Source organism: Myotis yumanensis, unplaced genomic scaffold (assembly GCF_028538775.1).
Source record: "Myotis yumanensis isolate MYYU_CA2020_CCGP unplaced genomic scaffold, mMyoYum1.0.hap1 SCAF_9, whole genome shotgun sequence".
NCBI classification, from domain to species: Eukaryota; Metazoa; Chordata; class Mammalia; order Chiroptera; family Vespertilionidae; genus Myotis; species Myotis yumanensis.
In genome coordinates, this window is record NW_027223760.1 from 813 (window position 1) to 221,433 (window position 220,621).

General features: G+C 49.9%; 5 protein-coding genes and 1 pseudogene across 8 annotated transcripts; 5 read left to right on the forward strand and 1 right to left on the reverse strand.

The window, feature by feature from the left end:
• Positions 1-319: 319 nt before the first annotated feature.
• Positions 320-37,605, forward strand: VIPR2 (vasoactive intestinal peptide receptor 2; the record flags this gene model as incomplete). The annotated part of the gene is made up of 12 exons (XM_070424927.1): positions 320-419; positions 19,166-19,282; positions 19,900-19,997; positions 25,828-25,925; positions 31,299-31,440; positions 31,914-32,064; positions 32,645-32,705; positions 33,111-33,180; positions 33,624-33,715; positions 34,791-34,920; positions 34,999-35,040; positions 36,205-37,605. Coding segments are annotated over 12 exons (1,275 nt in total), but the record flags the coding sequence as incomplete, so codon positions are not given.
• Positions 37,606-51,511: 13,906 nt separating this feature from the next.
• DYNC2I1 (dynein 2 intermediate chain 1) lies at positions 51,512-121,139 on the reverse strand. The gene is given in 26 exon segments (XM_070423549.1): positions 51,512-51,877; positions 54,597-54,820; positions 56,983-57,114; positions 57,297-57,396; positions 59,335-59,395; positions 60,526-60,577; positions 60,988-61,049; positions 61,135-61,248; positions 64,220-64,382; positions 65,057-65,143; positions 65,145-65,227; positions 66,596-66,725; positions 68,032-68,120; positions 69,252-69,363; positions 70,913-71,042; positions 82,606-82,708; positions 85,341-85,551; positions 89,515-89,583; positions 91,148-91,213; positions 93,814-93,868; positions 95,677-95,732; positions 96,661-96,969; positions 116,909-117,000; positions 118,360-118,753; positions 119,532-119,585; positions 121,040-121,139. Coding segments are annotated over 26 exon segments (3,138 nt in total). The 5' UTR covers positions 121,055-121,139; the 3' UTR covers positions 51,512-51,702.
• Positions 78,846-79,557, forward strand: LOC139016658 (transmembrane protein 50A-like). The gene is given in 4 exon segments (XM_070424924.1): positions 78,846-78,864; positions 78,867-78,893; positions 78,896-79,231; positions 79,463-79,557. Coding segments are annotated over 4 exon segments (477 nt in total).
• Positions 121,140-128,333: 7,194 nt separating the features above from the next.
• LOC139016037 (uncharacterized) lies at positions 128,334-133,637 on the forward strand. 2 transcript variants are annotated; one of them, XM_070423550.1, is made up of 5 exons: positions 128,334-128,671; positions 129,856-129,987; positions 130,699-130,796; positions 131,433-131,723; positions 132,090-133,637. In XM_070423550.1, the coding sequence occupies exons 1-5, from the start codon at positions 128,657-128,659 to the stop codon at positions 132,427-132,429; spliced, it is 876 nt and encodes a 291-aa protein (XP_070279651.1). In that variant the 5' UTR covers positions 128,334-128,656; the 3' UTR covers positions 132,430-133,637. The 2 variants fall into 2 exon arrangements, 1 of the variants encoding a protein (XP_070279651.1); XR_011472588.1 differs by lacking the exons at positions 128,334-128,671; positions 129,856-129,987 and having other exon boundaries at positions 130,344-130,796; positions 131,624-131,723.
• Positions 133,638-138,246: 4,609 nt separating this feature from the next.
• On the forward strand, positions 138,247-217,106 carry ESYT2 (extended synaptotagmin 2). Of its 3 annotated transcripts, XR_011472589.1 has the most exons (24): positions 138,247-138,641; positions 168,234-168,275; positions 169,305-169,439; positions 170,521-170,597; positions 172,124-172,196; positions 172,398-172,487; positions 181,165-181,220; positions 186,327-186,447; positions 187,359-187,535; positions 190,060-190,142; positions 190,983-191,031; positions 192,100-192,189; positions 192,712-192,807; positions 198,524-198,586; positions 202,189-202,263; positions 202,677-202,763; positions 207,295-207,444; positions 210,184-210,569; positions 211,616-211,714; positions 213,067-213,198; positions 214,601-214,706; positions 215,713-215,762; positions 215,849-216,151; positions 216,775-217,106. XR_011472589.1 is itself a non-coding variant. In XM_070423551.1 (23 exons), exons 1-23 carry the CDS (start codon positions 138,330-138,332, stop codon positions 215,892-215,894), a joined length of 2,595 nt encoding a protein of 864 aa, XP_070279652.1. In that variant the 5' UTR covers positions 138,247-138,329; the 3' UTR covers positions 215,895-217,106. The 3 variants fall into 3 exon arrangements, 2 of the variants coding, with proteins under 2 accessions (XP_070279652.1, XP_070279653.1); XM_070423551.1 differs by having other exon boundaries at positions 215,849-217,106; XM_070423552.1 differs by lacking the exon at positions 198,524-198,586 and having other exon boundaries at positions 215,849-217,106.
• Positions 162,762-165,802, forward strand: LOC139016621 (ATP synthase subunit O, mitochondrial pseudogene; annotated as a pseudogene).
• Positions 217,107-220,621: the final 3,515 nt, after the last annotated feature.

Here is a 220,621-nt window from a genome sequence, read left to right on the forward strand (position 1 = left end):
ATTGAAAGGTTATTGGGTTAAAGAGCTCTATTGCCGCCAAATTGTACACTAACAACATGCCATGTTACTCTGAGTTTGCTTTCCTGTTCAGAAGACATGCTGTTAGGTTCTATATCTGTTTTATGTTTCCTTCACAAAGGAAACAGTGTAGCTTTTCAAGATAATCCTGCCAGAAACATGAAGGTGATCGCTTTCAAATGAGTGTTAGTTTGGAAGCAGTTTAAAACTCTTCAATTTGGGGTTTTTTATGAACATTTGCTTGAGTGTCCGCTTAGGGTGGAATTTTTACTTATTTCTGTTTTTTTAAAACCTTGACCAGGTGAACAGCGTTCACCCCGAATGCCAAATTCATCTGGAAATACAGGAGGAGGAAACAAAATGTGCAGAACTTCTAACGGCTCACACAGCGACACACAAAGGTAAGGCGGGCTCGGCGAGCGAGGTGCCCGTGATGGGCACCCTGGCAGGCAAGCAGCTCACACCTCACTCTGCAAACAGGTGTTTCAGGTCACCTGTATCTTTTAAAAAAAGGTCTATTTTCACGCTTTTTAATAAACTTCTGGTAAAACTCATATGGAGGGGAAGTCTTTCACATAAACTTTTAAAAAGAAAGCTTAAGTCCTTAACAGAAACTGTTTCCATGGTTAGCAACTGTTACTAAAATAATTTCATGGATGTTGCCATGCTTTACAAAAGCAATTCCGTTTTCCAGGAGTGTTTATCTGATTTCTTGTATTTTAAATTCTTAGTGACATCACAGATAATTTTGGTCCAGTTAAGAACACTGGAAACTTATCAGAACTCAAACAGGAAAATGAGAATTTGTTCTCCTGAAGACAGGCCTAGTGTCAATGTAGTGAACATGGTGGTTTTATTTCCTTCCGGTCAGAGAGGAGATGCCGGGGCAGCAGGCCCTGAGCTGGCACATGCACACGGTGTAGCCTCAGAAGGTCTGGTGTGACCACAGGTTATAAACAGTAGCAAGCCCTTCTTCCTTCGGCTTTCCTTCTCTCTGGTCTGTGTCATTAGTTTACCCTCTTCAAGGAAAAAATTAAAGTAAAAGTAAGGCGATGTGTTAAAGCAGCCGGTGGGCTGGGAGGAGCACAGGCCGTCCCCGGGAGGGCTCTGTGCAGACCGGGCTCCTTGTACACTGGGCTCTGTGCACACCGGGCTCCGTGCAGACTGGGATCCGTGTACACTGGGCTCCATGCAGACCGGGCTCCGTGCAGACCGGGCTCCATACAGACTGGGCTCCGTACAGACTGGGCTCCGTGCAGACCGGGCTCCATACAGACTGGGCTCCGTACAGACTGGGATCCGTGTACACTGGGCTCCGTGCAGACCGGGCTCCATACAGACTGGGATCCGTGTACACTGGGCTCCGTGCAGACCGGGCTCCATACAGACCGGGCTCCATACAGACTGGGATCCGTACAGACTGGGCTCCGTGAGACCGGGTCCCAAGCAGACCAGACTCCGTACAGACCGGGCTCCGTGCTCACCAGGCTCTGTGCACACCGGGCTCCGTGCACACCGGGCTCCGTGCACACCGGGCTCCGTGCAGACCAGGCTCCATACAGACTGGGCTCCGTACAGACTGGGCTCCGTACAGACTGGGATCCGTGTACACTGGGCTCCGTGCAGACCGGGCTCCATACAGACTGGGCTCCGTACAGACTGGGATCCGTGTACACTGGGCTCCGTGCAGACCGGGCTCCATACAGACTGGGATCCGTACAGACTGGGCTCCATGTACACCGGGCTCCGTGCAGACCGGGCCCCGAGCAGACCGGACTCCGTACAGACTGGGCTCCGTGAGACCGGGTCCCGTGCAAACCGGGCTCCGTGCACACTGGGCTTCGTGTACACTGGGCTCCGTGTACACCGGGCTCCATACAGACTGGGCTCCGTGCTCACCAGGCTCCGTGCAGACCGGGCTCCGTGCTCACCAGGCTCTGTGCACACCGGGCTCCGTGCAGACCGGGCTCCGTGCTCACCAGGCTCTATGCACACCGGGCTACGTACAGACCGGGCTCCGTGTACACTGGGCTCTGTGCACACCGGGCTCCGTGCACACCGGGCCCGTGCAGACCAGGCACCGTGCAGACTGGACTCCGTACAGACTGGACTCCGTGAGACCGGGTCCCGTGCACACCGGGCTCCGTGCACACTGGGCTCCGTGTAGATAGGACTCCGTGTACACTGGGCTCCATGCAGACCAGGCTCCTTGCACACCGGGCTCTGTGCAGACCGGGCTCCGTGCAGACCGGGCTCCATGTACACCGGGCTCCGTGCAGACCGGGCTCCGTGCACACTGGGCTCCGTGCACACTGGGCTCGGTGCTCACCAGGCTCCGTGCACACCGGGCTCCATGCTCACCAGGCTCTGTGCACACCGGGCTCCGTGCACACTGGGCTTCGTGTACACCGGGCTCCGTGCACACTGGGCTCCGTGTACACAGGGCTCCATGCAGACCGGGCTCCGTGCACACTGGGCTCCGTGCACACTGGGCTCCGTGTACACCAGGCTCCGTACAGACTGGGCTCCGTGCTCATCAGGCTCCGTGCAGAATGGGCTCCGTGCTCACCAGGCTCTGTGCACACCGGGCTCCGTGCAGACCGGGCTCCGTGCTCACCAGGCTCCGTGCAGACCGGGCTCTGTGCTCACCAGGCTCCATGCACACCGGGCTCCGTGCAGACCGGGCTCCGTGCAGACCGGGCTCCGTGCACACTGGGCTCCGTGCTGACCGGGCTCTGTGTACACCGGGCTTCGTGCAGACCGGACTCCGTGCAAACAGGGCTCCATTCAGACCAGGTTCCGTGCACACTGGGGTCCGTGCTGACCGGGCTCCGTGTACACTGGCCTTCTTTCACACCGGGCTCCATGCACACCGGGCTCCATGCAGACCGGGCTCCGAGCACACTGGGCTCTGTGCAGACCGGGCTCCGTGCAGACCGGACTCCGTGTACACTGTGCTCCGTGCAGACCGAACTCCATGCACAGCGGGCTCCGTGCAGACTGGGATCCGTGCACACCGGGCTCCGTGTACACTGTGCTCCGTGCAGACCGGACTCCATGCACACCGGGCTCCATGCAGACCAGGCTCCGTGCTCACCAGGCTCCGTGCACACCAGGCTCCGTGCACACCGGGCTCCGTGCATACCGGGCTCTGTGTAGACCGGGCTCCGTGCAGACCGTCTTCCTTGCACACCGGGCTCTGTGCAGACCGGGCTCCATGCAGACCGAACTCCGTGTACACCGGGCTCCATGTACACCGGGCTCCACGCAGACCGTGCTCCTTGCACACCGGGCTCTGTGTACACCAGGCTCCGTGCAGACCGGACTCCGTGCTCACCAGGCTCCATGCATACCGGGCTCTGTGTAGACTGGGCTCTGTGCAGACCCGGCTCCTTGCACACAGGGCTCTGTGCAGACCAGGCTCCATGTACACCGGACTCATGCAGACACGGCTCCTTGCACACAGGGTTCTGTGCAGACCGGGCTCCGTGTACACTGGGCTCCATGCAGACCGAACTCCGTGCACACCGGGCTCTGTGCAGACTGGGCTCCATGCACACCGGGCTCCGTGTACACCGGGCTCCATGCAGACCGAACTCCGTGTACACCGGGCTCCGTGTACACCGGACTCCCTGCAGACCGGGCTCCGTGTACTCCGGGCTCCGTGCAGACTGGACTCCGTGTACACTGGGCTCCGTGTACACCGGGCTCCGTGAAGACCGGGTTCCGTGGACACTGGGCTCTGTGTACACCGGGCTCCATGCAGACCGGGCTCCGTGCACCCCGGGCTCCGTGTACACTGGGCTCCGTGTACACCGGGCTCCATGCAGTCCAGGCTCCGTGCAGACCAGGCTCTATGCAGACCGGGCTGCATGCACCCTGGGCTCTGTGTACACTGGGCTCCGTGCAGACCAGGCTCCGTGCAGGCCGGGCTCCGTGCAGACCGGGCTCCATGCACCCCATGCTCCGTGTACACTGGGCTCCATGTACACCGGGCTCTGTGCACACCGGGCTCCGTGTACATCGGGCTCCGTGTACACCGGGCTCCGTGCAGACCGGGCTCCGTGTACACTGGACTCTGTGTATACTGGGCTCCGTGTACACTGGGCTCCGTACAGACCGGGCTCCGTGTACACTGGGCTCCGTACAGACCGGGCTCTGTGTACACTGGGCTCCGTGCAGACCGGGCTCCGTGTACACTGGGCTCCGTGTACACCAGGCTCCGTGCAGACCAGGCTCCATGCTTGCCGGGCTCCGTGCAGACCGGGCTCCGCGCACCCCATGCTCCGTGTACACTGGGCTCCATGTACACCAGGCTCCGTGCAGACCAGGCTCTGTGCTTGCCGGGCTCCGTGCAGACCGGGCTCCGTGCACCCCATGCTCCGTGTACACTGGGCTCCATGTACACCGGGCTCTGTGCACACCGGGCTCCGTGTACATCGGGGACCGTGTACACCGGGCTCCGTGCAGACCAGGCTCCGTGTACACTGGGCTCCGTGTACACCGGGCTCTGTGCACACCGGGCTCCGTGTACATCAGGCTCCGTGTACACCAGGCTCCGTGTACACTGGGCTCTGTGTACCCTGGGCTCCGTGCACACCGGGCTCCTTGTACACCGGGCTCCGTGCAGACTGGGCTCCGTGTACACTGGGCTCCGTACAGACCGGGCTCCGTGCACACCGGGCTCCGTGTACATCGGGCTCCGTGTACACCGGGCTCCGTGCAGACCGGGCTCCGTGTACACTGGGCTCCGTGTACACTGGACTCCGTGTACACTGGGCTCCATGCAGACCGGGCTCCGTGTACATCGGGCTCCGTGTACACCGGGCTCCGTGCAGACCGGGCTCCGTGTACACTGGGCTCCGTGTACACTGGACTCCGTGTACACTGGGCTCCATGTACACCGGGCTCTGTGCACACCGGGCTCCGTGTACATCGGGGACCGTGTACACCGGGCTCCGTGCAGACCAGGCTCCGTGTACACTGGGCTCCGTGTACACCGGGCTCTGTGCACACCGGGCTCCGTGTACATCGGGCTCCGTGTACACCAGGCTCCGTGTACACTGGGCTCTGTGTACCCTGGGCTCCGTGCACACCGGGCTCCTTGTACACCGGGCTCCGTGCAGACTGGGCTCCGTGTACACTGGGCTCCGTACAGACCGGGCTCCGTGCACACCGGGCTCCGTGTACATCGGGCTCCGTGTACACCGGGCTCCGTGCAGACCGGGCTCCGTGTACACTGGGCTCCGTGTACACTGGACTCCGTGTACACTGGGCTCCATGTACACCGGGCTCCGTGCAGTCCAGGCTCCGTGCAGACCAGGCTCTATGCAGACCGGGCTGCATGCACCCTGGGCTCTGTGTACACTGGGCTCCGTGCAGACCAGGCTCCGTGCAGGCCGGGCTCCGTGCAGACCGGGCTCCGTGCACCCCATGCTCCGTGTACATTGGGCTCCATGTACACCGGGCTCCGTGCACACCGGGCTCCGTGTACATCGGGCTCCGTGTACACCGGGCTCCGTGCAGACCGGGCTCCGTGTACACTGGGCTCCGTGTACACTGGGTTCCGTGTACACTGGGCTCCATACAGACCGGGCTCCGTGTACACTGGGCTCCGTACAGACCGGGCTCCGTGTACACCGGGCTCCGTGTACACCGGGCTCCGTGCAGACCAGGCTCCGTGCTTGCCGGTCTCCGTGCTGACCGGGCTCCGCGCACCCCATGCTCCGTGTACATCGGGCTCCATGTACACCGGGCTCCGTGCAGACCGGGCTCGGTGTACACTGGGCTCCGTGTACACTGGACTCCGTGTACACTGGGCTCTGTATACACTGGGCTCCGTGCACACCGGGCTCCTTGTACACCGGGCTCTGTGCAGACTGGGCTCCGTGTACACTCTGCTCCGTGCAGACTGGACTCCATGTACACTGGGCTCCTTGCAGACCGGGCTCCGTGCTCACTAGGCTCCGTGCACACCGGGCTCCGTGCAGACACGGCTCCTTGCACACAGGGTTCTGTGCAGACCGGGCTCCGTGTACACTGGGCTCCATGCAGACCGAACTCCGTGCACACCAGGCTCTGTGCAGACCGGGCTCCATGCACACCGGACTCCATGTACACCGGGCTACATGCAGACCGAACTCCGTGTACACCGGGCTCCGTGTACACCGGACTCCCTGCAGACCGGGCTCCGTGCAGACCGGACTCCGAGTACACTGGGCTCCGTGTACACCGGGTTCCGTGAAGACCGGGCTCCGTGCACCCCGGTCTCCGTGTACACTGGGCTCCATGTACACCGGGCTCCGTGCAGTCCAGGCTCCGTGCAGACCAGGCTCTGTGCAGGCCGGGCTGCATGCACCCTGGGCTCTGTGTACACTGGGCTCCGTGCAGACCAGGCTCCGTGCAGGCCGGGCTCCGTGCACCCCATGCTCCGTGTACACTGGGCTCCATGTACACCGGGCTCCGTGCCCACCGGGCTCCGTGTACATCGGGCTCCGTACAGACCGGGCTCCGTGTACACTGGGCTCCGTGCAGACCCGGCTCCGTGCTTGCCGGGCTCTGTGCAGACCGGGCTCCGTGCAGCCCATGCTCCGTGTACACTGGGCTCCATGTACACCGGGCTCCGTTAACACCGGACTCCGTGTACACCGGGCTCCGTGCAGACCGGGCTCCGTGTACACTGGGCTCCGTGTACACTGGGCTCCGTGTACACTGGGCTCCGTACAGACAGGGCTCCGTGCAGACCGGGCTCCGTGTACACTGGGCTCCGTGTACACCGGGCTCCGTGCAGACCCAGCTCCGTGCTTGCCGGGCTCTGTGCAGACCGGGCTCCGTGCACCCCATGCTCCGTGTACACTGGGCTCCATGTACACCGGGCTCCGTTCACACCGGACTCTGTGTACATCGGGCTCCGTGTACACCGGGCTCCGTGCAGACCGGGCTCCGTGTACACTGCGCTCCGTGTACACTGGGCTCCGTATACACTGGGCTCCGTACAGACCGGGCTCCGTGTACACCGGGCTCCGTACAGACCGGGCTCCGTGCACACCGGGCTCCGTGTACACTGGGCTCCGTGTACACCGGGCTCCGTGCAGACCCGGCTCCGTGCTTGCCAGGCTCCGTGCAGACCGGGCTCCGTGCACCCCATGCTCCGTGTACACTGGGCTCCATGTACACCGGGCTCCGTTCACACCGGACTCCGTGTACATCGGGCTCCGTGTACACCGGACTCCGTGCAGACCGGTCTCCGTGTACACTGGGCTCCGTGTACACCGGGCTCCGTGCAGACCAGGCTCCGTGCTTGCCGGGCTCCGTGCAGACCGGGCTCCGTGCACCCCATGCTCCGTGTACACTGGGCTCCATGTACACCGGGCTCCATGCACACCAGGCTCCGTGTACATCGGGCTCCGTGCACACCGGGCTCCGTGTACATCGGGCTCCATGTACACCGGGCTCCGTGCAGACCGGGCTCCATGTACACTGGGCTCCGTGTACACTGGGCTCCGTGCACACCGGGCTCCTTGTACACCGGGCTCTGTGCAGACTGGGCTCCGTGTACACTCTGCTCCGTGCAGACTGGACTCCATGTACACTGGGCTCCTTGCAGACCGGGCTCCGTGCTCACTAGGCTCCGTGCACACCGGGCTCCGTGCAGACACGGCTCCTTGCACACAGGGTTCTGTGCAGACCGGGCTCCGTGTACACTGGGCTCCATGCAGACCGAACTCCGTGCACACCAGGTTCTGTGCAGACCGGGCTCCATGCACACCGGACTCCATGTACACCGGGCTACATGCAGACCGAACTCCGTGTACACCGGGCTCCGTGTACACCGGACTCCCTGCAGACCGGGCTCCGTGCAGACCGGACTCCGAGTACACTGGGCTCCGTGTACACCGGGTTCCGTGAAGACCGGGCTCCGTGCACCCCGGTCTCCGTGTACACTGGGCTCCATGTACACCGGGCTCCGTGCAGTCCAGGCTCCGTGCAGACCAGGCTCTGTGCAGACCGGGCTGCATGCACCCTGGGCTCTGTGTACACTGGGCTCCGTGCAGACCAGGCTCCGTGCAGGCCGGGCTCCGTGCACCCCATGCTCCGTGTACACTGGGCTCCATGTACACCGGGCTCCGTGCCCACCGGGCTCCGTGTACACTGGGCTCCGTACAGACCGGGCTCCGTGCACAACGGGCTCCGTGCAGACCGGGCTCCGTGTACACTGGGCTCCGTGTACACCGGGCTCCGTGCAGACCCGGCTCCGTGCTTGCCGGGCTCTGTGCAGACCGGGCTCCGTGCAGCCCATGCTCCGTGTACACTGGGCTCCATGTACACCGGGCTCCGTTAACACCAGACTCCGTGTACACCGGGCTCCGTGCAGACCGGGCTCCGTGTACACTGCGCTCCGTGTACACTGGGCTCCGTGTACACTGGGCTCCGTACAGACAGGGCTCCGTGCAGACCGGGCTCCGTGTACACTGGGCTCCGTGTACACCGGGCTCCGTGCAGACCCAGCTCCGTGCTTGCCGGGCTCTGTGCAGACCGGGCTCCGTGCACCCCATGCTCCGTGTACACTGGGCTCCATGTACACCGGGCTCCGTTCACACCGGACTCTGTGTACATCGGGCTCCGTGTACACCGGGCTCCGTGCAGACCGGGCTCCGTGTACACTGCGCTCCGTGTACACTGGGCTCCGTATACACTGGGCTCCGTACAGACCAGGCTCCGTGTACACCGGGCTCCGTACAGACCGGGCTCCGTGCACACCGGGCTCCGTGCAGACCGGGCTCCGTGTACACTGGGCTCCGTGTACACCGGGCTCCGTGCAGACCCGGCTCCGTGCTTGCCAGGCTCCGTGCAGACCGGGCTCCGTGCACCCCATGCTCCGTGTACACTGGGCTCCATGTACACCGGGCTCCGTTCACACCGGACTCCGTGTACATCGGGCTCCGTATACACCGGACTCCGTGCAGACCGGTCTCCGTGTACACTGGGCTCCGTGTACACCGGGCTCCGTGCAGACCAGGCTCCGTGCTTGCCGGGCTCCGTGCAGACCGGGCTCCGTGCACCCCATGCTCCGTGTACACTGGGCTCCATGTACACCGGGCTCCATGCACACCAGGCTCCGTGTACATCGGGCTCCGTGTACACCGGGTTCCGTGCAGACCGGGCTCCGTGTACACTGGGCTCCGTGTACACTGGGCTCCGTGTACACTGGGCTCTATATACACTGGGCTCCGTGCACACCGGGCTCCTTGTACACCGGGCTCCGTGCAGACTGGGCTCCGTGTACACTGGGCTCCGTACAGACCGGGCTCCGTGCACACCGGGCTCCGTGTACATCGGGCTCCATGTACACCGGGCTCCGTGCAGACCGGGCTCCATGTACACTGGGCTCCGTGTACACTGGGCTCCGTGTACACTGGGCTCTGTATACACTGGGCTCCATGCACACCGGGCTCCTTGTACACCGGGCTCTGTGCAGAGTGCGCTCCGTGTACACTCTGCTCCGTGCAGACCGGACTCCATGCACACCGGGCTCCGTGCAGACCGGACTCTATGTGCACTGGGCTCCTTGCAGACCGGGCTCCGTGCTCACCAGGCTCCGTGCACACCGGGCTCCGTGTACATCGGGCTCCGTGTACACCGGGTTCCGTGCAGACCGGGCTCCGTGTACACTGGGCTCCGTGTACACTGGGCTCCGTGTACACTGGGCTCTGTATACACTGGGCTCCGTGCACACCGGGCTCCTTGTACACCGGGCTCCGTGCAGACTGGGCTCCGTGTACACTGGGCTTTGTACAGACCGGGCTCCGTGCACACCGGGCTCCGTGTACATCGGGCTCCGTGTACACCGGGCTCCGTGCAGACCGGGCTCCGTGTACACTGGGCTCCGTGTACACTGGGCTCCGTGTACACTGGGCTCTATATACACTGGGCTCCGTGCACACCGGGCTCCGTGTACATCGGGCTCCATGTACACCGGGCTCCGTGCAGACCGGGCTCGTGTACACTGTGCTCCGTGTACACTGGACTCCGTGTACACTGGGCTCTGTATACACTGGGCTCCGTGCACACCGGTCTCCTTGTACACCGGGCTCTGTGCAGACTGGGCTCCGTGTACACTCTGCTCCGTGCAGACCGGACTCCATGCACACCGGGCTCCGTGCAGACCGGACTCCATGTGCACCTGGCTCCGTGTAGACCGGGCTCCGTGCTCACCAGGCTCCATGCTCACCAGGCTCCGTGCACACCGGGCTCTGTGCTCACCAGGCTCCGTGCACACCGGGCTCCGTGCACACTGGGCTTCATGCAGACCGGGCTCTGTGCACACCGGGCTCCATGCCGACCGGGCTCCATGCAGTCCGGGCTCTGTGCACACCGGGCTCCGTGCCCACCGGGCTCCGTGCTGATGGCCCTGCCCAGTAGAAACAGAAGTGGAGCCGCTTGGGTAGCTTTGTATTTTCTAGGGGCCACATTAAAACAAGTAAAAAGAAACATGTGAGATTAGTTTAACAAACATTTTATGTGTCCAAATATATCTAAATTGTTATCATTTCTACTGCTAATGAATATAAAATATTAGCCAAACCAGTTTGGCTCAGTGGATAGAACGTCGGCCTGCAGACTGAAAGGTCCCAGGTTCGATTCCGGTCAAGTGCATGTACCTTGGTTGTGGGCACATCCCCAATAGGAAGTGTGCAGGAGGCAGCTGGTCGATGTTTCTCTCTCATCGATGTTCCTAACTCTCTATCCCTCTCCCTTCCTCTCTGTAAAAAATCACTAAAATATATATTTAAAAAATATTAAGGAGAATTTTTACATTTTCTTTTGTGTCACGTTTGGACCTGCTGCTTGCGTTGGCGCCGGCCTCGCTCCAGGGCTCCTCCGGCCTAAGGAACGGGTCCGCATCATGTGTTGCTGGCGGCCACGCCTCCTCAGGGGCTCGTTAACTGTGTCCAGAGAAAAGCTGATGGAGTGGCTCAGCTCACAGCAGACAGGGACTGTGTCCTGGGCAAAGCCACGGACTGACCGTCGGTCCTACAGGACCAGAGACATGGGTCCCGCCAACCGGGGCCTCGTGACAAAGCAGTCGTCATGTCCGCTGGGTCCACTCCCTCAGTGGAATCCAGGAGATGTAAGAAGAGGACAGACTGAGAGGAGACAGAGTCGGCGGTTAGAATCATCTAGTTCATGGCCAGGGACCCCACCTCCTCTCCACACACCCCAGTGCAGGTGGCAGTAGAGGGTCCAGCAGAACCGTCCTTCCGGTAGGTGAGCCAGGCCCTTTGTGAAGCCTCGGGGGTGGGGGCGCCCCCTGACAGCAGCTGAGCTGTCGACATAGGGCTGGGAGCTGCCCACACATGGCATGGATTTGCCCAGCGCAGCCGTGAGAGAAATCACTCCAAGCTCTGCCTTCTCCTCCCGGGCAGGTACTTCAATCCCTGCAGCCGCTCCCGGACACTCCTCCCGGGCAGGTACTTCAATCCCTGCAGCCGCTCCCGGACACTCCTCCCGGGCAGGTACTTCAATCCCTGCAGCCGCTCCTGGACACTCCTCCCGGGCCCATTCAGCTGGACACAGCCACTGCAGAGACGGGCAGGAGGAGTGTCTCCATGACATTGCAGCCTGCAGGAGTCAGTTTTATGACTGGTAAACTCAGCACACAGCCGAGCCCTCAGAGCTGGTGTCAGGGGAGGCTCCTGGGAGAATCTCAGTGTTTCCTTCCTCGTTTCTCTGATCTCCCGCCTTCAGCAATCACATCTGGTCAACAGTAGTGCATTGTTCCCACGGGGGGCAGAGCGATGCCCAGGACAGTCCCTGAGGACACTTCTCAGAGGGGTCATGGTGGACGGACTGCCGGTGAAAGTCTGTGCCATTGACACCGGACGGATGGTGTGGGGGAGACACGGACAGGTTCAGGGCGTGGAGTCCCTGCTGCCCGCGATGGGATGTTCTGACCCACAATCACGATGTCATGCAAGAGACCCTTGAGTTCTGGCTGCCTTGGTTTCTGGTTGGCGAGTGTGGATGGGTGTGGCATGCCGCTAACGCTATGACTCTGTGGGGAGCACAGCTGTGAGCCCGGGGCTGTGGCCAGCAGTTCAGGAGTGTGGGCTGTGGGCACAGGGCCAGGCGAGGGCTGCTGGCCTAGGAGAGGAGGGAAGGTGGTGGTGTGCGGGTGGGCAGGGGAGCCGACGGGGGGCGAGGGATGTGGTGCTCCTCAGCCCGCGCTCATTACTCTGAGGAAATGCAGGCACCAAACTGCCCAGCTTCCACTTTCAGAAAACATTAGAAATGCAAACTTTACGTAAAATATTCCAAGCTCTTAAACGCGTGCAAGCAGCACCTAACCAGCTCTGTGAGCGGGTGGCAGGCAGGCCTGTGTGGCCGCGCCTCCCTGGTGCAGGGGACCAGCCTGCAGTCGGCTCAACGCCTTCCCTGTCCTCACGCCCCACCCACCCCTGCCTCGGGCAGGGCAGCGGCTAGGAGGCTTCGGCCTTCTCACAGTGACAGGCCAGTCCTTGGGTGTTTTCCTAAGCGGAGGGCACCGGCTCTGGGCGTTGAGGCCGGTCCCGCAGCGGAGGAGGCACGTGCAGCTGACCCCACCTTCCCGCCAGCAGGAAGGGCATGAGAGCAGCTCAGAAGGACTTGGGTGCGGAACTCCTTTTCTTCTTTTACTGCTAACACTGTGCTCAGCCCGGATGCCAGGGACGTCAGTGGTGCTGACCAGAATGGAGACCCTGGAGACAGGAAGGCAGCCCCGGGAGCGGCATGTGCCACGCCGTCATAACACTGCTGGATGGATGTCCTGGACCGATCCTGGACGTCGCCAAGTCCTGACATAAATCTACGGGAGATTACCCGTGAACACAGGGAGGGCCTGCCCCCACCCCTGCCCCGCCCCCTCAGAGTCCCAGCCTCTGGGCCCCACCAGGCCTCCACAAAGCTCCCCAGCGCCACCCACCAGAGTTCCTGTGACAACCGAGTCCCAAGTCGGCATGAACGTTGGAGGGACGGTTTTGAGAATCTTCACTGTATTATCAGGAAGCGGTGACGTATGAAGGTGACACAGCGAACATCCTGGGGTGAAAGGCACACGCGTGCTGGAAGCAGCTTGCACCTGCTCAGCTTCCTGAACAGGTGGTTGCGCCCCAGGCCGCCCGAGGCGCGTCCTGCAGCGCAGGCCTGACCGGGTCCCCACCACAGGCTTCGTCTCATCTGCTCGGCACAGCTCCTCAGCACATTTGGATGTTCAAGGTTCCTTGCACTCAGGGTGTTTTACAAACAGACAGGTTCAAACTGGTTCCTCTCTGTTCCTGTGAAAACCCTTGGCTCAGGGAGCAGCTTCCACATCAGTTCCAGTCCCAGGACATGCTCCCCACAGTAAGCCTTGCCACCTGCAGACTCGAGCCCTGAGGTGGTCACAAGGCTGCTCTTTATGGCGCCCAGGGGAACGGGCCCTGGTCTTTCCTGGGAACTGACCACTTGGGGGTCCAGGAATGGTCATGTGTTGAGGGGTCTCTCAGCAGAAAGATAAACAAGCCAGTGTGTGCACTGCCCTGTGCAGGCCCAGAGCAGAGTGGGCCTGAGACGGAAACCACAGGAGGATGCGGGGTGGGTCTATAGCAAGCGTGTCAAACTCAAAGGCTAACACGGCCAAACATACAAGGTGGAAGTGTATGTGGCCACACAAAAACAGAAGCTTCAATTTTCACAGAAGCATAGGTTTATTTCAATAGAGACATGCTGAATACAAAGGGCTGAAATAAATGAGTCATCGTTAACATAAAATAGTAGGACATTTTAATAAAAATTAATATTTTTTGAACAACAAATACACATCTATCAACAAGTGAATCTAAAAATCAAGTGAATAAATAATCTGATGAACAGAATAAACTGGTGAACATAATAGAATCAGGGGCATAGAAAGGGAGTGGACTGACTATTCTCGGGGGCGGGGAAGGGGTGTGGGGGTGCAGGAAGAGACTGGACAAAAATTGTACACATATGGATGAGGACAGTGGAGGGGGGTAAGGGCAGAGGGTCGGGTGGGGACCAGGTGGAGGAGAGCTATGGGGGGGAAAAGAGGAACAACTGTAATAATCTGAACAATAAAGATTTAATTTTTAAAAAAATTAATATGTTTTCTTGAACATTAACTCACCAGACACTGAATAACTGCACAAATTAATAAGCGTAATGCAAATAAACCTATTTTTCTTGTTCTCGGAAAGCAAATTATTTCCTGTTGTGCACACCAAACAAGTCAGTACAAGACTAATGACGTGACCATCGGCTGCTTAAAATATTCGTTGCTAGTATTAGTGGAGAGAAATGGTGCGCCTGCGTGTAAGGGAGATGAATGCAACACAATTATAGTAATCAATCATTAGTGAACGTTGTAGTTTGTTATTAATAACTAGTGGCTCGGTGCACAAATTTGTGCACAGTGAAAGGAAATCAATTAGAAGAAATATTTTAATATTGCTATTTGCCCTTTCTCTGTAATAGAAGTGTCAACCAAATTCATGATCGGCAATGGCAGATGGAAACACACATGTGTAATTGACGCCAGCGAGAGCGTTATATGTATCACACATGCGCGAGCCTTTTATAAATATAGAATAAACTTGCTTAATTAGACCTGTTTTCTGATGTAGCTAAACTTTTTCCAGCCCAGTGAAGCACCCCAAAGGTAATTGTCAGCAACACAGCAGTAAATATCAACATGAAGCAGATTATTATTGTAGACTAGAGGCCCGGTGCACAAAAATTTGTGCACTCGGGGGGAAAAGGGGGTCCCTCAGCCAGGCATGTGCCCTCTCGCAGTCTGGGACCCCTCAGGAGATAACGACCTGCTGGCTTAGGCCTGCTCCTGGGTGGCAGAGGGCAGGCCCAATCCCTAGGTGCAGCCCCTGGTCGGGCTCAGAGCAGGGCTGATTGGGGGGTTGGGGTACCACCCCCTATCACACTCAAGGCAGGCTCGATGGGGAGGTTGCGGCGCCACCCCCTGTCACTCACAGAGCAGGGCTCATCAGGGGGTTGAGGAGCTCCCCCCTGTCACTCACAGAGCAGGGCAGATCAGGGGGTTGGGGCGCTGCACCCTGTCACACTCAGGGCAGGGCCAATGGGGAGGTTATGGCTCTACCCTGTCACACACAGAGCAAGGCCCGTGGAGAGGGATTGGGGCGCCGCCCTCTATCACCCACAGAGCAGGGCCGATCAGGGGGTTGGGGCGCCACCACTGTCACACTCGGGGCAGGGCCGATGGAGAGGTTATGGCTCTACCCTGTCACACACAGAGCAGGGCCGATCAGGGGGTTGGTGTGCTGCACCCTGTCACACACAGAGCCGCAGGGCGATCAGGGAGTTTGGGCACTGCCCCCTGTCACGCTGATCCCGGTGCCGGGAGCCTCACTGCTCCACTGATCCCGGTGCCAGGAGGCATATTACCCTTTTACTATATAGGATAGAGGCCTGGTGCATGGGTGGGGGCTGGCTGGTTTGCCCTGAAGGGTGTCCTGGATCAGGGTGGGGGTCCCCACTGGGGTGCCTGGCCAGTCTGGGTGAGGGGCTGAGGGCTGTTTTCCAGCTGGTGAGTGACTAAAGCTCCCAACCGCTCCTTGTTTTCTTCTTCTTTTTTTTTTTTTATTCTCGGCCAGCTTTAGCTCTGAGGCCTCACTGCTGAAAACATGGATACAATGTTTTGGTCCGGCTGGGTTTCAGTCCGCTGGTTTCTGGGGTTTTGTTTACCTTCTTATTTGCAACATAGTACATAGTTGCTTAGAGTTGCAACTGAGAGGCCGGCAAGTGAGACGGGGAACGTTGGAGTCTGCAGCAAGCAAGCCTCATGCTTGTTTCAGTGCCTGGCTGCCGGCCGCCATCTTGGCTGACAGTTAATTTGCATATACTCACTGATTAGTCAATGAAAAAGGTAGCAGTCGTACGCTAATTACCATGTTTCTCTTTTATTAGTGTAGATAATGCAGGGAGAACAAAGGATAAAATGTTTAACTGCAGCAGTGTTTGACTATATTCTGCTCAGTGAGAAAACCTGAAGTCATTTTCAAGTTCCACCATTTCTTACTTCTTTTCAGTCAGGTCAGGTTTCTAAGCTTTCTAAAGCTCCATTTTCTGGCTAATGAAAAGAAAATAGGATTCCACCGAGTCTCCTATCTACCTACTCCAGGACTTCTGTGAGGATCAAATGAGATGAGGCTCGGGAAAATGCTCCACAGACATTTGGTTAAAGTGTAAAATGTTTCCACCTGGCTATAAAGCAAGTCATGTTCCTGGGCTGAAGAAACTGCGAGGCTAGTTGCTAGGGAGAGGAAGCTGGGTGTTGCTATGTGATGTCATTGCTGTTTCTGGACTGTGGGCTGCATTTTGCACCATGGGGTCTGGGCAGCGTCGGATGCGATTTGGTGGGCTGTTGCTCTGGGGTGGTGGCAGGGCCTTTGTCCAACTTGGAGGAAGCCGAGTATTGCTTTGTGGGCACCAGGTCCACAGTGCCATTTCTCTGTGTGTGTCACGGCAGCTCGTGCATTGAGCATCTGCCCCCTGGTGGCCAGTGCACGTCATAGCGACCAGATGGTCAGACACTTCGCGTATTAGCCTTTTATATATTGCTAGAGGCCCAGTGCACGAAATTCATGCAAGAGTAGGCCTTCCTTGCCCTGGCTGCCAGCACTGGCTTCCCTCTCAGCCCAGGCTTCATCCGGAAGGTCGTCTGGAAGAATGTCCAGTCTAATTAGCATATTATGCTTTTATTATTATAGATAGATTATGTATAATGGGATATTGTAAAAATTAAGTTATGAAATTTTTATTAAAATGTTTCTTACATTTATATTAGCTTTGCTGCAAAAATATTCGTTGTGGGCTGCATGAGGCCTGCGGGCCATGAGTTTGACATGCTTGGTCTATAGGGCCCCGAGGCCCTGAGGGAGATGGCTGTGCAGGGCGAGGTCAGAAAACAGGGCACCCTGTCTGTGCTCTTTAGACGCCCGGTGCCCACTAACCTGGGGCATCTGCTGTGAGGGGTGCATGCTGCCCCGCTTCCAAGCCCCGGGCCAGAGGACAGGCCTGTGTTTACTGCTCTGGGTGCCTCCCTGAAGGGACAAGGCAGCAGACAGCACCTCCTCCGGGCCGCCTGCATCCGCCAGCAGCGGAGTCTGCTTGGCTGGGAGTCAGGTTCCAGCAAATGGCCAGGTTCACGGGGAAGGACATAGCCGCTTTTTAAAAGGGAATTTGCCAACCCCATTGGTGAATCACTCCATTTGGCTCTGAGGCCTTTAGGTTGGTGACAGGCTGGGATTCTGGGACAGGAAGCAGCCAGAGGCGCTGACCAACCTAGAGGTCACTCATCTTTCTAAACACTGTCAGGTCGGAGGACCTTGGGCGTCTCCTTGTTCGGCCCCTGGTGGGCAGAGAGGAGGCCCCTCTGCTTCCATCCACGGAGGGACTCAGACCCCAGCCGTCCAGACCCGCCCGGTGGTGGAAAGCGTGTGGGAACATCTGCTCAGCTTTGCTGCCGGTTTTTATCCAGTTCAGGTTAAAAGGACTGAGGTGACTGAGACCAGCAGGCAGAGGGGCCAGCTGGAGGCCTTGCTGGACCACTGCGCGTGGCCCCGCAGCCCAGCCTCACTCGCCTCCCGGAGCCACCTCGCTCTCTCTGGGCCCTTCGCTCGTGGCCTCCGTGGCCAGACAGGCCTCCCTCGGGGGACTCTCGGGCCACCGCTCTGCGATTTGGATGTGACTCCTTAGGGAGGACATCCTCGCTGTCGCTCCCACCACACGTCCCACGACGGCCCGGAAGCTGTTTGGTCCCTCGGGAGGTAGTGGCCCCGGATGCTGACTGTAAAGCTGTTTTCCCTTTGCAGTCAGCGGGGAGTCTGGCACTGCCGTCACTGTTAGATTCTAGTTCACACTTTACTCTCTGTTGGCGAGTCATGCCTGGGTTTACTTCACGACTCACCATCACACACGGGCCAGCATTCATGGTGAGGGGACAAGGACAGGACAAGTCCAAGCCCTGGGGCACCTGTTAAGTTTGAATGACTAGACTCCCAAGGAACTCCCAACACTGTTTATGTCACAAATATTCTGGGTGTTGGTGGCTTGGAAATGGGGGTAATTGTGCTGAATCCACACCATGGAATATCAGGAAGCCTTTAAACATGAAGATGCACAGCATGAAAACACGTGTGACACATTGTGAAGCAGGAGCAAGGAAGAGGGTGGTACATACAATGCCCTGTTTTATAAAAACTTCGATATGAACATGGCATATAACATGTCATAGGATGTCATTACGGCCCAAAGACAGGTCCCTCCCAGAGCTGGGACCAGGCACCCTGCACCGGGCGAGCCACGGGTCACTTCCCCAGCGGCCTCCCCACTGGGGAGGGGCGGCTGGGAGGGCTGTTTGTGGAGAGGGTTTCTGTGGAGAGAGGGTTTGAAATGCTGCCTGTGGTTTATCACAACTCAGCAACTGGGCTCCTCTTGGGACTGTACTCCTGGCTTTGGTCAGGGGCCTGGCCGTGGTCACCTGGACGGAAGTATTGGGGTTGCCGGGTGTTTACGAGTAAGTGCCCACAGGTGACCAGCCGAACCAGGTCCTGCACAGGAGGGAGCTCCTCGTCAGCCCTGCTGTTTGCAGGCGGGGATTCCGGGAGGGGCGCTATAGTGGCGAGGCTCGGGGCACCTCTGCACCCCCTCCACCCCCCACCCCGAAACTCTGCTTGTGACTCCGGGCGGAGGGGTACTGAGGCATTTGCTCTTAAAAGTGGCCTGACATCTTGTTGACAGAAACAGGCCCAGGGGGCCCTGAGCCCCCAAACCTGAGACACAGAGGTGCTCATTTGATCACATCAGCAGGAAACATTTACTGATTCTATTGACGCTCAGAAGAACTGTGCAGCTGGCTCACTCGGGACTTCCTACCACAGACCCAGTGGTTTTGCAAAGCTGATGAGGAGCACACAGCTACGGCTATTCTCAGTAATATCGTTGGTGCATGTTTATTTCACAGAAAAATAATTTGCAAGATAATTATCTAATGAACGGGCTTTCTGTTTGCAAAGCATTTACACAGACCCAACCCTCTGGGGCCACTGTGCCTCTGCCCCTCACTCCCGCCCTGCAGCCTGCAGCGGAGTCTGGGACAACCTCACGTGCTGGCGCCCCGCGGACATCGGCGAGACCGTCACGGTGCCCTGCCCCACGGTGTTCAAGGTGTTCAGCAGCCTCCACAGCAAACCAGGTACTTGGTCCGTGCGTGGCTGAGGGGCGCCTGGCCGTCGGCTTCTCCTTCCCTGCAGCCCCTGGGTTTAGGCGCAGAAGGAGAGCTTCCGGCTGGGTCTCCCCTCAGAGCAGCCTTAGGGGGAGGCGCCAGACCCCCAGACCAGAGCCCTGGAGTGGGCGTGGGGCAGGCAGGGGAGTGCAGTAACCTTGGCCATGACCCTGGAGGGAGGGAGGGAGGCGCGGGGCGTGCGGCTGGACGGCAGCGGCCTCCGCCCTGAACGGGCTCTGAGACTCGAGCACCTGCTTCCCTCTGAGTCTCCAGCACCTGGAAAGGTGCCTCCCAGGCTCCCTCGCTGCAGGGCCTCTGGGCTGCTCCCCGGAAGGGGGTTTGGTTTGGCCTCGTCTTAAACGGCCCAGATTTTAGTAACATGAAGAAATCTGTCTGGAAACATGGACAAGAGAAGAGCCCTGGAGTTGGGAGGCTGTGGGAACCTGGGCAGGTGTTCAGGGTAAAGACTCGGAGAACAGACCAGCTGACGCCTGTACAGTGTGTGTGTGAGGGGCGGGGGGAGGGTGGGGGCGGCGGCTGCAGGAAAGAATGACATTCTGTTCCGATGCCGGCACTCTACCTTAAAGGGAACATCAGCAAGAACTGCACGAGCGAGGGCTGGTCGAAGACCTTCCCAGACTTCATGGACGCGTGCGGCTACCGTGACCCCGAGGACAGGAGCCAGGTGAGGCCGAGGCCCCACTGCCTCTGAGGGACCCTCTCCTCGCCCGGCAGCACTGCCTCTCCTGGGCCGGACGCCAGGTCGCCCATGGGTGGGGGCAGGAGAGGCAGTTCTCTCCACTGGCAGCCGTGCTCCACCTGCCTGAGATGAGCCCAAGAGCGTCCTCTCGGCCGCGGGGTTTCTCCGCCGCCGGGTTAACCTCCTCCTCATGTGGGTGGTGGGAGCCATGAGCCGCACAGAGACAGATCCACCCGTAGCATCTCTGTCGCCTGGAGGCTGAGTGTGTCTGTCCGCTTGGCGGCTGCAGCCTGGCACGTCCCCTCTGCAGGTACCACAGAGCTGCACAGGTTCAGGGACCAGGAGGTAGGAGCCCAGGTCACAGGTCAGGGAGGCGAGGACGGGGAGCACAGGTCACAGGTCAGCGAGGCGAGGACGGGGAGCACAGGTCACAGGTCAGCGAGGCGAGGACGGGGAGCACAGGTCACAGGTCAGGGAGGCGAGGACGGGGAGCACAGGTCACAGGTCAGCGAGGCGAGGACGGGGAGCACAGGTCAGGGAGGCGAGGACGGGGAGCACAGGTCAGGGAGGCGAGGACGGGGAGCACAGGTCACAGGTCAGGGAGGCGAGGACGGGGAGCACAGGTCACAGGTCAGGGAGGCGAGGACGGGAGCACAGGTCACAGGTCAGGGAGGCGAGGACGGGGAGCACAGGTCAGGGAGGCGAGGACGGGGAGCACAGGTCACAGGTCAGGGAGGCGAGGACGGGGAGCACAGGTCACAGGTCAGCGAGGCGAGGACGGGGAGCACAGGTCACAGGTCAGGGAGGCGAGGACGGGGAGCACAGGTCACAGGTCAGGGAGGCGAGGACGGGGAGCACAGTAGCCTTCCTGAGGTCCTGTGGCCTCCGCTCTCCCTGCCCATCTGCCGACCTCCTAGCACCAGCACCGGCGTGCAGGGTGGCTTCCTTTGGCAATACCGGCCTCCGTCTCGGTCTCCCCCAGGTGCCACTGTGAGGGCGCCCCCAGCAAGACTGTCTGTAAAACAATGGGGCTCCTGAGGCCCTGCTTCGTGAAGCCAGAGCGTCCAGCTGATGCACCCCATCCAGTTTGAAGAGCTGTTTTCTTCTTAAACATTTCATAGATTCTGCAAATTTCATAAACACACAGCCCCTAACGGATTAGAAAGTCAAAACAGTTTAATGTATGAAAGTGGAGAAAACGACGGCCCAAATCCAAAATGATTGATTTTTCTTCCTGATGCAGCTTCCATGAATACTTTGAATACGTGGTTGTTTAGGGCATTATTTCAAATGTGAAATCTGTGAGGTGCGTTCGCCCGGGGCCAGGCCGATCCAGGGCAGGGGCGGGCCTGTCCAGGGCCTGTCCAGTGCCCGCCAGGTCTCAGTCCCCCTCTCCTCACCCCTCCCTTCTTCCCAGACCCAGGATTTCAATTAGGTTTCCTGCTCACACACAGCCAAACTCGGCCCTGGGTGTTTCGTGTGCAATCTTTGTTGGTTTCTAAATTAATTAAGTTCAAGGGAAAACAAAACAGCTTCCCCAAAAGCCCCCAGGGACAGCAGGCCCGGGGCACGCGGGCACCTCTGCGGGCGTGCCAGGCGGTGCTCCCGGAGGCTCTGCAGTGTATATGAGCTGCCATGGCTCTTGACTGAAGAACACATCTGCTAAATTTAGCCGAAAGCTGTCTGGCATTCCAGCCAACCCATGCATCAGGCGGACACATTTCTTCCATATTATGCCATCACCCTAAAAATACGTCCGCTCGCTCCCCTCAGCTTCCAGACACTGTCCCCTCCGGAAGGTCCCCTCCCTGACCTGGAGCACACCACACGCACCCTGTGCTCTGTGTCCCCACAGGGCCCTTCGGGACGCCTGCGCCGGAGGCGGGAGAGGGCGGACTGGAGTGTCCTCGGACCTCACGTGGCTTCTTGCGGTTGCCGAGCTAGCTCAGCCTTGGCTCGGGCAGTGTCTCTGCTTCCCTTCACGGTGAAGGCAGAGGAAGGGCTGCCCCGGTGCTGAGGGCCATGTGAGCACTGTCCTCATGCGCGGCTCCTCCGGACGGGGTGGCCCGGGGGGGAGCAGGGACGTGGGGTGGACAGGACAAGGCCGGGCAGGCGACTCGGATGGGATGGAGGTGGTGTCCACGAGGACCGGCCTGCACAGAGCCAGTGTTCACACTTCCCGCTGCCCGCGCCCCACAGCCTGGCTCCACCGGAAACAGCCGTCGGGTCCAGGCGGAGACCTGACCAGCATGAGAGAAACAGTTCAGAAGATTCACGAGGTGCCATCGTGAGCCACGCTAATCTGATTTCAGTGGAGTCAGAACAAAGACACCCTGGACTCGCCTGGAGGAAGGGTCTTCCCACAGCTGGAGAGACTCCCGCCCCCAGGATGGGGGGGCAGGCGTCCCTTGGAAGGTGCTCTCCCAGGAGGGAGATGGAGGCCCGAAGCAGAGCTCAGCCTCGCCAGGCGGGACTGCACACGGCGCGCATGCTGAGAGGGTGCAGGGAGGCCCAGGGGCTCAGCCACTGTGAGGGGAACCTGGGGACACAGCCACCAGCGCCCCACTTGGACCCAGACTCCCCTCCTTGGCTGGAGGCGAGGGAGTCGAGGCTGAGCCCAGAGCCCAGCTCTGGGGGAGCCCCACACTTTTCGGGGTGGCTTCGGGGGAGCCGAAGGCTGGGCTCAGGCCTCTGGCAGTTTGTGATGCTGGGCCCTCAAGGTGCAGACCAGACGGAGGCAAACCTGGACCTCCAGGGGAGAAGGGCTGTGACAGTCACTCCAGGGCTGGAGAGTGCTGGCCGCTGCCGCGTCTCGGGGGAGGGCGCCCCCGGGCAGGACATAGGCTCATGCAGAGTCCATGATGGGGACTGGACAGGGACTCAGTGTGGGGTCAGGCAGGGCCTCCCTGGGGTCCGGCAGCGTGAGGGGACCGGGAGCCCATCGCAGGCGCCCCTGCAGCCGGGAGGGCTGAGTAAGCAGCCCTCCCGCCATCCACCTGGGTGTGGTCCTGGGGACACGCATCGAATCAAAGTCTCACACATGGAGCTCTGAGAGCGTCTGCCTGGCAACGCGGTGCCATGACGAGGACCTGCCTGGAGCCCGGGCGCCGGGAGCCCACACCCTTTCCGCACGTACACAACCTCCCCTGAGCCACCAGGTGTCCGTACGGCCTGAGCTTAAAGTGAGGCCTGGCTTTAGGAAAAAGAACACATTAAAATAGAGAATTAAGCATAAAAGTAAATGTTTGCTCAGGATGGCAAATGAAGTCACAGGTTATGGGGTGTCGAACCCAAGACCCCTGGTCGAGAGCCTGGGGCCACTCGCACTCTCCCCAGCGCATGTCGCTGGCGTGGAACCCGAGGCCTGGCGCCTCCTGCTCCGGGCTTGGTTCTGATCTGACGGCTGTTTTGGGCCAGAATTTGTGCTGCAGATTTGAGAAGAGGAGACGCCTCGATCTGTTCAGTGGAGGAGAAAACAATGGGTGTTGGGGTGTCACCTGCTTGGGGACGACGGGGCCTGGATAGTTCAGAGGCCGTGTCCTTGGACAGTTGTGTCTGTGGAGAGCAGGCAGCAGCCGCCGCCCGACACAGGTGCCGCGTGTAGGAACCAGAACCCGGAAGGGGCGGCCTTGTCCCCAGGCAGGGCCACGCCTCGTTGGGGAGGGAGCCAGCGGAGCCCTGCGAGCCAGGCCCAGCTCAAGCTCCTCAGCTCCTGGTGTCCGAGTCTTTCCTCTTCACCAAGACCCTCCGAGAAGAAGGGCACGCGCCGCTGTTGCCTGTTTCACCTCGAAGGCCTGAGACTCAGCCGGACTCGCTCTCTCCGAGGCCGTGGAGCTGGTCCCTTCCCGTGGGTCACAGCTCGCTCCCACCTCCCTGCTTCGCCAGCGTTTGCAGAACTGGGGGCACAGGTTTGAAACCGTGGGGCTGAGGGAGGGCAAAGCGAGCTCCACGAAGATGCAGCAGGCAGAGCACCAGGGCGCAGGCCGCGTGCCGCTGAGCCAGGCGGGGCCTGTGCCTGACGGGGCGCCTGCCCGTGACCACCAGGGCGGTGGGGTGCTGCCGGTAGCCTGCATGCTGTCCGCATTTTGTTTTCTGCGCTTTTGAAAGTTTTGAAAGATTTTATTTCACTGAACTCGTATCACGGGTGAAGTGCTGGAAAGCAGCTGCTAGTCACAACCCCTCAGTTAGAAAATAAAAGGGAAATGGACAAAAACCTAAATTAGAATTTTAAGGACATTTTCCGAACCCTTGCCCGTCATCTGCTTTTCTCCTGAGACAAAGCTGGGAAGCAATGCAGCCGGGACGTCAGAGACTGACGCTCCCCCACCTGTCACCTGGGTGGGGAGGCACCTCCGAGGGCTTCCGCAGCCCCTCTTCTCTGCCGGGACCAAATCCCAGGAAAAGTAAGGGAGAGGAGAGCACACATATGTTCACACTCACTCACCCACATGCTCACACACACGCTCACCCACACAGTCACACTCACACACTCACACTCACCCACATGCTCACTCACACACACTCTCACACACACACTCACACTCATACACATGCTCACACACAGTCACATGCTCTCACACACACAGTCACATGCACACTCGCACACTCACACAAACTTACACACTCACAAGCACACAATCATACATGCACATTCACAGACCCACTCATGCACTCACATGCTCAAAAACATACGTTCACACAGACTCACACACTGACGAGCACACACACTCACATACACACTCACACCCACACACTCACATATACATTCACACACACCGTCACACACTCACACATGCACACACACCATCACTCTAATGCACATTCACACCCACACACTTGTGCTCACACAAACTCACAATCACACTCACATCCACACTCAAACTCACCCCCCCACACACGCACTCACACACTTACAGTCACACTCATGCACACTCACACTCACCCACTCACACACATGCACACACACAAATTCACACAATCACACTCACACACAATCGCATGAACACTCACACTCACCTACATACACACGCACTCACACGCTCACACACAATCACACTCACAGTCACACTCACACACACAATCACGTTCACCTTCATATGCTCACACACCACAGTCACACTCACATGCGCACACATAGTCACATGCTCACACACACTCACACCCACATGCTCACACTCACACACACACATGCTAACACATACACACTCACACACACACACACATGCTCACACAATCACACGCTCACACAAACTCACACACAATCACACACATACTACAGAACACAGAAGTAGGAACATTTTCTTCCTCCCTAGTTTTTAATTGGAAATTTGAAATGGGTCATTGCTGTCAGGCGGGTGGGCTTGGGGAAGAACAGGGGTTCAGCCATGCCCCCCGCTTTTTACTGCTGGATTTTCCTCTCTGTCTTTGGTATGAGTCATGGCATTTCCAGAACCCTGTGGTCATCGGAGCGCTTGTATATTCCTGAGATTAAAATGTCCACTTGGAGCTGAGCATTTTATTGTTGAAAGAAACATTGAAAGCACAGCAGGTGTTACTGCGGAGTGCAGACCCTGTGGGGAGAGGGCTTGGCCGGGGGCCCCAGCCTGGGGTCTCCTGGAATGCCCTGCACACCCCTTGCTGTCCCTTTGGACAGACCTGCTTTACAGAACCATCCCAAGTCACCCACCGTGAACTTAAGGGAAAGGTGGTGTTGGAAGAGGAAATGTCACCTTGGGGTTGGGATGGAGGTGGTTGCGGGGAGGACGGCTCCAGGCTGTTGTGGCCGCCGCTCACAAAGGCTTGTCTGTCTTTGTAGATCATGTTCTATGTTCTGGTGAAGGCCACTTACACCCTGGGCTACAGCGTCTCTCTGGCTTCCCTCACTACAGGAAGCGTAATCCTTTGCCTCTTCAGGTAAGTAGCACAAATGAGCAATTCTGCAGGAATAGGAGACGGGGGTTGTCCGTTTATGACAGCTGAGCCCATCTGGGGAGGAGAGAAGGCCACGGCCGGAGCACTCTCTGCGCTGAGCCTTGGCAGCGCCCGGGGTGCCGGAGTGAAAGGCGATGCCAGCATTTATGGTTTTTTTCACTCCCCTGCACTCCGTCCATAAAGACAGCACACGGGCCTTGGTGAGGGTTCAGTCCCGGCATCACCACCACATACAGCGGCTGTGCAGATGCTGCAGAACACAGAGGCAGCACTTGCCATCGGGCTGTCAGTGCTCCACTGACAGACACTGTCATGTGTTTGAGAATAAAAAGGTGGGTCCAGATTGCCTGGGTTCAAATCCTGGATCCGTCTCTTAGCAGCTGTGTGACCTTTGGCACATCACTCAACCTCTCTGTGCGTCTGTAAGTATGGATTCCCGTGGACCCACATGGCATGGGGCAGGCTCTCTACATTTGGCCTGTGTTTTCCACGTAGTGAAGTGAGTCCTGGCGCCATCTAAACCTCTGCAGCCTTGTTAGTAGCGAATGGCACATGTTGTTTGTCAGGGAGGGTGAAGAGTAGAGGCTTTGGTCCTACAACAGATGCTTCTGTCTAGAAAACGCTACTCAGTGTATTTAGGATTAAACCCATTTCAGGCATCAGTGGCACGAAGTAGAAGGAATGATATTGAGCTTATTTTAACAGGGTTTTGATCGTCACATATCTGATGACTTTTTGCTGAGATATAGTTCACATATTGAGCTGAATACATGATATAACAGGTGGGACGTCTTTAGAACCTCACACACTTGAGCAGGTCTATGCTTGCCAGTTAAATAAGTGAATGAAGAGTAGAGCTGCGGCATCAGCAAATGGCAATAAATGGCACTTACCATTTTTCAGGCCTCTCACCTATATCAGGCGGCTGGTAATTCTCAGAAAAAACATGTACTTCGACAAATGTGAGCAACATCTATCATATTCTAGTTCTTTAAAAAAAAAAGGCTGGTCCACATGAGCCTTTGTGTACTATCTTCTATGTTTTACTACATATATGGATACATTTTTAAATCTTTATTGTTGAATGTATTATATACGTTCCCCTTTGACCCCCCATTGACCTCTTCCAGCCGTTCCTCCCAGGCCCTCACCACCCCATTGTCTCTGTCCACGGGTTATGCATACGAGCATACAAGCTCATTGGTTGATCTCTTCCCACCCACCCTCCCCCGCCTTCCCCCTGAGGCTCAACAGTCTGTTCCATGCTTCCATGTCTCTGGGTCCATTTTTGTTCATCAGTTTATTTTGTTCATTCGATTCCACATATGAGTGAGATCATGTGATACTTGTCTTTCTCTGACTTAGCATAATGCTCTCCAGGTCCCTGCGTGCTGTTGCAAATGGTAAGAGTTCTTTCTTTTTCCCAGCCGAGTAGTACTCCATGGTGTAGATGTACCACAGCTTTTTATCCACTCGTCTGCTGATGGGCACGTGGGCTGCTTCCAGACCTTAGGGATTGTAAATGGTGCTGCTGTGAACATAGGGTGCATACCTTCAAATTTTTCAGCATGAAAAAGAAAGGGAGCCCTGACCGGTTTGGCTCAGTGGACAGAGCGTCGGCCTGTGGACTGGAGGGTCCCAGGTTCGATTCCAGTCAAGGGCATGTACCCTGGTTGCGGGCACATCCCCAGTGGGGGGTGTGCAGGAGGCAGCTGATCGATGTTTCTCTCTCATCAATGTTTCTAACTCTCTATCCCTCTCCCTTCCTCTCTGTGAAAAATCAATAAAATATTTTTTTTTTTTTTAAAAAAAGGAAATGTTAGGAAGGGAAGCTGCTCAGGGTAACAAACTAGAAAGAAATATTTCCTCCCTAACCGGTTTGGCTCAGTGGATAGAGCATCAGCCTGCAGACTGAAGGGTCCCAGGTTCGATTCCGGTCAAGGGCATGTACCTTGGTTGTGGGCACATCCCCAGTGGGGAGTGTGCAGGAGGCAGCTGATCGATGTTTCTCTCTCATCAATGTTTCTAACTCTCTATCCCTCTCCCTTCCTCTCTGTAAAAAATCAATAAATATATATTTTTTAAAATAAATATTTCCCCTTATTTTCCAAGAGCTGAACAACCCATGTTTTTGTCATCTGTGGTTGCATTCAGATTGGCCTGTGCGGTGTGTTTACTGAGCCAGACTCCCAGTGTTTGGGAATCATCAGAAACATGGAAGTGACTCTTTCAGAGGCTGGAAGTGGCTTTATGCTATGAATCAGCCCTCTGTGCATGGCCATAGGCAGTCCCTGCTGTGAGACCTCTTGGTTACACAGACGCAAGCTGCAGCGTCCTCTGCTGCTGACAGGGCCAGGACGGCTAGAAACGTCTCCCAGGGCTGAGCAGGCTTCGGCTCTGCCCTGGTCTGGGCACGGAAATGCTGTTCCCTCCCTGTCTCCATCTGTTGGATGGATCAGAGCCACTTCCCTGGACAGCTGTGAGAGAGGGGATTCTAAAGTCCCAGAAAGAGAATTCTGTACTTTCTATCATAGCCCCACACACATCAACCTACCACCTCCTGGTTTTATGCAGAGAGAAAGGGTGCCACTTCCCAGGTGCCTTGTGGACGTCGGTGCAAGCACAGGCCCCGCCCTCACTGGGGTCATGGCAGCGGCTGCCCTGAGCATGTCCTGTGGTCCAGGCATTTGACTTGACAGCTCTGATCCCCACCCCCCCCTCCCGGCCCACAATAACAGCCGTGATCGCCAGTACGTCCTGCCACGCCTTTTACAGGTGTTTGCAATTTAGTCCTCACGGCCAAGTGCTCCCAGTGCCCGGTGGCACCAGCTAGAGGAGGAGGCCGTGTGTCCCTGCGGAGGCCTGAGCACAGAGCCTCCCTCTTCCGTGGTGGGCGTGGTCTCCAAGTCCGCTCCAGCGTCACGGAGGAACAGGGCGCAGCCGTCTTATCTGGAAGCCACACTTTGCTCTTGTGTGTGTTGTTTTTATTGATTTCAGAGAGGAAGGGAGAAGGAGAGAGATAGAAGCATCAATGATGAGAGAGCATCATTGACCGGCTGCCTCCTGCATGCCCCCCACTGGGGACTGAGCCCGCAACCCAGGCATGTGCCCTGCCTGGGAATCAAACAGTGACCTCCTGGTTCTTAGGTAGACGCTCAGCGGCTGAGCCACACCGGCATCCATCCGTAGATCCGGACTCAGAGGTGACATGTTTAGATGAGTGATGAGTGACAAAGGACAGAGCTCGGCAAATGGGATGTGTGTGCATGCTCAGTGACAGCGATAAACCCACACCCACTCGGTGGGAAGAAACAGGTGAGAGCGTGGGCAGGAGAAGGAGAAAAGGAGAAGAGGAAGAAGAGGCAGTTTGGAGAGACGAGTGTCACCCCCGCCCCAGAAGCCCCCGAAACAGAGCAGCATCGCTGTGGGGACTTAGCCTTGGGGAGCTGGGCCCCACAGCAGTCTCTCCCATGAGGGGCAGCCTCCGGGTTGCCCTGGAGACAGGAGACACCCAGAAAACTCACTTTGTACTCAACGTCTTCGCTGACGAAGGTTCCACGGAGTTTTGAACCTCCGGGGAGTGCGGGGCTTCCGGCAGCTAGGCCGTCTGCGAGTGCGCGCGCGCAGGGTGAGTGGACACTGCTAGCCAGGAGCATCCTGCGACGGCCGGGTCCAGGCCAGCGCCCGAAGCAGCTCAGTCGGTGCCTGCGATGCTTTGTCGCTCTGCGAACGTGTGTTGGAGTCATGCAAAGGGCACTCCTCTGTCTGTGGGTTCTCTCACTCACATTTTACAGGAAACCCATCCATCGTAAGTGCACACTTAAGGTATGTGTTGTGTTTATGTGCACACACTTACGGCAATGCTTACTTCACTTGTGTGCTGCATGTACTGGTCATAGACTATGCATAGGTTCAGTCTTTCTAGGTCCTGCCCACTAATTTCCCAAAGTGGTGGCCTCAGCCATGCCCACCAGCTGAGGGGAGACTTCTATTCACGCTGCATCCTGTCGCCACCTCTCGCCATCAGTTTTAAAACTAGCCGTCCAGGTGGGTCTATAATCATAACATAAAACTGTGTGTTAATTTGCATTCCCCTGTGGTCATGAGAGCATGTGCTTGGAAATCTTTTCTGTGAGCGCTGTTTGAGTGCTGGCTCGTGTCCTAGCCGTGGTGTCTCTTTATAAACGTGCTTTTAGGAGTCCTGCAGCAGGTCCTGTCCGATGCGGTGCTGGGAGTTCATCTCCAGTCTGTAGTTCGGCTTTACACGCTCTTCCTGGGTCTTTTGAGGAAGAAAAGTTGTTGGTTTTAGTGACGTAATTCTTTGTTGGCTTTAGGCCGGTGCCCCGCGTCCTGTGTAAGAAATCGTCGGCATATGCTTTTGCTATCAAAGAGGCATTTTATTATTCTCACTCCTCACGGCGAGGTTATCGTCCATCTGCCACTTGGTTCAGTGTGTGGCACGAGGTGGGGTCGGTCCTGCTTGTCTTCCCAGAGGCCCGTCAGGGTGTCCGAGCGTCCAGTGCACACGGCCTGACGCCGGGGCTGTGACTGCATCAGGACCAGCAGGACCGACGCCCTGCTGTTCCGTTTGCCTCTTCGCCTGTCACTCTGCCATTTTGACGTTGTTGTGATTCCTGCACCTTCATCCTAAATCTGGATTTCTGCTGGTGTGAGCCTGTCACCTTTCTTTTTCATTGGCCATTTGCACTTAGGTGTGAATTTTTAAAAATCAGCTTGTCAGTTGGCATTTTAAAAGCCCTCTGCAGGGTTCATTTTGATGGCACTGAATTTATAGATCAGTTTGGATAGAGTAGTTAGTATCTTTATAATTTTGAGTCATTCAATCTGTGATAATAATAGATCCTCCTATTTGTTTAGTTTTCTTTCATTTCTTTCAATAATGTTTTGTGATTTGGGGTAAAATCTGCCTCTCTTCTGATAGTCATTTCTAGGTATTTATTTCGTTTTATGTATTTTGTTAGATACCATTCCATTTCTTTTTTTTTTTTTTTTTTAATCCTTACCCAAGGATATTTACAGAGAGAGGGAAAGACAGAGAGAAATATTGATTGGTTGTCTCCTGCATGAGCCTCGACCAGGGCCCGGGCCAGGGAGGAGCCTGCCACTGAGGTACATGCCCTTGACCAGAATCGCACCCAAGACCCTCTGTCCTCAGGCTGACGCTCTACCTACTGAGCACACCGGCCAGGGCTGGTTCCATTCCTGGTTGCTTCGGGGAGGAGCTGATTTCTGCAAGTTAATCCTGCTCAGCAACCTTGCTGTGCTCACACAGGGGCTCTAACATTCCTGCAAATTCACAAAATCCATGTTTGAGTATCTCCCTCCTCCCCACAGGCGGCTGCACTGCACCCGGAACTACATCCACCTCAACCTGTTCCTCTCCTTCATCCTGAGGGCCGTCTCGGTGCTGGTCAAGGACGACGTGCTGTACTCCGGCTCCAGCACCCTGCACTGCCCCGACCAGCTGGCCTCCTGGGTAAGGCCGTCCGGGGGGTCCTCAGAGGGAAGGTGGCCCTCACAGCTGTCGGGGACCATTCGTTTGCTGGTTTCTCTTTACTTGCTTGTCTCTTGTGAAGAGAGGACAGTGGAAAAGAACAGAGAGAGAAGGGAGGCTGAGAATGGGACGAGGTAGAGGAGGCAGAAGGCAGGCAAGGAGCTGGGGCCACACATGCCCGCAGCTCAGGGTTCAGGCTACTGTCGCTGGGGACTGCATGACACCTGCCATGTTTGTGTCACCTTCCAGTGAGCTCTGTGCGCCGGGCCGGGATGCGAGGGCCTCTCTGTGAGATGCACCTGCCGTCTGCGCCTCTGCTGCGTGTCCTGCTTCCTTACACGAATGCGGGGGGGGGGGGGGGGGGGGGGGGGGGGACGCACTGTGTCCCAGGGCGGCTGCACCCGCCTGAGTGTGTTTCTCTGAACGGGACATGCTCTCTTGCTCTGACGTTCCAGGTGGGCTGCAAGCTGAGCCTGGTGTTCTTCCAGTACTGCATCATGGCCAACTTCTACTGGCTGCTGGTGGAGGGGCTGCACCTGCACACCCTCCTGGTGGCCAGCTTCTCCCCCGGCCGCCACCTCCAGGCCTATCTCCTGATCGGGTGGGGTAAGGCCGCCCCGCCCACCAGCTGCTTGCCTGCGTGCCCAGCGCCCCCTCAGCCGCCCATGAGCCCTCCAGGTCCCTGCTCCTGTCCCCTCGGGAGATACTGTGCTGCCCCAGGAGGTGCCCCTCGGGCCACTTGAGGAAGAGCTTTGCCAGGACAGCGAGGTTCCTGCAGCCAACGTTTCTCCAGGGACCAGGGCCAGGTTAGGCTGGCCACGTCCCACTGCTGAGCAAACCCGATGTGGGAGCCAGACAGGGCCCTGAGGAGGCACACCTTTAGCAAGCCGGCCCCAACCGGGCTCAGGAAGGCGGTCACGCCAGGGGACACCCACTCAGAGAGGGGCACCCCTCCGCCAGCCGGCGGGCACGTCTCCGTCCACCACACTTGCCAGGCATAGTCACATGGGTCAGGCCGTGCAGGGTCAGCTTTCAGACATGTATGGCGTGACCGCCAGTGTGTAACAAGGAACAAGCATAAACCCGTACGAGCTTGTAAGGAGTTTCTGCCTCATTTCCTGCAGACAGCCCTGGTCCTGGGTGGCCGGGCAGCGAGGGGCTGTGGGTAACGGGCGTGTTTCTGCAGGCATCCCGGCCGGATGCACGGGGGCGTGGGCCGTGGCCAGGCTCTGCTTGGAAGACACAGGGTGAGTGCTAGGCCTCTCGCTGGGAGCAGCACCGACGGTTCGCACCAGGCGCCACCTTCTGGTGTTCCTCACTGACCCCGCCTTCGACCCACATGTCCTGGGATTTTCGTGGGACTTGACCCGCCCCTCGGGCTCCTGTGTGACCCTTAGTGTCACCTCCCCATTAGCTGACCGTCACGTTGAGAAGAATAAACAAACAGAATCCCCGAGGTCACGTCGAGTCTCTAAACACAGTCGTGCCTCCGCACGGGCCTGTGGCAGCAGGAGGGACGAACAGACCGGGTGGCGTCTGTGGGGAGGGCCACTGCCCTGCTGCTCCGGGGAGGGCGTCCCCCGGGCACGTGTCCTCGCTGCTCCACGGACAGACTCGGTGACGACGTCATTTTCCTTCTCCCCTTCCTGCAGTTGCTGGGATACCAACGAGCACAGTGGCCCCTGGTGGGTGATCCGAACCCCAATTCTAATCTCAATTCTCGTAAGTAACCTGGCACGAGGCAGCAGCCGCCCTCGGGTGGCCACACGGGCAGGGCCAGCCAGTCCTGCGCGGCATGGAAACGGCCATCCATCGGCCTTCCAGAGCCGCTCACAGGAGGGGCGCCGCCAGTCCTGGACTCAGCGTCCCTCAGAATGAGGCCTCAGAGACGGGGCAAGCAGAGAGCCTCCTGTGTCCTCCCATGGGGACCTCTGGGGGCCACAGCCTGACCAAGGACATGTCAGGGAGGAGCTGGATTTCCGTCTGTCCTTTTCGCGTCTCCACGTTAATTTACGTGCCTGGCTGCGGCTGGGTCGGAGTGCGTGATGCAGACAACAGACCGTGTCCGGAGGGACCTGGGGCAGCTCCAGGTGGGCAGGGCTCCGGCCCCAGCCCCACCTCCGGTGCGAGAAATCGAGAACAAACATTTGTCTCTTTTTGTGCAGGTCAATTTTATCCTTTTTGTGAGTATCTTACGGATTTTACTGCAGAAGTTGACGTCCCCAGATGTCAGAGGCAGTGAGCAGTCACAATATAAGTGAGTCTTGTTTCCATGGGCCCAGCTCCCCTCAGGGCCTCACAGCCTGGAAACCCAGAGGGAGGGGGCAAAGCCAGTGTGTGGGGGGCCGAAGAATGGGCTCCAGGCACGGAGTCCTGGGTCTGGCGGCCCGCGGTGGCTGGCCGGACAGGCGTGTGTGCGGCAGCTTGCCAGGGCAGGGCCTCAGCATGGAGGCCTCAGAGCCCGCGCTGAGGTGTTTGCCCACTGGCCTGTTTTGCCATCTGACTTTTCTCCATGGTCACACTGCATTTGTATTTTATGTCTATCTAGGCCCAGCGCATGAACGGTGCACGGGTGGGGTCTGGCCAGCTCGCCCAGATTGGGCGGAACAGGGCCAGGCCTGCTGGGGGGAGGGGCCTCCGGTGATTGGCTGGTGAGCCCTGCCCCTGAATGGGGGGGGGGGGGCCAAGGGGGGGGCCAGCAGCCTCGGGGAGGGGCCACAGGGGGGTTGGCCGGGAGGTTCGCTGGCCACAGTGGGCATCATAGCGACCGATCATTCTGGTGGTTACGGCATTCTGGTCGCTGGCATATGTAGACTCCTCCTTCCCCCTCAGACCACAGTCTGTGCTAGCACTAGTGCCGGGCCTCATACTTAACAATGAAGATGATTCTGTGAATTCCCGACGAGAACGTGTGAGGGAGCCTGAAGTGCCCACTGGTGTAGTGCGGGCCCAGCCGCCGGCTGAGGTCAGGCCGGGCCTGGCAGTGCAGCTGAGAGCTGGGACCCTGGCAGCACCGCTGCCCAGGGTGGGCCTCACTGGTCTCCTTCCAACCCGGGGCGCGGAGCCCGACGGGGTGCACACCGCTGGAGGCCGGCGAGGGGAACAGTTGTCACGAAGGTGGTGAGGGTTCAGCGAGTCAGTGGGAGAGTCCTCCAGGGCCGTCGCCGGGAAGTGCTTCGAGCGTGTGAACAGACACCTGGGTGTGCCGGGTGGACAGATCGAGGCATTCCTTCTCTGCGGCCCACCTGGCGCTGGGCTTCCCCGTTGGACAGTGAGGGGTCAAGGGACATCGCCATGGTCACACCCGGCCCAGCTCGGTCCTCTGTCTGCAGGAGGCTGGCCAAGTCCACCCTGCTGCTCATCCCGCTCTTCGGCATCCACTACATGGTGTTTGCCGTGCTGCCCACGGGCACCTCCTCCAGATACCGGCTCCTGTTTGAGCTGTGCGTGGGATCCTTCCAGGTGCGTGCGGGCGGGGCCGCATCCATCCGTCCTGCCTGCCCGCCAAGGTGGAGGCGCTGACCACTTTTCTCCCTTCAGGGCCTGGTGGTGGCTGTTCTCTACTGCTTTCTCAACAGCGACGTGAGTCCTGAGCTCCTCAGGGGCCAGTCCACACACGCGGGGTGTGAGGGGTTCCCTAAAGTCCCCCCAACCTGGGCACTGCCAGCGACTGCACCAGGCCCTTGCTCCCCTCCCCCCCAGCAGCCAAGGCCGAGCCCTCCCTCCGCACCACCTGAGCCCCTTCTGCTTGGCCGTGGACTCCCCACACCGAGCATCGATGGCACCGTGAGCCCAGAGCGGCAGGGGGGACCCACCAAGGGCACCTGCTCCCTAAGTGCCTGCCCAGGGCGTGTCTCTCAGGAGGCCCTGCCCTCTGCTCTGTCCCGGAATGTCAATCATTTCCATGCTCCCTAGTGACACCTGAGCTGCGGGCACCTTCCCAGGCTGTCCCATGGCCCCCTTCCCCTCCCATCAGGACCCACACTTCCCCACCTTTCTGCCAAGTCCCATGTCCTGAGTCCCCACCCAACCACCACAACTGGGGTGACAGTTTCGGCCAGGCCACCCAGCTCCTGCTCTTGAACCCCCCCCTCAGTTCACTGCTGCTGTGGCCCCTCTGGGCTCACCAGTTCTGCAGAGGGCAGAGCAGGCAGCCGCCGAGCCCCCAGCACTGAGCCCCTCGGAGAGGGCGGCGGCTGCCGGGGGACAGGGGTGCAGGCAGCGCTCACACAGCCCCAGGCGCTGGCCCCTGGCCAGCCCAGCCCTGCCTCCAGCTTTCTCCTGCTGGTGTGGAGGGCCCAGCACAGCGCCTCCCAGAGCCCAGCCATGGTCACCTGCTCTCTCCGTCCTCACACCTGCCGGCCCCTCCGCACCAGCCTGTCCTCTTTCTCCCACTCCCCTGACACAGGCTCGCTGGGGCTCTGCCCACACTCCCATGGGCCTTTGCTGAGGGTCTAGATTGCTGTCTGGGGTCCAGTGGGTCCACCACTGTCAATGGACTGACAGTGCCTGAAACCAGCTCCCAGCCGCGGCTCCCACAGTCAGGACTTTCCTCGGCCCCTGGTCGGTGTCCCCTTCCCTGTCCACCCTCTTCCTGAGCCTGTTCCGTGTGTCCATCTGAAGGGACATGGAGGGATGGCACCAGGAGGGGCAGAGGGAGAAATGTGTTCTGCGGAGGGCACCCCCTGCCTGGGTGCACCCCGAGCACCTCCTGACTGGCTCCTCTTGCTTTGCCCTGACCCCCAGGTGCAGAACGAGCTGAGAAGGAAGTGGCAGAACCTGTGCCCACGCCAGCCCTCGGGGTGGGGCGACCAGCTCCACAGCCTGTCCATCTCCAGGAACGGCTCTGAGAGCACCCTGCCTTTCCACCGCGGCTCCCACTCCCCGTCCTTCCTGCAGACTGAGACCTCGGTCATCTAGTGCTGGCCAGCCCGCCCGTGAGCCGCAGCCACGTGGGCCCGGGTGCCGGGGAAATCGGCACTCGCTCAGCACCTTGGTCTGCGCCCGGCCCAAGTGGAACTGGCCACCTCCTAACTGGACGGGGCCTTAGATCGAATCATTGTTAAACTTCTGCATTTACTAGTAGCTGGCTTTGTTCATCGTGTTTGGCTGTGTAGATGGACTCATTTTCAAAGAGAATAGGGGACACCGAGTGACCCCTGAGCGAGATGTGCTGGCCCCACCGCTGTGGAAGGCTTCCTAGCCTGGATGTCTGTCCTCAGTGGGAGTTGGGCCCTGCAGGCCCATCCCTGCCCCACCCGGTCCCCGGGGGCTGCGCTGGGCTGCGGACACAAGAGCCAGCTGAGGACTTCCCTGAAGCAGCCCTGCAGGCCCGGGGGACCCCCTCTCGTGCTTCGAGGCCACAGCCGCAGGGAGCAGCGTGCCCCCTCAAGGGGTCCTGCTTTATGAGGGCCCTCAGCACTAAAGGGACACCATGGTGTTCCTTCAGGCCCCTCACCCAGCGGCCCCTGGCCATCGGGCGACACCAGAAACACGGAGAAGCCTAGTCTCCTAATGAAAATAGCCTTACTGCCCTCTCTGTTTAAGCGGAGGATTGTTTCATGTGAGAACAGTGTCCGGAGCGCCTCTGTGCAATGCTGACAGATGCAGTCCTGGCTGCCGGTCCGCCCACCTGGTGAACTTGGGGAACGCGTCTGGGGAGCGGCGGCCACAGGGCAGAGGGCAGAGGACTGTGTGGCCACCCCCAGCCCAAGCGCCTGGCCTGCTGTGCGCATCTTCACCCCATTTACCACACGGCCCCCTTAGCATGGAGGCCGTGGATCCTTCCCATGCATCCCAGACCTGTGAGCACGCGGCGACTGGGATGGTGGCGGAAGCGGCCGGGGAGGCCAGCGGGGATACCCCTGGGCTGCACCCAGACACCCTGAGCCGGGCCCCTCTCAGCCGTCCAGTGTCACAGACGGTGTTTACCTGGAGCCGGGCTGCGCCCCGGTCACCGATGGACAGTGTTTCCCTCAGCGTCACCACGGCCCAAAGAGCCGCACGAGGCCTCTTGCCCGGGAGCGGGAGGGCGCTTTACTGACAGTCGACAGGAGCGCGTGACCAGTCCCTGTCTCGTTTTAAAACGTCGTAAATGTGTATGTGGCCCTGTGTAAACAGCTCAATAAACCTGATGTCATATCTGTCCGTGTGTCGGAAGCCACTCAGAGCCCTGGGGCCTCACACTGAGGACGGACTACCGCCCGCGTCTGAGGCAGCGCTTGGACGAGGAGGGAAACGTCGGGGGCACGCGCCCCCGCATGGCCATTGGAAGCCCCCGCCGCCCCCGTGCTGGTGCACCTGGCAGGGCATCCTGCTGAGGGCTGCTCGGCGCTGGCCCTCGGGCTCCTGGTCATCCTAGGTCTGCATGTAGTCACCCTTCCACAGAAGCCGAGCCTGCTGAGTGGACGCAGGTGAACATGTGTGTGCATGTGTGTGTACATCCGTATGTGTGCATGTCTGTGTGCACATCCGTGTGTGTGCGTGTCCGTGTGTGCACATGTGTGTGCACATGTGTGCGTGCGTGTCTGGATGTGCACATCATGTGTGTGCATGTCTGTGCACATGCATGTGTGTGCACATCTGTGTGTGTGCATGCCTTGGATAACCCCTAACCTCATTTCTGCCAGAAGCAGAAAAAAAATCTATTTCTAATAAACTCCATGCCCAACCAAACTGCTTCATTTCAAAATGAATAGTGCCCGCTGCTGAAACTTAAATGGTCAGGAGAGGGTTAGATGTGAGTGGACGGACCAGCCGCTGTGATTTTCCTAAGAGCAAAGCAGGTGGGAATAAGGAGAGAAGGCTGGGTCCAGCCTCGCTCCGGCCCCTCATGATCAGCACTGTGTGAGCAGGAGGCACCTGGTGGCGGGGAGAGGGGGGCAGCCTGGCGCCCTGCTCATCAGGAGTGGCAGGTGGTTGTGGCTCTGTCTCCACGTTACAGATTATACCGAAGAGTCTCACACCTCAGTTACGACCGAGAAAGTGGAAACGCTGAGTCCGCCCTGCCGCCCGCCTCCCTCTGCAGGTAAGTGCTACAAGTGACCACACTGTTCCCAGGGCGTCCCTCGACGTCCGTGCAAACCTCTCCCTCTGTCCCTCTCCGTATCCTTTTCTTCATGGAAATTAGGTCATGTTGTATAGAAGTTTTGGCAACCAGCTTTCTCAGTTAAGACAAATGGTGTGGGCCTTGCCTGCACCGGCTGCTCTGCTTGTAACAGTGGCACCATATTCCACAGGGACTCGGCTGCGCCCTGTCCCGCCCCACTCTGCCCGCCAGGCTCTGCCCACCCCGGTGACGAACATCTGAGTTGTTTTACCAGTGCTTTGCGTTGGCCCGCCTGTTCCCACAGAGCAAACCCCGGAAGTGGACCCGTCACTGGGCATAAGCTTGGGCTCTGGGTGGTGCACCACCCCAGGCTGCGGTGGCTCCTCTCTCTGACACCACGCCCTGTCCCTGCACGCACTGCCGCCATCTGCAACCCTGAGGGACTGAGCCTCCCCACGCGGTCTTCGCTCCAGCTCTGGTCTAAGGCTTAGACTCTAAGCTGAGCCCCACCTACTGCAGGTTCTCTTCCTGGGAAACGGGACGCAGCTCAGAGAGGCTGCGACGTGCATCCTCGCTGGCCCCCGGCCGGCACGCTTCACTGTGGATGTAACAAAGGATTGAGGGCGCCTTTTATATGGAAGTGTCCTTGGGAAGATGGAAAGAAAAAGGCTCTCGCTTCCTTTATCTTCTCAAAAGGTTCAGCAAGGACAGTGGGGGGTTGGGGGGGGCGCAGCAGGCACAGCAGGCACAGCAGGAGCAACAAGCCATTGTTGGGATCTTTTCTGAGCTGACGTCCAACACCTGGAACCGGAGAAACAACAAGGAAATAAACTATGGTGACGTGGTCAGAATAGTGGAGACTGACTAGGCCAATCTCTCCTTTTGAGGTTAGGGTTTCTCACAAGTTGTGCTGATTGAATCTAAGAAATAGCACAAAAACTCAGGCTTTCGTGGTTTAAATCATTACAATTATGTATCTAAAATATGCAAGGTTGGTGATTTTCAAATAACATAATTCCAATCCTCTCAGATATACTAGTGAAAACTGTCACACACAGGAGCCCCTCACAGAGTGGCTCTCAGTTCTGCAGGGGTTTTGTTGTGGTGGTTAATCCTCACACAAGGATATTTTTTTCTATTGACTTTTTTTGAAGGATATTTTTATTAATTTCAGAGAGGAAGGAAGAGGGAAAAACATCAATGATGAGAGAGAATCACTGATTGGCTGCCTCCTGCATGTCCCCCACTGGAGATGGAGCCTGAAACCCCTACATGTGCCCTGACCAGGAATCTAACTGTGACCTCCTGGTTCATAGGTCAATGCTCAACCACTGAGCCACACTGGTTGGGCTTCCATTGATTTTTAGAGAACGTGGAAAGGAGGGAGAGAGAAAGAGAGTGAAAAAGCGGAGTGAGAGACACATTGCCACACACCACAACCCAGACTGGATCAGCCTGCAACCCAGGTGCGTGTCCTTGACCAGAAATGAAACCTGTGAGCCTTCAGTGTGCAGCCGACCTCTAACCACTGGGCCCCGGACAGGACAGCGCTGCAAATTTGACAGAGCAAGTTCCCCCAGGGAACCAACCTGCAGCGAAAACCTTGGCTCCACCTGTTCTCAGCTCTGCAGAGGCCGAGACGTGTCCGGCACAGTCTCTGCACGTCTGTCAGACACACACAGGAGGCGTGGCTGGCGCTCCCGGGCGCTCAGGCTGCCCACCTCCTCAGGAGGGGCGCCGTCCCACCGTCTTCCCCTCCTCCAGAGCGCGGGTCACTCCAGGCTTGTGGGGAGGCCCGGCATGAGGGGGATGGGGGCCTCCCTGGGGGGGGGGGGGGGGCGAGTTAGCAGATGGCACAGGAGACAGCGAGTCTCCCACAGACAGTGGCCTCGTGTGAGTAGAAAACACAAGTGAAAGACTTGAGTGACTTAGTTCCTGTGATGCTGGACTTTGCTCTGTGGGTCACAGGGAACGCTGCCTGGGTCCGAAGTGGTGGGTCATGGTCGACTGGCACATCGGGCTCGCTGTGTGTCTCCTTACCTGTCCGTGTGTCCGTCTAACCTTGGGCTGCATATGGCCTTGCAGGAGACAGGCCCGGGATCAGCCAGGAAAGAAGGGCTTCAAGGAGAAGGTCCGGGGCTGAGGGGTCACAGGTTCTGGCGGCTGGGGTCCTGGTGCCACACTCGCCTCAGCAGCCAGGCAGCCCCAGCGCTGGGAGCAGGGGAGCCGGTGGGCCTGGTGAGCGCCCAGGGCCTGGAGGTGGCAGGGCGTTTGTACGGAGAGGCCTGTAGCCGCAGGACAGGTGCAGCGGCCGGGCCGGCACTGCTCACGGATGGAGACCCTGGGTTTGCTGACCACAGGCCAGACCACAGCTGTGGGCCTGAGAGGCGCTGCGAGCTCAAGCAAGGAGGGACACACCCACTGACCCCCAGGCCAAGACTATTATTCTTTGGGCTTATTTTCTTGAAAAATACATTGGAAAGTATAAAATTCTATGAGAGAAAAAAACTAATTTAAAATGAAGAGGCTCCTATTTGTCCAGCAAGTGGCTTGGGCTCCTCGCAGAGGTATGGTTGCCATAGCAACCAGCATGGTGCCTGCCTTCTCCCTCAGGGAATCTCTGCTTTTGTTCTGACCGAGTCTGTTCATAGCTGATTCTGTTCGGCACCGCCAACGTCAAAGGAAGCACCTTCCCAACCACAACGCCCCGCCCCCGTCCCTCGTGACCAGCACCCGAGGGTGAGGTGGGCTGCCCCTCAGGGTCCGAGCTGCTGGACTGGAGACCCTGGGCAGGCCTGGCTGGGGTCAGCGGCCCAGGCCCGTCAGGCCAGACGTCTCCTCACTCAGGCTCATCGCCATAGACCCCAACTCCAGGCCCCGCCAGCCATCTGGGGGCTGGGCTGCGAGTGTGAGGAGGGACCGAGTGCTCCCTGAAGCCAGGCGCCTCCCGGTAGCCCACACGAGGCCCCGCCCCTTCCAGGTGCTAATGGTGCCTGGCATCGCCAGCAGGGTCTTGAGGCTCCTTGGAATGGGGAGGGAAAATGATAAAAATTCATCCTTAAAACCAAAAAGGAAAAAAGAATGAACATATGCTAGTACTTCACATGTAGATAAATATAAATCTCAGAGGGATTGAAGAGTTAAAATACACTAAAACTCAAAACCAAAGATATTCGGAGCGGTCGGCCTAAGGAGAGAAGGTAAGTCTTTCTGTCCTGAGTTGAGAAAGGTCTTCACCACACAAACGCTTCAACGCCCTGCACAGCGATAAAGGCCACAAACTAAATTAAATGGCGGGGAGAGTAGAACAATATTTGTGAGAACTAAGAAAAGGAGTTGGTGTTCCTGAGGTCCCGTCAATGAGGGAAGGCCCAGCTCCTCGGGAAGTAGCAACTTACACGGAGAGCCACGCCGCCAACAGGCAAGCAGACGCCTGCCAGCGGGGCGGGAGCGGAGCCCGCACGCCCGGGCGGCACTGCTGCTTCGCTCCGATGCCCACGCGCTCGGCAAGACCTGGCGAGTGATGCTGGGTTCTGCCCGCATCCCAGGGAGGGAGTGGCGCTGACAGGATGCAGCTGGTCCAGAATTTCAAGGCAGCAACTCAGTGAACACAGCAATGACTAGGAATGCTGTGGCCTCTGAGGAGACACTCACTCAGAACCTGTCCCAGGAGGCAGCACGGCGTGAGCCCTAACTCTCAATTCCACCCCAACACGCCCACTTACTGGGGTGCAGCTTGACCAAAGACATTTGTGAATTTTTTATGATAAAGATAATATTTAGGAGATTACGTTTTTAAAAGCACTCACATTGTATCTAGAATCCTTTGTTCATATAAAATGCATTACAAATACCAAAAACAAACACACAAAAAGTTAAAGGGATTCTCCCTGGGGAGGGGAGGGGATTTTCGCTCCCATGGTGCTCCTTCTCTTCCTAAGGTGTAAGTGCCCGAGCCACGTGCTCAGCGGTTGAGCTTCGAACTATGAACCAGGAGGCCACAGTCTCATTGCCGGTCAGGGCGCGTGCCCAGGTCCCCAGTAGGGGGCGTGTAGGAGGCAGCTGATCAACGATTCTCTCATTATTAATGTTCCTATCTCTCTCTCTACCTTCCTCTCTGAAATCAATAAAGATATATTTTAAAGAATAAAAATTAAAATGTAAAGTGCCTTCCATGGAAGAGGCAAGGTCCTTGGGCTCTGGGAACAGAAAAGTGGACAAAACCAAGAGCCTGCCTCTGGGAGACCACGGTGACAGAAACACAGCGCCCCGAGTCAGGGCGCCCACGCTCCCTGTGCCGTCAGAGGCAAGGAGGATGGAGGCCCCAGCCTGATATTATAATCAGAGAGAAGAATACAGGGAACATTCCGGAAATGAAAATTCACGTGAGCTGCAGGGTGTTGCTGCAAATCTCAACTCCTCAAGACCACAGCACCCTGCCCGGGTGTGGCTGTGCCCGGGAGAGGAACAGAGAGCACTCGACGCATATTCACCAAGATATGCATGCAGCAGGTCGTGGCCCTCTCCTCGTAGTTTAAGTGGAAACGATAGCTTATCATTTTGATCAACAGAACTTGTCTCTTATGAAGTGATTCCCACCCGGAGCTAATCCCAGGCACTGGCTTTATTCATGCTCCGCAGCCGAGCCTGTGGGGTCTGCCCCTCCACGCACCCCCACGCAGAACGGAGGCTACGCTCCAGCCTGAAGGGAGTGGCAGGTGAGGGTCGAGGGAGGGGAAGAAAGGGCAAGCTCCTGGCTGACTTTAGTGATAAATAAAACGTTTGGTTGCCTTAGGTCTTTACTCACATCGCATCCCTGTGATACTTTATGCACGTGGCTTTAGGGGGAGGAGCGCTGCTGTTCCGAAGGAGCATGGACGAGCAGGTAATTTTGGAAATAGTAACCTATGTATTTTCTCACAGTTGAATCTCCTTCATATCATTCAGGTTGCCAGCCATTGGATTTTGTGACAATTCAGATAAAAACTTTGTGGAAAGTATACCTGGCCATAGTCATTAAACTTTAAATCACTCCTCTAAATTATATTGACTTTTTGTGAATTAAAATACTTCTAAAAGCATTAAAACAAATTACATTTAAAGGCCAAGAATCAAGCTATCCTCAAATTTCTCTACTAAACTATATCCAGATTTTATGCCCAGCCAAAGTCTTTCTCCTGTGTGAAGACAGAGATGATATAAATATTCAGAAATATAAACTCAGATGCCCCCGGGACTCCGGTTTCTTTTTTTAAATGAAGATGTATGCCAGCAGCCTGACAAATGCAGAAAATGGAAAATCTCAAGAAAGTAAAGGTATTGAAAAAACCCTGGCCAGCACCAGGTCAGCTCAAATAGAGAAAACCTGAATAATTAAATTGTGCTGTTAAGTTAAACGTAAATGTGAAAAAAGTCTCAATGTTGAATTACATTAGATTCTATAAAATAACAACCGTGATCACTTAAACAGCAGCTATTACACAGCGCTGGGCAGGGAGCAGGGACGGGGAGCACGTGAGACATGCGCCTCCGGCAGCCGGCACAGAGGACTTCACTACTGGCCCTGGCGCGGGGGACACAGACGTAAGGATGCCTTTCAAAACTAAAAGTCACCACTGCTAGGTGTTGGTTACAGTAAAAACTGCATGGAAAACACAGAGAAAACTACAGGCAAGAAAAGCCAGTCCACACACCCAGAAGCTGCCACAGCCTGGTGGAAACGGTGGGAGCATTTAGAGCAGCGTGACTTTAAATCACTAATCGGTCAGTTTCTCTGTGGAAGAATAAACTTCAGATTGCATCTAAAAACAAAATCCAACTATGTCCTATTTTTAAAAATCACACTAAAGTAAATAACATGAAAACACTTCTATGTTGGTACATTGGCAGAGTGCAGGCACAGGCAACGAGAAGCACTTCAAGGGTGGACTCGGGGTGAGGAGGGTGGACACAGCGCTGGGGGAGTTGCTCCCTTACAACCATTTCCTAGTGCCCCCCGCACACGCACCATGTATTTCTGAGAGGACCCAGGGGGAGCTGCTGGCCCCACAATTTCACCTGCTGACCCTCTGCGGCCCCTGCGGCCCCTCAGCACCTGCGGCAGCTGGGCCCGGGGCCCTGTCGGGACTAGCACTCGGAGTGGCCACTGCTCCGCTGGGCGGGTCACAGGTCTCCGCACGCTTCCCACCACTGAGGACGGGGCCAGGGGACCAGAGGAAGAGCCACTGGCTGGACCCGTTCCCTGAACACACCCACCCCCGGCAGCAGCGCGGCTGGCTTCTGAGCAGGGCTGCCTGGAGGAACGCCAGGGAGGGTGTCTCGGGAAGGAGGGCGACCTCGGCTGCTGTGGGGGGAAGGGGGGGTCTGGTTCCCGTGGGCATTTGTGGGGGTCAGGCGGGTGACCACAGCTGGCGAGACCTCCTGAGGCCCTGGTCTCCCGAGCCCGCTCTTGTCTGAGAGTGTGTTTACTTTAACCGTTAGCTGAGCAAACTATTGTTCAGATAAATGGATTTTCAGGTGTTTGAAGCAAGCCATGCAGTTACTTGCAATTTCATCTTCCCAGGCGGTGTTTCCTGGGAAAGTGGAGTCCAGCTGCGGCCGTGCTGTGCCCAGGGCTCTGTCTCACGTGGGCTGAAGCCCGTCTCTGAACCCGTTCGCCCTCCCCGCAGCCCAGGTGGCCTGGTGCAGAGAGCACACAGGAGCAGGTGGAGGGGCCTGAGGAAACACCCTCCGTCTCTGAGGTCGCTGCCGTCAGCTGGGACAGACCCTGCCCAGGCCTGTCAGGTGCAGGCACAGGTGGCACCCGGTCCATCAGCAGGCGAGGGGCCCTCAGGGCCACCCAGGCTCCCTTCCTGGTCTGTCTTCCTGCTCCGTCCACCCCGTGGCTTCTGAGGCTGCAACTCAGTGTCCGAAGTGGTCTCTGCGTGTCCCCTGGTCAGAGAGAGGCCGGGTGGGTGTGTGGTCAGGGACCACACCTGGGCTGGCCTGGGCTGCTATTTACAACAGCGCAGAGCCCGGCTGGCTCCTAAAGTGGGGCCTGTGTGCTGTAGGGCCCAGACCGCACAGTCACACAGAGGATGTGTCTGTGCTGGGTTCTCACAGAGAGAGCACAGGGCTGTGGCCATTTAAAGAAATGCCCGAACTGAAAGCAGAGAGGCCTGGTACAGCCTCAGCCTGACACACCTCAATGTGGGGGTGGGGGTGAGAAGAGATAAACCAAAGAACTTATCTATACATATAAAAGCCTAAGTGACCCAATGACTGAACGACCGAATGACCAGTTGCTATGATGTGCACTGACCACCAGGGGGCAGATGCCCAATGCAGGAGCTGCCCCCTGGTGGTCAGTGTGCTCCCACAGCAGGAGCACTGCTCAGCTGACTGACAGGCGCCAGACACAGGGCTCACTACTGGCGAGCGCCCCTGCGGCAGCATGAGCCTCTCCCGATCGGGACTGACGGTGGGAGCCTGCGGCAGGTGCAACAGGGCTGGATGGGCGGGAGCTGCGCAGCACCAGGCCCGGGCTCGGGCTCTCCTGCCGCCTGCTGTGGTCTGATCCCTGCAGGCCACGCTGAGAGACCCCACCGGTGCACGAACCCGTGCCTCAGGCCCCCGTATACTTATAAGCATAGAAAAATGAGGGGAGACAAGTACCTTGTTTTGGTCAAGCAGCCACAGAAGGCTCTCTCTCAGCATGAAGAGGCCCCACAAGGAGCATCACCAAAGCCACCGTGGGCCAGAGGGCAAACCCGGGAGATGTCGGGCAGCCTCCCCAGACGGCTCTCCTGGGTGGTTCCTGAGTCAGGGAGGGGCTGGGAGAGGGGAGAGCAGGAGGGCAAGGAGTGACCCCCAAACCTGAGGTTCTGCTTGAACCTGGAGCCCAGCTCTCACCCTCTGGCTCTGGCCAGTCATGGAGAGATTGAGTCAGGCTCCCAGACCTGAGGCGAGGTCTCCTCCAGCACACGCAGACCCCGAGGGACGCTCCCCCAGGTCCTGGCCGGCATCTGCGAGTCGAGCCTCACCACCACTCCACGATGGCGGCGCTCGGACGCAGGTGTAGTTCTGGAGAAAGCCCAACGCAGCTTGTGGGATACACAGCCGATGCCGCGCTGACCTGGCCCCGGAGCAGCCCGCCAGCAGATGGCGAGGTCACACGCGGCCCGCGGCGCACCTTGGAGGGAAAGCCGAGCGCACAGTGGGCCCCAAATGCTGCTAGAGCCTTCCAATGGCATGTTTACTGTGAATCCCTCATTAAACTAACAATAATTTTTAATTAGTGGAGGACATTGAGGTTCCGGCTGCCTGGGCAGGCATGTGGACATGTTTTCTGAGTAATGAAAATCCAGGCTTCATTTCCAAGGACTTGAATCTGAGTGCCGCCTAATGGACAGGATGGGCCAGGACTGTCCTGAGAGGGGCCAGCTTCGGGGACCGGGAACTTCCTGTGTCCAGCAAGAGCCGAGTTCTGCCCTGGCCTCAGGCCCATCCGGGGAGTGGGGCTGGCCCTGCGGTTTCTGAGCGAGCCCAGCACTTCCGGGCTGACTGCTCCAGCCTCTGCTGCTACCTTCCCGTCGTGATGAAACTGAGTGAAAAGGCCCCGGAGGAGGGTGCGCCAGGGGAGGCAGGCGCAGGAGGTGTGGGCAGAAATGCTGTCCTGCTGAGCAGTGAGCTGGCCTTCCTGGGGGGCGGGGCAGGCAGCTGATGGACAGTGTCTCAGCATCTGAACCCTGGGAAGACCCCCGTAGTGGCCGGGGCCTCTGGGCTGAAGTGGGTGCGGGCAGGTGTGTGGCCTCGGCTGGCCTAGGGGAGACTGAGGACACTGAGCCATGTCCCTCTGGGGACATAGGCCTCCGAGGATGCCCTCCTTCCCTTCCATCCTCTCGATCCTGCCTAGAGGGCAGTGGGGATAGTTTGGGAGTGAGGCCGTGCCACCCAGGGTGCATGATGGGGGCGCTCTGTCCACTCCTGTCCCTGCATGTGCACTGTTTGTTTTTGCCACATCAAACGCTGGGGCCTTAAGGACATGCCGCTGAGTTTCCTCCCAGCACGGCCAGGCCCTGTGGGCAGCAGGATGTGCTGACAGGGAGACAGACAGACGAAGGGCCTCCGTCCCTGAAGAGCTTGTGTCCACGCAGTGTCCGCCTCTTCCCTCTCAGAGGGATGCTCTCCTTCGTCTGGGCCCTGGGACTCCTCCTGGGTTTTCTTTAACATAAAGAAAGAAGCCGTCGCTCTTTGCTGTGGGGCTTTGGGGCCAGTCAGCCTGGAGTCCACGAACGGCAGTGTGGAGGGTCAGCGCTCGGCGGCCCCACGCTGATGGGGACTGTCCACCAGGGTCCCACAGCCTGCCACATGTCTCACCGGGAAGACCGACAAGTTAACCCAACCTCTAATCCCAGAGGAGTGTGCGCACAACGCTCTGCAGGGCCTCTGCCACCACCATGAATGGAGGGGTGCCGCATGGGTGTCAGCAAATGGGCCCCAGCCTCAGCTCTGCCCCGCACCCAGAATACTTCCTGGCAGGAAGTCTTGAGCCAGGTGGCCACCCAGAGCACCTAGTGAGGGTCACCCACAGCACCTAGTGAGGGTCACCCATAGCACCTAGTGAGGGTCACCCACAGCACCTAGTGAGGGTCACCCACAGCACCTAGTGTAGCTCACCTGGACAGATGGCTTTCCCTTCAGGTCTGGGCTGGCTGGGGAGCCAGAGGTGCTTAGGCACACCAGGAAGGCACTGGGTTGTGCAAACACTGAGCCACTCCTTCCCTCAAGGCCCGAAACACGCCCCCCCCACTCCTGCTCTGCACCCCAGGCCCAGTGCTCAGCACCGATTGGGCCAGGCCTGACCCCTTTGTCAGGCCAAACCTGGCTGCAAGCTCAGGGGTGCCATTCGCAAGTGCTCCCTCTCAGGGCTCATGGAGTTCCCTGCGTCGCCCTTCCCCAGGCTCCTGCTGTCTCTTACAGCTGGGATGACGGCTCCGGAAGGAAGCTCTTGGCAAGACACTCACCATGGTTTCCATGTGTATCTGCGTCAGCCTCTGTAGTGACTCCTGGGAAACTCAGTGAGAAGGTCAGATACTTAGACCAATTATCAATGTTCTGTTGTTTGGTCGGAGAGCCACAGGGCTGGCCACGGGGGCTGAGGCGCCCACAGAGGAGGCCCCCACGGAGGAGGCCCCCCCGGGGCAGGCCCCCCATGAGGAGATGCCCACGAGGGGACACCGGGGCCCATGTCCTCAGGGGAACCTGTGGAGAGCGGCTACAGGGTTTGGACAGGTTCAGACCTCGGACTCATACGAGGGCACAGTCCTCTCATGGCCACGTGCAAGTCCCAGCTTGGAGGGCAGAGCCCTCCCAGCACAGTTATAGCCAACAGCTATAGTTGTAAGCTTGAACCTCTGGTCCGAACATGTGGCCCCATGTGCCTGAGTGATGTGGGCTTGATAGAGTTCAGGTGCATGTAATCGAGTAGGATCGAAACCCACGGGAATGTTGTAAAATTCCTGACTGCGCCCTGACTTTGCCCCGTGGAATCTGCTATAAAATAAAGACACAGCTTGTGGTCCGTGGTGCTCTCTCCATCAGAGGGGGCAGCATCCCATCCAGCCTCAGCGCTGTTCTCATCTGCCTTTTCTAATCCTTCACCGCCCCTACTCGGGTTCACCCGTGGCCGTGCTGGCGCGGCACAGAACCGAGCTGTGGAGGAAGGAGGGCGGCAGAGGCAGGTGTGAGGCTGGATCGCCGAGGGCGGCAGCAGGGAACCTACCATCGATCCCCATCTGTACATGAACTTCCAGTCTTCAAGAGCCCATGAGTCTCGATGGTGGCCCTGGAGGTGGTGAGCTGAGCAGGACGCATGCAGCACAGGTAGGAGCGGGGCCGCTGGAGCCTCGGCTGCAGAGGGAGAGCAGGCTCCCGGTGCCCCTGGTCCCTAGGAACCCATGGGAAATGGTCCCTGCGGACTGACAGCAGGAGGAAAAGCCCTCAGGGTGTGGGCCACTCAGAGGCGGCCGGCCCCGGCAGATTGGGGGCAGCGTGCCGGCAGGGTCTCCAGCTTTCCTTTCCAGCCACTGTCCTGCGTACCAGCTGCCATGTGGATGAATTGCCTCTGTCCCTTGCTGGGGTCCCTGGCTGCCAGGACTGCCATCCGGGGGCCACCTGCTGCCGTTCACGCTGTCGTCCTGCCACAGGGGCCCACCCTGCAGGCTGACCTCGTCCACCCAGGTCCCCTCCGAGCTCCCGAACAATGCCTGGCCTAGAAACACAGCCAGAGACTTCACTGAAGTTTTGTTACCTTCTGTGATAAAAGGCAAATAAATGTTCTGTCATTTTAGAAGATGAATCCAAGTTGATGAGCCTAGCAACATGGGCAAGCCATGCAGTGGGGAGTCGCCCTGACCCGTGACGGGCTAGCTTAGTGCCCGGCGCGCTAAAGAACTAGGGCACACAAGTAAGCTCGGAACTGTGTAGGGAAGCCACGCAGTTCAGAATGGACTCTCTCAGCTCCGTGTTTTCAGGGACTCCTGAGAGGGACGCTCGCAGATTCGCAGACCAAATTGCCTGGTGACTCGAAGGGAACTCACAGCCACCAAGCAGACAGAGATGTGCCTCCGCGCTGGGCCGCGCCCTCGGCTGGTGTCCTCTGGGTGGCGGGTGGCACTGTTTCCTGTGTCCTCTGCTTTCTGAGGGAAGACGGCCTGTCACCAACCCCCTGGAGGAGAGCAGACCCACTGGGGCGAGGTGACCAGGACTCACGATGAAGGGCCTGAGGTTGAGGCAGGGCAGGGATAATGAGCTAAATACAGAAACCTCACTCACGCCTTCAAGTCTACATCCCAGCACACGACTGTGTGACCCAAAACGCACTTGAAATTTTAGCAAAAAGTCACCTCCTCAGCAGGATTCGGGAGCCTTGCAGGCCCCTGGACCCCACATAGCTCCCTCCCTGGGCACATCTCTGGCTGCACCCCTACCTGGCACCTCCCAGAAGGATGACTGCAACCACCTGCACCCCCAAGGGCTCCGACCTTCCCTCAGAACCGAGCACACACTGGAGCCGTCAGAGGTGCCACTCACAGCAAGCCCTGATGCTGTCGCTGTGGGCGGGGCGGGGCTTGGTGGCGTGCCGCAGCTAGCGCCTCTGAGCAATGTCAGGGCCCAGAGCCCAAGCATTTACCTCCCAGGAAAAATGAATCAAACAAAAGAACAGGGTGTGGAGCCACAGTGGACAATACCTGAGACTTCGTGGGCACAAACACAGGAGGTGCAAAGGGAGAGGGACGAATGTAATTCTAATTTAAAGCAGAATCTGAAAGTGAAACACCTACAACTCGTGTCCACCTTTAAATAGCCCAGACCAGTCTCTGCGCAGGTTACAGGGAGAAAAGAGCAGGGGTGACCTGCGGGCTCCAGGCACCTGCACGCACCTCTCCTGTCTGGAAGCGACTGTCCTCGAGCGTTACAGAGATGCGGGGTGGGAGCCAAGTCCAGCGCTGCTTAACAGAGACCGACTGAGCGTCCCCTGCGGGCCAGGCTCTGCAGCAGGTGCTCGGGCTCGAGGACCCCCAGGCAGGGAAAGGCCTGCGCCCTGATGAAGTCCCGTCTCATGCATGACTAAGAGAGCAGCTCATGGAAACCCATGTTCATGGTGGACTGTTTACAATCTGGTAGTAGCCCGGCCGGCGTGGCCAAGTGGCTGAGCATGGACCTATGAGCCAGGAGGTCATGATTCAATTCCCAGTCAGGGCACACGCCTGGGTTGCAGGCTCGATCCCCAGTGTGGGCTGTGCAGGAGGCAGCCGATCAATGATGCTCTCTCACCTTGATGTTTCTATCTCTCCCTCCCTCTCCCTTCCTCTCTGAAATCAATAAAAATAAATAAATAAATAACCTATGGTAGCGAATGGGTAATAGTTTAAGGCTGGTCTAAAAATAAGCAGAAATATTCTCAGGGAAGAGTGTACTGGGCATGACTGTGTTTCCTTTGAAGTTCAGGACACACTACAAATGTTTCCATTCAAAAATAGTAATTTATTGACTGGGAATATAACTGTGACATCCTGTAAAATGAATTAATTATGTACAGAATACATGTGTTCTACTGCACACTACACCCGCACATGGTGACAGGCCCCTCTTGGACTGGCCCTTCACATCCGGGTCCCCATGTGCTGTCCCCCCACAACACCAGCTGCTCACCCCTAAAGCGCTTTCTGCAGAAGCAGCCGCAGTCTCCTCTGCTCGTCCCCCACGGGGGTCGCCCATTTCCGCTTCAAGAACTGGACGTCCATGTGGCCAGAGGCTCTGGCCAGCACCAGGGCCAGGAAGCCGCTGCTGGTCCTCTCTGGCTCGCCCACGACCGCCATGGCCACCAGCCTGGAAGAGAGGCTGCATGACTGCGAGGCTCCTGGGGCGTGAACGAGAGTCTAACCACTGCCATGAGTCAGGACGAACGTCAGAACAGAAGCCAACACAGGGAAGCCTCTAAAACCCATTTTGAAAACTCACTCCTGAGCGAGAGGCCTGCTGCACGACCGCTGGTCACCCTCCCTGTTAAGCATGAAGGACTTGCTCCCCGGACAGGCAAACCCACAACCCTGGGCTGCAGGCAGCCCTGCCCTGAGACCAGACCTGCGGCGAGAAGCCTGCAGCCACCCCAGCAGCCCCATGCGCCCGCATCCTTCCCAACCCCATCTGTCCAGGCCTCAGAGACAGTCTGGTCCTACTGCTGGGCCCCAGGTCGAGAGCCACCGCATCACTGAGGGGCGGGACAGGGAGAATTAAGCCCTCCTGAGCCCACAAAGGAACAAATCTTGAGAATTTCCACCCACTGAGTATGTTAAGACTGCTGCTTGGTTATTGCCACAAGCTGGGAACTCCAGGAACGATGCAGCAGGGGGAGGCCAGGGAGCCGGGAGAGCTCGAGGGCAGCACAGCAGCTCCCGCTGAATTCTGCAGACCTGGTGAGACCTGGTGCGGAAACACCTCAGCACTGCCAGGCCTGCTCACTACTATTTGTTCTTAATCCTCACCCAAGGTTACTTTTCCATTGATTTTTCTCCAAGGAGAGTGGGAGGAAGGGGAAAGAGTGAAAGGGAAAGAGAGAAACATCGATGTGAGAAAGACATCAACTGGGTGCCTCCCACATGTGCCCTGGGAGTGAGCCTGAAACCCAAGTACCTGCTCTTAACCAGGAATCGAACCCAAGACCCTCTGGTGCTCAGGCCACCGCTCCAACCACTGAAAACACTGGCCAGGGTTGTCAGAGCCAATTTAATGTGCTTTGAAAAAACATTAAAATAAAATGTGCTTCAGATCTGTGAGCCGGACAGAAGCCAGGCAAAGAGGGCAGAAAACAGCGCAGCGTCGAGTTTGATCCTGGCTGCCCAGGCCACAGTGCGCAGCGTGTATAACAGCTTGAACTTAACTCTAACAGGGGCAAATGCTTCCTTCTTTCTAAACTCCTGCTGCTCGCCTGGCACCAGGGTATGTAGTGGACCAGTCAGTGGGCTCACATCCTTGTGGGGCCAGATGGGTGAGAAACACAATAAAATAAATGAGGTTCCACAGTGGGGTGGGGAGAAACGCTAGAGCAGCAGTTCTCAACCTGTGGGTCGCGACCCCTCTGGTGGTTGAACGACCCTTTCACAGGGGTCGCCTAAGACCATCCTGCAGATCAGATATTTACATGACGATTCATAACAGCAGCAACATTACAGTTATGAAGTAGCAACGAAAATAATTTTATGGTTGGGTCACAACATGAGGAACTGTATTTAAAGGGCCAGAAGGTTGAGAACCACTGCTCTAGAGAAAAATAATTGGGCACTTTCTTTGAATATTATCACTTCTTTAACTTAAACACTGCTTGCTGCTAACCTCTGAGGCAGGCGGTGTCTGGAAGAATGTTCTAGATCACGTCTGCCTTTTTCTCCACTCCCTCGGTCTGAGCTGCTCCCTGCTGGCAGCCTCAGCCCAGCTGACTGACTGACCACCAGCCATGCAAGAGGTGGGGTTAGGGTTAGGGTTCGGGTCAGGCACAATCGGCCCCAAGACCCCATGTCCCGAGTCTCTGCCAGGCCTTCCTTCCTGCCCATTCAAAGTCCTGACTCCCTCTGGTGCACACCTGGGCCGGTGCCTCCTCGTTTCTCCCCACCCCACTGTGGAACCTCATTTATTTTATTGTGTTTCTCACCCATCTGGCCCCACAAGTATGTGAGCCCACTGACTGGTCCACTACATACCCTGGTGCCAGGTGAGCAGCAGGTGCTCAATAAATATTTGTTTTATTAAGTAACTGACAAGCCTTTTGAAATAAATGACATGCATATTATGTGTTTAGAAGTGAATCGCAGTCTGGATTTTGATGATGTATTTTTTAAAATAATTAGAATAATGTCTATACCTAGTACTTTTCAGATCTCATCAGTGTGTCCCTAACACCCAGCAAGCGATTCTGTCTCAATCACTCTCCAACTGGGTGGTCCCCACCCTCCCCAGGCTCCTAGAGCCATCGCCGTCAGGCAATGACTAACGAGAAATACAAAATCTCAGGGAAATGGACAGTGAGCAGACAAGTGGGTCAGGAAAGAAGCCTTCACCGAGAAGGCTGTAGAAATAGTTCTAGTTTCCATGAATAAAACAAGACAGGGATTGCTGGAGGCCGACCATGATCATCTCCATGTCACCGGGTCCACACAGAGGCCACACGCTGGTGCTACTGCGCCCCACTCTGGGGCAGAGGAATGCGTCCACGTGACAGGGTGTCAGTGACTGACTCCCAGCCATGGACTGCGAGACACTGGATGGAGGGCTGCAGATGGTACAGACGGAACCCTGAGAGCATGACTAAGGGGCTCACACGTTTCTTCTTTCCTTTACTGAAGAACAATGATGGGGAAATGGTGCCGTGTGAATTCTTTAATCCATAGACTACTCTGGACTAAATTGAAATCAACATACCTTAAAGTGGTTTGTAAATTATTACTTAAATTGATACTATAGAAGCATTCCTTAAACAACAGAACACATTCTAACGTCACTACCGGAAGCTCTGCAGGGAGGACTGGCGGCCAGCGCGGTCCCTCAGACCTACCTGTCTGGAGAGATGGGCTGCTTGGCTACGGGACCCAGGTCGCTCTTCAGGAGGTCCCAGATGTAGATGCAGGAAGTGTCGTCCTGGACGAAAAACACCGCTGGCCGGGTTGGGGACCACTGCAGGCCGGTGATGGCGCGGCCCGCGGTGCCGAGGCCCCACTGCAGCACCGGCCGCTCGGACGCCAGCTGGTGGAGCCTGATGCTCCCGTCGCAGCAGCCGGCCTGCGGGCAGGAAACCAGATCACGGCTCTGCTTCCCTTTCAGCCAATCTCACAGTGGGAAACACTTTCAGAGCATCAACATTTTTCAGTTCGTGCAGCAAAAATATCTTTTTGTTTTTGAAACATAGAATTCTAACATTAAATCTGTCCTAACAAACGACAAAGAATTCACCTGGGAGGTTCTGGGACATCTTGTACTCCTTCCCCTTCCCAAGTGGCCGACAGGCAATGAATTGCGTGAGTGTACAAGGAGGCGTTTATTTTTAGCAAAGTTGGAGCTCAGTGATTCAAACACAGGGCATTAAGATTGGCTCCATGGAAATCAATAAGGCATCTTTAAAAAGATATACATACATTTGCACCAATAATATAGTGATACATCCCCTTGGGTTGAAATTTCCATAAAATAAAACGTAGCTGGTTTAGTAAAAGACCAACATTTAGCTAAAAAGAGAAGCTTGTACTCTATATATTAAGTCAGTCCATAAACAAGGCAGAGGCACAGACGGCATCACGCGAGGCTCAGGCCACTCAGGGGCCTGAGCCGCGTGGCCTGCGGTCGGTGTGTCCTGCACAGTGAGCACTTCTCACTGCCCAGATCTTGGTTTCCACGTGTTTTTTCCTAACAGGAGCCAGGACTCCCTGGAGAAAGGGCTGACTCCAGGAATTTACTACACCAAAAAGCAAAAAAGGGCTCACAGGATGATGCCAGAGAGCAAAGGACCAGTTCCAAGGACCCCCCAGGGATGCTCTGAACAGAACAGGAGCAGCAAATGGCTGTAAGCCACTGAGGAGAGTAAGGAGCCATGTGCCCACACTTACATTACACATACATGCCTCCATACATACCAATAAACATGCCTGCCTACATGTACACCTAACATACATATTTACATACTCCTACATAGTAGAAAAGACAGACAGCAAACTAGTAAACATGGAATTAACTACAGGATGCAAAGCCACCGTCGGAAATCACCGACATCAGATGCCAGTGAGGATCATGAATGGATGCAGGTAAGAATGTGAGCACATAGATGCGAAAGTGAGGGTACAGGTGAGGACAGAGGCAGGTGAGGCTGCAGGATAGGATGGGTGCAGGTGGGCAGGGCGCAGGTGGGCAGGGCGCAGGTGGGCAGGTGCAGATGGGGAGGGTGCAGGGGGGGAGGGCGCAGGGGGGGGAGGGCGCAGGTGGGGAGGGCACAGGTGGGGAGGGCACAGGTGGGCAGGGCACAGGTGGGCAGGGCGCAGGTGGGGAGGGCGCAGGTGGGCAGGGCGCAGGTGGGGAGGGCGCAGGTGGGGAGGGCGCAGGTGGGGAGGGCGCAGGTGGGCAGGGCGCAGGTGGGCAGGGCGCAGGTGGGGAGGGCGCAGGTGGGGAGGGCGCAGGTGGGCAGGGCGCAGGTGGGGAGGGCACAGGTGGGGAGGGCACAGGTGGGCAGGGCGCAGGTGGGGAGGGTGCAGGTGGGGAGGTGATGAATGGCAGGAGCCTAGCAGAGCATCCACTGGTCTCCCTGGAATGGCCATTATCAGAAAGGGAAGACAAGACCTCCTCAGTGTTCCCCCCTTACCCAGGAGCCATCAGGTGGGCGAAGATGGAAAATGGAGTCTAACTCGAACACACTCAAACTGAGGAGCGCTGTTCAGGTTGTGAGAGACTGAGGAGATGCAATAGCGGAGGAGACAGGAGACGCGTGACCCGGGAGGTTACTGCAGCCACTCCCACTGGTCAGGTGGGGGCGCTGCACTGGCTTCCTGCTGATGTGGCTCTGTGGCCACCAGAGCAGCCATCACTCAGCCACTTAGGGTGGGAGCCCTGCCTGCACCTCTGGGAGGGCTTCAGGACTAAGTGCACCCGCAGGAGAGGGCCGAGCCGGGAGGCAAGGGCGTGCCTGTGGGGCACCCCCGGGCTGGGCAGTCAGGGTCCGCTGCCCCTCCTGGGAGTCCCCTGCAACACTGAAACTAGGTCAGAACGCCAAGTGTCAAGAGGTCTAAGTAGCCATGTGACAGCCTGCACAGCTGGGAGGGACTTTCAGGAAACCTCGCAGTGACACGTGCGGACGCCCCGCCAGCCTGCGGGGACTGAGGCGCAGTAAACGGTTGATCCGTCCCTGCAAGGGCTTTGGGGCCCCAATGGAACTGGTGCCTTAAACACAGACTCCTCACCAAGAACGCCGGCTCTCCAAAGGGCGAGAAGTCCAGCGCAGTCACCTTCACCGGCCTCTCACCGTGCTGCTGGGGTTTGAAGAATCTGGGAAATACTCTCAGGTCCTGTCTGGAGCCATGGCCTACAAAACCCTGGTGATAAACATACAACAGTGACTAAAGCCAAGGGAAGTACAAGGCTGGGTAAAGCTAGTCTTCTCGAAACAGCTTAAGCAACATTGTAAAAGCAGTGAATTCATCTTTATTGACGACATTGATCAAGCAACTCGAGGAAAGAAGAAGGGTTCCAGAATGAAGTTTAGAATATTCCTCACCATGTTGGTGCCGACAATAAAGTGATTAGGATCTGAAGGCAAAAATTTAACATTCAGTGTTTGTGCAGCTCCCCAGCGTCCGTCGCCTTTGTGGGAAAGGCTGGAAGAAACAGCAGAGGTGAGCGGAGGGGCTGGGAACCGAGGGCCATGACGGCGCAGCACACGCATCACACGTGTCCTGTGACTACTTCCCATGTTCTGTGCTCTGGATAGTTTCCTCAGATACGTCTCGCATGCCATGCTACTTCACATTCCCCTCCTTTACTCTCACGGGTCAGTCTCGCTTCTAGAACTCTCTTAGATTGTGCCGTAATCTCCGCAGGCGAACCCGAGGGCTGTGCAGCAGGTTCTGTAACCTCTCCTTCGGCTGCACTGATCAGGCCTGTGATGCTGGGGTTTCAAGTCTCCTCCTCCTCCATCTCCTGGGCTGGGGCGGGGCTTTCTGGGTTTCTCTCTCACGAAGTGACAAGGACCCCAGTGCTGTGCAGGGTCCAGCCCCACCTTCCAGCCTCGGGCAAGCCCGCAGCACGCAGCCCCGGCATGGGTGGAGCCACAGCAGCAGCAGGGCCCAGGGGCCCAGCCTCATCCTACACACACACACACATGCACACACGCACGCACACATACACACACGCACACTCGTACACACACGCACACTCATACACGCACGCGCACACTCACGCACACCTGCACACACACACACACACACACACAGACGGGCTGCCCCTGACTCCAACCTCCACCCTGGACCTGGCACTGACAGACGTTCCTCTCATTTAAAGACTTATGTGCATAGTTGTAACAGCAGAAACCGCTCTGCCTGCGCCAGAAGCAGGAATCCGGCCACGGTCTCTCTCCCCCACACGCAGGACTGCAACTGTCAAACGCAGACCCTCCTATCACTCGCAGAACAGAGCTGAGCCCGCCCCTGCCCCCGCCCGCCAGGCTGCCCAGGTCCTGCCTCAGATCCACTCCTCCTCATCTGTGTGGGACCTGGACCCAGAGCCAGGCACTGGAGAGGGCAGGGCCTCCCTCTCACCATTCCTAGGACCTTCGCTGAAAGGCACCCTCATCCCCACGACGGCTGCCCGGCCCTGACCATGACCTTCCACACTGATCCCTGCAACAGCCCAGGCGTCTCCGCTCCAGTCCCCGCCTCTGCTCCACACTTTCCCTCTCAGCCCCGAACAGCTCCCGATCGCCATCAGGAATGGAGGACTGTGGAAACCCTCACGCAGCAAACACTGACTCATCCTTCTCTGGACGGCAAGCCTCCAGGTCCTGCCCTCACTGTGTCATAGCCTCATGCCCTGGCTCCACGTCCTGCTCCTGCTGATCAGACACTCCTGGTCCACCTCCCACCTCAGGGCCACCTCTCCAAGAAGTCACCAGTCACCCCCACTGTCACTCTGAGCTCCCACAAGCATGTGCATGTCCCATAGAGCGAGTCACGCATGTGCCATACCCATGGTGGACGAGGAGACATGCCGCCACCCAGGGTCACTCCCTCCTCAGACTCCCGAGTTCAGTGACGGTGGGAGAGAGGGCACAGGACCTGGCAAGGACACTCGGGAGCTCCCGGGCCAGGGCCGTCTGCATCTGCCCCTCGCGGCCAGGTCTGTGCCTCTCCCCTTTGTAGGCACAGGTCCCGGGGGACCACCATGAACACCCCTCTCACTGAGCTCTATTCCCCTGACACAGGGAGCCCACCTCTGTAACCACGGGGACTATGTGTCTGCGTCCTTACAAGAGCCCGAGGTCCCACCAGCCCAGGGGCCACCTGTGGGCACGAAGGACTGGGGTCTGCGACCACCGGTCCTGTTTAACTTCCTGGTTGTATTAACACTGAGTGAAAAATAGTCACATTGCACCGATTCATAAGCTGGACCATATTTTAATCAAAGAAAAGCAGTTGGCTCTCCATTTGCAATGTGCCTTTACACTGACTCATGAATGACCAGGCATTCGGCCATCATCTGTCGCCTCCCCATGTGGGACACGGGCCTGTGCTGAGGGGCTGCCTCCCGGGGGCACTTACCTGTCGCTCAGCCGAGTCACAGAGCTGTGCACCAGCTTTATCCTCCCTCCAGGGATGAGCCCTAAAAGCAGGGAGACGGGGATAGATGTGCCTCTGAGGACCAGCGGCCCGGTCCCTGGAATCACGCTTCACTGCTCCACGCCTGCGTCAGGGGCAGACCGGAAGGCAGGAGGCCCCTGGGGGCAGGTGCGGTTCCTGAAAGCCCCCGGCGCTCAGCTGAGAAATAAGGGTCTGCAGTCAGAGCCTTGGGAAAGGGCTGTGAGCCACGGTCAGGAAGCCCTTGCTTTTCAGACCTGATCCGGCAGCACACTGAGCGGAAGATACAGGAATGAAAACCAGCACTCAGCACCCCCCGCGCCCCTCGCAGCAGCGCAGGGTGCGATGGGCCCTGCCGGCGCTGCAGAGGCCGGGCGCCCCCCTCCGCGCCCCTGCCTCCTCCCAATGACTCGCACACCGCCCTTCCTCAACGTAGTCATGGCCACAACCTGCCCCTCAGCCACGCGGTGGCTTTGCTTCCTGTCTATTCCCAACACCATCTTCCCGTTTATAATTACTGCATCTTGAAACCCAAATCCTGGGCAAGGCACTGTCCTCAATGTGCCCATAAATAAGCTCAACCCGAAGATGAAGCCAGGAGACTGCCAATGCTGCCGTCACAGGTGGGAAGCAGCGTCCCACTTCCCCAGGGGGCGCCTTCCCAGGGAAGCCAGCCAGGCCTGAGCACGCCCTCGGCAGCACCCTTCTGACCTGAGTCCCGTGGGCCCTCAGCCCACACTCCCAGTCCACTCACCTGTTTCCGGGCACCTGGGATGGGACCAGGTTGCTCAGAGAACGCTCATCAGTGAAGGACTGGCTCCCACCAAAGTGGGTGCTCTCTGACCGGCCCCCAATCTAATGCACGAGATAGAGCTTGGACCAGACACTGGTCCCTGACGTACAACATAGGGATCCAAGGGACACAGTCGTCAGGGAACTAACGCACTTGGCCTCGCTGCCAGCACTCAGCCCGCACACCCTTCCTCACTGCAGCTGAGGTGCTCACACAATGGCCGATGAGGTTGTAAGACACATGACCTTCATGCTCATCTTTCAGGTAGCCAACCACTTATTTTCCAAGTAGTTAATGCTATCTTTAATCTTTCATTTTCAGCAAACACTGACAGAAATTCATTTTTTTCATTTAATAGTTACCTAAATCACTTATCGAACCTGCAAGATCTGCCTTTGGTAATTCAACAACCACCTAAAAACAGAATATTGAGATGAACATTAACACATTTTATAATGAGGGAGCCATCTAAGCACAGCACAGGTCTAACAGAGACACCAGCTGAGCGGGTGCTTGAAGCGTAACTGCTCCAGACAGAGCGGCCTCGCTTCAGAATCATCCCTGCGAAGCTGCCAGCCCCTCCCGCCCTCGCCCCTCCCTGACATCGGGCCAGTGCCTCGGAGCATCGCACGTCCTTTACCCTCATCCCTGACTGCCCGTCTCTGGTCCACGTGTGTCCGCCCCCACAGGACCCACAGCTCCTGGGACGCTGCCCTGCCCTGCCTCCCTGTCACGTGGCCCTGGCAGCCTTCTCCCCAACAGCCACACACTCTGCTCCCAGAACCTGGGAGTGCAGGGGTGCAGTGCCCGCGTGCCCCACTCACCCACACGTTGAGAACCCCACTCTCGTCCAAGGAAGCGATGTGGAACGAGAAACCCGACATTTCTAAGAGAGAGAGAGAAATGGCTCAGCGAGGAGCGCACAGGCCACAGCCTGAGTTCCGGGTTCTAGGGTGGTGAGGGTCACGTACCTTCCTGAGCAGAAAAGGGCGAGAGGACAAAACTCTGTTTCTTGTGGCCAGACGCCGCGACAGGCTCGATGGCTTGCAGGGGGCTGCGGTGGTTCACAGGGGTGAGGACGCCATCTGGGGAGGCACAGGCGCCAGGGGGGATAAGTTAGAGACACACTGCCGTCAAGGAGGGGCAAACACAGGTGCTTCTGAGATACATGCTCCCCCTGGGACCACGGCTGAGGTTCCCCAGGGCCACTGCCTTCCGCATTACCACGGAGCAGACCACAGCCCCAGCCACCTGTGAGAGGAACGGGACATCCCGCCGGTGGGTGGAGGGCCCTGGGACTCCCTCCTGGGAGTTGGGGGTCTCAAGGATGGACGGAGACCAGAGAGACAGCTCAGCTCCCAGGGCAGCCACCTGACGGGCAAGGCAGCCTGGAGCCGCTGCTTCGGGAGGGAGGGGCAACACCTCCTCAAAAAGCACGTATGTAAAGCAAACACACACAGAAATGCCTGGAATCAGAAACTCAGAACAGAAATTTTAACAAAACGAGCAAGAAATAAAGAGAGAGCTGGGGCTGAGCTCAGCAAAGATGAGGCATAAACGACAGGTCTGGAGCCGATGGGCAGGACACAGGCGGCGCCGAGACGCAGCTCGGACTTCTCCTGAGGTCCATGGACCCCTCACTCCCCGGAGCCCACTGAAGCCTCATAGGTTTGGGGACAGGACATGGTGGTGAACTCAGAGATTAACCAGTAACATGGGCAGCACATGTGAAAGGTGTCTATTCCAACAGCATCACACCGACAAGGATTCTATTTTCTGCCAAGGGCCGCTTGGATATTGATAACATCACCTGTGGGCCACACCAGATCATCCACTTAAACATTAGCTGCTGTATTGGGTCAAACATTTAATGCCTTGGCAGGGCCAGCCCAAATGATTTCGCGGGCCTTATACGGCGCACGGGCCGGAGGTTCCCCACCCATGCTATAGACTCACACATTCTCCCTCAAAGGGGCAAAAATTGGTTGTTAGGAGAAAAAAAAAAAAATACTTGTTCTTTTTATGTATAAAACACAGACACGCATATAGTAAGATATGCCATGCATGTGTGGTGCTGACTTTCCTAGAGGGCTGATCAGGAAAAGGAGTGTGAGAGAATGAGAAGACAAGCCCTAGCAGGGAGGAAATACTTGTGAAGACACATCTAATGAAGGGCTGGTGTCCAAAATGCACAAAGAACCCTTACAACTCAGCCATGAGAAAGCAATGAATCCGTTTAAAACGTGTCAAAGACCTGAACAGACACGTCTCAGACAGAAAGCAAGCAAGCACCTGAGGCGCTCCACACCCCGTGTCATCCGAGAGCCACCGTGAGAACAGTGGGAGGCTGCCACACGCCTGTCAGTGGGCAAAAACACTGATGGCCGCGTGCTGCCCGGTGCAGACACCCAGAGTGCCTGTGAGGAGGCCATGTGGTGTGAGCATGCGGAGCCCAGATAACCGACAAAGCGCCTGGTGTTTCCTGGAGGGAACGACCGCTCAGCAGAGGGAGGTGACCTGGGAACTCACAAGAGCACAGGGGAGCCACAGAGACGCTACATGAGGAAAAAAGCCAGACGCGAGGGCGCATGCTCCACATGGCCCTCGTACCTTCCATCTGGAGAAGCAGGACACAGAGACAGAGAGCGGACCAGTGGTGGTGGGAAAGGGGGAAGGGTGTCAGGGTGGGGACAAGTGAGAGTGAGGACAATTGGGTGAGGGCCCGTGAGTGGACAGCCCTCATCTCTGAGCAGCAGCAGTGGAGGGTGAGACGGCATTGAACACGATGCCTGGGAAGCACTGGAAAGAGCCCAGACACGAGACTCTGCCAAGTGGTGGGGGTGCTGCTGAGTGACTGGTTGGTTTTGATTGTAGTTGTGCTTGTTTGCCTGTGGTTATGGTTGGTTGTTTGTGGTTGGCTAGTTGTAGTTGTGTGGTTGTATGGCTATGGTTAGTTGTGGCTAGGTTGTTTGGTTATAGTTGATTGTGGCTGTAGCTGGTTAGCTGTGGTTGCTTGGCTGTGGCTGTTTGGGTGTGGCTGTGTTGGTTGGTTGTGGTTGTGTTCGTTGGTTGTGGCTGTGTTGGTTGTGGTTGTGGCTGTGTTGGTTGGTTGTGGTTGTGTGGTTGTATTGGTTGTTTGTAGCTGTGTTGGTTGATGGTGGTTGTTTGGGTGTGGCTGTGTTGGTTGGTTGTGGTTGTGTTCGTTGGTTGTGGCTGTGTTGGTTGTGGTTGTGGCTGTGTTGGTTGGTTGTGGCTGTGTTGGTTGGTTGTAGTTGTGGCTGTGTTGGTTGGTTGTAGTTGTGGCTGTGTTGGTTGGTTGTAGCTGTGTTGTTTGGTGGTGCTTGTGGTTGTGTAGTTGTATTGGTTGGTTGTGGCTATGTTGGTTGGTTGTAGTTGTGGCTGTGTTGGTTGGTTGTAGCTGTGTTGTTTGGTGGTGCTTGTGGTTGTGGTTGTGTTGGTTGGTTGTAGTTGTGGCTGTGTTGGTTGGTGGTGGTTGTGGTTGTGGCTGTGTTGTTTGGTGGTGCTTGCGGTTGTGGTTGTTGGTTGTGGTTGTGTTGGTTGGTTGTGGCTGTGTTGGTTGGTTGTGGTTGGTTGGTTGTAGCTGTTTGGTTGTGGCTGTGCTGGGTGGCTGTGGTTGCTTGGTGTGGTCACAGTTATGGTTGCAGCTACAGCTGCCTGGCATGAAGTATTCTTGGGGTCCAACCTAGAATGCCGCAGGTCCTGTTGTTCCAGTTCCTCTCGTCCCCACTGGTGGAGGTAACTAAGCCAGGAGCATACTTACCAACATGCCTTAAGTTAATTTAAAACTAGAAACGTCATCTCACTGAGGATTTGGAATCCACACATTAACAAGAAAGATGTTATAATCTGTTGGTCACAGGCTAACCATGGCCTGGAGGCATTTTTGTTCTCCTTTTTGTCAAAGGCCTCTTTTGCTCATAGGTCAGACCCCATCCTCTGGGGTAACCGGAACCATAAATACCAAGACATTTCAGACACTCCTGGAGTCTGTCACACTTGTCTAGAGACACCTAAAGGCAGGCGGGCCTCACTGACCAGTGGAAAACGTTGCTGTCCTGAATGTCCAAAAGCAGTCGCTCAGCTTCACATAACGATGCATCCGAGAGTCTTCTCTCAGGTCCCACACGATGACCGAGCCGTGCACGGTTCCAGCAAACAGCAGGAAGGCCTTGAAGGGGCTCAGGCAGCAACAGGTGACCTGGGAGGACAGAGAGCTCTGCTGCCCCGGCGCCCGGGCCTCCCCGAGAAGCTGCAGACACGAGGCCCGTCTGGGCGTGTCTGCACCGGCGTCCTCAGTGGGCGCCAGGCCCCACTCAGCCCCATCAGCAAAGCCAGCTCTGTCTCTCCATTTACAGCCTGCGTCACCAAAAGTTATCTTCAAGTCCCAAAACTGACATCAGTAAAAGTTACTGTTCTCTACTGTTTTGGTGGAATCAATGATTCTGAGGTCAAGGAGCATGAAAACAGGGTGACCTGCGTGGCCACTAGACCACGGCCTGTGAGCCAGGGGCCAGAAAACGCATGCGACTACAGACTCAATCTCAAGCATTAAGAAACCTCTACCATGTCCAGGACCCAGACAGCACAAGCAACAAGTCCACTCGGAACCAGAGCCATGCCCAGGGGCCGTGTGTCCACTCGGCCTGGAGCCCTAACTGATACCCACTTCCCACAGTGAGTGCCAACCAGGCTTCATGCTGTGGGTTTCTTCTGAACTTAAAATTTTTAGAGTCAAAACAGACCCGCTCATGTCCTGTCACAGACAGAGCTGAGGGAGGCCAGGAGGAAAGAGAAAGGAGCTGACAAGTCCCACCCTCCTGCTCCCTGTGGCCCAGCAGGCGCCCACCTGCCCGCCCTGCTCCCGAGTGATACCTGCGACTCACACACCAGGACCTTCTGCGGCCCCGAGGGCTGCCAGATGTCCCACACGCAGAGCAGGTGCCTGCGGTCCAGCGGGGGGCGCGCAGGCCTGGTCAGGAAGCCCGTGAACGGACACCACTTGCCTCCGCGCCGGAGAGGCGTGCAAGCTGGACACGGTGCGATCTGGGGACAGAATACAGCAGTGCCGCAGCATGGGAGGGTCTGCCAGAACCAGGTCAGATAGCACACATATGTCAGTGCATTTCAGCTTCATGAAGCAGCAGCATGGCCGTCCAAAGCTCCACGTGCCTGAAATGCTGAACCCTGTCAAAGGTGACGTGTGGTTTGCTAAAAAGTGATCCTTCAAACTCGGTACAACGCAGCCCGGAGCCAGGCCGCCTCAGTGGGCCCTGCAGTCCCCGAGGTGTCACACCGCCAAGCAGCTCCGTCAGGGGCCCTGCCCACTTTGTTTTTCTCCCAAGAGCTTGCCCAGTTCAACCTACTGCACATGTCACTCATTTAGCAAGTTCACAGTCTGACCCACAAGGATTTCTGTCCACTGCTGACTCTCACCAGGGCCCGGGACACTGGACACACGCTGCACATGGGCCAACGCAGGAATGAGGAGCGGCCCGCTGGCACCACGCTGCTGCGCGGGCGAGCACTCCTGACGGCGGAAGCATCACTCCTTCCAAGGCCTCGCCTCACAGGTGTGACCAGCGAGCCTCAGACACCTGTCATCCACTCTCCCTCTGTCACCTCAGAATTCATTCTACCAAAATGCAAACCTACGAGGAATCCCTCCCTGTCCTCAGGAGGGTCTCCCACGCCCACCAGAGGCCAGTCCTGTGAGGACACGCACGCTCGTGTCCCCCACAAGGGACTCTTATGCCAGTGGCACTTGTACCAGCGCCTCCAGGCCTGCGGGTGCGTCACTGGGCAGCTCCGGGAGAAGAGGTGGTGTGGAGCGTGCACACCTGTTTGGAATCCCATAGAGACAGTGATTCACTATTTCCTGACAGGATAACTCCTATCTTTTAAAAATAAAAACACCCCCCAAAAACACAAGCTTTTTAAAGCTAAAATGCCATTTTTGTTTATGTGAAACACCCACGCAGCAAAGGACAGAGGCACCGCCACGACACGCTGCGTCCCTCCTGCGCGGCCACCTGTAGCCATCATTCCACAGCAGAGCAGCGACCAGCCTCAGGCACTGACTGGACCGCGCAAATGCAGTTTTTAAAACTGATCTAAACGATTACATGTGACCACACTTCACGTCTGACAAACGTTTTGTGCTTTGAGGCCACGGGCTACTGTGGATCCACGGAGCAGAGCCAGCGCAGGCCGCACGGCCTCTCAGCACTGCGCTGCTCCGGTCCCAAAGGAACAACTGAGCGGGGCCCGAGCAGGGGCAGGTCCTGGTGCCGCCTCAGCAAACACGCACACCCGCACGTGTCCCGCCTGCACCTCACGTCACACAGGCGGACCCGAGACCGCAACGTCAGCGTCACGCGTGGTCCCACTTAGGCACCAGCAGGAGGCTCTTACGCTGGAGGAAGGGCAGGCTGGTGTTCAGCTGCCAGGCACTGTCGCTGAGGGGCAGGGTGCTGTCCTGGGCCCCAGGGTCCTGGCTGGGGGCAGCTGCCACGCGGTCCTCTTCCAGCAAAACTGCAACCACCTTCCAAAGACAGTGAGTGCCCGAATCAACACGCCGCCCGCTCATCTCCCCCACATCTCACAGGAGCTGCTCCCCCGCCAGGCACCAAGGAAGCGACAGGGTGCAAGGACACTGTCCTGCGGGCACAGCAGGGGAACAACTCCTCAGGAAGCTGGGATCTCAGGGCACACGCCATTGTTGATGGCAGAGACTCTGCTAAAGTACCAGGACGGAGACACGTCACGCGCAGGCCCCAAGGTGTTCTCCCTGCGCTTCGAGGACCCAGGGGGTGCAGTGAGCCAGTCACTGCTGCCTGCCCAGCCGCCTGCCGCTCCGCCCTGCGTTGCCAGCCCCTCAGCTTCCCAGGACTCACACCGCGGAGAGCCACCGCTCAGCGTGTGGAAGCAGGACTCGATGGAGGGGGGACAGCGGGCAGGCCAGACTGAGCCCCACGCCAGCTGCTTTACACCAACGGAGACGCGGTGGGACCAGGAACAGACTCCCGACTTGAGGGCATTCGAAAGAGTAGGAATGGGGGTCCTTCTCTTTAGAGACTCACAGGGGCTCACGGGGCCTGTGGGCACTGCCCTGTGTCACAGCAACAGGGAGGGTCTGTGGGGGCTCAGAGGAGACAGTTGGCCGCCACCTGCAACTGCGGAGGCGCCTCAAGTCCTCCACGTGCTCCCTGTCTCTCATGCCGCTTGACGTTTCCATGGCCAGTTTAAAAGTCATAAGTTTCTTAGTTTCAAATACTCTAGAGCTGTGGTCAGCAAACTGTGGCTCGTGAGCCACATGCAGCTCTTTGGCCCTTTGAGTGTAGCTCTTCCACAAAATACCACATGTGGGCGCACACACACAGTGCAATTGAAACTTCGTGGCCCATGCGCAGAAGTCGGTATTTTGTGGAAGAGCCGGTATTTTGTGGAAGAGCCACACTCAAGGGGCCAAAGAGCTGCATGTGGCTCACGAGCCGCGGTTTACCGAGCCGCAGTTTGCCAACCACTGCTCTAGCCCAGTGGTTCTCAACCTTCTGGCCCTTTAAATACAGTTCCTCATGTTGTGACCCAACCATAAAATTATTTTCGTTGCTACTGCATAACTGTAATGTTGCTACTGTTATGAATCGTAATGTAAATATCTATATGCAGGATGGTCTTAGGCGACCCCTGTGAAAGGGTCATTTAACCGCCAAAGGGGTCGTGACCCACAGGTTGAGAACCGCTGCTCTAGAGCTATGTCTGCCTTGCCAACTTCATTTGTGTTTTCCAGTCGTTGTTTATGTTAGTTGGTGGTGACCCAGGTGACAGGCCACGTCCCAGGCACCTACCTGGCAGGCCGCCCGGAGGAAGCTGGACAGTCTCAGCGTGTCCACCTTAGGCACAGCCGCTGCATCCGAGGGCTCCCTGCTCTCACTCCCTAAAAAGTCACAGAAAACAACCAGGTGGGCTCTAAGCAGCCACGTCAGAGTGCAGGGCCCACATGAACATTAGGAAGCTGGAAGCGGAGCTCAGAAAGTCCCCATTTACTCTGGATCTCTGTAAACTGCACCTGATGGAGGGAGGCTCGGGCGATGAGCACAGGTGCTGGGTCACAGCACCGCTCACCTGAAACTCGTCACCTCATGAACCGCTGTCCCCAATACATGTAACTGAGAAAACCCACTGCATCTTGTTTCACATAAAGTCTGTGAACGGAACCCTACTTTAAAGACATTAAGGAAAGCACGGGTGGACAAAAGTAGATTGACAGTTGTAACACAAATAACCCAATCATTAATGAGTAATAATACAAGAAACTCTGTTTTGCGTGCTCACAACTGTAAACTACCTTTGCCCACCCCTGTAGCTCACGGCATCGATGATGGTGTAAGTGTCACATGTCGGTGCCTGATTTCTTAGGGGGAGGCTTCCTCAGAATCAGCTGCAACAGGGAAGGGGACATGGAGCACACAGGTCACGGAGGAAAGCCACGAGCATGGAGCACGCCTCTGGGACCTGCCATCTGCACTGACACCACGTATCTGCAACCACACTCGTGTAGAAAATCTCTATTGCTCAGCTGGCTGGTTCCCAGAATCAAGAGGTTGCGGTTCGATTTCTGTTTGGGACACAGCACCGGGTTGTGGGCTCAATCCCCGGTAGGGGGCATGCAGGAGGCAGATGAGTGATAATCGATGTTTCTCTCTCATTGATGTTTCTATCCCTCTCCCTTCCTCTCTCTCTAAAAATCAATGAAAAAGACATTTTAAAAAAAATTAAAAACAAATCTCTATTAAGGAGAACAGATTATCCCAAGTCAAAAGCCAAGCGCGCTCAGAAGCCCTCACGAAGCTGCGTGTTTGGAGGGGACTCTGCCCTGCTGACCGGCCCAGCTGGCGCTCAGGCCGCTGGTTTGCCCCACCAAGAGGGCGTGGCACTTCCATCAGGTACGAACCACCACCCCCGGGAGAAAGGCAGAAGGAGAAAGAGCAAGCGATGCACTGAGCATAGCACCACAGGCAACGTGAAGAACCCGGCTCTCAGTGGGGAGCAGCTGAGAGCTGCTTACCCCCCGACACGGCCGCGCCTTCCCCGGGGTGCTGAGTCCACGCCTCCCTGGTCTCCATCTCCTCTGTCTGGATGTCTCGCTCCACATTCCCTTCATTGCACTGGACGTACGCCTTCAAAACAAAGGGCTGTGTGAGCACTCAACCTCAAGCAATGCCTCGTTACTGACAAGAAAAACGTTAGTTCTCAATGGCAGTCTTCTTGCTTTTGTCAAAAATAAGTATCATGGCATAAATACCATCAAGCAAAGGCAGTCTGGGTCTTAAAAGTTTGCTGTGTTTAATAGGCCTGACTTTCTAAAGGGTTTTAAAAAAGTCACATCAAACAATTCAGCTTTGGTGTAAAAAACTACTGAGGAGCCCACCAACATCTATTTTTTTAGGAACATACTGACTTTGCAAACCAAAGGCAATCTAGCCCTAGCGGTTTGGCTCAGTGGATAGAGCATCAGCCCACAAACTGAAGAGTCCCAAGTTTGAATGCAGTCAAGGGCACCTATCTTGGTTGCAGGCTCGATCCCAGGCCCTGGTCGGGACACATGCAGGAGGTAACCAATGGATGTGTCTCTCGCACATCGATGTTTCTCTCTCTCCCCCTCCCTTCCACTCTCTCAAAATATCAGTGGGAAATACCTTGGGGTGAGAATTAGCAACAGCAAAACAGGCGCGTGCTGCAGTAATGCGTGTCGTTACTAGCAACTCTGAGATGAGGAAAGGGGCAGAGGAGCTGGACCATCGGCTCAAGGTTAGCGTGAGTCAGCCGGACTCACCCAGCACTCCTGCAGGGCCGTCCCGTGACCTCCTCCTATTGAGAGACTGTCACCAACGGAATGGACCCAGAGTATGTACCCAATGGCACTAACAGGACATAAGAAAAATGCAAGAGATAATCCCTGCCTTCAATTTCTGGAAGGGAGCGGGAGTTAGTGACTACAGTACAACAGGGAAGTCAGCTGTGTGGCATGGAGGGTGGAGACTTTGGAATAAGAGAGTTCAGTGTAAGTCATGAGGGAAGGCTTCACCTCAGGCCTCGAACCAGGCCATGGACACTGAGAAACACACGTGTGACAGGAGGGCTAGGCTCGGTGACAGAGAAAACACAGGTCAGTGATGGGGGCTTCCCACAGTGAGAGAGGGCACACAGGCAGGTGAGGGGGCCTGGCACAGTGAGAGCGGGCACACAGGCAGGTGAGGGGGCCTGGCACAGTGAGAGAGGGCACACAGGCAGGTGAGGGGGCCTGGCACAGTGAGAGAGGGCACACAGGCAGGTGAGGGGGCCTGGCACAGTGAGAGAGGGCACACAGGCAGGGGACAGTCAGGGCATACAGGGGGAGGTGCAATGGAACAGAAAGGATGGGACGAGGGTGAATCACTTCAGGGGGAGCATGGGAATCACTGGGTGCACAGCACTTAGAGGCCCTGCACTATGACAGTCACACCCTCACTGGGACCTGAGCAAGGGATCCAGGGGACATTCTGCTCCCCACACAGCCACACTGGGAGCGGGGAGCCGCCCTCCGTGTGGGCTTCTGTGGACACCTGCACACCGTTTAGGTTCACTTGCACCACGTGGTGAATGAGGGGCCCTTCTCCCTCCCTCCTCCTCCTCCGCACATTCCCTGCCCTCAAGGTCCAGAGCGCAGTCAGTACCTGCTGTACTCACCTGCTTGGTGTTTTTTCTCCCGAAGTTCCTGATGTACATGTCATATTCATTTACTGGTGGCAGATCCAAGAAAGAGAATGTGAATGAAAAGTCCAGGTCAATGAGCCGAAGCAACTTCGTGCTGCGTGTCCTGGAAAATAAATTGGAAACAGACAAGTTAAACTGAGCAATGCACAGGGGCATGCGGGGAGCCTCTGGTGAGACAGAGCTGCTGTCCAGGACTCACCTGTCAGTGTCTGAGGCATTTAGCAGTCACGCACGGACCAACGTGAGAGCATCATGAACCACGCTTCCCGAGTCAACACAGAACCACGTCAGGCTCTGTCCCTAGAACTGTCACAGAAAGCAATTCTCTTCACTTCACGACTTCGTGGGCTTGGACCAGCATTGCCTTTCTGTGATGTCGCTGTGCTGTGGCCTGAAAGGGCGTGTCATGTTCGTGACGCCCACTGTCCTTGAAGCGCAGACCTGTGTCCCATGGGACTGAACCATGCCGTCGCCTACAAGCCAGCCGCCCTGCCGCCCACAGAGCGCCCAAACCCTGCACTTGGTTTTCCTCGGCTCACAGACTCCTATTCGACTGCCGAGCTGGTCTCCTTTCCTTCCGGACGTTAATGCCGGCACCAGGCTCCTGGGCACCCCATCGCAGGAGCTCTGCTCTCCTCCCAGCTGGTGCTCCACCCACAGGTGTCCTTCCCACTCACTCAGGGTCATTACCCAAACCACCACCTTCCCATCCATAAAATTGGAAAACAGACAGTTTAACTTGTCTGTTTAACTTGCTCAGTTTAACTTGTCTGTTTCCAATTTATTTTCCAGGACACGCAGCAAGAAGTTGCTTCGGCTTATTGACCTGGACTTTTCATTCACATTCTCTTTCTTGGATCTGCCACCAGTAAATGAATATGACATGTACATCAGGAACTTTGGGAGAAAAAACACCAAGCAGGTGAGTACAGCAGGTACTGACTGTACAGCAGGTACAGCTCCAGTCCGCCATCCCCACACATCTCCCACCACACGGCACCCCCAACAGATGAACCCACGGCTCACTCGTGTAAGCCTTCAGGGACATGAGTTGTCCACAGTGCCATCTTTTACCGTCTCGGTGTTTGTGGTAATGGCCTTTTCATTCTTGCTGTTGAGTCTTTGTGTCTGGCTTTCTCTTTTCCCTTAAGTCAAGCTTCTTAGGGCTTATAAATTCTATGAATGTTTTTAAATAATTCCTTTTGGCTTTGTTAAACTTGACAGCTTCCAATTTTATGGATTTCTGACATTATCTTCTATTATTTTGTTCCTTCTCATTTCTTACTGTCCTTTGCCCCATTGAGATAGGTATGTGGACATTGGTTTGCAGCCTTTTCCGTTTCCAATGTGTCTCAGAATAGCTTTAACTGAATCCCACAGCTTTTAGATGCTGGTTTCCATTATCTGTGGAAAATAGTTTCTAATTCCCATTTGACTTCTTTGACCCACAGCTTTTTAGAAGTATAATACTTGATTTTCAAATTTTGGGGTATTTTCTATTGATTTCTAGCTTAATTGCACTGTGGTCAAAACACGACTTCTGTATTATTTCAATCCCATGTCCAGAACATACCATCTTTTGAGAACTTTTCTCTGTATTCTTCAAAAGAACATAAATATTGCACTTGCAGGTATACTTTTAGGTGTGTGTTAGATGTAGTTTAACCATGCACTCAAACCTTTGTACCTCCACTAAATTTCTATCAGCTGCCAAGGGACATGCGCTGCCAATGCCCACCTGTGTCTGAGGCACCTGTGTGCTGCCCAGTGTGCTCTGTCCACTCTGTGCTCCAGCATTGGGTGCATTCGGGCCGCCTGGCAGGCTCATCTGCTGAGCTGACCCTCTCATTGTTATGAAGTGACTTTCTTGTGCTCTTCCTGCTTTCAAGTTTTCTTTGAAGTTAGTGACATCAGCGTTGTCTAGTTAGTGTTTGCTTGGCAGATTTCCTCTATCCTTTCTCAACCTTTCTGTGTCCTGATATGTAAGGTTTGTCTCTTGAAAGTCACATATCTGGCAGGTCCCATTCAACATCTTTGCATCACACCCTTGAGACGCCGCAGGGACCTGACTCTTCTCCATCATGACGAGCCTGTGGGGAACTGGTTTCCTTACACGTCATTTCACTCAAGTCACAGAGCTACTGATAATGTGAAGTGAGGCCGTACTGTGCCGAGTTGCTTTTCTGCAGTTCATTAATATGTAAGGCAGGAATTTGTGGTTCTGGTTTAATCTCCCATCTTCCTGTTGTTGTCTCTGTTCCATGACCTTTGTTCCTTTGTTGCTCCTTTCCTGACTACTTTTAAAAAAATATATGTATACATATTTTTATTGATTTCAGAGAGGAAGGGAGAGAGAGACAGAAACATGAATGATAAGAATCAGTGATCAGCTGCCTCCTGCACGCCCCCTACTGGGGATCCAGCCGGCAACCCAGGCATGTGCCCTGACTGGGAATCAAACCATGACCTCCTGGTTCATGGTCGACATTCAACCACTGAACCCCACCAGCTGGGTTCCTGACTACTATTTGATTAGCCACATGTTTTTTGTTTTTTTTATAATTCCATTAACTCTTCTACTTGCTTCTTAGTCATACATTTTTTCATTATCTCTTAATGGTTACCCTAGACATTTTAACAAGCATTCCTGACCTATTAAAGTCTACCTTAAATTAAATACTTTTACCTCTTCCTGTTGGGACTTCATCACAATTTATTGTCGCCCATCCCCTGCTCCAGTTCTTGGACTACGTCAAGGTAATTTTGTCCCATACACCTTTCAACCCCACGTGCAGTGACATGAGTTCCTACTTACACCTGCTGACCTTTCTTTGCCACTGTTTCCTAGTCGAACCAATGTGTTACAGGCAAGCATTTCTCTGCATTCTCATCACATAAAGTAGCATCAGTTTTTAAAACCTTGCCTATTTCTAGAGAAGAAACTCACCTCATTATTGTTTGAATATCCACTTCTCTGACTATTCACAGATGTAATTTATGGTGTGTGTGTGGGTGACTGAGGGACAGTTAGATCTTGCAGGAGTCTCGGGGACTGGCAGACCAGACTCTCATGGAAGGGGAGCCCCTGCTACTGCCACAGGCACTCCCAGGCCGGGTGTAACTTTGGCGTAGAGCCCATGCTTCTGATAGAGGGGAGCAGCAGAGGCCAGGAGCGCAGCCACACCGACACCAGGACTGGCTCAGACACCATCCCGGATCAGTGCAGGAGGCTGCTTACCAGCCATAACCCATGTGGGCCCACCATCACGCCCCGGCGTGAGTGGCATGGTACCGCGGACTCCCAAATGTCTGCAGTGAATGCACAACAGAGAGACTTCCTGCGCCGCACCTCCTTGCTTGCGCGCCCAGACCCTGCAACCCAGGACCCTGCACTGTGAGTACAAGCCAGGGGGACCATGGACCCCACCCCCACCCCAGGACCATGCTGCCAGTCAGATCCAAAGCCGCCCGACACGCACCCCACTCCGGGCCCCAGGAGAGCACTGCCGCTGCAACCTGGAAGCACATGGAGGGCTCAGCCCCAGGTCACAGGTCAATGCTATCGTTGCAATCCGGAGCCACTTGGCACGTGCCCACCCTGGGCCACAGGACTGTGCTGCCGGTGCAACTCAGTGCGCCAGCCACTGGTCACAGGACCGCATTGCAAGTGCACTGCCAGAGGGACCTAGGGCACCACACTGCCGCAGGTGCCAGGGTGGCACAGTGAATTGCACGCCAGAGGGCTCTGGCCCCCACAGGGAGTCACACAACAGAGGAACTGTGCATGTGCCCCCACAACCCAGAGCATCTGCAGCAGACAACTGAGGGACCAGAACCATGGGAGAAGTGGGTACAGCTCAGAGCAGAGACAATAAAGGCATGAGGCTCAGGCAGACCCAGCCTCTGGGCTAACAAGTTCCAGACCATTGGACCTCTAGGGACTTTAACCTCCTGGACCTCAATCAGGGTGCCCAGGGCCAGAAAGAGACAGCAAAAATGGGAGACAAAGAAACAATCCTCAAAGGAAAGAAAAGGAGAACTCATCAGAAAAGAAACTAAATGAAATGAAGGCAAGCAATATGTCACAGAAGGAATTCAGACCAGCCCTAACCGGTTTGGCTCAGTGGATAGAGCGTGGGCCTGTGGACTGAAGGGTCCTGGATTCGATTCTGGGCAAGGGTATATATCTTGGTTGCAGGTACATCCCCAGTAGGGGGTGTGCAGGAGGTGGCTGATTGATGTTTCTCTCTCATTGATGTTTCTAACTCTCTATCCCTCTCCCTTCCTCTCTGTAAAAAATCAATAAAATATATTTTTTAAAAAAGAATTCAGACCAAAGGTTATAAAGATGCTCAACCATCTGGATGAGAAATTCACCAACATGTGTAAAAATCAAGAGGAAATGAAGAATGACATTGCTGCAATGAAGAACACAATGGAAGGTTTCAACAGCAGACTAGAAGCAGCAGAGGACTGAATCAGCGAGTTAGAAAATAGGATAGAAAAAACACCCAATCTGAAAAGCAATTGTAAAAAAAGCAGGAGAGTTTAAGGGAGCTTTGGGACAACATGAAATGAAGCAACATCCTCATAATAGGGGTGCCAGAAGGACAAGAAGAGGAGCAAGGAGTAGAAAACCTATTTGAAGAAATAATGACAGAAAACGTCCCTGACATGGGAAAGAAAAAAATCACACAAGCACACAGAGTCCCAAACAAGATACACCCAAAAAAGACCACACCAAGACACACCACAATTACAATGGCAAACGTTAATGACAAAGAAAGAATCTTGAGGGCTGCAAGAAAAAAAACAGAGAGTTCCCTACAAGGGATCGCACATTAGACTATCAACTGATTTCTCAACAGAAACACATCAGGCCAGAAGGGCATAGAATGGAGTATACAAAATTATGCAAAGCAAGGGACTGAATCCAAGAATACTCAATCCAGCAAGGCTATCATCCAAAATTGAAGGGAAAATCAGGAGCTTCACAGACAAAAAAGGCAAAGGGAATTTATTACCACCAAGCCAGCAATGCAGGAAATGCTAAAGAGAATGTTGTAAAAAGAAGAAATAGACAGGGAATAAGGAAAACAGGAATAGAAAATAAAAATGGCAACAAACTACCTATCAATAATAACCTTAAATGTAAATGGATTAAATGTTCCAATCCAAAGACATAGGGTAGTTGAATGGATAAGAAAACATGCCCCATATATAAGGACTCACACAGACTGAAAGTGAAGGAGTGGGAAAAAATATTTTAAGGCAAAAGGAAATGAAAAAAAAGTTGGAGTAGCAACACTTATATGTGACAAAAATAGATCTCAAAGTGAAGGCCATAACAAGAGATAAGGAAGGTCACATCATATTACTAAAGGGATCAATACAACAAGAGAATATAACTCTGGTAAACATATATGCACCCAACACAGGAGCACCAAAATACATTTTTAAAAAAACTTCAGGAAGATATCAAGGGAGAGATCGACAACAATATTATCACAGTAGGGGACTTTAATACCCCATTGACATCACTGGATAAATCTTCTAGACAAAAAAAAAATCAACAAAGAAACAGCAATCCTAAATGACTCACTAGATCAGATGAAACTAATTGATATCTTCAGAACATTTCACCCCAAAGCTACGGAATATACATTCTTCTCAAGTGCACATGGGACATTTTCAAAGATAGACCACATATTAGGATACAGGCTAAACCTCTTCAAATTCAAGAAGACTGAAATCATATCAAGCATCTTCTCAGATCACAATGGCATAAAATTAGAAATCAACTATAATAAAACCAATAAAAAAACAATCAAACACTTGGAGGCTAAATAGCATGCTATTAAACAATGATTGGGTTACCAAAGAGATCAAAGAAGAAATAAAAAACATCCTGGAAACAAATGACAATGAAAACACAACAATCCAAAACCTATGGGACACAGCGAAAGCAGTTGTGAGAGGGAAGTTCATAGCTATACAGGCCCACCTCAAAAAACAAAAAAATTGATAATAAATTATCTAACCCTACAACTTAAAGAGTTAGAAAGAGAGCAACAAGAAAAGCCCAGAGTAAGTAGAAGGAAGGAAATAATAAAGATTAAAATGGAAATAAATGACATAGAGACCAAAAAATGATATAAAAGATCAATAGAACCAAGAGCTGGTTCTTTAAAAGGATAAACAAGATTGATGAACCTCTACCCAGGCTCACCAAAAAGCAAAGAGAGAGGACCCAAATAAACAGAATGAAAAATGAAAGAGGTGAAGTAACAACTGACCCCTCAGAAATACAAAGGATTGTAAAAAAAAAAAAAAATACTACAAACAACTCTATTCCAAAAACTGGACAACCTAGATGAAATGGACATATTCCTAGAAAAATACAATCTTCCAAAACTCAATCAGGAAAAATCAGAAATCCGAATAGGCTGATAACTACTGAGGAAATTGAAGCAGTCATCAAAAAGCTTCCACCAAACAAAAGCCCTGGTCCAGACAGCTTCACAGGGGAGTTTTATCAAACATTCAAAGAACTAACACCTATACTCCTCAAAGTATTCCAAAAAATCAAAGAGGAACACTTCCAACCTCTTTTTATGAAGCCAGCATTAACCTAATCCCAAAACCAGATAAAGATGCAACAAAGAAAGAAAATTATAGGCCAATATTCCTGATGAACAAAGATGCTAAAATCCTCAATAAAATATTAACAAATGGCATCCAACAATTTATTAAAAAGATCATGCACCATGACGAAGTGGAATTTATTCCAAGGATGCAAGGATGGTACAATAGTCACAAATCAATAAATGTGATACATCACATAAACAAACTGAAATACAAAAATCAGATGATCATATCAATAGATGCAGAAAAAAAAAACATTAGACAAAATGCAACACCCTTTCGTGATAAAATACTCTCAGCAAAGTGGGAATAGAGGGATCATAACTCAACATAATAAAAGCCTTATATGACAAACCTACAGCCAACATCATACTCAATGGGCAAAAACTAAAACCATTTCCCCTAAGAACAGGAACAAGACAGGAATGTCCACTTTCACCACTCCTGTTTGACATAGTACTGGATGTTCTAGCCATAGCAATCAGACAAGAAGAAGAAATAAAAGGCATCTGAATTGGAAAAGAAGAAGTAAAACTGTCATTAGTTGCTAATGACATGATATTGTACATAGAAAAATCCTAAAGACTCCATCAAAAAACTACTTGATTTAATAAATGAATTCGGCAATGTAGCAGGATACAAAATTAACACTCAGAAATCAATGACATTTTTATACACCAATAATGAACGTATAGAAAGAGAAACTAAAAAAAAAAAAAATCCCATTTACCACTGCAACAAAAATTAAGAGATACCTAGAAATAAACTTAACTATAGAGGTAAAAGACCTGTACTTGGAAAAGTACAGGAAAAAAGAGATAGAAGAAGATATAAACAAGTGGAAGAATATACCGTGTTCATGGATTGGTAGAATCAACATCATTAAAATGTCCATATTGCCCAAAGCAATCTATAAACTCAACACAATTCCCATTAAAATCAATGGCATATTTCACAGACCTAGAACAAACTCTCTAAAAATTTATATGGCATAAAAAAAGACCCCGAATAGCCCCAGAAATCCTGGGGGGAAAAAACAACAAACCAAAGTTGGAGGGATCACAATACCAGACATCAAGTTATATTACAAAGCCACTGTTCTTAAAACACCCTGGTACTGGTGCAAGAACAGACACATAGACCAAGGGAACAGAACAGAGAACCCAGAAGTCGACCCAGGCCATTATGCTCAATTAACATTTGACAAAGGAGGCAAGAGCATACAGTGGAGGCACGCGCGGGGCTGGGCTGACCTGAAAAAATGTCTGGATTTCTAGAAGGCTGAGATGCTCAGAATGCATTGATTGGGGGGGAAACGCAATACTATTGCTTCCATTGCTGCTGGTGTTCTATTTTTTACAGGCTGGTGGATGATCATAGATGCAGCTGTCATTTACCCCACTATGGAAGAGTTCAACCATTCATACCATGCCTGTGGCGCTACAGCAACCATCGCCTTTCTAATGATTAATGCAGTATCGAATGGACAAGTCCGAGGAGATAGTCACAGTGAAGGTGGGCTGGGTCAAACAGGTGCTCGCATTTGGCTGTTCATTGGTCTCATGTTGGCCTTTGGCTCTCTGATTGCATCTATATGGATTCTCTTTGGTGGTTATGTTGCTAAAGAAAAAGCCGTAGCCTTAACTGGTTTGGCTCAGTGGATAGAACGTCGGCCTGCGGACTGAAGGGTCCCAGGTTCGATTCCGGTCAAGGGCATGTACCTTGGTTGCGGGCACATCCCCAGTGGGAGATGTGCAGGAGGCAGCTGATCGATGTTTCTCTCTCATCGATGTTTCTAACTCTCTCTCTCTCTCCCTTCCTCTCTGTAAAAAATCAATAAAATATATTTAAAAAAAAAAAAAAAAGAAAAAGCCGTAGTATACCCTGGAATTGCTTTATTTTTCCAAAATGCCTTCATCTTTTGTGGAGGATTGGTTTTTAAGTTTGGCTGTACTGAAGACTTATGGCAGTGAAAACATCTGATTTTTTGCTCCTGTACAACAGCCCTGAGTGGGTTTGTTCTGTTGTGTTTGTTTCTTATTTTTAAGTCACTCCCAATCTTTTGTAATGACATTTTCTAAACTTATTTCTGAGTGTAGTCTCAGCTTACATTTGTGTGATACTAAAATCATGAGAAATCGCTATTTAAACAATAACAACAAAACTCTATTGTGGTATGCATTTGATTAACTTATCAAACGTTAAGGAAAAGTATTCCAGGTGAGTAAGTTTTGTTGTTTTACCATGGTATAATTGTAAAAATAAAAATAAATTAGAAAAGGAAAAAAAGAGCATACAGTGGAGTCAAGAAAGTCTCCTCAATAAATGGTGTTGGGAAAATTGGACAGATACAGGAAAAAAATGAAACTAGACACCATCTTACACCATACACAAGAATAAACTCAAAGTGGATAAAAGACTTAAATGTAAGATGGAAAACCATAAAAATCTTAGAAAAATCCATAGGCAGCAAAATATCAGACATATTTCGTGGCAATATATTTACTGACACATCTCCTGACCTAGGACAATGGAAACTAAGGAGAAAATGAACAATTGGGACTACATCAAAATAAAAAGCTTCTGCACCGCAAAAGAAACCATCAACAAAACAAGAAAGCCCACTGCATGGGAGAACATATTTGCCAATGTTATTACCGATAAGGGTTTAATCTCCTAAATTTATAGGGAACTCATACAACTTAACTAAAGGTAAACAATTCAATCAAAAAAAGGGCAAATGACCTAAATAGATACTTCTTGAAAGCAGACCTACAGAAGGCCAAGAGACATATGAAAAAATGTTCAAAGTCACTAATCATCCGAGAGATGCAAATCAAAACAACAATGAGGTACCATCTCACACCTGTCAGAATGGCTATCATCAACAAATCAACAAATGACAAGTGCTGGAGAGGATGTGGAGAAAAGGGAACCCTCGTGCACTGCTGGTGGGAATGCAGACTGGTGCAGCCACTGTGGAAGACAGTATGAAGTTTCCTCAAAAAAGTAAAAATGGATCTGCCATTTGACCCAGTGATCCCACTTCTAGGAATATATCCCAAGAAACCAGAAACACCAATCAGAAAGGATATATGCACCCCTATGTTCATAGCAGCACAATTTACAATAGCTAAGATTTGGAAACAGCCTAAGTGCCCATCAGCAGAAGAGTGGATTAGAAAACTGTGGTACATCTACACCATGGAATACTATGCTGCTGTAAAAATGGAGGAATTCTTACCATTTGCAACAGCATGGATGGAACTGGAGAGCATTATGCTAAGTGAAATAAGCCAGTTGGAGAAAGATAAATACCACATGATCTCATTCATTTGTGGAATTTAATGAACAACATAAACTGATGAACAAAAATAGAGCCAGAGATAGAGAAGCGTTGAACAGACTGTCAAACCTCAGAGGGAGGGAGGGGAGGGTGGGGGTGGGGGAGGGGGTTAGAGGGGGTAAGAGATCAACCAAAGAACTTGTGTGCATATGAGCATAACCAATGGACACAGACAATGGGGTGAGGGTGAAGGCTGGGGCTGGGGGGCTGGGGGAGGTTGTGAGAGGACAATGGGGGGAAAGGGGCATATGTAATACTTTTAACAATAAAGAATTAAAAAATATTGAATGAGATAACAAATGCAAGGAATGTAGCACAGAACTTGCCTATAATAAACACTCAATAAATAGAAAAATAAAGAAGATGTAACTTATTTTCATACATTTAATGACAGCCTAGCATTCTCTACTGTGTCCTCACCATCCTGGGTCCCTCTGGTGGAGGTGGGGAAGCAGGTAAGAGAATGGGCCGCTGTTTCTCTGCCCTCTCTGGCTGGAGGGGCTGCCCCAGCCCAGCTCCCTGTCCTGCAAAGGGGCCCACACTCCTGCTTAGAGGCTCAGTCTCCAGCACCTGTGTGGTCACCTGCATCACACCCTCACTTCAATGCTCCGATGGTTCCTGTTTTCCTGCCTGGATCTCCAGTTGAACTGACTTCTAGTGATATTTAGCTTTGTATACTAAATTATTAAAACAGTTTGTGCATTAGGGATAGTAGACCCCTATCATTTTGCAAATATATTTTCCCAATTGGTCAATCACCTTTAAATTTGGTCAAGTTTATGGAGTACTGCACCTTACAGAAATTTAACATTTTATCTGCTTTTTTAAATATATATATATATATATATATATATATATATATATATATTTGTATTGATCTCATAGAGGAAGGGAGAGGGAAAAATAGGGAGAAACATCAATGATGAGAGAAAATTATTGATGGGCTGCCTCCTGCACGCTCCACACTGGGGATCGAGCCTAACAACCCTGGCATGTGCCTTGACTGGGAATCAAACCGCGACTTCCTGGTTCATAGGTCGATGCTCAACCACTGAGCCTCACTGGCCGGCTTAATCTTCTTTTATTCTCAGAAACTCCTTTCCTGTCACTATGCTCTTTTATTCATTTTCCTATTTACCCCATTTGGAACTGGTCTTGGGGATACTGTAGGGCAGGCGTCTCTCTGCCCTCGCGTTGCTAGTTAATGCACTAAACTGACATCTAGTGGCATCGGCGCTATGCAGTTTGGATTTTTCTCCTCTGTACCTTATTCCCTTACAGCACAATGACACACATCGATAAAGTGTCCCTACATTTTCCTCAAAAACTCTTAAATTGTTATTTATCATTAAGCTATTCATGTTTCAGCCTTTGATTTTTTTTGTTTTCTTTTTAAATCTTTAATATGATTTTTGACCCAGAATAGTTCATGTGATACGCATGAGTGGGATTCTGCCTCAGCCAAACTAGGTGCCTCCCGGTAAGTGCAAATCCCGCGCCTTAGATGCTGAGTATCGGGACACAGCACACCTGCTCTCACACAACAGAGGCGCCGAGAAACGCAGTGCAGATAAAGAATGTGCAGTCAGCAGTGAAACAAAGCTCCATTTTAAAAGTGTACTGAAGACAAACACTACAGCTCCACAGACTCCTGCCAATTCCCCAGGACACCTACTTTTGCTTCAGAGCCTGAGTCCGACTCTTTTGGCGTTGTGAGGCGGTTGCAAAATCCACAAAAATTCCACACACAGGGGCTCTGGAAGGTGAACTGTTTGCATCTGTACAGAAAAAACAACAACAATTTTTGAAACAAATATTTCAAGAAAAAAATGTCAAGTATAAAATTTTTAGAAGCATTTTTAATAATTGTAGCCCATGACTAACATTACTGATAAACATCGTTCACGAGCACTTAAGAGACCGCCTCTGCTACTTTCATGTAAAACTTTCAGGCAACAAAGCAAAACTTAGTGTGTATGTGCCAATCACACCAGGGAGAGTTAGCAATATTTCAGAACCCCTCTACCATGCAGTCTACACTTCTCCCCACTCTGCCCGGCCCCTCCAGAATATATGCCCTAATCAGGGAGCTGGGACATGAACATACAAGCAGCAAAAACAGAGACGGAGGCAAGTTAATGTTAACCCTCTACAGCAGTGGTTCTCAACCTTCCTAATGCTGCGACCCTTTAATACAGTTCCTCATGTTGTGGTGACCCCCAACCATAAAATTATTTTCGTTGCTACTTCATAACTGTAATTTTGCTACTGTTATGAATTGTAATGTAAATATCTGATATGCAGGATGTATTTTCATTGTTACAAATTGAACATAATTAAAGCATAGTGATTAATCACAAAAACAATATGTGTTTTCCGATGTGGTCTTAGGCGACCCCTGTGAAAGGGCTGTTTGACCCCCAAAGGGGTCGCGACCCACAGGTTGAGAACCGCTGTTCTACAGGTTCAAGTCCAGGGCAGGGCCCAGACTGAAGGGCGGTCTTGGTGGGAGCTCCTCCCACTGCCCTCCTCAGCACAGGATGTCAACTCGCCTCGGCTCTCCAAGGATTTCTGTGGTTTCCTGTGCAGATTTACTGCCACACTTGTTTGTTCAAATGTTTATTTCAATTGCATCTCATGCCCTCCAGCCGTTTTATCAGATCCCCGGGGCCCATGGGCAGGAATGCGCGGGATCTGGGTTGGGAGTCCTGCCCGTCACCTGCTGTGACCGTGAGCAGGTTGTTCGTGGCCCCTTTCTCCTGTGCTGCGCGACATCCACACAGGACAGCACAGCACGAGGGTGAACGCAGGCGTGTGGACGAGCACCTTCTGCCCGCTGTACGCACACAGATGCCAGGAGCCTCCTGAACAATGAGGAAACTGGACGATGTTTCACGGCACAGGTTTAAGACGGGAATGAAGACACCTTGCCACACGGCTCGCAAATGCCAGGTGTCAGCACCCTCACCAACCAAGTACACAGTTCACCTTTCAGAGGTTAGAAACGTTTTCAAATGCCTCGGCATAACCTCGTGCCCTGGAAAAAGGTACTTATCAAATGGTTTCCTATTGCCCTGAAAAGGGAGCAAATAGGAGAGTCAGCACAGGTGCAGCAGGCAGTGCACAGCAGTGACACCAGCACAGCTGGGGCTGGGCAGCAGGACACAGGGAATGAACCCTCTCTCAGCCCAGGTGGTGGCGGCTGTTAGCACTAACAGTCACTATGCTGAAGACAAGCACCTTACAGGTATTAGCTTATTTAATTAACACTCACAGCCCTAAAAAAGGCCTTGCCCTTATTTTGCAGGAAGGAAACTGAAGCACAGAGAGGGTAAGTCCCACTCAAGACCACACAGCTAGTGACAGAGCCAGTGCCATTGAGGCCACTCCACGGCCCCTACCACAGGCAGGACGGCTAATCATAGTGAATAATTCTTTCAAATAAAAAATACAACAAAAATAATGTCTTAAAGGGGGTTCTAAATTCTTGTAAATCAAGCTATTAAAGCCCATAGTGCCCGGAACAATAAAGGACATGAATAAAATTTTTAAAAAAAGGTAATTCAAAGGTCTGCTAAGAAAACCAGGAACTGCAGAACAAAAGCTTGCAGACTCTCAGCAACACCACAGCAGGCCCCCAATTCACACCTGCTGTGGCACAGCGAGTGTCACCACCGCCATCAGGACAGCTGCTCCGGCTTCGGAGACACAGTTTAGCTGTGCATTTGGAGAATAGTCCATAATACTCAGGTTTTCTGCCTCTACAACAGGCACAGATGTGAGGGTAATAACCATTCTGCCTGACCTTCACTGGATTATTGCATCCCATCAACTATTAGTCATAATTAATTGTACCTATTACTTATGACTTATTTTACTAAATAATTTAAAGTAGCATATCATCCAATAATTTTAATATTGTCCTAGTTGACATATTGTGTTAATTGTAGTGTAAATTTATCAAGATGCTATCGTTTTTTCCCTGTAAGTACTTGAGAAATATTTACTCCTGCTCTTACAAGTATCATTATTATAACACAATGCCAAGAATTTCTGAGCAAAACACACTCTAATGTCACAAAGAAACCCCCTGAAACACACTCAACGGGCCCCATTCTGAACCTTTCCCACTGCGCCGGCTCTGCGGGTGCTTCTGAGCCTCCGGTGGACACACGAGGTCGGTGGGCAGACTGACAGGCGGGCAGAATGAGCAGGATGTGACCCACGTGAGCACCTCTGCACTGACCATGCACAGCCACCCTCCGGGCCACCTGGCCCAGGCCCCGAGCAGAAGGCTGTCGGAGCTCCCGCTGCAGACACCCCGCACACTGGTCTCTGAGTGCCGCCTGACGGGAGTCGCAGGGACGAGGCCCAGCTCCCGGGGGCACAGACAGCAGCCCCACCACGTACCGGCCCCTGGCTCCCTCTCCCGCTCCGATCGACCTTGCTTCTGAAACAGCTTCGACGACAGCTCGCCAATCCTTTCATTTTCTGCATTGATGGCCTTTTGAATTTCTTGTATCTCCTTTTTTCTGGCTAGAGGAAGTTCTTCCATTTTCTCTCTTGGTTCTGGCTCATTCGTGCTATCATCATCACAAACCTCAAAGTCATCTTCATAGTCCTACAAACAATAATTATGTTTTTGGAAACTTTAAGACAAATATACTTTAAAGAACACAAAGCAAAACGTGCAATTTATCATTTAAAATAGACAGTCGACATCAGCCTCCTGGTGGATAAAGAAGACCCCTTTGTTTGTCTCTCCCCTTACATTTATCAGGCAGACATCTCTAATCCAACCTGGCTCCTCTGCCAGCTCACAAACACGCTGCGAGACCCACGCCTCAGTACATCTGCAGGGGGCGTGTTGGATGCGTAGGGCAGCGGGACAGGGAAGGGGAGGGATGGTGTCCGCAGATGCCGTTCAATGGCCACCGTGGCCCCAGCTAACATAACAGTAGGGGAGGGTCAAGGTACGACCTCCATGCTAGACCCAGCGAAGGGTGAGAGGGCAGAAGCAGCACTGCTGCCCAAGATTCCAGCTCCCTCCCCCCTAACAACAGCTACAGCCCAGGGTGCCAGCGGCCACAAGGAACAGGGGGCAGGCTGTGGGCTAGCAAACCCAGCTACCCCCACCCACCACATCCCCCACCACAGTGGTGGTGCCCCAAGACCTAGCCAACCCAGACAAAGCGAGAACACCCCCCACCTTGGTGGTACTACATGCACAGGTGAGAGATAACACAGCCTGCACTACAGCACCACCTGCTGGAGAACAGAAGGGCGTCCTCTCAGCACCAGTGTGCTCACTGTTAGGCTCAAACCTACCTGAACAAGAACTCAGACTTCAACTGCACCGGCCAAGGAACAACCCATCAAGCACCATGAACACACAAGGTCACATGGTCACCAAAAGATCACGACAATCTCCAGAAACCCAAGTCAAAGCCACGGACTGCTGGATTTAGATGACAGAGAATTCAAGATTGCGGTCATGAGGAAACTCAGTGAGATACAAGAAAACCTCAGAAAGGAAGTTCAAGAAGCTCAGGAATAAAATTAATGAGCAAAAGGAGTACTTTACCAAAAAGACCAAAACTATAAAAAAGAACCAAACCAATTCTAGATCTGAAGAACTCAACAAATGGGATAAAGAATGCATGAGAGCCGAAACCGGTTTGGCTCAGTGGATAGAGCATCGGCCTGCGGACTGGAAGGTCCCGGGTTCGGTTCCGGTCAAGGGCATGTACCTGGGTTGCGGGCACATCCCCAGTGGGAGATGTGCAGGAGGCAGCTGATCGATGTTTCTCTCTCATCGATGTTTCTGACTCTCTATCTCTCTCCCTTCCTCTCTGTAAAAAATCGATAAAATATATTAAAAAAAAAAAAAGAATGCATGAGAGAGACTGGAAATAGAGCAGAACATAGGGAAGGGAGAATTAGTGAGCTGGAAGACAGAAACCTAGAAAAGATTCAGGAGGAAGAAGAGAGAACTAAGAGAGAAAAAAATAAAGAAACAATACCAGCACTATCTGACCCCATGAGAAGAGCAGCACAAGGATGACGAGTTCCCCAGGAGGACAGAGAGGGGGCAGTGAGGACTTCTGAAACCCAGGGAAGAAAATGCCGTTCGAGTACAAGAAGCTAACAGGACATCTCATTATCTCAATGCAAAAAGACTGCTCCAAAACCCTTTGTATTAAAACTGTCAAAAGTTAATGATAAAGAATTCTCAAGGCAGCCAGGGAACAAAAAGACAGTATCCCACAGAGAAACTCCATTCAATGATCTTCATCTTTCTCAGTAGAAACCCTACAGGCTAGAAGAGAGTGAAATTATAGACTCAAAGTATGGACAGAGAGAAACCACCAGCCAAGGAAAATAAATCCAGCAAAGCTATCCTTTCGGCTGATGGAGAAACAAAGGCTTCCCCAGACCTCCGCGCACCAAGGGCATTCACCCCTCAGACCGCATCACAAGGGACGCGTAGAGGAGCTCCTCCACCTGAAGCAAAAAGACAGCAGCACGCGACCCTGGGAGTGGCCCTACTGGGTGGCTCAGTGGACGGAGTGCTGGCCTGCGGGCTGGGGGGTCACGGTTTGATTCCGGTCGAGGGCGCGTGCTCGGGTTGCGGTCTCGGTCTCCAGTGGAGGGCATGCAGGAGGCGGCCCATCAGTGATTCTCTCTCATTATTGATGTTTCTATCTCTCTCTCCCCCTCTCCGTTCCTCTCTGAAATCAATAAAACTATTTTTTTAAAAACTCTGAGTGGGATGACTGACAGACAGAGGCAGGAAACTGCACCCCTACTTCAGAATAGGGCACTAAACAATTATAACGAAGGTAAAGACAAGTACCTAGAGCTGCTGCAATTTGAAATCTGTTTTGTCTGATATGAGTGTGGCTCGGCCCGCTTAACGTTTAAAATGCACCATAAAACATCAACATAGAAAGGAAGAGGAAAAGGACTGGATTGTGTAAGGGAATGGAGATGCGAAGCACCAGAAACAGGACTCTATCTTCAACTACGAGATATTTTATACAAACCTCATGGTAACCACAAAACAAAACCCAGAGCTGGGGCCAAAACATTAAGAAAGAGGAAATGAAGAAAAACATCACAGAAAACCATCTGACTGAAATAGCAGACAGAAAGGAAAGGGAAAAGAAACGATGGAGACACAGAGCGGCCAGAACACAAAAGGTGAAAGGGCTGCAGGGAGTCCTCGTGTATCGGGCCTCACCCCACGCGTGAACGGCTGAACTCGTGGATTGAAAAACAAGAGCCACCAATATGCTGTCTTGCAGAGACCGTCACACCTGCAGCCGCAAACTGGCCTCCAGTGGGGGAGGTGACACTCCCAGAAACAGTGTCCGGAGAAAAGCGGGCCGAGCCACACTCATATCAGACAAAACAGATTTCAAGACAAAAAAGATAACAAGATGAAAAGATGGACATGTATACCGATAAAGGGGATAATTCAGCAAGAAAACATAACGTTTACTAATATATACGCACCAAAGATACTTTCAAATGATAATTCCAACAAGGATTACTATCCAAAATATATAAAGAACTCAACAACAACAACAAAAAATCTGCTTAAACAACGGGCAGAGGATCTGAATAGACATTTTTCCAAGAAAAACACACAGATGGCCACAGCCATATGGAAATATGCTCAGTGTCACTAGTCATCAGAGAAATTCAAATCAAAACCATGAGATACCACCGCATACCTGTCAGAATGGTTCTATCAAAAAGACAAAAATAACAGGTGTCGGTGAGGATGTGGAGAAAATGGAACCCTGTGCACTGTTAGGAAGAATGCAAATTGATGCAGCCGCTGTGGAAACAGTGTGGAGTTTCCTCAAAAAACTAGGAATAGATAGACCATATGACCCAGAATCCTACTTCTGGTTACTTATTTTAAAATATGAAAACACACTCATACATCTATGCACTCCTATGTTCGTTGCAGCATTATTCACAATAGCCAGGACATGGAAACCACCTGTCCATCGATACATGATTGGGGAAAGAAGACGTGGTGCATGTACACAAAAGAATGCGACTCAAACATAGAAAAGATGGAATACTGCCATTTGTGACAACATGGGTGGCTCCTGAATGTACCATGCTAAATGAAATAGGCCAGACAAAAAGCATATGATTTCACTCCTATGTGGAATATAAAACAAAAAAGTAACAAATGAACTAACAAAACAAACTCCCAGGCTAAGACTATGAGGACGTGTGCATTATATATGCTCTACATATACACACACACACATACAAATATGCATACATATGCATACATGTATACACCCCTGTATACATGCATATACATATATATGTTTGGATGCAGTGCACTTAACAATGAATTATAATGTCATTCAATTACGTCATATTGGTAAGCATTAGTAGACATATAACAAACTTTTTATAGATAACAAACCTAAATCAAACAGATATGGAATCTTAGGAGCAGTAAAGAGAGAAAAAAAAACTATGTTATTATACTTAAGCTGATTTTAAGGACAAATTATTTTAAGCCAAGAAAAACTTTAATGTTTATACATACTTCAAAATCATCTTCAAAACTGGCCATGTAGTCAACATTTTCTAAGTCAATGTCCTCCTTTTCAATTTCCTAGAGGTAAAAATCACACATAACAAAAAAATCAATCATAAATTTGAATCTTGCAAATAGGTTGGGAAACCACATGTTGTCTGAGATTCACTTGAAATCACTAACTTAAAAATGTATTTATAAAACTAACAACCTACCTCCAAATTCTTTAAGAATTTGTGAACTAATTAACTAGTATGACCAGAAAGAGAAAGCAGTTAATAAACATATCCTTTTTGAGAAACTTCTGTAATTCTGATGGCTAAAGAAAAAAAGTTTTATACAAATAAATTCCAAACTTTAGCACTGCCGCTCCCTAGACTATGTCCTACCCATGAACAGATCCCTACGCTTGCAGTCAGGAGCACACTCACACATGCGCACACACGCGTGCACACACACTCGGCAGTCCGTATGAACTGCCGCGTGCTCCGGTGACTGAAATACAAGAACGAGGTCTCAGGTGTGGAGCTTACTCGGCACGCCGCCCCGCCCCCCCCTGCTTTCCATCAGGGGAAGACAGGCTGCCCTTCAGCACCAACTTCGGCACCTGCAACCTGGGGATAAAGAGAGGGACCCGCCGGTAGGCGGTGTGCTCAGTCGTGTCCTGGAGGCTGCACAGTCACCGGAAGGCCACCTGGTCTGGGTCTTAAGGATGAGCAAGGGCTGCAGGAATACATCAATACCCGGGGCTGCGGAGAGTTATCTAGAGCAAATAGTTTAGAGGAAAAACGGCCCCATGAAAAGGGCCTCCTGGCACATGGTCATGTGCACTCACTGCACTGTAGGGACAGCACACGACATTTACTGCTGACTGGTCAGACACACCAGAGCAAAAACCAGGCCCAGCACTGCCCTGCTGACCTACCCGTGTGCAAGCTGTGTGTGACCCGCGTGACTGCACCACATAGACAGTCTGCACCCAGCAAACACGCAGTGCCCACCACTGCCAGGCCCTCTGCCAGGGAGGACAGGTGACATCTTACTTCTTTGCACAGTAGAACCGGCGGGGGACAGTGACAAGACGGTGCCATCACAGGAGTCTGCCACGTCGGCAGTGTCTCCCCGTCAGTTTTGGAAAGAACTTCTGTGACCGGTCCTCGCTGGTAAGAGGGCATGCCACTGCTGTGGTCCCTGGAGCAGCACCATTTCCCAAGTGACCTGTGACCTGGAGTCTCTCTCCCTGACATGGCCTGAATCTCATGTTTTGTGATGTCTCAATTCAGTTGCTTCAATTCTCCACAAACTTTTGAACTTAAATGCAGAGCAAGGATGAGAAGACTGGCCACTCACGCATCCTGAACCTGTTCCCAGCAAAACGCTGTGCAAAGCCTCTCCTGGGCCTGCGGAGGAAGGCACTGCACTCAGCCAGCCCGTCTCCCCCTCGAGCCCCGAGACCAAGGCTGCCTGCGACCCGCTGAAGGATTCTCAGACAAGTGTGAACACAAAGGTCATGTTCAGACCTCTTCCCCCTTCATTCTCGTCTTCTGCTATCCAGAGGAACACTAATGCCCCTAATGAAATGATGCCGGGGAGCGAGGGAACACGAGTGAGGTATGTCTGCATCACAAGACGCACCCCTTACCACAGTGCCTTCACCTCCTGGCCGCGGAGCCAGCTTCCACACGGCAGGGCCCTCATCGTGGCTGTGCTGGGGGACAGAGCACAGCCAGGTCAGCAGCCAAGGGATGGTCTCCCGGGCACCCACAGGCCCACCTGCTCCCCACCTCCCTGGAGGGGCTGCCCTCAGTGGTACTGTGCCTCGGTCTCTTCTCTCCGAAGTGAGGGGATGGTGGTGCCTACTGCCTAGTGCCAGTGTGAGGGGCGGGTACAATGAGACTGCCCAGCATGGGAACAGCTGATGGCCAGCTCTGCTGTGGTCACTGGTACAAGGAAGGCAGGACTCCAAGCACCATTGCCCCAAACTACTCAGTGTATAACACTGGGGCAGCACAGTATCACCAGGAAGGAAATGGAGAGCTTCCATGTGCCCAGGCTGTAGGCTCTCTGCAGACACAGGCATTCCCCAGGAGGCCAGGGCAATGCCACAGACACAAGACCCCCAGCCCAAGGAGCTGCCCAGGTCTCCAATGTCACTCCTGCATGCTTTAGGTCGCTCCTCCGGTAAAAAGAATGTAAATGTCTCTCTGATCATTTCTTATATTGATTACATGTCAAAAGGATAATATTTAAGAAATAGTGGATCGCTCTTATTGGTTCAGCTGTGGCTAGAGTATCGGCCTGGGGACTGAAGGGTCCTGGGTTCGATTCCAGTCAAGGGCACATGCCCAGGTTGCAGCTTGATCCCCAGTAGGGGGCGTGTGGGAGGCAGCCAATCAATGATTCTCTCTCATCATTGATGTTTCTATCTCTCTCTCCCTCTCCCTTCCTCTCTGAAGTCAATAAAAATATATTTTTAAAAAATAAATAGTGGATCATGTATTATTAAAATTAATTCTGTTACCTTTTTAGTTTTTTACTGGGACTACTAGAAAATTTTAAATTACAAATGTGGCTCACATTATAATTCCAGTGACCCACACTAATCTAGAGCTTACCAAAAACTTGGGAGACAAGGAAAATATTAAATCTATATGTTTTCATCCAATAACTCCACTTCAAGAACTTTATCCACAGAGAGTATGGGGGGCTGTGCCATTAGAAATGGAGGTTTTCCACATGACTGGGAGGAACAGCCTGCTACATGGCGGGTAAGAGGGCAGGTGAAACAGAAAAAGGTGCTAAGGTCCCCAAATGCACATCAACATGATTGAAAAGGATTTCATGAAAAAAAAGATCCTATGGGAAGAAGTGTGGGTCAGGCTAATTTTTCCTCAGGTGTGGTCATAGCTGGAGAGTGAGTGACCCACCACCCCCAAAAGTGAACAAATAAAATGGGCCCACACGCTGCACAAACTAGTTCATGTAAATTGTGTGTTTCTGTGTACATGTATGATATAACTAGAGGCCCAGTGTACAAAATTCATGCATGGGTAGGGTCCCTAGGCCTGGCCGGCGATCAGGGCCAATCAGGGACTTCCGGCTGCCGGCCAGGGCCTCTCTTCCAGGTGCTGGCCGGGGCCTCCTTTCCTCGCACCCGCACGCTGCCACCACAAGGGAAAGAGGAGGCAGGGAGGTGGGGAGGTGGGGAAGCAGGGAAGCTGATCATTGGCCAGCCCTAGGGACCCTACCCATGCCCAAATTTTGTGCACCGGGCCTCTAGTATATAGATAACAAAAAGCCTAGGAAAAATGGTTTCATGGCATTATAACTGGTGTACCACTGCAGTTACAATAATCATGATGAAAACTGTTCCGTGTCTACTCTTCTGACAGCACCAACATGGAGGACTGGGAAAGGCGTGGTCTCTGATTCTCACCGTGCTGACACCACAGTGACGAGAGGAAGAACTGCACTCCCAGGAGAAACAGGCCATGAGGTCACCTGACCTGGGCTTCTCTTTGGGAAGACTTCCTTTTTTAAAAAAATATATTTTATTTATTTTTTACAGAGAGGAAGGGAGAGGGACAGAGAGTTAGAAACATCGATGAGAGAAACATCAACCAGCTGCCTCCTGTACACCCCCCACTGGGGATGTGCCCGCAACCAAGGTACATGCCCTTGACTGGAATCGAAACTGGGACCCTTCAGTCCGCAGGCCGACACTCCATCCACTGAGCCAAACCGGTTAGGGCAAGACTTTCAACATTAATGCAATTTCTTACTCACCATAGGTCTGCTCAGACTTTCTGTTTCTTCTTGAGGCAGTTTCAATAACTTACACCTTCCAGGAATGTGTCCCTTTCCCCTGGCTGTCGGGCTAGACTGGAACGCTGTTGCTGCATCCGCTAGTGAGAGTGGGTGCTGCAGTCTCAATGACACACAATTTTCTGTTTCTCCCTTTAATTCTGTCACTTTTGCTTCCTGTATTTTAGGGCTCTTTTGTGAGGTATGTGTTCACAGATAACTGTTAACCTTCCTGCCGAGCTAATTATTTTATCCTTATGAGATGTCCCTCCACCTCCTGATACTCTGTGTCCAGTCCCTTCTGTGACACCAGCACACCCACTCCAGCTCTGTGACAGCTGTTTGATGGCTTCTTGTCCATCTTTTTTGCTTCCAATCTCTTTCAGGTTTTTAATCTGGAGTGTTTCTTATGGGCCTCCAGGAGCCACCATTCCAGTGACCCATCAGGCAAACCAAGTGCCCGGCTAGCCTTACTGCACAGTGAGGTCGGCATGACATTCTTACCTTCCTTCTCGAGTCTTTATCTTTTCCACTGCTCCTCACTACATCCTCTGCATGCCTAGAAAGAAAATATGATCAAAACCAAAATTAATTTTTAAAAAATAGATCGTTTTAGATGTCAGCAAAGGCTCTTCTCAATATTTGACAATTTACTACTGTAAATGGCGAGTTTTCAAAGTGCGTTTTATCAGAACTGTAAACACTAAAGTGTTCCTAGCACTTTTACTATTTCAGGAGTAATCCAAAACACAAAATATCTTCAGTGGAGAGAAGAAACTGGGTTTTAACAAACTTGTGTATGAATCTCCAACCTTATAGGAGTTCTAGAAAATTCCTATAATTTTATTAGTCAATCTCAAATGTTATTTTATGCTTAATATAATAGTTGGATTTCCAAAAGAAAGATTTACCTTACAATGTTCTATTTGTTAATCATATGCTATACATTAGTTGGGACCTAAAATTAAGGCTTTCAAATTTTCAAATTAATTCTCAATTTTCGGAACTTACATTCACCCCAGTTTGCTGTAGCATATGGTCGAGGATGCCCACAGCTGAGCACAGCTTCCCTGTGTGTTCCAGCAGACTGGCAGCACAAAGGCCAAGAATTTGCACCCCTGGGTTTAAGTGCTAGCTTTGCTCAAACTTGTAAAAATTTGGGCAAGGCATTTAACCTGCATTTTCCTAATCTGTGAAAAAGAATTGCCAAATATGGCTGCCATAAAGAACAAACTAAAATCTACAGCTTATATACAAAATGAGGTTATACATAAACTCTAATCTGTAATCTTCACAAAACCCACACAAAATAGGTATCATTTTTGTGAAGAAAAGGCTCTGAAGGGTCCCCAACATCCCAGAGAGAGGCAGACAGGCCACTCCTGCCGACTGGTGCCAACGGCCTTGCTCTAATTACTGCAGCCACAGACCTGGGGCTGGCGATGGCGGGCCTGTCACATGTTTATCGGATGAGGACCAAGAGCCCTCATGTAGACATTCTTCCCTCCAGGCTGGATGGCCCCCCATGGAAGGGCCATCTTCCAAATGAGTTACTCCCCTAAAGTGAGTTCTGATTCTCTAGCTTTGCATGAGCAGATACAAAAAGGCAGAATAAGATCTATAATTTGTAGCAAGTTTCCAGTTCCCTAGTGTACTTCAGATATGATTTGGAGGATTGAGTAAGTAAAGTATGTCTATCACTTATTGCCATTTCCTGGCTATAATTAGGCCCAATAAGAAAAATTCAGCATTCATCATGTTATCTATACTAATAATAGAGGAATATGCAAATTGTCTGGGATACTGTCACAGTAACAGTAACAACCGAACAGCAGGCTGCATGGGGCAACCAGGTCAGCAAGGGGGTTAGTGAGGGACGACCAAACGACTGAACAGTAGGCTGCGTGGGGCGGCCAGGCTGGCGGGGGGGGGGGGGGGCAGTTGGGGGCAACCAGGCTGGCGCGGGGGGGGGGGGGGGCCCGTTGGCAGCAACAGTTGGGGGCGACCAGGCCAGCATGGGGAGCAGTAAGGGGCAACCAGAATGGCAGGGAGCGCAGTTAGGAGCGACCAGGCTGACAGAGGGGGGCAGTTGGGGGCAACCAGGTGGGCAGGGGGGGGGTAGTTAGGGGCGATCAGGCAGGCAGGCAGGTGAGCAGTTAGGAGCCAGAGGTTCTGGATTGTGAGAGGGATGTCTGACTGCCGGTTTAGACCCAATCCCGGGGTTCCCCTGAGGCGTCCCGGATTGGAGAGGATGCAGGCTGGGCTGAGGGGACACCGCCTCCCTCCCCCCCCCCCCCGCCTGTGCACGAATTTCATGCACTGGGCCTCTAGTGCATAATAATTAGCCAAAGAACACGTATTCCTTACTGGCCACCAGTCCCATCTCTCTTTGAACTGCCACCCTGGTTTCTGTGTTCAACATTCTGTAAAAGAAAAAAATTCCATAACCATTAATTAGTAAATCAAAATGAATTGACTGTAATTAATAAACTCTGTAAAACAAGTATGGACTCAAAATTTAACAGCAGCAGCTATGCTATACGTATTTTTAGTCAGGTAATTATGTAAGAGGGATGAACAAAAGTCGATATATTAAAAGGTGATTATGTAGTAGCTTAGTAAGTAATTGAAAGTTATACTTATCAATTTCATATTCTTTTTAGAAAAGTAGGACTAGTTCCTTACACTGCTTAAAATTAAACTTTCAAATATATGGAATGTGGCTATTTCACAGATCTATGCAGCTGTAGAAAAAGAATTTTAATAATCTTCTCTTACATTAACAAATGGTTTAAAATAAAATGCATTAGATTGTAGAAATGGCCAAGGATAGGCAGGCTGACAGGGGGCCCTGGCCAATGTTGTTCAGTAGTTAGAGTGTCGGCCCACCCACCAAAGGGTCAATCTCTGGTTGAATTCCCGGTCATGGGAATTTATCTGATTGCACGTTCGATCCCTGGTCCCAGGGAGGAAACCAATCAACGTCTTTCTCGCATCGATGTTTCTCTCTTTTCCCTCTCCCCCTCTCCCTGTTCCTGGTACTCCTTCTAATAATCAATGGAAAAAATAACCTCGGGTGAGGAATGGATGAATGAATGAATGAATAAATAAATAAATAAATAAATAAATAAAATATCAGCTTCCTCTGTTAAATTTCAAAATTTTATGACAGATTTCTGAATGTGTCAAAAATGTTTCCTATCTCCTAGGTCAGGAATCTCTATGTACTGACCATGCAACACAGACATGAACCGTGTCTTACACGGTGATGACTCAGCACAGTCCCGCCCGGGCTAGGCAGCCGTGCTCCTGCTACAGGGCGCCCAGAGCAAGCAGCACCAGGACACGCACCTTGAGCTCTCTTTTCCTATGCTCCTCTTTCGATGACCTCTCTTTTCTGTCCATGCTACCTCGGTGCCTCTCGTCATCAAAGTGAAAGCCTTCTTTATGTGCTTTCTCTTTGTGTCTTCTCTCCCCTTCATTTTTGGAGAGCGAGTTGCTTTTTTCTTTTGAGGACTTCTCTCTCTTTTCCCTGGTGCTGCTTTTATCACGATGCTTCTTCCCTCGATCAGCCTCTTTGTGCCTCCTGTGTCTTCTTTCACCCTCCTCTTTATAAAGCCAGTAATTAAGGGGGTTGTCCTTGCTGTCACCGTACTGCAACTATGAAAGGACACGGAGAAAGGTGCATGAGCACAGGAGACGCACACGCTGTCTTTTGTGCATGTTCTGACAAAGGCAAGGAAGGCCAAACCGCCACTTCCCTGCAGCCCTCTATCCTGCTGCAGGGACCTTCCACACACTCCCTGATGACACGCTCCACAAAGAAAAACCCGCTGCTTCACTGGCTACCCACCTGCAGGGTGGCACAACCCTGCAGCCCACCGCCCTCCTCCTGATGTGGGAACAAGACTCAAATCCCTGTACAACCCAGACTTCTCTATGGGCCTCTCATCACATCTGTCACCCCCCAACTCCAGCACATCCCAGGCTGCACCAAGAGCAGGCTCTCCTGTGACAATCTCTCCATAGGCTGCCCCACAGGCTGTCTCTGAGGCAGTTTGCACCCCTGGGCCTCACACACAGGGACATTTAAGACCAGGCGCACCCTGACCGGTTTGGCTCAGTGGATAGAGAGTCGACCTGCAGACTGAAGGGTCCCAGGTTCGATTCCGGTCAAGGGCATGTACCTTGGTTTCGGGCACATCCCCAGTGGGGAGTGTGCAGGAGGCAGCTGGTCGATGTTTCTCTCTCATCGATGTTTCTAACTCTCTATCCCTCTCCCTTCCTCTCTGTAAAAAATCAATAGAATATATTAAAAGAAAAAAAAGACCAGGTGCCATGGTTTTGCCATCACTGTACCTCAGACCACGTGGATGCTCAGTGGTAACATGACGCCCATCTCAGGCCATGGTTGCTGGTATGCAGGACATGTTGTCAGTGTGTAGTGTTTGGGCTCAAACTCCCAGCTCTGGGAGCATCATGACCCCACAAACCTCTGGTCACACCAATTAGCACTCCCTGGTCGCCTGCTCCAGGCCCAGGCTTTTGACTGTGTGGCTCCCCCTCATCCCCACCCCCCTGCTTCTCTCCTCTGGTGGTCACTGGCAGTCCCCATGCCCCCACCTGCTCATCTCCAGGGGACACACTTTCCAAGAAAACATGCAGATAAGCCCTGGACAAAACTCCTCAGTTTCATCAATCAGACGCCCGCCACCAGAATAAATTCTATGGGATTAAAGATTCAAGTGCTAAAATAATTATAAGGACCCAAAACAAAACACAGGTGACTATTCAATTATAAGGACTCAAAACAAAACACATGGTGTGGGGAAGGTGCACTATACATCGACCACTTCATAACTTTAAACTTAAAGTATGAAGATTCCACAAATGAAATTCAAAAAACACAAAGAGTAGCGACAACAATGAAAAGCAGAGTTAATCCTTAAAGTGCCCTTAAATGAAAAGGACTCGAGATTAAAATGGAGGCGGAGTAAGTAGAGGCTGCACAGACACATTCTCAAGAATAAACTGGAATTACAACTAAAATACAGAAAAACTTCCTGAATAATCAACAGAAGAGACATAGGACAGAACCCTGATACCTGAGGACCAAAAGTGGAGACGGCATAGAGACTGGTAGGAGGGGTAGAGACTGGTAAAAGGGCTGGACGGGTGCCCACAGACAGCAGATGAAGTCCAGGAGAGATATCTCAGCTGTGGGGGGAGCCACTGAGAACTCCAGGGTCTAATCCCCAAGCTGGGCCCCCCAGCAGAGAGCACCAGAACTAAGCGAGTACCCACCTAACATCCGGCTGTGAAAAGCAGCGGGCTTCTGCCTGCCAGGAAGAGAGCTAGAAATTCAGGCATTCCCTTAAAGAGCCAATGCACAAAATTCCCTGTGTAGCCACCCACCTTGTGCTCTGGCAGAAGGAGGGCGGACTGGACTGGAGCTGCGCTAGAAGCCAGGATCGGGGGCTCTGGGCTAAGAGCTCAGAAGGCAGACACCCCGGTTTCCTATGCTGAGTCATTCCCTCATGCTATGGAGGCCGTCTTTCTCAGGAAGACATTTGCTATACAGGTGGCTTTGCCTGGGGGAAGAGAGTTGACCCACCCTATTGGAAAACACCTTGCCCCACAGAGCAGAGAAGAGACTGAGAATAACAACTATCCTCCAGGTAGAAGCAATTGCCCCATCCTGTTGAACAAAACTCTCACCACACCTGTAGACAATTGCCTGAGCGCAATTCAAGACAAAAATCCTATCCATCTGTAGACAGAGGCAATCTCTAGAGCAGCGGTTCTCAACCTGTGGGTCGCGACCCCTTTGGGGGTCGAACGACTCTTTCACAGGGGTCGCCTAAGACCATCGGAAAACACATAGTTTTTGTGATTAATCACTATGCTTTAATTATGTTCAATTTGTAACAATGAAAATACATTCTGCATATCAGATATTTACATTACAATTCATAACAGTAGCAAAATTACAGTTATGAAGTAGCAACGAAAATAATTTTATGGTTGGGGGTCACTACAACATGAGGAACTGTATTAAAGGGTTGCAGCATTAGGAAGGTTGAGAACCACTGCTCTAGAGGCTTTGAATCTTTGCCTGATCTAATTAGTAAGAAATGGCGTTTGACACTGTCCTGCACTAGAGATTGAGAGGCGTAGCAGATCTACCTAATACATAGCCACAGGCAGCCAAAATGAGGAGACAAAGAAACAACCCTCAAATGAAAGAACAAGATAATTCTCTAGAACAGTGGTTCTCAACCTTCTGGCCCTTTAAATACAGTTCCTCATGTTGTGACCCAATCATAAAGTTATTTTCATTGCTATTTCATAACTGTAATGTTGCTATTGTTATGAATCGTAATGTAAATATCTGATATGCAGGATGGTCTTAGGGCAGTGGTTGGCAAACTGTGGCTCACGAGCCACATGCAGCTCTTTGGCCCTTTGAGTGTGGCTCTTCCACAAAATACCACGTGCGGGCACGCATGTACAGTGAAATTGAAACTTCGTGGCCCATGCGCAGAAGTCAGTATTTTGTGGAAGAGCCACACTCAAGGGCCAAAGAGCCGCATGTGGCTCGCGAGCCACAGTTTGCCGACCGCTGTCTTAGGCGACCCCTGTGAAAGGGTCATTCCACCGCCAAAGGGGTCGCAACCCACAGGTTGAGAACCACTGCTCTAGAAGAAGAGATAAATGAAATGGAGATAAAAAATTTATCTGATACAGAGTTCAGAGTAATGATGATAAAGATGCTCAGTAGCATGAGATAAGATATAGTAACCATGAAAACAGAAATAAAGAATGACATAGCACAAATAAAGAAGACATTGGAAGGAATACACAGCAGATTAGGGGAAGCTGAGGATTGAATCACTGAATTAGAAGACAGGGTTGAAAAAATCAATCAGAGAACCAAAAAGAAAAAAAACAATTTAAAAACAGGAGAACAGCTTAAGGGAGCAATGGGACAACATGAAACATAGCAATATTCAAATAGCAGGTGTGCCAGAAGAGGCAGAAAGAGAGAAAGAGATATAGAACATGTTTGAAGAAATAATGGAAGAAAACTTCCCTAACCTGGTAAAGGAAAAAGTCATACAAGTTCAGGGGGCACAGAGAACCTCAAGCAAGAAGAACCCAAACAGACCCACACCCAGACACATCATAATTAAAGTGCCAAAAATTAAAAACAAAGAGAGAATCTTTTTTTTTTTTAATATATTTTATTGATTTTTTTTTACAGAGAGGAATGGAGAGAGATAGAGAGTTAGAAACATCGATGAGAGAGAAACATCGATCAGCTGCCTCCTGCACACCCCCCACTGGGGATGTGCCCGCAACCCAGGTACATGCCCTTGACCGGAATCGAACCCGGGACCCTTGAGTCCGCAGGCCGATGCTCTATCCACTGAGCCAAACCGGCTTCGGCAAAGAGAGAAACTTAAAGTCAGCAAGAGAAAAGCAAAATGTTACCTACAAAGGAGTTCCCATAAGACTGACACCTGATTTCTCATCAGAAACTCTACAGGCCAGAAGGGAATGGCATGAAGTACTCAAGGTAATGGAAAGCAGGGATCTGAAACCAAGATTACTATATCCAGCAAGGCTATCATTCAAAATAGACGGTCAAATAAAGAGCTCCCCAGACAAAAAAAAAAAAATTTTAAAAGGTTAACAGAGTACATCATCAGCAAGCCAGCATTACAAGAAATGCTAAAGGGATAGATGTAGTGAGAAGAAGAAACAGAGAGAGAAACCTAGTCATACAGAATTAAAATGGCAATAAATACCTATTAATAATAACCCTAAATGTAAATGGATTAAATGCTCCAATCAAAAGGTATAGGGTAGCTGAATGGATACAAAAACATGATTCAACTATATTCTGTCTACAAGAGACCGACCTCAAAACAAAAGACACACACGGGATGAGAGTGAGGGCTGGAAAAATGTTTTCCAGGAACATGAAAAAGAAAAAAGCTGAAGTAGCAACACTCAGAGCAGACAAAATAGACTTCAAAATGAAGGGCATCACAAGAGACAACAAAGGTCACTACATAACACTAAAGGGATTGATCCAACAAGAGAACATAACCCTGGTAAACACCCAAGTTCTCTGTGCCCCCTGAACTATATGCACCCAATATAGGATCATCTAAATATATAAAAAAACTTCTAGAAGACTTTAAGGGAGAGACCATCAACAATACAGTCATAGTAGAGGACTTTAACACCCCACTGACTTAACTGGATAGATCTTCCAGACCAAAAAAAAAAATTATCAATGAAACAGTGACTCTAAAGGACACACTGGATTAGATGTATTTAAATGACATTTATAGAATATTTCACCCCAAAGCTGGAGGATATACATTCTTCTCAAGTGCACATGGATCATTACCAAAGATAGACCACAAGTTGGAGCACAAAACAAGTCTCTACGAGTTCAAGAAGATTGAAATCATATCAAGCATCTTCTCAGATCACAGGGAAATGAAATTAGAAATCACCTAGAGTAAAAACACCCAAAACATTCAAACAGATGGAGGCTAAATAGCATGTTATTAAACAACTAGAGGCCCGGTGCACAAAAATTTGTGCACTCGGGGGGGGGGGGTCCCTCAGCCCAGCCTATGGCCTCTTGCAGTCTGGGACCCCTCGGAGGATGTCCACCTGCTGGCTTAGGCCCGCTCCCCAGGGGGATTGGGCCTAAGATGGCAATCAGACATCCCTTTGGCAGCCTGGCAGCCCTCAGGGGATGTCCACTTGCCAGCGGGGAGCAGACCTAAGCTGCAGTCGGACATCCTTAGCGCTGCTGAGGAGGCAGGAGAGGCTCCCACCACCACCGCTGTACTGGTAGCCATCAGCCTGGCTGTGGCTGAGCAGAGCTCCTCCCATGTGAGAGTGCCCTGACCACCACAGGGCAGCTCCTGCATTGAGCGTCTGACCCCTGGTGGTCAGTGTGTGTCATAGTGAACAGTCATTCCCAATCCTTCTGCTGTTAGGGTCAGTTTGCATATTACCCTTTTACTATATAGGATAGAGGCCTGGTGCACGGGTGGGGGCTGGCTGGTTTGCCCTGAAGGGTGTCCCAGATCAGGGTGGGGGTCCCGCTTGGGTGCCTGGCCAGCCTGGGTGAGGGGCTAATGGCTGTTAAAAGCTGGTCACACCCCCTTCAGAGTGGGGGTCCCCACTGGGGTGCCTGGCCAGTCTGGGTGAGGGGCTGAGAGCCGTTTTCAGGCTGGCGGGTGACTGAAGCTCCCAACCTCTCCTTTTTTTCTTTTTTTTTTTATTCTGGGATTTATTTACCTTCTATGGCTGTCACTGGAACTGAGAGCTGGCTTTAGCTCTGAGGCTCAGCTCCAGCTCTGAGACCTCAGCTACTGAAAGCAGGTATCTGGATTTGTTTGGCTTCTATAATTGAAACACTGTTGCAACTCCAGCTCTGAGGCCCGGCTGGCTGAAAGCAGGTTTCTGGGTTTGTTTAGCTTCTATAATTGCAACATTGTTTCTTAGAGTGCAGCTCAGAGGCCGGCAGCGGCAGGCGGGGAACCTTGGCTTCCTCAATCACTGGAGCAAGCAAGCCTCCTGTTTGCTTCAGCTGCCTGGCTGCCGGCCGCCATCTTGGTTGGCAGTTAATTTGCATATTGCCCTGATTAGCCAATGGGAGGGTAGCGAAGTTACGGTTAATTACCATGTTTGTCTATTATTAGATAGGACTAGTAGCCCGGTGCACAAAAATTTGTGCACTCGGGGGTGAGGGTGAGGGGTGGGGCCAGACCCCTCAGCCCGACCTGCACCCTCTGTCATGTTCCAGGACCCCAGCCACTCCTGGTCTAGGCACAGGCCTACAGGCTTGGGCGGCCTGGCTCCCAAGGCCCCATTTTATCAAGAGAACAAAGTCGGCATTAGTTACAGCCCTCACCAAACCCAGTACACTGCATCTGTGCATACAACTGCCTCGTTCATGTGCCTGCTTCGCCCTACTGAATTACTAACATCTTGAGGACATAGCTCTGTCTTATCCTGCTTCACCTTCAGTGCCTGGCCTGGTGCCAGGGACCTGAGAGGGTTTGCTGAGTAAGTGAATAATGAGTGAGTGAATGAGTGAATGAATGAGCGAATAAGTGAATGAGCAAGCAGCTAAGGGGCAGAAACTTCTGCTGCGTTGCCATGGCAACACGGCAGAAGTTCCGGCCCCACTCCCCATTGCCTGAAGCCCACCCCAGGAAAGTTCCTGCCCTGCTCCCAGCGGCCTGGCACCCCTCTCCTGGCTGCATACTGAATTACTAACATCTTGAGGACATAGCTCTGTCTTATCTTGATTCAACTTCAGTGCCTGGCCTGGTGCCAGGGACCTGAGAGGGTTTGCTGAGTGAGTGAATAATGAGTGAGTGAATGAGTGAATGAATGAGCAAGTAAGTGAATGAGCAAGTAAGTGAATGAGTAAGCAGCTACCGGTCGGGATAGTTCGCACTCCACTCTGGGCTGCCTGATGCAAACCCCGGGAAGTTCCTGTCCTGCTCTCAGCGGCCCCACTCCCCTCTCCCAGCTGCATAGTTTGCGCAGGGCAAAGGCGGCCCAGGTGTGCGTGTTGGCAGATCTGTGTATTAGCACCTGCCAGCCTCGGATCCCCGAGGGAGGGCCTTTTGTGGGCGTGGCCCGCCAGCCTTGGATCCCCGGAGGAGGGCCGTTTGTGGGCGTGGCTGGTGGCAGATAGGTGCAGGAGGGCCGTTTGTGGGCATGGCTGGTGGCGGATCGCTGTGGTCCCGCCCGCCAGCCCTGGGTCAGGTCCCATACGGGCCGCCTGCTGCCCGGGTCGCAGATAGCAGGCCCGGATGGCAGTGGGGCAGGCAGGATGGCACTGTCCCACCCTGCCTGCAGTATGCAAATTAGCCGCCATCTTGGTTGGCAGTTAATTTGCATATCGTCCTGATTAGCCAATGGGAAGCGGATTAGAGGTACGGTTAATTACTCTATTTGTCTTTTATTAGGATGAATGGGTTACCAACAAGATCAAGAAAGAAATCAAAAACTTCCTAGAAACCAATGAAAATGAGCACACAACAACCCAAAATCTCTGGGACACAGTGAAAGCAGTCCTGAGAGGGAAGTTCATAGCACTACAGGCCTACCTCAAAAAACACGAAAAATCGGAGAAGCAAGATGGCGGCGATATAGGCAGACGCGTCCCAGGTCTTGTCCCGGAGCAAACGGAGTAAGCAGCTGAAACTAATAACACCCACCCCGAATTGGCAAATTTACTCAGCTGGTGAGACGGTTTGCAGCCGGGAAGGGCAGACCTCCCCTGGAAAGGTTAAAAACCAGGGATCTGGGCAGGAAAGTTTGCCAGACCTGAGCCCAGAGGGTTGGAGGGAGACCGCATGGCAGACAGCCGCGTCTCTTGGGACAGACACAGACCCTGACCAGGGTAAGGAGTTCCGCGGGTTTGCTGGCGCCAGGAGATTTGAGATTTGGATTTTGTGATTGCGGAGAACTGAGACTAAAGGGGGCATCCTGAGGAACTGATCAGACCATGCAGTGCCCATAAGAGAGGAGCATTTCCCAGACCATGCAGTGCTGGTAAGAGAGGAGCGTTTCCCAGACCGGTAAGAGAGGAGCGTTTCCGCGGCCGGCCGGCGTTTGTCTGTTTCTTTGTTTTCACTGAACCCTGCTCATAGGACAGTTCGGATACAGACACTCACCTGTGCTGAAGAGAGGGTGAAGGTGCAGACGAGGGGAATCTGGGGAGAGGCTGAGGAAAGAGGGGGAGCCGGAGGAGGTGGCAGCGAATTGAGTGCTGAGACCCCCCTGGGCCCAGGACTGTGGCAGCCATTCCTCCAGAGGGTGGAATTCCTCCCCCCAGCCCCCCAGGCAAGGAGCACAGCCACACCCAGATTCCACCCTGTATGAGATAAAGGATTAAAACAAGCTGATTAGTCCCTGGGAGTTACCAGGGTCTGGCCTATAGAGGGATTTTCAGTCCCACCAACAACACAGAGCAGGGTAAGGATTAAAAAAGGATAGAGAAGCTGTATAGCCTCAGAGGCCAACCCAAAAACACTGCCACCCAGAGGCTGAGCCACAAACTGACTCTTAGGGGAATACAAATTAAGGCAGACTGGATCACAAATACGGCCTGCTTTAAAATCAGGACTGTGATTTACAACACGGAGGAACAGTGTAATGCAGGCAAATTCAACACTCTCCTAAATACCTGGCAGGACTAAGACGAACCAGGCTGAAGAGTAGAAGAACCAAAAGACCATCACTACTGCAAATTTTTTCTTTTTCTTTTTCTTTTTAATTTTTTCACCTTTTTACTAAGAAACCAATTTTTTTTTCTCTTTTTCTTCTTTTTCCATCACCTGATTTTACCCTTTCAATTACCACATTTTTATTTTTAACCAGTATTATTACTACTACCATTTTACCATTTTTTAAAGTGCCATTTTATTTTCTCTTTATTTTTTGGGGGGATTAGTGTTCTCCATTCTATTTTCATCGTTCCTTTAGCATTAATTTTCCCTATCTCAATTTCACCTCTTTGCTAAAACCCTCTTCCTTACTTTTCCCCTTTTGGTGTCCTGTTTCTCTTACCCTATTCCTGCTCCAGACTTTCCCAATTCCCTCTTTTTACCCCCTGTCTAATTCCACCCTACTTATATATCCTATTTCCAATCTACTGCTCTAAATCCTTATACACCTATTCTTTATCCTTCTTCACTTTCCAAACATTTTTTTCTCTCTTATCTTTCTATTGTTTTCTTGATTGTTGAATATATTGGGCCTTTTTTTTTTTGTTTTGTTTTGTTTTGTTTTGTGTTTTTTCTTCTTTTTTAGGACTGGTTGTGAGGTTGTTTTTCTTTTTCTTTTTCTTTTTCTTTTTTTTTTTTTTTTTCTGCTGGTTTTTCCCTTCCCTCCCCCACCCCACCCCAGTTATTTTTGTGCTTCTGTTTTCCCTTACCCCTCTGGATATTATTGGTGGTTTGTAGTTTGCATTCATCTCCAGGGATCTGTTGCTGGAATTTGTTGAGATTAGTGGCAGTTCTATTGGAGTTTGCTCCTCATACCAATAGTCTCTTCCCCGCTTCTACTTCATTCTCTTTTTTCGCTCTCTTTTTTTCCCCCCTCTTTTTTCCCAATTCTATTTTTGCACTCCTTTTTTGTTTGTTTTTTTCTTATTTTTCTTTTCTGTTCTCTCTTTTATCTTCTTCTCTTCTTTCTCCCTTATCCCCTAATTCTCTTAATTCGGGTGGTCACCTTTATTTGGGGTTATTAATATTGTGAATATACTTGTGTTCAGTGCCTGGTACGTTGTGCCTTGCTCTGTTGTATTTTGTGCCTTTAAATCAATGCAGCAGATCCAAGCAACAGCAGCCCCCTGATCACCGCAGCCTCCTGATCACCACAGCCTCCTGATCACCACACCCTCTGTCTGTGGAACAGCAGCTGTACGTGAAGCCTCCCCCCACCAGCCAGAAGAGCCAACACAGCTGTGAACAACACCCACCAGAGGAGCTGCTGCCAACTCGAAAGCAGCTGCTACCGCAACCGTCTGAGCAGCAACCACAACCCAAGGAGCCCCTGCCACCCAGGGAGCAGCCACTGAACATCTCAACATCTACATATGTCAGCGAGATCAAACATGGGTAGGCAAAGAAACCCCCAAAGGAAAGAAAAGGAGGACTCGCCAGAAAAGCAGCTAAGTGAGACAGAGATATGCAACATGACGGAAAAAGAATTCAGAATAAGGTTCCTAGAGTACATGCACCAGATGTTCAAGAAGCAAGAAGAAACAGATGAAAAACTCAACTACTTATGCAAGAAGCTAGAAGAAACAGATGAAAAAATCAACAACTTAAGTAAGTCCCAAGAAGAAATGAAGAGCGACATAGCTTCAATAAAAAACTCCATTGAAAGTATCAACAGTAGACTGGGAGAAGCGGAGGACCGAATTAGTGAATTAGAAGACAAGGAAGCAAAACACACTCAAACTGTACGGCAAATGGAGAAAAAACTTAAAAGACAGGAGGAGAGCCTAAGGGAGCTTTGGGACAACATGAAACGAAACAACATACGAATAATAGGGGTGCCAGAACAGCAGAAAGATGAACATGGATTAGAAAACCTATTCGAAGAAATAATATCAGAAAACTTCCCTGAGGTGGGGAAGAAAAAAGTCACACAAGCCCAGAGAGTCCCAAACAAGGTGAACCCAAAAAGACCCACACCAAGACACATCATAATTACCATGGCAAATGTTCAGGATAAAGAGAATCTTACAGGCTGCAAGAGAGAGACGGAAAGTAACATACAAGGGATCTCCCATTAGATTATCAAATGATTTCTCAACAGAAACACATCAGGCCAGAAAAGAATGGACGGAAATCTACAAAGTGATGCAAAGCAAAGGACTGAATCCAAGAATACTCTATCCAGCAAGGCTATCATTCAAAATTGAAGGGGAAATAAGAAGCTTCACAGACAAAAAAGGGCTAAGGGAGTTTATCACCACCAAGCCAGCCATGCAAGAAATGCTAAAGGGACTGGTGTAAAAAGAAGAAATATCAAGCTCAGAAAGAAAACAGCCACACACACACACAAAAAAAGAAATGGCTACAAACAAGTACCTTTCAATAATAACTTTAAATGTAAATGGACTAAATGGTCCAACCAAAAGACATCGAGTGGCTGAATGGATAAAAAAACATGACCCATACATCTGCTGTCTACAAGAGACCCACCTCATTAGAAGGGACTCACACAGACTGAAAGTGAACGGATGGAAAAATATCTTTCACGCAAATGGAAAGGAAAAGAAAGCTGGGGTAGCAATACTTATATCTGACAAAATACATCTCAAAGTGAAGGCCATAACCAGAGATAAGGAAGGCCACTTCATAATACTAAAGGGATCAATACAACAAGAAGATATAACCCTGGTAAACATATATGCACCCAATGCAGGAGCACCCACATACATAAGAAAACTTCTGGAAGATATCAGGGGAGAGATCGACAACAATACAATCATAGTAGGGGACTTTAATACACCACTGACATCACTGGATAAATCCGCTAGACAAAAACTCAGCAAAGAAACAGCAATCCTAAATGACTCACTAGATCAGATGGACTTAATTGACATCTTCAGAACACTTCACCCCACAGCTGCGGAATATACATTCCTCTCAGGTGCTCATGGACATATTCAAAAATAGACCACATATTGGGTCACAAGCAAAGTCTCCACAAATTCAAGAAGATTGAAATCATAAAAAGCTTCTTCGCAGACCACGATGGCATAAAGTTAGAAATAAACTACAATAAAAACAACCCAAAATACTCAAACACTTGGAAGCTGAATAGCATGTTATTAAATATTGATTGGGTTACCGATGACATCAAAGACAAAATTAAAAACATCCTGGACACTAATGACAATGAAAACACAACAATCCAAAACCTCTGGGACACAATGAAAGCAGTCCTGAGAGGAAAGTTTATAGCTCTACAGGCCTATCTCAAAAAACAAGAAAAAATGGTACTCAATCGTCTAACTCTACAACTCAAAGAATTAGAAAGAGAGCAACAAGAAAACCCCAGAGTGAGCAGAAGGAAGGAGATAATAAAGATTAGAGCAGAAATCAATGAAATAGAGACCAAAAAAACAATACAGAAAATCAATGAAACCAAGAGCTGGTTCTTTGAAAGGATAAACAAGATTGACAAACCCCTAGCCAGGCTCACCAAGAAGCAAAGAGAGAGGTCCCAAATAAACCAAATCAGAAATGATAGAGGCGAAATAACAACAGACCCCACAGAAATACAAATGATTGTTAAACAATACTACGGGCAACTCTACTCCAACAAACTAGACAACCTGGAGGAAATGGACAAATTCCTAGAAAAATACAACATTCCAAAACTCAATCAGGAAGAATCTAAAAACCTCAATAGGCCAATAACTATGGAAGAAATTGAAGCAGTCATCAGAAAGCTTCCAGCAAACAAAAGCCCAGGGCCAGACGGCTTCACAGGGGAGTTCTACCAAACATTCAAGGAAGAACTAAAACCTACCCTCCTCAGACTACTACAAAAAATTCAAGAGGAAGGAACGCTTCCAAGCTCATTCTATGAAGCCAGCATCACCCTAATACCAAAACCAGGTAAAGACATCACAATGAAAGAGAATTACAGGCCAATATCCCTCATGAACATAGATGCCAAAATCCTCAACAAAATCTTAGCAAATCGGATCCAGCAGTACATCAGAAGGATCATACACCATGACCAAGTAGGATTTATCCCAGAGATGCAAGGATGGTACAACATCCGTAAATCAATAAATGTGATACATCACATAAACAAATTGAAAGAAAAAAACCACATGGTCATATCAATTGATGCAGAAAAAGCATTCGACAAACTCCAACACCCATTTTTGATAAAAACTCTCAGAAAGGTGGGAATAGAAGGATCATACCTCAACATAATAAAAGCCATATATGACAGGCCCACAGCCAACATCATACTCAATGGACAAAAACTAACACCATTTCCCCTAAGAACAGGAACAAGACAGGGATGCCCACTCTCACCACTCCTGTTCAACATAGTCCTGGAAGTATTAGCCATTGCAATTAGGCAAGAAGAAGAAATAAAAGGCATCCAAATTGGAAAAGAGGAAGTAAAACTGTCCTTATTTGCAGATGACATGATATTATACATACAAAACCCTAGAGACTCCATCAAAAAGCTACTAGACTTAATACATGAATTTGGCAATGTAGCAGGATACAAAATTAACCCCAAGAAATCTGAGGCATTTTTATACACCAATAGTGAACTTTCAGAAAGGGAGATCAGAAAAACAATCCCATTTACCATCGCACCAAAAAAATTAAGATACCTAGGAATAAACTTAACTAAAGAGGTTAAAGACCTCTACTCAGAAAACTACAGGACGTTGAAAAAAGAGATAGAGGAAGACATAAACAGATGGAAGAACATACCATGTTCTTGGATTGGTAGAATCAACATCATTAAAATGTCCATACTACCCAAAGCAATCTATACATTCAACGCACTTCCCATTAAAATACCAATGGCCTTCTTCAAAGATCTAGAAGGAACTCTCCAAAAATTCATCTGGAATAAAAAAAGACCCCGAATAGCTGCAACGATCCTGAGAAAGAACAAAGTAGGTGGGATCTCAATGCCAGATATCAAGCTGTATTACAAAGCCACTGTTCTCAAAACTGCCTGGTACTGGCACAAGAACAGACATATAGATCAGTGGAATAGAATAGAGAGTCCAGAAATTAGCCCCAACCAATATGCTCAATTAATTTTTGACAAAGGACGCATGAACATACAATGGAGCCAAGATAGTCTCTTCAATAAATGGTGTTGGGAAAATTGGACAGACATATGCAAGAAAATGAAACTAGAGCACCAACTTACACCATACACAAGAATAAACTCAAAATGGATAAAGGACTTAAATGTACGACAGGAAACCATAAAAATTCTAGAAGAATACAAAGGCAACAAAATCTCAGACATATGCCAAAACAATTTCTTCACTGATACAGCTCCTAGGGCAGTTGAAACTAAAGAGAAAATGAACAAATGGGACTACATCAAAATAAAAAGCTTCTGCACAGCAAAAGAAACCATCAACAAAACAACAAGAAAACCCACCTCGTGGGAAAACATATTTGCCAACGTCATATCTGATAAGGGCTTAATCTCCAAAATTTATAGGGAACTCATACAACTTAACAAAAAGAAGATAAACAATCCAATCAAAAAATGGGCCAAGGATCTAAATAGACACCTTTCAAAAGAGGACATTCAGAAAGCCAAGAGACATATGAAAACATGCTCAAAGTCACTAATCATCCGAGAGATGCAAATCAAAACAACAATGAGGTACCATCTCACACCTGTCAGAATGGCCATCATCAACAAATCAACAAACGACAAGTGCTGGAGAGGATGTGGAGAAAAAGGAACACTTGTGCACTGCTGGTGGGAATGCAGACTGGTGCAGCCACTATGGAAGGCAGTATGGAGGTTCCTCAAAAAATTGGAAATGGAACTCCCATTTGACCCTGTGATCCCACTTCTAGGAATATATCCCAAGAAACCAGAAACACCAATCAGAAAGGATATATGCACCCAGATGTTCATAGCAGCACAATTCACCATAGCTAAGATCTGGAAACAGCCTAAGTGCCCATCAGTACATGAATGGATTAGAAAACTGTGGTACATCTACACGATGGAATACTATGCTGCTGTTAAAAAGAAGGAACTCCTACCATTTGCAACATCATGGATGGAACTGGAGAGCATTATGCTAAGTGAAACAAGCCAGTCAATGAAGGAAAAATACCACATGATCTCACTCATTCATGGATAATAAAGACCATTACAAACTTTTGAACAATAATAGATACAGAGGCAGAGCTGCCTCAAACTGATTGTCAAACTGCAGTGGGAAGGCCAGAGAGAGTTGGGGGGCAGGAGGGAGGGGAGTAAGAGATCAACCGAAGGACTTGTATGCATGCATATAAGCATAACTAATGGACATAAGACACTGGGGGATAAGGGAGGGTAGGGGTTTGTCAAGGGTGGGGGGGAAAAAAGGACACTTATGTAATACCCTTTGTAATACTTTAAGCGAAAAATAAAAAAAATTAAAAAAAATTAAAAAAAATTAAAAAAAAAACAAAAAACAAAACACGAAAAATCAACAATGAACTATTTAGCCCTACATCTTAAAGAACTAGAAAGAGAACAATAAGAAAAGCCCAGAGCCGAAACCGGTTTGGCTCAGTGGATAGAGCGTCAGCCTGCGGACTGGAGGGTCCCAGGTTCGATTCCGGTCAAGGGCATGTACCTGGGTTGCGGGCACATCCCCAGTAGGAGATGTGCAGGAGGCGGCTGATCGATGTTTCTCTCTCATCGATGTTTCTAACTCTCTATCTCTCTCCCTTCCTCTCTGTAAAAAATCAATAAAATATATTTAAAAAAAAAAAAAGAAAGAAAGAAAGCACAGAATAAGTAGAAGGAAGGAAATAATAAAGATTAGAGCAGAAATAAATGATATGAAGAGTAAAAAAAAAAAAACACAAATAAAAAAAATCAATGAAACCAAGAACTGGTCCTTTGAAAAGATAAACAGAATTGATGAACTGTTAGCCAAACTCATCTAGAAACAAAGAGAGAGGACCCAAATAAATAAAATCAGAAACGAAAGCAGAGAAGTAACCACTGACACCACAAAAATACAAAGGATTGTAAGAAAATACTATGAACAGCTATATGCCAACGAGCTGGAAAATGTAGATAAAATGGACAAATTATTAGAAAAATACAATCTCCCAAAACTGAGTCAGGAAGAATCATAAAACCTGATTAGTCCAATAACAACTGATGCAATAGAATCAGTAATCAAAAAACTCCCAGCAAATAAAAGCCCAGGTCCAGACAGCTTCACAGGGGAATTTTACCAAACATTCAAAGAAGAACTAACACTATACTCCTCAAACTTCCAAAAAATCCAAGAAGAAGGAACACTTCCAAACTCTTTTTATGAGGCCAGCATTATCTTAATTCCAAAACCAGATAAAGACACTACAAAGAAAGAGAATTACAGGCCAATATTCTTGATGAACATAGATGCTAAAATCCTCAACAAAATATTAGCAAATTGCCGAAACCGGTTTGGCTCAGTGGATAGAGCGTTGGCCTGCGGACTGAAGGGTCCTGGGTTCGATTCCGGTCAAGGGCATGTACCTGGGTTGCGGGCACATCCCCAGTAGGAGATGTGCAGGAGGCAGCTGATCGATGTTTCTCTCTCATCGATGTTTCTAACTCTCTATCTCTCTCCCTTCCTCTCTGTAAAAAATCAATAAAATATTTTTAAAAAAATATTAGCAAATCGGATCCAGCCATACATTAAAAAGACCATGACCAAGTGGGATTTAATCCAGGGATGCAAGGCTGGTACAACAGTCACAAATCAATAAATGGGATACCTCATGTAAAGAAATTGAAAGGCAAAAATCACATGATCACATTAATAGATGCAGAAAAAGCATCTGACAAAATCCAACACCCATTTTTTATAAGAACTCTCAGCAAGTCAGAATAGAGGGAGCATATCTCAACATGATAAAGGCCATATATGATAATACTACAGCCAACATCATACTCAGTGGGCAAAAACTAAAACCATTTCCCCTAAGAACAGGAACAAGACAGGGATGTCCACTCTTATTCAACATAGTATGGAAGTCCTAGCCACAGTGATGAGATAAGAAATAAAAGGCATCCAAATGGGAAAGGAGAAAGTGAAACTGTCATTATTCACAGATGACATGATATTATACATAGAAAACCTAAAGACTCCACCAAAAAACTACTAAATTTAATACATGAATTTGGCAATGTAGCAGGATACAAAATCAACACCCATAAATCGATGGCATTTTTATACACCAACTTGAGGCCCGGTGCATGAAATTTGTGCACAGATAGGATCCCTAGGCCTGGCAGGCGATCAGGGCCAATTGGGGCCTTCCAGCTGCCGGCTGGGGCTTTCCTTCGTTCCACGCCCCAACCGTGGTCAGCATACATCAAGCGAGTGATCGAATTCCCGGTCTCCCAGTCAAACTCCTGAGGGGACACTTTGCATATTAGCCTTTTATAGATAGGAGCTATGAATTCTCAGAAATAGAAAGTAAACAAGCAGCCCCATTTACCATTGCAACAAAAAAAATTAAATACGTAGGAATAAACTTAACCAAAGAGGCAAAAGATCTGTATTCAGAAAACTGTAAGAGGTTGAAAAAAGAGAAAGAAAAAGATATAAACAAGTGGAAGAATATACTGTGTTCATGGATTGGTAGAATCAACATCATTAAAATGTCCATACTACCCAAGGCAATCCACAGATTTAATGCCATCCCCATTAAAATACCAACAGCATATTTCACAGATTTAGAACAAATACCCCAAAAATTTATATGGAGCCAAAACATTTCCCAAATAGCTGTAGCAATCTTGAGAAAGAAGAACAAAGTTGGAGGAATCACAATACCAGATTTCAAGTTAAACTACAAAGCCACCTTAATCATAACAGCCTGGTACTGGCACAAGAACAGGCATATAGATCAAATAGAGGCCCAGTGCATGAAATTTGTACACTGGTTGGGTCCCTAGCAGCTGCCAGCTACCATCAGGTACAACCTCTCTTCCCCCGGCAGGCCCCGTCCCCTGGTCATCAAACTCCCAGAAAAACTTCTGGTCAGGGGGACAATTTGCATACTATACTTTTATTATATAGGATGGAATAGAAGAGAGACCCCAGAAATTGACCCAAGCCAATATGCTCAATTAATATTTGACTAAGGAGGCAAGAGCATACAATGGAGTCAAGGCAGTCTCTTCAATAAATGGTGTTGGGAAAATTGGGCAGATACTGGCAAAAAAATGAAACTAGACACCATCTTACACCATACACAAGAATAAGCTCAAAATTAATAAAAGACTTAAATGTAAGTCATGAAGCCATAAAAACCCTAGAAGAAATAATAGGCAACAAAATCTCAGACATCTCTCGTAGCAATATGTTTATGGTACAGCTCCTAGGGCAAAGGAAACTAAGGATAAAATAAACAAATGGGACTACATCAAAATAAAAGCTTCTGCACAGCAAAAGAAACCACCAACAAAACAAAAAGGGAGCCTACTGCATGGGAGAACATATTTGGCAATGATACATCTGATAAAGGGTTAATATCAAAAATATATAAGAAAGTCATACAATTTAACAGAAGGAAGACAAACAACCCAATGAAAAAATGGGCAAAGGACCTAATAGACACTTCTCCAAAGAGGACATACAGAAGGCCAAGAGACATATGAAAAATGCTCAAAGTCACTGATCATCAGAGAGATGCAAATTAAAACCACAATGAGATATCACCTCACACCTGTCAGAATGGCTACCATCAACAAATCAACAAACGACAAGTGCTGGCGAGGATGTGGTGAGAAGGGAACCCTAGTACACTGCTGGTGGGAATGCAGACTGATGAAGCCATTATGGAAAACAGTATGGAGTTTCCTCAAAAAATTAAAGATGGAACTTCCATTTGACCCAGTGATTCCACTTCCAGGAATATGTCATAAGAAACCCGAAACACCAATCAGAAAGAATATATGCACCCCTATGTTCATCTATACTAATGAAAGGGTAACATACTAATTAGACCGGGTTGACCAGACATCTTCTGGTTGTCAGTCCTCCTTCCGGACAAAGCCATGGTGGCGGGGGCCAAGGCAGAGGCGGTTAGAGGCGATCAGGCCAGCAGGGGAGCAGTTATTGGCGATCAGGCCAGCAGGGGAGGGCGGTTAGGGGTGATCGGGCCACAGGAGAGGGTGGTTAGGGGTGATTGGGCCGGCAGGGGAGGGCGGTTAGGGGCGATTAGGCAGGCAGGCAGAGGGGTTAGGGGGTGATCAGGTAGGCAGGCAGGCAGGTGAGTGGTTAGGAGCCAGTGGTCTAAACCAGCAGTCAGACATCCCCCTAGGGTGCCCGGATTGAAGAGGGTGCAGGCCAGGCTGAGGGACCCCCACCCCATGCACAAATTTTGTGCACCGGGCCTCTAGTAGCAGCATAATTTACAATAGCTAAGATGTGGAAACAGCCCAAGTGCCCATCAGTAGATGAGTGGACAAAAAGCTGTGGTACATTTACACATGGAATACTGTGCAGCAGTAAAATAGAAGAATCTCTTACCCTTTGAGACAGCATGGAGGCACCTGGAGAGTATCATGCTAAGTGAAATAAGTCAGTCAGAGAAAGACAAGTGTCACATGATCTCACTCTTATGTGGAATCTAAGTAACAAAATAAACTGATGAACCGAGTGTATCCAGAGACATGGAAGCATGGAACAGAGTGCGGAATCTCAGAGGGAAGGCAGTGGAGCGTGGGTGGGTGGGAGATAATCAACCAAGGACATTGTATGCAGATATGCATGGCCCATGGACACAGACAATGGGGCGGTGAGGGCCTGGGGCGGGCTGGAGAGGGTCTATGGGGGGAAAAGAGGACATATGTAATACTTTCAAAAATAAAGCATTTTTTTTTTTTTTAAAAAGGACTCCACTAAAAGGGAACAAATGCTGCAGGTGGGTTTGCCACAGGTATCAGACATCAGCTTGCAGGACACACCTGCCACAGGAGTACAAATGCCACGCACCTGTCCTCCTGAGTCAGGACACCGCCTGGGACACATCTGCTGAGGACACAGGGACAGGACCCTGAGGACATAAGTAACTAAAGCTTTTATATAAGGCAAATGGGGGCGTCTACATTTACCCCGATCCAGCAAGTTTGATTCCAGAAATGATCATAAGGACATAATTATGACTTAATGCAGAACTTACCCCCTGGGTGTCTTCCCAAGCCTCAAAGTCTATGTTACAAAATTTCCCCAATGCCTCTAACACTAACATGTCATCAATTTGCAGTGTTTGGGGCCTGGTATGCATACCTTCCTTTCTCGGTATCTTCTTTCTCTCTCTTCATCTCCTCTTTCAGAGTTCTCATCCCTCCTCTCATTCTCGTCAGTTCTTACTTTACTTACTATAAAAAGAAAACATACTTTTATTGTTTGTTTTTGTTGTTAATCTTCACCAGAGGACATTTTTCCATTGATTTTTTTAGAGAGAGTGGAATCGAGAGGGAGAGACAGAGAGAGAAACATCAATGTCGATTGGTTGCCTCCCACATGCGTCCCAACCAGGGCCAGGGATTGAGCCTGCAACCGAGGTAGGTGCCCTTGACGGAATCAAACCCAGAACCCTTCAATCCACAGGCCGACGCTCTATCCACTGAGCCAAACTGGCGAGGGCAAGAAAACATACTTTTAACATTCCCAAACTTCAGGCATCTTGCTGAAGTCTTTGTAAATACTGCATTACAAAATTATGTATTAACACATGAAAACATATTCTTCTATTAGACCACATTCTACAATCTCAAGAATGGAAAGTCCTGGAATCTAAACTAAAAACGAATCTCAGAGAGACAACAGGGGTAGGTGGGTGGCTGGGAAGAGATTAACCAAAGACCTTGTATGCACATGTGCATAACCCCTGGACACAGACAATAGTGCGGGGAAGGCCTGGAGTGAGGGGTGGGGGTGGGCTACAAGCGGTCAATGGGGAAGAAAGGGGAACATCTGTAATACTTTCAACAATAAAGATAAATTAAAAATTAAAAAATCACATACAAAAATGGAATAAAGGAGATGACAGTGGCACCTGCTAAGGAGGCAACCTGGCAGATGCAGCCTAGCTGCTGGAACTCAGAGGCACCAGCCCAATGCACGCACCTTTGGACCCTGCGTCACCAACAGAGGTGCTGGGGCAGCACAGCGTCCAGAAAAACGCCACCTACAGCCGGTCACTGCCCCCTACCCCACCTGTGAGAGGCCAAAGGGACCAGAAGAGCCACACACACCCAGTGACAATACACACAGCTCCCTCCAATAGTGAAAAACTAGAATTTCACTTTTGAATCTGCCAAGAAAAAAAGTCATTAGGTTTAAAATGAAGAGAATCAACATTTTCAAAGATAAGGACCAAATTAAACATTCGGACAAACTGTTAAATATTGCTTAAAATAAAACTGATACTTCTGAGAAATTCTTTTACCAAAGAGCATAATGTTTGTTTATCGACAATGTGGATTGAGATTTACGAAGATAATTAATCGGGAATGTTTCAATAGTAAAACTCTAGCACATGAGAAAATCGTTACTCCTTTCATTCATTGAAATGAGTTCTAAAATACCCAAAAGGCAACCATCTTGCAAAGCACACAGTTCAGCAGGGGCACAACCAAACGAAAAGCCAGGGTGAGGCCGACGTGGGGAGTGAGCACTGCAGAGGGGCTCGCCCACATGCCTGGCCCTGGGAAGGCCACAGCCCAGACACGCACCTGACCGCATCCTGTGCTCAGGCCAGTGGTGCCTGGCCGCAGGCTTGGGCTCTTCCCTCCGCACCCGGTGCTCTCCCTCACGCTCCCGGTCCCTCTCCCGGTCTTTGCCTCGGCTCTGGTGCTTCTCTGTGTCATGCTCTCGGGCCTTGTCCCTCAGCTTCTCTCTGTCCAGGTCCCGGGAGTCCCTTCTCCTCTCCCGTGGCTTCTCCTTGTCTCTGTCCCCACGAGGATACTCCCTGGAGCCATGGCGGTCTCTGTCTGCCACCCTCTCCCTGTGCTTGGCATCCCGGTCTGGGTCCCTGGGCTTCTGCTCCTTGGACTCGGGGGCATCCGTTTCCAAGTCCTTATGTAGCTTCTTTTCCTTGTGTTTCTTATCTTCTCTAGGAAGTGTCGACTGTGCAGCCAAAGCAAGAAAAAGGAAGGGGTTTCTGAGCGTGACAGCCTCAAAACCACCAGCTGCCACTGTGTCCTGCTCTCCCGCCAGCAGGAAGGGCAGAAGCCTCCACAGCCACAGAGGTGTCACACTTAGCATTTCTATGACTGCAGACCAGCGCCCACTTGGGAGACATATTCCCATGTGTTGGCAAGTCAAATCTAAAACACTACCAAGATTAGAAAGAAAGAAACAGGATACTGAAGGGGGAAAAAAAGAAATAGCAGAATAAATATGCAAATCAATGACTAAATGGCACACAGGAATGGCTTGTGGAAGCCCTGGGGTGAGCCTTGAGAACTCACAGCTTCTTTCAGTTTAGATTTTCATAAAGAAAAAAAATAGAGAACAAGGTACTGAAGCTGTGTCACAGTCTCTGAGACTAGGCCCATCCAGGTCCTATTCAAGAACAAGGACCTTCCTTATAAAACTCTCAGGGGATCTCTCTCAATCCCCAAGCCTCTCTCCACGTATGTACACATACACACACACAGACACGCACAATGCACACACCATACATGTACACACACAGCCTGGGCTCTGAACCATGAAAGAAGCCAGAGTTGGTGACATGCAGGCTGGGCTAGGAAACCCTTTCCCACCACAGACCCAGAGCTACTAACCACATGAGTCGAGAACACCCCTGAAATGAGCCACGTGGGAGCAAAGTTGTGTAGGGCTGAGAACCAGGAGAAACTGTCCAATCAGACCCCAGCTCAAATCTTTGAAATACATTTACCCAAAGGTGTTTTCGGAGGTCATCTGCTGTCCATGTTTCATCTTTGGTTCTTCTCTAAAAAGAAAAGTATAAAGTTGGAATTTTCCAAGTTTAAAATAATCATTTGGCAAGCTCTAGCAAGCTGCTTTTCATTAGGCCATTCTGGTCAATGGCAATCAGTCCTGAATACGCAAGAATTTATTGTCTATCGACCAGAATAAATGGTAACAGTCACACAGATTTTTAAAAATTATTCACTAATCTAAAATTACCTATAAATTATTACAGAATGTGTTTCTTTGGCTACTTCACAATATAAATGTCCATACTGCCTCAAGGCTCTGCCTAAGCATAGGCAACACAGTCCTCCCTTTTCCAGGTCCCTCTGCGGCCTATCAGTGCAGTCCCAACACTCAGAAAGCTTACTTTAAGGAGGCTGGTGCTTCATTCATAAATATGAAGGGTCAGTCAGGCATTTAAGAAAAACCAACATCAGAAAGAGAAGAATCACCCTGGCCCGGTGGCTCAGTTGGTGAGACTATTGTCCTGTACACCAACAGGTTTCGGGTTCGATTCCCCATCAGGACACATACCGAGGCTGCAGGTTTCCTCCCTGGCCCTGGCGTGGCAACCTATCGATGTTTTTCATTGATGTTCTCTCTCTTTCCCCTCCAATCTCTCTAAATTCAATAAAAGCATATCCTTAGCGGGGATTTTAAAAAGAGAGAGAAAAGAATCAAGACAAATAGAGAAAATGACCCAAGAAAATGAACAGAAGTATTTATTTTATTTTTCTAAAGGCATAAGAGTTATATCCTCTGGAAGATATTAAAAATCTTTTAAGCACAAATTAAAACATGCTACAAAAGAAGCAATATGAGAACAAGAATTCTTAATATTAAATGTAACAAACTAAAACATTTAAGTAAATAAAGCTAACTATAAAGTTGGAGAAATCCCCCTAATATACCTATATTTTTAAAAAGGCAAAGAGATGGGAAATACAAGCCGCCAGTCCAACACTTAACGAGAGACTGAATCAGAGTTCTAGAGAGAGAGGATGGAGAAAGAAAAAAGGGAGGGGCGGGGGAGAGAGGGAGAGAGAGATCCCCGAAGTGAAGGTAAACGAGAGCTTTCCTTTTGACATCATGAAATGTCAACAACAATGACATTCTCGGCCCAATCACACGTAGGTCTGCAGTGAATCCTGCGCATGTAATCATATAACATGCTTGGTTTTCAGATTTAAAAATCAACCTACTAACAAATCACAGGAACCTTACGCTACAGGATAACTTAAGAAAACGAGAGGGGAAAGGACAGAAGACAGAGGTCGGGGAGTCTGTGCACGTTAAGCGCCGGGTAAAAGGAGGCGGTAAACCGCACACGGACCCCGGCCCATCCGAGACCCCGAGGCTAAGCGGTCACGGGAGTCCGGCCCGAGCCCAGGGCCGCCAGGTGCCTGGACACTGGGGAGATGGGCCAACTAGCCAAGGTCCGCGAACTCCCCAGAGCCCGTGTGCACCCACCTTCCCCGGCTCCATCGCCGCTCGCAGAGGCGTCGCCGACTCCTAGCAACCAGCGCGTTGCGGCGGGAGAGCCAGCTACCGTTGGCCCGGCCTGCTCCGCGGCCTCCCTAGCGCGCATGCGCGACCCGGCTCCGGGCCACCGGGAGGCGCGAGCAGCAGAGCGCAGAGCGATCGCTGGCTGGGCCTTCCCTCGGCTTGTTGCGCCCGGTCAGATGCCCGAGGACGCGGGGCTGACCCCGCTGCGGGCCGGCAGGAGCGGGGCGAAAAGAGAAAAAAGAGGCTCGGCTGCCGGGTCAGCTGCCGGGTAACCGGGTCCACTGAGCCGGGTGGCCCTGGGTCGTCGGAGGCCCCGACCTGGCTCCCGGAAAGGCGGTGTGTCCGGGCTGGGGAAGCGCCGGACCTCACCCATCTGCCGTCGGTGATGGAAAGGGCTTTTCATCTGGATAAGGCTCCGCACTTTACAGACCATTTCTCCGTTTGTTGTCATTTGATAAAACACTTGTAAGAATGGCAGGAATCGATGCATTTGAAAAAGCAGTCGTGAAAGAATGACTTTTCATGCGACACGAGAGGTGAGAGCTGAATCCTGAAGGCGAGTGGCCTGCCTCTCGGGTTTATTCTCTCGTATGGGATGGGGCGGGGCGGGTCCCACTCCTGTGAGCGGCCATGTAACGCACACCCAGCTGTTCCAAACGCTATTTTCCATTTGTTTAGTATACAAATGATGCTTACAAAATATTACACTTAATGTTTACACACACACACACACACACACACACACGAGTCCCTGGCCGGTAGGTGACTGGTAGAGCATGGTGCAGACACTCGAAGTTTCGGGCTCAGTCCCCGCTCAGGGCACACACCAGAAGCAGCCATGAATGCATGAAGAAGTAGCACAACAAATCGATGTTTCTCTCATCTCCCTTCCTCTGCCTCTAAAATCCATAAATAAAAATGTTAAAAAAGAGTAAACTTGAAAATCATGTGTTAAGCAATACTTCAGTCTGTACTTTTGATATGGTTTTTCTATAGATACAAATTTTATTTTTCAGACATTGTATTTTTTAGTTATATACTGTTATGAACCGGTTTACAGTTTTATGGACCCATCTATGTGTTCCAGATACAAAGGCCATTTACTCAGTCCCTTGTCTTAGACAAAGTAACAGATCCATTAAGCCTTTTGTATTTAATTATACTCTGGTTTTTAACATACCACTCCTACCTTTTTCATTTCTACTCATCCGCACTTAGAAAGAACAGAGAAGGAAGTTAGGAAAGGTAATCTTGGTGATAGCTATGATTTATTCAGGGACTGCTCCAAGTGAGGCATTCAGTAATTCATTTAATTCTCCTAGCATCCCGCAGGAGCTAGGCATGTTACAGCTTTTCAGATGAGGAGTCTGAGGACCAGAAAGGTTAATTTGCTTGCCTGAGGGCACACAGCTAGGGTGGCGGATGATCTGACGCTGAATCATTCTCTTAACCACTGTGTCCTTCCGTCAACAAGAAAACAGTGGATACTGTTTCCACCTACACCCATACTGCAAGAATGACCCTTCTCCCTCACCTCCCAAGTGCAATCGCTAACTCTTGTCAAGATAATATGTCTTTGTCAATATTTTTTCATTCTAGCCCCTACCAATCCATCCTGCATTGCAGCCAGTCATCTAGCACGTGAATCTCATGGCACTCCCTGCCTCTATCATTTTCATCACCAAACAGGACAGCTTATAGAGTCACCCAAATGCACCATATTCACAGGCTTTGCAAATGCTAGTTCCTCTTTCTCACTATCTCCCCCGTGTTTGCAAAATAAATGCCTATAGATGAAGATAAAACAATGTTTCCTCAGACTTCTTAAAACAATTATTTTCTAAATAACTCACTTGCCAATCAAATATTACATTTTACCTTGTAATATTATCTTTATTCAGGGGATACCTTACTGAGTTCATGTGATGACGTGGGACTAGAGTGCTAGAGATAGCTAAAACACAGTCTGGGCCTCCAGGAGCTTGTAATTACTAGGAGAGAGAAATATGCACACAACTACCAAATAATCTGAATGAGAGTCAGAGTGGCTTGCACCTCTACAATGAAACCTCTGTAAGGGTGTAGGGGATGCAGCTGGGACAGGGAGAGGTAGACGAGGTGGACAGAACAATTGATAAGGCCCAGATCTAGGCAGGAGGGGATCTACAACAAAGTGGAAAGAATTGAACTTAAACAGAAGGCAGCACTTTTTAAAATATATATATCTATTTTTTATTGATTTCAGAGAGGAAGGGAAAGGGAGAGAGATAGAAACAGCAATGATGAGAGAGAAGCATTGAACGGCTGCCTCCTGCACACCTCCTTCTGGGCATCGAGCCCGCAACCCGGGCATAAGCTCTTTACTAGATTTGAACCCAGGACCCTTCAGTCCAGAGGCCGACACTCTGTCCACTGAACCAAACCAGCTGGGGCCAGAAGGCAGCACTTTAATCTGAAACCAGAAAGGATGAGAGCAGAGGCTGAACTTTCACAGCTTGTCGGTGGTGGTGGTGGTAATCCTCACCCAAGGATATTTTTTCCATTGATTTTTATTTTTAATTTTTAGAGAGAGTGGAAAAGGGGGGAAAGAGACACAGAGAGAAACATTGATGTGAGAGACACACATTGATTGGTTGCCTCCCACAGGGCCCAGGCCTGGGGATAGAGCCTGCAACCGAGGTACCTGCTCTTGACTGGAATTGAACCCACGACCCTTCATTCTGTGGGTGTACGCTCTTAACAACTGAGCCAACCCAGCGAGGGCCACAGTTTTGTTCTAGAACATGCACAATGATGCTCCGCTTTCCTCTGAGAAACCAGAGCCTTTCATTGGAGAACTGTTTGCAAAAAGAGAAGGGAAGAGGTAACATGAAGGTCATGGAGATTGAGGCGTATAAAGAATAAAATACTAGTGAGGACCTAGGGGCTGAGCTGGGCCTGTTATTGACTCGGTGCAGACAGATGTATTCTGCCTCTGGTGTGACCACATGCAGGGACGTGGGCTCACAAAGGCAGCCGAGGCCAGGAGGCTGATGGACACTTCTCTGTGATGTATTTTACATCCCTAGGCCCCCGGGTCAAAGACTTCATCGCAGACGTGCAGGATTCCTTATGTGGCTTGTGTTCACACAAGTCTTATCTATAGGATGTGATTCTACAACTCTTTAGAGAAAAGGCTCATGCTCCTTTGTGTTAACAAGGCAATTGCTGGTGAGGTCGCAACTGAGTCATGAGTGGAGGGTGGCATCTGAGCATTAAACAGTTGCATAGGAAGAGTCTCGAGACCCACCATTTTACACATAGTGGTGAGCAAAAGTAGGTTGACAGTTTTTCGTATGGAAAATAGTGCAATAATCCTAAATAATGAAGAGCTAATCTGCAAATGGTCGTCATGCCCTCACATCGTCACACCATCACTCCATAACTGCTCAGACACTCAACACTTGGGAGAGAGGAATGGGGACCAGCCAGGCTGCAGCCCGGGAGAGGGTCAAGCCATCCGCCCATGGTCCTCTGTGGCTGCAGCCGGCCCAAGCGAAGCCGCCCCTGGTCCTGGGTGCCTGCGACCAGCTGGAGGAGGGAATCCTGGGTCACTGGTGCAGGGCAAGGCAGAGGCGGTTAGGGGTGATCAGGCCAGCAGGGGAGCAGTTAGGGGTGATCAGGCAGGCAGGCAGAGATGGTCAGGGGGATCAGGCAGGCAGAGGTGGTTAGGGGCAGGCAGGCAGGCGAGCGGTTAGGAGCCAGCGGTCCCAGATGGCAAAAGGCAGTCGGACATCCCCTGAGGGGTCCCAGATTGGAGAGGGTACAGGCCGGGCTGAGGGACACCCCCCCCCCCCGTGCACGAATTTTGTGCACCAGGCCTCTACTCTTCTATATAATAGCCTAGGTCAGTGGTCGGCAAACTCATTAGTCAACAGAGCCAAATATCAACAGCACAACGATTGAAATTTCTTTTGAGAGCCAAATTTTTTAAACTTAAACTATATAGGCAGCTACGTTGTTATTAACTTAATTAGGGTACTCCTAAGCTGGCCTTTGCTAAAAACGTCCTCAATCTGATTGAGGTATATTCGCTGAGGTCAACCCCTTCCAACTCTCCCATCCTCAACTCCTGCATTAATCGCGCGCACACGCGCCTACCCCGCTGCATATCCCATTGCCGGGCTGACCGACACCCCGCACTTCTTCTAACGCCACTTCTTCAAAATAGACTTGCCCAGGCCGAAAACCGACTTCTGCGCATGGGCCACAAAGTTTCAATCGCACTGTACGTGCGCGCCCACACGTGTTATTTTGTGGAAGAGCCACACTCAAGGGGCCAAAGAGCCACCTGTGGCTCTCGAGCCGCGGTTTGCTGACCACTGGACCACTGGCCTAGGTGGTCGTCACGCCATCATGCTGTGATGCCCTCATGCCCTCACAACCCATCAGCAGGAGGCTGCCTGCGCAGCGGGGTGTGCGAGGAGGCAGAATAGGCCCTTGATGTCAGGGAGGGGTGGGACCTGAGCACTTGGTGTGGAGGGAATAGGACAGGCTCCCTGGGAGGGAACACAGAGTGGAGCTGCGAGCAGAGCTGGTCGTGTTCAGGTGCAGTGGCTCCTCTTCAGGTGTGACAGGCTGCAGCGGCCTGGCTGAGAGGGAAGGGCGAGCACGGTGCTCTGAGTGCAGTCACCATGGACCACCCGGAGGAGGGGCCTCCTGCCAAGGCCTGCCGCCTGAGCAGCTCCGAGCCCTCTCAAAATGAGGGGCTGCTGCTGCTGCCACCTCCGCCACCACCACGGCTCATGAGACTGCCCTTGCCTCCATTGGAGCAGCGCCGGAGGCTCAAAGAGGAAACGGAAGTGGCACAGGTGCTGGCTGACAGGAAGGGGATGGATTGCGCCCTGCTCTCCCGCCACCCCCCCCCCCCATGTCATTCTGGAGGAGGTGAGTGCGCGCGTACTTCACCCTGGGTGCCAGGTGTTGCTACTGGGATCCTGATTTTGAGTCTGGGTATGGGGAGGCGCCCCCTCCCGCAGAGAGCCTGGAAACATTCTCTCCTGAGGGGCGGGCGGGGGGGGGGGGGGGGGAGAAGCCTGGAGATCGACATTCAGACATTCAGGTTACGGAGCCGGAGCCATAGCCCAGCGGCTTTGGTGGAGAGGCCCTAGATACCTGTAGCATAGGGGGATGGGAGTACCAGGTGTTAGCTGAAAGGGTGAGGGCTATGCGCTCCTCCCCATCTTGCCTGTATCCTCCATGTTGGGGCCACGTGTAGCCTTCTTCCCGGAAGCCCAGGCCTCTGCTGGCCGTGCCCGGGATTTTAAACTAACCAATGACAATCAAGGGAAGTGCACGCCATAGATATGACCACATCCTGTGTAACAAGACCCGGCTCACGCCTGGCCAATCGGCAGGGCCCACAATCCCCTTGCGTCACCCCCCTATTTAAGCCGGATTTTCCCATGGGAGGGCACTCTCTCTTCCTGTCGCCGGGCCGGCCGGGAGCAGGGCCGGGCCGGCCGGGAACGGGGGTCGGTCTAGCTAGCCCAAAAATAAAAGGACCTTCTGCTGTTGCATCGAACTGGCTCCCGGTGTGGAATTTTTGGGGATCTTGGAATCTGGGCATAACATTTGGGGGCTCGTCTGGGATCCTCAAACCCCATTCAGGGACTCCCAGCTCGGAGGACTTGGCTGACCGCGGTATGTGTCGTTTATGTTTGTATTTGTTTGTTTCTGTGTGAGCTCACTTCTGAAATCTGTATTCGCCCACATTGATCGTGGACGCACGAGGACAAAGGGCGGGAGGAGTCGGGGGATGCCTCGATCCTCCATCTGTATCTGTAGAAGTAGCTTTGCTTCCGAGGTCGGGAGATCTGTAGGCAGGTAGCTTCTGCTGGCTGTAGAACTAGCTTTGCTTCCAAGGTCGGGAGATCTGTAGGCGGGTAGCTTCCGCTGGCTGTAGAAGTAGCCTTGCTTCGTTTTCGGTTTTTACCATCATGGAGTTGGAAGATTATTTTGGTTTCGCGTCCATGGAGTTGGAATACTGTATTTTAGGGCCCCTTAGTTGCCTGTGTTTATGTTTTTTTGGTTTTATTTTGTGGATTTACTGGATAGACATTATGGGACAGACTCAAACTACTCCTTTAAGCATTATGGTCTGTCATTTTAAAGAGGTAGAGGAAAGAGCCAGCAACCTCAGTGCGGAGGTTCGGAAGGACCGGTGGCGGGCCTTTTGTTCCAGGGAGTGGCCGATTTTTAATGTCGGGTGGCCACTGGAGGGGACTTTCGATCTCCCCACCATCCGCCGGGTTAGGGATATCGTCTCCCAGCCCAAAGAGGGACATCCTGGTCAACTCTCTTACATTGTTACTTGGCAGGACCTCGTGGAAGATCCACCATCTTGGCTTAGGCCCTTCCTACCTCCACACCCTCCGGAGCCAGAACCCATTCTTGCCTTGCAGGAAGCGGAGAAGAGGAAGGAGAAAAAAAACCACTCTGCCGTCAGCTCCAGCTCCCCCCTACCCGGTTTTGCAGGGGGGAACTGGAGAAGAGTTAATTTTTCCTCCCCCATATCATTTCCACAGGATGCCGGAGAGATTTGATCCTGCCCTGTGGCGGGAAGCTGACGCAGTTCCGGGAGTGCCTGGGGGCGGGGTTCCGGGAGTGCCTGGGGCGGGGTTCTGGGAGTGGCCTCAGTTCCGGTTCCAGTAGGAGGCCCGCCTCTCACCCGGCAAAGAGCTCAGCGGGAACTGTCTGTCGCAGCCCCCGACTCCACTATTAAGACCTTGCCCTTACGGGCCGCTGGACCCCCGGATGCGAATGGCAACCAGCCCCATATCTATTGGCCTTTCTCAACTGGCGATTTGTATAACTGGAAGGCACAGAACCCTAAGTTCTCTGAAAAGCCGGGGAGACTTATTGACTTGCTAGATTCTGTTCTTTTCACCCATCAGCCCACATGGGACGACTGTCAGCAGCTTTTACAGGTTCTGTTCACAACGGAAGAGAGAGAAAGGATCCTCAATGAGGCCCGGAAGATGGTTCCTGGTGTGGATGGAAATCCAACCACAAACCAGGCCCAGATAGATGTCTCTTTCCCTTTAACTAGGCCTGAATGGGATTTCAACGCGGCAGAAGGTAAGGAGAGGCTTTCGGTCTACCGCCAGACTCTGATGGGTGGTCTCCATAGGGCTGCTAGGAAGCCCACCAATTTGACCAAGGTAGGGAACGTACAGCAGGGAAGAGATGAGTCTCCAGCTGCCTTTCTAGAACGGATCATGGAGGCATATCTCACCTACACCCCCATGGATCCAGAAGCCCCTGAGAATAAGGCAGCTGTAATCATGAGTTTTATAAACCAGTCAGCCATGGACATTAGAAAAAAACTGCAGAGAATAGATAGATTAGGAGAAAAGAGTTTACAGGATTTACTGGCAGTGGCAGAGAAGGTGTTCAATAACCGAGAGTCCCCTGAGGATAGACGAGCCCGCGCCATGGTGGCTGCCAGTGACAAGCAGACCCGAAACCTGGCCAAGATTCTGCTAGCCACCACCACGGAGTCCCCTGAGGAGCGGACCCGCCGCCTTCGCCAGCTTGCTGATGGCCAAGAAAGAGGTAAGGAAATCGCCCGGAGTGGGAAGAAAAAACTGCAACAGAACCAGTGTGCTTACTGCAAAGAGATAGGGCACTGGGTCCGAGAATGCCCAAAGAAGGCCGGTAAAAGGGGAAGCAAGACGGACCGGGTGGAGGTCTTGGAGCTGGAAGGACTGAGTGATTAGGGGAGTTGGGGTTCGGACCCCCTCCCCGAGCCCAGGGTAACTCTTAGAGTGGAGGGGACCCCTGTTGACTTCCTTGTCGACACTGGAGCACAACATTCGGTTCTCCGCACACCTCAGGGGAAGCTTGCTAATAAAAAGTCCTGGGTGCAAGGGGCAACTGGCATGAGCCAGTATCCATGGACTACCCGAAGAACAGTAGATCTAGGAACGGGCCGGGTATCCCATTCCTTCATGGTAATATCGGAGTGCCCCTACCCCCTTTTAGGACGGGACTTGCTAACCAAGATTGGAGCCCAAATAACCTTCAGACAAGGGGGGCCTCAGGTTACCGATAGCGAAGGCCACCCCATCCAGGTTCTGACTCTGAGACTGGAGGATGAATATCGCCTACACCAGGGGGCGCCCCCAGTAGAGAACAATATGGACAGGTGGCTGCAAGAATTCCCCACAGCCTGGGCAGAGACGGGGGGAGTAGGACTGGCCGCCCACAGGGCCCCAACCCTGGTTGAGCTAAAACCAGGAGAAAGCCCAATAAGAGTAAAACAGTACCCTATGTCCCAGGAGGCTCGGAAGGGAATCCAGCCTCACATCCGGAGACTGCGAAGCCTAGGGGTACTGATTCCATGCCAATCTGCCTGGAACACCCCCCTCCTGCCGGTCAGAAAGCCCCACACGAATGACTATCGACCAGTCCAGGACCTCCGGGAAGTAAATAAAAGGGTCCTGGATATACACCCAACCATTCCTAACCCATACACTCTCCTAAGCTCTCTGGCACCCTCTAGAGTCTGGTATACCGTACTAGACTTGAAGGATGCCTTTTTCAGCCTGCCGCTAGCGCCTCAAAGCCAACCCCTGTTTGCCTTCGAGTGGCATGACCCAGAGGAAGGCTACAGTGGACAATTAACCTGGACGCGATTGCCCCAAGGATTCAAGAATTCACCCACCATCTTCGACGAGGCGCTGCATGAAGACCTTGGTGAGTACAGGAGAGAGCACCCCAATCTCACTCTCCTTCAGTACGTAGATGACATCCTGATTGCTGCTGATACTGCCAAAGATTGTGAACAAGGGACCAAAGATCTGCTGGCCACCCTAGGGACCTTAGGGTACCGGGCCTCTGCGAAGAAGGCTCAGATATGCCAAAAGAGGGTGAGTTACCTGGGGTACATACTGGAGGGCGGACAGCGGCGGTTGTCAGATGCTAGAAAAGAGACAGTCTTGAAAATTCCTGCTCCCACCTCCCGGAGGGAGGTGAGGGAGTTCCTAGGATTGGCTGGCTATTGCCGCCTCTGGATACCAAGTTTTGCTGAGATCGCCAGGCCCCTATATGAAGCCACCAAGGAGGGGAAGGCCTTTAAATGGACTGAGACAGAAGAAATGGCCTTTAATCAGATAAAGAAAGCTCTTTTGGCTACTCCAGCCCTGGGCCTACCAGACATTACAAAACCCTTTCGCCTCTTTGTAGATGAGCGCAAAGGAGTGGCAAAAGGGTTTTTAACCCAGGCTTTAGGCCCCTGGAGTCGCCCAGTAGCATATTTGTCTAAAAAGCTGGATCCTGTAGCCGCCGGCTGGCCACCGTGCCTAAGAATCATTGCAGCAACCGCGCTCTTAGTCAAGGATGCTGACAAACTGACCCTGGGGCAGGAGATCTGGATCACAACCCCGCATGCCATTGAAGGGATCCTAAAACAGCCTCCTGATAGATGGATGAGCAATGCTCGCATGACCCACTATCAAAGCTTGCTGCTCAACCCCCCTAGAGTGCGGTTCCTTCCCAGTGCGGCCCTCAACCCTGCTACCCTGCTACCTGACCCTGACCTAGATGCCCCACTACATGACTGTGCGGGAATCCTGGAGCAGGTACATGGACTTCGGAAGGACTTGACCGATCGGCCCCTCCCGGATGCAGAGGCCACCTGGTTCACGGATGGAAGCAGCTTCGTGCGGAACGGGTGCAGGTATGCAGGTGCGGGGGTGGTTGCCAACACGAACACTGTGTGGGCGGAGGCTCTGCCCCCTGGGACATCAGCTCAGCGAGCAGAACTCATTGCACTCACCAAGGCACTGACACTGGGGGCTGGAAAGCGGCTTAACGTTTACACAGACAGCCGTTATGCATTTGCTACAGCTCACGTTCACGGGGCAATCTACCAGGAGAGAGGGCTATTGACAGCAGAGGGACGGACAATAAAAAATAAGCAGGAAATCCTCGACCTGCTCTCAGCCTTATGGCTTCCTGCCAAGTTAGCCATAATCCACTGCCAGGGACACCAAAAAGCCAATGACCTGGTAGCTAAAGGTAACCAAAAGGCTGACCAGGCTGCAAAGGCAGTAGCCCTTACCTGGGTCCCTACCATGGCCTTACAACTACCAGACCCAGGGGACCCAGTCCTACCAGACCAGCCCAAGTACTCCCAGGAGGAGTTGCAACGTATCAAAAAGCTCCCTAAAGCCCAGGAAATAAAGGGATGGTGGCATACACCAGAAGGAGAACTTATACTGCCAGACTGGCTCGGGGACACGATATTAAAACATATGCACCAATCCACTCACCTGGGAGCCCGGAAAATGAAGGACTTAATCCAACATGCCAGGATCAAAATTCACCAGCAGAATACCAAGATAGATCAGGTTGTGTCAGCCTGCAAGACCTGTCAACTCACAAACGCAAGGGTTGGATCAAATAAAGAAGGAACCAGGCTCAGAGGCACCAAACCTGGAGCACAATGGGAGGTCGACTTCACTGAAATTAAACCAGGGAAGTATGGTTATAAATATCTTTTAGTATTTATAGATACCTTCTCTGGCTGGGTAGAAGCATACCCAACCAAGCGTGAAACAGCTCAGATGGTGGCCAAGAAGCTGCTGGAAGACATCTTACCCAGGTATGGTTTTCCTGCTATGATAGGATCCGACAACGGGCCAGCCTTTATTTCACAGGTAACACAGGTAGTAACCAGGGCTATTGGGGCAAATTGGAAACTACATTGTGCTTATAGACCCCAGAGTTCAGGTCAGGTAGAAAGAATGAATAGAACTCTAAAAGAGACCCTTACCAAATTAACCATGGAGACTGGCGGGGACTGGGTGGCTCTCCTACCGTATGCCCTTTACCGGGTAAGGAACTCCCCTTACACCCTGGGCTTTACTGCCTATGAAATCATGTTTGGCAGGCCACCCCCTATCATTCCTAACCTTAAAGCTGACTTTCTCGCTGAATTTGAAAATCAAGAACTATCTCTTTCCTTAAGAGGGCTCCAGAGGGCACACGAGGACATTTGGCCACGCCTTCGCGCCATCTATGAGACCAGCCCAATTCCAACTCCTCATCGACACAGACCAGGAGATTGGGTCTACGTCAAAAGGCATCATCAAGAAACTCTTGAGCCACGTTGGAAGGGTCCCTACACTATGGTGCTAACAACCCCCACTGCTCTCAAGGTAGACGGTGTCGCGACCTGGATCCATCACACTCACGTCCGGTCAGCGGACCCATCCACGGTCCAAAAAGACTTCATCACCAAATGGAGTGTCGAAAGAGATCAACGCAACCCACTGAAGCTCAAGCTACGGCGTGCTCCACCTGCCTGATGCTGGTGACATAACTCGCGATCACTCCTGTCGCCAGGAGCCCCCACAATAGACTTAGATGATGCCTGCATCTTCATGGACATGGCTCCAAAGAGACAGGGACAACTTATAAAAAAATCGGGGATAGACTTTAGTATCACATGTTTAATAGCGGAAGATTTGGCTGCCTGAAAGCGGCCATGATGCCAGTATTATGTTTCATTGTGTTGATATGTTACATTAACCTTTAATTCTCTTGCAGGTTTGAATGTATATTGGTTGTCCTAAAAAAAGAACTGTGCGGGATGACCCCCGAAAGTAAGGAGTGCCTAGCTGCCAAGAGGGCAGGTGCCCAACTGAACAGGGAACGGTGCCCATCAGGTTTTGGTCGCTGTTGAGAGACAGTTGACAGTTGACAGCCTGTGTACTGCTTGCAGGCCTGCATGACCATGCCCATGTCAGGGGTAGTAAAGCTAGGAAAGGCCTGGTTAGAATAAAAATCTAAGGCATGGTTATGCATGAAAAGAAATTAGCAAAGAAAATCAGAAAATCTTAGAATAAATCAATATGTTTTTCTTCTTATATAATTCCTCCGAAATCTGGCAATACATCTCTTTGCATAAATTCAATAAGACCAGTTTCTAATGATGGTTTTCAGTTACCGTTCTTGTTGTATTTATGCAAACATCAGAATAGTAGATAAATTAATCTCGATTTGGCTTTTTAATGGCCATGGAGGAATTTTAAAAAGAAAAATCCTATTTCAATAAAAATTGTTACTTTCCCTTCCACCAGACCATTTGTTAAGATATGCCCAGTACAGGCCTCTAGCGACGGTGGAATAGAAATGCAGCCCGACTCATGATTGAGCCGGAAGTTCCAAGACAAAGGGGGGAATGAAAGGGTGAGGGCTATGCACTCCTCCCCATCTTGCCTGTATCCTCCATGTTGGGGCCACGTGTAGCCTTCTTCCCGGAAGCCCAGGCCTCTGCTGGCTGCGCCCGGGATTTTAAACTAACCAATGACAATCAAGGGAAGTGCACGCCATAGATATGACCACATCCTGTGTAACAAGACCCGGCTCACGCCTGGCCAATCGGCAGGGCCCACAATCCCCTTGTGTCACCCCCCTATTTAAGCCGGATTTTCCCATGGGAGGGCACTCTCTCTTCCTGTCGCCGGGCCGGCCGGGAGCAGGGCCGGGCCGGCCGGGAATGGGGGTCGGTCTAGCTAGCCCAAAAATAAAAGGACCTTCTGCTGTTGCATCGAACTGGCTCCCGGTGTGGAATTTTTGGGGATCTTGGAATCTGGGCATAACATTAGCCAGTCTACAGGGAAAGGAAGAGGCCATTATCATAGTGGAAGATGACAAGGAGGAGGTGAAGGAGAATGTGAGGAGGAGGAGGAGGAGGAGGAGGAGGAAGCAGAGAAAGAGGCCTGGGGGGCGGGGCGGGGGGGCGGGGGCTTCGGCTCCAGCCTACCTCTTTGGGGCAATCCATCCAGGAGCCCCAGGGTCCCAGGTCTCACGCAATTTTGCTTGTCGGATCACTAGTTAATAAATAGTAATACAAGAACAAACTGTTTCTCGTACTCACAACTGTAACCCTACTATTGCCCATCCCTGTATTTACAGCTTACATAATGTAATTTGGTGAAGAGCAAGAAAGGGAAAACTACTTCCTTTGTTTGAGATTTAGTACCCTCCACTGAAGTTGAGTGTTCTAGACCAGGGGTGGGCAAACTTTTTGACTCGAGTGCCATAATGGGTTCTTAAACTGGACCGGAGGGCCGGAACAAAAGCATGGATGGAGTGTTTGTGTGAACTAATATAAATTCAAAGTAAACATCATTACATAAAAGGGTACGGTCTTTTTTTTTTTTAGTTTTATTCATTTCAAACGGGCCGGATCCAGCCCGCAGGCCGTAGTTTGCCTACGGCTGTTCTAGACCCTAGAGCGGCGGTTCTCAACCTGTGGGTCGCGACCCCTTTGGCGGTTGAACGACCCTTTCACAGGGGTCGCCTAAGACCATCCTGCATATCAGATATTTACATTACGATTCATAACAGTAGCAACATTACATTATGAAGTAGCAATGAAAATAATTTTATGGTTGGGTCCAACATGAGGAACTGTATTTAAAGGGCCAGAAGGTTGAGAACCACTGCCCTAGAGCAAGGTTTTTATGAGAAATGTATTTATGTCTCCATAGCAACACATACACATGCACACATAATTATATACAGACTCACAGATGAAGGGAGGAGAGAGGTTTATTCATTCAGTACTTGCTATGTTAGGCACTGTGCCAGCCTGGTGATATGTTGATAACCCTAATAAATATGATTCTTGCCCTCAAGGAACTTAAAGCCTAGTGGAATTACTAATGAGACTTTGGCAAAGTTAGGAATGCATGCCAATGCTTCCCTCCACCTCAAATTCCATGTTGAGATTCCACGTTAGATTGATTCCTCCAATCTAACAGGGCTGATTGCAGCTTAGTCTTTAGTTGGCAGTCCTCTTCATCTCACACAGCAAGTGGTCTGTGGGATAGCACTGTTTTGTCCTGAAGGCGCCAGGCTTTGCCCCTGCAGCCACTGTGTAGTAATCAGGTTGTCATTCCAGAATCCCTGCAATATGGCAAGGAAGAACACGTCAGTCACAAATGTAAAAGCAAGTAAGCATGTTCTATTTCTCTCCTATAGTCCCTGCTCTTCCTGAAGTTGGTAATTCAAGGCTACCAGTAACAGGTTTAAAGAGTAAGAGAGGGGGTATTAAAATTTCCTTGGAAGTCAGTGCATGTGCTGAAGGACAGTTAACTAGGAAGTACTGGCTGAGTTTCCTGGAAAATAAAGTGATCAGGGGCTGCTGTGCTGCTCAGAAATCACGAGCCAGGTCTAAGCGAGTCCTTTCAGCGTTGAGTCGCCAGGATGTGACCATCTTCCCCGAGAAGCTGAGCAGCATCCTGCCTCCAGCTGGAATCCCACTTTCCTGTCTGCTTCGCCTCCCACAGGTTAGCTGGGACCGAAATTCCCGTGTTTAACACTCAGGTAAAAGGGCCCCATCCTGTTGAGTTTTTCTCATGTCTTAGCTGGCTACGACTTCCAAAACAACACATCTTGCCCTCGCTGGTTTGGCTCAGTGGCTAGAGCCTCGGCCTGTGGACTGAAGGGTCCCAGGTTCCGGTCAAGGGCACTCGCCCTGGTTGCCAGCTCGATCCCCACTAGGGGCCTGCAGGAAGCAGCCGATCTATGGTTCTCACTCATCATTGATGATTCTCTCTCTCCTTATCCCTTCCTCTCTGAAATCAATAAAAATATATATTTTAACCCTTTGCACTCCGAACCATTCTGGACATTGGCTACCAGCTACTCGACGCTACTTTGCGGCGGAAACGTGCATTTACAGACCCTCGTATTATTTAGTATAATTTTGGAACCAAGTAACGTATTATAATGATATTGGACTTATATGAATTGGGTGACATCGAGGAATGTATATTTGCAAAAAACCCAATATTTTATTGTTTATAATTTTGTACAGTATGATAAGTTTTGTAACACTCCCCAATATGCATTGCAGGCTGATTAGTGCATGTTTGACAGTAATAAGTGGTTTGACGCCTGCCACCAGGTGTTTTCCTGTTAGAACACACAATGCAGTCCCATTTTCTTTGTCCCACATAGGGAATATGTAGTTTATTGTTTAATCTATTGTCCGCAGAAGATGTGGATGGACGCGTTCTCGATACATGAAAATCGCCCTTTAATTGGTCAACGAGTGTCTTGACAAACTTGTGGTGTGTCATTGGCGTTTAATTACTTGTTTGTTTTTCGATGCGATACATTATGTATGAGTTTATCACACACATTTCCAACCCCCCAAAAAATAACTTCCTCCACCATTTGAGCGATTTACGGAGGAAACAATACATCGAAGCGTATTGATCCGCACGATCCGCACCACCCATATTTGCCGTATATTCTAACACCATTTCAGGCTTACTGACTGTTACGATATATCCACCGAGTAATGTTCTCTGGGTAGATTGTAGGTTTGTGTTATAATAATTGGTGAGCATGGTAATAATTCTTTTATCTTTCCACGCAAGAAGCGTAGTATTATTCTTTCTGTATGCAACTGTTTCTTTCTAATTTCTTCTTTGGCATAATTGTTTGTCTCTTTTATTATGCTGTCTACTAATTCTTCAGTAAAATATAATGTGAAGTAGTCTATGGGCTCTTTTATGTTACTCGGGACTTGTGGTCCGGCTATTTCTTCGTGTAAATCAAAATTTATCGTGGCTGGAGGAACGTCCGATTCGGTAACATCTTCCCACTCTTCACTTGACGATACATTGTCATGTTGCCGTGTGTTTTCTTCCGTACTACTATTATCGCTTTCGCTATCTATGCGAACAATTCGTCGCCTTCTAGGTTGAACGATATCACTACCACTGCTGTCGTTTTGTTCTACAGTTAGTCTTTCTAACGTGTCTGTATAGAGGCCTATCTGGAGCTCATCTTCACTACTACTTGTATCATGAGACTCATTCGTGGTTGGACGCTTTGCCATTGTTCTAATAAAAAATATGAATAAATGCATGGGTTGAAAATTTCTAATTGTTATTACTAACTGACAAGATGATATTTACCAAAATAGCTTTCACCAAACAATTTATTCACTAAGAAAAGAATCACTTTTCTGATTTTCTCCTCGTTAGATCTATGTGCACTGCTCGAAGCTTCAAACCAAAACGAGCTCAGCTTTGAAAATCTTTTCCTCCAGATGTAGACTTGTTTATTTGTAATTATATATCTCACTATACAGTGCGCGCTATGTTCGAAAACCGACCTTTCTTCTACAAACTCCCCTTATCGCTCTTTTCAAGTGGCGTCGCGAAGTGCTCGGACCGTCGTGAGCACGCATCTCACGTTGTCGTCCGACACAAAACCCGCTGACATTTCTTGTATATATCTTAGTAATTTTACGATATTTTGATTTAATTTCTTGTGCCATTTCAAGATAAAACTTCAGGGAAACATGCATGTCTCAAAAAGTTGCGTTGAAATAACTCAATTCCCCGTAATCACTAATAAACTGCAATGTCCCCTGAGAGGGGACATCCGAGTGATATGCTAGAATTCCGATGTCCCCTGAGAGGGGACAGCGGAGTGCAAAGGGTTAAAAAACACACAAAAACAACACATCTTTATGCTGTGGCATCATCCGCACGACTAGAGCGGTAACTGCTTTGCTTTAAGTTTTTAACATGTTAAAAGTCTATGAAACAGCTACTTCCCCAAACCTGCAGGTGGAAGGAACACGCAGGAGCGCGCACTTCTCCTTCCACACCAGCCCTCCAGGAGCCGCGCCCTGGCCGATCCACCGGGCTCCGGCCCCCCAGGCAGGCGACAAAGCCGTCCCCAAGCCCAGGGCGCTCCGCAGCAGCCGGTGCCGCAAAAGCCACTGCCACGCCGCCAGCCCGGCCCGCAAACCTGCTCCGCAGGTAGGCAGCCAGAACACCCCGCACGCCGCCCGCCGGACCCGCGCAGTGCGTCCCACGCTGGGCTCCGCCCACTCCCGGAGGCGGGCCCACCACCCGGTGAAGACCGAGTGGCCAGCCCCGCCAGGGCCGCCCACATCGCCCCGCCCACTCAAGCGCCGCCCACATCTGCCTCACCGGCGCGACGGCCTCACGCACCGGCCCCGCCCACCCCAGGAGTGACGTGCCCCCAGCCCGGGCCCCTCCCGCCGAGGCCCCGCCCCGCCGCCCTGCGCGCTGACGTCACACGCCGCCTGCGGGCGGAAGCGCGCCCGGGCGGCAGCGGAGGCGCTGTGCCCACAGAGGGGCGCTGGCGCTCGGGTGGAGGCACCTCAGCTGGGACTGGACGCGCTGGCAGCGCGGCTGGGCGGCAGACGATGGGCGACGCCGGGGGCCCGGGCCCGGTGGCCGGCGCTGCACCGGCCGAGCCGGCTGGCGCGGCGCTGAGCGTGGACGTGGTGGGTCTGTTGGCGCAGCTGGCCCGCAGCTTCGCGCTGCTGCTGCCGGTGTACGCGCTGGGCTACCTGGGCCTGAGCTTCAGCTGGGTGCTGCTGGCGCTGGCGCTGCTCGCCTGGTGCCGGCGCAGCCGCGGCCTCAAGGCCACGCGCCTGTGCCGCGCGCTGGCGCTGCTGGAAGACGAGGAGCGCACTGTGCGCCTGGGGGTGCGCGCCTGCGACCTGCCGGCCTGGGTGAGTACGGGCGCCCGAACCCGCGTCCCGCCCGACCCGCTTCCTTCCCCACCTCATTCCTGCCCCGACCCTGCTCCTACGCCCATTCCTGCCTCCGTCTAGGGTGCGCGCCTGCGACCTGCCGGCCTGGGTGAGTGCCGGCGCGGGTCCCGCCCCGGACCCAAAGCTAGACTCGGCTTCCCTGCGGGCTCTAGTGCCCGCCCGGCCCTGCCCGCCCCCTGCTGACCTGTCAGGTCAGCTGTGCGCCACGCCTCTGCACCGCTGTCACCCCCACCTGCCCACGCCGGGGTGACCGGACCACCGCCTCCTCCCGGCCTGGTTGGGGCCGGTGTCGGTCCGGATCGCTGTCCTCGCGCCCGCCGGGTATGAGCCCGAGCCCGCGTCCGCGCCTGTGGCCCCACTGTCCCCATCCTCGCGGGCGACCCGCAGCCCCTCGCTGAGGCGCCTTCCCGCGCTCCCTCCCGCCCGCGCCTAGCGCGACCTCTGCCGCTGCCCTGGGTGGGGGGAGGAGCCCTCGGGGAGGTGGGGAGCGGGGTTCCCTGGAGCCCGGCCCCACCTGCGCCGGGAGGAAAGGGAGTGGCCGCGGGTGCCTCCGGAGAAGTCGGTTTTCCTTCTTCCCCAGGAGACTCATTTCTTGGGTGTTTCTGACTAACTGAAGAGCAGTGTGGGTCTCCCCAAAGTTGCTGATGTTAAGATAATGGAAAGTTAGTTCTTTTGGAAGTAGCATTGCAAGACAGCACTTTATGGAAGGTGAACTGGGTCCAGGGTGCAGGGCGGGAGTTTGGGGAGAGCTGCGCTACTGGGAAGCGGCAGGGTATCGATCGGTGTTATTTTTACCTCGGGCCATTCTCTGCATAAGCTACTTATGCAGAATGGAAACGAATGGGGTTGGTTGGCTTCCTCGTCTTTTTCTCCTGTTTCCTAATGCTTTCCTAATCATGAGTTGGTGGCACGGTTTCAGACTTCCCGGAAATAGCATTATTTTAAGATAAGTAATGCTAACATCAGGGTTGGGGTAAACTTCGTGTGGAAATGGCCAGCCAGTGTGTCGGAAGAGTCGTTTCCTCTTGGAGGAGATAGGGCTCGGAGACCAGGAGTGAGCCCGAGGCGGGGAGGTCGGAGCCGCAGTGCGCAGGGCCGCAGGGACCGAGGGGCGCTGCCTGCAGGTGACAGACAGGAGCTGCGGGAGGAGTCCCGTCAGGGCCCTGGGGCGGCCGGCACGGGGCGCAGCATTTTGGAGAGTCAAGTCACTAGAAGCAGGAAGGAGGGGGTGCCCTGTGGATATGCAGGAGGACTCTCAGATGGCGTCTAGTATCTGTGTCACACCTACTTAGATGATGCCAGAAAGAAGCTAAATACAGAGAGTAGGTAAATCACCCAAACCCAGGCCTAATCGGGCTGAAGTTCACAGGAACCCATGTGCTGACTTTCATAAGTATTTGGTCATCGAGCTGTTGGCTAATATCAGTTGGCTTATAAAAATCCTTGGGAAATGCACACTGTTTTCACATATGAAATGAACAAATACAGTTGCTACTACACTGGGGGCAAGACAAGTTCTGGAAGGAAGGAAGGGAGGAATTTATGTTTTCTCCAAAATTTTTCACTTGTTTATTCCAAATTTGCATTTGCACTTATATCATACACACACACACACACACACACACACACTCACACACACACTTAAACATACCCGCATTGCTTAGAAAACTTGTGGAAAGATTCACACGCAACTTGACAGCGAACACATGCAAGAAAAGCACTTAGGAGTTTGGAATTTGAGAGGGATTTTTTTTAAGGGAAATATTTTTTATACATTTAAATTTTTACTTTTAATTATAGTTAATGTACAATTTTATACATTTTTTATTATCATATTGTTTTCATAATGAAACCAGTGGATTACATTGTCTAAAAGGATGTCTGCTATTTTGCTTTAGCTAGGGAGCAAAACAGCAATAGAAGATTTCTGTATTAGTAGTATTGATTTTTAAGTGCATGCTTGGGTTCTTGGGGTTCTGAACTTTGGGCTGGTATATTGCTTTGAATGAGATATATTTGTACACATTTCCTTTTTTAAATACTTTTAAAAATGTTTTTTTATTGATTTCAGACAGGAATGGAGAGGGAGAGAGATAAATATCAATGGCGAGAGAATCATTGATCTGCTGCCTCCTGAACACCCCTTACTGGGGATCCAGCCTGCAACCTGGGCATGTGCCCTGACTAGGAATCAAACTGTGACCTCCTGGCTCATAGGTTGGTGCTCAACCACTGAGCCACACCTGGTGGGGCTGTACTCATTTTCATAGTATGTCATTAATAGTTTGATTCATAGCAGGGTTGGAAGCAGAGGAAAATATGAATCGATGTGGTACCCACTTCCAACCCCGCTTTTGGGTATGTTCACTTACAGTTTTTCATTTTATTTAGTAAAATAAAGATTTACACTGGATATGAAAAATTAGATAATTACTTTAAGAAAAAGTATATATTGTTTTGAATTAAGGCTACTGGGATGTGAAAACTACCTCTCATTTAACATGTGATAATTCTGTAAGACTTTGGTCCTGCAGCTTCAGTGTAAACTGTGTTATTCATTCATCACTCCTTTTTTTTTTTTTTTTTTTTAACTCACAAATGGAAAAGGCCTGGCAGGTTTGGATTGATGGGTTGAGCACTGGCCTTTTTTGTTGGACATACCAGTGGCTAACCTGTGTTGTAAAGTTAGGACTATGGGTGAAGAATATTCTTGAAGAGTTTTTGTGGAGATACATAAGAACAGTTTTCCACTGGTGTTTTCATTTAGTTGGAAAATTAGAACTTGGTAGGGTGCAGTCTGCCCCTTTCCTGTTTTTTTTTTCTGCCAATAAATGCTAATTCTATGGCTGCAGTTAAGTAGAGACCCAAGCCTGTCCTGTTAGTATTACTCAGTTGTTTTGATAGTTGGTCTCATTATCTCATACTTTGATGATGGAGATTTAATGCTCTTCTATACTATTGTGTACAAGCTCTTCTGTGGAGGGAGCTTTCTTATCCACATTCTGTGATGTTCAGGAGACTTGAACTCTAGCCAACACTGAATATGTATAGTCTAAGAACCAAATGAACAAAACAAAAGAATATATTCTGGTCTTATGTCATAGAAGGACAAATATTTGCTTTTATTCTCAGTGTTAAACATTGACTTACACTTTATGGAAATTTTGTGAAGACAAAATAGTTGTTGTAGCTAAATCAGGAACCAGTTTAGCTATTTTAAACTATGGTTGCAACTTTACTACTTAGATCCTAGTTTTCTTTCTTTATTCGATTGGGTTGACTGGGAGCGGGGGCAGGGCCGAAGAGCAAATAAATGTTGACAGAATACTTTTTTTTTCTTTCTTTCATGTACAGCCCACATACAATGGTACATTCTTATCATGAATCCACATTTACAAATTTATTTATTTATTTATTTATTTATTTATTTATTTATATGTACAGCCTGCATACATTCTTATCATGAATCCACATTTACATAGATTACAATGCACTGGTGAAGTTGCAAGCTTATCACAGCGTTATACATTTATGGGTCTGAGAAAAGGTTAGAGTCCTCCTCAAGGCTGTGAAGGGGACACAGATGCTCTTTGATTTCTTGTTCACACACATGCTGCTGCTGTAGTTCAGAGAGGGAGTGACTGAGTGTTGCGTTGCTATGTGGTCTAAATGCTTCATTAAATTGAAAAAGAATGCCCCAAGGTTGCTCGACATAAAGCAGTAAATATCTGCCTCACTTTACATTTCAAGATGGGAGAATATAGACCTAGGACTGAACTATAAATAATTTAAATAAATATGAGTTGAACACGTGTAACCTATTTATATTAAATTAACATATTACATTAATTATCCTAATATATAAAAAGCCACGGGCCCTCACTACCGACCGAAACAACCGGATGGACAACTGCGGGCTGCATGGGGCGACAAGGCCGGCAGGGGGGTTAGTGAGGGACGACCAAATGACTGAACAGCAGGCTGCGTGGGGCGACCAGGCTGGCAGCGGGGTTAGTGAGGGACAATCAAACGACTGAACAGCAGGCTGCGTGGGGCAACCAGGCCGGCAGGGTGGGGCAGTAAGGGGTGACCAGGCCGGTGGTGGGGGGCAGTTAGGGGCAACCAGGCCGGTAGATGGGGGTAGTTGGGGGCAACCAGGCTGGCAGGGGGGGCAGTAAGGGGCGACCAGGCCGGTGAGGGGTAAGTTGGGGGGCGACCAGGCCAGCGGGGGGGGGGGCAGTTAGGGGTGCTCAGATAGGCAGGCAGGTGAGCAGTTAGATGCCAGCAGTCCTGGATTGTGAGAGGGATGTCTGACTGCTGGTTTAGGCGCGATCCCAGGCAGTCAGACATCCCCCGAGGGGTCCCAGATTGGAGAGGGTGCAGACTGGCTGAGGGGACCCACCCCCCTCCCGTGCACGAGTTTCATGCACCGGGCCTCTAGTATATTTATAAAATATAGATATCAATCCTGTGAAGAACTGACTATGAAAAACCAACTAGTATTCACTAGTAATTTAGTGTTCTTGTTAGACCTCATGAACCTCTTTTCTATACTTTTCATGATTTCTATGTTGGTCACAGCATTGAACCTTGAATAGACATTGTGACCATACTAAAAACTATCGAATTGTATGCTTTAATGAGTGAATTATATGATATTTGAATTATATCTTAATAGCACTGTTAAAATGTAGGCATTGGATTTCTTTTAAAAATAAAGTGAAAAGGTGACCAACTGTAGTTCAAAGAAAGTCACACATACCTTCTTGCTTATAGAATTCCAGCTAAAACTATTAAAACTTTTAAAAATTATTATGCTGCCCTGGCTTGGTAGATCATTTGGTTAGAGCATCTATCCGATACTTCAAGGCTGCGGGTTAAATACCCGGTCAATGCACATGCAAGAATCAACTAATGAATGCATAAATAAGTGGAACAACAAATCGATGTGTGTGTGTTTTTCTCTCTTTCTCAAAAAAAATTTATTGTTCCAACTTAAATTTGGAGACATTTACATTTTAGAGAATATTTAAGGGGTGGGCTTATGAATTAAAAAGTAAGTAAATATTTTTACCTTAGACCTAATGTTACTTTAAACATTATTATATTGGCTAAACAAACAAATTCTAATTGAATAACAATAGAAATCATGCTTCGTAGATATAAACAGCCTAAATGTGTTTTTTTTTTTCTGTGAGTTATTCTAAACTCTTACCTTTAATTCAAGGTTATCAGTACAAACTTATGTCTATTTGAGAAATTGGTTTGTTTTATATTAGATATATTCGAATATAGCATGATTTTAGAATGCACTGTTTGTGGTCTTTTGCATTTCATTATGTTTTGTTAAATGGTTTTGTAGTTTCCACAACTGTGCTGCCTCAGATGAACTTTCTTCCTGCATTTAAAGATCTGTGGAAGTATAGAGGTCCTCCTGCCCTCAGTGTACTCTTTCAGGTGGCTGGAGACGAGCCCCCCCCCCCCCCCCCCCCCCCCCCCCCCAGTGTGAGGGGTGCATAGAGACACATTTGCGGACATATAAGAATAGAAGGGCATGACATCCTACTAGGATTGGGAAATCAGGGGCATGTGCCAGTATTGCATGAGGCTCGGGACTTACTCTGAACCCAGGGCTGAGGAGTGGATGTGCCCAGACTGGCAGCCCTCCCAGTTCACAGGGAGCCCGCCCTGGGCATGAGGACAGAAGCTACTCTTGAGTGGTGGAATGGAGTGTCTGGTCATTGGAGGAGGAGAGAGAGTGACGTCTTCAGAACTAAGCTTGTGAAATCAGAAAATGGAAGCTCCTGGGCAATGCAGTAGAGTTCTCATCTTGCTTCAGTTGCCAAAAAATTTGCAGCCAAGGTTCTTGCCAGATGCTGTGCTCTGTATCATTGAGGTATCTGGAGGCACAGCCACCTTCCTGCTGATACACTTTTTCCTCCTGTGCCTTAAACACAGAGTCACCTGCTGTTCTTTTGGAAGTGGGTGGGGCACAGTTCTTACACAAATAATGTTCATGGAAATACCTTTCCACTTAACATGTTTTATTTACAAGTTTTCTCTTGGTCTTTCCCTCTGCCGCTGATTTTTCTTCCTCATTTATTTTTCTTAAATAAATCAAACCACCCTTTGATTCGTCTATTCCTCGGCCAACATTTTCTAGGCGCTTGCTATGTTCCAGGTATTGTGATAGGTGCTAGAGACACAACATGAGTAAGACAAGGTGTTAAACTCATAATTTACCAGCTAGCAATAACACAAACCTTAGGCCTTTCAGTTGATGTAATGGTGTGTTCATTTTAAAAATTATGACATTTAGAGCATTTTATACACTTACAAAGGTAATAGCCCAACTCTTTAAATCAGCCTATTATAAAAACAGATTTTGTTGCTGAGGATTAAATCTTTTCTTGGGCTTGTAGATCTAGCTATGCATAAGAGTCCAGTTTCATGCTCTGCTATCTTTGCCTACTTTGTGAAAGGCACTTTATGACTGCTCTATGTGGATGACTCTGAGCCCTGAGTTCCCTGTTTCATGCTTTTTAAAAAAAAATTTTTTTTTTGATTGATATCAGAGAGGAAGGGAGAGAGAGAGGGAGATATTAGTAGAAACATCAATGATGAGAGAGAATCATTGATTGGCTGCCTCCTGCACGCCCCGACTGGGGATCCAGCCCACAACGCAGGCATGTGCTCCAACCAGGAATCAAACTGTGACCTCCAGGTTCATAGGTCGATGCTCAACCACTGAGCCATGCTGGCCAGGCCTCGTTTTTTTTTTTTAAATTCTCACCCGAAGATACTTTTCCCATTGATTTCTAGAGAGAGTGGAGAGGGAGAGAGACATATCGGTGGTTGCCTCCCGCACGCACCCCAACCAGGTAACCTGCAACTGAGGTATTTGCCCATGACTGGGTATCGAACCCAAGACCTTTCGGTCTGAGGCTGATGCTCTAACCACTGAGCAACCAGCCAGGGCTGTCTGATGCGTTTTTAGTGGCGCACAGAAGGTTGTCTGATGACAGTATCTATGCAAAGTAGCAGCACCCTGTGTGTCAGCAGGATTTTCCTTTTTAACGCATTTCTGTGCCTGGGGACACACTGAGAGTTAGTGATAACCATGGAAATTGACCAGGGGAGCTCTTGTGCTTTCTTTTGTATTTGTAAACCTGCCATAAAAACTGGGCTTTTGAATTTTTTGTTTGTTCAATCACTTAGTGAAGTTCCTCTTTCTATTTTTAATAAACATGCAGTTGGATTTTTCTTTATTTCTTACATTATAGCTAGACAGGTTTTAAAAACACTTTTCCCCAGTATCAGAAGAATGTATGCTCATTATAGAATGTTTTAAGCTTTGGAGAAAAATAAAAAGTCACTAACTAGTAATAAGCATTATTAACATGTTGGTGATTTTCTGAATCTTTATGTGGATGCACGCACATGTGTGTTCTGTCCAGCTTCATTAAGCATTACATGTGGACATTGCCATTCTTTAGAAATATGACTTTGTTATTGAAATATTATCCACCTTACGAGAGGCAATCAATGGATGTGTCTCTCTCACAGAACAAGATTGTTAGATATTCCATGCTCAGAAAAAATATAACTATAGAGTTTGAGATATTTAATTTTCTGCTCTTTCAAGTTATGAAAGATTATTTGCTTGCTCTACTATTCATAGTATTCAGATCTGTCCAGGATATAGGAACCATTTTTGAACTTATGAGTAGCATGATAATTTTATAAGCAGAAGTCTAGCTTTGGAGGGCAGTGTTTGTTTGTTTTTTGTTAATCCTCACTCGATATTTTTTCCATTGATTTTTAGACAATGAAAGGGAGGGGAGAGACTGCGAGAAACAAAGATGTGAGAGAGACACATCCATTGGTTGCCTCCTGCAGGAAACCAAGCCTGCAACGGAGGCATGTGATCTTGACGGGAATTGAACCTGGGACTCTTCAATCCACAGGCTGATGCTCTATCCACTGAGCCAAACCAGCTAGGGCTGATTTGAATGGTATGGTGTTAAAATGGGTAGATATATCCAGACGTCCTCTTATGTAAGTCATCTTTAGAAAAAAAGCATTCCTCCTGCGCAGACTCACAGCTTTAATAGCTCTTCTCCCTCTGCACTGAGTTGGGATATTGAAGTTTATTAACAGGAGAAATATCTCACACTGAAGTAGCGCTGTCCTAACTACTTCGCAGATGGCCTAGAACAGCGGTTCTCAACCTGTGCGTCGCGACCCCTTTGGGGGTCGAACAACCCTTTCACAGGGGTCGCCTAAGACCATCGGAAAACACATACTATATAATTACATATTGTTTTTGTGATTAATCACTATGCTTTAATTATGTTCAATTTATAACAATGAAATTGGGGGTCACCACAACATGAGGAACTGTATTAAAGGGTCATGGCATTCGGAAGGTTGAGAACCACTGGCCTAGAAGATAGTAACTGGCCACGTGACTAGCGTCAGTGCCACAGACACTGGCTCCCGCCTGGTACCAGGCTCACGCATGAGGGCATCACTGCGCTGGCGCACACTCGGGAGCCGGCTCTGCATCTGCTAGGTGGAAGTTTCTGTCTGAGAGTCCCCTTCCTGATGCCTGTGCTCCTGTTGGTCAGTCACACCTTTTAGACCCTTAGTTTGCTTCTCATTAGATAGGCATTGAAATGAGCCTACCCGGGGTGAGCTTCTGAGGCTAGACCAGCTGGCACTGGGCCACAGGGCTGGGAGTGGTGCCTCCAGTCTAGTGCTCCCTGCCGAGTGCTCCCTCTGAGTTTCCTGGTGTTGCTGCCAGCTTCCTGCTGCCCCGTGCTTCTCTTATCCGCCTCACAGTTCCTGCCCTGCATTGCTGTTATTACACATTATTGCCATGAACTGCCTACTGAAAGCGTATTTGTGCTGTTAACATTTACTTGGTGTACCAGTTAATAATGCGGATTCTTTTCAATAGGTGGAGTTACACAGATGTTGATATATATATGCGATCTGATATGTATGTTATTTTGTTGTATTGACAGCAAGCTTCAAAACTTCACATGTCAAATTTGCTAAAGGTGTTAACATCATAGATATTTTTACGCTTAAAAATGTCGAGTTTCATGCCAAAAGAAGAGCATTTGCGGGAAGTTTTAATTCATTACTTTATTTTGAAGAAAAAGTTATCGTATACTTCGGGAAGCTTATGGTGAACATGCTCCATCTCAAGATACTTGTGAACGCTGGTTTAAATGCTTTAAAAGTGATGATTTCGATGTGAAAGACAAAGAACGTCCAGGTCAACCAAAAAAGTTTGAAGACCAATGTCCCAATTATGCCCCAATTGATTAATTATCTGTCTAGTCTAGGAACAAACGCAGGTGACCAGGAGTCAGCAATAATGGCCTATCCCCTGGTACTTAAATGTCGAGCCGAACCGGAACACATGAATACACAAGACAGAATTAGTATGCAATCACACATGGTTTATTTACCTATTCCTAGTGGGTCCTAGGCTCCAACAAAGTCCACCCGGCGGTGCACACCGAAAGACGGACGATGAAGACAGAGACAGACGGGCGGCCGCAGTTGGGTCAGGCTCACACAGCACAGCAGTCAGTCAGGGGCTTATCTCACGGAGCGACATGGAGTCCGCCTCTCATCAGGCAGGAGACGTCCACTGAAGAAAATCTGGTCTTATACAACCAGGGGTAAACAACTTGTGTCTTATCAGTGTGGGCCAGACGGTGTGTCTTATGCTAGGAGCAGGGTGTTTATACTTTACGGGTTTAGGGGCATTCACATCAAGATAGTGGGGCGTTCACCACATTTTGGAAGTTACAGAGTATTGGGGTCTTCACACAGCAAACATTTCACACATTAATCATTTCACACAATAATTATTTCCACACATTAGAGGGGTTTCCTTATGACCATAACATTATTATAACAACCAACAATTACAAGCATTATTGGATGAAGATGCATGTTAAACTCAAAAACAACTTGTAGAAAGATTAAACGTTGCTCAGCAATTTCCGATCATTTACAAGCAATGGGAAAGATATTAAAGGAAGGAAAATGGGTGCCACATCAACTGAACGAAAGACAAATGGAAAACTGAAAAGTCATCAGTAAAATGTTGCTTCAGCAGCATGAAAGAAAGTCTTTTTTGCATCGAATTGTGACGGGCAATGAAAAGTGGATTTATTTTGAGAATCCCAAAGGCACAAAATCATGGGTTGATCCAGGTCAACCATCACCATCAACTGCAAGGCCAAATCGCTTTGGAAAGAAGACAATGCTCTGCATTTGGTGGGATCAGGAAGGTGTGTAGTATGAGCTTCTAAAACCAGGTGAAACCATTAATACTGATCACTACTGACAACAAATAATCAATTTGAACCACGCTTTGATCGTGAAATGACCAGAATGTGCCCGAAGACACGGCAAAGTAATTTTGCTTCATGATGACGCACCATCACACACTTCAAAACCAATTAAAGACACGTTAAAAGATCTTGCCTGGGAAGTATTAACCCACCCGTTGTATTCACCAGACCTTGCTCCTTCAGATTACCACTTGTTCTGATCGATGGCACACGCACTTTCTGAGCAGCACTTCAAAACTTATGAAGAAGTGGAAAACTGGGTCTCTGAATAGTTTGCCTCAAAACAAGAAAAGTTCTATTGGGAGGTATGCACAAATTATCTGAAAGATGGGGGAAATGTGTAGCTAGTGATGGACATTACTTTGAATAAAGCACTTATGATGTTTCTCTTGGAATTAATCGTGTTTTCTTTGATTACAAATTCTGCCATTATTAACCGGTACACCTAGCAAGTGAATGCATAAGATCTGTTAACACTTTCTAAGTTACTGAGGACTGGGTTTTTTAAACCAAAAACCCAAATGTAATCCAAAACAAAAATGACAATACCACTTCTAGTTACTTTTCACATACATTAAGATTTTGAAATCTGCCAAAACCGGTTTGGCTCAGTGGATAGAGCGTCGGCCTGCGGACTGAAAGGTCCCAGGTTCGATTCCAGTCAAGGGCATGATGTACCTGGGTTGCAGGCACGTCCCCAGTAGGGGATGTGCAGGAGGCAGCTGATCGATGTTTCTCTCTCATCGATGTTTCTAACTCTCTATCTCTCTCCCTTCCTCTCTGTGGAAAATCAATAAAATATATTTAAAAAAAAAAAAAGATTTTGAAATCTATCCAGTAACTAATAGAAAGGGTTGATTTTTACTTAATAGTTGAGTCAGATTTTGTGTTTTTAAAAATTTAATTAAGTTTTAAAAAATCCTCACTTGCCAATACCGGTCTGGCTCAGTGGATAGAGCGTCGGCCTGCGGACTGAAAGGTCCCAGGTTCGATTCCGGTCAAGGGCATGTACCGGGGTTGCGGGCACATCCCCAGTGGGAGATGTGCAGGAGGCAGCTGATCGATGTTTCTCTCTCATCGATGTTTCTAACTCTCTATCTCTCTCCCTTCCTCTCTGTAAAAAATCAATAAAATATATATATTTTAAAAAAAAAATCCTCACTTGAGGATTTGTTTATTGATTTCAGAGAGAGGAAGGGGAGAGAGAAAGAAACATCAATGTGAAAGGGAAACATCAGTCAATTGCCTCATATGCGCCCCAACTGGGGATCAAATCTGCAACCTCGGTATGTGCCCTGACGGGGAATCAAACCCAAAACCTTTTTGGTGTACAAGATGACACTCCAACCAGCTGAGTCACCTGGCCAGGGCCTCAGATTTTAGTTTTACATTGGGGGAAATAAGGGCGTGAACTTTGCTGTGTGTACAAAGGAGTTTTCAAAGGAATTACCTGTAGATTGTAATTTCACAGTGAATGTAGCAAGAGGGGAAAGATTACAACCTGTCTTTGCTTGCTGCCTGCACTAGGTCCACTGTAACAAAATACCACAAACTTGGTGGCTCAAAAAACCACCAATTTATCAATTTTATCAAAAACCAAAAATTACAATTTGGGAGGCCAAAAGTTTGAAATCCATCACTGTGGGCTAAACCAAGAAGTCTGCAGAGCTGTGCTTACTGTTTTCAGTATATCCACAAGACTGTAATTATTACCAGAATCTAATTTTAGAACATTTGTATCTTCCCAAAGACTCCATCCATCCCTGCTACACTCACTGCCCATTCCCTTGGACAACTGCTGAGTCACTTTCTGTCTTATAGACGTTCCTGTTCTGGACATGCCATGAAATGAGTCAGGTAGTCTGTGGTCTTTGTGACTTTGCTTGTTTGATAAACAGATGACAAGATGGTAGAGAGATAGACGATCGACACTGAGAGATGTTAACTGACAGGTGGATGGATGGTGGTCATCTCCCTGCTGCGATGCTGTGCTATCATTGTGTCAGATGTGGCCATCGGTAGATGCCATGTCTGCCTCTTGGCTGTGATGTATTGTATGATTACAAATCAACATCAAGGGGTATGTACTGAAATCTTGTTCCCAAAATCCAGTAAAGGTAAATGATTATATTCAGGAAAAAGTCCTAATGTTTTAAAATGCCTGGTAACCTATTGTTCTTCATGTATACAAATAAAAGGAGAAACAAGTAGATTTTTTAAAAAATACCTTTTTATTGATTTTTAGAGAGAGAGGAGGGGAGAGGGATAGAGAGAAACATCGATGAGAGAGAAACATCAACTTCGACTGGCTGCCTCCTGCATGTCCCCCACAACCCGGGCATGTGCCCTGACCAGAATCGAATTGGTGATCTCTTGGTCAGGGGTCCTCAAACTACAGCCCGCTGGCCACATGCAAATACAAATATTGTATTTGTTCCCGTTTTGTTTTTTATACTTCAAAATAAGATATGTGCAGTGTGCATAGGAATTTGTTCATAGTTTTTTTTAAAACTATACTCCGGCCCTCCAATGGTCTGAGGGACAGTGAACTGGCCCCCTGTTTAAAAACTTTGAGGACCCCTGCTCTTGGTTCTTGGGTTGAGGCTCAACCATTGAGCCACGGCAGCTAGACACAAGTAGATTTTAAGTTGGCAAATTTCTCTGACTTAAAAAGTCTTGAGATATTTACTGTCTGTGTGCAAGGATAAATATTAAAGCTCTTATAAATATCATACAAACTGATTTTTATTTTATTTTATTTTTTTTATTTTAATAATTTTTATTTCTTAAAGTATTACAAAGAGTATTACATATGTCTCCTTTTTTCCCCCCCTTGACATTCCCCCGGCCCCTACCCCCCGCCCCCCCCAGCCCCGTGTCTTGTGTCCATTGGTTAATCTTATATGCATGCATATAAGTCCTTCAGTTGGTCTCTTAATCCCCCCCCCCAACCCTCCCCAGGCTTCTCACTGTAGTTTAACATTCTGTTCAATGTTGCTCTGCTTCTGTATCTACCCCTGTACATCAGTCCATACTGGTCCCCTTTATTTGTCCCAACCTCACTGGAGTAGTCTCAACCTCACCAGGGCCGTCTGAGCCTCACCAGGGCTGTTTCAACCTCACCGGGGCCGTCCCTACCTCACGGGGGCCGTTTCAACCTCACCGGGGTCGTCCCTACCACACCGGGACCGTTCAATCTCATCGGGGCCATCCCGACCTCACCGGGGCCATCCCAGCCTTACCAGGGAAACAGGAAGTTTGGCCCTCTGTCCCCTGCCGGCGGCTCCCCACCAGACAAAATCTCCAGGCGTTCCTGGTGGTTGAACATCCAGCACTCCTGCCCTCCACCAAGTGCACAGACTGCCCGTCTGCTGTCCCCCAGCGCCCCACAAGAGACTGGGACCAGTGGGCATGTTTGTGCACTTGCTGGTACAGCAGTTCCACAGTGCCGGCCGAGTCAGGCCCAGCCCTGGCCGGCCCCGGACCCGACTCTGCCCCCCGATTGCGTCCCTCCCAGATGCAAGGAGCTGAAATCTGCAGCCTGCTGGGATGGGCTCTGTACTTGGTGCCTCTGCACATCCTACTGGATCTCAATGCGCTTCTTTCTATGCGAGGAGTTGAAATCTGCAGTTTGTTGGGTTGGGCTCTGTACTTGGTGTCACATCCTACTCAGTCTCAATGTTCTTTCTCTCCTTCCAGTTGTAGAGCTTCCACTGGGCCAACTTTCCCATGGTTCTGTATGATAGGTGTTTGTCTGATATTTGGTAGTTTCGATGTTGTTGTGTGAGGTAGCACGCACAGGTCTCTTCCTTATGCCGCCATCCTGGTTCTCCTGGGTCTGCTTCTTGAGTGTGTCTCCCATGGCTGCGAGCAGTTGAAGTCTGCAATTTGTTGGGATAGGCTGCAAAAGTGCAGGTGGGTCTTTTTGTGCACCTGGCACAGCTTGGATGGGGATGTAAATTGATTAGGGCTGAGACTCAGGGAGTCGCCATGGCGGAGCAAATAGCACTGGCTGAGTCTCCGCGGCCCCTTGAATCTCTGCCAGGGCTTTGTGTCCCCCAGTGCCGGCGAGCAGCTGTGCAACAGAGTCTCCCTCGCTTTCTGATGGCTGCAAGGCCGTGCTGCCTCTCCCCGTAGGGTCTGGTGCCTCATGATCCCGCCTGAACCAGCTCAGTGGATTTGGAAGTTTGCAGAAGCAAAGGCGTTTCTACTTGTGAGTCTGGCACAGCCCGCGGGTTCACAGGGAGTCGCCGGGGCAGAGACTCAGCGGCCCCTTGCCTATCCATGACTCCAGGACTTTGCGTCCCCCAGTGCCGGCGAGCAGCCGAGCGCCAGAGCCTCCCTCGCTTCCTGACCGCTGGAAGGCCGTGCCGTCTCTCGCCTTGGGGCCTGGGGCCTCAGAGACCCGCCCGAACCAGCTCAGTGGATTTGAGAGTTTGTAAAAGCACAGTCATTCCCTCTTGTGCCTCTGGCACAGCCCTGAGGGTAGGGCGGGGTCACAGGGAGTCGTCAGCATGGAGGAAATAGCGATGGCGGCGTCTCCGCGCCCCTCGCCTCCCCGGGACACCAGGACTTCTTGTCCCTCAGTGCCGGCGAGCAGCCGCGTGTCAGAGCTTCCCTCGCTCTCCGCTCTCCGACCACTGCAAGGCCGTGGCCGCCTCTGCCTGTGGGATCTGGGGCCTCAGAGACCCGCCCCGAGCAAGCCCAGAGGATTCGAGGGTTCGTAAAAAACCGAGAATCCATTTGCAGCCCGCGTGGCGTGTGACTGCGTACCTCTGGTTTTGGTGCCTCCGTAGCTCCCACTCAGTCTCACTGCGCTTCTTTCTTTTCCTCCAGTTGTAGATCTCCCACTGGGCCAACTTCCCCATGGTTCTGAGTGGCGGTTGTTTACTTCATAGTTGATAGTTTCAATGATGCTGTGAGAGAGCAGCACACACAGGTCCGCTCCCTACGCCGCCATCTTGGTTCTCCAAACTGATTTTTTAAAAATATATTTTTATTGTTTTCAGAGAGGAAAGGAGAGGGAGAGAGAGAGAATAATCAATGATGAGAGAGAATCATTGATGGGCTGCCTCACGTTGACCCCCTACGGGGGATCGAGCTTTCAACCCAGGCATGTGCCCTTGACTGGAATCAAACCCAGGGCCCTTCAGTCCACAGGTCAGTGCTCTATCTACTGAGCCAAACCATTCAGTACTAAACTGATTTCTTTTTTTTAAAAATTAAATCTTTATTGTTCAGATTATTACATTTGTTCCTCTTTTTTCCCCCCATAACTCCCCTCCTCCCAGTTCCCACCCCACCCTCCGCCCTCACTCCCCACCCACTGTCCTCATCCATAGGTGCACGATTTTTGTCCAGTCTCTTCCTGCATCTCCCACACCCCTTGCCCCCCCCAAGAATAGTCAGTCCATTCCCTTTCTATGTCCCTGATTCTATTATATAATCACCAGTTCATTCTGTTCATCAGATTATTTATTCACTTGATTCTTAGATTCACTTGTTGATAGATGCGTATTTGTTGTTCATAATTTGTATCTTTACCTTTTTCTTCTTCTTCCTCTTCTTAAAGGATACCTTTCAGCATTTCATATAATATTGGTTTGGTGATGATGAACTCCTTTAGCTTTTCCTTATCTGTGAAGCTCTTTATCTGACCTTCAATTCTGAATGATAGCTTTGCTGGATAAAGTAATCTTGGTTGTAGGTTTTTGGTATTCATCACTTTGAATATTTCTTGCCATTCCCTTCTGGCCTGCAAAGTTTCTGTTGAGAAATCAGCTGACAGTCGTATGGGTACTCCCTTGTAGGTAACTGATTTTCTTTCTCTTGCTGCTTTTAAGATTCTCTCTTTGTCTTTTGCTCTTGGCATTTTAATTATGATGTGTCTTGGTGTGGTCCTCTTTGGATTCCTTTTGTTTGGGGTTCTCTGTGCTTCTTGGACCTGTAAGTCCATTTCTTTCACCAGGTGGGGGAAGTTTTCTGCCATTATTTCTTCAAATAGGTTTTCAATATCTTGCTGTCTCTCATCTTCTGGCACCCCTATAATTCTGATATTTGTATGCTTGAAGCTGTCCCAGAGGCTCCTTACACTATCTTGGTATTTTCGGATTCTTTTTTCATTTTGCTTTTCCAGTTGGGTGTTTTTTGCTCCTTCGCATTTCAAATCTTTGACTTGATTCTTGCGCTCCTCTGGTCTGCTGTTGGGAGTCTGTATAATATTCTTTATTTCAGTCGGTGTATGCTTAATTTCTAGTTGGTCCTTTATCACAACATCGAGGGTCTCATTAGATTTCTTGTACATCTCATTAAGTTTATCGGCAGACTCTAGAAGACTCTTGAAAGACCTCAAAAGTGTGGTTTTGAACTCTATATCCAGCAGCCTGCTTTCCTCCAGTTCTGTCATTTGTGTCCTGTTTCTTTGTCTCGGCATTTTTTTATGCTTCGCTGTGTCGATAGAGTGGCTTTCTGTGCTAAGTGTCCCAATTACCTGAGGTAGACACTCTTGGTGCACCCCCTTGTGGTCTTTGTGCGCAGTCTTGTTGTAGCTAAGCCTTGATTGTTGTAGGTATCACTGGGAGGGATTTGACCTCCAGGCCAACTGGCTGTGAGAATCAGCTGTGTCTGCAGTGGGAGAACTTCTGTCCTCTAGGGAGGTGCTAATCTAGCCTTTGCCTGAGGCTATCCCGCAAATGCCCCTGTGCAGGGCTTGGGCGGGGCGGGTCCCAGGGGATCAACGGGGGCGGAGCGAGCAGTTATGACTGCTCTCAGTCCTGTCCCCAGAGGCTCTGCCTCTCAGAGTCCCAGCAACCGCTGCAAACCTCAGAGAGAAAGCTGCCCTCGAGTTCCGACTGATGCCAGACAGTCCTGCTTCTCCCGTTTGAGTCTGAGTCCCTAGAGACTCGCCCGGATTTGGAGCTCAGAGCCTGAGACTCCCTCCCCATTGAAAAAGACAACCGCGCCCTCAGTCGCCAGCCCGCTCCGCGCGCACCTCTGCACCTTAGTATTTTACTTCCGCACTGCGCCTCCTCTGAGTCTCGGTATGCTTTTCTCCTTCCTTCTAGTTGTAGAATTTCTACTCAGCCAGCCTTCCTGTGGTTCTAGATGATGTCCGTTCCATCTTTTAGTTGTATTTTTGAAGTGGTTGTGCGAGGCAGCAATCTCCGGTGTTTACCTATGCCACCATCTTGGTTTCTCTAAAACTGATTTCTTAAAAATGAAAAATTTCACTGTAAAATTTGAAACATGTGACTTCTTAATCCATGTAGGTGTTTGATATTCCCGTTGGTTCTGTAATTCTAGAGGATTTTAACCCCGACTTCAGTCTCATATATGTAGTTTCTATTCATTATAGTAGAACAAAGCTGGATTAATTTCACACAATATACAGAATATGTGTAATTACTTCAGTGCTACAATTACACATTTGTTTTGTATTCCCGAAATTTTCAACGAATGTGCTCCAGAAATTTTAAAATGCATACCTTACCAAAAGGGCACTGACCTCTTTTCCCTGAGATTGTCAAATTAAAAAATGACAACAGTCAACACAACAATAACTGTCTGGTGTGAATGCCCTGTCTTGAACCATAAATATGAAAGTCATATAATAGTGTTGCATCTTATTGGTCACATCACATAATAAGGTTGCATCTAATTGGTTAATTCTTGGTCCCAGAAATCCTTATACAAGTGTAGGCACCTGACATTTTTTTTTTTTTTTTTGGAGCCAAAAGGGTAGGTAATTACTATTATTATTATTTTGTAAATCAATAAAAATGATACCTATTTTTTTTTGTCAGACTGGCAAAAAGTATGTTTTTCAGTGTGCCACAGAATTTTAGTCATTTGCTTATGTATATAGTGAGATGAAAAAGGTTGAAAATCACTATTCTAGTTCGTTCCAGTTAAAACATAAGTATGGAAATTTGAATAGTAGCATTTGATTTGGATTTAAAATGACAAATGACCAGATTGTCTTACGTGTTTCAGTAAAGGAGATGAGAAGACATGTTTCCTGTTCTTGGACTCATTTTAATTTGTGAGATCGATGGAACTCATGCCAGAACCTCACCTTTAAATCAAGACTGTCAAATAATTATATGAATTTTCTTTCTTTTAGCAGTTACAGAATGTCTAAATGACTTTAGAATTTAAAAAATATGCTTCCAGTCTTAGAAAATATCTGTAGACGTGCATCTTTAGTAAGGTAGTAAGTAAGTCTCTTCACCTTAGTATTGTGATAAAGGGATGTTGATGGTTCTGTCGGTAAAGTTAGGATGTGTCCCTGTGTTTACGGGGGACACATTGAATGTTAGTCCTGGCTTAAGCTCCTTCCACACATACACTGAAACTTGAACCACCCTTCAAAAACAAATGGACACCCATCCATCTAACATAGAGTACATCTAACATAGCAGATACATTATCTGAAATTATAGAAGGCCTCCATAGAATTCCTTAGAAGTGTCCATTCTTTTAGAGAACTAGAAATAATTGCTTGTCAGATCATTCAGACAGCTTTGTTACTTATGGGAGATATGCTGGAATAAATACGCCCTAGTTTTAAATTTTCATTTTACTCTTTCCCAATTTACAAAAATAGGTGGGGTCATCATATTACAAAGAGACAGTAGTGAATTATTTAAGTTGAACATACTTCAAACAAGCGTTTGTCAGAAGCAGTACCTAAATGCTCCCCCCTGCCACTCCTGCCACCCTGAGCCAGAAAGAGCCTCGAGTCCGTGGCCGGCGTCTGTGGCTCGGCACGGCTCTCAGCCAGCTCTCCTTTGTCAGCAGCCAGTTCTGATTTTGAACTGTTAGTTTGAGATGACAGAAGAAAGCATCAAATGTACCCTAACTGGGAGCTTTGTGGTCAGTATATAAAGGGGAGGGATCGTGGTCACTACCTGTGGTCTCAGATAAGACTGCAGGGATGTTAGTGCTTCTTCAGATTCCCTAGTGCAATTTCTTGTTTTTTTCTCACATAAAAAGCACCAAGGAGTTTCGAAAGTGTTGCTGGCAGGAAAACCCTTTACACAGACGGATTGCAGCACTGGCACTGTATTCAATGTCTTTGTTCCCATTGTTGGTCTGTGTCCTCACAGGTACAGAGCAATCAGACATCTGGTGAGGCTGTTACAAACCATTGAGAAAATGATAACTGGATTTTGAAAAAGATTAATTGCTTTGTTTACTCTTTGAATTGATTGTCTACTTTTATGTAGACTTGAAATAGAGACACCTAGTTATTTTGTGTAATTTCTTTTTGCCATACAAAGCAGTAATTTGACCATCTGTTAACGTTTTATTCCAGGATTGACAGGTTCTGAGAGAGACATTGTCTCCCACCCTTTAAAACTTGAATACTTTCTTCTTTATAGAAGTAGCTGTTAGGAGAAAGCATCCCAGTATCTTAGGGAAAAACATGGTATTGAGATTTCTTGACCCTGTTTTTCCACGTTCCTTGTACCCTGAAGCTGTGGAAGAGACGAGAGGGGCAGACTGGGACTGGGGATTTTGAGGAAAGAGAGGGATGGCTTACATTACTCCTGTGGGAAATGGGTAAAGAAGTTTAAGTATAAAAAGGTCAGAGGGCACAAATTTATGTTGGTACCAATTTACATTTGAGTCCTTTTCTCCGATACTCTGTAACAGCGAACCTGTGGGAATGCTCAGAGCTCTCCCCTGTGTGCCACAAAGAGGTAGCATGCACAGTGCCAATGGCTTAGAGTTAAAATTTTAAAAAATCCTTTTATTTGAGGGTTTTGGCCAATGTCATTATTTAATACACATAATTACACAATATGAAGAAATTGTAATGAGTTTCTCCAGGTCCCCTCCAGCTTATCTCAGCAGGCCACACACCTAATGCTCCCTGTGTCTGTGTGCACGGAAAGCACCGGTGTGGAGAGCTGTTGGTGTCTCATTGATCTGAGGCAGCCCGTGAGCCAGGACAAGAGGCATGGGGAGACAGACAGGCAGCTGAACACACTGGCCCAGCAATGGCAGCAAGTACAGAGGTCACCTCCCGAGAGATAACATCTAGGCCTCAGTGGTATTTCAGTTCCAGGCCCAGAAAAGCAGCAGAATCAGGTGGGCAACACCAGGACCAGCTGCAGTGACTAACGAGGCCCTGCCCTGGCCCTGACCAATCAGTAGAGACCACGACCCTGAAAGAGCACCCCTGGAAAACTGATGAATCTTCTGCTGCAACACTCCCCGAAACCTACCCTAAGATCCCCGTCTGCAAGAGAGAGAAAAACCCTCCAAAGGACCCAGCACGTGCTCTCCTTCTGGGGAACACGTCCATGCCATTCCCTTCCCCTGCTTCTTCCCCCATCTTTAGGATGCATGTCCTAAACTCTGAGGGACCCCATGAGACTTGCAACCAGGGGAGCAGTGAGCAGTGGCAGCTCATCCTGCTCCATAAGTCAGTTTGTTGACCTGTGTATAACTCATTTTGTGGTGTAGGAAGGTTGATGTTTTGGGATTGATGATGAGGGGACAATCCCCCTCAGGTGTTCTGGGTGGCTGGTGAGGCAGGGCCCCTGAACCTGGAGGGCCTCAGGCCCAGCTGACAGGTGGGACTGTGCTAGTTGGGACCCTATCCCCAGCCTCAGAGGACACACTTAAATTGCTGTACCAGGTGAATTGAATTCCTCTTTCCTTCTCCCCAGGATAGTGAAAGAATTCTTCCCCAGGGAGCTGATCATTGTTCCACTAAGAAGTTGGTGTTCGTTTGTTTTTTTGGTTAATCCTCACCTGAGGATATTTCTAACATTGATTTTTAGAGAGAGTAGAAGGGAAGGGGAGAGACAGCGAGAAATATAGATGTGAGAGAGACACACCAATTGGCTGCCTTCCGCACATGCCCCTTCAGGCACCAGGGATCAAGCCTGTAACGGAGGTTTGTGCCCTCGATGGGATGGAACCTGAGACCCTTCAGTCCTTGGGCCAACACTCTAACCTCTGAGCAAAACCAGCTCTTTGTTTATTTTTCTTGGATGAGCACCTAAAGACCCATGCAGACGTGAGCAGAGCTCAACTCCTTCTTGGAACAAGGAAGAATACGAATAAATGAACTTGATATTGATAGACCAGTTTATTATGTGAGGTTTCTAAAGTGATCATTTTATCCATTTTTCTTTTAAAAGTATTAAATTGTTAATGCTTCAGGTGTAAGAGATAATGTATCTTCATATTTTCTCAGACATGGATTGCCTTGTTCTAGATTTTGTTAATGAAGGAATGCATGGACAGCACAATTTATGCTGCAGGGAGATTTTTAAAGGATGCCCACGCCCCGTGACAAACCTGCTGTCCTGCCTGTAGCTGGAGGTGCTCAGTTAAGTCCACACAAGTGCTGTTGACATCGTTTTCAGGGGGGTGCTGTGTGAAAAAAGACAGTTCCTTTATTTGATTTTAAATGTTACCCCATATTATTTTTTAATGTTGAGAAATGGGAAACATGATTTCATCAGAAAATATTACTTAGGTGTAAGTTTGTCTCATCCTTTTACCTCAGCATGGTTTAACAGGGGGGCCTTAGGGCCTCTGGGTCTGGCCCTCTTATTTCCCCTGTGACTGAACAGATTTATTTCCTGATCTATTAGATGAGCCGCTAATTGTTCAGAGGGTTGTTGTGAGGATGAAACAAGATATTGCATGTAGAGTTCCTGGCATACAGTTAATGTTCTGTCTTTGCATATTTAATTAATTTTTTTCTAAGCAAAACAACTTTGGTAATATCAACATATTAGAATCCCAAATATGCCTTTGTTCTTCTTAAAGATAAGATTTGAAAGATTTCTTGGGTAGTGTCAACTCTTAAATATAATCAAAACTTGAACAATCAAACTGATTACTTCTACTTTGTGGAGCCAATATAAATAAATATGAAAACTTGTTTTATAAGTGGACTTACAAGGGAGATTTAGTGGGGGGTCTTGTTTCTTTTTTTAGTTGAAAGATTAATATTTGAAACTAAGTGATAAGTGTTCATGCATTCCTATATGATTTAGAAAACATTTTCTATTACTCCTGTATATCCCAGTCTTTGTGATGTTTTTACTGTTTTAAATTCTGTTTTGTGGAACGTAAGCTGATGTTTGTGCATATATAGTAGCGAGAAGCCGATTTTAAACATAGTTGAAAAGAATTAAGATTTGGTAACAGATTTACTTTCTTCAATTTCCATATGCTCTTTCTTTGGCGCTTTAACTTATGTGAGTTGAAGGTCGACTAGGTTCCATTCCCTAACTTACATACTTGTCTCTTCTACCATGTCCTCTCCCTCCCCAAGGTAAACAGTTTTTTAAAGTTTTTGTTAATTTTTATTTTAAAAAATTACAAGCATGCTAGTGTATTAATACACACACACACACACACACACACACACACCCTCTTCCCCTCTTGTGAGATGAATGGTATAGCCAATTGTATATGGTTTTCTCCATCTTGTATTTTCACTTTAAAACAGGCCCTGGAAATTATCCCATAGCGTTATCCAAATAATCCTGAAAGTATGATGATGGAAGCCTTCCTCATTCCTTTCGCTGCTGGCAGTACTTTGTCGTGTGTGCGCGCATAACAGCTTGTTCAACCGGTCGGTCCACTGTTGGTGGCTGCTTGGTCATTCTGGCCTTTGCTATTACAAATGGCGCTGCACACACATCATTTCATATTTTTGCGAGTCTGTTTCTAGGATAAATTCTTAGAAATGGGATTGCTGGATCCCAGGGTGAATGCATATGGAATTTTGCTATTACTATTTACTTATCATAGCTCTTTCATGTGAAGGAGTGGGAATATTAAGTAAAACCAGTCTTTACATCCTTCTCTTAGTCTTGGATGAAATATTGGGTCTGATAACAGTGGTTTAATGTGAATTGCTATTATGTTTGCTGGGCTTTTTCAGCTATTTCAGAACTTGTACTATATTTAACCTCTAGAGTCTAGATAAATAGATCACTATTAAACACAAAATTTCCTACTTCTGGCTGTCACCAGAACCTCGTACAATTTAAGGCATGTCATCTGAGTTTCAGGCTTCGCTCTTTGATTGGCGTGTCCCTGTGAGAACGTGGTGGGCTCTGTAGACTGTCTGTCTCCACAGCCTTGCCACGGGCTCAGTAACAAAGTGGCCAAGAGCACGGGCACACAAGGCTGGCCTTCATCCCCATTCTGTCACTGAGCAGGTATCCTGTGAATTGCGGATACTGTTAGTTCCTATGTGTACATTGTGAGAATGAGTGAGCTCAGATAATGGATGCGACAGAACCTGCACATGCCTGTGGTACACTCAGAAAATGTCACTACTTTTAGTATTTCACACAGTGCAGTTGGGTGTGCAGACTCGTTGCCCTCGCTGGTCTTCCAGGAAGCTGATCTCTGGCCGTACAAGGAACAGGTCTTCAGTGTCAGCCTTCCCACGTCTTCTTCTGCCCCTTTTACACGAGAGGCTTTGAAGAGCTCAGCCTTACTGACCACCTGATGCCATGACTTTAACCTTCATGGTTCCTGGACCCTGTTGACAATCTAATGGTTTGGTCTCTAAGCTGGTTTGCACACACAGTTTCTGCATGTGGGTTCCCAGACAAGACCCAGTCTATGAGCCTTGCTTGGATTTGAAGTGGGTAGAAAATCTGGGTCAGTCAAAGCTTTCTCTGTGTGAGGCACAGCACTTAGCATACCGGTTATGGGCTTTCAGCGTGAACAAGAACCCAGTTCTTCAGAGAAACCAAGGCTGCTCTTCCAGTAGGGTATGACTGACACTGCCTAAGGAGATGACCCCCCAGCGTGTCCAGGCTCCCCTGACAGTGTCCAGTCCCCCTCCCCAGCAGTGTCCAGGCTCCCCTGGCAGTGTCTGGGCTCCCCCAGCAGGTGTGATGCTTCAGCACATCTGTAGTCAGCCGTTTGCCAGACTTGTTTTTTTTTTTTTTTCTTTTTTTTTCTTTTTTTTTCTTTTTATTTTTTTTTATTTTTCGCTAAAAGTATTACAAAGTGTATTACATAAGTGTCCTTTTTTCCCCCCCGCCCTTGACAGACCCCTGCCCTCCCTTACCCCCCAGTGTCTTATGTCCATTAGTTATGGTTATATGGATGCATACCAGTCCTTCGGTTGATCTCTTAATCCCCTCCCTCCTCCCCCCCAACCCTCCCTGGCCTTCCCACTGCAGTTTGACAATCAGTTTGAGGCAGCTCTGCCTCTGTATCTATTATTGTTCAAAAGTTTGTAATGGTCTTTATTATCCATGAATGAGTGAGATCATGTGGTATTTTTCCTTCATTGACTGGCTTATTTCACTTAGCATAATGCTCTCCAGTTCCATCCATGCTGTTGCAAATGGTAGGAGTTCCTTCTTTTTAACAGCAGCATAGTATTCCATCGTGTAGATGTACCACAGTTTTCTAATCCATTCATGTACTGATGGGCACTTAGGCTGTTTCCAGATCTTAGCTATGGTGAATTGTGCTGCTATGAACATCTGGGTGCATATATCCTTTCTGATTGGTGTTTCTGGTTTCTTGGGATATATTCCTAGAAGTGGGATCACAGGGTCAAATGGGAGTTCCATTTCCAATTTTTTGAGGAACCTCCATACTGCCTTCCATAGTGGCTGCACCAGTCTGCATTCCCACCAGCAGTGCACAAGTGTTCCTTTTTCTCCACATCCTCTCCAGCACTTGTCGTTTGTTGATTTGTTGATGATGGCCATTCTGACAGGTGTGAGATGGTACCTCATTGTTGTTTTGATTTGCATCTCTCGGATGATTAGTGACTTTGAGCATGTTTTCATATGTCTCTTGGCTTTCTGAATGTCCTCTTTTGAAAGGTGTCTATTTAGATCCTTGGCCCATTTTTTGATTGGATTGTTTATCTTCTTTTTGTTAAGTTGTATGAGTTCCCTATAAATTTTGGAGATTAAGCCCTTATCAGATATGACGTTGGCAAATATGTTTTCCCACGAGGTGGGTTTTCTTGTTGTTTTGTTGATGGTTTCTTTTGCTGTGCAGAAGCTTTTTATTTTGATGTAGTCCCATTTGTTCATTTTCTCTTTAGTTTCAACTGCCCTAGGAGCTGTATCAGTGAAGAAATTGTTTTGGCATATGTCTGAGATTTTGCTGCCTTTGTATTCTTCTAGAATTTTTATGGTTTCCTGTCGTACATTTAAGTCCTTTATCCATTTTGAGTTTATTCTTGTGTATGGTGTAAGTTGGTGCTCTAGTTTCATTTTCTTGCATATATCTGTCCAATTTTCCCAACACCATTTATTGAAGAGACTATCTTGGCTCCATTGTATGTTCATGCGTCCTTTGTCAAAAATTAATTGAGCATATTGGTTGGGGCTAATTTCTGGACTCTCTATTCTATTCCACTGATCTATATGTCTGTTCTTGTGCCAGTACCAGGCAGTTTTGAGAACAGTGGCTTTGTAATACAGCTTGATATCTGGCATTGAGATCCCACCTACTTTGTTTTTTCTCAGGATCGCTGCAGCTATTCGGGGTCTTTTTTTATTCCAGATGAATTTTTGGAGAGTTCGTTCTAGATCCTTGAAGAAGGCCATTGGTATTTTAATGGGAAGTGCGTTGAATGTATAGATTGCTTTGGGTAATATGGACATTTTAATGATGTTGATTCTACCAATCCAAGAACATGGTATGTTCTTCCATCTGTTTATGTCTTCCTCTATCTCTTTTTTCAACGTCCTATAGTTTTCTGAGTAGAGGTCTTTTACCTCTTTAGTTAAGTTTATTCCTAGGTATCTTAATTTTTGGGGTGCGATGGTAAATGGGATTGTTTTTATAATCTCTCTTTCTGAAAGTTCACTATTGGTATATAGAAATGCCTCGGATTTCTTGGGGTTAATTTTGTATCCTGCTACATTGCCAAATTCATGTATTAAGTCTAGTAGTTTTTTGATGGAGTCTCTAGGGTTCTGTATGTATAATATCATGTCATCTGCAAATAAGGACAGTTTTACTTCCTCTTTTCCAATTTGGATGCCTTTTATTTCTTCTTCTTGTCTAATTGCAATGGCTAATACTTCCAGGACTATGTTGAACAGGAGTGGAGAGAGTGGACATCCCTGTCTTGTTCCTGTTCTTAGGGGAAATGGTGTTAGTTTTTGTCCATTGAGTATGATGTTGGCTGTGGGCCTGTCATATATGGCTTTTATTATGTTGAGGTATGATCCTTCTATTCCCACCTTGCTGAGAGTTTTTATCAAAAATGGGTGTTGGCGTTTGCCAGACTTGTGAGACCACCTGTTCAGTCGTGTGCTATCAAAGGGCACTAGGGCACTCACTGCTCTTTCTTCTACTGCATCCAACAGAATAAACTAGAGCAAGTAGGAAAGGAATTGTTGAGAGCAGCACAAATCTTGAAGGAACCCAGAATGGCTGTCCAGCACAAATCTCTATATAAAGCGTTCCATTACAGTGAAAAGCCTGAATGACATGACCGCACCCTCCCGTCCAACCTGATCAGTTTGCTGGCTGAAAACGGTACCCCTTTTTAATGCGACGAGTGTCCCCGGGAGGAAGAAGCCTTGTTCTGAATTAAAAATGGTCCTGTAGAACTTCCTAAGCAAAAGCCAAATACTGAAATTGGAAGTTAAGATTGATCCGTCAATCATGGGTGGAGTGATTGTTCGTATTGGAGAGAAATATGTTGATGTGTCTGAAAAAACCAAGCTTCAGCAGCTGAACAAGGTTATGCAGGTGATTTTCTGAAAGTTTTGATTTTCTGTCAGTGAAAACTCTTAACTTTGGAGGAACAATAAAATGCTTCCTGATCATAACATTTAAAAAAACACACACGTATGGGGCCTGCAGGAGGCAGCTGATCCATGGTTCTCTCATCATTGATGTTTTTATCTCTTCCTCTCCCTTCCTCTCTGAAGTCAGTAAAAATATATTTAAACACACACACACACACACACACACACACAAAATCTTTTTTAAAAAAATGAAAGCCACTCTAAACATGCTTGGCCCTCTAGAGAAGGAGGAAGGAAATCCTTGTGCACAGAAAGTGCAGAGAAGCTGGGTCTCCCTGAGGCTTGGAGGATTCATAGCTGTTCCTACCAGTTAGCAGAGAGGAGCCGACCACTTACCCCTGCTCACCGGAGACTGTCCTGACGCTTGGGCACTGGGCACGGGGCTGTCCATCGCAGAGATGCTGGTATGGCCTGAGAGGCCTCTGGTGTCTGCTTCCGCTGAGCTGCAGACTGAGGAACAGCCATTGTTTTCACATGGTTTTTCAGTTGTTTATTGGGGATAAGGTAGACATGGACATATTCTGTTATTTAATAGTACTAGAGGCCTGGTGCACGAAATTTGAGCCTGGGCCGGGGGGCGTCCCTCAGCCCAGCCTGCACCCTCTCCAATCCTGGACCCCTCGGGGGATGTTTGACTGCCTCTCACAATCCAGGACCGCTGGCTCCTAACCGCTTGCCTGCCTGCCTCCCTGATCGCCCCTAACCACCTCTGCTTGCTCCCCTGCCTGCCTGATTGCCCCTAACTGCTCCCCTGCTGGCCTGATTGCCCCTAACCGCCTCTGCCTCGCCCCACACCCGGAACCCAGGATTCCCTCCCTCTGGCTGGCCACAGGCACCCAGGACCTGGGACGGCTTCACCCGGGCTGGCTGCAGCTGCAGGGGACCGTGGGCGAGCTGGCTGCACCTGCCCAGGACCACGGGCCCTCTTCTGGGCTGCAGGCGTAGGTGCTGGCTCCCGGGACCGCGGGGCGGGCGGCTTGTCCTTCTCCTGGGCCGCAGGCATAGGCACAGGCGCTGGCACCCGGGACCACGGGGTGGGCAGCTTGTCCCTCTCCCAGGCCACAGGTGCAGACGCAGCTGCTGGCGCCCGGGACCACAGGGCAGGCGGATTGTCCCTCTCCCGCCCGTAGGTGCAGACGCAGCCACTGGCGCCCGGGACCACAGGGCGGGCGGCTTGTCCCTCTCCCAGGTCGCAGGTGCAGACGCAGCCGCAGCCGCTGGTGTCCGGGACCGCAGGGCGGGCGGCTTGTCCCTCTCCCGGCTGCAGGTGGCTGGTCCCCATTCCTCTCTCCCCAGTGTTGAGTGTCTGAGCCGTGATGGCGTGAGGGCATGATGACCATTTGCATATTAGCTCTTTATTATATAGGATAGGATTTTCAGAGAAGAAAAGGATCTGAAAACAGGTAAAAGGAAGGCTTTCATGGCAGATTAAACTCATCTTTCTGTAATTCTATCAAAGGACTCTTGACATTTGGGATATTTCTTTACGAAGTAGAATAGCAGTTTATGTTTTCCGGAACTGATGTCATGGACTGCCTTTTGGGCCCTCTTGTCCAGTGGCCCTGTTCTCTGTACCTGTGGCAGAGGTGGTCAAACAGTATCTCCCTGTGATAATGTTTAGTGTGCAGTGACAGCGCCACAAACTACCCCGACACTGTGCTGAGGTTGTAGACTTGGGTTGACTTTTACAGTAGCGCCCAAACAGTAATTATAGTAATACTAGAGGCCCGGTGCACGAATTCGTGCACGGTTGTGGTTCCTAGGCCTGGCTGGCAATCAGAGCCAATCAGGGCTAGGTGGATCTGGGCCTGCTTCCCAAGGGGAGGGATGGGGTGTGGGAGGTTGGCCACCGGCCCTGAGGAGGGAGCCGCCCTCTGCGCCCCCCCCCCCCAAAGGGGCCACATCCACCGCCACCCACCCCCGGTTCCCCGTCCCAGCCTGGGGCCAAAGGGAGTGAGACGTGGGCAACAGCAGCATGCCTGTGGCTGGGTTGGACCAAAGGAAGGCAGAGGGAAGGTGGGGTTTTGAAGGTTTTGGTCTAGGTCTCTGGAACACGGGACAGTGCTGAGCCCCATGAGAAAGCGATCCTGTAGAAAGGGCTCCATTTGAAATGCTTGTTGGGATGGTCCAGGTACCCACGCACATTCCTCTGGACAGCAAGGCTGTGGGGAGGGCCTGGGGCATTTGCTGACATTCCACGCTTCTGCTTCAGGCTGTTCTTAGAATATAAATCAGAGTGCCCCACGGCCAGTGTCTCCTCCTAGGCCATTTTCTAGGCTTCAGGGCAGGGTGTTTAAAGAGGCTTTGTGTAAACAGCAGGCCTACAGTCAGAACATCCGTGGCCTACGTGACGAGTCAGTCACATCCCTGTGCTTTCCTCTTAGGTTCACTTCCCAGACACTGAAAGAGCAGAATGGCTAAATAAGGTAAGAGAGCAGTATCCCATACCAGCTGCAGTGGGACTGGGATGGGATGCACCCTCCATATTTGGGAGTTGGGAGAGTGACACTGTGTGAACTCCTTTGGATTTGGCTTCTGCTCCCAAAAGAGCTCAGTCATAAATGAGACGTTACTTTCCTTTTCTAAACAGTGAAAACAGACTTAGACGTGAGAAAAGTAATAAGCTATTCATAGTCGCATCTTGGTCTTCTGTCTTCTTTCCCCATCGTCCATCCACTGCTCAGGTCTATTTTATGATAGTCGTATGCAAAAATGTTGGAAACATTATTATGAAGAATGAATAACTCCCAAGAATTCTAGTAATAGATAATTATCTAATTTTTTTTATAAAGCTTCTGTTTTTACATCAGTCTAGTTTGAAGTGGATCTCTGTCCCCTCACATTTTTTTAAAATATATTTTTATTTATTTCAGAGAGGACGGGAGAGGAAGAGAGAGATAGAAACATCAGTGATGAGAGGGAACTATTGATTGGCTGCCTCCTGCAGGTTGGACTAAGCTGCAACCCAGGCATGTGCCCCAACCAGCATTGAACCTGAGACCCTTTGGTCTGCAGGTCAATGCTCTATCTACTGAGCCAAACCGGCTAGGGCACCCCTCACACTTTATGTAATATCCTCAGAGCTGTGCAGGCAGGGACCACCTTGTAGCACGGGAAGGTAGTCCATCACTGAGGAAAACTCATTCATGTTTATTAAAATCTCTACAGTTTTAGCAGTTTATTTAGCAATGAGTTGAGACCACAGGATTTTCTGATTTTTTAAGCAATCATTAAATGTGCTGAGAATAACTAATTCCTGCAATATATGGTTAATTAGTAGTTTATTGTTGTGATACATTTTAAAATTTAAAATTGTATTGATTTTTGCATAATAAAAAGGCCCTCCCTTTAATTTTTAGAAATTCTGATAAGCTGAAGGGGCATAATTTTTACCATGACTTAAGTGCAATGTGTATTAAAATGTTTTGTCTTACATGAGTTCTTTTTCCTTTCAGACTGTAAAACATATGTGGCCTTTCATTTGCCAATTTATAGAGAAGTTGTTTCGAGAAACCATAGAGCCAGCTGTGCGGGGAGCAAACACCCACCTTAGCACCTTTAGTTTCACGAGAGTCGACGTGGGTCAGCAGGTCAGTTTCTTCTTAAGTATCCTTACATGTGTGCTCAGTCAGATTGCTGTGGAAATTAAAAAGACATGTTAAACTACTCCCTGTTATTTCCCTGGATGGTCTTGGGGCGGGTTGTGCAGCTACTCCAGGTTCTGCCTCTCATGTGGTGCCCTCGCCTGGTCTGTCAGGGGTCCTCACCTGCCCTCACCTGTCCAAGGCGGCCTTTTGGCCAATTCAGGTTCCCTGGGGGGACTTCCCTTAGTTCCAGCATGTCTTTCTCCCCACACTCTTCTGTCAGAATTACCTTTGCACAGTTTTCAACAATCTGTTCTGTTGGAAAGGAGTTTGACATGTGAACTCACACTGAAGGTTCAGAAGTTGACAACAGGCATGAGGTATTTACCCTCAAGTTGTTTAAAACAAGTAAAGACTCCAGTGCCAGTCTTGTAGGCATCACCTTAGTCACACAGGTGAAGGGATAGATAGGCGTTGTTACTGGAATAATGTTACAGGCATACATCACTATATTGCTCTTTGCTTTATTGCACTTTGCAGATAGTGTGAGTTTTTTTTATAAATTGAAGGTTTGTGTCAACCCTAAGTCAAGCAAGTCCATCGGCACCAATGACAGCATGTTCTTAAGCAAAAAGTATTTTTGAATTAAGGTATATACATTGTTTTGTTTTGTTAATCCTCACCTGAGGGTATTTTTTCCATTGTTTTTCAGAGACAGTGGAGGGGGGGTGGTGAGAAACTTCTATATGAGAGAGACACATATAGAACTCCCAAACTCGCCCCGACAGGGGTGGGGAGTGAACCCACAACCCAGGTACGTGCTCTGGACAGGTATTCGAACCTGCGACCACATTCCTCATGTCTGTGGTTTCACGGTAACCTTGTCTGCATTTGAGGAACAGGTGAAATAACTCGCTGATAGCGAACGGATTGGTACACCACGAGGGCAGAGTTGTGATTCCCATAGCCTGTGCCAGAGCGTGTCTCCTCATCTCAGTGCCGCCTGGTTGTTTTGCCATTTGGTTGTTGTGTTGTTGTTTGTGTTTTTACCGTCCCTGCATTGAAAATAAGCCACTTCTCGCTCCAGCCCCTCAGGATCAATGGTGTCAAGGTATACACTGAAAATGTGGACAAAAGACAAATTATTTTGGACCTTCAGATTAGGTAAGTTTTCATTTGTGTCCTAATTGTGTCCTAGTTAATGGCATACAGCGTCACGTAGCTATTCCCGTAGGTGAATATTCCTGATGTCGGTGGGTTTGACTGAAATCTTGATGAAGACCCAGATGTTGTGCTCAGGCGCTTAGACACTCTGTGCACTGCTCAGCGGGCCTCCGGCAGACGCTCTCAGGCAGGGCAAGACCTCCTGCATCTGGAGCCCAGGGTTGGGGGTCAGTTCATACAGATTCCACCCAAAAGGTAGCTGCCATTTCACAGTTGTTTTAAAAACAAATGCAAGCCCTGGACAGTGTGTTCAGTGGTTAGAGCATTGGCCTGCGCCAGAAGGGTCACGGGTTCGATTCCCAGTCAAGGGCATGTACCTGGGTTGCAGATTTGATCCCCAGCCCTGGTCAGGGCATGTGTGGGAGGCAACCAATCAATGTGTCTTTTTCACATCCATGTTTCTCTCTCTCTTTCTCTCTCTCCCTCCCTTCCACTCTCTTTAAAAGTCAGTGGGAAAAATAGCCTCAGGTGAGGACTAAGAAAAAACAGCAACAACAAAAAACACAGATGCAAGTCTTACATTCCACATCACACTCATTCATGTTTTTCATATTAATGACTGAAATGTCTTTTTTTTAAAGTATTTTTTTTATTTCAGAGAGGAAGGGAGAGAAAAAGAGAGATAGATACATCAATGATGAGAGCGAAACATTGATTGGCTGCCTCCTGCATGCCCCTCACTGGGGATCCAGCCTGCAACCTGGGCATGTGCTCTGACCAGAAATCGAACCCATGACCTGGAGGTTCATAGGTCAACACTTAACCAATGAGCCACGCTGTCCAGGCTGAAATGTTTTAATCAGTGAGAAAAATGATGCCTCAAACAGATACGGTTTTATACGTTTCTAATCTTTTTATCCTCACCCGAGGATATTTTCCATTGATTTTTTAGGGAGAGTGGAAGGGAGAGGGAAAGACAGGGAGAAACATTGATGTGTTTAGAGAAACACATCAATTGGTTGCCCCCTGCACGAGCCCCAAATAGGGTCCAGGCTGGGGAGGAGCCGGCAACCAAGGTACATGCCCTTGACTGGAATTGAACCCGGGACCCTTTGGTCTATAGGCCGACGCTCTGTCCACTGAGCCAAACCGGCTAGGGCTACGTTTCTAATCTTCACGTCAAAGTCCATGAGCTCTGTTAGTTCTCTCGGGACTGGGGAGCAGATAATCTTCACTTTATTGTTTTAAACAAACATAGGTGTTTATAAAGCAAATGAAAACTACATTCCATCAAGGTGCTGCTCTGGCCTGCACGTTGGAAGGGATATTTGTAGCAAACCCTTAGTCTGCAGGAGGCCTCCCAGGAGCGGTGTGTCTGCTGCCCGGCAGGGAAGCGGCCATGCCACGGTGCAGCTGTGCCTGCAGCCTGTGCTGATCACTTTACTGTTTATTATTTTAGTCAGATTATATGCCTTGCAGGTCTGTGGTGATGAGGAGAATGTAATACAGAACTTTTTCTTTGCTAGTTTTGTAGGAAATTGTGAGATTGATTTGGAGATCAAGCGATATTTTTGTAGAGCTGGTGTGCAAAGTATACAGGTAAGGTTTTTTTTATTTCAGTCTTCTAAAATTTTCCATGCTCTCTTTGAAAAGAAAGTGGCGAAGCTTTTATTAACCGAGAATTTCTTTGAAGTTAAGTATTTTTCTGCAGGTCCTACCTGGTGCAGCACTGGGCCACCTGCGTCTCCATCCTGCATCAGTGACTGGCTGTTACATGTCTTGGTTTCCGTTTGCACTTAGATTCATGGCACAATGCGAGTGATCCTGGAACCGCTGATTGGAGACATGCCCTTAGTGGGAGCCTTGTCTATCTTCTTCCTGAGGAAGCCAGTAAGTTGATGTTTATTTTGTGTCTGTCTTCCTTCTCACTGACAAGCACATGATCATATTGGAGATATACACAGTGAAGGAGCAGTCCCCTCCTTAGCTCACTTCTTCCCTCTGATGCGTGAGTCCTGTAAGTTCCTACCACTTTATGCCCTAGCGGAGGTTTCGTCTCTTCCCATAGACAACTCCTTTTCCTGACTATAAAAAGAATATGTTTGTTACAAAAATTTGAAAATAATAGACTGGTGTTTTTAGTGTGGGTTTGTAATTAACACTGTCAATGAGTATGATTTGTAGGTGTTTGCTCATTGACGCCTCATTCTCTATAGTGAATACCACATAGTTTCCATTTACTGACCAGGAATTGAGTCTAATCTTTCCAAGACCCCAAACCAGTAAGTCCGGGAGCCTGCACCCAGCCGAGCCTGCCGACAGGCTGCTCTCACCATCCTCACTGCTGCCACAGGCAGAGCTGCCGTCACACTTGACACTGCCTGGCCCAGAGCCTGCTTATGAACTGCAGTTAGTGCATGAGGGGTTAAAGTCATAGAGTCTACTTTTTTTTTTTTAAGAATTGTCTCAGGTGTTTTGTTTTACTTTTAATATATTTTTATTGATTTAGAGAGGAAGGGAGAGGGAAAGAGGGTTGGAAACATCAATGATGAGAGAGAAGCATTGATCGGCTGCCTCCTGCACATCCCCCACTGGGGACCGAGCCCGCAACCCAGGCATGTGCCCTTGACCAGAATTGAACCCGGGACCTTTCAGTCTGCAGGCCAATGCTCTATCCACTGAGCCAAACCAGCTTCAGGCATAAAGATTCTTTTTACTGAACTATTTTCTAACACTTGGATAAACCATAATAAATGTTATCACTTCACATGGTTAGATTTGTATCTTAATCCATTTTTTTGTTATAAGTAGTTAATACCTATTATTAGCCACAAAAATAAGACAACAAAAATATCATTCCTATCTAGGCTCCTCCTCACCTCAGCTCCTCCTCCTCCTCATGGGGCTCCTCCCTTCACTGAGGCTCCTCCTCACTGAGGCTCCTCCCCTTCACTGAGGCTCCTCCTTTCACTGAGGCTCCTCCTCACTGAGGCTCCTCCCCTTCACTGAGGCCCCCTCCCCTCACAGAGGCTCCTCCTTTCACTGAGGCTCCTCCCTGTCATGGAGGCCCCTCCCCTCCTGGAGACTCCTGCCCTTCACTGAGACTCCTCCTTTCACTGAGGCTCTTCCTCCTTGCTGGGCTCCTCCCTTCACTGAGGCTCCTCCCCTTCACTGAGGCTTCTTCCCGACACAGAAGCTCCTCCCCTAATGGAGGCTCCTCCCCTTCAGTGAGCGTCCTCCCTCTCCTGGTGGCTCCTCACCTACATGGCTCCTCCACATGGGTCCACAGCCTCCGAAAGACATTCGACTTAGCTCTGTCTTCAGTAGGCTTTGCTCACCGCTAGGGCTTCTTCCCAAGGTGCAAACTGACCACAGAGGGTAGTCTCTCGGCAGACAATTATTGTGGTCTAGGTGGGGTCTCTGTCCTCCTTTCCTGGCACTGCCCCATAAGGATCCAAGTTCCAACCACAGGAGCACTGTAATCGGGGGAGAGTACAACCCCTTCCCCCCTCACCACCTCCCTCCCCTGTCCTTCTCCAGAACGCTGCCCTCTGCCCTGGGCTGACCCTTTCCAGTACAAAGGTGGTCAGTGTCCTCCTCACGCCCACACAGTCCTGTGCAGGTAGTGCACTGCTTGTGAACTGTTGGAAGACACAGCCATGTCTGTCTCCACGCAGCTCAGTAAGCGTCTGATGGATGAATTGATCTGTTTCTCAAATAGCTCTTCACAAATGCCGTTCTGTTACCTTAGATGAGCTCTTTCACAGGCACCATTGCTATCATGTATTGTTTAAAATGGGAATCTTTATTGTATAATTTGATGCAAATAACTTAATACAAATTATTGTTGGGTTTATCTAGACAAATTATAAGTGGTACTTTTTTTGTATAAAAACACAAGAAGAATTAAGTATCTTCACATTCTATTTCCACTAACATCATTATTCTCACTTGCCTTCTATTGCTTAAATAATGGGCTTATTTTGAATGTATTGTAATGACTATAGTCCCCCCTTATCCACAGATTTACTCTCTGTGGTTTCAATTACCTGTGGTCAACCTTGGTCTGAAAATAATTAAATGGAAAATTCCAAAAATAAACAAGTCATAAGTTTTAAATTGCATGCCATTCTGAGCAGAGTGATAAAATCTCATGCTGGCCTGCTTCGTCCCACCTGGGACATGAGTCATCTTTTGTCCAGGTCTCCAGGCTGCATAGCTCCCCACCCGTTAGTCACCTGGTAACCGTCTCAGTGATCAGATCAGCTGTCATAGTGCCTGTATTCAAGTAATTATTGTTGTTTACCTCTTACTGTGCCTAATTTATAAATTAAACTGTATCATAGGTATGTATTTTTTTAATCATCACCTGAAGGCATTCTTAGAGGAAGGGAGAGAGAGAAAAAAAATTGATGTGAGAGAGAAACTTTGATTTGTTGCCTCCTCGACTGGGAATTGAGCCCACAGTCCAGGTACATGCCCTTACCAGAAATAGAACCTGCAACCTGTATTTACATACAGGAAAAAAACATAATATTTACAGGGTTCAAAACTGGCAACCTTTGGGCGCACGGTACAATGCACCAACCAGCTGAGCCACCTGGCCGAGAAAACATAGTGTATATACAGGGGTCAGTGGTAGCCATACTTTTAGGCATCCATTGGGGGTCTTGGAACGTAGTCTCCTCAGATTAGGGGGAATATACACAGAACATGGTGAAATTCAAAAGCTACTAAGGAACTTTTGTGTTAAATTTTAACTTATTAAAATTTTGAGAAATGAAATCCATAAAAGATTTTATATCCATGTTTTTTTCACATACAAATTGTATAAAAGCCAGTGTATTTAAGGAACTTTCATTAATAAGTATAAAATAAAACACCTAATCTTTAGCAAATTGCTGAGTATTTTTAATTTACAAGGAATTTTTAACAATTTAATAAAGGGCTCCCTTTTTTTTTTAAATTTCAGAATCCAAATCTTTAAATCTCCCTCAAAACTTAGTAATACTCTTCCTTAGTGTGGATATTCTAGGTGTGTTTACCTTAAAAATAACATCATAGTATTAACTTCCAAGCGAAATTCTAATGCTGAGAGAAGGAAGAGGCTGTGAAAAGTCAAGTTACTCATTTATAATAATAAAAGCATAATATGCTGGTTAGACCAGACAGCCGAACGACCTTCTGGATGTCCTTCTGGACGAAGCCACCATAGTGGGGCTGAGGCAGAAATGGTTAGGGGCAATCAGGCAGGCAGGTGAGCAGTTAGGGGTGATCAGGCAGGCAGGCGAGTGGTTAGGGGTGATCAGGCAGGCAGACAAGTGGTTAGGGGTGATCAGGCAGGCAGGCAGAGTGGTTAGGGGTGATCAGGCAGGCATACAAGTGGTTAGGGGTGATCAGACAGGCAGGCGAGTGGTTAGGGGTGATCAGGCAGGCAGGCAAGTGGTTAGGGGCGATCAGGCAGCCAGCGGTCCCGGATTGGGAGAGGGATGTCTAACTGCCGGTTTAGGCCCAATCCCGAAGGGGTCCCGGATTGCGAGAGGGTGCAGGCCGTGCTGAGGGACACACACCCCCTGCATGAATTTCGTGCACAGGGCCTCTCGTTTCCTTATATGGTGAGTAAAGTCACCACACATACTTTGGAGAGAGGGAGTGTATTTTCAGTTACTTTCAGCTGGAAAATATGGGAATAGAATTCACTGCCTGCTGCCAAGTAATTCTTCTCACCAGGGGCAGTCCAGCCGGAGAGATTTGGGTTTCTGATTATCGAGATGATTTAGACTCGCAGTGTCAGAGAACCTTACGACGCCTTTGCACATCTTCATGCTTGTTGGTTTCTTTGGACTAGTTTGGATAATGTGTTGCTTGTTCCAGAAAACTAAACAAAACCATGAGGTGCTGAGCTGTGGAGCACAGCTGTCTGATGGGGCAGCCAGCGCAGCCTTCATTCAACCTGGTTTTCCTCTCCTGGTTCTTTCGTTTCCCACTTTGTGCTTTGAACTACTGACTTCATTCCTCTAAGCCTCAGTTTCCCCATTTGTAACAAGGGGATTACAGTAATACCTGTGTCACAAGGTTACATGTGAAGATTAAATGAATGTCAATGGATGTAAAACATGTAATACAGTGCCTGGCACATACAAGTTCTTGGATTTTTAAGAAATCACACACATTCCTACATGTAGGTTTAGCATTCTGGTGGGGTCCTGGCATCAGAGATCAAGTACTGGTAAGCACACGCGCTTGAGTGAAGGTTCTGGTAGGAGCCAGAACAAGCCAATGTCTACCCCTGCGCGGATCCGTGGACCTGGTGGCCACTCTCTCCTGCCATCAGGACCGTTGTTGGAATGGCCCGGGCATGCTCGTAGGGTGTTAGGATCCTCAGGTCTGTGGCCCGTCTCAGGAGGACTGATCAGACTAGAGTGAGTCCAGAACGTGTCCAGGAGACGGTTCGTGTGCTCTGAGTGTGTTGACCCTCAGGGGGCTCCCAGCCAGCAGAGGGTGGGCCTCCCATGTTTGAACCAGAGGTTCCTTTCTTCATCTGCAAGATGAAAGTGACATCATTCTTTCAGAGTGAGTGGGAGAAGAAGTTGAGTCCCATTAGCTGGACTCCAGCAGTTGAGGTGCCTTAAGCAAAAGAGGGGCTTTATTTCACAAGGTAGCCTGTATTGGGTCTCAGGAAGCCTCTGCAGGGGCTGCAGGTGAGGGAGCCGTATGACATCTCCCCACCCATATTCCACCTTCGCTCTGGTCTCTCCCTCTGAGGCCAGCGGCCTCTGGTCTCCAGTCCACATGCCAGTCATGACTGCCAGCGTTCCCAAGAGGCAGTGAGTCTTCCCACCTCTTTCCCTCCGTCCTTCTCTGCTGAGCAGGTCAGACACGGGCCCTAGACCGATGGGAGTGGGAAGATTGCAGTTGGAAGCCAACCCTACAACCCTGGGGAGGAGGCAGCAGTGAGGTGGAGGGCAGGCCAGGCAGACAGGCCCCTGGGAATCCCCAGGCCAAGAGGGTCCTACCCACCCCTCACACTAGGTCCTGGGAGCATTGGCAATGTGGGTCTGCCAGGTGTCTGAGCTTCTGGGTCTGTGGTGCTGACAGCTCTCATGATGTGGACAGTGTGGGTCTGCCAGGTATCTGAGCTTCTGGGTCTGTGGTGCTGACAGCTCTCACGATGTGAACAGTCTGGCCCCATCCAGTCGGGGGGGATGGGACCTCCACGTTGTCCTGCCTGTGTTGGCTCTCAGGCTGGTGTCTCTCAGCGACTCTGCCCTCCTCATGCCGTGTCTGTGGTGGGGCATGTGCAGGTGGGTTTGCACATGTTGGTCCAGCAACACGGGACCTCTGGCGGGCAGGGCCTGCGATGGTGTCCTAGCCTCCCCCAGGCACACATATGTCTTCTCTTTCCCTGTCCCCCAGCTGCAGGGGGCCTTACCTGTGTGTCCCTCCCCTGTGGCTTCTGCGTCTTACAGTGGAAAGTGGGTGCTGTCTTTCCAGCAGCGGCTGCTCCCGCCCCGCCTTACCCCTGCAGCGAGTGTCGTCCGGGCCCCCGGCTCTGCAGCCAGCACACTCTGTCGCTCCGCGTGCTGGCACATGCCCTCTGTCTGGATCTCAGAGGGTTACACTATCTTACCCACACTTTGCCTTTAGCAGTTAAGATCTAACTGGAATAGTCCACCTGCCGGTGGGGCTGTGGGGCCCGGTCTTCCCCTCAAGCTGCCTGTGAGGAAGGGTTTCAGGCTGGCTGGCACTGCCACCTCAGCTCCTGTACATTGAAGAGGGATGCTCTTTCTGGTTTTCTGTATCCCAGGTGGAAGCTGCAAGTCCTGGGAGCTTTAAAACATAAGGAAAATATTCTTGACCTTTACCACTAGCCAAAACCCACTAATTCAAAAACACTGGAGCAGGGCGGGAGCCACAGTCTGTATTTTTAAGGGACTTCCCAGGTGATTCATAGTCTGTACCGCAGAAATAATTCACGTAGGACGCCTGGTGTACAGTAAGTGCTGAAATAAACAGTTGCTATTGTCGAACTGCGTCCATAGGTTCAGGAGATGGGAGAGCAGAGGGGCGGCGTGTCTGTTCATGAAGCTCGCACATGGTCGTCCTGTTGCAGGTGAAGCGTGGCCGCTCACTGCTTGTTCTGTGTCTCGAGGAAGGCCCGCAGCAGCCCTTGGCGGTTTCCTCCCTTGGAAACACGACTCCCTGGCTCTTCAGTTTCCCAAAACAGTTCTGAGTCATCCAGGCACAGGGGGGCGAGGCACTAATTTTAGTTGCTTGTCCCTCCTTGTGGGTTCCTCCTGTGTCCCTGTGTGGACTCTCCAGCCTCAGCTCTCAGACCTCTCACACTGGATCCCACACGCACTCACACTCATTCTCGCTCCCTCACACTTGTCCTTACACACTCACTCGTCCTCACTCACTGCTCCCTGCTTTATCCTCTCTGGGCCCTCCTGTCCCCAGCTCCCCCTTGCTCAGGGGCATGTCAGCTCCCTCTTCAGGGCCTTGGACAGGGGCCTTCTGTCCGCATGCAAATCTCTCTTCTCAAACCCGCTGAGTCCTGTTCCTCCACGAATCCTGCACTGCCTCTCTGGTGCTTTGTTTTTCTGAACTCGGGTAGCATTTACACAGGCGCATCTCATCATTTTGACAAGGTTCATGGGATTCGGCCCTGTGTGGCCTGAGGAGTTAATCTCTCGGTACAGTCCTGCCAGGTGACCTGCCCTTGACAGGGCCTCTCGTTAGCCGTCAGCTGTTAGCCGAGGAGGGTTTCCTTAGCTTCCTGGTTCTACGTGGTGCCCTGGGCCTGGAATGGCTGTTCCTCAAATCCCTGGTCCTCTTAGTGGGAAAGGTCTGTGGTGATGATGAGGGTGGGGGCAGGGTGCTTACTCCTCTTGCGTTGTTTTGCTTCTGGGCCTCCGGGTGGGGATGAGGGGAGCATGATCTTTACTGCTATTAGCCTTGCAAGTTTACATCTTGTTTCTCTTCTGCTGAAAAATCTCAGTCTTTCAGGACTTTTAAAACTAGTTGCTTTTTAGTTTGGTCTTTTTAAGAGAACCTGGACCCCTCTAGTTCATGCTTATTTAAAACCACTTCCCAAAGGGATTGGAGCCAGAATGCGATACTCCAGCTATATGGGTAATGAGATCATGCAATTTCACTCAGCTTTCCTCCACAAATATAAAACACAAGTAAGTGCAGTATCCATTTTGATAGGAAAAGCTGTGTTTCTAATCAATAGTTTTTACCCATCCCCATCCACCTAATGGAATCATAGCCAACTGTGTAGGAATTATTGTAAGATAAATATCCACTAGAAAAATGAGCAAAAACCCCCCAAATGTTGAATGAATGGAACATGCTCCACTAATATCAGGAAAATGCAATTTGAAACAGTGATAAAGTACCATTTTTTAACGGCCAAATGGATTGATTCTTTTTTAAAAAATATATTTTATTGATTTTTTTACAGAGAGGAAGGGAGAGGGATAGAGAGTTAGAAACATCGATGAGAGAGAAACATCAATCAGCTGCCTCCTGCACACTCCCTACCCGCAACCAAGGTACATGCCCTTGACCAGAATTGAACCTGGGACCCTTCAGTCCACAGGCTGACACTCTATCCACTGAGCCAAACTGGTTAGGGCTGGATTGATTCTTAATATCTCTTTTTGTTGAGGTTATGAAGAAGAAACATTTTCATACACTTCTGGTGGGAATATAAGTAGGGATAGCCTTTCTTTATGGTAATTAGGTGGCACTATCAAATAACAAAGTGAATATGTATCTTTGACCAGGACATCTACTTTTTTAAAAAATATATTTTATTGATTTTTTACAGAAAGGAAGGGAGAGGGATAGAGAGTTAGAAACATCGATGAGAGAAACATCGATCAGCTGCCTCGTGCACACTCCCTACTGGGTATGTGCCCGCAACCAGGGTACCTGCCCTTGACGGGAATCGAACCTGGGACCCTTGAGTCTGCAATCCGACGTTCTATCCACGGAGCCAAACCGGTTAGGGCTGGATGTTTACTTTTTAAATGCCAGTTTGCATGCACAAATCAGAACATGATGTAAAAAAATATTCACTGAATATCCTAAGTGCCCATCCATAGGACGGTAGATGTATAAATTATTATATGATTTTATTGGAGAAAACTGTGACATCAAAAAGTAAAACAACAGGCAGCTCTCCATGTACCCACAGGGCACAATGGCCTTGATGGTTTACAAAGTGAAAAGCAAGGTGCAGAACAGTGTAAAGAAACAAATCTCTGCCCTCGCTGGTTTGGCTCAGTGGATAGAACGTTGGCCTGGGGACTAAAGGTCCTGGGTTCGATTCCAGTCAAGGGCACATGCCCGAGTTGTGGGCTCGATCCCCAATGCGGGCGTGCAGGAGGCAGCCGATTATGATTCTCATCATTGATGTTTCAATCTCTCTCTCCCTCTCCCTTCGCTGAAATCAATAAAAATATATTTTTTAAAAAGAAAGAAATCTCTGTGATTTGGTTTGATTTGATAATTGGAAATAACTTGGATAACATTTTTTTGCCCTGCTTTTAAACAGCTTTTAGAAATCAACTGGACAGGACTGACTAACCTTCTGGATATCCCGGGACTGAAGTAAGTATGATGCCATGTGCTGTGTCAGCTTGCTGATGGCGAGACATGCCTCTGGGCTCAAATGCGCTGATGCAGAGGGTCGTAGGACTTCAGACTACATCACTCACCCTTCCGTTCACCTTTTGTTCATCACAAAGCTGCCTTTCAGTATAAGTGTTTCAGAGTAGTGGCAGCCTTCTAATATCCCACAAATTAATGTTTAAATTTGGTTTTTCTTTTCCCAGAAAAATAAAGACAACTTAAAAAGCGAATGAATGTTTCAAAACTAGCCCTTTCTGAGTTCTTTCAAGCTGTGGCCACGCCTCCTTGGGGTTGGATGTCAGTCCTGGGCCTGGGAGCCAAGAGGGAGGGAAAGCCTATGTTCCTGCATCATCCCTGGGAGTCCCTCCACTCACTGGTAGCCATGCAGGGTCTCAGCGGGAGACTTGCCACGTGAGCACGGAGTCCGTCAGCCTCGCGTCCCTCCTGGGAGAGGTTCTGCTTGGGTCACAGTCCATCCGTCTTACCTGGTGGGAGCTGACTGGCCATAGGACGTGGCCAGTGTGCAGCCCGACCTCAGCTGGGAACTGTGGCACCTACTGTGATCTCAGCCAGCCATCCTGTCTGTACTGACAGATCTCTGCCAAGCTGGATGGGCTGCAATTAGAGCCTCCAAACCTGCTTCTGCTGGCTTTACTAAGGGGGCACCATCAGGAGGTTAAAAGTGCCTTTCTGACATGTTAGAGTGGCCCCATGGTCCTCAGGTGAGCGCTCTCATCACTGCCCTGGACACCCACCTGCCATGAGTGCTGCACTATTGCCCACTGAGTGGTGGTGGTGTTTCTGCTGCCCAGTGGGTGCTCTTATAGGTACAGTTACTTTACGTCTGAGAAGTGGGATTCTCTTAGCACCTAGCAGGCCCAGAGGTGGCTTCTGTCACAGGGACACTCACTTGTGTAGGTTGCAGAGGCATGCACATGCACGTTACCTGATTCTCACATTTACCCCAAAGAGTAGGCAAGAAACATACTAAAAGTGTGTTTGTTTCTTTAGCCTCCACAATTTTATTCAAATCCCTGAGTTCTCTGTGCAGTGTATATAGTATTTCAAAATTATTACAGTATTGAACCTCTAAATGCAGTGTGAAAAACCTGTAAATTTCTTTACTGCCCTGGGAACTGTGCATCTACTTATATAAAAACCCTGGGTGTAACATCAGGGCCAGAAGCGAGACCAACTGGAAGGAAGTCAGTCCTGCAGGGGTCGTCTTGGAAACGGCTGAGCCCTCCCCCAGCTGTTTCCTGGAGGGCGAGGTTTCAGGCAGGAACCCGCCCTCGGAGCGGAGTGTGGAAGTGAAATGATTTTTAATGGATCTATTATTGAAGCTACCTTTGGAAATACTATATCTATAGATAAGTGGTTCTCAACCTTGGCTGCACACCACATTAAGAGTGAAAACACTCTTTGAAATTCTGTTTCTTTTTTTTAAAATATATTTTATTGATTTTTTACAGAGAGGAAGGGAGAGGGAAAGAGAGTTAGAAACATCAATGGGAGAGAAACATCGATCAGCTGCCTCCTGCACACCTCCCACTGGGGATGTGCCCGCAACCAAGATACATGCCCTTGGCCGGAATCGAACCTGGGACCTTTCAGTCCGCAGGCTGACGCTCTATCCACTGAGCCAAACCGGTTAGGGCCGGAAATTCTGTTTCTTTGTTACTAATGTTGTGGTCCCAACCCATAACAAAGAAACAATTTCCGGAGGATGGGGCCCAGGAATCAGGATTTTAAAAAGATTCCCAGGTGATTCTAATGTGCAGCCAAGGGTAAGAACCACTGCTGTAGATAATATTAAAAATATATCTAAATGTGCAATTCTTTGTCCCAAAAATGAGCATGTTCAAAAATTAAATGAAGAAAATTTGGATATACTCGATGGCGATTTTCACACATATTTGAGTGATGATTCCATTGATTCCACAGATGATGCTGAAAAGGAAAATTTTCCCATCGAATTTCTTAATAGTATTACTCCTTTGGGAATGCTGTGTCATAAATTAAAATTGAAAGTGGGTGCAATCATCATGCTATTGAAAAATCTCAATAGTAAATGGGGTCTTTGTAATGGTACCAGATTTATTATCAAAAGATTACGACCTAACATTATCGAAGCTGAAGTACTAACAGGATCTGCAGAGGGAGAGGTTGTTCTGATTCCAAGAATTAATTTGTCCCCATCTGACACTCGCCTCCCATTTAAATTGATTCAACGACGGTTTCCCGTAATGCCAGCATTTGTGATGACTATTAATAAATCACAAGGACAAACTCTAGACCAGGGGTGGGCAAACTTTTTGACTCGAGGGCCACAATGGGTTCTTAAACTGGACCGGAGGGCCGGAACAAAAGCATGGATGGAGTGTTTGAGTGAACTAATATAAATTCAAAGTAAACATCATTACATAAAAGGGTACGGGTTTTTTTTTTTAGTTTTATTCATTTCAAACTGGCCCGATCCGGCCCACGGGCTGTAGTTTGCCCACGGCTGCTCTAGACAAAGTAGGCATATTCCTACCTGAACCTATTTTCGCACATGGTCAGTTATATGTTACTTTCTCTTGAGTTTGAAGAGCATGTGATGTTATAGTTAAAGTTCTAAATACTTCATCACAAGGGAAATTAGTCAAGCACTCTAAAAGTGTTTTTCACTCTTAATGTGGTGTGCAGGGAGATAGTAGAATAAGTTTAATCACTTTATCAGTCATTGTTTGCATCACTGTTGTTTTTATATCATGTTTTTTTCATATCATGTTTTTGTCGTTTTTATATCATGCCTCTTGTTCTTATATCCTTTTGTTACTGTTTATTTATTAATAAATGTATATATTATTTTCATATACATTTTACTAATTTCCTTTCATCTCTCACACTTCTATTATAGAGAAAGGGCAAATAGCAATATTAAAATATCTCCGCTGCCGAAACCAGTTTGGCTCAGTGGATAGAGCGTCGGCCTGTGGACTGAAAGGTCCCAGGTTCGATTCCGGTCAAGGGCATGTACCTGGGTTGCGGGCACATTCCCAGTGGGAGATGTGCAGGAGGCAGCTGATTGATGTTTCTCTCTCATCGATGTTTCTAACTCTCTATCTCTCTCCCTTCCTCTCTGTAAAAAATCAATAAAATATATTTAAAAAATATATGTATCTCCGCTAATTAACTCCCTTTTTTAAAAAAAATATACTTTATTGATTTTTTATAGAGAGAAGGGAAAGGGATAGAGAGTTAGAAACATTGATGGGAGAGAAACATCGATGAGCTGCCTCCTGCACACCCCCCACTGGGGATGTGCCCGCAACCAAGGTACATGCCCTTGACCAGAATCGAACCTGGAACCCTTGAGTCTGCAGGCCGATGCTCTATCCACTGAGCCAAACCGGTTAGGGCAATTAATTCCCTTTTAATGTGCACAAATTTTGTGCACTGGACTACCAGTATCCTATATAATAAAAGAGAAACATGCAAATTAACCATCCCTCCACTACGTGCAAGCCACACCCACAAGCCAATCAGGAGCGGGTATGCAAATTAACCCAATTAAGATGGCGGCAGCCACGGAGCTGGAGAGAGCAGGAGGCTTGGGTTGCCCCCGGCAATGGAGGAAGCCAAGCTTCCCACCTGCCCTGGCCGGCCCTGGGCTCCACTCAAGGCTACAAAGTTTCAATTATAGAAGATAAATAAATCCCAGAAAAAAAGGAGAGGCTGGGAGCTTGGGGTCGCCGGGGGGCGTGGCCAGCCTGAAAACGGCCATCAGCCCCTCACCCAGGCTGGCCAGGCACCCCAGCAGGACCCCCCCACCCTGAAGGGGCTGTGGGCAGCCTGATCATGGCCCTCAGCCCTTCACCCAGGCTGGCCACACACCCATGGGGTGAGGGTCCCCCCTGGAGGGCTTGGCCAGCCTGCAAACAGCCATCAGCCCCTCAGGCTGGCCAGGCACCCAGGTGGGGACCCCCACCCTGAAGGGGGTGTGGCCAGCCTGAAAACGGCCCTCAGCCCCTCACCCAGGCTGGCCAGGCACCCCAGCAGGACCCCCCCACCCTGAAGGGGCTGTATTTGCCTTCAGGGAAAACCAGCCGGCCCCCACTCATGCACCAGGCCTCTATCCCAGTGGTCAGCAAACTGCGGCTCTTTGGCCCCTTGAGTATGGCTGTTCCACAAAATACCGACTTCTGCGAGTGGGCCACGAAGTTTCAATCGCACTGTACATGCGCACCCGCACGTGGTATTTTGTGGAAGAGCCACACTCAAGGGGCCAAAGAGCCGCATGTGGCTCTCGAGCCACAGTTTGCCGACCACTGCTCTATCCTATATAATAGGGTAATATGCAAATTGACCCTAACAGCAGAATGACTGCTGGACCAGTCACTATGAGGCACACTGACCCTACCCGTCTTGGTCCCTTCCCCTGGCCTGCAGGCTCCTATCGCCTCATGGCCACCTGCTGCAGGGGTGGAGCCGGTGAGCAGGTGAGAACAGCCGACCTCTTGGTGCCTTCCCCCAGCCATCAGGCACCGATCACCCAATGGCGAATGGGAACTGGGGGTGGGTGGTAGCGGGGGATGGGGCTGGCTTCGGGCAGCTGGGGAAGATGGCCCTGAATGCAGGCCAGGCCTAGGGGCCATACCTGCGCACAAATTTCATGCACCGGGCCTCTAGTATATTATAAGAGAAACTTAATGTAATAAACATAGATGGAGTAAAAAGATATTATAGTATTCTCTTAACTTTTATGGATGTTTGAAATATTTTATGTTAAAGAAATTTAAGGAAACATATTAGTTACTCAGTATTAAATCAATGATAGAATTATGTAGGAAATGTTATTTAGGACTTACAAAATGTAGCCAGATTTCTGTCCTCAGAATAAACCCTCCATAACCGGCACAGTGGTAGCACCGCAGCTAATGGACTGACCTGCTGGTTTTAAACGTGCTTTGGGGAAGAGACCGCTCCTACCCTGTAAATGGGGGGGTTGTTGTATCACGTTTGTGGTGTGTTTACTGCAGAAGGCGCTAACGAGCATGGAATTGTCTGATAACGGTCTGTTCTTTTTCCTCCACCTCACAGCGGTTTATCAGATACCATCATTTTGGATATAATATCAAACTATCTGGTGCTTCCCAATCGAATCACTGTTCCTCTCGTCAGTGAAGTTCAAATAGCCCAGTTGCGGTTTCCGATACCAAAGGTAAGCGTGTCCTGGCCTCCGTTACCACTTACACATAGACGTACCCTCCCGCCACTTTGCACTTCCTCCTCACAGCCCCTGGCATGCGGATCGTGGTGCGATAGGTTGCCTGTCGCACACTCCGTAGGACGTGGCCAGTGTGCAGCTCGACCTCAGCTGGGAACTATGGCACCTATTGTGATCTCAGCCAGCCATCCTGTCTGTACTGACAAATCCTAACAGCTTCGTCTCAGTGATGGGGACGGCTTCCTCTCAGTCTGAGAGGTAATGAGGAGCACGGTAGAAGATAAAAACGCATGCCTTCCTGTGCTGACGGCCAGGAATATGGCCCAGCATGTTCTGCAGAGGGCTCTTGGGGAAAGGCTGTCCTACCAAAAGGTGACCTTCCCATCCTGGTTTGCCTTGAAAGAAATGAGTGAATATTTCATTTAATCAATTAAACATTTTAGGAAAAGAGTCTGTAAATAGTGTGTATTGCAGAGTTTCCGTTTCCTGTCTACAAATAAGGTTAATGACAGCATTTCATAGGGTTGTTCTAAAAACAGGACAAAATAATCTGCACATCACAGCTTGGGCACAGGTCCGACCTCCTGTAACGTAGTGTCACTTATGTGGAGTCAAAGCAGGACTGTCCTGTGGCCCACGAGGCCTGTTTGATCTGAGTGCTCTGACCCCGCTCGGGTCCGGAGTGCAGTGTCCCTCGGGGCCTCTGCAGAAGTCGCTCACCCGCTTCCCCCATCACTGGCCTCTTGTCTGAGGGGTCCCACCGGATCCTCTGTCCTGCCTGCTCCATCTTCCCGACATTTCACATGGCTCTCAGCTCCGCGCTGCGCTCCTGGAACGGACGGCCAGCACCAGCCGTATCCTGTCTGGGATGACCCAGAGAGTGGTGGCACTCTTGTCTTTTGCAGGGTGTTCTAAGGGTGCATTTCATTGAAGCTCAGGACCTCCAGGGGAAGGACACGTACCTGAAGGGACTTGTCAAGGGAAAGTCAGACCCCTATGGAGTGATTCGAGTTGGCAATCAGATCTTCCAAAGCAAGGTCATCAAAGAGAACCTGAGTCCAAAGTGGAACGAGGTGTACGAGGTAAGGCCTGCCTTGGCTGCCACGGCTTCATCCTGAACCATGCTTCCACTCCTGTCACCCAGGCTATAGTTCATCTAGGTGGCGATTTAAATTCTCTTTGCTTCAAATTCCCACCTTTATTTTTTTTTTTTTAATATATTTTATTGATTTTTTACAGAGAGAAAGGGAGAGGGATAGAGAGTTAGAAACATCGATGAGAGAGAAACATCGACCAGCTGCCTCCTGCACACTCCTACTGGGGATGTGCCCGCAACCAACGTACATGCCCTTGACCGGAATCGAACCCGGGACCTTTCAGTCCGCAGGCCGACACTCTATCCACTGAGCCAAACCGGTTTCGGCCAAATTCCCACCTTTAAAAAGTATTGCACCTTCTGTCTTCCCCACACTACATTCTTGTCATACCAACACTTAACATTTTAGATCTTAATTACATAAAATGATCACAGTGAATAATTGGCAAAATTTCTCATAATGTGAATGTTTTATGTTGTTATTTACACATACATATGCAAAAATGAGATTAGGTACTGTCTTGTAAATTATCATTTAACACCTGAACATTGATACATGCCAGTGAATACAGACAGACCTGTCCCTAACTGGTTTGGCTCAGTGGATAGAGCGTTGGTCTGTGCACTGAAGGGACCTGGCTTTGATTCCAGTCAAGAGCATGTACCTCAGTTGCAGGCTACTCCCCGGACTGGACCCTGGTTGGGGCTCATGCAGGAAGCAACCAATTGATGTGTTTCTCTCACACTGATGTTTCTCTGTCTTTCCCTCTCTCTTCCACTCTCTAAAAATCAATGGAAAAATATCCTCAGGTGAGGATTAAATATATACACACACACACACACACACACACACACACACACACACACACACAACTAGTGGACCTGCGCACGAATCCGTGCGTGAGTAGCTAGCTGCTGCTTGCCTCAGCTGGCCGCCCTGCTCACCATCACTCATAGCTCTCCGTGGCTCGTAGTTCACTGCCCCACCCCCTTAGCTCTCCGCCTACTGCCCCACCCCCTGTAGCTCTCCGCCTACTGCCCCACCCCCTGTAGCTCTCTGCCTGCTGCCCCGCCCCCTTAGCTCTCTGCCTACTGCCCCGCCCCCCTGTAGCTCTCCGCCTACTGCCCCGCCCCCCTGTAGCTCTCCACCTACTGCCCCACCCCCTGTAGCTCTCCGCCTACTGCCCCACCCCCTGTAGCTCTCTGCCTGCTGCCCCACCCCCTTAGCTCTCCGCCTACTGCCCCGCCCCCCTGTAGCTCTCCGCCTACTGTCCCGCCCCCCTGTAGCTCTCTGCCTACTTCCCCACCCCCTGTAGCTCTCCGCCTACTTCCCCACCCCCCTGTAGCTCTCTGCCTACTTCCCCACCCCCCTGTAGCTCTCCGCCTACTGCCCCACCCCCCTGTAGCTCTCCGCCTACTGCCCCACCCCCTGTAGCTCTCCGCCTACTGCCCCACCCCCTGTAGCTCTCCGCCTACTGCCCCACCCCCCTGTAGCTCTCCGCCTACTGCCCCACCCCCCTGTAGCTCTCCGCCTACTGCCCCACCCCCTGTAGCTCTCCGCCTACTGCCCCACCCCCCTGTAGCTCTCCGCCTACTGCCCCACCCCCTGTAGCTCTCCGCCTACTGCCCCACCCCCCTGTAGCTCTCAGCCGCTTGTAGCTTGCTGCCCCAACCTCCTGCTGATCAGTCATTAAGCATCACAGTGTAACAACCATTTGCATATTACCTCTTTATTACGTAGGATGTATATATATATTAGTATACTAAAGGCCCAGTGCACAAAACTCGTGCACTGGTAGGGTCCCTAGTGGCTGCCAGCTGGGTTCTCCCTCCTTTCCCCCGGCCAGCCCTACGCCCTGTTCGAACTCCCAGACGAATTGTCTCCCGGTCAAGAGGACAATTTGCATGCTACACTTCTATTATATAGAATAGAAACGGACCTGACTTACAATAGCCATTCACTGAGTAGATGCTGCCATTTCTTTTCCTGGAGAAAGCTCAGCTGCTAGTTCAGTAGGTACCTAACTGGTGCTGTGCAAGTGTCAGCCACCTTTCCCCAGGCAGAGCTCCTCAGCGTGGAACTGTTGCACCACAAGCTACACGTGCTGGGAGCAGAGCGACCCCCAGGTTTAGTGCAGGTCACGCTCCACCAGCTTCTCAGCCCCAGTCCTGCCTGTGGCCGAATTCCTTACCTCCGAGTGGTGCTTGTGGTGGTTGGTTACCCGAGGACAGCGTCTGGGTGGGACCTGCACATCTGCAGGCCTGTCCTGTGCTGGAGCCATTGACCTCGGTCCCCTGAGACGTACCCCACCTGAAACAAGCACAACGGGCTGGGCACTATGTGGGCGCACGTTTCCATGTGGGAGATGTACTCCGTTTACATTGAGAAAAGGGAAGTGCTTCCTGAGGACCTACACTGGGGCAGACACGGGTGCTGTCGCTATAACTGCTGTGCTCAGTGGGTGACACTGTTGGTAAAATGTAAGTCACTGCTGTCACTAACCTTTCAGGCCTTGGTCTATGAGCATCCTGGGCAGGAACTGGAGATTGAGCTCTTTGATGAAGACCCAGACAAGGATGACTTTCTAGGAAGGTAAGTCCTTCACGACTGAGCAGAGTGCAGGTCACGCTTTGTTTTCAAAAATCTCTTAAAACTACCTTCACTAACAGATTTGTGTACATGTTGTGTGGGTTTTTAAGTGGCTGTTAGATATAACATTTGCCTCACTTAGGCTTCCTAACACGTTTAGGGCCTAACAAGTTCTTGTGTGCGTAAGAGAAGGCAAGCTTCTAGCTCTGTGTCCGTCAGCAGCCACCAGCATAGACAGCCAGTTCAGTTAAACTGACTGAAGTTAAACACAATTCAAAATCACTTTTGTGGTTGCACTTGCCCCATTTTCAGTGCTCAGTAGCCCCGTGTGGCTTTGGCCCTACAGGCCAGGACAGCTCTCTGCACCAGACAGGCAGCCTTGCTGTGGCTTGTAGGAATGGGTTTTCAAACATTATTGTTAACGTAAAAACATTCAAATCTGTAAAGAATTTTTGTGAGTTTATTTGAGCCAAACAATTGCTGGGAAGCAGTATCTCAACAGATTGAGATAATGCTTTGGAGAATGGCCGGCTTTCATCTATTTTTATACATTGCAATCAAAGGAGGGGACTTAGGTGGTTTACATGAAATCCATCGGTGGTAGACTAGAGAGGCAGGAGAAAACAAAGTGGGGGGGGGGGGCAGGGGAGACCTCTGGGATTGGATAAAAAGTAAAATGATAGACACATACTTAATGGGTGCAGGATAGCCAACAGTATGCTTCTTGATAAACTGTAGCATTTTGTTGCGTTTCTGAAGTCCTTTTTCATAGACAACTGCCTAAGGTCATTGGTTGAAGAAGTGTGCTTCTCTGCTCTGAAGTTGTGTGTGTTGTTTCTCTAGTCTCATGATTGATCTGACCGAAGTGGAAAAGGAGCGCCTTCTAGATGAAGTAAGTTTTCTGCAAGTCTTGTTCTACTTACTGAGCACTGGCTATTTCCTGCCCCCACCCCATCCTGAAAACTCAACATTTGCCTCTCAAATATGAGAACTTAAGCTTGTTCGTAATAGCAAAGTAATAGAAAAGGAGTTTAAGAACCAAATCTTAGTGTGTGTACTGAGCACCTACCACATATGCTGGACATTTCCTCCAGGCAGGCGGTGTTCTTCCTGGGGCAGGGCAGGCCGGCAGCTGTCAGGTCAAGCGCATTTTAAAGATGCTGACGCCACAGCAGGTGGCGCTGTGCTGTGATGGGAGGTCCTCATGTGAAGGCGCCTGTGAAGGCAGGGGACTTGCAGCGAGCAGATGCCCCTCAAGCAGGATACTGCTATTGGAATAAAAGTATGAGGAAGGAGGGTTTGTGATGCTTGTAAACGGTGTGTGAGATTGGCCAAGGAAAGGTCATTCACCAAGTCAGCGCTACGGTCAGAGTGGCCGAGCGCTCGTGGCCATCGCTCACCAGGGAGCGCGAGCCGCCTGTGTGTGCAGGGCCTGAGTCACAGCGGCTCTTCGAGCACAGGGTTTCAGCCGCCTTTGGTTCATTGCTTTGTGATTTTTAAGCTGAAATAACTGTGTACTGTTTTGCTATTAGTATATAGTAATGAATAAAAACAAACATGTTAACTTGTTTGATATTGAAATTCAGCATTTGGGTTTGATGTTATATTAGGCCCATAAGTTCTCTTAAAATCGGTACCTAGAAGCTGATGAGCTGATAGACATTTGAATCCTTGCATATAAATTAGGGTGAAAGTTACCTCACAGGGCTTTGGTGGTCTCGAGGAGTTAGTGTTTGTGAAGCCTTGAGATGGTCCCAGGCAGCAGGCAGGGGTGGGTGTGGTCCACGGGTGTGGGCCACATGCCTGTCGAGAGAGCTTGGGGCTGGGTGTGGAGGGTTCCGTCCTGGGCTCCCGCGAGCAGTGTTGGTGCCGCAGGCAGTAGCCTCTTGGGACATTATGCAGACTGGTTACTCGAATGTCGATTCAGGAGAACTGCTAACCCTGCACCGTTTGTCTTCAGTGGTTCTCCCTGGACGAGGTCCCCAGAGGAAAGCTGCACCTGAAACTGGAGTGGCTCACACTGACGCCACACGCTGCTCACCTGGACCAGGTGTGTGACGCGTTCCTGCCGGCTGAGACCCATGCCTTTCAGAGGACTACAGCAGCACCTTGGGTGGTTGTGCTACAGTCACTGCGGTGGCCTCAGGGATAAATTAAAGATGATGGCATTTTTTAAGAGATTTAAAGGCCATTTACACCTGTTTCACAGGATCTTCAAATCTTGTACTTGATGCAGAGCCGGGGTTTGGAGGGCCACAGAGCACTGGTCCTTCCTTTGATTTGTAGAGAATCTTTCCTACTTCCACTCTGCTTGCACGTATTGGGGTTCTCTGCTCCCTCTCTGCTTGCACGTATTGGGGTTCTCTGCTCCCACTCTGCTTGCACGTATTGGGGTTCTCTGCTCCCACTCTGCTTGCACGTATTGGGGTTCTCTGCTCCCTCTCTGCTTGCACGTATTGGGGTTCTCTGTTCCCTCTCTCCCGTTTGCTGGAGCGTTACAGGCATAATTGGGTAGCAAGAGTCTAAAACGATGTGGAAATGTGTCTGCTGAGACTCTTCTCCTTCCTGGTAGGTGCTGACAGACATCAGGGCTGACAAAGACCAAGCCAACGATGGCCTTTCTTCTTCCTTGCTGATCTTGTATTTGGATTCAGCGAGGAACCTTCCGGTAGGTAGCACTGTGGGAACTCATGTGTGTGCTGGTGTCCACACTGTCACCCGTTCCTGTTGCTGTGTCTTCTCTTCACCCCAGCCCAGAGCTGTGTGGAGTGGGTGATGCAACAGTGTGTTAAACTCCTTTTTATCATCAAGATGGCCCTTTATTTGACATGTTTTATGAATAAATCTTCAATACAGAGGAGATTCATCCAACTCCCTAGTAGTTAGGGAAGAGGATGTTCTGTAGGAAATCACTGAGTAGTAACATTTCATTCTCTACTTGGTGTGGGAGTAAAATGAAGCAGCTCTAATGACAAACCCAGATTCATCCTGCAGCTGCCTGGCCAGATGGCGGGCGGCCCAGTGGTGGGAGGACTGAGTACTGAGTGCCCTGGGTGTGGGACGCACTGCCTGGCAGGCAGACACGCACTGCCCCTGGCAGTCTCCTGCTGCACACGTGGCTTCTGCAGCCCAGAACAGTGCGCCTTGTTAGCATCAGAATTGTTTTGCTCTTAGAAAAAACCATAAAGTACAGTTTTTATGGGTAATGACTATAACTTGGAGAAGAAAAACCATATACATTTTCAGTCGTGGGAGGCCTGCTCTGATCCCCCACCACCATAGTTTGACCCTACTGTTCATTATAAATGTCCTATTGCTTTGATATATTTCTTTTTTTATATATATATTTCTTAAAATATATTTTTATTGATCTTAGAGAGGAAAGGAGAGGTGGAGAGAGATAGAAATATCAATGATGAGAGAGAATCTTGATCGGCTGCCTCCTGCACGCCCCCTACTGGGAATGAGCGCGCAGCCTGGGCATGTGTCCTGACTGGGAATCGAACCATGACCACCTGTCTCAGGTTGATACTCAGCCACTGAGCCATGCCAGCCAGGCTGTTTTGATAATTTTTTGAGTGCCCACCACTTGTTCAGTAGATGGCCATTCTTGCTTTCTTTCATTGTGTTGAAGGCCAATTTTGTTGACAGAAAGACGACTGCTTCCAGGTGCAGTGCCCCCTCCCACGACGATGATAATGCTCACCATCCAGGTCATTAGTGTGTCCCCGTCCCTTCCCGTGGACACGCAGGGAGCAGCGTGCAGCTCGGCCCTTAGCTGCCACCTCAGGGTTTCACTTGGCCTCCATTCTGGTCTCAGCTCAGCGGCTGGACGGTGTGTCCTTTACTTCATGAAGTCACACACCTCATGTCAGTTAGGACCTCTCAGGGTTCAAAACTGTGCATTACTTGGGCTTTGTGCAGCAGCACAGTCGTGTACTCAGTGTATCAGGACACTTTATTTAAAGTTTTCACAATTACAGTCTGATCAGTCATCTATTTTTTTTTTTTCATATTGGGAACATGTAATTGAACTCTGTCTATGTAATTGTATATATAGTTGGCCCTTGACCAACATGGGGATGAGGGCTGCCAACCCCAAGCCGAAAATTCACGTGTAACCTAATCCTCCGCTGACGAGGATTCCCTGCCCCGACTGGAATCGGCGTCCCGCACAGCCCGGGCGTGAGCGCCACAGGCCCGCACGCTGCTCGGGGCCAGCTGTCCTGTGTTCCTTGGTCGGTTTCTTTACCGAGGTAGCTCTGACTTTCTCTTAAAGTGTTCACCTTTTGGCCTGTCTTCCAGTCTGAAGTCGGTGGCTTTATCTGTTATAGTTTCAAATTGAGGGAAGTTTCATTATTATTTAACCTTTCTACAGAATTTCTTGTATGGTAGAATTTTTTGTTTTTAACCACAATAATGTTTGTTATCAAATCTTTATCATGCCTGATGGAAATGAATGTGATATATTTTAGGATATACAGAATAGTGTATCAGAAGGGACTAGGCTGCTCTTCAAAACTGTGTTTTATTACATTAAATTAAAATTTGAATGATGTCACAAAAGCAAAAGAAGCAAGTGAATCTATTAACCTCTGTTAAAGGGCACTTTGTGCGCGAAGCGTGCTCTGGCCAACGGGCCAAGGGCCTTCGCGGCATTGCTGCTGCTGGGGTCACTTCCCACGGAGCGTTGCCGGCGCTCCCCGTCCCGTGGCTCTGTGACTGCCCTTTGCACTCCTGTTACTGGTGCTTCTTGTGTGTGTGTTGATCACAACCCACCATTCTTTGCTTTCTCCTCCCATTTCCACTTCCTAAGAGTATCTACGAGGGAAGCTTTGGGTGTGGCCACTTAAAAGAGAGGCGAGCGTCGGGACTAGTGTTCTGTGAGAATACTGCCTCAGTCTATAGAGCACTGTTTGTGAGTTCCCCATGTCGTCTTCCTTGTGTGCTAGTGGAGACTGCGAGAATGTGGCTGCAACTCCTGGTGCTGTCTCCTCGGTGGGGGAATGGCGTGGCATGCGTTTCACTTTTCTTGCATGATTCCAGTGACTGTGTGTGCTTGCTTGGTGCTTGTTTTGTAAAATGTGCCACTGCTGTGACTAACATTGGTGACTACATCTGATGATGAGATGAACAAACCTGAGTCATGAGGAAGCCCAGGAAAAAATAAAATAACTCTTCCATGGAAAAAGTGAAACCACAGCGATTCATTGGTTTTCTTGTGGTTCATCTCACTGTGAGATGTAAATATTTCTTTGCAAGCTTTCAAAAACCTCCCTCAAGTCTGCTTTCTCCTCCTGACCAAGCAGAAGCCTTAGAACTTGGCTTTCCTTAGAGTCCCTCTGTGCCCTGGGGTGGTCAGTGAAGACAGACGTGCACTCGGTACCCGAAAGCATGCTCTCTCCCTCCTGCGAACCAGTTCCTCAGGGAGGACAGATACTGCGTGTGTGACTCAGATCCTCTTAGGAATGGAAAGCATTTCCTGGAGTGGACAGTGCGAGTCTGACCTTGCTTGGGAAGCTGATCTCGTTCTATCTGTTTCCCAGGGTCTGGCTGTAGCACCTTGATTCATGGCACTGTTCTTGGTGCCTTTAGCAAACACTTATTTAAGTTTCTTCGGGGTAAAAGGAAGCCACCCATGGCTTAGTTATTAGTCCAGAGGGTCACCCTTTCTTGGCTAATCACTGACTTACTAGCAGCTCAACAGCTGGTGAGACTCTTCGAGTCATTGGTCCTGGAGGCTGATGGGGTCAGGCTTTGCAGCTGTGAGGAGTTCTCATTTCTGTTTCCACATGAAAAAGAGGGGCAGGCAGAACGTCAAGAACAGGTGTATTGTCCCAGGTCAGTGATGGCGAACCTTTTGAGCTCGGCGTGTCAGCATTTTGAAAAACCCTAACTTAACTCTGGTGCCGTGTCACATATAGAAATTTTTTGATATTTGCAACCATAGTAAAACAAAGATTTATATTTTTGATATTTATTTTATATATTTAAATGCCATTTAACAAAGAAAAATCAACCAAAAAAATGAGTTTGCGTGTCACCTCTGACACGCGTGTCATAGGTTCGCCATCACTGTCCTAGGTCATAGAGGAGGAAAGTCAGGACCTCAAGGGGTGGGCGAGGTTCAGGCACCCCGACAGTATGCGCCCCTCCACCTGCACTGTGACCCACGGTGGTGCTCATGGCATCTATTTTGCACCACTCTTGAGTAACAGAGTTTTCTGTGGCAGTGCTCCAGGACAGCTGCATGGCTGGCTGCGTGATGGCAGCGCCTCCACCAGCGGCCTGTGCTTACGTCTTTTCATTCTGGAAACGTTCTGCCCTGCGTCAGGGCTCTAGTCGCTTTGTCAGGTTCTGCTGTGACCCTGCTCCGTCATCAACACTGCTTTCCTCCTCCATTGTCACAACCACATGCTCTGCTTTGTGATTCCAATGTTGGCGTTCACAGGGTGCTCTGTGAACTAAATTTGAACAAAGTGATTGTATTTTTAGACCCATTGGTTTTCACTATGAAGTTGGATCTGTGTTTTCTCAATTTCCCTCATGCCTGAGCCCTTTCCTGTTTCTAGGAAAGGCCTTAGCTACCTGCCCTTCTCAGTCCTACCTTCTACCTGCTCAGAACACTCTTAATTTCCACGAGTAAGTGATTACCACTCATGACCCCCTGTGGAAGCTCTAGAGCAACAGGACTGTGTCCAGACGAGATGGCCCTTCCATTGCTGACTGGAACTCTGCTCTCCTCCTTTTGGTCAAGTCCTGGGCTGCAATTTCAGAGGGACGCCATGGTGCCCTCTGACGCCTGGGGGTCCCCTCTAGACCTTTGGCTTCCTGATAACTCGTGTCTGCACAGCACTTTCCAGGGGTTCTACGTGCACCGCTCCCTTAGTCTCAGGTAGGAGACAGCAGGGAGCTGAGGGACTGAGGTGAGAGCCAGGGTCCTGGCTGCTGAGTGGCAGAGCTGGGGGCTGAGCTGGCATGTGCCCTCCCTGCGCTCCGTCCTAGTGTGAAGGGGCCTCTCACTCGGCTGTGGGCGGGGTTTACCTGAGATGGCGTTCACGCTCATGCCCACTGCCTGGGAGAAGGCCAGCTGTAAGGTGGAGCCAGGGGGTGGGGGTGGGGGTTTGATGCTGTGCTTACTCACTAACGGGCACAGGTGGCAGTGCTGCCCCGTTTAAGATGAGTGGCCCAAGTGGAAGGTGCCGTCATGTCTGGAGGCCTCATGCTGGGCCCCTGCCTAGTGCACCTGGACGATCCGGCCTGTGTCACCCCCAGGCCTGTGCGGCTTCCACGACCTCACACTACTCCACTGTCCCCCACCCTACCCCACCCCTCACCTCTGGCCCCGCTTTGCCGACATGGATGCAGGTTAGAGTGATGTGTACATTTTGTACACAGCCCACTGCCTAGAGAACTTCAGGGAGGTTCTTGTCATCCCTCACACCTCAGGCCGGTGGTTCCCAGCCTCACCTGTCCAGACTCCCCTCGGAGATGCACCTGGTGGGTCCAGCGCCCTAATGCTGAGCAGCTGGCCGCCCGGCCGAGGCTGGCTTTCACGTCCCATTCATTCCTCTTGGCCAGATGCTCGACCTCCTTGCCCGGCCCAGCCTGCCACAGTCCCATTTCTTCATTATAAAATCTACTCTTTATAAAAAAAATAATAAAATTCAGTTTGTCATTTAAAGTTAATTACAATGAAAATGATAAAATTTTTAATCTTACATGTTAGTCTTTGAAGGAGCTTGCAAAACAGCTCAGTCTTGTCCTTTTGAGGGCCAGAAAGTAATGAATTTACAGACTAAGATTTAATAAAAGCAGGACATCAAAACTTTAAAGCCAGGAGAAACTTGATGAGCTAAGCTGCCTCCCAGTTTATACTTGGGAAGGAAGGAGAGGCGAAGCAGAGAAGGCCCATCTCTGCTGTGGGCCGGCACAGAGAAAGGAGAAATGTGGCAGCTGCTCTGATAGGATAGAATTTGGCTTGAGAGTAATCTGGGCATCTATGGCCCGTTGGTTGATATTTAGATAAAACCTAATTATAGATATTTTAGGGGTTCATTCAAGCAAAGGATAGTAAATAGAACCCTTCCTTAAAGTAGCACTTGGATTTTTCAATCCCGAAGTTCAGAGGAGTAGTAACCACAGAGGAGAAGCACATAGGTTTGATGCTGACAGATTAAAGGTTCCTTCTAAGATAAAATCGTGAGCATACAGAAAAATTTTACAAATGGTTTTTTTTAATGTTTCTGTGTAATTCTTGCTGGTGTTTTTTGTTTAAAGATTTTTTTTTGTTCGTTTGCATAAGTTTTCATGTCGTTAACCTTACATAATCTCCTCATTGCATGTTTGATTAACCCTTGGTGTGTTCATCTTCTGCGGGAAAGAGTAACCCGTTAGGGTTTAACCCCGGTGTCTTGAAGAAGACTGCAGTTCAGAAAGCTTTAAAGGTAAACAAATGGCTTCCCTTTGAAAGTTCATGAAGACATATTGAAAGAGATGATGCTTCAACCCTAGTGGTGTATTACTAATTAGTAATTAGTGGTCGTTAGAGAGAGCCTACTTTTGTTGACCAAGAATTAGTAGAGAATTTAAGTCAGCTCTGAAGAAAAATTTTATAAAGTTCCAGTATGATAAATTAGACATCGTCTTGTTGACCTTAGGTAGCAATATCTAAGGTGGTTTTAAATGACCTGTTTCAGTTGGATTTGAATTTGTGAAAATGATGAACTAGAAGTTCTGTCTAAAATCTTACCCAGTCTTCAGACCTGCTTGGCAGGTGCCCCTTGTCACCGTGGCTGTCTGTTTACACATCACCTCTTCCAATATGCTGAGTCAGGCCGGCTCCGCTGGTGACCTGAGAGCTTCCGGCGCTGTGGCACGGGGCCAGGTCTTTGGGGAAGCTTTACATTTCATTCAGTGATGGATATTGAAAACTGAGCTCCACTCCCTAAAACACCAGGAACATGTATTTTCTGGCTAAATTGTTAAAGTTTTCTATGACTTACGATGTTTTATTATTTTTTCTTTGATTTCTTTGAACATTCTAGACTTAAATATTTAGGGGAGAGTTTAAATGTAATTATTTTAAGAAAATTCCATATAAAGGAACCAGGAATGTTTTTAAATCAGTTTCATCTGGAGGATAAGTTAAATTTCAAAAGTGGGAAACACTAATAAAGCCTGTTTTGTTTTGTTTTTTGATCCTCACCCGAGGGTATTTTTCCACTGATTTTTAGAGAGAGTGGAAGAGAGAGGGAAAGACAGAGAAATACCGATATGAGAGAAACACATCGATTGCTTGCCTCCTATACACGTGCCCTGACCAGGGCCCAGGCTGGGGAGGAGCCTGCAACCGAGGTACGTGCCCTTGACCGGAGTCAAACCTGGGACCCTTCGGTCCACAGGTCGATGCTCTATCCACTGAGCCAGGCTGGCCAGGGCAGATAAAGCCTGCTTTGATGTAGCGTTTATGAAGTCCTTGCTGCACCTTGTTTGCAGTAGTTGAAATACTGCCCCTAAAACACTGTAAGGAGTGTATCAACAGGCTTTCCTCCCATTTCTGTGTTATGGTTGGAACAAAGCTGAGAACTGAAGACGGCTTGGGTTGGAGTCCAGCATGAATTAATAATTTATAGGACGGAAGTGACAGTGTCTTCTTTGCTGGAGTAGTGAGTACGTTAAATGAGATCATGCATGGAAGGGATTCCATGCAGCTAGTCCAATATGTTCATTTTAATTGTTATTACTTCACCTCATTTACGCCTAACAGCTAGCTTCTGGAAATGGTATCATGCCCATTTTATAGAACTGAGAACCAGGGTTCAACTAGATGAACTGTGGTTCTCACTAATCAAGGGGTAAGGAATTGAGCTATAAGTTCAGGGAAGTCGTGACTTAGTGTCATGATATCTGTGTCTCTGAGTTGTGCCGAATGTGGAATCATAGTAGAAAACTTAGTGATTTGGGATCTAAAATGTCATTTATTTTAAGATACATCATTACTTTACGTACCACAAAGAAAGAAAACATGTCAATAAAGGTTTGTTAGTGTTTATTTCATACTTATTAAAGACTTTTTAGGCTTAGGATACACAGATTTCCACCATGTCACACACATGCACGCACAGAAGGAAAACGGAAGCAAGCTAAGTGGGCCAAGGAAGTAGCCATTCCCCCAGCACCTCGATTTTCCCAAAAGCAGGCACATAAAGTCAGCAATTGTGAGTTTCGTTGCTTTCAAAGTAGAAAGTCAAAAAAAAGTCTTATAAATATTATATGTTTTTAGGAATGAATGGCTACTTTTTCAAAGATGAAGTAAGTATTTTAGTTAAATACAGTCAGCTTCTGAGTCAGATTCAGGAGAAGTTGTAGTTTCAGCAAGACAGAGGTAACTTCCCTCCAGCATCCCAGAATCTGGCTGGGGCTCTGCCTGCTCGCTACCTCCATCCAAAAGGGGGTCCCTGGGAAGGGGCGGGAGATGCCTCTCCTTTTCAGGCCAGACTGCACCTGCCACACCTGACTGCAAGGGAGGTTCAGAAATAGAAGCTTTGTTTGCAGAGGCCTGGGCACAGCTCACATGCCAGGGTTCTATCGTCCAGGGAAGAGGGAAAATGGACTTAGGGGGCAAGCGGTGTCTCTGCCACAGTAGCCTGTAGCTTTTGAATTGTTTAACAGTATTTATTTCGTTTTACAGAATTCATTCACATCAAAAAGATGAACCAGAAAATAGATTATCGCAGTAGGTGTGGGCTAGTAATATTTTATTCCAATAATCATGAATTTGATGCTTATTTTTATCTTTGCTGCAGTGTTGTGGATTGACTTTAAAATTGTTTAACTAAAAACATTTTTGTGATCTAATTAATTTCCACTAACAGATATTTAATTGAATCTTCTGTGAGACTAAGTTATAAATAAACCTCATGTCCCATATAGTTGTGTTTTACTATGTCTTCTTCTATCAGCTAAAATATATGCTTCTTACAATTTTTAAAATTATATTCATACTGCTTAATTTAATGCAATTCTAGATTGCTGTTTATTCTTCCAGTCAGAATTACTTAGGCGCTGGCCAGTGAGACTTGATATCTGATAGCTACATGTTTGAACAGAAGATACTAAGTTTAAAATGTGAAAACATGTTTCTGACACTTTGTAGTATTTTTATTATTCCAACTAGAGAACTGTTCTGCATTATATACTTTTTTAAAAAATATATATTTTTGTTGATTTCAGAGAGGAAGGAAGAGGGAGAGAGAGATAGAAACATCAATGATGAGAGAGAATCATTGATAGGCTGCCTCCTGCATGTCCCTCACTGGGGATCAAGCTTGCAACCTGGGCATTGTGCCCTTGACCAGAATCAAACCCAGGACCCTTCAGTCCACAGGCCAACACTCTATGCACTGAGCTAAACTGGCTAGGGCTATATACTCTTTTTAAAAAATATCTATTTTTATTGGTTTCAGAGAGGAGGAGAGAGATAGAAACATCAATGATGAGAGAGAATCATTGATCAGCTGCCTCCTCTTGCATGCCCCACACTGGGAATCAAGCCCGAAACCTGGGCAGGTGCCCTGACTGGGAATCAAACTGTGGCCTCTAGATTCATACATAGGTCAACGTTCAACCACTGAGCCACACTGGCCGGGCTGGATTATATACTCTTACATTTGTCCTTGCTCATGTTTTTGTATTCATTAATTTCACTTTATTTATTTTGTTATCCCGGTCAAATAAGTTTTGAGAGCTGGAATTATCAATAAAGATAGTCAGAAAATTTCATGTTTTCAAAGTAGTTTGCTCTAAAACTAAAAGACTTAACACTTAAAAAGTATATGTAAATAGAACTTCTGGTATATTTTATGGTGGATACAGTTATGGTTTGGGTTGTGCTTAGTGATTCTTTCCCAGTTACTCCCAGATAGTCCCTGTAAACTGCAGTCTCAGAAGCAAATAGCAATGACTGTTAGTGTAGCCAATCGTTTCATGATCAACAGCCTCTTTCAGGGTATTTGTTACTGATTTTGTCTTTTTTGTTTTTGGATAGTCTGGGAAGAAAATAAACAGCAACCCCAACCCTCTGGTGCAGATGTCGGTTGGTCACAAGGCCCAGGAGAGCAAGGTAAGGCCTTCGTTGCTGCAGTAGGTCCCACTTTCCTGATGCGAGAGAAGCATTTCAGGAACTGTTTAAAGTTACAGGCCTTTGTTCACACTCACCTGCTCACAGTTAGTTAGAGAAGCTTCCTGAATGCAGAGCTGCGCAGCCCACGGGAACCCAAGGAGGGCCAAGCCACACAGGGAGGCCTTTGCCACCGGGAGGGCACCCGGCTTGGGGCTTTGGGGCGCTGCCCGGCACACTCTAAAAGCTGGGGACTGTCTTTTGAGTACTTCCCACAACTGATACCTAACAGCACATGCGCAGTAAGTATGTGTCTTGGAATTAATTAAAGTCCTCCCTGGCTTCCAAACACATAACCTGATAAACACAGACAGGAGCCACAGAGCTAAGAGCTGATTGGGGGATATTTCTTTCAGATTCGGTACAAAACCAATGAACCTGTGTGGGAGGAAAACTTCACTTTCTTCATTCACAATCCGAAGCGCCAGGACCTTGAAGTTGAGGTATTTTATTTGCATTCTTAAAAGATTTATTGAAATATAATTAACATGCAATGAACTGCACATATTTAAAGTGTATAATTTATGGATCCATCACCATAATCAGTAATTTTTTTTTAACTTTAGACTGTTGATTGAATGTTACTGGTATCTAGAAATGCAGTTGATTTTGTACGTTGGCATCATATTGTCAGTCGTGCTGAACTTATTAGTTCCGTAGTGCTTTTGAGGACACTTCAGGATTGCCTTCTACACAGGGAGTCTTGTCGTCTGCTAAGAAAGACACGTCTGCTGCTGTGTTTCCAACCCGCTGCCTCTGCCTCCCTTGTCTTGCCTTGCCCTTCCGGCCTCGGGCCTCCGTGTGAGGAGCCCCCTCTGCCTCCTCGGGTCCAGGGGAGCCTTAGACCTTCAGCATGAAGCCTGAAGTTTGAGGGCGTTTCCCTCTCCTGCCACTAGATTGCTGAGAGTTTTGTCATAGTGAACGTGGAATTTTATCAGAGGCTTCTCTGATAAAACTGCTGAGGTGTCATCTAGCGTTTCCAAGTTTGTAAATACGGTGACTTTCAGACGTTAAATAATGCACACCTTTATTTGGTTTTCAAGATTTAGCATTAGGGAACCTCACAAGCAAACCTTTATTAGGGGATGAGTTCACTTGGCCATCACGTTGTATCCTTCTTATGGATTCTATTTAATTTGCTAAAATTTTGTTAAGAATTTTTGCACCTGAGTCCAGAAGGACACTGATCTATAATTTTGTTTCTCCAGCTTGTGGATCAGAATGATGATTGTAGAAAGACTTGGGAGGTTTTCTCTCCTCTTTATTTTTCCAAGAGTCTGTGCAGAATTATAATGCCCACCTGACGAGTTGATTCCTTTATCATTATAAAAATTTCCTTTACGGTTCAATTAAATGATATTCTTTACTCTGTAATCGACTGCTTGATATTAGTATAGCTATCCCATCTTTCTTTTTATTGAAGTTAACATGCTTACTTTTTTCATCTTTTTTAAACCTATTTGTAATTTATATTTAAAGGTGATGTCTTATAGACAGCATACAGTTATTGTTGATGTGGTTGGATTTAAATCTGCTACCATGCTATTTGCTCATTTGTTATCTTTGGCTTTTTTAATCTGATTTCTTTGGGAGTGAGCATTTTGTATAACTGCACTTTACCTCCTTTTTGGTTTATCAGCTGTAGCTCTGTGCGTGGTGTTGCGTGTACTAGTGATTGCTCTAGGGTTCCGGTCCCTCTGTTCCGCACACTGGCCTCCAAAGGTACAAGACCCTTCCAGGGCATGCTTCTGTTTCCACTCTCCCAGAATATATTTTATTATTTTTGCCTTAAACAGTCAATTATATTTTAAAGAGCTTTCTAGAAATCTAGAAAGTAGTTTTTCCTATTTAGCCACATATTTACCACTCAGGTTCTTACTCTGTTCCAGCAGAAGCAATCTCCCTTCTACCCAGGGCCTTTTCACTGCTCCTGCAGGGCCAGCCAATGGGTTCTTCCAGTTCTTGTGTGTCTGGAAAGTCTGTTTCGCCTTCATATTTTCACAAGATACAGCATTTTGGCTACCTGTTTTTTTCTTCCACTTTCTTCCCTCTTACATTGTTTCTGATGAGGAGCCTGAACATTCCTTCTCCCATTTTTCCCCTCAAATGTCTCATCTGTCAGTCCCATTCTGTGTATTTTGGCCTTCCCGATGTTCATCTTAGAAGCTGAGTTTGGATCTTTAGTTTTCCATGTCTTTCCTCTGCCTTCCTGCGTGTGTGTAGCCTGGGTGTGACAGCTTCTGTGCATGTCACAATACCATTGTCTGTGTGGTTGCTGGATCTGTGGATCAGATATGACTGCTTCTTTGGTTGCCTGGTAATTGTACATGTTTGCGTGCGGGATTAGTGTGTCTTTAAATATTTTGGAGCTCTATTCTCATTTGGAGGGAAGGTACTTGGGAATACTTGGAGCTTTATTAGGCAGCCCGACAGCCTCTAGCCTTGGGATCTGGGTGCCCTAATCTGATGCCCCACACGTTACCAGGTTTTCTGCAGCCCCATGTGCTCTGGGATTGTCCTCTGCTCCTCCTGGGCTTGCGTCCTTCTGTGGTTGCTCCCTCGCATGTGCCCATTGGCTGAGATGCAGGGGTCCTCGGGGCCTCCAGCTCTCTGGGGCTCCCCCCTCTCTGGCACCTCCTGCTCTTTGACTGCTTCTCCCTGTGTCCTCAACACAGGGGGACCGCTGGCCTCTGTGGGATCCCCATCCCGGCACCATGGCCTGGACTCTCTAGGCAGTGACCAGGTCAGTTGTCAGGCTCACCTCACTTGTTTTTAAGCGGAGGTGGGATGGTAAATCGGTTCCTGTTGCTCCATCATGCCAAAGCAGAAATAACCTCCAGGCAAATGACATCCTCAGGAGGAGCGGGCGGGTGCCCCTTGGATTCCGCCTGCAGTCCAGGGCTGTGTCAGTCCTCCTCTCACCTCACCTTAGCATAAAGGACAGTGGGTCACACAGCTTGCACGGTCATCCCAGGGGCAGGCGTACAGATATCCAGACTCAGCTATGCTGGTTCCCATGTTTCTTTTTGCAAGGCCTCCTTCCCAACATTCAGGCTTTGAGAAGTTTAAGGGCCTTTGTTTGCTCTTTCTCTTGTGCTGCTCTGATGGGTTCCTCAGCCCCTGAGACCTGAGGCCCGAGGGTCATGTCCTGCCCTGGGGGCCTCACGTCTCCCCCACAGAGTGCCTGGTCACTGCCGTGTTCATTGTTCTCTGCGTGTTTTATGTTTTCAAATTCCCCCCCTTTTTTTTTATAGAGGAGAGGTTTTATTTATTTTTGTTATGTTTTTATTGATTTCAGAGAGAAAGGAAGAGCCGGAGAGAGAGAGAGAAACATTAGTAATAAGAGAGAATCATGGATCGGCTGCCTCCTGCACGCCCCTTACTGGGGATCTAGCCCGCAACCCAGGCATGTGCCCTTGACCGGAATCGAACCCAGGACCCTTCAGTCCATCCACTGAGCCAAACCAGCTAGGGCCACATTCCCTTTTATACAACATGTATCTGTCTAGCTAATTTTTGTATTTGTTTAGCTCCTTTTTCCTTCATAAGTTGCACCATGCTTAAAACAATCTGTATTTACTGGATCTTGAATTTTAAAAAATAGCTTTTAAAGTTCAGTAAACAACATCACAATTATTTCTTTTTTAAAAACTATTTTTATTGATTTCAGAGAGGAAGGGAGAGAGAGGTGGAAACATCAATGATAAGAGAGAATCATTGATTGGCTGCCTCCTGCATGCCCCTTACTAGGGATTGAGCCTGCAACCTAGGTATTTGCCCCAAGAATCAAACCATGACCTCCTGATTCATAGCTCAACGCTCAACCACTGAGCCACACCAGCCAGGCCACAGTTATTTCTTTTAAAAATGCTTTTAGCCTTGACCAGTGTGGTTCAGTTGATTGGGCATCATCCCATACACCGAAAGGTCACCGGTTTGATTCCTGGTCAGAGCACATGCCCAGGTTACGGGATCAATCCCCAGTTGGGGTGCATGTAGTAGGCAACAAGTCAATGTTTCTCTCTCCCCCTTTTCCTTTCTCTATAAAAATCAATAAGAACACATTTAAAAAATAAAAAAGCTTTTGGATTACAGGTTATAAAGAAATTAGCAATCAGGCATCTAGGTTTTCATCTTAGATAACTTCTTTGACCATCTCATGTAGCCTGTGAAAGCTCTTCCTCTGTTTGGTTATGAACTGTTTTGTGTGACAGCAGTCTAACAGGAGCCATTCCTGTTGCAGAGGTCATGCCGCAGAGTATCGCTCAGGAGGCAGGAGTTGCCCTGCATTTAAAGGAGATACTATAAATTTTCTAAACCAGGGGTCCTCAAACTTTTTAAACAGGGGGCCAGTTCACTGTCCCTCAGACCGTAGGAGGGTCGGACTATAATTTTTAAAAAAACTATGAACAAATTCCTATGCACACTGCACATATCTTATTTTGAAGTAAAAAAACAAAATGGGAACAAATACAATATTTGTATTTGCATGTGGCTGGCGGGCCGTAGTTTGAGGACCCCTGTTCTAAACAAATGTGTAGATTTTGAATAGAGAAGGCTTAAAAGACACAGAGAAATTTTTCTTCATAAACAAGTGTCATCAGTCAAACTTGACACATTATACAAATGTGCATGGTCATCATTTTCACAGGGTTTAAGACGTTTCTTTCTATTCTTCAGGTTTGTTCAGATTGCTGCCTCTTAACTAGAGGTTCTCCTAATGGACTCCTAATCATGGTGCCTTTTCCGCTCACAAATGTGTGATGAGGAAGTGACAGACACATGTGATGCAGATGCAGTGTAGCATCACTCATTCCAAGGTGCCCTGTCTTCCCAAGGAGGTTTTCTGTTATCATTTAAGGAAACACTGCCTAGAAGGAGATGGTTGAAGTGTGTTTTTAAAGACTGGATTTGGACCTTTCTACGTTGTGTCTTTATCCGTGGAGCTCAGTGTGTTCTGTGGTGTGTTTCCAGGTCAAAGATGAACAACATCAGTGTTGCCTGGGGAACCTGAAGATCCCACTCAGTCGTCTGCTCACCAGCGATGACATGACCATGAACCAGCGATTCCAGCTCAGTAATTCAGGTCCAAACAGCACTCTGAAGATGAAGGTCGCCCTCAGGGTACTGTAGTCTCCCAGGGGAGCACGGGGTGCACGGGCACAGGCTACCATGGCAAAGCTCTCAGGTGCTGTTCCACAGTGGACAGTACAGCCACAGGGCTTAGGACAAGGTGGACACGGTGAAAGCCACGGGGCTCAGGACAAGGTGGACACGGTGAAAGCCACGGGGCTCAGGACAAGGTAGACACGGTGACAGCCACAGGGCTCAGGACAAGGTGGACACGGTGAAAGCCACGGGGCTCAGGACAAGGTAGACACGGTGACAGCCACAGGGCTCAGGACAAGGTGGACACGGTGAAAGCCACGGGGCTCAGGACAAGGGTGGACGGTGATCACAGTGACAGCTACGGAGCTCAGGACAAGGTAGACACGCTGACAGCCACAGGGCTCAGGACAAGGTGGACACAGTGATCACAGTGACAGCCACAGAGCTCAGGACAAGGTGGACGGTGATCACGGTGACAGCCCCGGGGCTCAGGACAAGGTGGATGGTGATCACGGTGACAGCCCCGGGGCTCAGGACAAGGTGGACGGTGATCACGGTGACAGCCCCGGGGCTCAGGACAAGGTGGACGGTGATCACGGTGACAGCCCCGGGGCTCAGGACAAGGTGGACGGTGATCACGGTGACCGCCACGGGGCTCAGGACAAGGTGACAGTGATCACGGTGACAGCCAGAGGGCTCAGGACAAGGTGGACACGGTGATCACGGTGACAGCCAGAGGGCTCAGGACAAGGTGGACACGGTGATCACGGTGACAGCCAGAGGGCTCAGGACAAGGTGGACACGGTGATCACAGTGACAGCCATGGGGCTCAGGACAAGGTGGACGGTGATCACGGTGACCGCCACGGGGTTCAGGACAAGGTGGACATGGTGGCAGCCACGGGGCTCAGGACAAGGTGGACACGGTGATCACAGTGACAGCCAGAGGGTTCAGGACAAGGTGGATGGTGATCACAGTGACAGCCACAGGGCTCAGGACAAGGTGGATGGTGATCATGGTGACAGCCACAGGGCTCAGGACAAGGTGGACACGGTGATCACGGTGACAGCCATGGGGCTCAGGACAAGGTGACGGTGATCATGGTGACAGCCAGAGGGCTCAGGACAAGGTGGACACGGTGATCACAGTGACAGCCACAGGGCTCAGGACAAGGTGGACGGTGATCACGGTGACAGCCACAGGGCTGAGGACAAGGTGGACATTGTGGCAGCCACGGGGCTCAGGACAAGGTGGACGTGGACATGGCACAGGGGAGCATGGATAACGCTGCCCATGTGGGAGCTCAGGGAGATGATGGAGGCCTGGACTCGACTTCCAACAGAAGCAGAGTGTCCCGGTGGCTTGAGCAGCCCAGGGGTCCGTTCGCCTGCAGGTGGGTGCAGTTGACCGCGTTTTAGACTTTGGCCCAGAAAGTATGCTATCGGGGTCAGCAGAGTTTTCTGCTAAGATTAAATCTTCAATAGTCATTCAGAAGAGAATTTAATAAAATTCTACAAGATGATAGAAATTACCCCAAATTTTTTGTCCAAAAAGATAATAATTCATTTGTAAGCACCTAAGGAAATATTAAAAATAAACTGGCAAACATGAGAGAATGCTGAAACTCACTAATTTTAAAAATGCAAATTAAAATGAAGAACCACCTGTTTAAGGAATTAAGACAAACTTGGTGTGTGGGGTGCTGTGGAATGTGCTCCGTGGTCCCAGTCAGGACCTGGTGGGCACAGCCTCTCCTGACAGTGTCTCCAGGCCGTAGGTCACAGAGCCCTGGGGCCAGAGCCCCTGGAAATTGGACTTTCAGTTAAAATGCACAGTGTGGGGAGACCATGAATATGAAGCTGGCTGCTGCAGCTTTACTTTGTAAAAGCAGGAAAAAACTTCTAGCCGTCACAGTGACCGCAGAATGCAGGAGTGTATGGAGTCTAACTCTGCTCAGTGGACTGTTGTGTATGTTAAAAGTAAATATTAAGCCCAGTTTGGCTCAGTGGATAGAATGTCGACCTATGGACCTAAAGGTCCCGGGTTCGACTCTGGTCAAGGGCACATACCTCGGTTGCAGAGTCCTCCCCGGCCTAGGCCGTGGTCAGGACTCGTGCAAGAGGCAACCAATTGATTTGTTTCTCTCACATTGGTTTTTCTCTCTGTCTTTCCCTCTCTCTTCCACTCTCTCTACAAATCCATGGAAAAATATCCTCGGGTGAGGATTAAAAAAAAAAAGTAAATATTAAAAACTAGCAAAGTGAATGAGGGCATGGGCTGCTCCCCCATCGATGCTAGGAATTTGGGGTAATTTTGCTGGCTAGAGGTGTCGTGACTCTCATCCTTCCCCAGGGTTGCTGATGGAGGCGAGACTATTCCACCTGGGTAGGACGAGGGACCAGCCCACCTGGGTAGGATGAGGGACCAGGCGGTGCAGGGCAGCAACTCAGGCTCTTCCAGTGATAACATCACCCACAACTGTGCAGAAATTTGTGCAAATGGAAGAGGCTGAAGAGAATACACAGAAATGATGTGTACATAGAAGTGATACTTTGACCACTTAAACTTTGTTTTTTAAAGCTTTCTGTAACATCGTATTACTTTAATAACAGAACAGGTGAACAGGTAGACCAGATTGTCCATATTGTTTTATGCTAAGTTTTAAATGAATTGGCAAGTGAATAGATCTAAAGCGTTCATGTATCAGGCTATTACCAGTGTCACTGATTTTAACTTGTTTATTTCCACCTCTAGGTACTCCACCTCGAAAAGCAAGACAGGTCTCCAGACCACCAGCACTCAGCTCAAGTAAAGCGACCCTCAGTTTCCAAAGGAGGGAGAAAAGTATCTGTCAGGTCTCAGGTGTCCATGTCACCAGGCGCTGGGGACAGCAGCCCAGCCCCGTCCACTCCAGTCCTTGGAGGCGGTGCGAAGTCCAGCGTGGAGGACAGAGCTCAGCCTGCGGAGACCAGCCCTCAGGGGCCTCGAGACCTGGGCAGAAGCGCCTCTAGCCTCCATGGCGGCACCACCGGCTCCCCCAGCCACATCTTCATCAAGGAGCCCACCCCCAGCATAGCCTCGGACATATCGCTGCCCATCGCCACGCAGGAGCTTCGGCAGAGACTGCGGCAGCTTGAGAAGTAAGGAGATGCTCTCTTGCTCTCGCCCAGGCCGCGCACGCCCATGTGCTGTGAGGCTGTGTCTCAGCAGCTAAGGGGCTCAGGGGCGGCACCCTTTCAGAGGGAAGCCTGCCGTTTTCCAGGCCTCCTTCGGCTCCTTAAGGGTTAGATGGTGATGGGGTAGCGGGTCCCCTGAACTGCAGAGGCTCTAGTGCTGCTGCCCTCAGGGCAGGAAGGCGGGTCCAGAGCTGAGCTGCCCGATGGTGGGAGCAGGCTCTATTCGTTCCAGTTTGCTCAGCACCCACTGCTGGTCCCCGTCGCTTTTGATTTCTTACTTAAGCCCTGTGATTCCTAGATAAGGAGGAAAAACAGTCTGCAGGCACCACAAGCTTCAGATGTTAGTCTTGTCCCCTCAGTGGAAGGAAGGAAGTTGCCTTTGAGGTGAAGCATGTGTTCTTGGTGTCGGGACGCAGGCATATGTGTGACCTTCTGTGACATACTCAGTGCACTGGTCTCCTTCGCACCTTCTCACCTCCACTATTTTTGAAAAAAGAAATCAGTCCCTCCCCTTCTCTTGCTCTAAAAGGAAATAAAATTTTAAATAAGAAACCATTTTTTCACCGGAGCTGGTCTTGGGGGACCCTGAGCCAGGCAGTCATTGGTTACCTTAGAATCCGTGCTTTGACCTTGAGAAGCAGAAATTGAGGGGGGTGTTGTGATGTCACCGATGTCCTGTTGGTGAACATCAGAGCCAGGATTATGGGGTTCTGAGAAAGGATGCGTAGATGTGGGCAGTGACAGGCCCAAAGACCACAGCATTGGGGTTTGTAATTAGGAGACGACCATGTCTCCTTTTACTTTGGACCTTAAATGAAAAAGCTCTCAGTTTTGAATTATTAAGTTATGTTAACCTCAGCTGAGTAGGATTTGACTGGTTGATTTGTCCTCAGGTTCGCTTGTGTCCTCTAGTCTGCATGAGTGAGCTTGGCTTTCCTACCGAGTCGGAGCAGTGACTCGGGGAGTATAAGGTCCGGGCAGAGCTGTGACTTCCCGCTTTGTTTCCTCAGTGGGACGACGCTGGGACAGTCTCCCCTGGGGCAGATTCAGCTGACAATCCGGCACAGCTCGCAGAGGAACAAGCTGGTGGTGGTCGTGCATGCCTGCAGGTGAGCGGCGCTCCCTTGGGGGCCTCCCTCCGGGGCCTCCCAGTGCTCGCAGTTGGATCTCCTGTGCCCAGTGTTTATTCCTTCTTCTTTCTCAGTATTGCTTCCTAAACATTCATAACCACTGGGTTGCTTGGCAACACACCCTGGAACTGTGGGTACGTTGCTACTCCCTGCTGTGGGTGTTTAGATGGTCTAAATAATGAGTACACTCAATAATGAATGTATTTTCTTTTATTGAAGTGTTCTTTGAGGGTTACATTTCTAGGAGTAAACTTATAAATTCAGAGGACCTAGCAATTGATGGGTCATGGTCAGTTTTGCCGTAGTCTTTCCAGGAGACCTGGGCACCGAGGGGCTTGGCTTGCCTTTCCCCCGTCAGGAAGGGGTGTGACGTGAGATGACAGTGTGATTAATGATGATGGTCAGGAGCTATTTCTCTCTTATGTGACTTGCCTGTCTCTGTAGTAGTTGTGATATAAGTGTGTTTATATAAATATTTGATTCTTAAAAAGCTGTTAGAGACAGAAAAATAAAATTAGTGACATTAGGAACATGACTGTATCGCTGTGGAGTTCAGCTCAGTGCATATGTGTTCAGCACCTTCTATGTTCTCCTACTGAGATCACCACTGGGAAACACAGCACAGGAGCTGGGTTAGAGGACGCCAGCCCAGTCCCTACCTAGGTCCTCAGTCTGTCAGTGAGTGGATAACGTGAAGAGGCTGCATACAATCGATACAAACAACAGTCAGTTCCTGTGGCTTATCGCTGGTCTAAAACATCACCAGAGTTCTCCACAAAGACCCACAACACTTCTGGGAAGCATTGAGATAAATGTGAGCTCTACACACATTGAAGAAAGATGAATAAAAACAAGTGAGATCATTAATTTCCCAGCCCGCTTATTCCAGTTTCAGGTCATGAGTGACCACATTGCCTTTCTTTGCAGCTCAGGGCACAAGGTGGGCACCAATCCTGAGCAGGATGCCCCTCCATCTGGGGGCCACTCACGCCTGCACCTGTCTCACTCAGACACGTTAGAGGCCACTCACGCCTGCACCTGTCTCACCCAGACACGTTAGACAGGCCACTCACGCCTGCACCTGTCTCTCTCAGACATGTTAGGCCACTCACCTCCTGTGCACATCTTTGGGATATTGGAGGAAACCAGAGTCCCCGGAGAAAACTTATAAGACACAGTGCAAGCTCCACACAGTTCTACTGAGGGAATATTTTTCTCGGGAACTTAACAGAACAACAGTCCTCCAGGACCTGCTGTAGAAAGTATGATGTGATGCTAATTGTCATCTTCCTAGAGTATAATGCCTGCTGTTCTTTGGTTTGTTTTACAAGAAACCTCATTGCCTTCTCTGAAGACGGCTCTGACCCCTACGTCCGCATGTATTTGTTGCCAGACAAGAGGAGGTCAGGGAGGAGAAAAACACATGTGTCAAAGAAAACACTGAACCCCGTGTTTGATCAGAGGTATGGACTTCACTCACCTGGGGCAGGTGTTGGGGTAAGTTAGGAGGGTCTCCCAGTGACAAAGCATTGGCGCCCACCTAGCACTGAGAAGTGGAAACTCAGATTAGTAGGCGTGAGTACTCTGAATTTCATGCAGAAGTGACAAGTTGTGAGCATGGATGGCGAGACGAGTGATTAGATAAAGAACTGAGTTATACATCAAAGCCAAGAATATTAAAATGCATATATTTCTCAAAATAATAAACCTCTATAACATCTTAAAATATAACATTCTTATGAAAACAACCAGTTTCCAAAACAATTTTAAAAGTGAAAAGAATGGCATAATTGTTTCAGATTTGCAAATCTCGTTCATGGTCTGGCTTAACAGAGGCTCATATCTGCTTCTGTGGTCAGTCTGACATGGCCCCTCCTGAGCGGTGCTCAGGCACTTAAAGAGTCTCCATCTGCACGTTTGGTGTCTTACTCAACAGTCTTGTAGCTCAAACCACCAGCGTTTGGGGAAATAAGATTGCATCGTATTGATGTCTGCTAATTCAGTTTACACTTTCCCTTTAAAGGTACTAGACCCGTGGTCAGCAAACTGTGGCTCACGAGCCACATGCGGCTCTTTGGCCCCTTGAGTGTGGCTCTTCCACAAAATACCACATGCGAGCGCGCACGTACAGTGCGATTGAAACTTCGTGGCCCATGCGCAGAAGTTGGTATTTTGTGGAAGAGCCACACTCAAGGGGCCAAAGAGCCGCATGTGGCTCGCGAGTGCGGTTTGCCAAGCCGCAGTTTGCCAACCACTGTACTAGACACATCATATTTTTACTGACAGGAACACACCAAATCCTGATGTGGGCACCTTGTATTTGTCAGTGCTCTTACTCCGCGGCAGCAAAGAATTTGAGATCCACGTGCAGCTTTGGGTCTCTAGCTGCCGTGGCTCCATGGCAGCACTGGCCACGTCCCGGCTACGTCCTTGCCAGAGACCCTGCCTCATGCAAACCACACACACCGCTTCGAGGACCTGCCTCCCTGAAGGCATTTTAGTTTGCGGCCTCTGCCTTCAGCCCCTCACGAGGCTTAGAAGTTGCTCTCCTTTAGTCTTTAGGGAGAGGGAGCCTGGCCTTAGCTGTTGAGTCGAATATAACATCTGTGATCCCACATCCTAGCTGCCCGCCTTGTGCGTGGGAGCTGCAGGCCAGAATCTTCTCTTATGTTCTAAACCCTGGAAAATACTTCGATTTTGTGTTTTTATGAAATGCAGGCCCCAAACATCTAGCACGAGAACCCTGTTTTATAATAAGAAATGTGACATTTGGAGTGGTCTCGTAGGCAGGAGTGTCATGCTCAGTTACGGGAAACTGCAGCAAGATGATGGAGAAATTGAGGGAAGGGCCTCTTTCTCTGTCAGCTTTGAGTTCAGCGTCTCGCTACCGGAAGTGCAGCGGAGAACGCTGGACGTCGCCGTGAAGAACAGTGGCGGCTTCCTGTCCAAAGACAAAGGGCTTCTTGGCAAAGTAAGTCTGAGCAGACCCCTGTGAGACTTCAGCCCCTACCCCTGCGTCTGGTAGACCATAGTACATAGGTAGGCGGGGTCAGCGTGCTCTGCGGCTGATAGTAGACCAGGAGGATTGCATCAGCTAAGTTGTCAGTACATTGTGAAGACATTTTAACTGATTCTGTTGTTTTTACTCATTCATGTTATTGGCTTATTAGTCATAGTAATACCATGAACTTATAGTTGAAGGTTATTTTAAAAATATTTTTTCAAGTATCACAGTGAAAGCAAACCCAAAGGGAACACATTCTCTTCCAGTTCTACCTCCTGACTAACCAGCTGTGGTTTTTCCTAACAAATAATTGGCTTTATTTCTTTGAATTTTTTTTTTAATCCTCACCTGAGGATATTTTTCCATTGATTTTTAGAGAGAGTGGGAGAGAGAGGGAAAGACAGAAATATCGATAGGAGAGAAACACATGGATTGGTTGCCTCCTGCACATGCCCCAACCAGGGCCCAGGCCGAGGAGGACCCTGCAACCGAGGCACGTGCCCTTGACCGGAATCGAATCCGGGACCCTTTAGTCCATAGGCCGACATGCTATCCGCTGAGCCAAACTGGCTAGCGCCCTTTGAATTTCTTTTAGTCTTTGTCCATATCCACATGTAATTGTTGCATAAGAATGTACATTCTTTAATAATGTACACAGAAATAAGTTAGGGAAGAGAAGTTTTGAATTGTAGGTGCCATTTGTGGCCAGTGCACATCAATTTTAGTGCCTTCACTGGCCATGAGCCTCTGTCCCCGCAAAGGCTCTCCCCTGAGGTTTCCTATAACCTAATGTTAGACGGTGGATAAGGCAGACTCTTGGGTAGGACCCACCATCCTGGGGTGAAGCACACTGGAAGGTGAGAGACTCACACTAAAGGAGCATACGGTGCTGATGAGACAGGGAGATGGGCGAGGGCAGAGATGCGGGTCCGAGGGAACGCCCCCCACCTCTGACACACTCCCTTACCCACAGGTGTTGGTTGCTCTGGCGTCTGAAGAGCTCGCCAAAGGCTGGACCCAGTGGTGAGTGTCCTTTCACAGGCCACAGCTGATAGACTGACTGACTAAGGCCGCCACCCTGACCTATCTGTCGCTTCCTGTGCCCTCAGGTATGACCTCACAGAAGACGGGACGAGACCCCATGTGATGACGTAGGCCACGCTGGTCAGGGAGCTCCCTGGGTATCTGCCACCCTGCGTGCTCGGAAGGCGCCTTCCCCACACACCAGTGCTATTTTTATACTTCACGTTCTTCGCTTATCGTTTTATATAACGTGGACGTTTTAATCATATTTGGCCAATGTTACTGTTAACTTTTGTATGTCTGGCTTCCTGTAGTATTTCAGCAGTTATCACTGTGTACAATAGGACGTAGTCACTGCGGTGTTGTGCTGGGCTGTGTCCAGGAGGCAGGTGTGTATATGCTTTGTTGTTACCTTGTTTTGTGTGTCACTGAGGCACACTGTGCCATGTACATAGACTCTATTTTTTATAATCTCTATAAACTGGTTTGAATTCAGAAAAAAATGGTTTAAGGAAATATATATTTTTTCTTCTAAGTCTTATTAAATTCTTATGACAAATAATCATTTTTGTCTTTGCAAGAAAAGTTCTCAGTGACTTATTTTGCGCTGTTTCTTTTTTAAAAGAAAAGCTGAAAGATTATTAAATATTAGTATATCTCTATCCATAATCAGTGAAAGAAAGTATTCAAAAAGTTAACTTTCATAACTGTAAAATGTGTTATTAAGAAGTTGGTTGAAGTGTTTATAAGAAAAAATGTTATATATCTAAGTTGCATAGACTATTAAGAGAATTATCACGGTTCATTAATCATAGTGTCCTAATTTGAAACTTCTTACATCCATGAAAATGTCAAGTTTTTTTTTAATTGCTTGTTGTAACTTATTCATGAAATAGTGCACATAAACACAATTATACTTTTTCTAAAATATAATACAAATTTTCAGTGTTAGCTGTTAGGTCATTGTGAAATAGTCTATCATGAGCTTTGTGGGTTTTCTGTGTTTTCCCAGCCTGTAAAGAAAGACAAGCTTATGTTGTCACCATAAAGGTTGCGAGGTAAATGGGGTAAGGAGATCGGAAATTGCATTAAAGCCGATCACTGGTTCACGTGTTCGTCGGTGTGACATCGCACAGGACAGTGGTCTGAGCCGGTCCTCAGCTCCATTCTGCTCTCACGGGCCGCAACCAGGGTGTCAGCACAGCGGCGCTTGGATGAGAAGCACCATTTCCTGGTTTCTTTACTTCATGCCGTGACTGACCTCAATATTGGAATATTGTGACACAGTTATTTTGGAATATATTTTTCTTCTTAGATTATTAAAAGCATGTTTTATATCCTGAAGCTTGTCCTTGGCGGGTCACGACTGTGTTGCTGTGTGCAGAGGCTGCGCTGTGCAGAGCAGGTGTGAGTGGTGTGCGCTGCAGGAGCAGGTGCCTCCTTAGCTGTGTGAACATTCTAAAATTAGGCATAAGTATCTCAGGAAAGAGTTTGGTGGCTGAAGTGGGAGATCTCACCACAAATCCCATGGGCCCTAGGTGGCTCAGGTGACCAACATCAAAGTGCCTGTGGTGGATGCTGATGGTCCCTTCGCCCACACCTGCCTGTCAGCGGACTTTGCTTGCTTTACTTCACACAGTGACCCATGGCTTTATTTATAACTAGAGGCCCAGTGCACGAAATTCATGCAAGGGGCTCGGCCCTAGCAGCCGCAGAAGGACATCCAGAAGGTCGTTTGGTTGTCTGGTCTAATTAGCATATTACACTTTTATTATTATAGACTAGAGGCCCGGTGCACAAAAATTTGTGCACTCGGGGGAAAATGGGGTCCCCCAGCCCGGCCTGTGCCCTCTCCCAGTCTGGGACCCCTCGGGAGATAACGACCTGCTGGCTTAGGCCTGCTCCCAGGTGGCAGAGGGCAGGCCCAATCCCTAAGTGCAGCCCCTGGTCAGGCTCAGAGCAGGGCCGATTGGGGAGTTGGGGCACCGCTCTCTGTCATGCACAGAGCAGGGCGGATCGGGAGGTTGCAATGCCACCCTCAGTCACGCTCAGGGTAGACTGATTGGGGGGTTGGGGCACTGCCCCTTGTTATACTCAAGGCAAGGTCAATGGGGAGGTTGCGGCACCACCCCCTGTCACGCACAGAGCAGGGCTGATCAGGGGGTTGGGGCGCTGCCCCCTGTCACTCACAGAGCAGGGCCAATCAGGGGGTTGGGGCGCTGCTCCCTGTCACTCACAGAGCAGGGCCGATCAGGGGGTTGGGGCACTGCCCCCTGTCACTCACAGAGCAGGGTCCATCAGGGGGGTTGGGGCGCTGCCCCCTGTCACTCACAGAGTAGGGCCGATAGGGGAGCTGGGGCACCGCCCCCTGTCACACACAGAGCAGGGTGGTTCAGGGGTTGGGGCGCAGCCACTGTCACACTCAGGGCAGGGCCGATGGGGAGGTTATGGCTCTACCCTGTCACACACAGAGCAGGGCCTGTGTGGGGGGGGGGGGGTTTGGGGCGTCACACCCTGTCACACACAGAGCAGGGCCTATCAGGGGGTTTGGGTGCTGCCCCCTGTCACGCTGATCCGGTGCCAGGGGGCCTGGAGGCTCCGCTGATCCCAGTGCTGGGAGGCATATTACCCTTTTACTATATAGGACAGAGGCCTGGGGGCCGGCTGGTTTGCCCTGAAGAGTGTCCTGGATCAGGGTGGGGGTCCCCACTGGGGTGCCTGGCCAGCCTGGATGAGGGGCTGAGGGCTGCTTTCAGGCTGGCGGTTGTTGATTGAAGCTCCCAACGGCTCCTTTTTTTTATTTTATTCTGGGCCAGCTTTAGCTCTGGCTCTAGCTCTGAGAGCAGGTATCTGGTTTGTTTCGGTTCTATAATCGAAACAATGTATAACTTCAGCTCTGAGATCCCGGCCTATATTTGTTAGAATGTTTCAAACTGCCAGCTCAGAGGCCGGCAAGTGAGGCGGGGAACGTTGCAGTCACTGCAGCAAGCAAGCCTCATGTTCGCTTCCAGCTGCCTGGCTGCCGGCCGCCATCTTGGCTGACAGTTAATTTGCATAAGGATATGCTGATTAGCCAATGGGAAGGGTAGCGGTCGTACGCCAATTACCATGTTTCTCTTTTATTAGTGTAGATGGAGTCCATAGCTTCATAACATAGTTCATGTAATCTGTTTCCCACTGGAGGAAGTTTACGAATATATTGATAAACACGTGAACATATGTGCACACAGAGCACTTAACTGTGATGTTTTAGTAGCATGAGAAAGACAAGATACTGCGTACTAAATCTAGTTGCTGCCCATGACATTTGATTCATTGAAGATATTTTAAAAATTAGGTCTGTTGAAGGGCTTCTTGCATAAACTATAACAGAGAAGAAACACTCACTGAAATTTAGTCTGCCAATAGTTTCTGCTATCATCTTAAACTTTTGGCTTTTGCAACATGTGCTTCACCTATTCGATGTGTATTTTACTTGATGGAACACTTTATTCGACCATCAGGCCAAGTGAAGTGATGGAAAGCAAAAGACCCCTGCAAAGCTGTATGCCACTCGATGCCCCGCTCCTCACACAGTGACCTGCCTGCAGGTGCCCAGGCGACTCTTGAGGGAAGGAAGCAGTAGGGGTGGTTCTAAGGGCACTGAGACCCCTCCCGGGTGGGAGTCTGACTTATTGTGGCAACATGAGTGTTCAAGGGAAAACTCTTCCTCTGTGGGTCGTGTAGGACTCACCCTGGAGACCAGGCTCAGTATCCCAGGGCCCTGGCAATGGAGGACACTGGGAGTCTAGTTCTTCATGATCAACATCTAGGAAAGGGGATCTTGAGCTTTTATTCTACATGCAGCCAAACCAGGGGAGGGAAAGTCACTTAACTGAAGTTGAATTTTGTTAGTTTGTACATGTGTTGTGCTTGCCCTCTGCCTTACAATACAAGTGTAACGGCGTTTGCAGCTTCCGATGAAGACAGAGGCCTTGTAGAATTGACCTTCTGCCCTGAGGGTGCCTTCTTCAGGGTCTCTTCACCCGGAGCTCAGCCCTGCTTTTTCAGGAACCACAGCCAAGTGCGGGGCTGAGTCTGCTTTAACCAGTGGTCACTCTGACACGCTTCCAGCGTATCCCCGATGCAAATGGAGCCTGCAGAGAGCCTTACAGAGAAGGTCCTGTGTGTTCCCTAACCTGACGCAGCGTGACGTGTTTATTCAATAGGCGTTTATGTTTGCTCGCTGGTGATTTGCTCCTCCTTGGCCTTTGAAAATTCTAATGTGGGACCAGATGACCTGAAGAGTAAGTAGAGGGTACTTTATATTTGCTCTTTGTGAATTCTTCCTTTTTTAAAAGCACTGCATCTGCCTGGCTGGTGTGGCTCAGTGATTGAGCACCGAGCTATGAACCAGGAGGTCATGGTTCGATTCCCAGTCAGGGCGCATGCCTGGGTTTGGGGCTTCAAGAGAGATCATCTCATACCTTGTTCATTTATTCAGAAAACATTTTCTTCCAGCATCTCAAATGTGCCAGAGTTAAGAGGCAGGCCCTGGGGAGACCCAGTGCTGGCCATGGTCCAGGGCGGGTGGAGCTGAGGGCGCTGGAGGAGGCTGGGAATCACAGTGCACTCGGGGACCCTAGGCACACTGCCCTGCCCTTCATTGTGTGGCTGACAACAGTGAGGTGCAGAGTCATTGAGTGGCCTGTCCAAGGTCACAGGGCAGCCTGGTCTCCCAGGCATTGTGGCTTCAGAACCCACCTTGTTTAATCAATTTCTTACCCAGGAACAGAGGCAGCAGGTAGAGGTAACTGAATGAACTGGGATCAAAAGAGTGGAAGAGGTGGGATTCAGCAGAGGGAGGGGCAACTGCAAGA

Bases quoted from the DNA above. Each gene is read 5' to 3' on its own strand.
- LOC139016037 (XM_070423550.1), top strand. The intron at 129,988-130,698 runs GTGAGTTACCTG...ATCCTGGAGCAG, and splicing joins CTCAGATATGCCAAAAGAGG to GTACATGGACTTCGGAAGGA. The intron at 130,797-131,432 runs GTATGCAGGTGC...CCAACATGCCAG, and splicing joins TTCGTGCGGAACGGGTGCAG to GATCAAAATTCACCAGCAGA.
- ESYT2 (XM_070423551.1), top strand. From the start codon at position 138,330: ATGGGCGACGCCGGGGGCCCGGGCCCGGTGGCCGGCGCTGCACCGGCC. The intron at 191,032-192,099 runs GTAAGTTTTCTG...GTTTGTCTTCAG, and splicing joins AGGAGCGCCTTCTAGATGAA to TGGTTCTCCCTGGACGAGGT. The intron at 192,190-192,711 runs GTGTGTGACGCG...CCTTCCTGGTAG, and splicing joins ACGCTGCTCACCTGGACCAG to GTGCTGACAGACATCAGGGC.